At 46.5% G+C, this 288,358-nt stretch overlaps 1 protein-coding gene across 3 annotated transcripts; it reads left to right on the forward strand.

The window, feature by feature from the left end:
• The first annotated feature begins 51,656 nt into the window (after positions 1–51,656).
• FGFRL1 (fibroblast growth factor receptor like 1) lies at positions 51,657–238,373 on the forward strand. Of its 3 annotated transcripts, none has more exons than XM_084263031.1 (7): positions 51,657–51,892; positions 53,077–53,188; positions 144,013–144,285; positions 221,653–221,733; positions 227,304–227,588; positions 231,743–232,096; positions 235,192–238,373. In XM_084263031.1, exons 2-7 carry the CDS (start codon positions 53,128–53,130, stop codon positions 235,599–235,601), a joined length of 1,464 nt encoding a protein of 487 aa, XP_084119157.1. In that variant the 5' UTR covers positions 51,657–51,892; positions 53,077–53,127; the 3' UTR covers positions 235,602–238,373. The 3 variants fall into 3 exon arrangements, with proteins under 3 accessions (XP_084119157.1, XP_084119158.1, XP_084119159.1); XM_084263032.1 differs by lacking the exon at positions 51,657–51,892 and adding an exon at positions 52,312–52,342; XM_084263033.1 differs by lacking the exon at positions 51,657–51,892 and adding an exon at positions 52,817–52,923.
• Positions 238,374–288,358: the final 49,985 nt, after the last annotated feature.

The following is a 288,358-nucleotide window of genomic DNA, read 5'->3' on the forward strand; positions in this document are numbered from 1 at the left end:
AGAGGAAAAAAACCTGGTACAAACACACCCAGTGTCTCTGGAAGTGAATGTCAGGGTCTAGATCCACACTCAGATGCTGTTCTGATGTCTGTTGCTGATGAAGACCAAAGTCTTCAAGCTGCATCCTTCTGGGTGAGATGAGGGTCAGCTTTGTTCAGGAACTGTCTCTCTTGGTTGGAGCTGCTTTGCTGTGATGGAAGATACAGCAGCATATGAAGAGGTGTGTCCTAAGGTGGGAGCCAAAATATGGATGCCATGTACCAAAACATGCCTGCTGCAGTCCACAGCTGTATCCCAGGGGCTGCAGAGTGGATGGGTAGTGTAAGATTGTTTATGGGAAGCCCCATGTGTAATTTACTCAGCATTAAAGAATGGAGAAATCTCTTTGGTGTGTGTACATAGCTCAAGAGCAATGGAGAAGGAAAGTAGCATAAAAGGCAGCAGGTCAAAATGAAACTTTGAGGAAAGAATAGGATTTAATTTTAGGTGAAAATGTCACCTTCCTCTGGGCAGGTCAGAACTTTACTTTATTTTGAGCTGGAAAACACAGTAGTCCTTAGATGACTGAGAATGGTTTTATTCTGGAGCCAGACGAACTATTTTTTGCTGCTCTTCAGCTTAGCCTCCAAATTGAAGCAAATTGCAGGGATCCTGAAACTACTCATACCAACCAAAATCAAGAAAGACAAAATTAGCTTTGTTCTCTTAGGACCAAAGCCACTAGCTCTCAGCCTGTTGGAGCTGCCCTTTAGAAAACAAAATACTTTGTTCTCAGGATTAAACTCCCTGTTTGGATTTCACCCACAGGTAAAACCTGTGGTTGTCACACTTTTAGTGAATCAGCATTCATTTTAAGCTCCCAATCTATATATTTGTGTTATTCTTTTACTGTGTAATTTTTCCAGATAAGTTTTTATCTTGGAGAAACATAGTGAGGAGCATCCCCACCTCTCCTAGTGGCACCAACCACACTGCTTAGGGATTGCCCTGCAGGTATTAATTGAATCTGAAATGATGGTACCAAAAACCATGATAATTTTAGCAATGTATGGTGAAATGGCACTGGTATAGGCTGTGAATGTACAGATCCACTCCTTAGGGAACCAGGGAGAATCTAAGGAAATGCTGATGCATCCTATATCTAGGGTTAGGTTAGGATCAGAGACCAAACCATCAGGTTGGCATATGGCAAGAATTTACCCTTCTGCAGCTGTAATTATGTTCATTCTGGCTGGTGAGAGGGTACATCAAGACAGGACACATTCCTATAGCATAAGGCAGCCCATTTTACTTTGCTGTTGCTGCACATGAGGAATTTTCCTGCCTGGGCTTCTGGGAGAGAGAGTAGATCACTTTTTCAGGTCACATAAGCTTGACTGCTTATGATCTTTTGTGGTGACTCCTAAATCATCCTGACTCTTCTCCAGTATATGAGTGTAACTAGAGGTTTTGTCTACTCTAGTTGCAAATTGCTACCAGCAATAAACATCTGCAGTGTCCCTTGATAACCTGTTTCACAGCCAGTGGGATGTTGGTATAATCTAGCATACAGCCAGATTTTTCCATATGAGTACAGACTATATAGGGTTGGCCTTCAGGAAGGAGAAATTATTTGGAGCAAGATAAGCCACTAACTCCAGTAGAACATAAACTGGAGAAATACAGGAAATAAACACAGAAAAAGGTATGCTGTATTGATGTGTTATTTAGTGTCCTCCTGACTTGTGGTAACAGCTTTATCTGTTTAATGTGTACCATCATTAACTCAAATTTAGCTGCAGTTGGGGTTTCCTCCCTCCAGGTTTTCTGTTTATTGATTATTAACATGATGCACAAAGTACAAAGAAGGCAAGATGTAACTGTGGAGAACATTGGTAGCTTTCCATCTGTCTTGGTTATTCTTATAGATAAGGATGTTTTAAATGATAACATGTTCCATGAGAATGCTTTTGGGCATGTCTCTCTTCATCTCCACCTTGCAGCACGAGCCATCTGCCATTCTTGGTCCACCTAATGCTGCAACTAAAGTTGCATCAGGACTTCACCGGCTAGAGCTGGGCTTGGAGCACCCATCTTTCATGTCCTGCCTCTATCCCATTGGCCTTTGTGACTTGTGACTGCTGTCTGTGCAGTGCCCCCTCCAAAACAGGGCACGTGTCAAGGTTTTGTTTATTAAGAAGAGATGGGGGAAAATCATAGAATCAATCATTGAATGGTTTGGGTTGGAAGGGATCTCAAAGCCCATCCAGTCCCACCCCCTGCCATGGGCAGGGACACCCTCCACTAGCCCAGGGTGCCCAAAGCCCTATTCAACCTGGCCTTGAACACTGCCAGGGACCCAGGGGCAGACACAGATGCTCTGGGCAGCCTGTGCCAGTGATCTGGAAGTGATCTTTCAAGAAATCTTGCTAAATCCACTATTTCCCTTCCTGGCCCTTAGTGCCTCTTTCTTCCATTTCACATTGTGTGCTATGTATCCACCTACTATTTCTTTCACACACAGACTGTCAGCTTCTTGGCCAAGGGCTGCACTTATTCTCTGTGTCTGTAAAGCACAATAAGACACAGCAAATAACAAGATATCTGAGCAAGGTGATCAAAATCAACAAAGGTCTTGAATTTTCCTTTGGCTAAATTCAATCTGGTCGGAGTGCCACCTAATCCTAGGCTGTAAAAGGTAGCAGTTCTTAGAAGGACCAACCTCCTTGAACTGTTTTCCCCTCTTGTTAACAATTTCCATCTCATTTCCTATTTCCGGCTCTAACTCCTGCCGATAATGCCTCTCAGCTAATATTGAAACCAAGAGGGAAAAATATATGAATAGTAGACATCCGATCCAAGCTTTGTGTGGAGAATTCAGGGATGGAATGTTCTTGAGAACAAGAAGGTGGTTTTTTTATTTTTTTTTTTTTTTGAAATAGCAAAAGATTGCTTGTTTAGGAATAAAATTTGCACCGACACCTATATTGGGTACTGCTGACGTCTGTTCCCACAGTGCTCTTAGGTCAAATGTAACCATCTTCTTCAGAATGCCTTTCTTCTTGTTGTTTCCCCCCTGCTCCCCCCCATCAGGAGGCTCTCCATGCAGTGCACGTCTACGTGGCAGTTTGCTGCACGGCTGCAGGCTGCACAGACATTGCTGTGAGAGCTTAAAAGAGTGAACTTGCAAATGGGATCCTGGGGGACATCAAGGGGAGTGTGGCCAGCAGGTCACAGGAGGGGATCCTCCCCCTCTGCTCTGCCCTGGGCAGGCCCCACCTGGAGTGTTGTGTCCAGTTCTGGGCTCCCTGGGATCAAACAGACAGGGATCTCCTGGAGACAGTCCAGAGGAGGCTATGGAGATGCTGAAGGGCCTGGAGCATCTCTCCTGTGAGGAAAGGCTGAGTGAGCTGGGGCTGTTCAGCCTGGAGAGAAGAAGACTAAGGGGGGACCTTATTAATGTTTATCAATATCTGAAGGATGGGATGCAGGGGAAATGGGCAGCCCCTTTTCAGTGTCTGTGGGGACAGGACAAGGGGCAATGGCTGCAAGTTGGAGCACAGGAAGCTCCACAGCAACATGGGGAAGAACTTTTCCCCAGTGAGGGTGAGGGAGCCCTGGGACAGGCTGCCCAGGGGGTGTGGAGTCTCCATCTCTGGAGAGATTCCAGCCCCGTCTGGACACCACCCTGTGCAATATGAGCTGGGGAGCTGCTTTGGCAGGGGGTTGGACCCCATGAGCTCTGGAGGTTCCTTCCAACCCCTGGGATTCTGTGATTCTGTGAAATACCACAGCAATCACTGACTGGGTTTGTCTCCTGCAGTATCAGCTGGCTGTCACCTTGCCTCCTACCCTGGCTTCTCAATTGCCTGCTGTGCATGAGTTGTATCAGTGGTATTGTGTGCCATCAGACTGAGCCACATCCAGCCCCTTCACCTCCAGAAAAAGGCAGTTTTCCTGCATACCTGACCCAGTTCCTAGTGTGCAGGTGGCTGTGTAGCTATCCAGCTACTGGTGGGAATGTATAGCTGGGTGGTATAAGTGGATGGGGCAGACCTACCTTTATCCTAATATTGCAGCTAGAGGGGATCCAAAAGCAGTCTGCCCATTTCTGAGTGAGTTGCCACGTTCCCCTTTGCAGAAGACATAAAATACTTAATTATATTATGACAGGTACTCATGCAAGAGGTGGGTATGGGAAGTCCTCCTTGGGCAGTGAGCATGTGAATATTTCTCTCTATTGTAGCAGTTTATAACCTAACCTAGGCTGGAAATACATCAAAGAGGCATTGGCTATGAAAGGCAGGAAGGGAGTGGTCTAAGGAAATGCAACTACACCAGTGAGTTGAGCAGAGCCAAGAAATGTCCTCAGGCATCACAAATCAGTCGTGCTGTTAAACTGTCAGTCCCTGGCCAGCGAGTGCAGACAGCTTGGGAGTTGGCAGGGGCCTGGGACCGATCCCTGTGAAAGCTTGGATGTGGCCACCCTGCTCTGGAGGACAGCAGTATGAATGAGAGTGGTTGCATGCCAGTGGGCTTCCATGCCAGGAAGCCATTCTGGGCAAGGGAATTGAGATAGAAAATTGCTGTTAGGAAGGGAAAGCTGCATTTGGTGTGCTTGGTTTTTGGCATTAATGTTCCTGGAATTCTCTATATAAAGGGAGTTCAGAGTTTGTATGTGGCTCAGAGTTCGTATGCAGCTCTGGAGGTGGAATTTGGACTTTACAGAGCTGGCTAATCTGGAGTTCTTTGAAGATCTGTCTCTCCTCTGTGTGTTAACCAATCAAGCTTGGGGCTCGGAGTATCTTCCACTGGAAATCCAGCTAATCCAGAACTGGGCTGCACAAAGGGGATGGCAATCCCAGTTCTTCTGGCATGTAACACTCTGGCCAGGTCTTCCTCTGCTCCTGATGGTGGTCCTGGGTGATGAAGACAGGTGTTTCAAATTTTAGTCCTCAGGGGTTTTGATACCTGTCAATGAAAACAGGCTTCAGGAACCACCATGACCCAAAATAAAGATGCATTTCCATTATCATCACTGTAGTTTGTTCCTGTTCCCATATCATCATAACTGAGAACACTGAGGTGAAGCAGTGTTGGGGGGCCATAATTTCTGAAAGCAAGCCTTCATTTAGATTTCAGTGTTGGATGGACCTCACAGACTGATACAACCCTGTTTGTTTCAGCTCCACCTGAGCCAGGTGTGACTTGTTTGCTCAGGTGGAGGTAAGTGGTTCCTGGGATCAAAGTGCCCAAACACAGGTTTTAAAGCCAGAGAAGGTTAAGTGTTGTCCCTTTGCTTGTAGGTTGAAGGCTTCAGAAGTCTGGTGGGAGCATGAGGAGCAGGGCAGATCACAGAAAGCTTTGGGGCTGAGATAAAGCTTTGCCTGATGGTGGGCTAGAGAAGAAGTTTTAGGGCTGTCTGCAGCTATGTATGGTTGGCTTGTCCAGGTCTTGAAGAGAAAGAAGATGCTGCTCAGCTGTCTGGAGCAAAAATGGTGCCACTTGATGGACAATATTCAGTCCTTTCAATTTTTTGATGCAAACCCTGGTGAGTTTGATTCTGAAAATCAGTGCAGGTAAAGATCCTTCTTGTGTGTGATGACTTGCCTCCTGTTCTTCCCTTAGCTACATAAAGACATGAGGTCTCCCTAAGACTCCAGGAAACCTCCAAACCACTTCCCTTGACAAGCTTTGACCTCCCTTTGCCTGGGAGGAGAGGCTGATATACCAGAAGGCCGTGCTGCCATTCAGCAAGATCTGGACAGGCTGGAGAGACAGGCAGAGAGCAGCCAAATTAAATTCAACAAGGGTAAGTGTAGGGTCCTGCACTAGGGAGGAATAACCCCAGGCACTGGTACAGGTTAGGTATTGCCCTGCTGGGAAGCAGCTCTGCAGAGAAGGAACTGGGTGTCCTGGTGGATAACTAATTCTCCATAAACCAGCAGTGTTCCCTCATGGTGAAGGCAGCCAGTGGTATCCTGGGGTGCATTATGAAGAGTGTGGCCAGCAGGTCACAGGAGGTTATGATCTCCAGAAGTCCCTTCCAACCCCTGCTGTTCTGTGATGGTGCAGAGCACTCTGAGCCTGGCAGTTCTGCCAGCGTAGGAAGGGGCTGAGCCCTCAGCAAAACTCAGTAGTGATTAGAGTATTCAGTAGCCTGTGATTGGATCCCAGTAGCTGGGGAGGACTCCTCCAAGGAAGGGCCAGACAGGTCCAGATGCTGGAGGGAGAGAAAGCCCTCAGGCACGAGCTGCAAATATGAGCCCCATGTGCTGGGAGCAGATTGTACCATATCCACATGGGGTTTGGCTTTGGCAGAGACCTGCAGGTCCTCTCTCACTAACCACACCAGTGTCGCCCGTCCTTCTGAGCCCCTGGCAGCAGAGCAAGAGTGTGATAGGTGGCAACATCTTCCCTGGAGCCCATGGTGCCAGAGGGAAAAGCTGTCTGGAGAGTGAGGGATGGGGCTGGGACAGCAGTAGGAGAAGGAATTGCAGATAGGCCTGTGAGAAAGAAGCTGGAGCTCGCCTGCAGCTCTGAGAAGGCCGTGGGATGCTACATCTGAAGAGTGACTTTGGTTTTTTTTTGACAGTCTTCCCCAGAACTCAAATGGCTGGGGAGGGCTGTGAACTTCTAGCTCGAGCTGTGGGAGAGGAGCTGTGCAGCTCACTGCTGGGGCTGGTGAAGCTCTGGGAGACTTGTGGACAGGCCTGCACTTTCTCAAAGGCTTTTGGTTGCCCATGGAGCTGGGTGGGAGAAGCACTAGGGAAGCTTCTGCCAGCTGGAACAGCTCCTCTGCTTGCTGCCTGGCTCACAACAGGCTCTGTGCCCTGGATTCCCACTGGCAGTTTCCTCCCCTCCATGTAGGTCTCACCAGTACATTTAGCACCATTAAAGTCTAGAAGCAACAGTGCTGGAAGGGCCAAATGCAAAATTTTTTCCAGTTCTTGCATGGGCAAGAGTGACCAGCTTCTGCCTTTCTGATGGCCTTTCAGATGCCTCAGGCTGTGAATGTCCCCGTGAAGCCAGAGTGGGGATAGGAAATGGAAAGGCTGATTTTCCTGAGGCCTGAACAAAAAGGATGGGTAAGAAGAAAGACCTTCCTGGTGACAGGATCTCAAGGAGGAGGATCTTCAAGCCTTGTGTCTGCCCAGAGCCAGGAAAGCAGCAGACTGAGGATGCCTGATGTAGAGCAACCCCAACTCAACGTGGTGTGGCATGGGGGCTACAAGATCTGCTGCTGACCCCCGTGATGGAGAGCTGAAGAGCAGCCAAGGTGGGTGAGAAAAGAGGAGCCTAAAGCTGGGCCCTGAAACTTAATTTTGGACACCTGAGTAAGTGAGCAGCTTCTCAAAATCACCCTGACTCCAGTGGATGCTGGCAGTGCTCCCTACAAAACTGCTTCCAGGCAGAGTGCTGCTTTTTTTCCATCAGAAAATGCCAATTCATTATAATTGAAACGCTCTGCAGGGCTGTATGGCCTCTGTGACGCTGTGAGTGAAGCCAGGCTGTTTTCTTACACAACTCCTTGGCTGCTTACAGCCCACCCTGGCAGGATGGATGTTGCAGACCTGCTCTCCTCCATCCTCCTGTTTAACCCTCCACCCCATCCCAACACCTCAAGTCTCCTCTTGCTTGATGGTCAAGCTCCTGCTGACCTGTGAAGGTGAAGTAGCTGCGTAGTTTTCTGCTCCCCATCTTGATGACTTCTTGGCTCAGCCATCAGAATAGCTTTTCTGTCTAATTGTGCAACTTTTGGGAAGTCAACCAGGGATTAGTTTCATTCCTGTCTTCATGGGCTGTTTGGGAGGATGCTGGAGATCAGGACTGCCTGCTTTCCTACTGGAAGCTGGTCTGTTTCCAGGCAAATGTTATTTAAATGGTGTCTGAGGGGATGTTATTAACTTAATCCAAGGAAATATTTGCTGTGGGGCCATGGCACAGGCTGCCCAGAGAAGCTGTGGCTGCCCCTGGATCCCCGGCAGTGTTCAAGGTCAGGCTGGATGGGGCTTTGGGAATCCTGGGCTAGTGGAGAGTGTCCCTGCCCATGGCAGGGGGTTGGGACTGGATAGGCTTTGAGGTCCCTTCCAACCCAAACAGTTCTATCATGATCCTGTGATGATGCTCTTGATGAAAATGTCTTTTGAGGGGAAGCACTAAGCGTTTGACTTGCAGCTTTCACAAAACACATGGCTCCATGCATAACTTGCCCATCTTGGGCCAGCAGTGGTAGAACACTAGAATATTTTCACTTCATCAGGACATCACAGCAATGGCTTGAGAATCTAGTTTGTTTGCTTCAATACCTATTTTTCCCCTGTAAGGATGGGCCAAGGACTTACAGGTAAAATCTGATTTATTCTTTGTAAAGATAAATAGCAGGTAACATACCCAAAACGTACCTCTCTATAGCTTTTCCAAATGGAAGCAGTTTTCTGCTTAAAATGCCCCAACCTTGGTTTTCCTACAGACCTGAACAGTCTGAGCAACTGAAAACATATTTTGGCTGAAATTCAGAGCAGTCCTGTTCAAAATAACTTCTCTTAATAAATAAACACCATTAACATCTGGTGAGAAATCCTGGAGCTGTGCACAACGGAGCTGCAACGCCGTGCTTGAGCTGAGCTCAGCTTGATCCAAAGATGGAGCAGTCTGGCTGAGCCAAGTGCAAAAGGGGGGAGGAGAAAATAACAAATGGAAAAATTAATTACATGTTAAAAAACGCAACACTCCAGATTCCATCATCTTAGGAGTTCACAACTGGCAGGGAGTCTTTAATAAACTAATTAGTGGCCATGGCGAATTGTGGAGGAGTCTGTAAGTTGTTGTAGTCGAGTAGAAGTCAACAGTGCCTGATTTACAGTAGCCAAGACTCTTGCTCATAACTTTTCATTGCACAATTTTAGAAATAGTGGATGTTATTTACCCTGCCCCCCCTTAAGGTATTGCTGGGGTTGAATGAGCCTCCCCTCCAGAGCTTTAATTTTGATAGAATTTTCTGGGTTTGCATGTATAAAAATAACATATATAACATAACTAGAGAATATATATTTAAAACCCAAGTTACTCAGAGCCTTAAATTAGCTGTGAGAGTGCAAACACCTCTCATGATTTAGGGGTTTAATTTGCTGCTGCTTGGAGAGGTGCAGCAGGAGGTCAAGATCCCCGGGTTGCGTGGCACAGCACAGCGATGCTCACAGGAGTAAATAAGCTTTGCCTGAGTCTCCTTAAGCAACGTTTCTCTCTGAATAATCCTGGTGATTTAGCTCCCACTAGAACATTAGTTTTAGTTCCACTTTGCTTTATTGCAGCCATGCTTAATTGATTCAACACCAGGATGGAACCGCATAATGAGGCTGCTTAAGTGTAATGAAACCCTCATATTGTCAAAAATGAATGTTTTGTCTGCAGATTCTGGAAAGATTGCTAATTAAACACTTCAGAACTGTTAGATACAGAGATATGAGCAGATTTAGGTATTCATGAAGCTACAGAACCGGAGGACTAAATGTTTTCTTTCTCATCCAGGGCTTCTCCAAACAATTCCTCTGTTAATACACATTTCAGAGAGGTGTGTGTTGGTTTGGGGTTTTTTTTTCAAACACCCAGCTATGACATACCTCTAATTGGAGATGGCTGTCACTGAGATACCCTTGTTTGTACCATGCAGGTTGGTGTTAGCTGCCTGGTTGCCTCCTGGGGAGTCTTTGAAGGCTGCTGCTGATTTTATTTTGGGAGCCCAGCTCAGGAGGAGGCTGCTGTCTGTGTTTGTAGTGGGACACCTAAACGAAACAACTCAAGTCTCAGCGTGGTTTTTCATTCTCACCGAGTGCCTACTGAAAAGGTGTTGGAAAATTCAGTTTCTGTGCCAACAAATAAGCCTGAATAGTCCTGTTACATCTTTATCTTCTTTCGTTGTTTTGTTGGGGGTTTTCTGGTTGGGTTTTTATTTCTGCAGCCCTCTTCTGAAGCAGCCAGAGCAAACTTGGCTTTCTCCACCAGGTGGTACTGTTAAGCTGCTGTTGGGTGAAGATTTGCCTGCTCCATCCCAGGCCCATCCAGTTACTGTTTTTGCTGTGTCCCTCCAAAGCTTTCCACCTTTGGTGTGCTGAAGTTAAACTGAAACCCCTGTTAATTGTAAGGGCATCAGCTGAATGAGTGCATTCATGCTCTGTTTCTCTTCCCACCGCTGATCAAACACGTTTTGTTGGTGTTTTTTCCCCCCCCAGCCTGATGGAAGGAGCGGGCTGGGATCTTGCAGCGTGAGCGTCCTCACAGCGTGCACGTGGGATCCCCCCTGTGATGAAGGTATTTTCTATGTGAGCCTTGTAGCTGTGGGACATGCCTTGGGTTTCATGTGTCCACAGACACAGCAGTGCCTTACTAGGAGTTTATAATCCCTTTCCTTGGGTGATGTGAATAACAGGTGTGGGCTCTGTGTCCCCACATGAGGGGACACTGCGGTCCCGTGAGGGCTGCTGGGGTTCTCCTGTGCAGGGCTGGTGTCTGTCCCTATATTCTCAGACAGGTCTTCTACCTAGAAAGCCAGGAAGCCTCTTGAAGGTGTTTTCTGTGTCTGTTTTGTGTCTCTAATACCTGTGTTGGCACAGCAGCTGGCTGGGCTGCCCTATGTCCTGAGCTCAGGGGCACAGGCCTCACCTCAGACTTGCATAGCTCTGTGCAAAAAATAACCCAGAGGTATTTCAGGAGCACAGCGGTTCTGTCAGTGTGCAGGGATGTCAGGTTTAGTGTTGGTATTGCTCATCTGGGAGGGAAGAAGACACAAGAACATGGACGTGAAGCTGCCTCACTGCTATGAGCCATTAAAAGGCCACAGGAGCAATGCAATCATTGACATCCCTGGATACTCTAATAACTCCTTAGAATCTGAGGACTTTAATGTTATCAGGTAGATCCTGCAGCTCTCACTTCTACAAGGAAATTGCCAGCAGTGAACTTCATCCATTGGGATTATTCATAGACTTGCCCGTGTGAGCATGATTAATGTCTTTTTGTGCTTAGTTAACCATGAACTTCTGTATGTCTGAGCAAACACAGCCCTTATCAGCTGCTGGCTTCCCACATTTGCCCTTTGAGCACTTCTCTAGTCCATGGCTTTACTTCTTAAGAAAACCTATTTGTATGTGCTATGACAGGCTGGCTGGCAGGGTTTTTGCTTTGAGGCTGATGCTTTTTAAAGGGCTGAAGGTCACGGGCCACAGAGATGATGAAAAGACACTTAAACTGGAAGATCAGGTGCTTTCCAGGATAAAACCAGCCAGTTGGCAGAACTTGGCCAGTTGGAATATCAGCACCAGCTGCTTTTATAGAGTTGCAGCTCTGGGAATAGCTCAGTTTTTTGGGGCACCCACCATCACACAATGTTTATGCCACGATCACCTACAGAGAACCCCCCTGGAATGGTTGCAGAAGTAGCATGAAGGGCTTTGAACAAGCCCTGCTGTAGAGCAGCCCTGCTGAGCATGGAAAAACTCCTCCAAATTTGGCCAAGTGGTGGCATAATGTGCTAGGTTACCCAGAGGATCCAGGCTGAGAAACTGAAGTGATTTTTTTCCCCCCCTTCACATTATTAGCCAGACAAATTAAAAAAGCTGCCTACAAAGCCCAGTGGACCTTGTTTATAAAGCAGCAAGGATGATCCTGCATCCTTAAAATGATGGATGAGGTGAAGAGAGTTCATCCCCTTTGATTCCCTTCCTTCCCTAAATGAGCACAGGGAGATGTAGGTTGGTGAATTAACAGAAAGGGGAATGAAATCTCTTTTAATCTAGTAAGAGTCCACAAACTGGTCATTTTTTCCTGCTGGCTTGGGAAATGGTGCTAATTTGAAAACAAGCTATCCATTGCTACTCCAGTTTGAATACTGCATTTTTGCCATAGGCACTTGCTCCCTGTGATTGTGTGACCTTGTGTGGTGACATTGGGCTGTGGAGGGAGGAGAACCTGGGCTGCTGTGTGGAGAGATGCGATGGGAAAAGGGGCCATCGGGGAAGGAGCAGCTGCTCCTGGATCCTTTTCCTTATGCCAGTGTGAAGATGGAGAAAACTTCCTTTCCTCTGTCATTAGGGGTTTGTGATATTAGGAAACCTTGTCAGATCTTGGTGCAGCCAAGGTTAATTTAAGGGGGTGGGGGTTTTTTAACTGGAGCATCGTGCTGAAGTCACAGTGGAGCAGAGATACCCCCAGAAATGCAACTGCTACAGGCTGAGACTCCTCATGGGGCAGGAAGCTCACAGCAGCAGCAGCCAGCCCCATGGCATTCACCACTGTCCATTTTGTGCCTGGAACAGGCTGCCCAGGGAGGTGGTTGAGTCACCTTCCCTGGATGTGTTTAAAAAAAGGGTAGATGAGGTACTTAGGGATCTGGTTTAGCTTAGGATGGGAATGGTTGGACTTGATGATCTTAAAGGTCTTTTCCTGCTTCCTCACAATTTAATTTCTTCCTGGTTTAATTTGCTGGTGGCCCGTTCATAACCTTGCTTTTCCCTGGTGTCATTTCTCAGCGCTGCTCTGGCTGCACATCCTCCTCTGCTGTGTTTGTGGACCCATGGAACAAGTTTCACAAGTTTCTGGCTGTGTAATGCTGATGTGCCAAAGGGATTTGGTTCCCACGTATCGATATCGGTGTCGCAAGTGGTGGAGTGACGTGGTGTGTTTTGCTTGGGGGTTCTTTCAGACCAGCTCTTTTGCTCTCCTCCTAAATTTCTGTCCATTATGAACACTGCTTTAAAGTAATACCTACCTGCAGCACTTCTCAATGTAATAACCTTTGCCTGTCTCTGGGCAAAGTCCTACTTAGGGCTTATAGAACAGCACTGAAAAATTCCTCACAGCTCAGATGTTCAAGCAAAGAGTTTATCATGCCTCACTTTTATTATGCATTTCCCCCTGGACATGGCAAATGATTCATACCATCCCTTTAATCCTTTCTCTCTCTCTCTTTTTTTTTTATTTAATTCTTTTCTTAAAAACTGAAGAGGGAGTCAGTATTTCTTCAGTGCAATTGCACAACAGAGGAAGGCGTAACCAGCATCTCATTTGGCTTCCAGTGCCCAGAACATTGTGCAAAGCCCCAGCGAGCCTCCGTGCGATGCACATATTGGCTTTAACATCTGATTACTGGGGTTTGGTAACAAATGCACCCACGTATCCCTCTTGAACAGCACGCAAATAAGAGCCACTGAGATTCTCTAAACACTTTTTTTTTATATAGCCTTTTTCTGCCTGGCTTTTGGGGTGGAACAAAGATGCCCAGCAGTGGGAAAAATAGGACTTGGAATTTCAAGCCTGCTGCTCTGAAGAAACCAAACTGTATGGGAATCATATTTGGCCTGAAATACTTCTCTCTCCCTTTGTGGACATTTATTTGAGCTGCAGTGCTTGAGAATAGACAACTGCATGAAATCAGCTCCCTGCCCTCAACCCCCTGTATTTCGAGGATACCAATGGTGACTGGGAGCAAATCGGGGGAATAAACTGGTTTTACCTGGTTTGACTGGGCGAATGCAAATCACCATTGCATCTTTGTAGGCTGAGATGAGGAGCTTGTCAGGGGCCATGCTGGCCTTGAACTGCTAATGTATGGAAAGGATGAAGGGATAAAGGGGGCTTGGGTTGTTAAGTTTCATAAAGATCCCTAGTGCTTGGCAGGATCACGGGTGTGTTGGCCAGCACATTGGCAGCAACTAACTGCACAGAATAATGAGGTTACTTTGAAATAAATAGCTATAGCAAATGTAGACACTTGGAGAAAGATTCTGCAAATGCTCCTGAGCTCTGTAATTCCTTATAATTTTTAGGAACCAGTCTTCCTCTGCTTGCAAACAGCTTGCAGAATTGCCTACTAGCATTGCTGGGAAATAAGTATGCATTTGGTATAGTAATAAAAGACTTCAACTAGGAGAGGAGACCACCACACTTCATTAGAAAGTGTGGGCAAACCCTGCTTTCAGAAGTTGCTTGTCCATCCCTCCTAAGGGCTCCAGCAATCAATCTCAGAATCACAATCACAGAATCACAAGGTCAGAAAAGACCTTTGAAGATCATCAAGTCCAACCATTCCCATCCCAAGCTAAACCAGATCCCTAAGTACCTCATCTCCCCTCTGTTAAACACACCCAGGGAAGGGGACTCAGCCCCTCCCTGGGCAACCTGTGCCACAGCCCCACAACTCTGCCCGGGAAGAACTCACATCTGATCTGTCCCTGCTCTGGCCCAATTTGAGCCCATTTCCCCTTGTCCCGTCTCTTGTCCCCTGGCTGAAGAGACCATCACCCACCTCTCCACACCCTCCCTTCAGGTAGTTGTAGGCGGTGATAAGGTCTCCCCTCAGCCTCCTCTTCTCCAGGCTGAACACCCCCAGCTCCCTCAGCTGCTCCTCAGAGGATTTGCCCTCCAGCCCCTTCCCCAGCCTGGTTGCCCTTCTCTGGACTCGCTCCAGGACCTCCATGTCCTTCTTATAGTGAAGAGCCCAGAACTGGACCCAGCACTCGAGATGTGGCCTCACCAATGCCCAGTACAGGGGCAGTCCCTGCTGCAGAGGATGTGAGAAGAACTGGTTGTTGAAGGGTGGTGAGTGCAAGGACCATACAGTGGCACCTGGGGCAGCAGGAGTTCTCCCTTGGTGGCACAAACCCTCTGCTCAGCTTTTTGCTCTTGAGAAATGCTTCAAGGTTCACAGAGGGCTTCCTGGAAAGTGCTTTATAAGATTGGTTTTGCAGTCTTTGAAAACTACATGAGTGCTTTTGTGTGAGCCTTCCCGTGCCTCATTTGGGGGATTGGTATCTTCCTCGTGTCTAAGGAAAGGCAGAGAAAAATATAGCTTCAAGTCAGGCCCAGTCAAACGTTGTCAGCTTGATGGCCAAACTGACAGATTAACTATTCTTAGTCCTACTTGTGCACTGAAAAGAGATGTATTTTTTTTCCCCTGTGAAACAAACCACGTAACTGAGGGATGTGTGTGTTTTCCAACAGTCAAATGGACTATCCACATATGTTCTGTGTGTGAGCTGTGGCAAGCTGGATGAGACCTGTGGTTTACATCATGGTCAGAACAGGTATGTATTCCTGCATGTAGCAATTTCAAAATTCAGTTCCTACAAAACCTTTTTGGAGCACAGTCTTTGCTATAATAATTTTTTAAAAAGATACTTAAGCATTATATGCAGATTGCTCACTGGAAGTGACTCACTGGCATGATGATCCCTCTCCTTTGGGTCAGCAGCAGAACTGAGTCATTGCAGAATGTAGTTACATCGTGAGCAGTAGCTGGAGAGGAGAAGGGCACTGGTTGGGGGATAGAATTCAAGTTTGCAAAAGCTTCATGGCAATGGATAAGATGGATGTGATACTGTCTTTCACCAAATCTCCTAATATTAAAGCTAGAGGGCAAAACTGGTAGAAGACCAGTTTAAAATAGGTCTTAGAGTTTCTTTGGGCAGAGGCAGCACATGGTGGGACAGTGCTGCCACAGGAGGTTGTAGAAACAGAGTCAGCAGCAGGTCCCAGGAGGAGCTGGACAAATTCATTGCCAGTAGAAGGATTCAGTTGTCACTGATGTGCAAGGTGACAAGCACTGGCTGGAAATGTGGAATATGTTTCCCCTAAGTATTTGCACAGCTAAAGCTTGAATGTTTGTGGAGCAGGAACATCAAATGAAGGTGAGTTTGCCCAAGCTGAATTAATTTGCAGCCTTCAAGGAAAATGAGTATGGAAAATCTGTTGGAGCTGATCCATCCCTTAGCTGACACTCCACAAGCAGGATCTTCATGCTACTTGTGGCTCCCATGAAGTCCTCTGGACTTGGCTACATCAGATAAAGCCTCCAAGCTCACCACAACGGAGCAGTGTGGTTGCTGGGTTCTTGCCTGGGCTCTCCTATCCCTTCTTGAGCTGGAAAAAGGGGCTTGCAGAGCATGGCAAAGGGAAGCAATATAATGGAACTGGTTGCTGCTGGGGGGGGGTTGTTGCTGCTCTTGCTGACCTGTGCTCCAGGATACATACAGTGGAAAGACTATCCTTTCTCTTGCCTGTCAAACTCCAACACCAGTGCCCATGGGAGAAACAAAAGAGCCTATTTTTCATCTGGCTGGGGTTATTTTGGTGCAGCAAGGCGCTCTGCTGCGCTCCCCCGAGCGCTGCCTAGGCATGTGCGAGTGAGCTATGGGGTGAAGCTGGGGTGAATAGACCCGGGTCTGTTCTTGAATAGCTGCAGAAAATTCCTTTGGAGGTGTTATGTGTACACAGAGGCTATTGCAGGCTTCCTGAGGGCTCTTACACCTTCCCTCCTTGATGAATCCATGGGGTTTCGCACAGTGGATTATTACAGGGTGCCCTTTTAGCCCCTTCTAACACGACACCATTTGCATTTGTTCTCCCTCTGGAGAACAGAAGGGAAAGAACAGTGAGATATTCAGGGACTTAAAACCCCTGCACTTAACAAAAATGAAACGGGATCTCATGCCAACTGTGTGATTCGCACTCTCCTTGCTTTGTGTGCAACTTTGGGGCTCTCCCCCTGCTCTCTTATGGGTGATTAATTCCACCTCCTGCTAAATGGATTTACAATTAAAATGGGCTTATTTGTAGCAGCCACTGAATTTTCACCCTCCTTTTTTTTTTTTTTAAATATATAATTGAAAACACACCCAAATTCAAGTTGCCTGTAAGTATTAATTTTCATTTCCACAGAATGCTCTGTCTCTGGGGCAAGGAAGGAAATTCCAGAGAGTTAGCCAAGACAATCAGGGTTAATGTGCTCTTTGAAAAGTGTGGTGCAAGCAGGACCCTCTCTGTCTCATCTAAAGGTCAGGCTGGAACAGTGGTCTGCGTATGGGAGGAAGAGGGCACAGGTCTGGCCCGGTGCATGTATTGTCCAGGATGCAGTTTGGAAGAGCATGTGCAGCAACTATGGGAATGGTGATGTGATTTTTCAACAACACATGTGCTCCTCCAGAGAGGAACAAAGGCTGTTTTCAGCCGTGCAGGGGGTGCCTGACTGTATAGTGTGGGTGATGGTGTGCAACCCTGAGTGCAGGAAGCATTTATGGGGCTGGTGCTTTTTGGTTGTCCCACCTTGACATCCAAAAGAATAAGTGTAGACTGTTGGGGTGGAACCTCATTCAGCCCAGTTTGAGACACTTCAGTATGAGAAACCAAAATGAAGACAGTGAAAAAAGCAATTATAGAATCCCAGACTGGTCTGGGTTGCAAGGGACCCCAAGGATCACAGAGCTCCAACCCCCTGCCACAGGCAGGGACACCAACCTCCAGGCCTGGAGCTACACAAGGTTGCCCAGGGCCCCATCCAACCTGGCCTTGAACACCCCCAGGGATGGGGCACCCACCCCCTCTCTGGGCAGCCTGTTCCAGCCCCTCACCACTCTCTCTGGAAAGAACTTCCCCCTAATACCCAATTTAACCCTTCCCTCCTTTAGCTTTAATTCATTCCCCCTTGTCCTGCCATTATCTACCCTTTGAACAAGCTGATTCCCCTCCTGTTTCTCTGCTCCCTTCAGGGACTGGGAGGCTGCAATGAGGTCCCCCCACAGCCTTCTCTTCTCCAGGCTGACCCAGCCCAGCTCCCTCAGCCTCTCTCCATAGGGGAGCTGCTCCAGCCCTCTGATCATCTCTGTGGCTCCTCTGACCCCTCTCCAACAGTCCCACATCTTCCTTGTCCTGGGGCCCCAGCTCTGGACACAGGACTCCAGCTGGGGCCTCCCGAGGGCAGAGCAGAGAGGGACAATCCCCTCCCTGTCCCTGCTGGCCTTGGCACTTTGGTAGTCTAAGTGATGGTCTGGATCACTTAATGAGCACCCATTTATCAGTGACCAAGAGCACTGCAGCAGGCTGCATTACAGGTGTGGCTGACTTTATGGCTCTTCCTTCCATGATGCACATGCATTCACACTGCTTTGGTGCTGAGATGTCTAAAAAGCTCACCCATGTGCACTACAGACCCTTCCCTCTGCAAATCCTCTCTCGTAGTGTCCTATGTACATTCAGTGCCTTCCCTGCCTGCCTCCCCGTCATGCCAGTATGCTGTGATCTCCTGTGACCCCCTCTCTACCTGGAGACAACACTATCCAACCTGTTTTGAAGAGCACTAAGGCTTTTTAAAACAAAATTGACATAAATATTTTTAATGAAGAGACACCCCCTCTCTTCTCCCTCCCCACTACTTTAGGCCTGGAAGCCTAAGAACAAGCATGGGTTTGTGCATTGCTATAAAATCCTCAAAGTGAGACTAATTTGCTGTTCTTTTACCTCTTCAGTTAATCAAATTTGGGGTTGTGTGCTCTTCAGGTCTCGCTCTGTTTCCCAGCTGGCTCCTGGCTCCCCTTTGGTAACGGGCAGGAACGCGGAGTTCCGACCGTGCGATAAGTTTCATGGTCACTCACCCAAATTCCTCTCCTCTCCCCAGACCCAAGAGCTGAACTGCAGAGGAGTGCCAGGGCTTCAAGAACATTTTCAACTTCACTGTAAGTACTCAAGCCAGCAGTGTCAGCCCTGCACTAGAGCTATGAGGGCTGTATTTTCCTCCCTGCCCCTCTGCTTTCTGTTAGCAGTGAGGATAAGAAGTGTGTTTGGGCAACATACTAAGTACTTTTTCCCTGGTGAAAAAGCTACACTAATAGTCTAGGATTCAAATCAAAACTGCTCTTACCCCATAGCCACCCATGACATGGGGTAGCAGCATTTTGGAGCACAAACCCACCATTGGCAGCAACACGCAGGACAGTTTTGGGTGCTGATACCTACCCATATGTCCTCCACTGCTCCTGTGTCCTCTGGACCAAGAGTGGCTTTAGTGAAAGGAGACTTTCTCAGACATGTACTGCTAAGAGAGCCTTCTCAGTTTGGATTTTTTTTCTTTCTCATTGCAATCTGGCTTTTGGCCAAGACTGTGGACCCAGGGATGCAATGCCCTAGCTAAGCTGTCACTCACAGGCACGTTACTCCATGTCTCCCTTAATTTTCTGTGCAGAAGATAGCATTTAAAATCAAGTCAGGCCCTGCATGGTCAGATTGTGGCACTGACCTCTCCTTACATGTGAAATGGAGATGACATCTCGGAGGCTGATCAGAAATGAGAGGGACACCTTTTGTTTAGGAGGAGAAGTCAGAGAGGTGAGGTGAAAGCAAGAGTCTGTTGCTACTCAACAGGGTCATGTGCAAAATCTGCTTTCCTGTATCCTTTCTGGGGGTGACATTGCTATTGATACAGCTGGTAAAGCTGGGTTTATGCAGTTGTTGTAAGGCTGGTCTGGCAGCTTGATAATTAATAATCTAATTCAGAAACATTGCAAGTTAATTGGAGAATTGGGAAAGAATGGAGCAGCGTGGCAGGTCAGGGGTGGGTTTATTTGCCGTGGTCTTCAAACAGACAAATTCCTAACACATCCAAGCCCCAAACAGCTTACACACAAAGATAAAATTAGATGCATTTTCTGTATGAAAATGCAAGTGGAAGCATCTAGAGCACTAATCTTTCAAAAATATCTTGTTCCTCGATGCTTTTCATTGAAATACTTCAGGCTGTGTGCACTGATAGCATGTTGTTTGTGTGAGATCTCAAGAACATCTACACCTTTGACCAAAAACCAAAAAAAGTATATAAATTAAGATGACAATGAGTACTTTTAATTTGTTTTAATACTCCAAAACTTGTAAAGAGTAACAAGAAAATGTTGGGTTTTTTTCTGTCTCCAATGAGAGGAAGATTTTTTAATTCATTAAGGAAATGTCAAGGTCCTACTGATGGCAAAGGAGAGAATAGACCTTCACACAACTGTTGAGATACAGGGGCTGGAGGCATCTCTGGAGATCCAACCTCTTGCCCAGAGCAAAAAGCATTGCCATCAAATTTATCAAGATAAGACTGACTGCCTAAGGGGTCTGTTACTGCCATTTAAGTAACTGAATAGTGATAACACTGAATTTTCCCTCAATTCAGCTCTTGTCAATTTGAGATGGTTTAAATTTGCTGTGAGGAACATCAGTGTTGATACGTGTGGGCATGAAGCAGCTGGAGGTTTGGGCAGTTTGCAGTTGTCTAACTTTGCCCTCCTGCCCCCTCAGCTGATGGACATCAGCAGGGCTGTGCTCTTTCTCTAACAGCATCCAGCACTAACCTGGGTGATGCCCTAACTAACCCTGTGATGCCCCTTGGGACAAAACACTGTGCCATCAAGAAAATGGCCTTCTGACTTAAGAAAAAACTCAGTGAAGTCCCTGTGCAGCACAGCAAGACTCAGTTTCGTGGCGTCAGAGCAGTGGCTCCAGGCAAGTTAATTATAGCAGGGTTATTATTTTTCCTACCTTTTCAGCAGCAGATTTGATTAGGAGTCTGGGGTATTGCTTTGACAATGGTGAATAGTAGTACTTTATTCCTTGTAGGTCTTTACACAGAGCCAATCAATTTAACAGAATGCATATTTATATAGCATGCCAGAAAGTGATTATGTCTAATACTGAACTTTTTGTGTCCAGAAAAAAAAAATAATAATCCAGGTTAGAAAAAAGAGCAGTTCAACTTTATAAAGTTGTCATTTATATAGAGCCAGGACAGGAAACTGTGCAATATGTAGGGTCAAACTAAATAGGATTCCCCCCCCCCCCCCAAAAAAAAAAAGGGAGGAATGCAGTTAGTGCCCTTGTTCTGCTCCCATTTGTACTGGGAAATCCAGCCCAGTTTGAGGATGTGTCTTGTTGTAAACCCTTTGTCCTCAGGGCTGCTGACAGGTTTTTTGTGCACCCGTGTTAACAAACCTGACACAGAGCTTTTGAAAGGTCCATTTGTGTTTGGTCAGTCTCTGGATTTATTCTGTTCAGATTCCAACTGTGCAAATCCTGCCATGGAAAAAGACCTCCCTGTGGGAAGTGACATTCAGCACTGAGAGAGTCACAGAATCCCAAGGTTGGAAAAGACCTTTAAGATCATCAAGTCCCACCATTCCCATCCCAAGCTAAACCAGATCCCTAAGTACCTCATCTACCCTTTTTTAAACACGTCCAGGGAAGGTGACTCAGCCCCTCCCTGGGCAGCCTGTGCCACAGCCCCACAACTCTTTCAGTGAAGAACTTTTCCCTCCCATCTGAGCTGACCCTGCCCTGGCACAGCTGCCCTGTCCCTGCTGCCACCCCTGGCCAGGGGCTGTATCTTTTATTTTCCAAACTGGTTTTGCTGCAGCAAGAAAAAAGACCCTTTTTCAAATTGCCCCAAACATCTCACAAGGACCCTGGGTCTGGGGAGAGGCTGAGGGGGCTGGTCCCAGGGTTGGATGCACAGGTCCAGACCCCACGAACCTCAGCAGGGTGCATGGTGATGGGCGAGGGACAGCTGGATGTCTCCAGGCTCCTGGGTCCCCCCATGGCTGCAGCTGTTGAAGGAGGAGATGATCTGTGGCTGGTGGAGGGGGCTGGGTAGATTAAATAAACCTCCCCTGCCCAGCACAGGGACAGGGGGGCTGCCACCTCCCCCTCCCCTGCTCGGTAAAACAATATTTGTGGCCATTTGTTATGTTTGCCTGTTGGTCGTTGTAACTGGGACTATCTATGGTCCCAGTCCCCTTCACCACAGGGATCGCTCGACAGCACGTGTCATACAACTGCTGGTGATGGGATGGCCAGGATATACCCACCCACATGAGAATGTGGCAGTTTTTCTTCTTTAACCTCTGTGCATCTCCCCCTCCAGTGTGCTAGGAAATCTTGGGGTTTGCAGACATGCAAACTCTGAGTGTGCTGGCCAACTTTTCCCTTCCCTGTCCAGTCTACTGAATTTTCTCCCTCCTTGAGCCTGGTGCAGCCCATGGACAGCTGTATCTTCCTTACTCATGTTGACACTGTTTCTCCCTCTGTGCTGGGACAAACCATCCTCTCTGGCCATCAAAGTTGGTGGGTTTGCTATGGGTTGCTTAGCATGACCTGTGACTCCAACCATAGCCTTCCCTTCTCAACCTTAGGCTGAGACCTCTTCAAGTGCCTCATTTGGTACCTCATCATGCCACCTTTTCTATTTTCCCTGGCTCCTGGCCATGCTGCTGCCAATGAGGTATGTGTTGGCATAACTGTCTTCTCACAGGGGACTGCTGTCACCATGCCTGCCTACTAAAATCCCAGCTGGGCTGGCAAGGGATGGAATATAGTGCACCTGCCAAAATCATGTTGTTCTAGAAAACAGCCTGTGGAAATCGGTCCATAAATTGTCCTCTCCAGACAGCCACTGCTCCTGTCTTTTCATCTCAGCAAAGTCTTCCTCTTCTTTTCATCTCATTCTCACACTTGGTCCAGCTTCCTCCTGCTTTGGATCTTTTTAGTGTGCAGATTAAGATCCACATCTACCTTTCCAGGCCTGAAGCTTGCCTAGCTCCAGGGAGAAAAAAAGCTGATCAGATGGAAATTACTCTGGTATAGCCAAGGTGAGGATTTGGCCATGTGTCACTGTGCATTGCTGTGGCTTCATTCACCTCTTGGCCACTTCCTGAGCACATTTGTCCCAGTGTGTGTAAAAAATAATTCACCCAAAATATCACCAGTGTAGGACCCTGTAAAACTGAAGTCTTTGGGGGATGAGCTGCTGGAGAGGAGCTCTGTGGAGAAGGACCTGGGGGTCCTGGTAGATGACAGGGTGGCCATGCAATAGCTGTGGTACTAATTTGGCACCTAAACTTGAGAAAGGGCTGAGAATACAGCCATGTTCCTGTGTGTATGTGTATGGGGGGGGGGGGGGGTACTATCAGCAAATTGCCTGTTTCTCTCCCCTGACTTTGGGGAGGAGAGCCCACTTAGAGACCCTGAGTGAGCTGCTTGAGACAAGTGCCTATGATATAGCTGAAACACCTAATAGTGATGGTCTGAATTTCACCTCATCTCCCATCCAAAGCAAATTACCAGTTGCATCGTTCCCCAGGTCACTGAAATCAAATCTCTGTAGACCTGCCATGCTCAGAAGTTCTTCCTTGGTGTGAAAACATCTCTGCTGTTAGGAGTGGGAGGTGGGACTGGGTCTGTGTAACCCACACTAGATGTAAGGTGCTAGAACCCAGCTCATTTCCCAGACAATTCCAGCCAGTGCTTGGAGGTTGGTGGGGCTTGTAACCGCAGCTGTTGCACCACGAGCAGGGTGCTTTAACCAGTCTGGGCTTGTGGCACAAAGATCAGTGACGTGGATTCCTTTAGCAGAGGGCAGCAGGGGAAGAGCATGTAGGAACATGTATATATATACATGATTTCAGGCTCGTCTGCTTTGCCACCAGAAAATACACGAGATGCAAACGCCATCCTATCTGAAGGGATTGCTACCAGCAACCGTAGCTGTGTTAATGCCTGCCAACACCTTAAATCAAATGTGGTTCTCCTAAAACCTGCTCTCTGTTGCTTACAAGTCTGCTGACAGCATTTGGGCTCTCAAGAGTTTCTCTTCCTTTGGCTCATCTCTCCATGGTCAGCGACACTTGCGTCTGGATTCGCACGGCAGCTTCAGGATGGCGGCAGAGGTGGAGCTCAGCAGCCCTGAGGAGTAAAGCAGGAGGCTGAGTGGGGGGAACTCGTAAATTGAGGGACATTTTGAGAGAGTTTCCTTAGTGCTTTGCTATGTGGCAGGTGGAAGGGGGTTCCTGGTAGCCGAATGCCACCCGCCGAACACCTGCTGAGCTCCGCAGAGGTCCCGAGGAGCAGCACTGGCTGAAGGAGCTGCTTGGCTTGGGATGCTGACAATGAAGGTAGTGTCACTCACACCAATAAACTTGCCAGATCCAGCAGGAAAGATTATTAGAGCCTTATCTTAAGCAAAGCTGCAGTTTAGTGATCTGAAATCATTAATCAAGCTAATTGCAGCTCATATTTATTGGCCTGTAGCTGCTGTGTAGCCACGAACAGCTGAACACACTGAACTTATCAGTTGAGTAATTGTCTCTGATAAATGAATTGCCTTCAAAAGAAAACAAGTGATGCCAGCAATCTATCACAGAAGTGTCCAAGGCAAACCACTGGATATGTTGGGTTCATATAGGCACAATCCTACTTGGCATTAAATTAAGAGCAAGGGCAAATTCTTACAATGCACTTACAACCTGAGGTCATGTGGCTTTTGGTGTATATGATTAATTCCTTCCCAGAAAAAGCAAATATATAGTTATAGATAAGGCAAATATATATTTATATCTTATTGATATATTTATTATGTTTATATATTATCTTTCCTTAATGCTTTTCTCACTGTATCTTCAGTCCCACAGACCCAACAGGCTACAGGACTTTGGGCACGGCGAGTAAACTCATAGGATGAGAGCCCTGGATTCAGAGAGGTGATGGCACAGCTCTTCCAGCTATCTCACCTTCTTCACAGTGATTTCTCCTGTAAGTCTAATTCAGCTTCAGAATTATTCCAGAAAACAAGGGGAATTTTACAACTGTAAATTCTGGTTGTCACAATGAGTGTAAGTTTCTTGGGTAATAAAACATGATAGTGCAGGAAAATGTTAGGGAAATATATGAGTAGGGCTTGGAAAAATGGAAGAATAAGGTGAGGCTGTTGTCTCCTAAAACAGGAGAGTCCAAACTTAGGCAAACCTCCATCCCTGCCCTATAAAACTGCAACAAAGCTTGTAGCAACGCAGCCAGTAGGAAAGAGTGAGGGGGGCTGGGTGTTTTTTCTTTGCAAATGGCCACATGAACCACGTTGTGTGAGAAAAGAAATAGCTGGGGGAAAGAAAAAAGAAGGCACACATACCTGCTTGCAAAGAAAAGTCTGTTTGTGCTGCTAGCACACTGGAGGAAATTGTTGAAGAACAGTTCATCCATGTAAAAATATGACCCGCGTGAGGCTGCCAAGGCTGGGGAGAGCTGAGCCGATTGGTCGTCCAAACGTGGGTCAGACAAGTTATTGGTGCCTAGGGGCAGCTTGCAGTTACACACACCATTTTTTCCCCCATAATTTATAAAACTTATGGACAGCAGGATACAGGCAAATGGCTCATTGGGGTCCCAGTTACTCCTTCCTCTTGAAATTCCTTGGCCTCCTTGTGGAAATGGCCTTGCTGTCTCTGTGTTTATCTTTTGACTTGGAGCAGTTCCACGGGCAGATATTGGGCTGGAGGAAGAGGGCTCCTTTTCTGCAGGAGAAATCACCTTTACATCCCCTTTTTTTTTTGCCTTATTGGTAATAGAACAAATGGTAACTTGTTCTGGTGGTTTTGATGCCTTTAGTTACAGAATTCCAGAATCACAAGGTTGGAAAAGACCTTTAAGATCATCAAGTCCAACCATTCCCATCCCAAGCTAAACCAGATCCCTAAGTACCTCGTCTACCCTTTTTTAAACACACCCAGGGAAGGTGACTCAGCCCCTCCCTGGGCAGCCTATTCCAGGCCCCAACAACTCTTTCAGTGAAGAATTTGTTTCCAATATCTAATCTGCCCCTGCCCTGGCCCAGCTTGAGCCCATTGCCCCTTGTCCCATCTCCTGTCCCCTGGCTGAAGAGACCATTGCCCACCTCTCTACAACCTCCCTTCAGGTATCTGTAGGTGGTGATAAGGTCAAGGAAGATGTCATAGATCTGTGTGATGGTTTTGAAGAGATGTTTCAGTGATCTGCTCCAACTTCCTAGATAGCACAGTGCTCATTTCTGCCACAAGCCTGCAACTCCTGCTAGCACAGCCTCTTTGAATACGAGAGCAGTGTGAGAATTTCAAAAAGCAGCAAGTCCCACAAAATTTCCACACAGTCAATTTCAAACAAACCTGCCAAGATCTAAGATTAGGAATCAATATTTTTCTTGCTGTCCTAATTATAAAGCAGCTCAAGTAAAAGGATAAGCTGTGCTGCCACTCTTCTGCTTGCTTAATTTCTGTTTTATAGAGAAAAATGGTTTACAGCCATGGGTTAAGAGTCAGGACTCTTGGGTTCTTTTCCCAACTTAGCTACTGACTCATATTACATTTGGCAAGTCATTTAACATCCTTGCTTGGCTTTCTCTTCCATAAGAGAGATGTAATAAGACTTCAGTGGCTTAATTAACTAAACCTTGCAAAGTACTTTGAGATCTTTGGATGAAATTTGTTTAAATGGTGCTAGGATATTGTAATGGTAGAAACAGCATGATAGCAAAGCACAGGATTCACCAGGTGGTAAGGGCAAGGAGAGTCTGCCACACAGTGATGGTACTGAGGATGCCCAGGAGGAAGGAGCTTGAAGCATCTGCCAGTCTTGACAAGGAATTCTTGCCTTGGTGGGTGGTGGATGTCATGTTTTCTGGGGCACAGAAGATGCTTTTTGGATAGAGGGCAGCTTAGAAGTGCAAGGCTAAGCAGCATGCACTTCAGCTCAGGTTCAACAGCAAGAAAAAAACATCCAATAGTGCAAGGGTAGGGAAAATCTCTGTGTTCTGGCTGTTCCTTTTGCAGGAAAGTCTTTGGGATAAACTACAGCCTTTTCCCATTTTTGCAGCTCTCCTGAAGTCAATGGGGCAGCTTATGCATATCTACCAGCTCCCTGTTCCTGCAGGGAGCCCTGATGGTTTCACTGCATCCTCCAGGCAAGGGAAACAAGGATGCTGTGGCTCCTGTGCACTTCAGGGCTAGCCCATAAACCATCCCCATCGTGTTTTGTTAGCCAGCAGGATGGAGAGGTTAACAAATGGGCTGCACTGTGTCAGCTCCTCAGATGGGTCGGTGGGTGAGGGATTGCAGATGTGGGAGCTCCTCCCAAGACATGTGAAGCCTCAGCCTGTGTAGAGGCACAAGGCAAGGATTCCAAGGGAGAGACCCATGCTGTGCTGCTCCCCAGTGTCCTTATTGCCTTGGACCTTAAAGAAAAAAAGAGGCCATGGGGTCTGTTAGCACTGATTATATGCTTATGAGAGGTCCCACCATCCCCAGGCAGGATCAGGGCCCTAACCAGATGGACACAGGGGTAAGCCAAGTGCCTTCCTCCTATGGCTTAATTTTTAATTTCAACAAGCAATCTGGCCTGCAGCAAGGTGGGAGTGAAACAACCAGGGGGGAAGAGCGGGGAGAGGGTAGGAACTGTGAGGCATGCAGTTTCACAGGCTCGCTGGGTGCACAGCCACAGGGTGTTGAAATGTTTAAAGGGATTCAAGATAAATAAATCTCACCCAGGGCCTGTCTCAGCAATGGCTCTTAGTGTAACTCAGCACTGGAGCAGCAAGGAACCCGCTCTTTATAGGGAGAGTGTGAGTCGAAACAGGTTAATCCATCACTCAGCTTCTCCCTGCCTGCCCTCACCCTGCTCTGTCTGGGATCCTTTCTAATCAGTGCCTGGGCCCAGACGTTGTCTCAGCAGCTGGCCCTTACATAGAAGTGCAGCAACCCCTCCACCCCCTGGCAAATGCAGACCCCAGCCACGCTCTGCTTATGTCAGAAGCCAACCCCAACCGTGCGCCCGATGGAGCTGCCATCCACTGCTCACCCCTGGGACCACCCTGGCCCACCACCATCCTGCCCCTCTTGCATTTCCTGATGCCCACCAGCAGCAAGGTGCTGCAGCCTCACCCAGTGCCAGCTGGTGAGCTGTCTCCAGTTTAGCAGGCAGTGCTGGCAGTGAGCGGAGGGGTGGGGGTGGTTTATTTTCCCTTTCCATGCTGCTTTTGGCAGTGTCAGGTCTCACATAAGCACAGGCACGTATTCTATATTAGTTCTAAGGCAAAACTGCCTTTTTAGGTATGATTTCTCCTAAATGTGCCCATTTTCCCCTAAAACTCACATGGTCCTTCCCAGCTCCCAGGGGACCTCTGCCTCCTGTGAGATGTCCAGCCTGGGTTGGAGGAGGAGATGTACAGCACTTACAGCAGGATGGAACTTTTATGGACAAAGATATGTAAGAAAGCAGAGGGCAGAGATGTCACAAGGGGCCACTGTTTCTATGACGGTTTTCCATCTCCCCTGTTTGACTCTTTTCTTTGTACAGGAGATAGGAAAGGAGGTACAACTTTTTTTTTTTCCCTGTGATTTGTTAAGCAGCAAGAAGTGCAAAAGATGGGCCACTTGGGCTCTGTAAGTGGGTGGTTTGTTATGGCTGAAGTTGTGGATGTAAAGCAAATATTTGGGGAAGCAAAGGGGAAGTTTTGTCCCCATTGTGCAGCCCACTTTCAAGTGTTCATCAAGGGAATCTCCCAAAAATGTCATTAGAACAGATCTGGATCTCTGCAACACAGATATTGCATGGATCACAGTGTATCTCCATGGGAAGAGAATATCACACAGGTCTAACAAATCCTCCTCTCATTGAGGAAGGACCATCTTGGCCCTCTTATTGAGTATCTCCACTGAGTCTTTCCTGTGATTTAGGAAGGAATTCAGCAGAAACTGGCAAACCTCATTTCAAGTTGCCACCAAACAGCCCTCATTTATTTCCTAATGATCTGGTTCAACTTTGAACCATCCATATCCTCTTAGTCTCCCAGTCCATGGTGGATCAGATGTGTATCACGTGCTGTCTCTGCCTTAGGACAGGGATGGATTTCTCCACCATTCACACACATACCCATCGCTGTGCTCTGTCAACCTGATGTGCTGCAAGGTCCTTTTCCTGCATCATGTGTAGGACTGGCCCATCCTCCCTTGGAAATAAACCTCTGAGCATACAAACAGGAGTGGAATCAGCTTGTTCTAAAGGGTAGACAATGCCAGGACAAGGGGGATGGATTAAAGCTAAAGGAAGGAAGGTTTAGATTAGATATTAGGGGGAAGTTTTTTCCAGAGAGAGTGGTGAGGGGCTGGAACAGGCTGCCCAGAGAGGGGGTGGGTGCCCCATCCCTGGGGGTGTTCAAGGCCAGGTTGGATGGGGCCCTGGGCAACCTTGTGTAGCTCCAGGCCTGGAGGTTGGTGTCCCTGCCTGTGGCAGGGGGTTGGAGCTCTGTGATCCTTGGGGTCCCTTCCACCCCAGACCAGTCTGGGATTCTATGATTGTGCTTTTGAATCATTAGTCACCTCCCTGTGCAACCCTCCTCTCACTCCTCTCACTACGGTATGAGTCATTCACCAGTTTTCTTGGCAGACAGACTCCTGAGGAGCAACAATTCGAGCTGCATTACTGCCCAGTGTGTCATCTGATTGAAACGGTGTTGAGAGACTCTCTGCAAGTCAGAAAAGGAGAACCAGCCTTTCCCAGTGGATGCTCTGCTTTGTTAGTGCTTTCCTTTCATGGATGTTTTGATGGTAGGGCTGGGCTGGACTTCTTCCGGCACCCACACTGGTTGCACAGTGGGAATAACATTAGATCCAACCTCAGAAGGTGCCTGTAGTGTCATTTCTCCTGTGCCCTGCTGGGAAACAGTGTCCCAGGAGAGGACCTTCCCTTTTCTCTGCAAAACACTTGGCAAAACCCCAGGCAAAATCAGAGTCAAGTGACAGACTTGACTCCTGTGGGGTTGCACTGGTCTGCCAGTCCTTTGGGCTCATTGTAGTCTTACATTTCTTATATGGAGATGTCAACTTGGCTACTGCCAGTGCCATGTGGATAACATCAAGTCTCCAACAATTCAAAGCTTCCTTCAGGTGTGTCATGGTGTCACTTGGAACTAACACTGCTGTAAACTTGGAGTGGAAGAGGATGGTGGGCCAAGTGGGGGGCTTACCATTGGGCTCAGCTCTCCCTTGTGTAATAGTGACACCCTAAAAGTTGTTCAAAGCCTGTGTGAACCTCTAGCTGGACATTTCAGTTTGCAGCATATTAATTAGGTAAACCCCTGGGATGCACCAGTTTGTTGCTAACCTGAAGAACAAAAGTCAGGCTGGCCAAAGGGTCCATGGTGGCAATTGGACAGCTTGTCAGAAATCACAGAGGTCCTAGAGGTTTCATGACATGACATCTCTTTCTTCCCTTTTTTTCCTGCTAGGTTATGCTAACTTGAAGACAAAGATGGAGCCCACAGACACAGGCTGATGTTCATGGGTCTGATTAGGTATGTGTGTCCCCTCATACAGTTATTTTTTGTGCATAAAGGAGAGTAACCTGCACAACAGGCAAGCAAAGCAAATCTTAACTGGCAATTCCCAGCAAGGCAGGAGGGAGTGGGGGATGCCCCAACCCAGGGCTGATCTGTATGCTGGGGAGGGGGCTTGGGGAGATGTGTTTGTGTCTGACTCTGGAGGTGTTGGCATTGTGCAAGCAAGGCACAGCTTAGCTCTGGTCAACCTGTGTTGGGTGGGATAGGGGGACTAAGGAGGAATGAGACTTCTCCTCTGCCATACAGTCAGTGACCATACTGAACCTGAACTGTTGCTTTCTGTGTCCCACCTGTCTGCAGCACCTGTGGGGTTGACTTGGTGTCCAAGAGGGATTTATAACCCTTCAAAAAGAATATACTTAGGATTTATCCTTTTATTTCAATCCAACCTCAAGGAATGGGATTAAAAGAAGGTAAATTTGGTGGGGAAAGGTACCCAACCACTCTCTGGCTTGAAACAAAGCCTCTTACTCAGCATCACGGACTGGCATTCATCCTTCTTGCCTCAGTGGACTTGGTGAAATCAGTCCAATGCCCAGCTTTTAACCAAAGGCCTCTAACCTTACGTGCTGGGAGGAGTCCTCTTGCTTTCAAAGGGAAGTTCACAGACAATGAGAACCACTTGGTGTTTGATGTCTGGCCAAGGTATCTCCCCACAGGATCGTTGCCTGTGTTTGTAAACTGAACGTGCAAGGCATGGAAGGGTTCTGCTCTCCATCTGACCTTTCATGGGCATAGCCTCAGTACTGACTGTAAATAACCTTTATCCCATGAGCAGTTTACTTTTTTGCTGGGTCCTGCAGCAATATTATTTTAAGAAATCTCTCAGCTTTCTTGCACTTTCTCTTCTTGTTCACACAGATCAGATCCAGGTTGGCTTTAGGAAGCTGAATCTTTTTTTTAAGATAAAGAGGTTTATTTTGGCTTAATCTCTGTCCACACTTATCACTTGGTTTGAGTGCAGACTGTTGTTTCTGAAGTGAGAAGCACATTTCAATAACGACACGACCATTGTGTCTTCAGTCGCCTTTTCTTTTTGCACTTGGGTGTTTTTGTTTCTCCACCATTTCTCACATAAATCAACAGGCAAAATGCACCCAAGGGAGCTGAAAAAAAACCCAACAAACCCAGGGCCATGTCCTTTAGCCCTTGATCAGCCCAAATTCTCACTGCTGTTAATGGGAATCGGACAACAAGAGAGGATCAGGCATCTAGTGAGAAAAAGAAAAGCCTGCCAGTGAAAATTAAGTCAATAAATCTCCAGATCTGAAGCATCTGAGGACTGGTAGCAATCAAATATGGTCCCTGTCTTTAAGAAGACCATGAAATCAGGTGTTGGCATCTTCTGCGTTGTTACCTGGTCTGTTTTAGGGAAGTGTCCAGACTTCATACTGTGTTGAAGGGGTTTCTGTGACAACCTTTGGCAGAAAAGCATCCAATAGCCAGCAAACAACATGGGGGTGTCAAAAATAGATCGTGCCAAACAAATGTATAATTGACTTCCTGATTTAGTACATGCAGCAAATTTAGCACAACCATGATATGCTGGGATTCAGCAGGGCATTTGATATTGTGCTGTGCTAGAAACTGGATAAAAATATTAAGAGGTTAAAAATACACTTGCTCAGACTATATATTATCCAGGAGCAGAGAGATATTGCTATTGGTGAGCTCCCCAGGGTGCAGCTGGGTGCCAAGGAGGTCAGTAGTGGAGATGGCTCTTATTTCATGCTGTCAAGACCAAGCCAGTTCCTGGTTGTGTGGGGACTTGCTCCTTCTCTTTGTCCTAGAGGGTATCAGGGAGGTTTGTGGGCTGTGGACAGCACCTGCAACGCTTGAACCAGGCCTTTCTTCCACAGGAATGCTGAGAGCAGGCACCACCAGGGATGGGGAATGGGGGGCTGCTGGCAGGGACTCCCCTGCAGTGAAATGCTGGAGTATTGCAGGTGGGAAGCAGCAAACTGGTAAAGGGAGGGATGGGTCAAAGCCACCTGCCATGATCAGAGCAGGGAATGGAGACAGGGTGATGTGGGATTGTCCTCTAGGAAAGGAGAGCAAGGCCATGGGATCCTGCAGAACACACTGAGGGAGGGTGCACACATCAGTGCTGGTGACCTGGCAGAAACCCTGAGTTTAACTGTCACTTTGTGATGCCAAAAGTGGAAGGGGACAGAGCCAAACTGGAGTGGAGGAATGCTGTGGCAGCAGTGAATGAACTATGACCCAGAAGCAGATCCAGGGACAAAAATGAGTTCAAAGACAATTTGAAAGTGGGAGTGAATAATGAAATACATACAAGTTCAGATTGCTGCTCTTGGAAGCCCACAACACCACAGCCTTGAAAGACCCCATACTGAGAATTTTGATCAGTCTTGGCCCAAGCAATCTAAGAAACGATTGAAATGATCAAAAGAATGATGCCACAAGGTTTAGAAGCTGGTGTATGAGGAGGACTTGGTAGTTGGTATGCTTGCAGGCAGGAAAAGCATCTCATACTTTATTACTAACATGTTCAAGCAATGATGCATCTGAAGGGAGGGACTTACCCATTCTTAGAAGATGACTAGATAACGACAGTGGTCAGATGCTAACAAAGCTTACGCCTTGCCATGAGATGGTTATGTGCTTCAATTTTCATTTCAACCCATTAAGCCTCCAAATTCAGGTCCAAAAAATCCTTCTGCTGTTGGTGATCCTGATGTAAGTGTAAACTAAGTCTCAGGGAACATACAAACAGGAGGGGATCCTAGTTTTTAAAAGGGCAGACAGTGGCAGGACAAGGGGGATGGATTAAAGCTGAAGGAAGGAAGGTTTAAATTAGATATTAGGGGGAAGTTCTTTCCAGAGAGAGTGGTGAGGGGCTGGAACAGGCTGCCCAGAGAGGGGGTGGGTGCCCCGTCCCTGGGGGTGTTCAAGGCCAGGTTGGATGGGGCCCTGGGCAACCTTGTGTAGCTCCAGGCCTGGAGGTTGGTGTCCCTGCCTGTGGCAGGGGGGTTGGAGCTCTGTGATCCTTGGGGACCCTTCCCACCCAGACCAGCCTGGGATTCTGTGATTTCCCTGCTCTCCATGTGATGCACAGAGACATCACGCGCCGCTGGGCTGCAGCATGGTGCAATCCAAGCTCCTGATTGCTCCTCTGCCAGGTCATCCAGGGTACAGACCTACCCAAGTGCTTCAAAATCTAAACATGTTCCTGTATCTCCTCCTGAGGAAAGACTTGTGTGAGGAGATACCCTGCACATCGGGAAGTGAAGGCAGTTTATAAGTGGGCAGACTGGGCTGAAGTCATCTCTGTCTTGGAAAACCCCTGTCTGTGGCTGCTTCTGCTTCAGTTGAGCTAAGAATGACACGGTACCTGTGCTGGCCGATACCTGTGTGTAACAGTATCAAGTTGCTCTCACAACAATCCTGATTTACTTGAATTTTCAGAGCACTATAAAGACATTTTGAGACTAAACACACTTGCAGAGCTCTTTCCAGTTAGATAATTAAATAACGCTCTGACAGCAAACGCTCGCAGCCACCAGCCTGCCCAGTCCCTTACTCTGCTGGGTCTGAAACGCAGCAGCTATTTCCCCTTCCTTGGAACAGGAGGTGATTTCATCCTTTCATACAGTTTCCTGTAGCAACATCATTACATGCCAGCTTTTTTGGTGGGGGCTGCTGTGCACCTAATTCATCCAGCTCACACCAGTGCTGCCGATGACAATCCCTAGCACGGATCTTCCCTGAAGCTGTGTTTGCTTAACCAGTATTTAGGGGAGTTCTTGTTCCTAATTTGTCCGTCTAATCTGTCCCTAATTAGCTGGTTTTGAACTCATCATCCCGCACACCTACTTCTGCAACGTGATCCTGGGAGGTGGAGAAATGTTGCTGTTGAAACGAAGTGAGCTGCGTTGGGGCAAGTGAGCTCAGAGCTGGGTGTGACATGGCAGTGCTGGAAATCCCTCTCCTTTCAAGGGCCATGGTTTAAAACTTGGATTATAAACCCTGCTGCTGAATAACAAGAGGATTCCATGGTTAATTTTTTTTTTTTCCTATCAAGTCTAGGCTTGCACATTCAGACCAGTTATTTCTCCACAAAGAGCTCTTTCCAAGATCACATATCCCTTTGCTGTTGTGTATCTTCATTTTTCTGTAGCAAAGGGTGGGTTGGGAACATCCAGTTCCCCACATTCATGATCCAGATGAGTAATTGGCAGCTGCTCTGAACATGTGTCCTCATGCATTTATGGATATTTATGATCTTCCTCAGCAGAGAGATGAACATGTTTTGTCTCTGAGGACCCTGCTGCCTCTACTTTCTTTTTCACTTCACCATGGCTTTGCTCATCACCTACAGGCAGTTCACAGACACACAGCTACCCAGATGGATATGGGGGCATCTCCATGCCATGTGGAAGAGATGTGTTGAAGCATCATTTCTCCTGGAGGCAAGAACAGCAGGCTTGGCAGATCAGGGCTCTGTTTGGCAAGCTCCTACGTCCCCGTGATCCTCACAAACTCTGCCTTGTGCTTGTGGTTCCTTTCTGCAGGTAATGCTGTTACACCACAACAGCTGAGCTGCCCAGACATCTCCAGATCTCACTTCTTGAAGGCATAAGAAGAAAGCTCGTTTTCCGTGCTGGAATTAAGCAGGACTCCTGGAGAGGGAGTCCACAGGCTTTAACCAGAAGATGGCACAATGTAACCGTTGTATGAACTTGGCTATTGAGGCAGCCCATCAGAGAGCCCTCCCCTAAATAAGAGAGCAGAGAGTTGCTGAGAGGAGAGCTAACGGCTAGAGCCTTTCCAAGGGGCGTATGGTGCCTCTCAGGTGATGGGTGCCATGTTGCAGCTCACACCCCTCTCTTCCCAGGGTCTTCTTGTGCTTCTGCAGAAGTGTGCAAGCCAGTGTGTGTGCACACACCTCCTTCTCTCTCCCCCATGTGCTTGTGGAACAGCTGAGGGAGCTGGGGGTGTTCAGCCTGGAGAAGAGGAGGCTGAGGGGAGACCTTATCATCACCTACAACTACCTGAAGGGAGGGTGCAGAGAGGTGGGTGATGGTCTCTTCAGCCAGGGGACAGGAGATGGGACAAGGGGCAATGGGCTCAAGCTGGGCCAGGGCAGGGGCAGAGCAGATATTAGAAAAACATTTTTTACTGAAAGAGTTTTTGGGGCCTGGAACAGGCTGCCCAGGGAGGGGCTGAGTCACCTTCCCTGGGTGTGTTTAAAAAAGGGTAGATGAGGTACTTAGGGATCTGGTTTAGCTTGGGATGGGAATGGTTGGACTTGATGATCTTCAAAGATCTCTTCCAACCTTGTGATTCTGTGTGTATGTGAGGGTGAGGATATTCCATAGACATCCACATGCCTGCATGATTTCCACAGGGTTACACACCCACTTCCAGAGGCCTGAGGTTTGGCAGGCGTGCTGGACAGCCAGCAGCCCACCTGCCTAATTATCCCCTCAGCCCACAGCAAATCTCAAACCCTCCAACAGATGCACAGGAGACCCCAAGAACTAATGTATTAGTGACCCTGAGCTGTCATCGCCGCCTCACCATTGCGGTCCCCCCGCCTGTGTGGTGCACACCTGGGCTTGCTGGCAACGCAGGGTCCCAGGTGCTCTCCCCTGCATTCCTCTGCTCTCCTTCCTCTGAGCTTTGGGGACTTTCTGCCTGTGTTCTCTTGACTCCTGTGGACTCTTTGCCTGGCTGTGGCCTCTACGCCTTGGAACAGAACTGCCTGTGTTGTGTGTGTACTGAGAGGGCTGGCAAGGAGCTTCAGGAGCTGGGGGATGGCTCCAGAAGGGCAACCTTGCTGAAAGGTGGTGAAGACAACCCAGGTGCCATCAATAACTCACCTGCTGGGGAGGGGTTCCATGCCTGGTGCCACCCTGCCCTTGGGGAGACTGAAAGTCCAAAGCTCCTTTTACAAATGGGAAACCAAAGCTCCTAACCAACTGTGGGGCTGGGCATAAGCTGGAATCCTCTCTCTGTTCCTCCAGCAGCCTTGGCTGTTGCCATAGGCAAGTGTGTAGCCTTCCTGTGGCAGACACAGCTACCCCTGTCGTGCCTCCAACCAAATTCTTGGGCACATTGTGTTGTTTAAGCAGTTGGGACATGTAAAGCCCTCTGAGAGTCTTGTAGGAACAGGCCCATTGGAGGGCTCAGTGTTGTGGTGCTGAGGATGGATTATTCTAAATGCAGGGCACAAGCAGATGGTGTTGATGATGATGGTATGACAGGCAGTAGCTTAACAACAGAGCCTAGAGACATAGCTGCACCCAGGTAAGTGAGCAAAGGCCAGATACTTCAATCACTTTCTCCACCTTTTAGATCAGTACTGGCATCAAAGTTGCACCACTGGGTATCACCAGAAGAGAATTGCTCACTGATTTTTGGGCTTGGTGGCTGGGTGGTGTGTGAGCATCCCCACGGTGCTGAGCCATGCTATAGCAGATCTGTTAGTTGGGTTCATTACCATATATTAGGCCTGCCATGAAATCTGTGCTGTTCCTTTATTGGGGTGGGTGAATGGCAGACATGGACTATTGAGTTGTTTCTTTCTGGGGCAAAACTCCTCTTTATCCCTGAGTGGTGGGAACAGCCTATGATTTCAAATGTTGTACAAAGCTGCTTTTTTCTGAGGGGTAAAGGGACAAAGTGGGGTCCAAAAGGGTGGCAGATAGAATCTGGGCTGGCTCAAATCTGGCATCTGTAATTAATTTAACAGAGAGCTGATTCTGCAGGTAGACAGAATGACTTGAGAAGTGACAAAGATTGATAGTTTCACTGTTCTGCTTGTGGTGGAGGTTTAGGAATCATAGAATCATAGAATCACAGACTGGCATGGGTTGGAAGGGACCCCAAGGATCACAGAGCTCCAACCCCCCTGCCACAGGCAGGGACACCAACCTCCAGGCCTGGAGCTACACAAGGTTGCCCAGGGCCCCAGCCAACCTGGCCTTGAACACCCCCAGGGATGGGGCACCCACCCCCTCTCTGGGCAGCCTGTTCCAGCCCCTCACCACTCTCTCTGGAAAGAACTTCCCCCTAATATCTAATTTAACCCTTCCCTCCTTCAGCTTTAATCCATCCCCCTTGTCCTGCCAGTCTCTGCCCTTTGAACAAGCTGATTCCCCTCCTGTTCCTCTGCTCCCTTCAGGGACTGGGAGGCTGCAGTGAGGTCCCCCCACAGCCTTCTCTTCTCCAGGCTGACCCAGCCCAGCTCCCTCAGCCTCTCTCCATAGGGGAGCTGCTCCAGCCCTCTGAGCATCTCCGTGGCTCCTCTGACCCCTCTCCAACAGCCCCACATCTTCCTTGTCCTGTGGCCCCAGCTCTGGACACAGGACTCCAGCTGGGGCCTCCCGAGGGCAGAGCAGAGAGGGACAATCCCCTCCCTGTCCCTGCTGCCACCCCTCTGCTGATGGAGCCCAGGATCCCATCGCCCTTCTGAGCAGCTCCCAGTCTGGAGAACACACACTGGCTGCTGTTAATATCTGGATTCTCATTTTTCCCTACCATGGTTCCTAGGAGTAGAGACCCAAGGAGGTAGCTATGGCACTGGGGATACCTTCTGTCTCAGATTATAGGGGTGGGCTGGGGGCCTGGCATGGCAGCTGGGGGTCTTGTGTAGCATCGACTTCAGGGTGATGGCTGAATACCTGCCTACTGATGGGAAGTGGTGAATGAATTCCTTGTCTTGCTTTGCTTGTGCATGTGGGTTGAGAGGCTGGGCAGTTTGGGGGTCCTGTGTGGCAGCCAGGGGGGTTCTCATGCAGCATCGACTTCAATGAGTGAGGGGCTGTGTGGGGCTTGATTGCTGGCCTGGGCCAAACCACAACAGTGGCCCAGAGGTTTTGTGTCTGACTCCAAGGACAACACTGATTCCTAAGGCTTCTCTGGTTGCCACTGATATTTTTCATTCCATTTCTGCACCCTGCTCAAACACAACCCCTGTGCCTATCCAGGAAGATACGAGTCCAAGGAGACCACAGTGGCAGAGAGAGCTTAAAACCCACAAAAAGGACTTTCTTGTGTTGTTCCTTCTGGTGAAACTTGCTCTTTGGTGTGCTTGATAATATTTGCATTAAATTATTCCCCTCTGAACAGAAATGGTTGGGACTAATTTAGGTTTCAGGGCATAAATCCAACCTTTGGAGATTATAATAACGTGGCAGCTCTTTGCCATTGAATTACATGTGAAGTATCTTGCAGTGGAACTGTAATTACATGCTCACTCCAAGCATTGACAAGTAAACAGGATTATAACAGTCTCTGGAACCAATGTTTGCATGAATTCTTCAGGAGAAAAGAGAGACTTGAGGACACATATGGGCTTTATTTTCTGGCTGAAAGCATATCATTGTTATTTATTATTCACACACTACTGCTGTACGTGGCAAAACAGAGGTTGTGCAGTGCTTACTGGCTAAGAGGGAGCCATGGGAAAGAAAAGAAGAAATAGAAACTAAATGTTGGCATTTTCAGTGTTTCCTTTATCTGTGAAGGGACAGGGGGAATAATCAGATATTGACAAAATTTGAGGTTGCTCTGGAATGCACTGGGAGCACAACGGGGATGTGTCTGCACAGAGTCTGCCCTGAGCCATGTGGGCCTTCCCAGTGATGGCTGTCTTAGCAGGTCTGGAAGCCTTTATGCAGGGCTGCTTAACTGTTTTGGTTTTGACTGTTTTGCTCCCTGGCACTTCAGGGTCTCAGGAGACCTTTCCACATGTGGGATCTTGCCAATGCCTTTTGATATGCTGTGTCCAAAGGAGCTCAGGTGGATGCACCACAGGGTTTAGCAGCAGAGGGATAAACCACTCATCTCTTACTCACCCATTAATGGGACTTGGCAGAGTTTATTTCTCTCCTTCTCTTTTGTCTTGGTGCTGGGGTGAGGAAGGGGGTGATTAGCAAAGGGTAGTTCCTATAGCCTGCACAAACACGTAGCCTGCTGGGCTATCATCTGCAAGACAAACTGGGGTGAAGAGATAAGTTCCTGGCAAAGCTGAGCAGAAGTGTCTGCAGAGCTTTCCTGAACATGATATGAGCAGGGTGATGAGAACGTGTCAGGACAATGGGAGGGGAAGAGGAAGCTACAGGGAGTGCCATGTGCTCATGTAGGGATTCCAAAGCAGGGCATGTCCCCCCACAGTGTCTTCATGAGAGCTTCTGTCTCCAACAGGCTGACCAATGGCTCCAAGCCCAACTGTGCCTGAGCTCTGGAAAAATTTGGACTCATAGATGAATTGTGTGGCTGCAACTCACCTCTGACCAGTATTCTGTCAACCTTGGCCCCCATGATCACGTCTGCTCTTTGTTCAGACTCCCCTTGTTAGGGGATGATGGTGTCAGGCACTTCCCATACACCTACATCATTAAGAGACACTTTCACACCATGTGTCCTGCACTCTCTGGTGGCATCCAGGGCTTCACACAGGCATTCTCACTTCCAGCTCACAAGAATGGTGGCATGACTTGCTATAAATCAGGAGCCTGCCTGCAGTTAACTGGCAGCAGGAGGCAAACTGCTGCTCTCTGCATTGTGCACGCTCTGTGCTGAAGCTTGGGTATGTCCTTGGTGGCAACCCTTCTTCCAGTGAAAGCCCTTCAGATACTTTGCTCTGCAAAATAGCCTGCAGCATGTGTGTTGCAGGCAGACTTCTTCTCACACTTTAGCAAGGGGAGGTGTCCATAATGAAGCATTACAGGTCATTAAGAAGGACTGGGAGCCTGGGTTTGTAGCTGCAGCTGATGGGGGAAACTCAGCCAAGTGACTGAACTTGCCAGTGCCTCTTGCTTCTCCATCAAATGGAGGTACTCACACACCACAGGGATTTAATTTATGGATGGTAGTAAAATGCTTAGAAGTGTGTGAGTGAGCAGAGCAGCATATATCTGTCTGGCAACCAAACAGGGTGCCCTGACACATCCAAAGATGATCCTGCCTCAACACCTAGAATAACGTGCATGTGAGGCTGGAGACACCACACCACACAGATACAGGATTTCAGCTTGAAGTGTGAAGCATCTCAATGTTCTTGAGTCTTCAGCAGTGTTCCCAGAATAAGGAACAGCTGCTTTGGCTGCCTTTCACACACCTGAGGTTGTTTGAAGAACAGCTCCATTGGGAAAACAGAGCTTGGGGTGGCAGCAGGGACAGGGAGGGGATTGTCCCTCTCTGCTCTGCCCTCCCCAGCTGGAGTCCTGCACACCCTGAGCACAGTAACCAGCATGGCTCTGCCCACCTGGAGTCATGGTCAACGATTGGGAAATGCTCACCAGCAGTTTCAATTCTCTTCTTGCTTGTGAATCTCTTCTGAAGTGAAGCCCTGGGGAGTCTTTCATGCAGATGACTTTGGTGTCTGTAAGCCAAGTCCTGCACCTTGGTGCTGGGTCACACAACAGACTCACACTTTCTCCACGTTGTTGGAAAATACAGCTCAGTTTATACACCTTGGACTGTTCTGACTGATCATCCTCATCATCCTGCCTTGTCCTTGAAATGTGTTCATTTTTTCCACAATGCCTGGCCTGGATTTCCTTCTCTGAGGCTCAGGATGTGGTATTCCTTGAAGAATTCAACTTTATGTCTAATTCCTTCTCTCCATTTATTCACTTCCAGTGCTCTGCTCATGTAGGGGTGGGTGGTTATGTCTGCAGCCTGGGTATCTCAATTAACAGTTGCATCAGGACCCTAAAATGTTCAAAGGTTTTTATCCTTTCCACATTAACAAAGGGTTTATTAAGATACTTGGGTTCTGGTTAGGAAAATGACTGTATAAAATGACATATATTTAGTCTTGTATGTCTATTTTCAACTGAAGTGATGATCCCTATTCCCTTGTTAGCAGAGAAGAGGTAATACATCCATAAAGCTGAGCCAACATCTAACAATGTGTCACAAGTTGTCAAAACTCTTCATTAAAACTCTAACATGAGAGTCACTGCAGAAATGGGGAAGGGAATGTCATTTTTGGCCCCCAGATTCACTGCCCTGTTTTCCCAGGAGAAGGACCCTCACACCTTGCAAGCCCAGAGGATTTCTTCTGCAGCTGATGGGAAACAAACATCCCTGAGTCATTCTCAATGGGTGTTTTCTGATGCCACTGCATGAAAATGAGGATGTTGGCTCTGAAAAGTGGCTCCAGCTGTGTTTTACCCCACTTGGATATTTACTGCTCAGGTGAGAGTTGAAGTTAAAGTCTTTTCCCCTACTCTTTCCAGGCCAACCTAGCAGAGGGATGGAGAGAGACCAGGATCTACCTTGGATTATACAACCAGAAACAGACCTTGGGCTTGCAAAAACCCCTTGTGCTTCTTGCTTTTGCCCTGGAGAGATGTGTGCCCTGTTTCCCTTGAAGGGCTCCTGGGGGTGCAGAGCACTGGCAGGTGGAGGGGGATGGGAAGAATACAGCTTCTCAGCTTTTTGCTAGGGGTAAAACAGGCTGTGGAGGAAGAGAAAATCAATTGACTTTGCACCTGGGCTGAGTTATGCCATCAGCTAACCATTCCCAGTGTGGGAATCCATGTGCTGCAGCTGCCAGGGAGAGTCACAGCCTCCCAGCTCTCTCCTGCCCTGGGACACTGTGCTGCTGGCCTGGACAGGAGCTGCTGGCTGCTCTTGTAGGATCCCCTGTGCTAGGAAAATCCCTTTACTGTCTTCAGACATGCTCTTGACATTGCTGGAGCAGCATGAAAGGAAGAGGAGAGGTGAAGCTGAGGACTTGACCCACCAGTGCAGGTTGAACTGCAGGGCTGACAGTGAGGAAACAAATAAATATTCTTTCTGCTGCTAAACAGATTTGGTCTGGAACCACTGAGGAATTACCCAGAGCTAAACTGGCTTTCTCTGCACTCCTCCTGGGAAGAGGTCTGCACATGAGCAGATCATTCAGAATCTGGGCTCCTTCCCCAGTGAGTGTGGCTGCTACAGAGATCTTGTTTTCTTTCTCTTTTTTTCTTCTTTTATACTTTCTGTTTGGTTTTGGGGTTTGGTGTTTTTTTAATACTGTTTCTAGTATGGATTTGTGGACACCCCCAGAGCATCCTCTGCTCCCCTCTGGGTTTTATTGGGCTCTTTCTTGCAGAGACAAACACCCATGGTCAGATTTTAGTCAGGGCATTATTTTCCTCTTTGATTTAGCACCGCCAGGAGTTATTCCATTATACCCCAGACTTGTCTATTTACCCTTTAAAGCATGTTCCTTTTATTTACTCCTCCAGAGCTGCCTGTTTAATCCAATCTCTTTTCCACTGAATTACACTAGCACAATAACACAGGCCAAACAGGTTCAGCCTGGGTCATGGGTGGCAGAGGAAGGGGCTATATTCTTGTCAGATAATAACTCTGGAATTAAATAAAGCATTTACTAGGACTGGTGCGTTTTATAGCTGAACTGGGAGTTGCTATTTCCAGTCTGTATTTGCAGTGGGCTGGCAGCACCTATCCCTGCAGAAATCTAAGCAAATGACCTGAAAATGAGGGTGGAATCTGGCTTGTTTTTGCAGGAAGTCTGAGGTTTGATAAAAGCCCTGGGCAGTCGGGTGTGGGACCTCTTAAAGGATGTAGGTCCCAGATTCCCAGGTCAGCACTCAGTGTGACACCAAACCCTGGGGTGACATTCATCTGCCTGAACACAGGGCTGTGTGTAAGGGGAGTAAAGGCCCCTTGGTGAGCAGACCCTGGGGCTCGGAGCCAGCATGGCAGTAAGGGCTGCACCTTGTATCTCTGCCATCATTTTTTCCCCTCTGGCCTTGGGTTACAAACCACAGAGTCACAGAATCCCAAGGTTGGAAAAGACCTTTAAGATCACCAAGTCCAACCATTCCCACCCCAAGCTAAACCAGATCCCTAAGTACCTCATCTACCCTTTTTTAAACACACCCAGGGAAGGTGACTCAGACCCTCCCTGGGCAGCCTGTGCCACAGCCCCACAACTCTGCCAGGGAAGAACTTTTCCCTCCCATCTGCTCTGCCCCTGCCCTGGCCCAGCTTGAGCCCATTGCCCCTTGTCCCATCTCCTGTCCCCTGGCTGAAGAGACCATCGCCCACCTCTCTGCACCCTCCTGGCAGGGCAGGGGAGGTGGGGAGAAGGTCTCCCCTCAGCCTCCTCTTCTCCAGGCTCAACACCCCCAGCTCCCTCAGCTGCTCCTCAGAGGATTTGCCCTCCAGCCCCTTCCCCAGCCTGGTTGCCCTTCTCTGGACTCACTCCAGGACCTCAATGTCCTTCTGATAGTGAGAAACCATGTGACCGCTGAGGACACCCCTGTTATGTTTTTATGGCACTCCTCTGCTCTTTCCCTGGTGCATTACATCTGCCTTGAGTTGCAAAGCTTTCTGTGTTCTTCGTTATTCTTTGTGAGTAGCAGATTTTTTTGTTCTTCATTATTAATGTTATATCTTAATTGCTCTCCTAAGTAAACAGACTCCTGCACTTCACAGAAACACAAGAAGGTAAGTTCCTCAGCCCACAGAGGTTAATTTCTTACTTATTTCTATGGTATACAATTTACTCTCCAGCCATTTTTCTAGAGATATGCTGTCACCTTCTAGCTGCCCTGTATATATCTGCTGCTCACCAGGACAGCAGCCAGCCCTACTCTGCTCCTGTTATTTTGGAAACCCGGAGCTGTGAGTTTCATAAAGGCTGGGTTAAGTAAGCAACAGATTTATCTTTGTCTAAAGATAAAAGTGTTTGGCAGCAAACGTTGGCAGCTCCTTGCATATTTCCAGGGCTCCTTAGCATGCTCCCTGCTCTTCCCTTCATGTGGGGATGGCTGTGGGGGTGGCTGCTCAGCCTATGGTAGCACCATAGCCTAAGCAGAGCCAGTGTGGTTGATATTTAACCCTGCCTATGCCTGGGGAGGGTGGGCTGGAGGCTCCTATGTGTCACATCATGGTGGATTTTGTAGCTGTGCTCCTTGGGCTGTGGGTAAGTGGGCAGTGCTCCTCAAATCCATCACCATTTGTCCTCCTGGTGTGAGTGTCCTTCTCACCTCCCCATCCTTCTGCTGCGCCTGCCAGTGCTGTTGGGTGAAGCCATGGGCACAGCACCCAGACAATGAGGGTCTGATGAATGTTTGAGCAGCTGAAGGTCTGAGAGGTCCCCCCTGAGCTCAGGGGAAGCCTCTCCAGAGCTGCCTCCCTCACTGCAGCTCCCAAACCCTGTGCCCATGGGAACCCATCTGTGGAGCCAGCTGATTTCCTTGGGCAGCTCACTCCCAGCACAAGTAATGCCAGGGCTGAGCTGTCGTGGAGTGGGCTGCACGGGCTGAGAGCTGTGCCTGAGCCAGCACCCTGCCTGCTGCATTTGCTTCAGGAAAGATGGATCTCCAAGAGGAATGCCCTAGAGAGATGCCCTCTATGCATCCTTAAGGGGATGGATAGAGGTTCCCTGCTATCCCTGTCGCTGTACCAGAGCAGCCTGACCTGGCTGATGTGCTCATGGGGGAATCAAGGAGAGTTTCTCAGCAAACCCTGGGCAAAACAAACCTCCTGCCAGTCCAGGCAGAGCTGAGGAAGGGGTTCCCTGGCGCTCCTCTGCCAAGGCACAGCGTGGTGCTGAGCACCCCCTGCCTCACCTGAGACACAGATCCACACCTACTGACCAGCCTGATCCTGCTGCTCACTGGGACCAGGGCAGCAAAATCCTCTCACCCCCATTTCTCAGCAAGCATCCCGTTCCAGCCCCTCCTATTATTTCTATTTGCATACAGCTAGAGTATCCTCTATCCTAGGAGGATAGTTTCCTTGTGCTTTTACACATAGGAGTAAACAAGGCATAGCTGTTGACTCTATAGTTAACATATTTTTGGTGGTGTTCCCATCCAGAAAGTGCAGCTGCATTATATTCCTGATAAAGCGGAACTAATGTCCAGCTTCAGCAAGAATGTTAATAAATGAAAAGACCTTTCAAACAACACTGATTGAAGCAAAGTGTCATTTTCCCCCCTCCCTCCCTCCCTCCCTCCCTCCCTCCCTCCTTCCCTCCCTCCCTCCCTCCCTCCCTCCCTCCTCCTCCCCTCCTCCTCCCCTCAAGGCTTTTAGGTTCTTTTTTTTTCCCAAAGAGTTGCAAAAACTCTGATGCCTGACCTGGAAATGAGCAAATTTCTGCTCCTGGTTACACCCCTGTGACTGTGAAATGGATCCATTAGTCTCCATGGGTTTGTCTGGATTGGCACCTTGGCTCTCACTTGCACCCTGCTTGTCTCCAGGTTCTCCCTTCAGAGCCCAGTTTCATTCTGGAGATGCAGCCAGAAGGCAGGAGGTTGTGCTAGTACCACCTAAACTCAGGCAGTGCCCCTGACACGCTGCATGTGGTTATTGCCTAATACCCCAGTGCTGACAATTAAAACACAAACATATAGTCATATTTTTGGATGAAACTGTACAAACATTTCAAAACAGTTTATGCATGCAGATTTGTATGTTATCAGAGAGCACCACACATGCACATGGAATTTATGGAGAATGCTGAGAGATTTGAAAGGAAATAGTTTGGGAAGTTGTCTTATTTTTTTGAACATAAATCCCCAGACAGTTTCCCTTAACATTCCTCACGTCTCTGCAGCAATTAATTCTTGACATTTCTGGTTTTCACTCTGCCTGGTGGTTTTGGGCTTTATTTCTCCCCCCTTCCCCCTGGTTATTTTTCACATCTCTCCTGTTATGTTTGCTGTCTTTGTTTGCTACACCCAACGGTGAGGTGTACAGACGAACTTCCTTGCACAGGAGGGTGATGTGAGGGAGCAGTGAGAGGAGATTCAGGCCTTCAGAACTATGGGCACATCACTAAATCATAGAATCATGGAATCATAGAATCCCAGACTGGTCTGGGTTGGAAGGGACCCCAAGGGTCACAGAGCTTCAACCCCCTGCCACAGGCAGGGACACCAACCTCCAGGCCTGGAGCTACACAAGGCTGCCCAGGGCCCCATCCAACCTGGCCTTGAACACCCCCAGGGATGGGGCACCCACCCCCTGTCTGGGCAGCCTGTTCCAGCCCCTCACCACTCTCTCTGTAGTGAGATATTTAAATTCAAGGATGCATATTCAGAGTCTTCAGCCCTGGCTACCTGCACTGAGTAGTTGTGGCACAGATGAGTCTGTTGGCTTGATCAGGTTTTTTTCTCACTTGCAGTGATTCCAGTGGCTCCAGTGGGATTATTCTTGGACTAGCCAGATGTAAAAGGAAAGCAAAATCAAATCCTTCATACATCAGTGTCAGACTGACTCCAAGAAACCAGTGCTGAGTGATAGAAAGGATAAGAGGCCTGAGGAAGAATGTGTTTATGGAAAACATTTGGAAATTTTAACTACTTGTAGTTCGAGCAAAGGCTGAGTAAGGGAACTGCCTGTGAGTGTGTAAGAGTGGAAGAAAGTATGGAGCTTGAGCAAATTGCTTGAGGTGATGCAAAGGGATGTGAGAAAGAAGAGCGAAGTAGAATTAAAGCAGAAGGAGTTCAGCTCTTTCAAACACATGGGAGCCTTGTCTGCCATGAGCTTTTAGTGGCGTATTCCTCATCCAAATATCTGAGCTCCTTCTGAGAGTGTGGAAATGGTGTGCTGAGCATCAGACGTGGTTTATTCCTGCTATAGCCATCGGGGTGGGGGAAGGAAAGGAACTTTTGTCCCCACAACTAATAGGTTTTCTTACATCTACTAAGAGAAGTCAGAGAAAAAAGCAGAGAAGGTCTGGGACGTGTGTGTCCAGAACTTTCTGTGTGCTCTTCCATCTGTATTGCTGGATCTAAGCCCCTTCCTCCTGCATACCTTTCTGGCAAAGAAGGAGAATTTTGCATGGATTGTCATGTTTTATAATCCTAGGGCCTTCTCACACACACTGTGGAGCAGGAAAGGCTGTTTGAAGGTGTCACACAGGGAATATGAGTATATTGGAGTTATCCCCAGGCTGCCCTGGGATGCTCTGGCTCTCCCTGCACAAGTGAGCTCTGCCTTCGAGAGGAGAGCTCAGTGTAGCCTGGAAGGAGGAGTTGTCCTCTGCTATAATCCATCCTGGAGACCTGAGCTAAGCTGCTGAGCAGCGTGGCTTAGCCACTGAGCCTTTGAACTTCATTTGGCAGCCCCTGGGGAAGGCAGCGTGAGGGACTTGCGCTGGCGACAAGACGCGTCCCGCTGGGCTGGGCTGGCTGGTGTTCCCCACGTGCTGCCCGTGCCCTTCCCAGGGCTGTCACGTTTCCCCAGTGCCAGGGAGCGCTGACACAGCCTGCCTAACCTGGCCAAGAGAGACAGGGTCTCCCAGCCAACTGGGGATGGTGGGAAGCATTTCCTGCAAATGCCGTCATGTGCAAATTTAGCACCGATGAGAAATCCAAGCAGGTTCTCCAGCCACAGGGAGACTGGGCAGGGAAAAGGCTGGGAACCCTCTCCTGGTGGTGCTTCGGACCAAAACAGAGACTGCAAGGTAGCAGAGGGATCCTTTGTGCCTGCAAAACCCCTCAAAAGCCCTGATACAAGGGCCACGGGGCAGCGGGACCTGGGAGGTCCAGCATCCCGCACAGGACCCAAGGGTTGGTTGATAGGATGTTTAACCCCTGTGTTACCATCTTGTCTTCTCTGCCTGACAGTGGTGTTCATGCTTCATGTATGAAAGTTAAGCTTATGCATAGGCAGATATCAGGACTGTACCACCCTGGTTCATCTTTCCACCTGCCCATACCTCCTCTCCAAATATTACCTACGTTACGGCTAGGTCTCAGTTACCACTCATAGGGGAGGTGGTGATGTGGTTCTCCTAAAACACTGCTTGCTCTGAGCCCACAGTTTTAGTTATAGACCCAAATGGATCAGCCCAGTGGCTCTGGAAGTGTGCAAATGGAAAGGTGTGTGTCGGTCTCCATCCCTGCCCAGCTGTGACATCTTATGTACCACCCTCCTACACGCCGAGTGCTCTATCAGAAGGGATCCAGCCAGGGGAATCTGCCCCCTTAATCACATTACTTATCTTTCCCCACATCCAGAGCAATCCCCAGTGCCAGGCATCCTAGATGGATGCTCAGGCTGACCCTGGGGCGGCTGCTCCCCACCAGTAACCCGAGGAGGGCTGCACAAATGGGGTGGAGGGGTGGAGGGAATGCGCCTAATCCTGGCCATGCCCTTCCATCACCTTCACGTGCTCCGTCAGCTGCACCCAGCACCCTCCACCCCAGTGGCATGTCCCTGTGGACCTGTGCCACAGGGCCTCGTGCTCCTGCAAGGCACCCTCACCAGCCCAAGCTGCTTGGATGGCTCCAGACACCTGGGGTACTGGGTGTGATGGGTAAATTCAGTTCATGGCTACCACCTGCAGCTTGAGAACATCACTGAAGCTGGCTGGGAATGACAGTGTGGAGGTGCTGTATCTCCCAGATCATCTGTCAGGGAAGAGAAAAGGCAAAACAATCAGAATGAAAGGGGGAAAGTGGAGTTCTGTGATGATGGAGGTGAGCAGCTCCTGGGAGGAAAGAGGTAAGAAAGCTGGAAAAAGGCCAAGCCATAGTTTTGGAGACATGAATAAAGTTGTTCTGGGGATGGACGTTCACTAGACCATCACAGCTATGCAAACTCTGGAAAGCCATGGTCTGGAAACAGGGCTTTGGGGACAAGTGGGATACAAATAGACTGTTAGCCTGCTTCTCAGACCATGCAGAGACACATACTTAGTTGCTTAGCATTTGGTTTTGTTTGTCAGCTCCAGAAAGCTGTTTTCCCACAGCCTTGTCTCAGGACTGGGGGGGTGCAGGAGCAAACTGGGGCTGCTGACTTTCAGACTACTCAATCATCCTGCAAATTACAGCCAGCCCAGAAAAACACAGCTCTGCATGTTTCCTTATTTAGGTGGAAGTGTTGGGAAAACAGTGTGAGATTTTATTTCTGATAAACTAGGAGCTGTTTCAGTAATATTAATTATTTTTATTATATCAATGTTTTACATTTAGTCCTCTGCTGCTGTACTGGGAATGAGATGGATGAAGTCTAGGGCATGGTTTCAGACAGTCTTTCAGGCTAACTAAGCCTGAAAAACTCCTGAGCCCCTGCAAAATAAAATCCTTGTGCAGACATTTTTGAGTCTGTAGGGGCTGTTGTCTGGTTGTTTTAGCCTGGGGTGTGGAAGCTGTGGGCTCTGCTCCTGCCCCATGTCATCCCTTCGCAACATCACTTGGAGTCAGAGTCTTAAAAAGCTTCTTGATGCCCAAAGACAGAGGCTGAAGGGAAATCTGAAGGTGTTTAGGCACCTGGAGGCTTTGAAAAACCTCGTGTACCACCTCTGTAATTCTCCCACAACTTCCCACTGGTGAAAGGCTGGGGGAGAAATTTTATTGCTGTATATGGAGGAGAAATACCCACAGCCTGGGAGATGTTGGAACCCACAAAGACACACGTGGGGTTTTTCGGTGAGAAGGTGAGGATGGAAGAAGCAGATCCCTCAGAGGGGTTTCTTTTCTTGTCTAACCTGAGCTGGACACTTGATGATGGGCATGGGCACAACCTGGGTTGGAAGAAGGTCCCTTCTTCCAGAGTGGAGCTGATTCAGACCCAGACAGAGCTCACTCATGTCCCTAGTCAGGCTGTGATGAGAAAGTCAAGATGCAGCTGGGAAATAAGCCCTGCATGGCCCAGAAAAAACAGATGATGAGAAGGAGCTTTTCAGGTGAGTTCATCCTACTTGTCCATGATGGGCAGGCATCCCACATCTGAGCCAAAACTGAGAGGCTGCTTTGGACAGTCTGAATGGGACTTTGGACAGTCTGAATGAGACTTTGGACAGTCTGAATGGGAACAGAAGGTCACATAAATAATTTTTGGGGCCAGGTATTAGATGGTGATGTCCTTGGGACAAAGACCTTGGCTCCTTTGTGGTGAAATGTCAGGGAAACGTTACAACGACGTGTTCTGCACATCATCCCTTGGGATGCAGCGTGAGGTGGAGCTCTCCTTCTGGTGCAAGTGGGAGTGATTCTATCAGCAGCTATGGCATGAATACGACCACGGAGGTCAAGTCCTGAAGGTTTGCTTCAGTCAACACTGTCTTTGAAGTCAATGAGGCTGAAGTTATTGCCTGATAGGAGCGGTCGTCCATCTGCGACTGCTCAGATGAATGAGCTTTAATAATAAAAATGATGATATAAATATGTGAAAATAAACCCAGTATTGTCAGCCCCTTCGTTAGTTTATGATTCAGGGGGGTTATATGTTTAGTCTTGGATGTTTTTTTTTTTTCCCATTGATTTTGTGTATCAAGATTTAATGCTGTCAGGAACTGCTGAGTAAAAATATTTAGTAGTAATGATAATAATAATAATAGAGTGTGTGATTCCATAATCATAACAAAATACATCAGATGGTTGTTCAAACCACAGCTTGGCCTGAGTTTAGGGGTTCTCCTGGTGCCTATCACACCAAATTAGCATTGAGACAGCTTTGTTTTCAAGAGGCCTTCATGCTGGAGTGTATCAACCGAGGGCTCTAATAAACAATAACATCAACAGGAACAATGTTTCTCTCCGGATATAAAAGTATAGCTGCTGAGGCAGCTTTTCCCCCCCCTACTCCTCACTTGTTTAGTCTATTTGGTGGATTCTGCCAGGTTGATTTCTATCCTGCCTGGAGAGTGATTTGCTGCAGGAGCCGATCCATCAGCCCAGCCCTGTTTGAAAGTAAAGAATAAATAATTGTAACAGTTAATCTCGGGAACAGACGTCTCCGGGGGGGTTATTTTCCAGTTGGTTTCGTTTAGCTCAGGCCAGTCTCTCTCTGGCGTGGTTTGCATCCCAGCAGGGAGAGATCAGAACGGTGTAGCCGACCCCAATCTCTCCCCTCCGCGCTGGGTTCCCACAGCCGGGGCTCCAGCCTTGCCGTGGGAAGAGGGGCGGGGTGCAGGCACGGCTTGTGGGGTGCATGGCGAGCGGGGGGCTGCGGGTCCCCACCGCCGCGGGGCTTTCAGGGGGTACCTGGGCTCCAGAAGGCTCAGGGCAGGGGGCATGTGTGATGGGTGGGGGGGATGGTGTGTGGTGTGTGTTCGCACAGCAGGGCACAAGGCCGGGTGCGCTGCTCTGGGGGAGCCGCGATGCTCCGGGGGGGTCTCTGGAGGGCTGCGGGGATGCCGCGGGCCGGGCTCCGCCGCTCCGAGGCGCACACGGGGCTCGGCGGGACTCCGGTCGTCCCCTCCCGCCGCCCCCGCAAAGGGTTAAGGGGAGCGGCGGCGCGGGAGGGCGGGGGCTCCCGGGGATTGGTGCGAAGTTTGGAGCGGGGCGGCACCGCACCGCCCTCCTCGGCGGCTCTGCCCCCACAGCCACAAAGCCCTGCAGGGAAAGTTGCTTTATCGCTTGTTTCTCTCGCCCCGGCTCTGTACATTCCCCCCCCCCTCCCTCCTCCTCCTCTTCTCCCCCCCCTTCCCCTCCCCTTCCCCAGCCCCTTTCCCCTCCTCCCCTCGCTCCTTAAACGGGATTCCGGCTGGGCGAGCCGCGGGACGGCATCACCGGGCATCCCGCGGCTGCGGAGCCCCGGCGGATCTGTCAGGTCCCCGCTGTCCCTCCCCGCACACACACGCGCAGCCCTACCCGGAAAGCCCGAAAAAGAATTTGAGAGGTTTCCCCCCCCCTCCCCGCAACCCCCCTCCCCTTTTTCCTGAGCTCCTCGCCCGTGGATCCCTAGTGGGAAAATCCCGAAGCGTGGGGGTGTTCGGTAAAAAAGCCGGTGGTGAAAAGGGGGGAAAGCCGCGCCGGGGGGAGGGCACACTCCCCTTTCCCACCCCCCACCCCCCCCCAAAAGGCAGCGGACAGCCCCCGCCCGCCCCCCGGGCTGGGGGTGCGGGAGGTAGAGGCCGGCGGCGGAGCGCCCCGCCGGGCGCCGTGGCCGCGGAGGGCATGAGGCGGCGAGCGGCGAGGATGGGCGGCAGCGCACGGTGCTAGAGCCCCGGCGGCAGCCAAGGTAAGTGCCCCCCCCCCCCCGCCCCCCACACCACCACCCCCGCCCGGGACACCCTTTCGCTTGGGTCGGGGCGACACGAAACGCCACAGCTGGGAGCCGCCGGGGCTGCCCCGAAGCGGGAGGAGTGGGGGGTGGGGGGTAGCACCAGGTGGCATCGCGCCGGGTGTTCCCCCCCCCCCCATCCCTTACTCCGTCCTCTCTTCCCCGACCCTAATTCCTCGCTGCGAATATCCCGTTACCGGCCACTCGCTGCGCCCCGGAGGGGAGCCCCCTCCGCACGCCCGGCCCCGCCGGCCGCCCCCCGCCCCCGGCGCCCTCCCTCTGTACCAGTTCCCCGCTGCAGATGGGGAAGCTCAGGGCAAGGCGTCCTCTTTCCTTCGCTGGATGCTCTACACGGGTTGTTGTGTGTCCTGGGGGCACGGAGTGTTTGAAACCGGGGAGTTTACAAGGGTGAGGAATTCAGACAGTGTTTAGAGAGTGAGAGTTTTAGGAGGAGAACAGGGTGTAATTAACGTAAACCTGATCTACCCCGGGTTTGCCTATCACGGCGAAGGCACCTTCAAGAATCTGGAGAATCGAGCGGGGTTTTTGCTTTGGGACGCACCTCTGGAGCACACGGAAACAAGTGGGGCTTGCCGGGGGGGGCTGGGAAACGGGGGAGGAAGAATCAGTGCAGTTCAGGGAAGTTGGAGAGAGTGGAGGAAGGCGCACAGCCCGAGCAGCGCCTGTCTGAGGGGCACTGAAGCAGCAATGCGAAGTTTGCTGGGCTGCTGATGGGAGAGGTAACGTCCCTCCTCCCCCTTCCCCGAGTTCCTCCGCAAATTGTTAACCTGAAATCTTCTTTTATGGCCACTCGCTCAGTGTTCTGTTTGCCTTCCAAGGCTGGTTCTGTACAGGACACCAAAGAATTATGCATTAACTGTAAACTTAGAGGAGCTCGCTGGCCTCAGTGGGTTCTTGATTTATATCAGGCTCGAAAGCAGAGAGGAGGGCAAAGTTTTACTTGTTGAGCGCCAAGGAATGAATCCCTAGTACGTCCCCCTCTCATTTGCTGTTTCTGCTCTTGGCCCCTTTGCAATAGGTTCTAAAACTCTGCAGAGTTGTGGGGTTCTTTGCTTTTTTTTTTTGGTGTTCTTTTCCCACTAATTCTTTTGCTCTCCTTTTTGTTTCCCTCCTGCCTCCAGGTCTGAGAGGACGGGTAGCCCCGTACGCTACGGAGGGATCTGCTTTTCAAAATGGAATTGCAGCTCGCGCTGCTTCTCGCAGGGATAATCGCATTTTCGGACTCGGCGAGAGGTAAGGAGACGGCGCCCGCTGGGAACGCTCCCTCCCCTCTGCTCTGCTGGGCTCACGCTCTGCAGGCACCCACGGTGCCCTCGGAGGGACCCCGTAAGGGACTTGCTGTCGGCGCGGACTCGTCCCCTTCCACGTTGCTTCATCTGCTCAGGGGCGCAGGCTCGTGCCCATGTGTGGTGCCCCCTTGACCTGTGTGTTGTTTTGGGGTGGTGCCCCCTGTTACCTGCGTGTTTTGGGGTGGTGCCCCCCTTCCCTGCGTGTTGTTTCGGGGTGGTGCCCCCCCTTACCTGCGTGTTTCGGGGTGGTGCCCCCCCTTACCTGCGTGTTTCGGGGTGGTGTCCCCCTTCCCTGCGTGTTGTTTCGGTGTGGTGCCCCCCCTTCCCTGCGTGTTGTTTCGGTGTGGTGCCCCCCCTTCCCTGCGTGTTGTTTCGGTGTGGTGCCCCCCCTTCCCTGCGTGTTGTTTCGGTGTGGTGCCCCCCCTTCCCTGCGTGTCTCGGGGTGGTGCCCCCCGTTACCTGCGTGTCTCGGGGTGGTGCCCCCCGTTACCTGCGTGTCTCGGGGTGGTGCCCCCCGTTACCTGCGTGTTGTTTCGGTGTGGTGCCCCCCGTTACCTGCGTGTTTCGGTGTGGTGCCCCCCGTTACCTGCGTGTTTCAGGGTGGTGCCCCCCCTTCCCTGCGTGTTGTTTCGGCGTGGTGCCCCCCATTACCTGCGTGTTTTGGGGGCTGTTGGTTCGGATGGATGGAGCGCGGTGGCTCTGGGCTTGCTGAGGTCTCTTAGGCGCAGGTGAACTTCCAGGGGCTTTTCTCTCCCACGTGTGTGAAAACACACAGGCAGTTTTAAAGACAGGCAACTGCATTCCTCTGTGGATCAGAAATACCTCTGCCCTCCTGTAATCCCTCCAGCCTCTGCCCTGTATATTCCCACTAGCAAACTAAACAAACACATCCATTAACTTCCTCGGTGACAGACAAATGACAGTTCCCAACAGCGAGAGTGTATTTTAATGCTGGGGCTCCAGCAGTTGATCAGGTTTCAATAAACAGGTTGCCCTACCAGAGGCAAACTGAAACACGTTGACCTGGGAGTGATGGGGGGCTGAGGGGGTGGAAAAAAGAAGGAGTTTCTTTAGGGGAAGGTGCTTTAAGCAACACTCTGTGATCAGAGTGGAAGGCGTGCGGGCTTCCCCTCCGCTCTCGCCTGTGTCATACCTTGGTGGGTGATGTCCCTGGAAAGCCTGGATGAGAAACGTGGCTTCAGCTCCCCCGGCCTCTGGTCAGGAAGGAGGGGCTGCATTGTTCCAGGAGAATAGGGGTATGGCTTTAGGATGCAGATTGTTCCAGCTGCAATTCCCAACAGTATCAGAGTTTGCGTGAATTGTTGAAAGACCTTTAAATCACCCGGTGCTGTGGAGCTGCAAATGAAAAGGTTTAAACTCGCCCTTTGCTTGGGCCGTAACTTGCCAAAAATAAAATCACCTTTTTGGGGTGAGGGTGGGAAGGGAGAGGGGAGTATTAGTCTAAAAGCCCAAGGTTTGGTTAGTTCATTGGGGTTTTTTTTTTCCTTCTTGGCATTGGCCCCCAAGCAAATACTTTATGGAGGCAAAAGCACTATAAAATGATTTGGCTGGAAGCTGAATGAAAAAAGAAAACAGTATATAGGCTGTAAGTCCAGCAAGCCTGAGTTCCAGGCGAGGTTTACAATGGAGACTAAGTTTAAGTTGTAGGCAGTGGTCAGCAGTGTATGAATTCAGATGACCTTACAGGATTGCAGTGGAGAGAAGTTGGTGGAGTTCCGGAAAAGAGCTGAAGTGGGCAGGAGAAGACAAAAAGATTTTTGTCTCTTTTTTTGCGAGCTGAGTGTTGGCTGCTTTACTGGCTGACCCTGTTTGAAATTGGTTTGCACTTGTCTTGCTTGTACTCTTTTATTGCTCCTGGAAAACGAAGTGCTGGGGGCTGTTGTCATGTGGAGAAAGGACCGAAAATTCACAGTGGTAATTTCAGGACATCATCGTTTTTCTGATGGAAAGACCTATTTAATACAACTTTGATAGGATCAGGTTGGTAATTGGATTATTGGAACTCTTTTTCAGAGCTTGAAAAATCCACCCTGCAAGTGGATGGGGAGATGGTCGTGGTTATTTAAAATTATGTGGAAAGAGAGTTTAAAAAGCAGGGCCCAACCCATGGGCAATGTCATTCATTCCCATGCTGATATCAGGAGAGAGAAAGTGAAAAAGAAAAAGGTGTTATTGCTGTAAAAAGAAAAAAATATAGATAGAACCCCCCCTAACATTTAATTCCTGCTTTGCAGGTTGGGAGTGTCCTTGATAACAGAGGACGTAGGTGAAAGATCAAACTTGTAAGTGAGCAGAGATGAGACGCTCTGCAGCACGTTGTGACCTTTTTGTGCTGCTGAATATCCCCAATTATTAGATATTTACACTGATATTTAACTTCATATTCTTGGGAAAACTCTCCCTGTTGTTCACGTGCCTGCAGATTCTTTCCGAGTGTATCACGCGGTGGGCTCAGCTGCTGGAGATGTGTAAGTGTTACCTGCTTCAGTCACTCGGGTCTTATAGACACTCCTCTGGCCAAATCTCAGCCTGAGGTGGTGAGGCTTTACTCTGGAGGAAGAAGGGCTCTTTTGTTTTGGCTGAACCCTGTTTAATTTCTGTCTCCTGATTGCGAATTAGAGGCGTGTGGCCCAGAGCGTGCCGGTGCCTCCTCATCTGAGATGTCAGAAGTTAGATAGGTGCTCGCTGGCTCTCAGTCAAGTGAGGAAGGTGGCTGAGGAGGCTCTCTGTGAAGTGCTGGTCCTTCTCTGCTGCTTATATTGGGCAAAAGTAGCTTATGTTGGAATTTGGATGTTGATATGGCTGATTGCACCCAGGCTTTGGGGAAGGGCCATAGTGCGTTTGCACAAGGGGGCAGAGCTAAGTTGCCCACGCGCTCCAGCCTTGCTATTTCCTGACAGTCGAGTGCTCAGCTGCAATCTTGCAGTAAATGGTACGTTGTTTTATTTTTGCATCTTTACTTAGGTGGTGCCTTTTAAGGCCAAGGGCCCCGCAGGGATGACTGATTGGGCTAATGCAGCAATTTCCCCCTCCTCCCCCAGCAACCGGGGGCATATTTCCAGGTTCAGAGCTGTGCCTACTGCCTTCTTGTGACCTGACGTGTCACTCTGCCAATGTACAAAATGCTGTGCAAAAAAGGGCATGTGTTAGTGCCCTGGTTCTGGCCCAGGACAGAGAACAGGTCTGGCTTTAAGAGGTCCAGGTGCAGAACTCGCTGTGTCTGGAGGGATGAAGGATAAGGCAGCTCTGGCTAAGTTTGAACCAATGCTTTCATGCCCAAAAGGTAAAGACTTTGGTTAAGGGTTTGTCTGCACCTGCAAATGCACTGCAATGACCCTTCCAAAAATACTTACTCTGGAATAACCCCCCCAGTGACCAATCTTGTTCTGGGCTAAAGATCTCCTGGAGGGAACCTGTAACAGCAAAATTCTTCCTCAGGAGCTATTTTGGTAAAAATCCAAGCCCCTTCATTCCCTTGTGGGTGAAGACAAGAACTTCTGGATGCAGAGAATCCAGCCTTTGAGAACAAAACCAGCGTGCTGTGGTTTTCTAAGAGACACTCACTGGACCTTCTGGCTGACAGCCGAGGTGTAGGGCGGCAGCTTCAGCCGGATCGCCAGCCTCAACGGGTGGCATCAGCCCTGAACCCGGGACAATAGCGCCAGTCCAGTGGCTCGTCCCTCATGTCACTCCATTCCTGTTCTCTCCAAGCAGCCCTATACTGGGCATAAATGGCCTCAGTGTCCTGCCCCGTCCCTCCTCCGCGGCGGGGACGAATGCCATCTTGGGTCACTAACCTTTAGTGACTATGTCCTGCAGCAATGTAGCTCCTACCACTCCACACCTCCGGTCGGATACAGGTAATACAATCTGATATTTTCCTGCCTATGTTATCTCAGTGACACACAACACGATATTTGTTCCAAATCTGTCAAGTTGCCATCGTATTCGCATTGGTGACCGTATATGGTAACACTGGGATGTGCTTGGCTTGGTCCCGTGGCTTAAACAAGATTTCATAGGGTATGTTTAGAAGTTTTTTGGTAAGAGCAGTAACAACCCTTCTGCTAGCGAGTAAACTGATATTCTGCTGGAAACTAATTAGTTTGGATGTTGATTTCATTTTCGGAGGGAGGGGAAGAGCGAGACTTTAATTGCCCTCTGCTCTGGCACTTCTCCGCGCGACGCTTGGCTTGCCAGCCTGGGTGATGCCTGTCGTACAGGGGGTTTGCTGGTGGGGCCACCTCAAAGTTCAACAGTTTCACGTAGAAATAATGCTATATACAGTCTCTGTTTGCCTGAGTGTTGGAGAAAAGAGAAGAATAGGTCACTGAAAGGTTTTGCTTTTTATTTCTTGGGAGATGAGTTCGTCTTTCTGGTGAACCTATTTACCCTCCTGTAACTCTGGGGTTTCTAGGAGTAAATGGTAGTAAACGTGGAAAGGAGAAATAATGATAATACAAGAGAGAGGTGTTGGCTTCTGTTTTACTTCTTTATTCTTGTTGAATGATTGTTACCAGATATAACGCTTAGGTAATTTCTCTCTTGTGAAAGAGGAGATCTAACAGCCTGATTCAGATTATAGATAAGTCACTGCACATCTTCTAGTTAAGTTTGGGGCGTTTTTTGGGATCGTACTCTTGGGGAACTCACAAATAATCTGTCAGCATGATATGTACCTAGACTGTACAGAATGATCTAAGAAAATACTGCTTTTTGGGTTTTTTTCTTACTTCTTTTTAAACCCAGTTCCTCCCTTCAACGGAGCCTGTCGGCCGCTTGAAATTGGGGCTGAGCTTAAACATAAAACACAGCGTGCGTCACACTGGAAAATCAGCCTTGATTTTATAGGATTTTTATTAGGAATATTACAAAACTGAGTGAATTGCTCAAATATATTTAGATTTTTTTTTCCTTAAGGTTTTTATAGCTTTGTTTTCCAAGCCCATATGTTGGTTCGACCTTGGTTAAAAGACAAGCAACAAATTAAAACATGTCTTTGATGAGCTTGTAGGCAGCAAAGGCTAGACTCCACAGCTTGGCTTCAGTGTGCCATGAGGTGGTGCTTGAGAAATGACAGGGAAATGGTTCTTTCAGGAAAATAAAGTAATATGAAAACAGAAAAAAAAAGCAAAAGTGATGCTTGCTAGCAAGCAGGAACCTGCTTTTCAAGGTTTGGGACCACAGGTGCTAATTTATTGAGTAAATATGAAGCTTCTTATCTGGCATGAACTGGCTGATAGAGCTGATCTTTTCCAGTGGCCCATCTGATAATTCCTTTTTGAGTGGCTGTCTCCTCATGAGCGATGCTGGTAGGTCTGGGTGCTGAACGCTCGCTGTGGAATAGCGTGGCCGCAGGAAGCGGCGGTCGCTCCCTGACACTGCATTTTGTGGATTGAATTACTGGAGGAGATAAAAATTTTCACCAAAAGGGTGAAATAACAATGTAGAGGTCCTCTTGTATTTTATAAAAAAAAAATCCCAAACCCAGAAGTAAACCCAGCCTTTAGTCAGAGCTTTATTTACTCAGTGGGAGTAGAACCGATGGAGCTTTCTGCCTTTCCCGAGACGTGAAACTCCGACTTGTGCCTGCAGTGACTTGTAAAATCATCCTGTTGAAAGGGTCCAGTGCAAACCAGCGTTACAGGAGTTGGTGGAAATGATCCCTTCTCCCCCCCCACCTTTTTTTAAAAAAAAAAAAAAATCCATTAACCTGCTCATTTTGTCTTATTTCAAAGAATTTGTCTTTCATCTGACCTCTTCCTGTGTTTTCTGGGGGGCTGCTTAAGCTGAAATGCATGTGATCTTGCTTTGAACACTTCATTTAGATTTCAGAGCCTTGTTTTTTTCTTTTCATATATTTAACAATCGATCTTGACTTGGAGCTTGCTCTAAAAATAATGCCTCCTTACACATGTAGCTGTGTTAACCTGTGCTAATCTTTTGCACCGAGGTGGAACATTTTTGGTCATTAAAGAGACCTTTTTTAAAGGGTGGATGGAGCCAGCGTGAATGTAGAAGTTGCAAAGACTGTTGAAAGCCTATTGAGTCGGGTGCTCGTGGTAGTAAGGTAAAAGAAAAATAGTTCCAAAAATAAACTGGACTCATCTGATCCTGCTGCCCTGATGTCGTGTGAGATACACGCGTGCAACCCATGCCAGTTTTAACAGGTTAGGACCTGATTCAGAGCCTGTGAGCGTTAGTGCCATGACTCCCACTCATTCCCATGGCTTGGGATCCATCCCTGAAGGATGACTTGTGCAGGTTATGGGTAATATCGACTCTTTCTCTGCTTGGATCCCTTGTGTACGATAGCAGAAGGGATGTGGGCTAAGCGTGGCAGCTTGGATCCTGCCACTCGCCTGCTTGACTGGACAGCACAGACTCCATTTATTTTCAATTCCAGAAACATGTTGCTTCTGCTGGCTGTGAGCTCTGGCTGGTGGCTGGAACACGCACTGCTAGGGCTGGAAGCAACTTGGAAACTCATTGCTTTAACTTTGGGTCGCCACAGAGGGGGTTTATCCCCAGAGAAAGGGTTTCATTCTGCGGGCGGTGGTGCTGGGTGTGGAGGGGCTGAAGACTGGCTTCAGTGTTACTGGACAAGTTAATATGTGCCGTGTGCTGCTGAATCCATTCACATCTCTGGGTTTCTTTTCTTTTTCCCCCTTCGAAGTCAAATAAACAGGGGCTGTGAGGAGTTTGGTTGCTTGCCCTGATTACACAGTCTCCCCATTGTATCGTGGTAGAAACACAGTATCCAGCAGTGCTGTGAATAACCTGACGTTTTTATTTCATCCCAACCACTCCAATTTTCAGGAAGAAATTCAGCCAATAACTCCAGGCTACTTCTTCCATTAAGTGTTCAAACTTAATTTTAAGCTTCACTAAGGGAAGGAAAAATGTAAATTGGGAACAGAGGCTCCTCAGAGCAGGTTAATGTTTCTCAGGACCGCTGCACCTCTGTTCTCAGCCTCTCCACGAGCGGCTTCTAGCTTGCTGGGACCCAAAGTCATTTCTCCTTATGTCTGGTAAATTTATTTAATGAAAGATTTGCACAATCTTGGGCATGCTGTCAAGTGATTGAGAAGTGAGTAATGCAAGAGGTGTCATACCTCAGGTGCCACTTGGGTGGTGTTGACTTTGCTGGGTATTTTAGGAGCTGCCAGTATTTGTGCATGTTAGATAAAAACGCAGGGACAGCAGACAAATGCGGAAATGAGGGCTTAATTTGTGCAATAGGCATTTCTTTTAAATTCAAATGCTCCTTGTTGGGTTTGCTTACACATGCTTGGTGAACTGATGATGGCAAAAATTTGGTATCTGTCCTCTATTTCCCTTTATACTGGTGTCCTCCCAGGTGCCCCCCTGTGATTAGGTGTAGGTGTGATGCTTTGACTAGTGTGATTCTTGAGTAGAAGCATTCTGTTGTAAAGGTCTTTCATTGTGGTAGCTAATATTTTGCTATTGCCTTGTGTGGATTTAAATCCTAGACAGAAAGTGTATGGGCTGGGGCCAAACGAACATCAAAGGAGGGGGAAGGGACAGTTACTCAGCTCCACCAGCCTCCCAAAGCTGAACGAGCCAAACTACTGGAGTTCGGCTGCTGCAGGCCCTGGAGCACTGTGAACTGGTTTCTTTTCCACCACTTTCTTCTTGATTTGTATGAGCTGGAGTAATTGAGGAGGGCATTTTCCTCAGTTGTTGTTCTCACCTAAGCAGATCTGTTAACGCTGGTTAAGCAATGGCGAGTGTCAGATGAATTACGTGTATGAACCGTATGTCAGGGGTGGCAGGGTTAATGAGTGACAGGGCAAACCTTTGGACGTTGTATATCCCCAGGGATACTGCAGGCGCTGTGGAAGGAAGAATACTTCCTTGGCAGCCATCAGTCGATGTAAAACTGGAGGCTAAAGCTCCTTCAGAGCATGGATACCCTGCTGAGAGAAGGTGCAATAAGCCATCTTGCTCACCTTCTGGGTGGAGCAAAGTCTTTCACCTGGTTCAGCAGATAAACACAACGTGCTGGTGGCGACCACGGTGTCTCCTTAACCAGACAGGTATATACATATATATTTAATGTACTTCTGGGCAACTTAAAGTGGGGAAACTGGGAGAAGAGTTGCAAGCTCCACCAGCATATGGAGATCAGGCTCTGTGCCCTGATAAGTCATTTCCTATTTTAATGTTCAGGGTTGGGTATTGCTCTCCATTACAAAGGTGATAGTACCTTTAGGTGCAGCGAGCTGCGCTGAGTAGCTGCGAGTAGGATTGAAATTTATCATCTTAGCAGAGAGCAGAAGCTGGGGCCTTGCAAGACCAGGTTGTGTTTCAGTTCTGTTCAGGGTGGCACCAAGCCATGGGAGGGTTCATCGTGATCTGCAATAGTTAATATAAAACTAGATTAACAGATGAGAGCTGATGAGTATCTCTCCTCCTCCTGGTATTCACAGCCAATCAGAAGTGCACTATCCTCGGGGTTAATTTCGTTAGGAGCTAATGAGAGTGAAGCTTTTAACTTAATCACAGCTGGGACAGGTGTTTACTTTTCCTTGACAGGTTTGATTGACAAGGAATCGTAAACCCATTAGGGAGCTATTTGCATATGTAGGGGAACTGGCTGTGGACAGTTGATTTCTAATTGCCACTGCTCTCAGCACACATCCATTGTTTCTGGAAGTGGTAGAGGCTATTGGGAGCATTTTGCTCTGGGGCTGGAGAACCCAGGGATGGGGCAGTGTGTTATCTAGACCAGAGCAAGGTCTTGCTTATATCACTAAGGCAGAATGCTTTCTTTTTCTCCCCCTTTCCCCCATTTATTGCTTGCTCAAACATGAGTAGACCAGAGGATTTAGATGTTTTTAAGGAGTATTTTGTGACAGTGCTATGTATGGGATTAATCCTGGCATTGGAAGTCCTATTTTACAACTGGTAGAGCAGCCTCAGGATATTCAATTTGAAGGTCATCTTAGGGCTCTTCTCCCTCAGAGTGCTCCCTTTGGGAGGAGGATTGTAGATTCACAGGGCTGGACCTTAGTCCCTTTTCCCCACGTTTTATCACTGATTCCAAGGAAGAAAACAGCAAGGTGCTCCTGAAAAGCAGCCAAAGTAGTAGTATAAATATCCACCTGTATATTTATAATGATTATTACTATTTATCATGAGTTTCCAGTGAAGGAAACCAAATAAAATAACGAGGAGACTCAAAAAGTGTTGCTCAGCACAGGCAGAATTCCCCTTCTAGATAGAGTCAGGAAAAAAAGGCTTGTCTTTCTGAAGACCACAGACTAGCTAAGTGGAGTTTGAGGCTTATTTTTCTTTTATCCTGGAAAATCCAATAAATCCAGCAAATTCTTTCAGTGTGGTCTTCCAAGAGTTTTTCAGCTTCGTCTGACTCGCAGATTATTTGAGTGCCATTACAGACTAGGGGTCAAGCAAGTTAATTCCCACAACACTGTGCTGACCTGTTTTCAAACTGTGCTAATCAGGGTTTTGAGTCACAGCATCGTAGTTTGCTTAGTGAAGTTATTTTCCTGTTAGAAAATGACAAATAGAGGCTGACTATTCATATTGGCTTCAGTCACCACATGCAAGGCAAAGCCCTCAGGGATGCACTCGCCATGGATCAGGACACCAGTGGGGGCTTGTTTCCCAAGATTGAACTCATGAAAACACACTGAAACCTTAGGAAATAAAAGAAAGAACTGGTTACAGTGGCATTTATACCTCCAGCAGGACTGTGGTGGGGGGGTGTGTGTGTGGCTGTGTGGAGCCCATCTGATCTGTAACGCGAACGTCCTTTCCCAAAGGAGACTTTGGTGGAGTTACTCCGTTACCTCTCCCCCTCACCTTTTTGTAATTGACTCTTGTTTACTTTTTTCCCCTCCTCCTTTCCCAAAGTTTATTACCACTCTTTGGTCAGAGGAAATGAATTAACATAATTGACTGGCTTTTAGAAGGAGACACATTCCCTTGCATGTACCCGTACACACGCTGGCGGTCGCCCTCCCAGCACTGTGCAGAGGAGCATGTTTACAGAGTCTGGGTCCATTTAGGGAGAACAATACCCTGATTATGGAGGGCAGCCTTTTATTCCCAGAAACCAGAAGGAACCATTCGCTTCAAGGAGCTACTCCCCCTTGAAGGTACGGGCAGCATGAGTTGCTAGAAGGAGGGAATAAATCTGTTGTGGACACAGACGGGCAGCATTGTTCTCTGCGGAAGTTGAATTAGGAGTGGGGGGGTGAGAAATGGTCCTGGGACAAACCAAGCACCAAGTTTAAGATCTACCAGCACTCAGAGAGGGGTTGTGGCTTCCAGTTTAGTTTCCAGGTGTTTGCTGTGAGACTTCTGGTGGAATTCTTTGGGGCATCCTGAGCTGTCGAGGTGCTGGGGAGGTGAGGTGGGAAGAAGATGGTGGCTGAGCCTCCCAAGTGCTTTTGGAGGGGCTGAGCTGTGTTGAAAGGTGCTGTTATGTATGAAATCCTGGTCATTTCTAATTGCAGTCGTGCACCTGTGCCTGGGAGATAATGCTGGAGCCATGTCATATGGAGCATTTGCTTCACATGATGCTGGGAAAGGTCAAGCACTTGATTTCTGTCCTGATAAGTTGGGTCATTAGTGGCATGAATAGCATCTCCCCTCCTTCCTTTGCCTGACCGTGGCCGCTTCTCAGGTGTGAGCTCATGGCAGCTGAAGATGACTGAGCTCGACCCCACCACTGTTGTGTCCTTGTCCTGCTCCATTCTCAGGCTCAGAACTCCCTTGTGCCAGGGCATAAGCTCTTCTGACCTTGCTGCTGGGTGTTTTGGGGAGCTAACCTGGGCAGGAAGCCAATCTGGAAAAAGATGTGATGAGTTAAATTGTTATAGGAGCATGCCCTGAGCTCGTGGGATATCACAGCATGACCACAGGCAGCAAGTCCTTTCTATTCCTGCTAATGCCAGGAAGGCTCAGGGCTTTGGAGGACTGAGTATTCAGGTGATCTTGTATAAAATGACTTGCTGTCAGCAAAGACAGGCTGCAAGCAGCGCTGCTGGTGATGGGGTTGCCCCTAGTCTGGGCTCAGTGTTCACTGACCCTGGTATCAGGGTGAATGCAGTGTGTCTCCTGGGCGTGAGAGGGAGCCAGGTCCCCCCCTCAACCTTGGCTTTGTTCCTGTGTGGACTTCTGACTACTGACACCATCACTTCAGGGGGCTGCGAAAACAAGGCAGAGAAAACAACTTGTGCAAAATACGCCACGTTGGTGAAAATACTTTTCCAGGGGAGCAGAGCTGGTAGGCGAAGCAGGGGAAGCTGCAGGGCTGTGTTAACAACGCTGGTAGGGGGTTTATGGGGGTGGTGGTGGAGTGGCATGTGTCTAACATGATGAACTATGGCTCTACACCCTGGAGAAACTGGCATTAGCTTGCACGTTGGTCCCTTTTTTGTGTAGAGAGAGGCAGAACCCTGTATATACCACAGTGCCCATGTGGAAGCTGCTGGGGTTACTGTGCATTGGAAGACAAAACTCTGGCATGTTGAGGAAAATCAGAACCAGGTACTAAATAATTATAATTATCCCAAGGCAGCAGGGATTTTTGTTGGTTGGTTGGTTGGTTGTAGTTTTTAAAATATCCTTTAAAATCTGCCAGATCTTCCCAGGTTTGGACAATGTGAGGGAAGCAAGTGCCAGTTCCCATGTCAGCTCACAGGCTGCAATAAGAACACCTCCAGAGTCCATCCTCACACCTGTGTCAGCACGATGGTTTTCTGCTGCAGCGTGAGGGGGTGCAGTGGTCTGGGGAAAAATGTGAATCTTGGCAGCAGTCCCTGAGTCAAAATATGTGGGAAACACTGAGCTAGGAGGTTGAAAATACATCTTTGGGGTTTCTTTCCCCAGAAGGAAAAAATGTGTAGAACTTCTGCTGAGACAAGTGTTTAAAAGAAAAAAGAAACTGAATTGAAACCAGAATGAAAAGGTACCAGCTTGGTTATCAGACAGTAACTGAAATAACAGGAGAGAGAAACAAGCCTGAATGAATTTTAATAGCCTCTTGATTCAGCTGTTAAGTTAACATACTTACGGGCTCTTTCCCCTTTACCTCTGGAAGAGTAATGCAGATACTATACTAAATGCAAAACAAACCTCCAACTTGGTAGCTTGTCAGAGGAAGGTGAAGAATGCACCAAAGTTACTGAGTGTCCTTTCTGCTGTAAGCACCCCAGCTGTAAGACTGGAGCAGGGCCTTCTGGCTGTGGCATGTGTTGGAGGCTGTTTTGCTAGGAGGCAGATATTAAGGTAGAGCTGGAGGAGGATTACAAAGTCTAAAATACTTAGTATTGCTCTCGGGGAGTAGGTCAGCAAATGAGCAATGGTTCTGGTTGATACAAGGAAAATAGTGTAAGGAAAAGTTGTTGTTATAGCTGGTGTGAGACTGTTTTTGTGGGGTTTTTTTAGTGTTGGGGTTAGTGCCTGGAAGCCCCACAGCACTCTTGTTCTGTTAAGGGCTGTCAAACCCAGCATGACAGCCAACCAGCTACAGTCTTAACTGCAAGGTACCTCTGTGGAGAAGGACCTGGGGGTCCTGGTGGGTGACAGGGTGGCCATGAGCCAGCAGTGTGCCCTGGGGGCTGAGAGAGACAATGGGATCCTGGGGGGCATCAGGAGGAGTGTGGCCAGCAGGTCACAGGAGGGGATCCTCCCCCTCTGCTCTGCCCTGGTCAGGCCCCACCTGGAGTGTTGTGTCCAGTTCTGGGCTCCCTGGGATCAAACAGACAGGGATCTCCTGGAGAGAGTCCAGAGGAGGCTACGGAGATGCTGAAGGGCCTGGAGCATCTCCCCTGTGAGGAAAGGCTGAGTGAGCTGGGGCTGTTCAGCCTGGAGAGAAGAAGACTAAGGGGGGACCTGATTAATGTTTATCAATATCTGAAGGATGGGATGCAGGGGGAAATGGGCAGCCCCTTTTCAGTGTCTGTGGGGACAGGACAAGGGGCAATGGCTGCAAGTTGGAGCACAGGGAGTTCCACACCAACATGGGGAAGAACTTTTCCCCAGTGAGGGTGAGGGAGCCCTGGGACAGGCTGCCCAGGGGGTGTGGAGTCTCCATCTCTGGAGAGATTCCAGATCCGTCTGGACGCTGACCTGTGTGACCTGTCCTAGGGACCCTGCTTTGGCAGGGGGTTGGACCCCATGGGCTCTGGAGGTCCCTTCCAACCCCTGTGATTCTGTGAACAGCAATTTTTATATAGAGACTTTGTTCTTCTCTGACAAAAGGCCCCCTCCAAAACCCAGGTCCACCGGTCACCTGAGTTTTATTTTCCCCAGGGAAAGATGAGGTTCGGTATTTGCCTGCAGCGAGCTCTGCGAAGCAGACGTTGCCCTGATAAGGATTTCTTGCTGCTGCTACAATACAGACCCACAGGACTGATAATCTCAGGCCCAAACCCTGGGCAGGGGCCCAAGGTGAAACAGGTGCAAAGGTATTGTTTGTGCACAGGCTGTGTGTCGTGCACCCAACGGGGTTCACGTGTATGAATCACAAGTCTTCCCCTCTCTGCTGGGTGCAAACTTCATTCTTGACCCTAGGGACAGCTAGGCATTATTACACCATGTTTATTAATGATAGAAACAGCCATTGAGAATGTGAGGGAAAAAACAAATAGTCCAGATTTATTCAAGTAGCAGGAAGGTGTTTTCGCACATCTGCCTTCTCCCAGGTGTTGCTCCACATCTGGCTGGAGCCCACCATGGTTTTCTGCTCCTTCCTGGAAAAAGGCAAAGAAAAGCCAACCTAAAATCCGTCGGAGGGGAAGTAAGTTGAGAAAGGCACAGTGGCAAACAAAAAGAGGCTCTTCCAAAAGATACTGTTTTGCTTGGAGAGACTTGTGGTGGTTGCTGAAAGGGCATTTCAGTGGAAAAGGGCCAAGCAGCCCTAGGCAGAACCAACACCCTCAATTGAGAAAGGGTTTTCAAACAGCAGTGCTGTTAAGAAGTAATTAAAGTCAAATAAAACAAGAAAAATAGTGTATGACACATCTATTTGAATTCATCCTGGGTTGAATCTGCTGAAACCCATGTGGCACGACACTGGAGACATGCAAGGGGAAGTACAAAACAAGTATATTTCAATGCACTTTTGCAACTACAGAAGTTTCTGGTCTCAGACACTGTTTTTACCAAGTGTTTAAGCACATACTTGCTTTTAACCACCTGAGGATTGCTTGTGTTCAAAGAAACAATTGCTTAGGGCCTGTTACACAGTCTGGAGAAGCTAAGCATAGGCTGAAGTGGTAGCAATTGCTTTGCAAGGATTCTGACACTGGTTTTTTTTCTCATTAAAATTAATTTTCTGGACTTAGGGAAATTGGGAGATAACTCAGCTTTCAGTTGAAGGATAAAGAAACTGATACACAAGGTTGCAGCCTTCATGATTTGGATGAATAGCCAGCACGAGTTGCACACACCGATCTTGTTGCCTGGCTTAGACACAAGAAGAGAAAGAAAGAACTGAAGCAAGTTTTGCTTGATTCCTCTAAACCAGTCCTGTGATTCTGGATCCTGCTTATGATTTTTGGGAGCTGGGGGCAGGCAGTGCTCATAAGAGTGCTGTTGTGTGATGGCTTGAGCCTGGTCATGCATCCTCCACGCTTGCAGTTCCCTTTGCTTCATTCCCCTGCCTCCCCTGTAATGCTGTATTGGGCAAAACATGAAAATATATATATATATAAATAATCAGAAAGGATATTTTGGGGCCCAGCTGTGTCACTTCCAGTTTTGCTAGCTGCTGAGGAAGATTTGTGAGGACCCTTGGGGGTAGAAAGGGTCAGGTCAGAGGTAGAAATCCACTCACTCTCTACCGGAGGCGTTTATAATGCCAGGGCAGCTCCCTGGGGAACGTCCGTCTGTCTGTCCTTCCCTCTGGGGTTGACAAGAGGCAGACGGCCTCTCCCCAGCTGTTCCCTCTGTCATGTTACAAATGAGAGGCTGAAAAGCAGCCCTTGGCCTTGAGACAGCTCTTTCTCTCTCTAGCTCGTTCTACCCATCAATTAATGTCAAGGAAAGGTGTTTTATAACTATTTTATGACTTTTTCAAGAACGGGACCCCCATGGCCCTGCAAAGGGCAAGTCCAACTCCTGTGTGGGGTGGCTGCCAAGATCTCTGCACAGAGAGTTACGTGTGAGAGCAAACAGGACTTCTGCTTTTTTGGGAGCAAAATTTTCCTTAATATTCAAATTCTTCCACAAAGTTTGTCTGAAAAGAGCATCTTAAAGTGTGGGTGGGGTGGGGGGAAAAAATCTTTACCCTTCTCCATCAAGGCAATGGTACTTAGCACCAGTATCTGACATAATGTTCTGTCTTCTTCCATTTCTGATGCACTTTGAAACCTAGAACCAAGAGCTGGTGGCTCTGCCTAGACTCTGTAACTCCCTCATAAGAGCAAGCAGCATTTTGAGTAATTATTTACCCTTGTAGCTCTTGGCCTGTGCAATGGGTGTGAAGTGTGAGGAGGGAATTATGAAAAATAATCAAAAAATCACATGTGGCAGCATATTTCCTGACAGAGAGCAGCAGCACCATGGTGGAGGCTTTCAAGCTGTCTCTCACCCACTCAGACTCTCCTCTTGTGCTGACTCCCAGATGTTTGGCTTCATGTTTTTGTAGGGATCAGCTTCCACCCAAAGGCTACTGATTTTTTCTTAAATGCTGATTTCTGTTGGAGCTGATAAGGCAGCAGCCAGCCTGTAAAGATAACACAGGGTATCAAGGCTTCTTGGTTATTTGTCTTTATTTGGTGGTTGGTTTTTAGCAAGTATTTGACAGATGGCTGAGAGCTGTCTGCAGGCTTGGGGTTTGGTGGGTCTCTTCTTCCCCCACCCCCTTTGTCTTTGGTCCCAAAATGCTTTTAGGGTGGTTTGGAAGAGGAAAAAACTGAGTGCTACCAGAGCTGGTGAATTAGTGGTGTTTACTGGAGGGAGTGGGGAAAATGGGCAGCTGTGGCTGGATGATGAGGGCAAATCTGGTTGGACTTGATGATCTTAAAGTTCTTTTCCAACCTTGTGATTCTGTGTTGTGCTCCTGTACTGGGCATTGGTGAGGCTGCACCTCGAGTGCTGGGTCTGGTTCTGAGCTCCTCACCATAAGAAGGACATTGAGGTCCTGGAGCGAGTCCAGAGAAGGGCAACCAGGCTGGGGAAGGGGCTGGAGGGCAAATCCTCTGAGGAGCAGCTGAGGGAGCTGGGGGTGTTCAGCCTGGAGAAGAGGAGGCTGAGGGGAGACCTTCTCCCCACCTCCACTGCCCTGCCAGGAGGGTGCAGAGAGGTGGGTGATGGTCTCTTCAGCCAGGGGACAGGAGATGGGACAAGGGGCAATGGGCTCAAGCTGGGCCAGGGCAGGGTCAGCTCAGATGGGAGGGAAAAGTTCTTCCCTGTCAGAGTTGTGGGGCTGTGGCACAGGCTGCCCAGGGAGGGGCTGAGTCACCTTCCCTGGGTGCCTTTAAAAAAGGGGAGATGAGGTACTTAGGGATCTGGTTTAGCTTTGGATGGGAATGGTTGGACTTGATGATCTTGAAAGGTCTTTTCCAACCCGGTGATTCTGTGATCAGTTTCCAGCCTGTGCAAGCCCTTGAGTGATGTAAGGTGTCTCCCCATGCTCACATCATTGCTGTGACACTGTGGCATCCCCATCGTGACCATCTGATGCAACTCTGGGCGGTTGCTTCGTTGGCCAGGTTAGGACACAGATCTGGCTGGAAATCCCACCAAATAAAAGAAAAAAGGAAGGAAGTGATGGCACAGCCCTGTAGCACTGGATTTTATATACCTAGGTGTTGCTTGTGGGACCCTTCAGGTGGTTTATACAAAATATGCTGTTATTCACTCATATTTAACCCACATTGTTTCCTCAGCAGTGTTTCACCATAGCTGGAAACATGACACCAAACACCAAGCCCTATTTTCAAATTACAATGCATTTTGTGGGCAAGCTTTAATTAAGCCTCACAGCACTGCCTAGAGGAACAGACATCATGCCTGGAGTATCATGGAGAGGCAGCCTCAGACAGAGGGGCAGGAGCAGTATGGGAACACGGTGGTTTTGTTAGGTGCTTCTGCCCAGCAAATCCTTCTGGCTCTTTAATGTAACCTGTCACACATGAAATTAATTTCAACCATGCATTTGCTCACCAAGTAGTGCTCGTTGCACCAGAAATCCATAACAGTAGAAGAAACCATGGCCAGATGTCTATATTTATAGAAAACTGGCGTGTGCTGCCTGGTGATGACAGAATATTTCAGTGTATTTATGAGGTGCTCATGTTTTTAGGAATATAGAAATCCAGTCAATATCAGTACAACTATTCATCAGACATCTTTTCCTTTTTTTTTGTTTTAAATTTTAACCAGCAGAACATGTTTCTCTCATTGATGCAGTACCAACCCCCTTTCCCTACCCCTCTTTCGCTGCTGTATTTTTGGTTTTTTCCAGCTTCACAAACCTCTTCGTTTTAGAGGGGCATCTCTGGGTTTGAAACAAACTTCACTAGAATCTCATGCAACTGTGTACTTACACATCAGGCATTTTTACTTGGGAACTGCTTGTCAAGCTGAAAGAGCGATTTCCACTCTAGGAGTGGAACCTGCAACATTTTTTCAGTTTTCAGGGAAAGGACGTGGTGTGTATGGGGGGTTTTTTGGTGGGTTTTTTGTTTGTTTGGTAGTTTGTTTGTTTTTTTCTGCAGAATCCCAGACTGGTCTGGGTTGGAAGGGACCCCAAGGATCACAGAGCTCCAACCCCCTGCCACAGGCAGGGACACCAACCTCCAGGCCTGGAGCTACACAAGGTTGCCCAGGGCCCCATCCAACCTGGCCTTGAACACTCCCAGGGACGGGGCACCCACCCCCTCTCTGGGCAGCCTGTTCCAGCCCCTCACCACTCTCTCTGTAGTGAGATATTTAGATTCAGGGATGCATATTCAGAGTCTTCAGCCCTGATTACCTGAACTTCCCCCTGATATCTAATTTAAACCTTCCCTCCTTTAGCTTCACTCCATCCCCTTTGTCCTGCCAGTCTCTGCCCTTTGAACAAGCTGATTCCCCTCCTGTTCCTCTGCTCCCTTCAGGGACTGGGAGGCTGCAATGAGGTCCCCCCACAGCCTTCTCTTCTCCAGGCTGAACCAGCCCAGCTCCCTCAGCCTCTCTCCATAGGGGAGCTGCTCCATCCCTCTGATCATCTCCGTGGCTCCTCTGACCCCTCTCCAACAGTCCCACATCTTCCTTGTCCTGGGGCCCGAGATCTGGACACAGGAGATGGATACCTGGCAGTAGGCAGATGTAAGGGACTGAGATAGGTGCTGGGGATGGTACCGGGTGAGGAGCTGTAGGGTGATAAGTGAAAGGGGCTCCTTGTGGGATTTGCTATTGGAACACAATGGCTAATCTGTGTGATCTCCAAATCAAGCTAATTGGGTTTGCTCAGGCTGTTGCACACACAGGATTGCTAAGCACAGTAGCTTGAAGGCGGGGGGGTGTGGGGGGGGTGGGTTTGGCCTCCCAATCTTTGCTGCGTGTTTGTTTTGACAGCAAATGCCTTTGATAGATGTAAGTTATATTTCCGTGCGTTACAAATGATAGATTCCTCCCCCCATATCCTGTGACAGCCTTCCCTGGAGACAGACAGTCTGTGTTGTTTTAGTGAGATGAGGGGAGATTAACGGGAAAGGTTTTGCTAGTGTTTGCAAAGCCTTTGAGCAAAAAAAGGAAAGGTTTGGGTTGAGGGCTTAGTGAGAATGGAAAAGTGTTTCTGACAACCACTGCCTGCACACGGGGCTCCCCTCCCTGGCTCCCCTCTCAAGCTAGCAGCAGCCTGACAGGAGCACCAGGACGGCCCTGGTGAACCCTAAGGGTTCAGGCTTGGCACTTGGCTCCCTCCATGTGCTCCTGCTCAGGTAGGGTTGATACTTCTTGCATCTGTAGGTCTGCAAATTATTATTAGCCTTCCAGTCCCTGAAGGGAGCAGAGAAACAGGAGGGGAATCAACTTTTTAAAAGGGTAGGCAATGGCAGGACAAGGGGGATGGATTAAAGCTAAAGGAGGGAAGGGTTAAATTAGATATTAGGGGGAAGTTTTTTCCAGAGAGAGTGGTGAGGGGCTGGAACAGGCTGCCCAGAGAGGGGGTGGGTGCCCCGTCCCTGGGGGTGTTCAAGGCCAGGTTGGCTGGGGCCCTGGGCAACCTTGTGTAGCTCCAGGCCTGGAGGTTGGTGTCCCTGCCTGTGGCAGGGGGTTGGAGCTCTGTGACCCTTGGGGTCCCTTCCAACCCAGACCATTCTATGATCTATGATTCTGTGTGCTGGTGTGTTGACTGTCTGAGTGGGTAAGGAGCTTCCACACCTCTGGGGAGAGTGGGAAGGTGGGTCCATGTGGGGAAGGTGCTCCAGGAGACCTATTTGTCCCCTCCAGGGGCACTCACCCCACCTGGTATGGGAATGCTGTCCTGTGGTATGGAGCCAAGGCACCACAAGCAGTCTTTAGCTTGTAGATTGAGACACCTGTGTAGCAGTGTCTGAGCTGCCCTCAAAGTTGATGGAGATGTTAGTGAGTACTAAGGTCATGAAGTTAATGAGGATTAAGTTAGGTCATTAAGCTCGTATTGACCAGGTCTCTGCAGACTGTAATGGGAGTTGCACACCTAAATTGAGGTGAATCCAAGAGCTGAGTCCTGGCCATATTTAGGTTCCTGGGATAGTTAATGGTGATACTGGTCATCTATCTGCATTCAGTGCCAGCAATTAAAGCCTCTGGGTAATTCACTGGCATGTCCTCTCTGAGGTGTTTTCTCTCCAAGTTTGAGCCTGGATGGGCTGTAGCTCAGTCCTTAGCTACCTCAGCCACGGTTAGGCTACCCTTACCCAGACCCCCCAACTTTTCCCTCCACACTGGGTGCTGGTGCCTGGGCACAAATCACAGTTCACACTGCCTGGACAAACATCCAAGCATAGACCCATGGTACATTTCAGCCACTATCAGCGAAGTATCAGCTTCACATGCACGCTAATTGCTCCTGAATTCTTCACTACAAACACAGCACGACATGTATTTGAGGGAAAGGGTAGTTTTATACCCTCTATACCCCAGAGAGGGAAGGATTAATAGCCCTTGGGCCTTTCTCATCAATATGCAGGGAATTAACATCCCAAGCAGGGGTGCTCAAAGGTCTGACCTGAAACCTTGTGTAGTGTTTTCTTTGTGAAGCACAGACAGGATGTTCAGTAAATCAGGTTCAGGCAGTTCTGTTTGCTGAAAACAATATTTCACAGTGACCCTGAAAACATTGCTATTTTTTTTTTTTTAAAGTGTTGTAGCAGAGGGATTATAGCTGCATCTGGGAGGAGGAGTTGTGGGTGGTGGATTAGGAGCTGCAAGCAAAACTTTCCTTCCTGAGTTAGTGCTACAAAGCCTGCCCTTGCTGACAAGGCTGGTGACGCATGCAGAGGGCTTGGTGGCCTTCAACATGGCTAGATACAGGGTTGATACAGCAGCTCCAGCGTCGTGTGAACTGCAAAAGGTGGACACGATGGCCTGGGGGCCCCACTGCTGTGAAAGGGAAAATCAAATCATGGCAGCAGTTGGGGAAAAAGCACCAAGAAAAAGTACCCTGTGCAGAGCCCTGATGGTCCCTCTGGCAGGGTGAAGGAGATGAGCTCATCCAGGTCCTGCTGTGCCACACAGTAGGCTCTGCTTGGCCCAGTCTGTTCACCTGCGTGGGACTGAGATGCACCCTGCCCTAAAAGCACCCTTCCCTCCTGTAAAGGGAGGTGATGCACCCCTCTGGTGCCTGCACTCTGTGTGTCTGAAGTTAGAGTGGAGGGAGTTCTGATGGGGTCTGGTTTTGAGCGCATTGTGGTGTAAATCAGGAATGGCTTCTTTCAAGTGGAAAAGGAAAGGCTAATTTAAAGCCAGTAAATGTGAATGCACTCTCTAGCTTTCGTGGCTGTTAGAAAGATTAATATGTGAGCCAGCCTTTCTTGTAACACAGGCAAAACTTTTCCTTATGGCATGAAATTCAGCTTGCTGCTGAAGGCTCAGGTACCACCAAACCCCTTTTGCAAGGGCTTGCTTGGAGGTGAAGGTTTATAGACGTTGTGCTGCTTGTCTGCCCACAGAGAAGTGTCATGGTAAATGAGTCCATTACCCAGGACTGTTGACTTAACACCTTTCTTCTACCTCTGGAAGAAGCTTTCTTCCAGATCTTAAATCTATGTTATCTTCAGCTCCCTCAGTGTAATTGGGGATTTGGGGATTAGAGGATTGGGAGCCAACATCACCTTTGCTTTTCTGCATATTTGGAATGTGAGGGAAGAGGCTGGGGGTGGAAGAGCTCTCCTATGTACAGTTTATTGTCGTGTCTTTGGTAGATTTTTATTGCTTTGTTAAAAGATGTTGAGCTGGATGATTTATTAGCACTGCCACAGAGACTGTATTAATGATTATTTCACATTCCATGAGGTCTTAGTGGGTCCTGCCCATGGTAAGGTCAAATCGAAGAGGCATTTGACATAGTACTGCTTTACTTACAATAACAACTGATAACAAGCCTAGAAAATAAGTAAGTCTCTGACTGCAGGTCGCATTATCTTGGAGGAGATATCAGCACAGCCTTCCAGAGAGAACTGTTGACCCTTTGCTGTGTGTTGTCAGATCTCTGAGGAGTGCCATGGCAGATCTGCATGCCTGCAGACACTTGGAAGTGCTTTGACTTGCTTCAGGAGCAGCCAGCCCAACATTAGCAGTTGTTCCTGGCAAATACAGTACCATCTGCTAAATATGGGTGATCCACAGGGTTTGGCTGGAAATACCCAGGCCCAGTTGGCATGAAAAAAGAGCTTGTAAACATTTGCTTTCCTTTTTTCAGGGGTGTTCTCTAGTAAAAAGCCAACATGCCCCACTTTGTGCCTTCAGGAGCCAAACTCCCCAAGCTGGGGTTGGTGAGTCTCCCCTTCATACCTGAAGTGGTTTGTGGTGCTTTGACTATTTGTGCTGCACATGCTCTAAAAAAGCATGGGTGGTTTTTTTGACTGTAACTTTCCCCTCACTGCAGTGCAGAAGGAACTGAAGCTTTAAGAAAACCAGCTCTTACTGCAACTCTCCTAACAGCAACAATATTATTAATAACAACAATAACAACAAAGCATCTATTGTGCAGAGACCTCCAATTTAGGTGATTGCCACCCAGCGTGGTGGGCCAGTTCCCTAGATCTGCATTTGACCTTGCAGATTTGGAGTGACAGGCTGTCAGTGGGTCAGCACAACATCTGTGCTGGTGGAGATAAGACAGAAATCACATCCTCTGCTAGCTCTCCCCTGCTTCCAAAGCGGATTTTACAATGTTTTGTTAATTTTTCACAGGCTACTACTGGCCAAGCGGAGACATTCCTTGTCTGTTATTCATGGGGAGAACTGCTTGATTAGGGCTCCTCTTCCTGGAAACATGGGTAAAGCTGATGCCCTGGATCCTTTTCCTCAGATAAGATTAAGAGCATTGAAACCGGCACGCTTCTGGCAGTGGTTTTGACTGGCTCTTAGGGTGGGAATTGCAGAGGGGCTGTTTTGGATGAGGATGAGGTGTTAGCTGGTGGGTGCTGGGTGCAGAGAACTCACCTAATTGAGATGGATTTTTTTAATTTCTCTTCTTTTCCCATCTTGTTTCTTTCTCTGGCAGTGGTTGTGAGGGTTGCTGCTGCGAAGGGAGTGAGTCACCCGTTTGTTTGAAGCAGGTTCTGCATGTTCCCATTGGTACTGAGCATGAGGATGTGATGTTGGTGGTTTCCTTTTCTCTCCTTTTCAGTGTATTTGGGTTTCATATCAGGGAGGTTGGGAATTGATGTTTGCTGCCTGTGAGGGGGGAAGGAATCATGTAGTCTTTAGCTCTTTTTTGGCTGCCCATCCCAAACCACTGTCGCTGAAGCACTGTGGAGCCTGTCAAGCTGGGGCTATTTCCAGTTGCTGGTTTTGTGGGGAACCTGCCTGGGCTTTCAGCCTCGTGGGTTGACTTTTTTCCCACTTATTTTTATTAAAGAAGTCACTGACCAATGCAAACCTGGACAGCAGCCAGGCTTTATGTCATGGTGTTACAGTTAGAAGGATGCAAAGATCAGTGTGTACCATTAGAGCAGCTGGTCTGTCCTGCCTGGCACAGAGCTGGGACCTTTGTCTGCATAGCCTCTTATGGAGGTGCAAACTTGTGTTTAGCCCCCCTTCTAGCATCTCTCTATATGATTATTTCCCTGCAGGCAAGTGAAAGATGGAAAGAAGTACCTGCCATCTGGGAAATCCTCCTTTCAATAACCAGGAAGCCTAATGTCCCAGTCTTTTCTTGACAAATCCTACTGACTTCACCCTGGTGGGTTTTGCCTCTTTAGGGTCTCTTACCCTGCAAAATGATGAAGTGGTTCCCCTGGTGTAGCACTGGTCTGTGAGAAAGCTGCTTTTCCTGCCCTCCTGGTGATGCAACAGCCTGCATCCTCCTCTCTTTCACTCCCCACAGGTAAATTTTCTGCAGACAGAGCAGTTGCTTGGGGATATCTGTGTGCAAATTCAAAATAAGATATAAAACCCAAAATAAGATATAGAGTGGTAAGTGCTTCTGTTGGCTGCTGGACCCGGAACACCAGATTTCCCTCTCCAAACCCCCAAGGACCACATCTCTACCTGACATCAGCAGCTCCCCATGGTTCCCCCATCCTTTTTACATTTGTTGGATTTATAATTAACAGAGCAAACCCATGCCATCCTCACCCCCACAGAGATCATATGTGGAACCACCTCTCCACGGCTGGTGCAAACCCAGCTTTCTAAAGGGATGTAAACACCACACTCTTGAAAGGAAAACCCCAGCCCGTTTTGCCCCGTGGTTCTGGAAGGGATTTTCTCTTGTGCAAAATGTGTTTCCCTGTCAACCTCCTCCCCTCACCCCGAGCTGTAAGTCTGCTTTTGTTAGGCTGGTGTCGTGGAGCTAAATCCTGGAAACCTAATTTATTCAGAGTGTTCTGCACACATGTAAATGGGCCAAAACTTATTGACAGCTGAGTTCAAGTATCTCTTTCTTCTGCATAACAAGGCACTTCTGCTGAATCTTTCAACCGCTGGCTTTGTTCCTCAGATGGGTGAAAGGAGCTTAACAGGGGAGAAACAGGCAGGCAAGGAAAATGACCCTGGTGCGTGTTGTGTGTCTGCGTGGTCACAGATTCCCACTGGCAGAGCATCTCTCCTCACACATATATCTCTCTCTGCATCAGAAGGTGTACCCATGGCTCAGAAATCTGGGCATACACTTGATATAAGAAGAGCTGCTGCATGCATGGGCGCACCACTGCCTGTGTACGTGGTCCTTAGAAAAGCTCCAAGCAGCCCTATGTCTACCTTCAACTGTGTGAAAAACAGTCCCCAAAAGGATCTTGGTATTCATGTATTAAATTCCAAGCACACAGCAGTTCTAGCTGAACTTTCTGCTGCTTAAGCACTACTCTTTCCTCCTCCCTACAAGGCCTTGAATTAGCTAATTAAAATCTAGCGGAGAGAGGGAACAGCCTGCAATGTAGTGAACTCACCAGCTTTCTGAGGTCATTGCTGGTACAGAGTTCCCTCACTCTGTGCCATGAAAAGATTTTTAAGTATTCATTGGAAATCTCCCATGGATTTAACTTCTTCCTTTGTTTTGCTTTGCAGCAAAAGCTTGATTGAAAGTGGCTGTGGCAGCAGTAATGCCTGGCTGAGTTTGGAGAAAACAAGCTCTAGACCCATTTAGACATTTCATTTGAAAGCAGCTTCCATTATCTCCTGTTAAGGGGCTGTGGTTAGTAAGTAGCAGGGTGAGCACATCTATGTGTTTGTCCATTAGGAATGCTTTATCAGTTTTATTTTTTTAATCACTAGGGTTTTTTTTAATATTGGTGATTAATCTCTGCTAAACTTGAATACAGTTTTCTAGGGATAAACTTTGATCCCAGGAGTATTAAAGCTCCGTCCATCCATCTTTTAGAATTTCTTTAGCATCCCATGAAAGAAAACAGAAGAAAATTCAGCATTTTTCCCACTTGCACTTTTTTTTTTTTTCAGGGGAGACAAAGTTTTTAAAACTAGAATGACATGCTGGAATTGAAGGTATCAATTAGCATAGCCTGATCAAAGCTACCTCATGCTTTATGAAACATCTTGTTTCCTGAGCCTCAGTTAACACAGGTGATGCTTTGAGGAGTGGAGTGGAGTGATTCTGCCTGGGCTCAGGCAGTGCAACCCCACTGACTTCAGTGGTACTGGATGAGGATTTTGAATTTGGCTCAGTAAATGTAGAATAGATCAATATGTGGTACTTACTTATTTAAGGAGAAGGCTGGAAATGTGTTTTCTGAATCCCAGAGCAGATAGGGCACATGGAGGCAGTACTAGCTCCTGCAGCGTATCTCTGTTGAGCAGGGAATTACAGGAGGGAAATTCTGCCTTAGCAGCTCTTGCCTGAAGCGTGCTCTCTGTGTTGGGACAAAGAACTATTTGTCAGCAGAGGCTGTTTCATATAAAAATCGTATTTTCGGGTGAGTTTCATTTTGGAGGCCCTTCTCTTCCCCCCCATCCCTTCCTGCTGCTGGCTGGCTGCTGCCTTCTCACACTTCTGCTGCACAGGGCCCATCAGGCTGGAAAATGATGCAGCAAAACTTCTTCTGCTGGATGAAAGACCTGGATCTTCCTTCTTACCTTGACAGTAACTAGGAAGTGACCGTGCTCTGAGGAAAGGGTTGGTTTAATTTTTGCTTTTTAGTGTGACTTCAAGCTTAAAGCTCAGAATCACAGAGTCACAGAATCATAAGGTTGGAAAAGACCTTTAAGATCATCAAGTCCAACCATTCCCATCCTAAACTAAACCAGATCCCTAAGTACCTCACCTACCCTTTTTTTAAACACACCCAGGGAAGGTGACTCAGCCCCTCCCTGGGCAGCCTGTTCCAGGCCCTGATAACTATTTCAGGGAAGAACTTTTCCCTCCCATCTGATCTGTCCCTGCCCTGGGGCAGCTTGAGCCCATTGCCCCTTGTCCCATCTCCTGTCCCCTGGCTGAAGAGACCATCACCCACCTCTCTGCACCCTCCTGGCAGGGCAGGGGAGGTGGGGAGAAGGTCTCCCCTCAGCCTCCTCTTCTCCAGGCTGAACACCCCCAGCTCCCTCAGCTGCTCCTCAGAGGATTTGCCCTCCAGTCCCTTCCCCAGCCTGGTTGCCCTTCTCTGGACATGCTCGTTCAAGGACCTCAAGCTCGCCACTTCATAGCTGGATGCAAACACCTTCCTGGTGCTGGTTCATGCAGGGATTGCTTGGTTTCATCTTTGCAATTTGAGCCAAAGTTTGGAAGAACTTAGGTTTAGGTCTTTGAGCTCTTCATGGAAGAGTGAGGTCTGATTCTGTGGTGTCTTGTGCTCACTGTTTTTGCTGGGGTAGTGATGGGAAAATGCCACTTGCACATCAGATTGATAGGAGGAAACAGCCCCTAAAAATACCCTTTTTTTTTGTGAGACTTTTCCCTGGCTGCTGGTGAACTGTTGGGAAGGCTTTGTGCTGGGACAAGGGCTATGCTAGAAACAAGCTCAAGTGTGGGGGGAAATGCAGTCAAATGTATTCCATGCCATTTCCAGAGTCTGTCCAAGGTGCTGGGAAGTAGTCAGATGAATTCTCTGAATGCCAAGGCAATTTCAGTCCACCATTCTAGGTTCTCCTCATCTTTGCCCTAAACAGAGAGGGGATTTGGGACTAGGTTAGGCCTTGTTCACCACTTGTACCAAGTATCCTCAAGTTGGAGGCTACCTTTGAATTGTGTGGGCTCTCAGGTAGGATTTCAGCGTGCTGGGTGAAGCAGTGAGCATTGGGAAGGGCAAACAGGCAGGAAGGACCTCTGGACTCCCTGGGATGGTTGTTAGTTGTACCCCACAGTACAACAAAAGCTGGCTAACTTTTGTCCTATGACTGTTGGTGCTGTCAGGCTCGGACAGGGCCTCTCTGTGGCTGCACTGACTTCTGTCAGCTCTGAGTGTGGCCATGGAATTAACCATTTCACCATCTCATGGCTTTTTATTTTACCTAACCTTCCAAAAATGCTATTGATGCAAAAGCATTCAGAGTGCTGGAGTTTCTGATGTGGCATTTTTCGGGCTCATTTCCTGCCCAGCTGTTGTCCTGTCCAGCCCCTACACCATGTCCCGTTTCTGGGCAGCGATGTGGCCAACAGTTATGTGGAGGTCACACCTGCAGCTCTGTGGTGACCACCTCAGCTCTGCTCCTCAGGGAGCTGGGGCCAACTGTAGCCTGTGACTGTCTGGCTTGCTTCAGCCATCATACCCAGCCAGCCTTGGCCCAGCTGCTGTCATGGCCATCAAGAGCATTATCTCTGGACCTTGTGGCTGATGAGGCCGTCATGGGGCAGGAGCACTTACTGGAAAATGATTTATACTAATTAGGTGGCTTGAAGGTTTCTTGTGGAACAGCAGGAGGGAAGACACAGAGGTCAGTTGTCTTTATTCTCCAAAAAGCCGTCATCACCTGATAAAGATTCAACTGCCTTAGGTTTTGAAGAGGATGTTTCATGCTGCTTCAGCCAAAGCAGGGAGTGAAGACTTCAATCTTGTGACCTTTGTTCTGTAAAGAGCGTGTCAAGTTTTGGCTGTGCTGCTGGCCTTGACTTTTAATTGTTGAAGAGGATGTGAGATCAGCCCCAAGCCTTTGTGCTGCAGCTTACCCGGTGGGAGAGGGGAAGTGCTGTACTTCTCTCCATGCTGCTGCCACAGTTTAATTGGAAAAGTACATAACCAGCCCCCACCCCCATATAATCAGCTACCTCTGAAAAGCAAAAATTAAAAGAAAATCAGAAAAATATGACTATTAGGGATGGGAAACCTGTTCATATCAAGAGGCTGTGCTTTCATGTGGATTGTTATACCATAATGCAATAGGGGTTTGCCTTTAATTTAGCTTATTTTAATCATAAATTTAATCTCCATATGATGGGCCAAAACCCCATTGGCTTTGTCAGTGATGGCATATGCTTGTGAGGTATCTGAATTTGTCCTGACAAGGCTGCCCAATCCCCCCTCATGTCTCAGAACTCTTTCTCACCCTGTTGCAATCCATCTGAAGCTGATGCACCAGGTGCTGCAGAGGAAGGAAACAGAGGGATGGATTTGTGAAGGATCAGCATCACTGTCACTGCCAGGCTGTGTTTGTGGATAGATCCATACTGAGCTCTGAGAGGCATTTCTCTGCCTTGCTGCCTGTCCACCATGTGTTGCTCTACCTGAGGAAGGAGGCCCATGGTGGTCTGCAGCCTCCTTTAGAGGCACATCTATAAGTGAGGTGCCCACTGGACCATGTAATGTGCCATGCCTCTTCATCATGCCAGTCTCTGATTACCTGGCATCCTCTCTCTGTGCCTTGTGCTGGTGTTTGCAAGGAAGATAACTACCCATGCTCTGATGTCTTTTCTAGACCACCTAAATGATTTAGGGCCTTTTTATGCCTCTTTGGCCCTTTTACTTGACATAAAAGTCCTAAAGTATGACTCAAAATTTCAGTGCTTCTCTTCAGAAAAGAGTCAGGCCCAGGAGGTGCTTTCTTCTTTTCCCCCCAGCATGGCAGCTCTCTTGCTGGTGGTGGTGGGCAGTCATTTCTTGGCTGACCTTGCCAAGGGTAGTCCTCAAAGTGTTGACTAGTTGCTATCTGGGTTTTGGGGTTGCTGAGAGATGTCTTGAGGGGAATGGCACTCGTGAACTATCTTTTTTTCTTGACAAATGTCTCCTTACAACCTTGCTGCTCCTGTGGGTGATGTGATTTCCAAGCTGGCCTGGAGCCTAGAAGTGAACTCATAGGCCTCAAGGAGCAGTAAGTGCTGCAGTGTTTTAACCACCCAGCCAAACTCTGTGTGTGTGTGTGTGTGTGTGTGTGTGTGTGAAAGCACTTTCCAGCAGACTGGCTATCTGGAATGATAACCCACCTGGCCTAGCTCCATTCAATAGTGATATGAGCTGCAATTCTTTGGTGCCATCAAAACCCCCTACCCAAGCCAAACACAGATATTTCCTCCTGAAATAGCCTGTTTTAAACTGCCCAAGTGTCACCTGTAGGTATGTGTGGGTAGAACAAGTCTGTCCTCTCTCAAACTTCATGTTCTTTGATAAGCAAAGGAACTGCTGGGAAAATTGAGGTCCCTCTGCATCAGTAATGTGTGTCACAGGTAACTGACCCATCTCTGATATCAGCTCCTCTCATTCTTCTTCCAGGTGTTGTTTTCTTCACAAGGTTATGGCAAGGGGATTTGAAGGCAGTGACTATGCTTGTGATGGATATGGAGATTCTCTAAGCAAAGCCTCTAACCTATGGGTTGGAAACAGAGTCTGTTCTTTTATACTTGTGTTGTGCTTTCCTAGGGATCATAGAGCTCCAACCCCCCTGCCACAGGCAGGGACACCAACCTCCAGGCCCGGAGCTACACAAGGTTGCCCAGGGCCCCATCCAACCTGGTCTTGAACACCCCCCGGGATGGGGCACCCACCCCCTCTCTGGGCAGCCTGTTCCAGCCCCTCACCACTCTCTCTGGAAAAAACTTCCCCCTAATATCTAATTTAAACATTCCTTCCTTTAGCTTCAGTCCATTCCCCCTTGTCAGTGGAAAGGTTGGGATGGTTGGAAAGGTTGGAATACGCTGTTGTTAACTACCCCTGACGAGCCCTTGAGCCATCCTAACTTTTCTCTCCCAGCTTCCTGAAGGAGGGTGCAGTGAGACTTCTGCCAGTGCCAGGAAAGGAGACAGCATTGCTTTGCTCAGAGTTGTCCTTGTGCTTTTTCCTCCCTCTTGTTACTTAGATAAGGAGCCCGTGAAAGACTGTGCAAAGCACCATGTCTGGTTAATCAGCGTACGAGGGAGAAACTAGATATGCCCTGTTAGTGTAGCCACAGTCCAAGCATGAAATTAAGTGGAGGTGGGGGTGGATGCAACGGAGAGAAATGCTGTCCATCTCTCAGGCATGTAGCTGAGAGTCTACAGAAAGAGGGGTTGAGTGAGTGCCCTTGCAGAAAGCCTCCTGGAGCCTGGCAGACCGGGGCTGCTGTCTCTTGTGGTTACTGCACGTAATATCCCAGAGCGGGTCCCGGTGGAGTTTTTGTGTGACAGTATTAACCAGCACTTTGGGAGAGCGTGTGTGTGCTGATTGCAGCTGGTGAGGAATGCCATCGCTTTAAGAGGGGTGGAAAAGAAGTGAGAATGAAAAGATTTTCTCTCTGCCTTGAGGGATGTGAGGAGTGTGTTGTTCTCCTCACCCCTGAGACCAGGGGAGAGTTACGCTCACTCAATCCCAACTTCAGAGCTGGAGGCTGCATGTTGACATGGGATTTAATGTGTCCTGTCTGCTTAAATGCTTCTTGAAACCATGGGGCTGTGTGGTGGCAAATACCTCCTAGACTGAGTGAGGTGGTGCTGTGCACTACCAGATGGTTTCTGTCCTTCAGCCTAGAGCTGCCTGTGTCATTTGTACTTTCAGCCTTAACAAGTTGGTACCACTGCTGAGAGAAGAAGCCCTACTACCTGCCTGCTGCCCCTGGCCACCTACCAGCCCTGCTCTACCTCTCAGAGACTCTGTAAACAGTTGTAATAAACAGACCCAAGTTACAACCAACTTCAGCCACAAACAGTGATTAAGCTGTGGAACTACAGCCCTACTTTCCTCCCAAGCTGTCTCTCATGGATGAGAGTAGATGAGTTAAAAGTGGGATGGGAATTCAGTCCGTCCCTACAAAGCAGTTATGTGCATCCCTCTTTGCCTGGTTTGGGGAATTCACCAAGAAGCTGATACAGGTTGAGGTTTTGCTGCCTCTTTCACAGCCTCCCAGGTAGATGGGAAGATACAGAAGAAAGAGAGCTCCATGCTACCACTGTGATCATCCTCTTGTGATGTTGTGATGCACGTGAACCACAGGGGTTTTTTATTGGTGTTGTCTATTAAAATTAATTGTCTTTGGCACTGTGGAAGTTAGGAGGAAAATTACTTAGAGGAGAATGTGATTCAGGACCTCCCTTGCAACTAGAGGAAAAGCCTTTCTTGAGACACTAGATATTGAGTCTGACATCTGGAATTTTATGCAGTGATTTTAATGTGCTTTTTAAGTTTAAAAATTGGAAATGTTCTAAGTTTAATAATTCCTTACAACAATCAACTTTTACTAGATGTTACAGAGATGATAATTGTTTCCGATATGACAGTTATATGGAAAACCCACAAACAAGGCTGTGGCAATGACGTGCCCCAATCTCTGATGTTTAATTATCCTTCCTGTGTTTGCATAAGACACTTTTTGTCCTAAAACAAGGGATGATTTTAGTAGCCTCAGTTTACTCTCTGACCTCTCTCCCCATAGTCAGGCTGGAATTAATGGCTATTGCACCTTGTAGTGGGTTGGTCTGAAAATGCTTTACAGAGGCAGTTGGCACCCTTGTCTCTCTGCTTTACAAATCCAAAGCACAGGGAAGAACTGTCACCGAATCAAGCAGCAAGAAGAAGAGAATATGACCCACCTAAAAAAGTCAGTGGCAGTGTTGTAGGTTGTTGTTAGACCACCCCAGCTCACAGTGATGCTCTCTGCTCTCCCTCTCATGGCTCTTCACACATGAACTGTATGCAGCCATGTGTCTGTGGCACTTATGCTGACCTGATCAAATAAACCCTCTGCTTTTTTATTTTGTCTGGCTCTAGTTTGAAGCCAGGCAGGTTGGAAAGGGTCAGAAAGAAGCATGTATCACCTCACTGCTGCTTTTTCCATTTGGGCAAGCTGTCTCTGAGCAGCCAAGCAGTAGGTCAGTCCCTTGCATGAGGGCATCAATCGTAAGTGGCTGCAGGCAGGATCAGCTGAGTTGCTTTGCTCTGAAGCAGAACACAGACTCTTGCCAGACCCATGGTTAGCCTGGTTTAGCCTGGAGAAGAGGAGGCTGAGGGGAGACCTTATCACTCCCTACAACTACTTGAAAGGAGGTTGTAGTGCGGTGGAAGTGAGTCCCTTCTCCCAAGTAACAAGCAACAGGGTGAGAAGAAAGGGTCTCAAATTGTGCCAGGGGAGGTTTAGATTGGATGTTAGGAAAACATTGGTCAGGCATTGGAACAGGCTGCCTAGAGAGGTGGTGGAGTCACCACCCATGGAGGTGTTCAAAACCGTGTAGACATGCAGAGTCCAGGACATGGTTTATTTGAGATGGTGGTATCGGACAGACAGTTGGACTTGATGATCTTAGAGGTTGTTTTCAACCTTAAAGATCCTATGGTTCTGTGATCCTGTTATCTCTGCCACTCTCCAACCTGGTACCCTGAACTCCCCACTGCCTCCCCTGCCCAGACCCTTTGCATGCAATGTGGTGGGGAGCTATGGGACTGTGCAGAGCTGTCTCCCTGCCAGACACTCGGGCGTCCTGCCAGCTGCCCTGCTCCCTGGGGCTGACAAAGGCTGGGGCTGCTGCGGGAGGAAGCGTGTGCGGCTCCCAAGGGGAAAAGGAGAGCGAGCACTTTGTATCACTTGACAGGAAGGCCTCTGCTTGACAAAAGAGCTCTGCTGACAGCCTCCAAAAAGCAGCCCGAGGCTTATATTTTCTCAGCCAGCTAGACATTGTGAGCCTTAGTGCAGAGGGGTTAAATAGATGGGAGTGAGAGCAGGATCCTTGGGCATTTGCAGACCCTGGCAGGTGGGTTACTGACCTGTGCACAGCTCTTGAGTCCCAGAAAGTGATTTTTCCAGCCAACCCTTCCAGCCTCTGCTTTCTGTGCGGCAGCTGGGGAATCAGGGATGCTGGCAGGTCGGGAAGCGTTGGCCAGATTTTTCACTTCCCCCTCTGAGGCTTGCACAGCAGTGAAGTAATCTGTGACATTCAGACAGCGGGAAGGGGAAGCCGCTGCAAAACAGAATAACAGCGTCAGGAAGCGGCACCGTGCTCTTTCCCGCTCCCAGCTGGGAGATGACAACACTTCATTCAGCTCCTCAAAGCCCAGAGCTGGTTCAGCCCCTTGCAGAGTGGTGCTGGCTAATAACCTCCCTGCCTGCCCCTGCTCGGCACGGCCTGCCCAGTGGGCTCAGGGTGCTGGGAAGATGAGACAGGCGAGGTGCCAGCAAAGAGTGGCTTTAACAGCAGGCACCGCACAGTAACACCTGGCAAAACAGTTGCTTGGGTTTATAGCTTCTGTGAAGACCCTGGAGGGTGTTTCTTTTACATTTTAATTCCTGCTAGTTACATTTTGCAGGAAACCCAGAGGCCTCCCCCCCTCTTCCTTTTATGGTGGCTGTTACTTCTACAGATGTATTGCAGCCCAAGGTTCCACAGCCCAAATCCAGTGTGTAATGTGTCAGAGAGACCGCCCGAGGCAAAGTGACCACTTGGACAGGTGCTGCTTGTGTTCAGAGAGAGGTTTTTCTTTCCTCCTCCCCTTCTCATTGCGGATCAACCCCTGGGTGTAAGGCACTGCCTCTCTAGACAGGTGTCTGAGTGCAGGAGGCTGGTCCTGCGTTTCATCTGTGGCTTCTCTTTAATGTCCATGAAAGCAGAGGATCACCTTACGAGGAGGTGAGGGGTGACAGCTGGAATGGCTTCACTAAGGGCAAATCAGGCCTGACAAATTTGGTGGCTTTCTGTGATGGGGTCACAGCATTGGTGGGTAAGAGCAGCTGACATCATTGTCCTGGACTTGTGCAAAGCGTTTGACAGTATCTCACATGGCATCCTTATCTTTAAGTTGGAGACACATGGATTTAATGGATAGACCACTGAGTGGATAAGGAATTGGCTGGGTGGTTGCACTCAAAGAGTTGTGGTTAATGGCTTGATGTCCAGTTAAAGACCAGTGAGGCCCTGGCACAGGCTGCCCAGAGCAGCTGTGGCTGCCCCTGGATCCCTGGCAGTGTCCAAGGCCAGGTTGGATGGGGCTTTGGGCAACTTGAGCTAGTGGAGGGTGTCCATGCCCATGGCAGGGGAGTGGGACCAGATGATCTCTGAGTTTCCTTCCAACCCAAACCATTGTATGACTATATGGAAGTACATGGAAGTTAGAGCCCTCTTTTGTAATCTGCCCAAAGCAATAGCCAACAACCAGTGAAAACATAGGCCCCAGGCAAAAGATGCAATTCATTCCTGGGATAATATAATCCTAAAAGGTGAGGCACTTGTTTTTGTGGACGCTTAGGTTTGATAACACCTGTCTGATGGTGTGAGAAGGACGTGAAAGGGAGTGTGTGGGAAAGTGGCGGTATCATCTAACTGTAGGCATCTAATTTGGATATCTAAGTGAGGACTTAGAGTGATATGTGCATTAGCTAGGCAGTCAGGAAAAGATAGGCAGTGTAAATAGCTCCAGGCATTTGAGTTTACAGGACAGCATCCAGAAGGAAACAGTGCTGAAAATGCCATTGTCTTAATGGTCCAAACTGGGCATGACAGTGCACTAGTGAGGAGCTCATGTGCTGATGAAACACAGTGGCTTGTAGTGAAAGGTCTCCTCTGTCATTACCCAACCATGCTAATCTGAACCAGAAGTGTTTCCCTGCCTTCCTTAACAGCAAGCAATTCTTAAAATTCAAGCTCAATTGCCCCTTCTCTAGTGCTCCCTCCCTTTCTGAAATGTTTGGAGTGGGGAGGAAATTAACCTGGCACATCAGATCCGATGAACAGGAGCTGATGGCACTGACCAAGCACCTTAACATTGACAGCAAGATCCACAGACTTTAAATCCTTAAAAGCAGATTATATTCTGTGTTTATGTATGACTGGAATGTAAAAATAAGCGAGGCAAAACCTCCCTTGTTAACTGGAGTCCCAAACCACAGATCTGCTGTGGATTTAGTGCCTGTCTTCCTCATCTGAATCTGAATGGGCACAAAGGAGTCAGCGCCTGGTGATGGGCTTGAAGTTCCCAGAGAATTTCTGGCTACTGTTTGGGGCGCCCACAGGCTCAGCTCTGGTGGGCCCGGCTGTGGCTGTGCAGAAGCCCTCTGTAATCTTGTGGTTCCTTTCTCACATTGGCACCTAAAAACTGCTTTCAGAAATCTCAAAACAGAAACTGTCACAAGTGCCTGGGCTGCACGCGTTGGCTCCCTGGGATAAAAAAGACAGGGATGTCCTGGAGAATGTCCAGAGGAGACTACGAAGGCGATTAAGGGCCTGGAGCGGCCTAGCTGCTGGGCCCCGAACCAGCCACCTCCAAACCTTGTGCCAGAGCTGGTTGGAGCTGACATAAGGTTACTTATGGTCCTTGTGCTGCTGGGTCAGCACCGGTGGGAGGTGGAAGATGTCATGAGAGGGGATGTTCTGAAGACTTGGGGAATGGTTGCTCTTTGACAGGGGTATTAAAAAAGGACAGGGGGCTTGACTGGCAACAAAATCTTACCCACTGAGGACTCACCAAAATGGCATTTTAGCCTAAGATACAGCTTGTCTTCTAGGAATCCTAGACTAGATTTTCCATGGACTTCAACTGTGCCCCTCCCAGCTGTAGAATGCAATTCCTGTTCTTTTTAAATCAGATCTCTTCCACTGCCACCACTTTTTGGGTTGTTTTAGCATGCACCAATAACTTTAAGGTAGGTAGCAAAATTAGTGGAGCACCACAAGTTGCCCCTCAGCCTTCCCCCCCCTTTCCCTCCATGCTGTGACTTGATGGCATTACCTGAGAGATGGTGTCATCTCGTTGCTGTGTCATGTGGGAAGGGATGGCATGTAAGGTATAGCACTGCCATGTAAAATACCAAACTGGTCCTACAATTGCTGATAGGCTGTATCTGCTGTAATTGAGGCTCTTCTGATCGATCCACTGGCTTTGGGGATTGTCACTTCAGCCCTTCAGATGGTTATAGCCTGAGCGGTTACCCCATCTGCATGGAGCTGCCATGTACTCACACAAGGATGACATAAATGTCTGTTCATGTTCCTGTAGGCCTTTTTTTTTTTTGAGTTGCTTCTGAATGTTAAAACCAGTTTGTGTTTTGCATCTGGTTTTTATCACCCAGGCTCCATTGCTGTCAATCCTCTTGCAATTGCTTATGTTAATCCTCTTGCTGGCTATTTCCTTTCCTCTACCCAGCATCAGTCTCCCCAGGCTTCTCATCCTGCAGTGCAACTAAATCCTGAGAGCATTGGACTCTTCCCTTGCATCCCAAATCAGCACAATCTGTTTGCAGTTTTTCTTGCCCAGGTGCACAAAGGAAGCAAATGGGGGTGTTTTGGTTACAGTTTGCCACAGAAAGCAAAAGTGTAGCTGTGAACTGAAAAGAGGAGGCATGTATATACTAAAACTAAAGGAGGGAAGGTTTAGATATTAGGGGGAAGTTTTTTAGAGAGTGGTGAGGGGCTGGAACAGGCTGCCCAGAGAGGGGGTGGGTGCCATGTCCCTGGGGGTGTTCAAGGCCAGGTTGGCTGGGGCCCTGGGCAACCTTGTGTAGCTCCAGGCCTGGAGGTTGGTGTCCCTGCCTGTGGCAGGGGGTTGGAGCTCTGTGATCCTTGGGGTCCCTTCCAACCCAGACCAGTCTGGGATTCTGTGATTCTATATCTGGACCAATGTTGCCCCAAAGTCATGTTTCTTCATGCAGTGAGTCTGATTTTGTAGTGTCTGCACACTTACTGGTTGTGCAAAGGTGGGTGTGACTTTCCCTTGGGTTAATTCCTGCCTCTGCAGCCAACCTGCTATGGGACCTTGGCCAATCAGTCTAATAGCTCTGTTCATCCTCCTGCTTTCTGTCTTGTCGCTCTTATTTGAACCACAGAATCACAGACTGGTTTGGGTTGGAAGGGACCTCAAAGCTCATCCACTCCCAACCTCCTGCCATGGGCAGGGCCACCCTCCACTAGCCCAGGCTGCCCAAAGCCCCATCCAGCCTGGCCTTGAATACTGCCAGGGATCCAGAGGCAGCCACAGCTGCTCTGGGCAGCCTGTGCCAGGGCCTCACCACCCAATAGTGAAGATTTTTTTCCTTCTATCTAATCTAAATCTACCCTGTTTTCAGTTGGTTGTGCTTGCTTGTTGAACATTTGCACTGCACCTCATTTGATCAGGGCACTGCTCCTAACTGGGACCTTGGGGGAAGTGGTGTAATAACCCTGATGTAAAAACCTACTGTGTTGACTTGACAGGGCTTTAACCTGTTTTGCATCACTGTAAATGACTGCCCTGAGTGTAGCAGATGTTACAGGTCCACACTCTTTTCAGTGCATGTAATGACAGTAACTCTGATACATAGAGACAAAAAGAAAAGAAACAAAAAAAAAAAGGGGAAAAAACCTGTTTTCCATCAGAAATTGCAGTCCTGACTTGTTGAAATGAAAGCACCTCATGGAACAGCATGGGCTTTGCTGAACTTAAGACCTAAACAATCCTCTTGAAAATAAGTGTTTCCTTTTAAGACAATTTACACACTTGAGGTGATGCTTCTGCTCCACGTCAATCCAGATTAAAAAAATCTCTGAAATTAGAAGTCAAGAGGGAAGCCACAGTTGTCTTGGGGCTAAGAAGAGAGCCAAGCCTGAGATAGTGCCACTTGCTGGATCGACTGGACAGCATGGACAGAACCATGGAATCACAGAACATGAGGAGTTGGAAGGGGCCTTGGAGATCATCTAGTCCAACCCCCCTGACAGAGCAGGATCACCCAGACTAAATCACACAGGGAGGCGTACAGATGGGTTTTGAATGTCTCCAAAAAGGAGACTCCACAACCTCTCTGGGCAGCCTGTCCCAGTGCTCTGTCATCCTCACAGTGAAAAAAGGGCCCCTGTCATCCAGCCCTTGTGTGGGCTTTGGCTTTAAAGGTGACTTTTCAGACAAATGCCTACTGGTGGGGAGGTCAGATGAGGAAAAATCGGTAGCTGAGGCAGAGAAGGGCCTGCACTTGAATCTCTCTGCTGAGGTAGGGATCTGGATCCACTGCAATGCTGCCATGAGGAGCTGGGTTGGGTGATGTCATGGGTAGGGTGTGACATGGTGTGTTGAGCATGGTGGTGGTGAACTCCTGAGGTGGCCTGCAGGACCAGTGTATGTGGGGAAAGCCGGTGCTGGCAGGCAAGGTGGATCCTGGTGACAATGGCAACTGGCTCCAGGGCTGACAGTGCAGTCAAATAGAAGCAAGATTTCTGAAATGGAGCAGTTAGAGCCTTGTTTTCTGGTGTTTGCAGCCCTTTCAGCTGCTCAGAGCCAACTCTTGTCCCACCAGGTGTCCTACATTTTCATTTAAAGGGTGGTTATGGGATTTGTGCCGTTTCTCCGGCAGGAGTTACGCTGATGAATGAGACCTTGGAGCCACAGCAGCTTCCTTGGGATCAAGGAAGTGGGACCAGTCTCTACTCCTAAAGAAAAGGTGGAAGGACCCTCTAAGGTGCGAGTAGACCATGGTGAACCCTACATCCCAGCCTCCTGCAGTCCTTGAACCTGCTTTAGCTCAAGCTACTCAGTGGCCATTTACATCCTTTGGAAGTTCCCTCCTTGTCCTGGGGATTAACTGGGAGATGCAAGCAAGGCTAAAGTGGGTGCTGAAGCCTGATAGGTGTCTCAACATGGAAGGGGTGTGGTGATGGGTCTGCTGTGTGGCTGGGGTGCCTGCACACCCCAGTGCTGGCTGTAGCTCCACTTGCATCCCCTGAGACATTAGCTATATCACTTGAAGTACACATCCACTTCCGTGCACCGATTTGGACCAGGCAGATCAGAGGGAAAACCTTTCAGCCAAGAGTGCTCTCCTCATTTATTAAAGCCTTGACAAGTTAAATAGAGGTAGAGATTAAATATGAATGGGACTTATGTTGGAAAGATCAACCTTAGAGACTTTAAAGAAAAGGGAGTTAAGTCAACAGGAAAGTGGCCTGACTAATGAGAGGAAAATCTAAGAATGGGGGGGGGAAAAGCTGTTGGTGACCCAATTTGCTTGTGGAACAGAGGAGCTGGGGGTCAGACACCTAAAAGGTGTCTGGCAGATATGGCATTGCCCTGCTCAGGGAGGAGCTGTGACCACAGATTAGTGGCATGGCTTTAAACTTTCTCACAAGTTGTACTTTATGAAAAGTGAAACAGCGAAATCTGTCCCCTTTCAGAACCGAGGTGCAGTGCAATTAGTGGATCCTTTCCATATTAGGGGATGAGCTGCTGGAGAGGAGCTCTGTGGAGAAGGACCTGGGGGTCCTGGAGGGTGACAGGGTGGCCATGAGCCAGCAGTGTGCCCTGGGGGCTGAGAGAGACAATGGGATCCTGGGGGCATCAGGAGGAGCCTGGCCAGCAGGTCACAGGAGGGGATCCTCCCCCTCTGCTCTGCCCTGGGACAGACAGGGATCTCCTGGAGAGAGTCCAGAGGAGGCTACGGAGATGCTGAAGGGCCTGGAGCATCTCCCCTGTGAGGAAAGGCTGAGTGAGCTGGGGCTGTTCAGCCTGGAGAGAAGAAGACTAAGGGGGGACCTGATTAATGTTTATCAATATCTGAAGGATGGGATGCAGGGGAAATGGGCAGCCCCTTTTCAGTGTCTGTGGGGACAGGACAAGGGGCAATGGCTGCAAGTTGGAGCACAGGGAGTTCCACACCAACATGGGGAAGAACTTTTCCCCAGTGAGGGTGAGGGAGCCCTGGGACAGGCTGCCCAGGGGGTGTGGAGTCTCCATCTCTGGAGAGATTCCAGCCCTGTCTGGACGCCGCCCTGTGCAATATGAGCTGGGGAGCTGCTCTGGCAGGGGGTTGGACCCGATGGGCTCTGGAGGTCCCTTCCAACCCCTGGGATTCTGTGATTCTGTGATACGCTGACAGATCTGATCTCTCTGTCTTTAGTTATTAATTGCTTAGGCTGCTCAATGCAAGCTTCTCCTTCATTATCTTTATTTATCATCAATACTTGTCTGATGATATGTATAGCTGTCAAATGGAGCTAAGTATGAATTCCTGGCAGATTTGTGTATTATTTGCATGAAAATAGTTTTCTGCTGCCTGTTTAAATTAGCGAATGGGCACTCAAGTTAATGACAAGATTGGGATGATGCCAGCTTTGTGTCAGGGTAACAGCAAAACTTGGACAACATGCTATTTTTTGCCACTGCATAGAAGGGATTTTTTTTGTAATTAATGGTCTTTTTTGTTTGTTGGGGTGGTTTTTTCCCCCTACATTTACTGAAAAAGTGAATGCCATTTTAAGACTATTTCTTTAGCAAGGAAGTATGTTTATAAATAGAAGGCAAAGTTCTTCATTCCAAGAAGGCACTGCAAATCTGGACCACATCTGCTGACTTCAGCAGAGCTACACCAGGTTTACACAACACAAGCATTGCAGCTGGACCCATGTGTGCTTAGAGAAAGTTCAATCACCACTAGAGGTGATGGGAACATTTTTGTGAAATGTTTCCTGAAATTGTGAGAAGGCAGAAGTTTTGATGAAGGTATTGCCAGGAATAGCCCAAGAGAGAGGCCAAGGCAGTGGAAGAGCAAGACAGTATAATGTTCCTCATCCTGAGTTCAGGTTGCTGGCTCAGGATATGATGCTCCAGGTTCAAGTCTCTGATCTGGAATTAAATGTATATTTGAAAGGCAGAGAGTGAAAGCCACTTGACCCTGCACCTCTGACACCCAGAGTCAAAACTGTAACCTCATTCCTGAATAACAGCTGAAATAAGAGTAAAATGAAAATAGGAGAGAGAAGGGGACCTCATATTTGGCACTAGCTGGTGCAGTATTTGTTGAAGTTGAGATAGAACAGCCTCTCCTCTCCCCATTTCCACTGTGCTAGTCTAGATAGAAGGCTGTCCAGGTGGTCTGGCATGATTTCCCTTTTGTAAATCCATTCTGACTTCTGTCAGCCACTTGATTGTCTGTAACACATTTGGCTTTCAGGTTTATTTGCTCTTACCAGTTTCCCAGGGATGAAGATAAGGCTGATTGGCTTCCACATCTTGCAGACTTCTGTTTTATGACTGAATTTCTCCAGGAGCTCGTTGTTCATCCATGCTACCCTCCCTGTTTACTTTCTGCTCGTGAGGATGGATCGTTCTTGAACTGGAGAGATATTCCATAAAAATCAGCCGGCTTTGCTAGATCCCTCTTCTCTCCAGGACCCTTCCTCCACTGGGACTCTTCCAAATAAATCACTGAGCAGGCTGAAGTCTGCTCTCTTGAAGTCCAGGGATGTGATCCTGCTTTTTGCCCTGCTCCTTCCTTTCAGGACCCTGAACTCCACCATTCGTAGCCACTGCAGCCAAGGCTGTCCCTAACCTTCTCATTCCTGACCAGCTTCCTTGTTCACGTGTCAGTTCTAACAGGGAGTCTCCTCTTGCAACTTCCTTGGTCACCTATGTCAAGAATTTATCATCAAGTGCACTCCAGAAACCTCCTGGACTGCTTGTGGTTCAAGTGATGGACTTGAGAGGACCAGGTCCTGTGAATATGAGACTTCTTCCAGTTGTCTGAAGGTTTCATCTACGTCTTCCTGAGGGGACAGTCTGTTACAGACATCAACCACAGAGGTCTTCCCTCTAACCCTGCCCCATAAACTCTCAGCTGTCTCATCCATCCCTAGCAGAGCTGCATGCATTCATTTTGCTTTCTCATGCAGAGTGAGAACAGTTGCAAATCAAAACTGGGACAAACATGGCCCAACAGTACATACAGGAAGATTTTTGTTTATTGTGTATTATTTCACAAGAAATGGGTATCAATGGAAGGCTTTATTTATCTCTTATATCTACATGCTGTTATTTATGTGGAAGAAAGGCTTTTTAAAATCCAACTGCACACTTAATGGTTTTCAGGTTTGGATTTGGATTGCAGGACCAGAGAGGTCTGTCTGCTGAATTTGGTCCTGTTTAGCATGGGGCCTGGGAAAAGAGGAATGACGTTATAGCAGTGTGTGGTGGGGTTTGGGGGCCTTTTGATGTTTCTCCAGATGGTATGAATCTGAGCAGAACAGCCCAGAGGATTCCAGCATCACGGAAATGAGTTCTGCAGCTGAATTAGGATTAGATCTCAAATCCTAAAATCTGATCAAACTGAGTCTGGACCAAGACTCAAGCACTACTGCTTCAGCTTAGAGAGCTTGGAGTGGTTTTAGGGCCATAAAATGCTTGCATAGCTCTTTGGCAGTATAGCTATCTAATGCCTCAAGACCATTTTCAGCGTTGGATAACTGAGATGCTTCCAGACTGATTTGAGAGCCAGTGCCCCTGAGTGCTCTGAGTTAGATTTTGCACTGGGTAACACAGTAGTCTGAGGCACGTGGCAGGAGTGTCAGAGGATGGAGAACTGTGGCACAGTTTTTAGGGGCAGTGAACTGTCCTGGGTGCATGTGTTCATCATGGCTGTTGCTTTGTGTGGATGTGCACTGCAACTCTAATCCAAAAAACCCTCTGCCTTGTTCCTGGGCACTAATCATCTTCCATGCATCTGCAGATCATAACCCCAAATCAACTTGCCATGAGAGGAGACCATGTGGAGGACAAACCTTGTAGCAAGAAATAGTCAGCAGAACTAGACTCCAGAATTTTCCTTTGCTGCTTTTTAAAGGTGGAAGATTTTCCTCTCTGCAGCATGGATGGCATGAGGTTCCCAACTAATCCATACCTTCCTGTTTAGTTTACAACAAACAGATAAACACTGGCGTGTTTATGGTGGACTCAGCCCTGCATTCAGGGACAGGTTGACTTGTGTCAGTCCCAGGGCCCATCTGTCTTGGTGTGCAGCTCTTCCACCACTAGAGCTGGCACCTTGGATACCTAATGTAAGAAAGGCAAGTGGATCTCATCCTTCTAGGGTGAAGCATGTGGGAACTGGGCTTTGCCACAGGTCCCTTGTGGTGTTTTTGGAGACGCTGGTGTACTTAAAGATGCTTTTTTCAGGCGAGGGTCCATGCTCCTACTTTCTCATCTCTGGTCATCTGTTCCTGTGCCATGTTGTGCTGCTCTGCCAGCTCTGCTGATCAGGTTGTTCATAGGTTTCCTTCGCATCAGTGAAATGAAGCAGTTTAAAAACAACCACCAGAGAAATCAAGCCCAAAAAGCCAAGACAGCAACAAAAAAAACTCTTTGAGAGTTTATAATGCTTCTACTCCCCTGATGCTTCTTCTGTGCAGATTTTAAGCATGGTGAGGCACAGAGAGCCTCTGATCTCACTGGTGCCCTTGAAGTGATGTGGAAGGAGAGAGGGAAGAGCCCAGGTCTCGTTGACAGAGAGCACGGCACTATTTTTGCAGGCAGGAAACCTTACCAGATCCGATAGTTTAGATCCTGGATGTGCTTCTGAGAGGTGGCCAACCTGCCCTAGAAGTAACCTTTTGCACCCTTGCTGTTGAAATCCCCATCCTGACATCCTAACCCTGCTGGAGTGCAGCCTTTTCATATCATGGATGTGCCAGGAAGCCTTTTTTCCCCTCCTTTCCCCCTCCACCAGTCTGTTCAGCCCCTCTTAGAACAGACTGTCCTGCTGGGATGTTTCAGAGCAATTAAATGTTAGGTGTCAGGAGCAGATAATGGGCAAATGCCTATCAGGGGAGATGGCACTTAGCTAATCACTGCCTCTCTTTATCTTGCAGGCTATTTTAGGGAAAAATAACAACAAGGCAAGAAAGCTGCCACTGGAGCGACTGTGGCTGAGCCTGGCTGCTGTTTCTTTGGGGTTGTGGTGGCATTTCCATTGTGGCTTCACTTAGTGCTTTCCCAGTGGCCTTGTTTTCACAGCTGACCCGTGACCGGGCGGGAACTGAGTGGCCAGTGTAGCCACAGCTCTTGTAAGGCCTCATTTTTGGCACATCTGTCTTATGCTGGATTGCTTTCCTGTTGTCTTACTTGAACCTAGTTTAGGGGGTGTATGGGAAAAGGAGAGGAGCTATTAGGGTAATTAGCATTGTCCATGAAACCTCCTCCATGTGGAGAAGGACCTGGGGGTCCTGGTAGATGACAGGGTGGCCATGAGCCAGCAGTGTGCCCTGGGGGCTTAGAGAGACAATGGGATCCTGGGGGGCATCAGGAGGAGTGTGGCCAGCAGGTCACAGGAGGGGATCCTCCCCCTCTACTCTGCCCTGGTCAGGCCCCACCTGGAGTGTTGTGTCCAGTTCTGGGCTCCCTGGGATCAAACAGACAGGGATGTCCTGGAGAGAGTCCAGAGGAGGCTACGAAGTTGCTGAAGGGCCTGGAGCATCTCCCCTGTGAGGAAAGGCTGAGTGAGCTGGGGCTGTTCAGCCTGGAGAGAAGGAGACTAAGGGGGGAGCTGATTAATGTTTATCAATATCTGAAGGATGGGATGCAGGGGAAATGGGCAGCCCCTTTTCAGTGTCTGTGGGGACAGGACAAGGGGCAATGGCTGCAAGTTGGAGCACAGGGAGTTCCACAGCAACATGGGGAAGAACTTTTCCCCAGTGAGGGTGCCAGAGCCCTGGGACAGGCTGCCCAGGGGGTGTGGAGTCTCCTTCTCTGGAGAGATTCCAGCCCCGTCTGGACGCCGCCCTGTGCAATATGAGCTGGGGAGCTGCTTTGGCAGGGGGTTGGACCCCATGAGCTCTGGAGGTTCCTTCCAACCCCTGTGATTCTCTGATTCTATGTTTTAAATGCCTGTTACATCAGAAGCATTTAGGGTTGGAGTTGCATCTTTAAGCATTTTAGTACTTTTAAACACTTGATTCTCACTGAATCTCCAGCATCTGCCTGGTTTGGGTGTCTTAAATCATCTTACTGGGATCTGTTACAGCAGCAGAGAAAAAAAAAGTATGTTGAACAAAACCTAGGCTGGCTGACCTTACACACACAGATTATTTTTCAAGCATTCTTTGCCTGAAACTAATTACATCATACTAATTAGTCCTTTCTAAGTGGTGAATTAGTGGAGAGGCAGCTGTGAATGTTGTCAGTCAGGCTCCAAAGGGTAGTTCCTGGTGAAATGAGAGCCCAGTTGAGCCTCTCCAGTTTACATGAGGGTTTTTACTCTGAGGACTTGCCCTGACTACCCCAGCTGGTTGAAACAGTGGAGAAAAAACTAGAAGAAGCTATGTACATGTGACAGTTTTGGGAAAATGCAAACTCCATCTTCCCCCTTGCTGGTGTCCCATAGGAAAAAGAAATCTCCCCATGTAACTCCTGAATTGCAGGAATTCCTGGAGCCCCAGCAAACCCTGTCTAATCTCTCCCAGTCCCTCACATATCGCCTCTGAATGTTTTCAGTGAGTTCCCAGACCTCGTGCTTTCTTGCTCCTGATAACTAGCCATTGCTGGGATGCCAGACCCACTGCATTGCATAGTTCAGCTATCAAGAAAAATATAGTGAGATAAAGGGGATGGTTAATCCTAAGAGTGTCTGTGGTAGTGCAGATGCTAGAGATACTCGACTGGGCTTCCTGGAGACGTTCTTTGAATGGGTCAGGTTACTTGGGGAAAGCAGTGTCTAGCCCTTTTGACAGTGTGAACGTTCATAAGAACATCATTCAAACATTTCCTCCTCTTGAAGAGCCAGGGAGCCATCAAATATACCCGTAGCACTTCGGAGTCTTGGCAAAGCAATGCCACCTCATCTGGGGCTTTCCAAAGATAGCATCTTGGGTGCTGAGTGTGTTTGGAAAGCTCAGAGTTGCAATTGAAGATGAAAAGCTGGTCTGAATGCTGGGCAGTGAGTTCTTTTTGGAGAATGAGGCCCATAAAAAACCCGAAATCTGATAGAGGAGCTGAAAGATTTATTGAAGTGACTGAGCAATTGTAGGATCACGGGTGCCAAAGAGGAAGAATAGGGCTATTGGGTCTTCCTGCCAGGTCAGGACTGTTCCCTGCAGTGTCTAGTCTAGCGATCTGTTTAGTTGTTTCAAGTGATAGTTTCCATTGCTTCCCTTCTGAGACCATTGTATTTCCTGATAGGAAAACTTAGTAACAATGAGACATAACTACCAGGCTAGCTTTTTCCTTCTGTCTAATTGCTGGCTTATATTCTTGTTTGTTTTAATGGGAAATATGTACTCAAAGCAGAGAGAAGGGGACCCATGAGGTCCTTTAGATGGTGTGCCGTTGTCCATGGTATTTTCAGCAGTGCAATGAAAGGGAGAGTGTTGGAGAATACACCTTGGCATTGACGTGTTCCTGTCTGTCCATATCCAGTGGGAGTGATGATTTGGTAGCTCAGACAATTTACACAGCTTGCTGCAAAGAATGGTAACAGCTGTGTTTTGTTGTTAGGGTCTGTGGCCTGTCAAGTTGAATAATGCAGGAGTCCTGGTGTTGGAGCTGGTTTCTGGGGTCCAGAATGGGTAGTCTCTTCTTGACATTGCTGCTGGCTTTGGGCAAACGTCTTCAAGCCACAGGGAACTTGTGAAGAGAGTTTGCCTCTCCTCCTGATCCCCATCAGAGAGATGCTCTGGCACTCAGCAGTCCAAGTATTGCTGTGTAAGGCACCACTGCATGTGGCATGTCAGAGCAAATGTGCTCTTGGCATGCGGGAAGTGCCGGGCAGAGTGTGTCTGCTTCGTTCCTAATGAAAGACATTTGAGCTGAGATATTTGCATTTGAGATGCATGCAGAGCTCTGTTGCTGGCTAAACACTGGTGGCTTGGTCATATTTGGGAATTTAGAGCTGCTACGGGGCAAAGTCCAGAGAGTGATTTGGGCTCCTTGTGCTGGAGAAGCTCTGGAGAAGCGCAAAACACAGTGATTGCGCTTGGCCAGGATTTTATCCACGGGACTGTGGCTCAGCGTGGGTCTCGTTTGAGTTTGCACTGAGTAGGGGAAGGAGAAGCAGGAACAAGACTACAGCCACCTCTCCATTCATGGGGATGCTACACTTCCCCATTTATGGAGGGGGATTGACCTCAGCTGTGAAGGCAGCTGCCAGTCTGCACACACCCCCAACATTATTTAATGCTTGTTAAATGAACACAACCTTTAGTTTAGGTTCAGTATTTCACTTGATAGCTCTCTGTGCAGCCACCCGGGCTGGGAAAAGGGAGGGAAGAGGAATCCCAAGAGCAGAAACAAGACAGAGGAAGGGAAAAAAAAAAAAAATAAGGACATTGTTTCTAACAGCACTTAGTGGCCTAGATTCTCCTTTCACAGCTATTTCAAAAGTCTGCTTTATTGTAGATCCATTCAGCTTTTATTGGTATGTAGTACACTGTGTAGTAGCAGCCACTGTTGTCTGCTCAGCTCTTAACATGATACTCTGCCAGATGGCAAGAATATAAACCTGCATTTGTACTCTGGGATTGATCAAAGTTTTTTTGCTGTTGTCACCCCTGTAACATTGTCACAGATGGAAGGCTACTACACCCTGGCTCTCCTCCCCACAACCTCCCAATGTATAAATTCAGGACAGTGCCCCTTTTCATAGTGATATAATGCCCACATTCCTTAAATCCCAAGAATAGCCCCACGCAGGGGAGGATGCACTGCAAGGCTTTTTAGGCAAGGCTTGTGCACGTGCAAGCACAGGGAGTAAAGTTGGCTTTAAAGGAGGTAGATGTAAATCAGCAGCCCAGTTAGTGGAGCTAGGTTGATTTACTCCAGTGGAGAATCCAGCTTGGGATTTCAGCAGGAATTCCCCAAGGGAAAGGCATTTGGGAGCGATGGAAAAAATACTCCAGGCAATGATTGTTCAGTGGGTTCAGATGAACACAACCTTGCAGAGGGGAGGAGCTGTTTTAGAAGGGGGTGTGGGACTGTAAAGCAAAATCCTGCCCTGTGTGGGAGGAGATGCAGGGGGATGGCATGGGGGTCCTACCCTCTGCAGACACTTTATTTGGGACAATTTAATTAATCTTTACTTTCCCATCTGCTTCTTCCTATCCTTCCCTGGCTTTCCTCCCTATCCTGACATCCTTTTACTTGCTGAGGGTGTGCATGTGCCAACCATGCAAAAAGCCCTAGAGGTCCTGGGTGGCTGCACCATGGGCTGGACTCAGCAACTTTCCCTGTGGTAGAAGAGCTATGGTGTCAGGATCAACCTCCCTGATTGCCATGGGGAGACTGTTAACATGACAGCATAAATATCCTGGGATATGGTTTTTGCTTAAAGGGTTAGATAGTCATCACTCTCAGAGAAGGAGGGTTTCTTGCACACCCAGACCAGAGAGAGGGCAGCAGATGAGGAGGGAGAGCATCATGAGCAGTTTTTTTCCTCCTGCTCTCTAAGAAAATGATTTGAGAGGACTTTTGTTTTTTATTTTATTTAAGTTTGAGTTTTTCTCTCATTGATGGGGAGGAGGGGAGAGGCAGCCTGATTTGGGGTGATTTATGGCTCCTGGGGTGGCTAACTTTCTGGCGAACCTTGCAGGACGAGCCCCTGGAGCATGCCAGCTGTAATCTGCTGAGCTTTTGGGAGATACACTGGGAGAGATAAGGTTTTATTTATTCTTGCACAGACAAGCTGATGGAAAACGTGCATGTCCCAGACAAGAGAATTCCCCCTCCTCCCTCTGCCCCCTCACCCCAGTTCAGGCTCCCCGGGAGCAGCTGGGCTCTCTTACTCCCGCGGTCCCCAACAGCTTCAAATTCACTTCCCTCAGTGCCCCTTCCAAGGAAGTTTTGACAAATGCATTACACTTTACAGCCAGCCAGGGCTCTAATTGCCAGGAGGATTATGATAAGCTTTTTTTCTTGTTGTTTCAAAACACTCTGGAGGACGGCGTGCCCTCCTTGATGCAGGATCCCCGCCCCACCTCCCCCTGCCTCCAGCCTGGCTACAGCCAGGCAGAGAGGAAGCAGCAAGGTGGCACATTCCCCTTCATTATTGCATTAAACTGGAGGTTATTTGGTTATAATCCACCAGAAGCATCGTGGACCATCAGTCACTGCAGACCTGTTGGTGACCTGCACTCCCCATGTGATTTGTGCCAGGGCGACTTCTCCATCAGCTGCCAAACACCCTGGCACCTCTGGGGTCTTGGGAGTCCCAGCACCAGACCTGCCTCCTGGTCCAGCGAAGTGGAAACTCAAGAGGTCTGTCAGCCCCTGGGAGTGATTTCCTTTCTCCAGCCATGTAGTTATCCCATGTGCATGGTGGGGTTGGGTTTTTTTACTTAAAGGACCCTCTTGCTCCTTTGCTGCTGAGCTTAATGAGCATGGTCTGGTTAAAAAAATAATACAGGGAGAAAAAGCAGAGCTGCCTTAAGTTCTGATCTAAAAATAGGGAAACCTACACCATTAAATTGAGAGGATTTAGAAGCATAACCATAAAGCCAAGAAGAGTTTGCCAGGAGCTATCGAGTGACACAGATTTCAACTCCCCACTTCTTCTAGTTTTCTTCTTTTAAAGGTGAACTGAACAGGCTTAGGTTACTATTTTGCTGCTTTTCACTGCAAATGGAGTTCAGGGGGTTCCTACTGGGACAGTTGTCAATGCAATTTCCTTTGCAATTTTTCTCAAATTTTATTTGTAATATATTTTTGAAGCAGAGGAGATGCTTTGTAACCCCTGATTAACCCTTAAATATCTCAATGTGAGACTGCTGTACCTGAGATCTATTCCAGGAGAGCAATTCAAGGACTTGTAACCTGGGGGGAAGACTGGTTTGGTGGGTCCCATTCTTGCCTGGGACTTAACAAACTAAGGTTTAAATCTCTATGCATCACCAGTCTTCCTGACTGGCCTGAGATATAACCCCTTTGTCTTTGCCATCAGCAGCTTGTGCATGAATTTCTCAGATGTGAAACAGGGATAATGTTGCTTCACAGAAATAATTTGATTGGGAAGCACCTGGTTGCCTGTAATCAGCTGCTACTTGAGAGATGTGGCATCTCTGCTTTTGGAGTGGTGAATGGCTTGGAGAGCCTGAGATAGAGCCTTGCAACCTCTGAACACCACGCTGTGCTCTGGTGCCAGAAACTGTTAGTGATATCCTTCAGCTGCCAGTTATATCCTGTGGACCCTTTTGGAAGAACTCTGCCAGGAAACCTCCTATAGGTTGACCTTTTTAGCACAATGCTGGGTGGTTTCCTGCTGGGTGAGTGATGGACCCACCTTACCAGTCCCCATCTTCTCATGTTCACTGAACATTTCCATTGTGGCTCTGGAAGGGTCTTTAGGACTGGATGAGTTCCACTTCATTTTCATTTCTTTTTGTGGTTGGAGTGAAGCAATGAATGTTCAAACTCATCACCACCTTTTCATGTCTAGAAAATCAGTTTTTTATATCAAAACCAGATTCCCACTCAGTTGGCATATTTTATTAAGAAATGATGCTTTTTACCCAATTTTCTTGGCTACTTCCCAACTTTTGCTTGCTCAGGGCTTCGAGATTTGCTATAAAACACTGTATAGGGCTAAGATTGTATCCTTGAGCTTGTACTTGCCTCAGATGACACTGTGTTGGTCTCACTGCATATGAGAAAGAGCATCAGGCAGCTTGATGTCAAGGAGGACCTCATTTCCCTTTTGTTTTTTTTCCCCTAGACCATGCCTTTGAATCATCTGGTATCTGTTTCTTTCTCAGATGCCTTGAGTATGAACAGAGCTGTCTAGTAAGCCAAAGGCAGCGTGACAGACAAACAAGGAAATATTCAGGGAACTTTGAAGGTGATGAAAAGCAAAGTTACTCTAGATAAGCTCTGGAACATACTGCCAGGAGATAATACCAGGGCCACGTGCTGGTTGGGATTAAAAAATATGTAGATATGTTGATAATGGGAATATCTGCTCTCATATTACCCAGTTTTTCTTTTTTAAGGGATGTTAATCCTGATGCTTTAAAGGCATATACTGAATACTGAAGATACAGTTATTTAAGGAGTGCTTTACTGGTGTATAATGGTATGCTATGCAGCCAGTGGTTTCCTAGTATGAATATAGCTGCTACAACCAAGCTGTGCTTTGACCCACACAGCCAAAGCACATGCTGAAAACTTAAGAAGCTGCAGGTTTTCCCATGTATATTGTCTGTGCTGGACCCTCCTGTGTGAGTCTGGGATCACTTTTACACATCTTTATCATTACAGCAATAACACTTTATAGGGTGACACTCCCATTACCACCCCCTTTTCCCTCCTCTTCCCTTCCAGTAATTGTTGTTTATTCCTGGCTGCCTGGAGACAGAAGTGTGTGTTGTCTCATACAGTGTTACTGGTTTTCAGCATTAGTGCCAAGCTGATAGTCTAGCTGGCAGGATGTTCAAACTGGGAAGGTGTAGGTGTGAGATGATACCTGTATGTCTTATCCAGCAGGGTGCTGAGCTTCTTCAGCAAAGTGCTGAGCATTCTTATGTCCATTTACATACACTAACAGCAAGTGAGCTTCGATTATTATGCCCCTGGGAAACAGGCGGTGGGAGTCATGACCAGAGTAGAGTGATGCTCTGCAGGCCACTGCCCTGGGCATTGGCCATAAAGTCCAAAGCATGACATAGTAGATCTTTCCCAACCAAAATGATCCTTTGGTTCTATAGACAGATACCTCTGTATCAAGGAGGAACTTGTGATGGCAAGTCCAGAGGAGAGAAGAAGACTAAGGGGGGACCTTATTGATGTTTATGAATATCTGAAGGATGGGATGCAGGGGAAATGGGCAGCCCCTTTTCAGTGTCTGTGGGGACAGGACAAGGGGCAATGGCTGCAAGTTGGAGCACAGGAAGTTCCACAGCAACATGGGGAAGAACTTTTCCCCAGTGAGGGTGAGGGAGCCCTGGGACAGGCTGCCCAGGGGGTGTGGAGTCTCCATCTCTGGAGAGATTCCAGCCCCGTCTGGACGCCGCCCTGTGCAATATGAGCTGGGGAGCTGCTTTGGCAGGGGGTTGGACCCCGTGAGCTCTGGAGGTCCCTTCCAACCCCTGGGATTCTGTGATTCTATGCTGTGGTTGCTGGTGGTGAGGGGCTGAGCCATAATGTGTTGGAATGAGCACATCATCGGCTTTGAAAACACCTCTCTAGCCCCTGTGCTTGCAGCTACCTGCTGTTGGCTTGAACAATTTGAATTCAACTACCAGGGGAAAAAGATTCTTCTATGTTAAATACATGCTGCTGCCTTTCTTAAACATACTATATGAGCAAAACCACTACTGTGTGCATGGGTGAGATATGTGTATGACTTGGCTGGTTATTTTGAAGAGTCCTTCAGTCTGAATTGGGAACACTACCTTTGGGCAGGTATGTTCTGCATGCTTCAAAACTGGATCAGAGATGTAAGAAGAAGGCTTTCTATTGATTCAAAGGGAATAGCATCCATATTCTGACTCACCACAGTAGCTAGAGCTCTTCTGGCTACTTTCTTGTTTCAGATCAATCCCATTTGTTTTTAACTCCCCCTCCTTGTCCTCATCATCCCAGCACTCCAGTTTATTTAGCAGATATTGGCCCAAACTTTTGAAGCAAGGGTAAACAGAGCTAAGGTCAAGCTGAGAAACACATCACCCCAGGAGAGCTGCTGCTTTTCACTGCTGCTGTTGAGCCTGTATCCAACTGGAACTGGAGGGACTCTGAAAAGGCATAGGTAGGATTAGTCCCTGCAAGGATAGGAGGGTTTATATACTAAAAAAATCACCCAGAACAAAAGTGTGCAACCTTAACATGAGCTGGGTAAAGCTATAGTCTTCTCATGTTTCCTCCCTTTGAAGACCTTGCATTTTGTATTCACAAGCATTACCATATGAATCAATGATTTAAAAAAAAACCCCAAACCCAACATCTTGATAAGGCTCCAGCTACACTTTACCAGCCCATCCTATAAGGTAACCAGAGCGAGTTCCTTTCACTCCAGCCATTGTTGGCAACACAGATTATGTTCTTCAAAGACTGTCTGTCTCGTTCAAACACAAGGTCCATATCTTGGCTGAACATTAACGTTACCTGATAGGCCCTATGTCCAGCTCTACCTTGCCCTTCCTGGCGAAATAGGCTTTATAGTAGAGTCACAACGTGAGCAAAGGGAATAAAGAGCCTTTGTGCTCCTTCTGAGACCATCCCCTGAAGCTGATCGGGCACCAGGATTGATTACCAGGCAGGTAAAGACCCGATAACCTACCAAATCTGTATGAAGACCCCTTTCTGATGACTTCTTCCTCTGATTTGCCTTTCAGGCCTCCATCTCATTTAAAAAGTGATTTTATCTGTCTTTCAGTACAGTGCAAACTGGAGGAAGTTAACACGAGAACAGGCAGCAGGGAGGGTTTAAGCTTGAAGGTCACTCTTTTAGTACCACACAAATAGAAATTAAGCCCATAATCTGTTATTTAATGTGCAGGGTTGATTAGTTCAACTCCTCTGCTCCACAAGTACTAGGAGTTGGCATTGATTTATCCATCCACTAAATGTTTTTAAAAAACACATAACATTACATGAAACAAATTGTGGAGGCTGCAAAGTAAAGAATTGAAGAAAATGTCCTTTCCTGCTTTAATTCAGCTCCTATTTTTTGCCTCTCATAAGAATATAGTTACATGTCCCAAGCATGTCGTAGCCCAGACAAATCTGCTTGGCAAAATGAGGGGCAGATGAACTTTTGTCTTCATCACTTTTAACAACCTGTTGATGGTCACCATGACCACAGGGACTTGTGGTAGCTCTTACGTATGGAATTCCCATGTGTAGCTCCTCAGTTTCTTTTGCTTGGGATACCAATAACCCCTGAAGAGACTTTGCTTAGAAGGAGTAGTGTGTCTTAAAAATGCCCTTTCTTTTTAAAAATGCTGCTTTGTTTTAAGAATACCTTTTCTTTTATGGAAGCCCTGGCAAATAGTGATGGAGTTTGTTGGGTGCCTCTTCTCTCTCCGCTCTGCTGGTGCGTGGTGACTCCTAGAAGCACGTATGGTTTGTGCCAAAGGCTGTGAAAGTGGGACTCTCCTCCATGTGTTTGTGTCCATGTCTGTTGCTTGCCAAAACACTTGAAATACGCTCAAGAAATTTTCTCCTCTCTTCTCTACTTGGGGAGCGACCCAACAGCCTGTTACTGCTGCATTACAGGAACCGTGAGGAGGGGTGAAGCCTCTCTTGCCTAAATCCAACAATTATGAACAAACCACTTAGCCAAAACATAAAAGATGGTATAAATGGAAGTATGCCTACCCTGAGGGTTTTCCATCTGAGGGCCTGTTTCTCCCAACATCCAGCCCTGGGGAATAGCCTGCTCTTTTGTGAGCGATTCCTACGGGAGGTCTGAGGAATTTTGAAGCTGTCAGGCTGTAATACCCTGGTTTTAAGCTTTTTTCTTTTTTTTCAAGCAAAGCACGCTGTTTTCCAGAGAGCAAAGCCAGATTGCTGGTTTAAAGCTGCTACATTTCACCAAAAGAATGCTGATTATTTCACAGTCATGCGAGCGCCTGACTGGTAAAATGTGTGGGCAGTCTGACGGCTTCCCCCCGCCCCCCCCTCACCACCACCACCATCACCACCACCCCCCTCCCTGTTTTTTGCACCCATTTGGCTTCTTAATCCAATGCCTGAAGATCTTTTGAAAGGGCCAGGGGGGGGCAAAAAAATCTGCTGACGGCTCCTGCAGCTGATTTGACCCAGAGCGCCTGCTTGGCTGAGCAGAAAGATGACACTGCAGCAAAAATGTTACTTTAAGGGAAAAGAAAACACCAGCAATGCTCCTGCCATTGTTCCCGGCCTCTGTTCTGGTGCCAGGCTCTGGGCTTAGGAAAACACAGAGGTACCAGGTTTTAACCTTTCGCCTGCTTCCCGCAGGTGTTATCTTTTGCTCTGAATAGGCAGGATGAGGTCCACAAATTGCAATTGGAGCCTCCAGCAGACACGCTGGCTTGTGTCAAAAATAGTGTGGACAGTAGGTCTGGGGAGGGGATCGTGCCCCTGGACTGGGCACTGGTGAGGCTGCACCTCGAGTGCTGGGTCCAGTTCTGGGTTCCTCACCATCAGAAGGACATGGAGGTCCTGGAGCGAGTCCAGAGAAGGGCAACCAGGCTGGGGAAGGGACTGGAGGGCAAATCCTCTGAGGAGCAGCTGAGGGAGCTGGGGGTGTTCAGCCTGGAGGAGTCTGAGGGGAGACCTTCTCACCACCTATACCTACCTGAAGGGAGGGTGCAGAGAGGTGGGCGATGGTCTCTTCAGGCAGGGGACAGGAGATGGGACAAGGGGCAATGGGCTCAAGCTGGGCCAGGGCAGGGTCAGCTCAGATGTGAGGGGAAAGTTCTTCCCTGAAAGAGTTATTGGGATGTGGCACAAGCTGCCCAGGGAGGGGCTGAGTCACCTTCCCTGGATGTGTTTAAAAAAGGGTAGATGAGGTACTTAGGGATCTGGTTTAGCTTGGGATGGGAATGGTTGGACTTAAAGGTCTTTCCAACCTTGGGATTCCATGAAAACACAACTTTTAATGGGTTTTGGAGTGAGCAGCGTGACAAGATTTTCAGCCAATGGAGTTACTGGCTGTATTTTATTCTTTCTAGTGTTTCAATGTTGGGTGAAGCCTCTGGTGCCTCCTCTTGCTGAGCGGGAAAATAATAGGCATGGTCCAGCGTTGGGATGTCCAGCCTGTGCTGAACAGATACGATGGAGCAGGGGCTCTCTGGTTCTGTGCTCTGACTGTACTTTATCAACAGTGGAGTAAAAAAAAAAAAAAAAAGAAAAAAAGAATCTGAAATGGCTTTGGTGAGGCTCCTGTTTAAATAGTTATTGTTTTGAGTGAAAATGGTTTGTGGAAGGAGAGCAAAGCACTCTGACTTCAAAGCTTGTCATTGTAAAGAAATCTGATGGTGAGTGGTCACGCATACCTGAACGTCACTCCTACTACAGCAAAGGCTGAAGTGCTGGCAAGCATCCTGGCCATGTTCCCGTTCAAGGCAGGGTGAGGGATCCTCAGGTGATGTAAATCGTGATAGCTGTGTTTAAATTGGAGTTTTTGGGTTTTTTTTTTTAACTTCCTGACTGCGCTGGGGGCTGGATCAAGCTCCTTACGAGCCTGTGGGAGCTTCTTAAAACCTTCTGATCCTGTTATTTGTTTAAATCTTAGAGAAATCCTTTCAGCCCAAGAAAATTTAGTACAAGTATGAACAAGACTTGCTGTATTTTTTTTCAGCTTTCCAGGCAGCCTTGCCCTCCTGTTGCAGTTAACAGGACATTGAGAATTGCCCAGGTGGACTGTGTATGCCCCTCATATTTGCCACAAGAAATTGAACCCCCTTGTTTAGCTGAAGGCCCATTTTTGTAAAGACCTACTTTGGCCAGTAGCTCAACTGGGTGCCATCCTGCACTGCTGGGACAGGATGATCAGAGCCCAGCAATGTGTCACCCTACAATATATGAGCAGTCTTGGTGTTCAGCTTGAAAAATTCATCCACAACCTATTTTTACCCCAGTAGATATGCACACAAGGTAACAGGCATGCACCCTCCCACCCTGTGGATCAGGTAGCTCCATCGTGCAGGGATGATGCATTTTGCAAGGATAATGCAGTGGTGATGACAAATGGGTGCCTCTCAGTATTTAGAGGGTGCCTGGAAGGCAGACAGATTATCTCAGAAGCACCTCAAACTAATCCTGCTCAAGACAACCAGTTTTACTTAGCCTCTAATCTGCCTGCTGAAACCAGGGTGGATTTGGTGCACCTTTTTGTTGGAAGAAGTGGGAAGTAGGATGACGTGTAAACCAACAGTTCAGGTCTGGAGATCGCTTGTTTGGCTTTGGGTGTGGAAAAGATGAAGAAGATTAAATATTCCTGGGGTATTTTTTGACCAGTAGTCAGTTGGGTATTCGTGAGTATTTTCCTGTGCTCTTGGAAGTGATAGATGTTGATGAAAATCTGCTGCTGCTGTTTGGTGCTTGTGTCAGTGGGGGAACTGTGTATTAATCTGCAGTGGTCATGCTTTATGAGAAGTTTAAGAGAAGTTTGAGACAATTCAGACCTTTCTGCTTGGCCTCTGTTTTGAGCACACTGTCAACAAAAGTTAGAAGTGGTGCCCACAGAGCTGGGAAGATGTTACAAGAGGAGGCTGAGATAACAGCTATCCAAAGGAGGGCAGATCTCTCTCCTGCTGCTTTTTTTTTTGGAGATAAAAATCCTACTCTTGTACACTGGAACAAACCCAAAATGTTTCACTTTTTGATCCCCACTGAATGGAATGTCAAAAAAATGCCTCTTTTGGACCGAAAATCTTGAGCTTTCCCATTCCTCCTGGTCACTGTACAAGTTCACTCAAACATGCAGTTGCTAATCCCTGCTTCTTCAGGAACAGCTTACACGTGGCCATCCCAGCAGTAGGAGGTTCAGCTGTGCCTGTGCAGCATTGCCTAGACCCCACTGAACTCTCCTCAGGTGAAATCACTGACTTGCCAGGTGAAGCTGTAGCCTAGTTTTGCCATGATTCTCCTTGGTTGTGGATGAACCCATTAGCTGTCACTTAAGCCCCCAATGTGCAAATCATACTTTAAGTAAACATCAAGCTATTTCCACCCCCAGTAAAATAAATCTTACAGGCATACTGGCTGGCTCGTTCAGAGCTGCTGTTTTCATCGTTGCTGGGCTTGTTGTCAGGTCATGCTAACCTGACCACAGATGTATGTTTTAGTTGAAGGGAACATGGGACTGATTCTTCAGGTTTATGGCTGAATTACAATTGCTTAGCTACACCAATATACTTTAAACAGCATCTGGGACATTTTTTAAGTGACCTGACCCCTACAGAAACAATTTCACGAAACGTGGGCACTCAGATGAGCCTGAGGAAACCTGTTGGGGAGTGGGAATGGAAAAGAAAAGGAGAAGAGGGAAAGAAGCCATAACCTGTGCTGTCCTGGAGCTCTCTGGTAATGATGCTAGGGGAATGTTCTGGTGGTTTCCCTGAGTGAAAAACCTAACCACTTTATAGAAAAGAAAAGATAAATACCCCGTCTCCATTACATAGATGGGGAAATGAGGCAGAGAGAGATGAAAGGACTCTGGCCTATTCATCCCATCAGGAAAATAACAACATCCAGGTCAGCCAAGTCCCAGTCTTTATGCCTTAGTCCTTAGGCCATGGCTTTCTCACTACCTTGCACCTGTGTAAATAGGGAGGCAGGTGCAAAGCCCCATGAGCCACGGAGAGCAGCCTGCTGTGGGAGCTGTTCACGGGGAAGACACCCACCCTAAGGGATGTCATCAGGGTAGTGGAACCGTGTAAGCGTATCCTCTGCTGCCTGACCCAGACAGTATGGCTTGTGTCCTCCCCAGAGGAGAAGGCATTGCTCCTGCAGTGTGAAAGCATGTAGTCAGCACGAGAGATTTCATGCTCTGTCTCTTGAAACCCAATCTGAAGCAGTTGCCTTTTCTCCATCCCACAGGCTCCTTGGCGCAGCTCTGTGTGTGGCCTCTCCCCATCATTAACCTGAGGGGGTTACTTTCCTTTTCTAATTTGTAGGAAGTGGCTCATGACATCTGTTGCAGCCCTGAGGCTCCTTCCTGCAAACCTTGAGCTGTTTTTCATTGAAAGAAAAGGCAACACAAAGAGGTGTAACAATTAACTGACCTGAGTCGTGGCTTTGAAAACAGCATCTTCCAAGTGCCTGATAAAAATCTCCTGAGAGCAGAGGAAGGGGAATATAACTCTTTAAAAGCTCAGGACTAAGTGTCTTAATTTCTCTTCTTGTTAGCATTTCAGAGAAAAACAAACAAGCAAACAAACCAACAAAAAACCAACCAACCTAGGAAGGATTTTAACGTGTTTTGCTTTATTTCTAATGTTTCTTTCATGGTGTAAAGTTATAGTTGCCCTCTTCCTGCCTCAGCCCTTCTCCTTTGCAGATTCACACTTACCTGGTGCATCTTACCTTAACTGAGACTTGGCACTGCAGGGAGCTCCCTGCATCAACCTGTTCTATGGGCAGGAAGTCACTGGGGTGGATGGGAGGTAGTTCTGACCAGATCAGCTAGTTTGAGGTGGTTCTCTTTCAGTCTTACTTCTTGGAGCTCTTTATAATAATATAATAATATAATCAGTACTACTCAGGGCAGCAAGAGAGGAAATACATAGAGGCTGTGTGTGCTCCAGAGCTGTGAGAAAATACCTCAATCTTGTCCTCACTGATTTATTACAAGATTTGAAGTGAGATGTTTGTGATCTAGGGTGTGGCTGTTTTGGGAAACATAATTTTCCATCCTATTTTTTTCTTTTTTTACATTATATTAATTTTGATAGACTTTCATCCCAAATGTATCCTTTTATCTTCTGAGCAAAGTGCAGGCAGCTGGGAAACGGCTGTGCTGTAATCACATCTGACTTCTTCCACTGCATAACCTGCTTCACAGCATCTCACATGGCAATTTCAGCATAAATTGCCTACAGAGAAGAAAACCCTTTTCGAGAGCTGCCTACTTGGGGTTTGCACCAGGCAGTTGTGGCATGAGTCAGGCAGCTTTGACCTCCACCAAGGCGTGTGGTACCTTAAGAGCCATCGAGTATGTGTGTAGTACAGTAAGAGCAACTGAATGAAAAAGCCTTTGAAGTTCTTGGCTGGCTGAGGAGCAAAAGTCCCTTCACCTTTCAGCACTACTCGTGCTTGCCAGGCCATCCCGTGCTACTGAAACCCCCCCTTGCTATTCCCCATTGGGAACCTAAGGAAGATGACTGATAAAATCAAAGTGCTTTTTGCCTCCTGCTCTGCACAAAGAGTGGAAGGAACCTGGTTGGTCCTGCCAAGATTGGTACCTCTGTGAGGGCTTTTTAGGTTTCTGATTATCAGTGGGACTTTTATGGGAAAGTAAACCCTCCCTTTCTAACTGAACTGCTGTCATGTGAGGGCTTGAGGATGACTAATGCCTGAAATGTTGAGTTTTGTGGAGCACTGCATGCCAACTTGGTCAAATTATGGCCCTTCCTCCAGAGTAGTTTCACATCCAAGAGGAGGGAACCTGCAGAGCAGAGCACAGTGTCCCCTGTGCCATGTCCAAAGACCAGTGTGATGCACCCAGACCTGAAGCTCTGTCCTCTCATGAGCTGTCCCCTGTTGTATGCAGCCCACCAGGTTGTCCTCTTGAGAACAGACCTGTGCTCCCCATGCACTGGGGTGATAACAGCAATGTCACCACATCATCCTTGACTCCCTGTGAGTAAGGACTGCTGCTGTACCTAGGTACAATATATAGCAGGGAAGACACATTTCTCTACACAACACTGCACAATTACAAGGGTCCTTTTCATTTTCCTGCTATATATTTGAGAGGTTTACTTGGCAAGGAGCTGAATGGCCCCATGATCTGTTCCAAGGAGCAACATATGTGGCAGAAAATGTATGGCTCTGTTAATAAATAACAAGGTACAGGTGAGTATTGTGCAGGGGGCTGTGCCAGGACCAGGCTTGTGTGGTTGGAAAGTTGAGGGCTCTGTTCAAAGTATAGGGGGCTTTTGTATGTTGTGGCATAACAAAATGTAGAATATCCTGGTTAAAACCTGGTGGACTTGGGGGTTGCTGAGCTGGCTCTTCTGGAGAATGGTAGTAATGCAAAGAGCACCTGGAGCCATGGGAGCCTGGGCTCTGCTGATAGGGGTGTGAGAAGGCTCGGAGAGGGAGATGACTCCCTGCCATGTCCCTCAGTGCTCACCATATTTTTGCTTTGTGAACATCAGAAAAGTGCCCTTCTGTGAGTTCTCCCAGAAGGGCCACTGGCTTATGTTTTGGGAGGAGAGGGTAGGGATGGTATGGCCACAGGACAGTAAGTACAGCTGACATGTCCACAAGTGACCTGTGTCAGCTTTAACCACTAAAGCCCTGACCTGCCGAAGTGCCCATTTGTGGATCTCAGGCACTGCAGCGGCTGTGTCAGTGTAGCTGACCACTTGCTAGAGGAGCTATACTTGGGTCCCTGCCTAGGAATTGCTGAGAAACATCGCTCAAGCCTCCCTTGCTCTCCTGACATTAGCTTGGTGTGCCCCTAGAACAAAATGCTCCTCCAAGAGCTTGCCCTTACTGACTAAATGTTAATTATCACACTGACATTGCACTTCTCATTAAATCTCAGGTTACTCTACAGGCACTAGAATAACCTCATGATGCTGCAGTGAGATGGAAATTTGGATTTAGACCTACTTCACAGGGAAGAAATAGCACTAAGAAGTTAGGGCCCAAGCCTTCAGACTCCCATGTTTAATGATAGATGCTTAAATCCGCTTCGACATCTTAATGTGTTACCTTGTCCTGATCTGTGAAGGCTGTTAAGCACTTGTAATTCTATTAATTTAATGCCTGTTTGATAGGCAGATATCCTCTGCTACTTGCTGAGGACCTCCTAGTTCATACAGGGACCCAGAATTGTTACAGAAAATACCTGATCTCATCCAAGTCCTGCAGCAGACAGTAAAGATGTAATGTTGCCCTTCCCAGAACCACAACTCAGTCTCCCATACCCAGGAGGTTATTGTAAGGTATTTTAAAATCCCCATTTGGACACTTGTTACTTGTTTTCTGGCTGAGGGTTCCAATTCTTGAGCTTTCCAGTAGCTTGTCACCACAACAGCTAAAAAAATTCCTTAAGGTTCATCGGTGACTCCAGAAGCTGGGACTTGATGGAAACATACTAAATATAATTAACTCAGGGTGAAAAGAGCACGGTTGGCATCTCAAAGAGTTTCACATAAGCACTAACATCTACAAGCCTGGCTCTGCCCTGAGGAACAATGGGTGACAAGAGGGACCTTCTCCTTCATTTGACTTCTTGTAAAGTCAGCACAGCCTAGGGAGGGTGAGGTTGCTTCTCACCCACCTTGTCAACAAGAAAAGCATGTACTGCAGACTTCTATTTAATGGGGTGAGATGGTTTGAGAGAACCAGCTGTTATTCTCCTCCCCAGAGAAGCTTTTGCTCTGACATAACCCAGCAGCAGGCAGAGTGGGTAGATGTGGGAGGGAGGTGGTAAGGGAGAGCAGGCGTCCAGTCTCACGCCTTCCCAAACCGAATTACACGTCTGTCGCTGTCAGGTCTTGAAGCAGATGTCTCAGAAGGCAGTTGACACAGGTTAAGCTCTACAAGAGCAGCAGAAGTACCGTGGTGTAGTGCGTGTCACAGCGGTGAGGCTGCCACAGCCACCCTGTTTGTGCGAGTTCAATCCGGTGTCACCATGGGGGCCGTTTTCTTGCTCCTCACTGCCCTCATTTCACACCCCTCAAGGCAGGTTGGTGGCAGCCAGCGAGCCTTTATCATCCTGAAACCAGAGCGTGGCTCTGCAGGAACCACAGAGCTTGGCCTTGGCTAAGCCCTTGGTGGTTGGTAATGAAATTCAGGGAATTCCAGACACAGGTGCTTCTTCAGTTCCTTCTGCTTTTAGCTGAATGACCAAAGTAGTTTGCACAGAGGAATGGAAGGTCTGGAAGGCCATGGCAGACAGCTCGCTGCGCAGGGCGGCCTACCAGATACTTGCAGGGAGTAGGCCGCATCACAAGCGTTTCACCTGCCCTGGCAGGGAATCGAGAGACAGGGAGTTTCCAGAAGGAATGGGAACCACTAGTGATGTGTTCATCCATCAGTACATGTGATTGAAATGATTAGGTGCTTCTGGCATGGAGTCTCAGTGTGTTTCTTCCTTGCTTGCTGACATGGGGATGTAGTGGGCTGCTCTGTGTTACGGCTCATTGGCTTTCCGTGTGTGAAAGAATTCAATTGATTTCATCTTTCATTCACTTTGCCATGTAGAGCAAGGAGTTTCTTGTACTTTTTCAAGTCCCATGTGCATGATATCTTAAGTATTCCATGTTTAAGCAGTGTAGCTAGTGGCTGTGCCAATATACAGCTGCAGAAGCACCACGGAATATCATTAACACCCAGGAACTGCTGGGAGGCATGGAAACTTAGGAAGCTCCTGTATCATCATTGTGTCTAGCTGAGAGTTTTTGGAGGTAACAATTTTGGGGTGGAAAAGTGCTAGCTCATCATAACTGCAGTTTTGAGGAAAGGATTGGTTTTGGCCATTCATCAGGTTTGTTTAACAAAAAAACCCAAACCCAACATGCTGCTGTTATCATCTGTTTCACAACAGTGCCTGGGGGACTTTATCTTGGATCAGGACAGGCTAATTGTTGTACAAATAAAGAACAGTAGGAATAAAATTGTCTCTCACCCGGGGAGGTTGTGATTGCAGCTTTTTTCTTCAAATGAAAAGAATAATTGTCCGATTGGAAAGTTTGGAGTTTGATCTGTGATTTCAGGCACTTTTTTTTTTTTTACCCCAAAACCTTGAAAAGATTTAAAACTAAGAGCAACTGCCAGAATTGAAACAAAACACTCCCAAACTGCTGATATAACATTTGACCAGATAGGAAAATGTTCTTAGCTTAGCATTTGGAGAAAACGCTGAGGTTCTTACTTTTCATTGTAATTTGTTGCTTCTCTTTGGAATAGAATTTTTACTGTCGAAATTTCAGAACATTCTCCAGGGACTGGGAAACCATTTCCCTCCCTCCTTTCCTCCTGGCTGCTGCAATTAGGCAGGCTGGGGGGAGTTTTTCCCAGCGTTTTGTCTAACCCCACTCTAGGCAGAGTTAGTTGATCCACTACCCAAAACAGCTGAGCTTGGTCTTGCATTACAGCACTGCTGTTGCTGCTACTGGCTGAACAGTGCCTTTTTTTTTTCTTTTTTTTTGAATTATGGGGCTGTTTTTTGTGGTGCAGACAAGGCCATAATTATTCTCTGAGTGTGAGGCGGGTGATGTCATGCTGCTGCAGCAAGTAGGCTCTGCATGTGGTAAAATAGCCATGTATCTTGAGATACAGAAAGAGAGAGCTCTCATGGCTGGGGAGGAGCATCATATGTTTCATAAATACAGTGTTAGCCCAATTCTCCCTTCATGAAATATATATGTGGGGTGATGTTGTGTCCTGATCTGCAGAGCTGTGTGATAAAACACAAGTGTTTTTGCTTCTAGGTTGTGTGCACACACATACGTGTTCTTGTGTGCACTCTTCCTGTGTGCATGTATATACATACACAGAAGGACTAACTATAAGCTGCCAAGTTTTACAAAAAAACTGGTATAGACTTAAAAAAAATAGATTTTAAATAATCTTTATTATCTTCAGTCATTTGTCTTATTATTTTAAACATCCCTTTTCCACCTTGCCTCCATTCCCAGCAGCAGGCACTGTAATACTCCAGACCAGCAATAGCTTACTGGGCATTTCCAGTGTCAGAGGAGTTTCATGGGAGGATTAGCAGGAGCACTCAGTCTGTGCAGGAAACAGCAGTGCAGCTGCTGCATTGGGTGTAGGAGGAAAGGTGTATCTACACCATATCAGCCAGAGAGCACAGTGGTCAGTCTTAAAGATACTGGGAGGGTGGGAGGGGGATACAGTCTCTGCCAGGCTTGGTTTTTTTCACTGTGGACACCAGCCAGAGGTGCTCCAAGGCACACATTTTGGTTGTGCAGAAGCCCTTCCCACCCTGCCTGCGTGGGTGTCTGCCTCGCTGCTCAGCTTAGAGCTCGCAGATGCCCGGTCGTCTGGGTGATGCACAGCCCTGCACAGCAGTTTGAAGAATGACATTGCTCACAAATACTCACCCTCCACGAGGTTTTGGTGCTGGGTGTGTTTAATGTCCCGGGCTTGCATGGGCTTACTCGCTGTGAGCAGCATGTTCACACAGGAATAGAGGAGAGAAGTCACTGCTCCGTGACATCCCCGCTCCTGTGGGTTGGACAGGCTGCAGCCCTAAGGTGGCTGCAGAGTTTTTTCCAGCTCAGCCTGCTGCCCATTAGTCCAATCTGGCTGTTGCTCAGAAGAAGTGAAAATGGAGGGTTTCTGGTTCCAAAACAGTGGCTGAGGTGGTGGCCTCAGTCCAAACCGCCCCTCACCCCCGGGAGTTGGCACAAGAGGCACCTTCTTTCCTTCCCTGTTTAGCCACCTTCCTCTGCACAGCCTCAGGGGTCTGGAGTCCTGGTACCCTGGGCTGAACAGGGCTGACCTCTCTGCATCCTCCTCCTGTGACATCTGTGAGCACAGTTTCCCAGCATGGCAGGGAAATGTGCAGTCCTGGTATTTTTTGCACTTTCTTCCCAGTGATGAGAGTTCTGTGAGAACTGAAAGTCCCCTAAAATACACATAACTAAGAGAACTGGCTTAGCTCTTGGCAGTTTGCAGAGTGACTTGACTTGAAGTTTTCTCTTTCACACAACATGCAACTTCTCTCTTCCTCTTTGCTCATCTCTTAAGACTGATTATTTTCTACTTTGGCTTATTCCCATTCCCTTCCCCTCCGGAGAAAAAGTAATGCCATACCTGGAGGCTGTAGGACCACAAAGTCAGCCCCTTCCTCCTCCTGGTACATGATTATCTGCCTGAGGGGTTTAATTTAAATCACAGAGGATTAGGTGTGTGAACAACTGCTCACTAGTGAAAGGAAGGTTCACAGTCCAGTCCTGGGGTGAAAAAAAAAAAAGCAAAGCAGCTTCACATTCTTTTAAAAGTGGCTGCAGAGAAACCCCTTTCACTTGTACAATGATTTCTTCTCCTGGGACATCTCTGCAATAGCTGTCCTCTGCCTTTAAGTGGTTGCATATTGAGGATGTGATATGCTGCCAGAAGAGCCTTGATTGCTCTACTTCAGGCTAAATGAACTGAAAAAAAAAGAGAGAAGCTTTGTAAGATTGGTGCTTTCTGCTAATTGTTCTGCAGGGAGGCTTTTGCTAGCTCTTCAGGTCTTTGTGCCAGGTAGAAAACTCTCACTGCACAGTGGTATTTCTTTCACACTTCCATACTGGGGGGTGTTTGCAGCAATAATGACAGGACTCCTCAGATGTGTCTTTGTGAATCAGTAGGATTCTTGCTGGGGATGGGGAAGGGGGGGGAGGGAGGAAAGGAGATGAGTTAAATGTGGCATTTTGCATTGATCAGACTTACATACACGGCTCCATAAGTACATCCACAGGCTGAACTCTTCATGTGGAGATAGTCCCAGTTCTTGCTGGAACCCCTTGAGTTGCTGCTGCTGTTCGGTGCATCCCCACATGACCTCATGTTATGTCACTCTGGCCCTGGCTTGTCAAAATAATGGATGTTACCTGTTTCCCCATCATCTGCCATGCTGCTGCTCCACAGAGCAGCAGTTTCCTTTCCCTTCTTCCACAAAAGCTTCTCACTGCAGATGTCTTGGCCACCTATTAATGTAACACTTGAAACCCCTGGGGTTTGCTGAGCTCCTTATGCACCATCAAGGTCTCACAGGATGGAGTGTGTCCTGGAGAGGGAAAGCATCACCTGGTCATCACAGTAGAGCACTGGGGGCCAAAAAATTTGTGATGCTGCCTCAACAGACTCTCAGGGCAGCTTTGGGTAAAGTGGCTCTCCCTCTCCACAATGGGCTGCATTGCATTTGCAGTGCAGCTAATGTTTAGCAGGGTAGAGATGCCAGCAGCATTCAATGCAAATCCCTTGTGAGATGCAGATGGAACCAATGTTTTTCTCTTGTAAAGTGTGTGAGACTGCCAGTCAAAGCATTTTGAAACCTTTAATTGATTCAGCATCCTCTGTCATCCTTATGTTAACAGACAACTATGCGAAATATCCTTGTATTCCTGAAGGGAAGAGTGAACAAGCACATCTTCTAGAGATCTTCCCATGCACAAACGAAGTGGACAGAATGAAACTGTTCACCTTCAAGATGGACTATCACTTTCTGCCCTAAATTCTGATTTTTGGATAGTTTAAACCAGAACATTTTTATGGCTTTGCCTTAGCTTTCTATTTAAAACACTGGAGTACTATACCTCCTCTGTGCTGGATGTGCTCCAGTCTAAACAATCTCCATTCTGCTTGCCTAAATTCCCTTCTATAGTTTCAGCTGAATGTGAAATTCTTTTCCACCTTTCTCCATCTAAATTGCCATGTGCCATTCCTCAGGGCTGCAGGACAGCTCGTGTGTCCTTCCCAGGAAGTGGCAGCATCTCAGTAGTGTGTGAAGCAGGGTCTGCATAATCCTTCAGGATCTTTCAGGATAAAAAGCTACTCTATAATACTATATCATTTTCATTGTCAGTCTGGATTCAGGAGTGAAATGATCCCACTTAGTTAAAGCAGGATGAAGTGTCTATTTTCATATTTGTTTAATTGAACCACTCAGTGTGTCTGATAGTAATGGCTTTATTTGAAGCATGTGGTTCTTATGAGCTGTTAAGATACCAATAGCATTTGGATTAGTCTTTCTGCCAAGAAAGCCAGGTCAATTCTTCAGGAAAATAAAAAAAAAAAACCCAAAAACCTAAGGCAAACTTTATTTTAACAGTGTCTTGAGTTTCACTTTAGGTTCCATAAATATTTGTCAGTGTTCCTTTTGTAAGACCCATGCGAGCCCTTGGCAAGACACGAGGTCTATCTCCAGAACATGGAATATAAATAAATTCCCCAAACTCTGCTGAAGAATTGGAGGTAACTTTAGCCCACGTGAGAGACCTGAAGCCAAGTAAAGGGTTGATCATGGTTCTTGAATTACTGTTTGTGTAGAGGAGAAGGAATGGGGGGAAAAAAGGGAAAACACAGAGAGAGGAAAACACAGACATTAGTAGAAGGTGTGTGGGAGCCCACCCCATCCTGCCAGAAAGGTGAGGGTCATTTACCAAGGCAATGACAGAAATGTGACTTCTGCTTGCAGGAAGACTTCCAGTGGCTGTCTGCTCCTAATGCTTCCAGGAAAGTTAGCAGTAATTTCTCATGCCCTAGAGTACAAGAAAGGAAATTTCACGTTCTTGGTGAGGCCTGGTAATGCCATCTACTCCACCGTGGAGCCACTCGGTGTGCCCCCAGCCCCCAGTTTCCTCTGGATACCTTTGATATTCCTGAGAAGTTGGTTTACTTCTGTGGTTTTTATCTAAAAAAAAACCCCTAAAAAATAAAGCCTACAATGATTTCCAAGACTTGCCTACTACAGTTAAGTACTTAACCAGAGGTTCAGGGTGCAGGGCTTTTGATTTAAGAGCAATCCCTGTTCTGTGCAGTTGAGGGAGGGGTGTGTGTGGGGAAATAGTGGAAATTTTATCCTATCCCTGACCACAGATTGAGATTACCAAAGCAGCACAAAAGCAGGGAGTCAGAATGAAGGAGGTGCATTGAAGGAAGCGAGACCTTGGCTCCTAGCAGTGTGCTCTGGCTGCTGGATCAACTCCAATGAAAATTCAAATTCAGACGGGCTGAATGCCTTATTTGTCTGGTTAAGGGGGAGGAAGGTGGGGATGGGTGAAGTTTTCCCTCTACCTCTGAATGCTAAAATAATGGTAGTAGGATGTGAAAAGTACCTATGCCTGAAGAACATACTATTGTAATGTCAGATAGTTAGCAACTGCTTTTTCTTTTAATTCTTTATATGCAAACACTGAAAAATTAGAGACGTGAGAGGGGTTTGCTGGAGGAGAACCCCCTTTTTTTAGTGAGATGGGAGCCCACCTGTCCATTAGATTTAGATTTCCTACAAAGTGCTGGCCATCTTTGATCTCCCTTTAAATTAATAAGAACTGAATGTTGCCCACACTTCACAAGATTGGGCTGTCTCTTTGCATGCAGAATTTCCAGGAGTGATCAATGATCTCCATGCCAGTCCTCAGTTGCCTGCAAGTACTAAAAGAAAAATAGAAAAGAGCCATTAACCCCATGTTTTCTGCTTTCACAGACAGCTGTCTGGGGCCCTGTAGCAGTTGATACTCTATAGCTTTCTATTCCTGCCACACTGTTCCTACATATGGTTTTGGAAACAGTGAGGAGGTTTTCTAGCAGTTCCTTAATCTGGCTACTATGGACATTAAGGAAAAAAAAAATCAGGTAACAACCTCCATCTGCAAAACTGCTCCTGGTTTTGTGACTGGGCTCAATACACAGTGAATGTAGTCAGATCATTTTTTTGTATAAAAATACCCTCTCTCCTCCACCAAAACAGGAAGCATCTTTCCAGGAATGCTTGGGAAAGTGTTTGACCTTTTTTTTTGTCACTGGAGAAAGTTTTAAGCAACTTTAAAGCCAGCAAAGGTTTAGCCAGACAGAAATACTCATCGAACTCCAAGAACTGATTATTGGACCTTAAACAATGGTTGAGATGTGGAGTGTGTCCCTGCTTGGGAGCTGCTGCCCAGGGTCACAACCTGATCCTGTTGTGTATGCAACATTGCTTGCCCTGGTCTCTCCAGGGAACCATACCTCATGCCTATCATATCTATTCCAGGGTATCATACCTCATGCCTGTCCTCTTAGAACAGGCTGCCCAGAGAGGGGGTGGGTGCCCCGTCCCTGGGGGTGTTCAAGGCCAGGTTGGATGGGGCCTTGGGCAACCTTGTGTAGATTCAGGCTGGAGGTTGGTGTAGCTGCCTGTGGCAGGGGGGTTGGAGCTCTGTGATCCTTGGGGTCCCTTCCAAACCAGACCAGTCTGGGATTCTATGAGTCTGTGATAGCGGTGTACACAACTTAAGTTTGAAATAAAGGCATCTAGAGTGCTATAAACTGATCACCTACCTTTGCTCATTAGTTATTTTTAAGATAGTAACATTTGTCTTTCCAAGGGTTTCAGTTATCCTCTGGAGCTTCATAAAACTTGCTAAAAAAACCCTTGCAGCCCATTTCTTGATCCTCAATCCAGTACGGTTTGGCAACTTGCTGTTTACCTTTCCCTACAATGTCCAAAAAAAAGTGCAGGAGAGGCACAGAGCCCCACTTAGGATATGCTGGCAGGGTGTAAACAGGCAGTTTTGCCTGTGGGCCAAGGAGATGCACTGCTCAGGAGGCTGCACAGCCTTTCCAGGAGCTGCTGTGGAGCACAAGCTCCTGGCTAAGGAAGGAGGAGGGGAGGGATGCTCGCTTTGTTCCTGTACTGAGGGCTCCAGTTTACACAGCTTCATTGTATTGCACAGGGCTTTCCTTGCCCTGCAGCTTGACTTACTCCGTGACAAATTATTCCTTAATTGCTGGATGGCAGAAGAAAAGCTTTATAGCCCTGAGGTTATTCCTAACAAATCAGGTTACAGAAGCCTTGAAAATTATATTGAGCAGAAAAGAAGCACCATGAGGTTTCCTTGGGTGCTTGGGCTGTGTTAAGCTTGACTAAGGCAATGTGCTAATGAAGCTTGTTAAAATGCAATTATACTTTAATGCTGTGGATGCAGAAATGAGGATAATCAGCGTAGAGGTGCTGGGGAAGCTGTTGTGATTAGCTTGATTTGTGTGTGTCACTGCTGCGCTCGGGGCCTTCACCCCGCTGTGCAAGGTGGTGTCTGAGCTCAAGAAGCAGCTGGCTGTGCCCAGAGAGCTACACAGGGTGAAGGGCAATTGCAGGAAGATGGAGAGATGGGTGAGGCAAAGCAACAGTGAGATGTTGGACTAGCAGAGGTGTCAGGCTTAGTGGTAGTGGGTGTCTGGTGCAGGAAAGCTGTGAGGGGGAGTGTGCAGGAAAAGAGCTGGGCACCTCATGCTGATGGGAGCTGCTCCCCTGCAAGGCAGGCAGCTTGGCAGAGAACGCTGATTATTTCCTTTGAAAGATGTAGAAAGGGAGGAGAGAGCCTGGACTTTTGGTCCAGTTGAAGAGGGTGAAAGTCTGGTAGGGAACAGGTGATAGGAACAGTGGGGAGAGGTCTGGAGGAGCCTTGACAAGTGAAGAAAAGTAGCAGCCGTTTGATGAGGCAGGGAAAGGGAGAGCTGGATGAGAAGAGAAGCAGATGCAGCCAGAGCGGTGCCAAGGAAAAAATGAGTGAGGCAAGAGTGTGTTTCGTCAAGGCTGGAGCAGAGGAGTTGTGATGAAATATGACGGGAGCCTGGCTGAAAACTGCAAGCCAGAGGATGGAACAGCCAAGGCCGGGGCCTATCAACGGGCTGCGGAAAGACTCTGCGGCTCATGGGCCGAGCTGGAGGGAGAGACAAGTCAAAAATACAGCAGGATGGTAGCAGTGTCGGCAGTAATTAAGGAAGGAGGTGGGGAGGAAGATTAAGAGCTCTGAGCTTGAGTTGACAGCTCAACATCCAGGAGATGTCAGGGAGGCAGGCAAGGTTTTCGTCCAGGCAGAGAGAAACAGGCCCGGCTGATGGGATCAGACAACTGAGGGGACTGATTTATGTGAGAAGATTACAAGAGCTGCTTGTAAATATGTGTATAGCTTGGCTAAGTGACACCTGAGGGGACAATAACTGTCTTACAAGTGTACGGAGGGATTGGATATCAGAGCCAGGAGGAGGGAGCAGTTTAGGAGCGTGGATGAGGATTTTGGCTAGAGGCAGTAGAATAAGGTGAAGTGGGCTGTATTTCCCAGTTAGGGGAAACGTTCCCCTTGAAAGACTGGAAAGACCCTTCAGTGAGGTTTCCTTTTTGTTTATATCTGCATACCTGTTTAGGTACCCATCTGCATTCCATCATCACCGGGTGCCTGGCGATCTAATGTTTGTCCTCACAGTGCCCCATGAGAGGGAGATAGCCCTGTGTGCAGTTGTGACACGTCAGTCCCCTGTGTGACCCTTGATATCTGACTTGAATCAAGGACCTAAGAAAGTCTCTTAACCTTTTCCTTATCTCTGTTTAAAAGGGTCTGTCTTGTTGATAGTGTGGTGAGATGGATGGGAAGGGGAACTAACGGGGCCCCTCCACCTTACAGTTTGTGAGGTTTTCTACCCACGTTCCCTATAATTTTTTTACTCCTTATGAAGTTTTTACTCCTTCACTCCTCTGTGAAGCTCAGGGAAGAAGCAGCAGATAATTCCTTTGGTGCTCATTCCCTCCTGAGCTCCTTCCATCAGTGCAAGAGAGCAAGATTGGGAGGGAACCACTGGAAGTGTCCTGTTCAGGTGGAGAGAGGATTGAAGCAATTTTACCCTAAACATACCTAGAACTGATCAGCATCATGGATAGTGGTGGGAATAAAGCACAGGTACAGTTGAATTGCATTGCTGGGTCCTGTCCGGTCCCAGCTATAGTAACTGTTGGTTTGGTTGTCACCTGTATGGTTTATTTTCCAAAGGCCAATGACACACTGGTCTAATTCAGACCAAACAGCTCCATTTCTGCTCCAAGAGTGCTGTTGTGGGATCTATTAGCTAAAGATCTCAAAATGTATATGCAATGCTTTGAATAAAATGACTCAGTTTCCTGTCTGGTGAAGTGGAGGTGATCTGAGGTCAGCAAGAAAGCACGTGGGAGACAGAGGACTAGTATATATCATGTATTTTGAATCCCAATCCTGTGCTGGCATCATCTGTGGGCTGTGTAGTCCAGTGCCTTGTCTCTGCCCATCGCCTTCTTGGGTATCTCAGGAGCTGCAGGGCATTTTGCAAGAGGCAGCTCCAGAACAAGCTGTCTGCTGGTAGACTTGGCTTCCTGATGTTGGTTACAGACTGCCTCATATTTTGGAGGTCCTGGCTTTCTGTTTCTTCTGAGAAACACTGGTCAGAACATGAGAAGGTTTTTTTCTCCTGTGAAGCTTTAACAAAAGCAGAAAGAAAAGAAATCAGCAAAAAGTGGACCCATCCCAACTTTTGTGATCTTGATTTTCTGGGGAAGGTTCTCTTGCGATACCAGATGTGGGTTATATCTTCAGAGAGAATTTTCAGAGAGTGCTACTTCCAAGCTAAATAAGTAACTAGCTTCTCTCTCTGAGTGCCCTTTTTGTACCTACCCCTGTCTGGCTGATCTTTAGGTTGGTCTTTAGGTCAATGCACTAAGGATATGAGATCCACGTGGTGATGTTACTGAGGGTTGATCCATCTCCATCCCTTCCAATAGCTTTTGAGCTCATCAGCCAGTTTCAGGTGGATCTGAGAAAGAGCAGTGTGGGACATAATAAATTCTTACAGACTTTGTGAAAATGGAAAGCCACATATACAGGTGTGACTGTAGAAGCACTGTACCCCACTCCCCCCATGCTTGAGGCAGAGGCCTTTGGATGTTAGAAGGAGATGAATGCACCAGCAATAAGCAAATGAATAAATGAAGGTGTCAGTGTGTTCTTTCCCCTTAAAGGAGCTGAGAAATCCAGATGCAGAATGTAGGGGCATTGGAAACTAACCTTTGTTAGTCCTGCTGCATTTTTGGGTAACTGCAAAACCATCTCTGGTTGGTAGTCCCCAGCAGTGGGAGTGAAGGAGCAGCTGCACATCCCCAGAGTGGGGATGTACAGGCAGGAAAAGGTGAATTACCAATCTCTGCTGTACCTCTTTCTGTGCATGAGGTGCAGGGGTGCCTGGCATCCCTTAGCGATGCCGAGCCAAGGACCCATCGTCTCACTGTGCATTAGCAGTAAAAACAGTTGTGACCTAAATAATACAGAACCAAAACTGTCTTTTTCATCTCTTCATGCAGACTTGAGGTACATTTTGATGGTGTAGCCCTTCAGCAGGCACCACAGGTCTATTTCTTCTTTCTGATGAGGAGCTGATATTTGACCTCAGCAGTCACAGTTGAAAGCAGAGCTCCCTGCTCTGACTTTCACTTCTGTTTCAGTAGGACCTGAATCTGTGGGGCCTTTCTGAATATTTCCCTGCTCACCCAATATTGCCCAAAATGAGCCCGAAGTGTTGACAGACAGCAGCACACTCGAGTGTGTAGGAATCCAACATAAACAGACTTGCTGGTTGTGTACTTGGAGATGTTAAACGAGGTCTCTGCTTTGATCTTCCCTGCACTATCCTAAAGCCCAGCAAGCAAAGGCTAAGTAAACAGACCTTTGATTTCAGGACTGTTTGGAGCAGAGGTCTTGTAAAACTTTTATCAATGGCAGAGCTGAGCTACTGAAGTCCCTCTTGGACTGGAGGTGCTGCAAGAGTAGCAGCGTGGTTTGATTGACCCAAACGTCCCTCTTTTCCCCTCCCCTCCCATAATGACAAACATCTGGGGGTATGAGCCAGCTTCCTGTGCCAGTTTTTCTAGGAGAGACACCTGCTTATAATCTCCTGTGTGGGGAATGGAGCATAAGCTATGTTAGATCCACAGCCAGTGTAGCTTTTTGTTAATGCATGCCATAAAGATGCTTAAGGAAACCACGTGGGATACATCCGTGGGAAACACTCCCCTTGCTAATCCTGAGTGTTCACCACTCCTAGGTCAAACCCCAGCAAACCAGTACTCTGGCTGAAATAGCATCAATGTTGTGACAAATTGGATTTTATTTATTTGCTTCCTGGTTTGGGAGCGTTTAGTGTTTCCCCATGATCACAGAGGTCACAAGTTTCCTTCCATGTTCAAATAAACAGGAGAAGCTCCTTCAGGATTATGCCCTCAGGGAATAAAAAAAAGAGAAAGACTTCAAGAAGCAAGCACCTAATATCACAAGGTTTAAAAAATAAAATTGTGAATGCTGGCAAATTCCCCTCAATGAATGAAGCACAGGAATTAGATTTGCCTCTGCTTTCTTTTAATGTAATGTTTTTCTCCATCTTCTGGTGGGTTACATGAAGGGGACTTTGGCTTCCCTTCTACCCACTGTAGAAAAGTGATATGAGAGTGAGATCTTGCCCAGATCTGATATATTTTTAAGTGTTACCAATTTTCTGGTGTTTTCAAAATTAAGAACCACTGTGCTTAGTAATGATGGAGCCCAGGCTGTTCCTGGCAGGCCAGAGCTGTGGTCCCTACTGCTGGGGCCATTTCAGCCCAAAACTTGATTAAGCTCAGGGCCAAAAATGTGGAGCAATTCACTCAGCCCTACAACTGATTATTACTTCATATCAAGGTAAATACCAAATGACCAATTCATTGCCCAACTACTCCACTGCTCCTGCTGTACCTTCTGAGATGGTTGGCAGACTCTGAGCTCCTGCCAGTAAACTGTGAGTCTCCCTTGCCTTTTTGCCCTGGAACTTTTACAGCATGGCCTTAAATGATGACCTCTCTTATGCTGCCTTTTCTGCCTTAGTTGCCAACTGACCCTTTGCTGGATGTAAAACAATGCCCTGATTCACACTTCAGGAGTGAATTTCGCCTTTTGTCAAATAGTCAAATACACCACAGTGTATTTGACACAATATAGTCAAATTGGACACAAACAGTCCACAAATATATTGGACACAAATAGTCAAACTGGATTAAAAGTGTTTTTCACAGACTTTATGTGTTGGTGTTTGATGGTGGTTCTTTGGTCACTGAAGGGGGGTGTGCAGTGCTGTTAGTGAAATGTAGTGAATTGATTTTTACATGTTTCCATCTTTTATCAATGAGTCTTCCAATGGGGTTTCACTGCAATCAGATTGGAGATTACCATGGCACAGCTGTTGGGAAGGGATTGGAATTTACATGCAGTAAAGATTAGGGGATTAGCGACTGATTAGGCAAGCACTGATTTAACCAACCACAGGTACAGCAAGGGGTCTTGCATGTCTGCTGTTTTTCCTGACCTTGGGTTTTGACCTCTGGACTCCTTGCCTAGAAATGCCAGCGTACAGCACAGAGTGATTTCTGATGTGGCTTCTCTCAAGAACAAGTTCAGGTCATTGCAACAGTAAGAACTCCTGTTTCTGTGAGCAGAGAAGCGCAGAGAATCACAGAATCAAAGGGGTTGGAAGGGACCTCCAGAGCTCATCGGGTCCAGCCCCCTGCCAAAGCAGCTCCCCAGCTCATATTGCACAGGGTGGCGTCCAGACGGGGCTGGAATCTCTCTAGAGATGGAGACTCCACACCCCCTGGGCAGCCTGTCCCAGGGCTCCCTCACCCTCACTGGGGAAAAGTTCTTCCCCATGTTGCTGTGGAACTCCCTGTGCTCCAACTTGCAGCCATTGCCCCTTGTCCTGTCCCCACAGACACTGAAAAGGGGCTGCCCATGTCCCCCTGCATCCCATCCTTCAGATATTGATAAACATTAATCAGGTCCCCCCTTAGTCTTCTTCTCTCCAGGCTGAACAGCCCCAGCTCACTCAGCCTTTCCTCACAGGGGAGATGCTCCAGGCCCTTCAGCATCTCCGTAGCCTCCTCTGGACTCTCTCCAGGAGATCCCTGTCTGTTTTATCCCAGGGAGCCCAGAAGTGGACACAACACTCCAGGTGGGGCCTGACCAGGGCAGAGCAGAGGGGGAGGGTCCCCTCCTGTGACCTGCTGGCCACACTCCTCCTGATGCCCCCCAGGATCCCATTGTCTCTCTCAGCCCCCAGGGCACACTGCTGGCTCGTGGCCACCCTGTCATGTACCAGGACCCCCAGGTCCTTCTCCACAGAGCTCCTCTCCAGCAGCTCATCCCCAGCCTGTCCTGATTCCAGCAGTTATTCCTTCCCAGGTGCAAGACTCTGCACTTGCTTTTATTGAACCTCCTTTGGTTTCTCCCTGCCCAGCTCTCCAGCCTGTCGAGGTGTCTGTGGATGGCAGCGCAGTGTTCCTGCGTGTCAGCCACCCTTCCCAGCTCTGCATCCTCAGTGTACTTATTGACCTTTATGCGAGTGGACACTTCTCTCTGCTTTGCATGGGGCAGGGCAGGCTGAGCAGCCAGACTGTGGCGAGGCTTTAATCTGCACTCAGGCATTCCTGCTGACAGCTGAGGTGCTGTGCGTGTGTCGCTACACGCACGCGCGCGATGGGGGGGGATAAAGCAGCTATGTCATCACGTGGCAGGACAATATTTCTCCAGCTTTTCCTAGAGAGCTGTTACGCTCTCCAGGTTTCTTCCCCCACACACACTTGCAGGAGGGTAGCTGGGACGGCACATTACCAGACTGTGAGGTAATAGGAGCGCACATTAATTGCTATTCCAGTGTGGTTCTATCTACCTGATGGAGACGACGTTACATACCAGTGTGCAGCTCGCCAGTGGAATGACATCATTTGAAATGACAGGGCGATCGATGTCAGCAAAGCTCCTGTACGCTCTGTAGCTGCTGAAGTTTGGGCAGGTCAAATAAAGTGCCGGCTGTGGGCAGGCTCAGGCTGTGTCAATAACAGAGGGCTGGTAGTTTGCTTGTGTATCAGATCATAATTAGCTCCATCCCTCTACTCATGTGGGTTTATAGAGATAAAAGGCAGGTGATATGGGAACTTCAGCAAAGGAGACACATCTCCAAATCCCTTGGATAGTTTGGGAAATTTAAATGGATTTATATATATATATAAATCCATATATATATAAAATGTATTTTATATATATATATGTATTTTATATATATATATATATAAATCCATATATATATAAATACATTTTATATATATATATATAAAATGTATTTATTTTTAGTGTTTCAATCTATCAGAATATACCTGCTGTTAGTTTTTGTTTTGGTAATACCTTTTATCCTGAGACAAGCTACAGTGGTGTGCCATAAAGGGATAGCAAAAATACCTTCCTCCAGACAAAGGGAAGCAGCTTTGAAGCATCAAGGGGTGCTGCAGGGCTTCAGATGTACCAGACAAAATGCACTGATTTCACCTGATCTTAGAAGATGAACAGTCTGGGACTATCCGTAAAAGCACCTGGCAATCCTAGGTAAAGCCATGGCGGTGTGATTGGATATAGTAAACCTAAGACAACAACTCTTTGCTGTATCTCCTAGTAGAAAAACTAATAAAGGCCACTGAAGAGTGCACTAACACTGTTGTGAGTGAGCCAGCATGTAGAAAGGGAGGAGCAGAGGAAGTGGTTCTGTTTGAAGCCTGTAACTTACAGGTGAGCTGCAGAAATCTGGACTAGTCTCTGTCCAAGGCACCAGCTGAGCCCTCAGAGGGTGCCAATGATAACTTGAGCTTTCACAGCCAGAAGGTTGCTTGTGCAGAGACTTGTGCAGGCTTCATTGCATGTTCTAACACCGTGCTGTGGCACTGGAGCAGAGGTGATCTGTTTGAAGGAAGTATTACTGCTTTCCTTAGGGTATGTCCAGGAGCTGAGGCTCTTTCCTATGTGAGATCTGACAATACAGTGTTCTGCAGGTATGAAGGTTTCATGCCGTGTGGCCCCACCAGTACTGTTTGGTACCCTGTGCTTTTACATCAGGCAGTGTGTGCTTCAGTGTCTGGGGAGCAGGGACTGTGCACATGCAGGATACTGGGCATCTCTTTGAGTTTGAATGCAGGTTTTCACTGACTCAACCTTGTGAACACTTTCTTTTAAGATGCATTCAGGTAGTTTCCCCTCCTGGGAGAGATGTGCAGGCATGTGTAAGTTAGCTTGTAAGGTGGCACAACAGGAACAAGCCTTTGAAATGAAATACCTGGTGCTGGGGAGATGATGTTCACACTACAGAACTATTGGCATGTTGGGAGTGGATTCTGGATTAGCTCCTGTCTGGATGTATAGATTGAGCACTCATTAATGGAAATCTGAGAGCACAACTTCTGCTTTTGTGTTACTGGGGACCCAGCAAAGCAATCGATGGTTGTGTCTCCAGTAGGAGATTGGTAAAATTGGATCTGTATAGCAAAGCATTTGGTGCTGAGGACCTGACACCCCCATTTCAGGGGGGTATTTCACTTCAGAATAGCCCTAGTAGGCTCCTGTGAACTAAATGCACACCTGAACTGGAGCACGCCTTGCAGCTCAGTTTCATATAGAAGCAGCTAAGTTCATGTGCACCAATAAAACCCTGTTCCATAATGTGAACAAAAGTATAAGTGGTGAGGATGATAAAAATAGTCACTTCAAAGCACACCCTGGTCCAACCTAAAACTGATGTAGACTCGTTAGGTAGATCCTTATGAAGACAGTTAATTTAGAAAGAGAGGGATAGAGCACTTCCACCACACCTACCATGAACTAGAGGTTTTGGTAGGGTAATAGTACATGGTTTCAGGCAGAATTTTAAAATGCTGCTGTCATAGAAGGTGAAAAGTCAGATCTGCTTTGCATTTTTCCTTTGGAGCAAGATGAGGCCTTTTAAAAATTTTTTTCTTCTTGAGCAAGACAGGGGGGTTGTATGTGTGTGTATATATATATATATATAAAAAATCATACATGTGTATATATTTTTTTCCCATGTGATTTTTAAATTATTTTAATCTATTTCTGTCCAGAACCAAAACTGTTTTCCTCTTCCAGGGATACAGCAACCCATTACAAAAAGATTGCCATTGCTTAATCAATAGGCTTTGAAAATCCCAACATTTTTGCTTTTATGTGTTTCATTTTAATTTGCCAAAATTATGATGCATAAGGTTTCTCAAAGTGAAAAAGGGAATAGTGAAAGAGAAGATCAGACAAAGTCTTGGTTCTTGACAAAAATATCATTTTCTGACAGAACAAACATTTGTGGAAAACACTCCACACCACACAGCCATTCAGCTATCAGTACTTTCTCTTCTAGAGGAGCCTCCAAAAATACCTGCAGTTCTTAAATACCATGGTGTTTATCTCAACGTGGTCACCAACAAGCAGTTGTTACCACATTGTTGTGGTGATCAAACTTAGAAGCCCCCAGTGAGCAGGGCAGAGCAGAGAAGGCAGAGAGCAGCTGTGCTGTGTAGGACACTTCCACTAATTTCCCATCAGCAAAAGCTGGTGGGTATTTTGGCAGTGTCTTCTACTTGAGATTGAGTGTTTGAGGTTTGCTTTTTTTCCTTGAGTCCTTAATGTCCTAATCACATCCTTTTTTTTTTAATCTTGGGTATTGGGAAAGGCCAGTAGGAGCAAGCATTGGATGGGAAAGTTTAAAGTCTTCTCCAATTTCATCCCATAGAGAGAAATTGGTTGGAAAAGATTTTAAAGAATATTTTGAGGAAAACCAAAGTCTTTGATGCAAATGAAAAAGGTTAGTGTATGGCCAAAGACTTGCTGCTGTGGACCAGCAAGAAGGCAAACCAACTCTTAAAGGTCTTTGTTCAAGTCGTTCCTGAGTATGGCATGGAGTCAACCATCGTGGTTTCTGTTTCCCTGTAGACATAAACAATGACACTTAAAATTTCCTGCTTTTACAGTTCTCACACACCCATCTGTCTATAAGGGAAACAGCTAATTACTTATTAAACCTTGTGCTTGCTTAGACTGGGTTAAAGATTGACTACCAAAGTTAAAGGAGAATCCATGTCACCAAACGTGAGCTGGGGACCCTGTTTTCTAGTAGCTGGTCAAATAAAGTTGATTAGGTGACACGATGCTACACATAGGCAGGAGAAAGGGACCAAACCCAAACCAGACTGGTTCAGATGTAAATGCCTGTCTTTGAAGCCTTGGGTTTTGGAATATGATTACAATTGATGGTTTGAAGGGGGAGTTGTGTTACAAAATAAGTGAATTAAACTGGGATTTGCAGAGTGTCTGGTTTGTTTTGCTGAAGGTCTAAGGGATGGGGAGCGATTCGGCTGGGAATCCACTGTGCTCATGAAGCAGGATTTGAATGGTTGGGAAGCAGTTGGAAGAACAGAGTACAACAGAACTGATGTTAAAACTGGGGTAGATTAACCCCAGATCAAATTCAGGGCTGCCTGACTGGATTGTTTCCCGGAGATTATGGGAAGCAAACAAATGCCTTATGTGGGCAGGAATGGTCCCTGTGTGACTTTTGGTGGAGATGCTGGGGGTTTGGCTTAGGTTTGGTGAGAGCAGGTTGGGGCTGTGGGGTGAGATTTTTCATTTGGATTCCAGGGATATGGTTTAGCTTGGGATGGGAATGGTTGGACTTGATGATCTTCAAAGGTCTTTTCTAAACTTGTGATTCTGTGATCCTCCTGCCTCCCTCAAGCCAGAGGATTTCTAGCTTCCAAAATTAGGCAATTTATCCTTCCTGGAAGCAGGAGGCTAAAAAACCAACAAACAAACAAGCAAAAAACCCAACCCACCCCCAAAAGCCTTTTGGTTTCAGAAAGCTGAAAACATGTTTTCTTTTGAAAAAGCAAATGAGCAATGCCATTATTCAGATGGGCTTGCCTTCTTAAGTGGGAATGAAAAAGGCAGATTGTGTGGGTGCACACCTTTGAGGTACTTATCTCTGAAAATGTTTTCTGGTCATCCAGTAAAGTGCTTACCTGAACTGTGCTAGCAGTTTGTCATGGAATCACAGAATCATAGAACAAATTGAGTTGGACAGAACCTCAAAGCCCATCTAGTCCCACTCCCCAGCCATGGGCAGGGACACCCTCCACCAGCCCAGGTTCCTAAAGCCCCATCCAGCCTGGCCTTGAACACTGCCAGGGACACAGGGGCAGCCACAGCTGCTCTGGGCAGCCTGTGCCAGGGCCTCACCACCCTCACAGAGAAGGATTTCTTCCTCATATGTCATCAAAATCTCCCTTCCTTCAGCTTCTTGAGACCATTACTTGGTGTCCTACCACTCCCTGCTTTTGGAAACAGCCCTTCTCCATCTTTCCTGCAGACCCCTCAGGTACTGGAAGGCTGCGCTAAGAGCTCCCTGGCACCTTCTCTTCTCAAGGCTGCCCAACCCTCTCAGCCTGTCTTTATAGCAGAGGTGGTCTCCTCTGGACTCACTCCAACAGCTCCATGTCCTTCTTGTGTTGGGAATCCCAGAGCTGAGTAGATGGTGAGAATCACCTCCCTGAACCTGCTGGTCACGCTGCTTGTGATGCAGCCCAGGACACTGGTGCCTTTCTGGGCTTCAAGCACATTGCTGGGGTCCTGTTGAGCTTCTCATCCACCAACATCCCTGAGTCCTCCTCCTCAGGGCTGCTCTCAATCCATTCTCCACCCAGCCTGTAGCTCTGCTTGGTATTGCCCCAACCCATGTGCAGGACCTTGAACTTGGCCTTCTTGAACTTCACGTGACTGGCACAGGCCCACCTGTCCAGCCTCTCCAGGCCCCTCTGGATGGCATCCCTTCCCTCCAGCATGTCGACCCACCACACAGCTTGGCAAACTTGCTGAGTTTTTTCTCTGACAAATATATCAAGTAGTGCCAATCCCAATCCCAATGCCTGAAGAACACCACTCCTTGTGGTGGTTTAGTAGGAATAGTGTTCCTCTCTTTTGGCCCACACTAAGCCCACTGGCAGCACTTAAGAAACAATAAATAATATCTTTCTTTTTTTCTACACTAGTAGAGAAAGCTCCTAGCATATGATCTCTGTTTCTTCAGAAGTAATTTGAAGTAATCCTAACTCTCCTCTGCGTTTGCTACCTCAAAACCTAAGGGATAAAGTTACTATTTTTTGCTGCTGAAAAAATCTTCAGCAACACTTGAAATTGAATGTCACCCATGCAAGTTTAATTTAATAAGATGGTAATTTCATGTTAAATAAATACCAACTGGTTATTGAAAACATATGCTCAGAGGATTTAAAAACGATGTCAGAGATACAGATCTCATCTACTGTTGTTTAACTGCAATAAATCTGCAATAATCAAGTGCCAATTGTTTAACATACAATAACTATTTTATTAAATCTCACTGCAATGTGTATGCAGGGTGCTTAATTAAATGGAACATGTTCCCAAATATTCTATTTTTCTTTCTTTTGGAACATCTAAGAGTAGAAAATTTACTGGCAGCCTTCACCCAAGAGGCTGGTTATTACTCATGTAAAAATATGGCAAGCACTTCTTGTGCTATCAATAAATATCCATTTCATCAGGAAAAGCAGCTCCTACCACAGAGGTAAGGAAGGAAGAGAAAATATGGCACTGCAGTTGCTGTAAAATGAATCCACTGAGCTGTTTTCTCCATCAGGTTGTTGGGCTGAGCTGGGCAGCCCAAGCTCAGAACTTGTTCCTGCAAAACAGTCCGTTATTCCCAAAGCTAAGCCTGACCAGTCAGCAGGACTGGTCAGCAAATACTTGTGGTGGTTTTGTGTTCCTCTCTAAGAGTCTTTGTTCTCCAGAGATGCTGTTGTTTTTTTTCTGTAATCTTTTGATTGTTTTTGATAAGCATTGTTTTTGTCTGTGGGCGCCTGTGTTTTCAAGCCAAGAAGGACCCATTAGCTCATCTAATCTCGTCTTCTCATGTCACATACCAAAGCATTTGGCCCAGTTACCCTCACACTGACCCCTACTTTACTGGGCTAATGCATACCTTTTGGAAATCCATACTCTTTTGTTTTGAAAAATATGAAAAGATGTTGGATTCACCAGCCCTTTGAACTCCTTCTTCCAGTAGTTAATGTTATACATGGACAAAGCATGCATCCTTTTATCCCTCTCTTTTATAAGTTCTGGTCTCCATGTACTGGCTTCCCACTGTGTGGAGAGCCAGTAGTTCCTCCCTTTCAGAACACCTACTCATGTTAATAGGAATTCTTGCATCGTTATTTTGTAAGCCCTTTGTGGTGGGATTTACTCCTTGGTGGGTGTTTGGCCAGACCCCAGGATAGCCAGGCTTCTCTCCACTGATCCATCATTAAATCTTGAACACTAATACAAAGAAGGATAATAATGATGTGCAGAGAGTCTAAATGTATCATCCTCACGTTGGTCTTGCAGAGAGGGTTAAGCTGTTGTGGAAAGAGTTTGACTTCTACTGGGAGCAGTTGTCCAGCCCAGCTGTCTAGCAGTGGATACCCCAAGTTATCCAACGTGGCTTCTAGATGTTCCTTTCCAGCCATCCATGTTCATTCTGAAGCATGGGAGAAGTGAAAGGAAATCAACTTTGGTGTGACCCATCCTTCCACTGAGGACTTTGGGGATTAGATTTCACACTAATGAATATGGTGAAGACCAAATGTTGCCTCAAGTATTGGTGTAGGAGATTGCCTTTCACATGGAGTGAGTGATTTGGTTAGTGGCTGTTGTATGACTCCTCCATCTCACTGTCACATCTTTGCTCTGTTCTCCTCCTAGGACACACATTGTCTGTGGTACCACAGTCCCTGATATTAATTCCTTGCATGTGTTGATGGGTTGTTTGGGTGCTTCATGGTAAATGACTTTGCTAATTTGCTAACACAGCACATCAAAAGAAATCTTATCTTCATGGAAAGTGAATGTGTTTGGTATTAAATAATAAAATATACATAACCCATGGGGCTCTTAAAACTTATTTAACTTCTTTATAAACTTTACAATACAGTATGTGGATATTATAAATTACTTTCCATTCCAAGAAACTGTCCGGGCTGGTTGACCTTCCTTGGAATTTCCTCTTTGTAATTATGTTTAATGTGTTAATAAAGTTCACTTTGAACTGTATCATGGCAAATGGTCTCACAGGACATGGGTCAGTGCTGGTGTGTTCACCATATGTGAAGCTTGACGTTAGTGTGTGCAGTTTAGTTGAAGGAATAACAAGGCTAAGTCCAAACAATTGTAGAAGCAGTATCTCCTCCCCATGTTAGCAGTAAAAGGGGTTCATGGAAAGTTAGGAATGTGGAGTGGGAAATCATTTAGCTTTCACTGCTAGGTGTTACTAAATTATAGCTCTAGGTTCGAGTCACTATCAAAACACCATATATCTAGAGGGTTTTCACACAGAGCTATAAATCATGTTTACTACATGTATGAGTTGAATGAGTGCATGAACTTTGCAGTGCAGCCCAGGAAAACATAATTACATGTGTGTGTGTGTTTTTGACTGTGAGAAATATGGACAGGAAGCTCCAGGCTATTCCACTGCTGTGTCTTAAACAGGCTCCAAGAATCTCCTTCCACTGCTTCCCGGAAATAGCTGTTGGGGAAAGCAGAGAGGCTTTCATGGGTTTTACATAACTCCTTTTGCCAAGAAGTGGCAACCACCAGCCCTTTCCAAGGCTCTGGGAGGGGGGAGAGGAGGAATGCTTGTCAAGCAGTGTCAGCAGCAGAGCAGCAAGTGGGGCTTTTCTGTGGTATAGGATAGTGGAGAGCGGGATCGCAGGGTATAAATTGAAAATTGCCCAGCTGTTCAGTGGGACAGGTGTAGGATCTGCCTTTTATATAATGGAACAGAATGGAGATTCCAGTTGCTTGTATTCGTAAATGAGGCAAATAAATCTGCACACTTGTCTGCATGTATATGAGCAGAAATATTTAAAACAAATGAGGTGATCACAGCATTTCCTTGTTAATGTTTGACTGGGCTTACATGATCTTGGACAGAAAGCTTGGCATCTGGCTGGAGTTGTTGGTTTCTTTCTGTGTTTGCAGATGGGGAAACTCCAAGCAAGAAAATAACTTGGTGGAAAATGTAGGGTCTGGATTGTTTAAATTATATTTTAAGCTTGATTGCACCCTGGCCCTTGGAACTCCAGGCATGATCCCTTCTAGTAACTAAAATGATTTGAATGTTATGGGGCAAAGTTATATTTAGTTTGTATTTGGAGAAAGAATAACAACCAGGCACGGGGAGGCGGGGGGGGGGAGGGGGGGAAGGCAGCTGCATTCCCGTCACTTCTTCCCAAGTCACATCCACGGATGGCAAACCCCACCCTGCCCCCTCAGCTGAAATATGAAGAAATGGTGCTCTCAAACTAGTTGGATTAAGGACAAGGTGGGGTGGGGGGTGGGGGCTGAGGGAAACCTGCACCCACAGGGCTTTGTGTCAAGGTAGGGCTTAATTTGTTGTAGTTGTGTTGACGCCGGGCTGGGAAGTCAGCTGCACCCCTCCCAGGTTCAGCCTGCTGGGGCTGAACAGGGTGTTTCTCGGCAGCGCCCTGTGGCTGTAGGGAGCTGCCATCGCCTCATGGAAAATTGCAAGAGTGGAAGCAAGAAATAGTGGTTGTTTTCCTCCCTCCACCACTCCCCCTTCCCCCGCCCCAACTCTAAAAAAGTGTAAAAATCTTCAGTGTCATCACTTTTGGTGGATTCTCTACTTGGGGCCTTTGATTTGGCCCCTTCTCCCGTGTCTCATGGTGAAATGCTGGGGGAAGTTATTTCTGTCTCCAGGAGACAGGCTGATTTTTTTCAAGGATCGCTGCTTAGTGGCTAAGGAATGACTGGTGGTATGGCACACCTTCCCCAGTATTTACACCCCAGGCCAGAGAGCAGTTGCTCTCTCCTGCTCTGTCTTCAAAGGAGCCAGTCTGGAGCTTTGGCTGCATGGCAATTCATGGGATGGTTCCCACCCCATAGCCAGAAAGATGATCTATTTGCACTAAAAATTTGCATTGGTAGATAGATGAATTAACTATTTTCACAGTCTGGTTTAACAGAATGATTTGAGGCTTCACTACGATCCCTTATGGTGTGGCTATCCAGCCCTTGTGTATTGCCCCAATACATAACCCACAGACAAGCCAAGAGCAGCGACAAGATATTGCTCTCAAAATACGCTGGTTCTGCTCCCATACAACACAAAGCTGGAGTAAAGGACAGCTGAGATCATGACACTGGCTGCTGATGGTGTAATTGTGTCTGCTCTTTAATGCTGCATTAGACCTCAGGGTGGAAGCCGGCAGTGGCAAGGGTTGGGAAGGCACAGTGGCAAGGGATGGGAAGGCACAGCAGCCAGGGCTCAGCCTGCTTTTACCTTGCTGGCAGCTGTAGGTGAAGCATCAAGTGCTTTCCTGAGGTTTTGCCTCTCTAAGCAGCTGTAGAAATGTATCCAGCCTGCACGGCCGCTGGCTGTGCCCTGGGGTCTGCGCCCATGCTGCTGCACTTAGCTGTGAGTGCACGTGTGCCTCAGCTTTGTGGGGGGCAACTGACAAGGGACACCCCCAAATCAATGTCTGGGGAGAGCTGGAAGCTATTTGGGACTCTGAGACCCCCTGGCATGTTGTGGGCCAGTCCAGCAAGCTAGGGAGCTCCCTTTGGTACCAGTGGTGCACATGAAGTAGGGTGCTCAGCATCTTTTTACTACATCTTTTTGCTTGGTTCCTATAGAAGGTGGGACTGCCATAAAGAAGCCCTGGAAACCTGAGGGATTCTGTGCAACTTAATGTATGGATTCAGAGGGGGAACACATTTCTCTGTGGTTAGTGTGGGATTTCCACGGTATGCCACGGTGTCAGCAGCACCCACTGCCCAGGAGATGCTGCAGAAGGGCCTTCTTGCAAAACACACTGCCTCCTCTCCACCACCTCTCCTCCAAACACTGACAACGTGGAGGGGTGAGATGTGCCAGAGTGTATCTTGACTTGAAAAGCATTCACCCGTCACTGTTGCAGTCCCAAGGCAGGGCTGTACAGATATGTAGTGAAATAAGACCCAGTGGATGCCTCTACATTAGATAGAGAGACAGAGATCCGTGATGATATCAACATTTTATTCTTGCTGTAGCCTTCTGCAGGAGGTCCAGCTATCACTGGCTTGCCAGGGCCTCTGGCATACGTGGAGGCACTGATTCCAGAGAGGCCATACTGCTTGTGCAAAAAGTCATTAAGGTAAAAATCATGGGTAAATAAAATGGGAGTATTGACCTCTCCAAATGGACAGAAGGAAGGTTTTAACATTGATGTCCTTATGCTGTACCTCGTTGTACACACTGCTGTATCCAGCCAAGATTAGAGCAGGAAAAAGAGTGGAGGGAAATCTTTATTCCTTACCCCAAGAAAGTCACTGGAGGGGCTGATGGAGGGGCTGAGAACCAGGCTAGTGTTTTCCTTCTCAGGCAGAAAGGCTTCAAGAAACTCACCCTTTTCTAAATGTCATAAAGGTCTGTGAATAGATCCTGTGACAGACAGTGATCCAACAATTCCTCAGAACGAAAGGTCAATCAAAGGAAAATGGCATTTAGCAAGACCAAGCTTACCACTGACCCAAACATGTGACAGATTCAGGGGCAACTCTGGTGCCATCAGGAGAGACGCTTGTGCAGTCTGCCCCAGTGAGGCACATGACGTGAGTGGGAAACTATCTGATTCCTCCAGGTCTCAAAATTCATCAGGAGTCAACCTGAATGTCGGAAGGAAAGGGATTTTGAAGGAGCTACAGCAGGTTTCCAAGTAGGGAGGAGGGTGCTCTCTCTCTCCACTGTCCCTGCTTGCCCTGCACCAAACATTTTTTCCCCAGCACTAATTATAGACCTGTTTTTGCCATTCGAATTAGCATGGAGGAGTATCCTGGCTCACAAGTAGATTGCAATGAAGTTATTCTGAAAGTTTGACTTGGTTTGGTAGGGCTCTAGGTCAGAAAGGATGTCTGTAAGGGCCAACCCAGAATCTCAGCAAGGCTGTGGACTTGTCTGGACAATTCTGTTCCTTTACGCCGAGTGAGATGCTGCACCGTGTAGGGAAATGTAGCAGAATTTGGAGCTGGATTCTCACCCAGTATTGATGAATTCTGCTTTATCAAAGCCACCACACAGAACCCCTCCTGATGGGTTAATTTCCTCTTTGAAAGGTTCAGCTGTGTGGCTTGTGTCAGATCAGCCTTACAAAGGATCTGGGGATTATCTCTGCATCCACAGGTCTGGTTAGAGATCTCTCAAGGTGAAGAACATTAACAGCGAGGTTTGTGGTGCTTAGAAAGATCTGGACAGGTGGGATTTCTCATGGTGTTTTGGCAGTTCCCTTGGAGTGTGCGAGGGCACCATCACCTCTAGACCCTGTCCCTGTGTCTGTAGAAAGTGTGTGGGGATGGGTGTTGTCTTTGTCAGGGACTGTTTCAGGATAGGTGCTCTCAAGATCCCCACTTCAGGTCTTCACCAGTTTATCTGAGTGTATCTAAGACCCATTGGTTTAATCAAGCCCTTAGTTAAACTAATTAATGAGTTTCAAGCTAGTTCATGACTCTTATCTCAGCTTGAGCAGCAAAGCTGTGAAATTCATGGGTGCGATTCGCCATGAGTAAGTTTGACAGCAGCTCTGTAGCCAGTCATGAGCTGGAGTCTATGTACTGCCTTAGTCATGCTGGGGAAAACTCAGGCAGACATTGGAATAACTGGAATTAGTCAGGAGGAAGTGCAAATGTGGTCTCTGTGGATTAGTCCACATGGGTCCAATCCTGCAGAACACTAGGAACAGGAATAAAATATGAAGGAACAATTCCAAATCCCACAAACATCTTGTGGCTTTTGGGTGCAACTCAGCATCAGCAATCCCTAGCAAAACATTTTGTCCTTATGCAAGAGCACAGTGCTTATTATCACACCCATTAATGGGCTATTCTGGGAAGCCCATTGCTATTTCAGTTTGCGTGGGGGAATTTGCGCAATTAATAAAAAGAGAGAAGAGGCATATGCAGGAAAAGGACTCTCTGCTTCAACTTTTCAGAGCCTGGGGAAGAAATTCCGGTTTGAATTCATCTAGGGGACCATTCCCAGTGTTGGAGTCTTTATCACTTCTCTTTATCACTGCTTTTTTTCTGAGTGTTCACCTGTCCAAGTGCATCTTGTTATCATAGAATCCCAGACTGGTCTGGGTTGGAAGGGACTCCAAGGATCACAGAGCTCCAACCCCCCTGCTACAGGCAGGGACACCAACCTCCAGGCCTGGAGCTACACAAGGTTACCCAGGGCCCCAGCCAACCTGGCCTTGAACACCCCCAGGGATGGGGCACCCGCCCCCTCTCTGGGCAGCCTGTTCCAGCCCCTCTCCACTCTCTCTGGGAAAAACTTCCCCCTAATATCTAATTTAACCCTTCCCTCCTTCAGCTTTAATCCATCCCCCTTGTCCTGCCAGTCTCTGCCCTTTGAACAAGCTGATTCCCCTCCTGTTCCTCTGCTCCCTTCAGGGACTGGAAGGCTGCAGTGAGGTCCCCCCACAGCCTTCTCTTCTCCAGGCTGAACCAGCCCAGCTTGTTATCATGTGGCAAGTGGCGTGCTCGCTCCGTGGCATTCCAGGGACACTCTGTTTTGCATTAAATTATCACCTTTTACAAAGAACAAATATTTGTCAGTCGGGTCAAACCAGCAGGGTTGCCAAGGCAGTTTATAAAAATATCCTCTTTTGGACTATAAGCAGTGTTAACATGTCAGGCTATGCTGTATCTCTCAGTGAAGCACTACCCAATGAATGCTTTATGTCCAACAACTGCAGGCTTATGCGTCTCAGATAAAGCCCATCTGGTGACTATTAAAGGGAATTACTGTACATGCAACATGAAAGGTTTTTTAACTTTTTGGAGGGGGCAGAGTTTTGTTTAAAGCACCAGCACTGGTCCTAATTTTGCCTGCAGGATAGGTGTTAAGTTTAAAACAACTACGGTTGCTTTACCAAATACAGCTGAACAGTTTATGTACTGAACTCCATGCTGTAGGATGGAGGTGGTTTGGAAAAGCAAGAGACTCAGAACCAGGCTTCCCTGGTGCATTGCCATGAGCTGCTGATGATGGCAAGGCTACAGCTTTAGGTCTCACAAAAACTAGTAGCTGTTGCTATATCTCTCTGCAATTGGCTGCATTTTTTTAGCCTTGGTTGTAAGTGATTTTTTCACAGAATCACAAGGTTGGAAAAGACCTTTAAGATCATCAAGTCCAACCATTCCCATCCCAAGCTAAACCAGATCCCTGAGCACCTCATCTACCCTTTTTTAAACACACCCAGGGAAGGTGACTCAGCCCCTCCCTGGGCAGCCTGTGCCACAGCCCCACAACTCTGCCAGGGAAGAACTTTTCCCTCCCAGCTGAGCTGACCCTGCCCTGGGGCAGCTTGAGCCCATTGCCCCTTGTCCCATCTCCTGTCCCCTGGCTGAAGAGACCATCGCCCACCTCTCTGTACCCTCCCTTTAGGTAGTGAGAAGGTCTCCCCTCAGCCTCCTCTTCTCCAGGCTGAACACCCCCAGCTCCCTCAGCTGCTCCTCAGAGGATTTGCCCTCCAGCCTCTTCCCCAGCCTGGTTGCCCTTCTCTGGACTCGCTCCAGGATCTCAATGTCCTTCTGATGGTGAGGAGCCCAGAACTGGACCCAGCACTCGAGGTGCAGCCTCACCAGTGCCCAGTCCAGGGGCACAATCACCTCCCCAGACCTACTGGCCACACTATTCCTGACACAAGCCAGGATGCCATTGGCTTTCCTGGCCACCTGGGCACACTGCTGGCTGTTATTCAGCCTGCAGTCACCCAACACCCCCAGGTCCTTCTCTGCCTGACAGACACCCCCAGGTCCTTCTCTGACCTATTTTTGGTTAGCACCTTTCACTACATGTCTGTACAGTGGTCAGTCTAATGCTCTGATTGATGGCTGGTCTTAAAATCAGTGCTATATCAGTAGTAACAGCAATAACAGCTCTTCCTCTCTCTGTTCTTTCTTAGGTCCCCCCAGAATTGCTGATAAAGTGATTCACCGTCAGTCTGTGAGGCTAGGGAGGACCATCAAGCTGCTGTGCCCAGTGGAGGGTGACCCCCCTCCCCTCACCATGTGGATGAAGGACGGGCGCACTATCCACAGCGGCTGGACGAGGTTCCGAATCCTTCAGCAAGGGCTGAAAATCAAGGAGGTGGAGAGTGAAGACGCAGGGACCTACATCTGCAAAGCCACCAACGGCTTCGGCAGCACCAATGTGAACTACACCCTCATTGTGATTGGTGAGTAGAGCTGGAGAAAAGCCAGGTCTCACCTGGTTTTGGGGGGGAGAGAGTGAGCTGATTTCTGTGTAGCTGTCAGTGATTGCAGATTTGCTTTGCTAATCATTTACTGCCCTCCACTCTTAACTGGCTCTTTCCAGTGTTTGAGGATTGCCAGAGCTGGCTGTGTTGCTGCACATCTTCTGTGGCAGCAGGCAGATAAGATTACACAGTGCCAAAGGTTACAAATAAACAGGAGTGATGCAACAGTCACTAAGGTCCAGATCACAATGAATTCCACACAGGAAAGGCTGTGTGATAAGGAGAGGTCACACTGATCTTTATGTTTGCTGTTGGAACAGGACAGTTCTCAAAAACAAATGTTAAGGCACCCATGTAAAAAAAAAAAGCACAGCTGGAAGACCCATGTACTGAGCTTTTGCAAAGCATGATGTCTTCAGAAATAATACCTCCTAGTTTGAAACAAAGCTCAGAGATGTCGTGTGACCCAGGGATGCTCAGCTCCTGAGAAAGTCCCTTGGGGAAGACAGGATGAAAAAAGCTTCAGTGCCATCTTGGTGACCATGGGTTCACTGGCTGTACTTTTGACCAGCTTCTAAGGGCTTCCTTGGTCTGATGATGGAACTTTGAGGTTTCTTACTGGGCTGAGAATTCCCAAAGACCCCCAAAGACACTTCTCTGGGTAATCAGAGATTCCTCTGCTGTGGCTGCCAAAGAAATCTGCTCATTGGTCCTTGGCTGTGAGGAGGGAAAGAGATGGATGAATTTGGGCATCCTAGGGGATGGTGAGGGAGAAAAGGGGAGGGTTACAAAGCAGGGGGTGTGATCATGTATCTTGCTCACCCTATTGCTTGATCACATGCCCAGTATCTGGTCTAGAGAGTTCTGTTTCTCTTGGACAGTGGAAGCGAGGACGGAGTTCAGGGCAGTTTCCAGCTGCCTAATGGTTGACACTTGGCCTGTTTTTGGTTTATTTCTTTTTCTTCTTCACCTTCACAGTAGGAGGGTTGCTGTGGACCCAGAGCATGCAGCAAACACTTGGTGCTGCTTGATGGAGGATTATCACCCGATAACAGGGTGATTTTTTGGAGAAGGCACTTTGCTGCAGAGCCAGTATGGGGGAGAGTTGAGAAATGTAAGCATCTGATCAGGAAAGAGATGCTTAGGTGAGGGAAACCCTCCTGCTATATGACTCCTGCAGCACCAGTAGGATAAAGCCTCAAAAGCCATTTTATAATTTACATAGTTTGTGGATTTTGTGTTCATCCTTCACCTCTTTCCTATCCACATCCATCCATCATTCTTTGCTACGCTGAGCGAAAAAGGTGAAGAGGAAATAGTCTATAAAGAGTCATGGCTACACAGACTGTGTTTAAAATGTGCTTTCCAGACTGGTGTGGAGAAAGGAATGGTATAGGAACGTGCTACAGTTCTGGTTGTGCTTTTGCAGTATGTGGAAGTTGCCAAGTCTTTGATCTTCTGTGTCCTCTAGTATCTTCTATAAAACTTAGGGCCCAAGCCAGCTCCCATTATTCCAGCAAAGAGGCATCAAGGCATCTGTGAGTCCAAGAAGGCTCTAACTATTCTTGGTAGTGCAGCAGAAACAAATGAAAGGGAAGAGCCAGGAGGCACAGGGTAAAAGTTGGACTAGAATTCAGGAAAGATTGAGGCGAAAACACCAATTCAGTTGCTCAGGGAAATTGGATTATCAAATTTAATTGTGTTAAGAACAATAGTGTTCATTATATTTGGCACTGAAAAGCCCTGGGCATAAACACTAGTTATTTGGAGCCTCACCGGGCAGCTATGGAAGGAAATGGCAAGCTCCCACTGGCCTCTGTGCCTGTGAGATTGAGCCCTGTGCAAACAAATATTGATCACCAAGTGCCAAGAAAGTGGTAACTTTAAACTAAATTGTGTTTGGGACATATGGGATGAGTTATCATTCATCTCTGAGCATCCTTGCTGTAACACTGCCTAAACCCAGTATTTCTGAGGCGCTTTGCACCTTCCTCCTTGTCTCAGAGTGTACCCTTGTACATTGTTGTTGCTCAGACCACTTTTGATGGATGACTTGCGTCCCTTGTCTCCAGTGGTACAGATGTCTTCACATAATGTTTCAAACCAATTGCTTTTCACTCGTACAATTTCCTCTGAAGACAAATGTTCCCCTGGTGTCTGTCTTGTCATTCTGCAAGTAAACACAAGGTATCGCTGACTTATTCTTTCAAAGGATTCAGACATTTAATGCATTGGCCAGATGCTCATGTTTGTCTTGGTGAAAATGCTTTTGCTTGAGAGCAAATCAGTCCTTTGTTGATTCTTGAGAAGGAGGCAGTGTTTTAAGACCAACTGCATGTCAGTTTTGATGATGAAGATCAAATTGATGGAGGTTGTTCGTTTGTGCTCCGGAAAGCACAAACTTCATTAGGTAGAGTGGCCTTTTGAACCATATGGCCCCTTTATTCTCCCACTCCTTCAAAGGAGAAAAACCCCCTCTTATTCCAGCTTTACTGCTGACACCAAACATGTAAAACCACACAGGTGTCAGGCATGGGCAAGGTGGTTAAGATATTAAATCCAGTATAGCATCAAATGATTCCTTAAGCGTTTGGACTTGAAAACTTCAAATCCATCTTGACATGAAAGAGGACTGGGAATTTCAACAGTAATACCTGGGGTCTCTATGGTAGCTTATTGAAAGTTTCTGGAGTTGTGCTGTATGCTTTTAAGTGAGCTCTGCCACAACAGTGTCACACCTGTGTTACATATGTGCACACCGCAGCAGGATAAGGTGATGGTTCACCCAAGGTCCTGTAGAGAGCTGAGACTAAAGTTCAGCTGAATCTGTCTGCCTGCACTCAGTTCTATGTAACAATTATTATTATTAACTCCTATTAGTCTCTATATTCCATATATATATATATGGAAAACCAGGACAAATCAGTGACATTGTACAAAGGAACAAGAAAGGGCAGTGGATCCATCAGTGATGTATGTTGGCAGACATATCAGAGGTGAACTCCCTTGTCTACATTGTGGGCTGGTCTCTGTGAGGTGTGATAATTCTGGTGTAAGCTTGTGTGGATGTCGCTTTATGGGTTTCATGACAGATCTTGCTTGTAAGCAGCCAGCTCGGTGTAAGAGCAGAGTAAACTTATGTCTGCCTCTACATGTCTGGTAGACATACCTACCCATTGCCAGGCTGGAGGACTTCTCAGTCTGTGAGCGCGGATGAGACAGATGACTCTTACAGACGGTAACTAAGGCAAAGAGAGACCACATAAAATATGAGCTGTGGCTCAGAGTTGAGTCTAAACCTCTTTAATCTCACCCTAAAAGACTACTCCTCCTTCATAACACTTGGTAAAGTCTTTTCTTCCTAATTTAGCATCTCCCCGCTGCTGTGTTGGGAGTCTTCCTTTATTCTAGTTTTTGATCTTTCTCCTCAGACAAAGGTTTTGCCAACCCAGATGGTAGCAATTGGTTTCTGCCCTGCTTATTTCCCCATCTTCTCAGTCTGCGGGGCCCAGATCCCAAAGATCCAAAGAATCCTGCTCTAATACACTCCTGCATGAAATGTAAGCCAGTAAAAGCAGATAACCAATATAAGTCAAAACTATAATTTCCTTTCCTAGCCAGTCTTAATAGTTTTTGTGGCTTACCACAACATTTGGGATGCCAATTACGCTGCAGACAGATTTACAAATGCTGGAAGAGGAACTTCTCTTTAATCAGCATTGCAGTCATTAAGTGCAATGGTTCCTTATTGTAGAGAATTATCTGTAGCTCATCTAAACAAATGTGCTTTACCTTTCCAAAAAGTTATTTGTACAATGATGTTCATGAGAATCTTGTCTTTAAGGGTTTTTTTCCAATTGAATTCATTCAGAACAGCTGATTTGTAACCTACAGGTGTGAAAAGTAACTTTATTTTGGGTTTGGATGCTTGGTTGAAGCCTGTGGTTTCTTTACTGCAGAACAAAACTTCCTTGCCAGTGTGCTCTAAAAGGAAGCCTAAGGCCAAAGAGGAAGAAACAAAATGCTGAGTGTCATAAAATCGCAGAATCATAGAATCACAGAATCCCAGGGGTTAGAAGGGACCTCCAGAGCCCATCGGGTCCAACCCCCTGCCCAAGCAGCTCCCCAGCTCATATTGCACAGGGCGGCGTCCAGACGGGGCTGGAATCTCTCCAGAGATGGAGACTCCACACCCCCTGGGCAGCCTGTCCCAGGGCTCCCTCACCCTCACTGGGGAGAAGTTCTTCCCCACGTTGGTGTGGAACTCCCTGTGCTCCAACTTGCAGCCATTGCCCCTTGTCCTGTCCCCACAGACACTGAAAAGGGGCTGCCCATTTCCCCTGCATCCCATCCTTCAGATATTGATAAACATCAATAAGGTCCCCCCTTAGTCTTCTTCTCTCCAGGCTGAACAGCCCCAGCTCACTCAGCCTTTCCTCACAGGGGAGATGCTCCAGGCCCTTCAGCATCTCCGTAGCCTCCTCTGGACTCTCTCCAGGGGATCCCTGTCCTTTTTATCCCAGGGAGCCCAGCACTGGACACAACACTCCAGGTGGGGCCTGACCAGGGCAGAGTAGATCAACGACCTTGCTGAGGGAACAGCATCAACCCTCAGCAAGTACCTGATGATCCAGAGCTGGGAGGAGTGGCTGACACGCAGGACACTGCGTTGCCATCCAGAGAGACCTGGACAGGCTGGAGAGCTGGGCAGGGAGAAACCAGATGAGGATGAACAAAAGCAAGTGGAGAATCTTGCACCTGGGAAGGAATAACTGCTGGAATCAGTACAGGCTGGGGATGAGCTGCTGGAGAGGAGCTCTGTGGAGAAGGACCTGTCATTATTTGAAAACTGCCTGCCCTGTGTGCTGGATGGAGATACGCTTTTCAGAAAAGAATGTAGCACATGATGATGTAACTGAAACCTGTATCAAGCTGTGACCAGCCTGGAGAAACTGTGAGGTTGCACGTATGGAGCCATCAGGCCTTCAGTGGGTGAGGTGTGACTGATTTACAAATAGCTGAAAACAAAGTCTCATAGCAAGGAAGTGCTGGACAAGCCCCACTACCATCACTCTCTGCAATAACAAACAGCATCACTTGTTCCAGAAGTCAGGTCGTTCTCTGAAAGGCAAACTGTTGGTGAACAGCTGTGGGAAGGACTGTTAGTAAATATTTATGCTGTAGCATAATGACCTCTTTCACTAATGCGCACACAGAGGACTTTTCACTTGCAGAAGTGTTACGGGCCAAATCCTGCAAGGTGTGTCAGTGTTGCAACATCTGGGGCTGTTACTACAGGCGCTGCCAGTAAATCCTTCACCTTGCATCAGTTCTCCATCAAGTGATGAAAGATCCAACTGTCATTGCTTTTGCATCTGCATGCATTTCTCTTATTACCGTTGTAGCAAAGCAAAAGGAAGCAACAGGTTCAGGTTTGTCTCTGCACTACAGATTTCTTCTTTCACTTGGAGTTTGCAGATTGCCAGAGACAGATCTTGCTTGGGTGCATCTCAGCCCACCATCAAAAAAGATCAACATTTAAGTCCAAGGAACAGCTGCTCCAGTGTTTCTCTTTCTTGCCCCTTATCTCTGACTGCCCTAATTATTTCTTCTCTTCTTTGGGTTTATCTGAAGAAAGATTTTGGTGAAGAATCCATCATTCATCCGGTTCATACCCCCTCTGGTGACTGGCCCTCTGAGTGACCAAGCCACTTGGCCCCATTTGAGCTGCCGAGCAATAAAATCTTGATGCAGAGAGCAGGAGGAAGAGTGCAGTTTGTTGTCCTAAACCTCTGATGGGCTGTTTAAGCTACATCTTTTTTTCAGAGAAATGAAATTTACTCTTAAATGTCTGCTGTCTGTCTGCTGCAATTGATTGCTTTGAGAAGCTTCCCTGACATGGGGAGATTTATCTTTAAAATAGCTTTTTCCTGCTGAGCCAGCTGCTATTTTATGTTTCTTTACAGCTTGTCCAGAGACAGCTCTCTCTGATAACAGGCACGTGTGAAAAATTTGCATTAAAATAACCTTCTTTTTTAAGCAGTCAGCATAAGTATCCGGAGAAAAAATAAATCATGGCCATGTCTGAATGGATATTTATTCTAATGTGCTTTTTTTCTGCTCATAGCAGTAGAAAATAGTGTGAGAAAAAGAAGTCAAGTACATTAAAATATGGTTTGCATTACAGTTCTACAATGAAGTCATCAATCCGTGTCTCAGAACTCATTTAAAGTGCAAAAGCTGAGAAAACATTTGTAGCCCAGAGTCAGGTGCCACCAGCCACCTTGGAAAAGCATGACACATTCATTTCTGTTTGGGTTTTGGCCTATTAATAAACCCTGGGGACCAGGGAGAGATGCGCTCAGCAAGAAGATGTGAATCAGCTTTGAGTCAGCAATGCAGGCACCAAGGGACTGCTAATGCTAAGCAAAGCCTGAAATGAGTCAACACTGACAAAAAAGAAGTAAAAAACAAAGGAGGTGCAGGATTTGTATTTGAGAAGAAGGTGGTGTGGCTTGTGCTGGCCAAGGTATGGAGTTAGCAATCCATCTTTAGCAGAGTTACTTCAGCACAAAGTGTGAAAGGCAGCCCATCCAGCTTGGGACCGTTAACACAATCGCAGGGCATATAATCATGACTAATGAAGATTAGTCAGTTGTTATATGGAAATGAAGAATTCCTTGTGACAATAAACAGTAACAAAGTTCTAATGTTTAATTTGTTAAGGCCCCAATCCAGCAGCTGAATCTATGTTGGTGGCCTCCTGTGCATACGCAGCGTGATTAACACCAGATGAGGATCTGGCCATAGTCACTGATGCTTAGTAATGGTTATGTTGCTAATTAAAGCTTAAGATTGTTGTTGGCCTTTGGGAGCTGAGCAGAAAAGGGGAGTCTTAGTTTACTACTCAAGACCTAGCGATTGCAATCATTGCACAAGGGTTTCTTGTCAGCCTGTGGTGTGGTGTCACCAGGTCACAGTAACCTCTCTGTGGAGATGCAGGCAGGGCTTTGGTTCATAGCAAGACTTGTCTTAGTGGTGTTGCCAAGGGATGGGGTCCTGTGTGTCAGCCTGTGGAAAGAGTCTTCCAGTTGGTATGAACTGATCCCATTGACTAGAGAGGTCAATGGTACCTAAAATGGGAGTATTTTCATGTTTTGGTGCAAACTCATAGCTAAAAACTCTTCACTTGGAAATGAAGCTCCTTTTCCACCAGAGGTGACTCATCGTTGACTAATGATGCCCTCACCCAAGCGAGGGCTCTTCCTTCTGAGTGTTTATTAGCGTAGGCATGAAGACACACATCCTGCCCAAGCCTGGCATTGCTCAGGGACAGCACAAACACGTTAAAAGGAACTAAGAGCAATCAGGTATTCCTACTCACTGAATTTCAGTGGTGCTTCGTTTCCTCCTCATCTGGGGAATCCCAGTCCCCATATGCAACATGTTGAGTCTTGGAAAATATTCACTCTCCTGAAAGAGAAAAGGAGGAGAGAGAAATAGCCCAAAATGAACAGATGAGCATTCCTGGATTGCTGCAGAAAAATGATTTCACTAGTTTTAGTCATCTCGCTGAGTGCCACACTGGATTGAGGTCACACGGGCCCATAATAATTCGTTCTTGAAAAGCTCTTTCTCCATAAAGAGGTGATGATGTGAGTGCCATTATTAGCTGTAACTATCTGAACAATGACTGATCAGAAACGTAGCAGGGAGTGATGTGACTGATGGCTCTCAGTGAGTGGGTGGAAAAGGCTGGAAAGCATCACAACCGGGCAGCGGTCTTGTTTCTTCCAAGTCCAGATCTCTAACGTAGCTCAGTGCTAATGCTGTATAATGTCCACAGTTTTTACAAGATCTTTGTTAGGTTTTATTAGTTTCGTTTGATTTTATAACCAACTTTACAGTATGCTTATCAATACATCATGTTCTGGCTAACAAAAGCCTCACTGTTTCGGGTAGATTTCCTTTTTTCCCCTCCCTTCGTGAAGCTGTAACATAGAAGCCAAGTTAAGAAGGTGACAACACCTGTTCACAATTTAAAGGAAATGAAAAGATTTTTTTCCATGGATGTAAGCATGAAATTCATACATATATGGATGGATATATAATTTCCCCCCCTACTCCATCCTGTGGTAGACTGCGGCACACCAGAGCTGCAGCCAGCGTGAATTCGAGGCGTGCAGGACATATGGATGCATTTAGCCCACAATCCTTTGCAGATGCTTTGGTGTGTGTAGCTGCTGCTACCCCTGTGCAGATAGCAAACTGCAGCTCTGCTTGCTGCATGTGTATTCTTGGGGAATGAAAGCAGGACATAAAGCCAGGCAGGCTGATGTTAAAAGTGTGTTTGATCTCAGCAATTTATGGCTTCCTTCTGTTAAATGATATCACTAGAATTAGGCTCTGATGCCAATGAGTTTGCAGCATACATGTCGGGGTTTTCTCATCAGTATGGCTGAGGCTAAAACCATCTTTTGCATCTGACTTTATTAATCAGAGTTGTCTTCTAATTAATAGCATCCCAAGTAATGAGAAGTCATCGTGCTGAGTGCAGACCTGGTCATCAGTATTTTTGAGGTACCTACCATCTTACCAACCATCCAAGATGACTGTCTTCCCCAAGTAGCAAGAATCATAGAATCATAGAATGGCCTGGGTTGGAAGGGACCCCAAGGATCACAGAGCTCCAACCCCCCTGCCACAGGCAGGGACACCAACCTCCAGGCCTGGAGCTACACAAGGTTGCCCAGGGCCCCAGCCAACCTGGCCTTGAACTTTCTGTTAACTTTCCTACAACTACTACTGTCCTCTCCTGTTCCTAACAGCGTTTCCTTGGCTCCTGTTCTCTGCCTCATCTTCTTGCTGAAGGCTGGGAGTGAAGCACTTAGCATGGCCTCGTGGACCCAGTGGGTTGAACTCCACTGGCACAGTGTCTCTGTGAGGTCTCAGCCAGAGAGCACAAGTGCCATCATACAACTCTGCTGTCCTCAGTTTGCTCAGTAAATACCACTGATAATGATTTTTAGCCAACATTTGCTCCCTTTGATACCAGTTAACTCAAAAATGCACAAAAGTCACACTTGTAAGTTAAGACACAGTATATAATACTTATAGAAAGAACAGGAACAAGTTGGGATAGTTTATAAGGTGTAGCTTGAATGTTGATTTTGGAGACTTCCTCTTTACGTGTAAATGCACATACACACCACTGATGACACACTTGGTGCTTCTCAATGGTAGGTGCATTGCCTGTGAAAGTGTATGGTTGTTGAAGAGGTGTATTCATACATTCCCATAGGGTCTGGTTCTCTAAGTTTCCTGTGCTGTCTTTGGCATCCACATGAAGAAAAAAATGAAGAAAAGGGGAAAAAAAAACCCCAAACCCAGCAAAACTGCTGGCAATTAGTGTATAAACCTATTTTAAAATCCAATTTATTTTTGTCTGATGAAAGAAGGTCCATACTCTGCGTTGTGCTTGATGAATAATATCATTGTGCTAGAATGCTTTGATTCTTCTTACTCTGTAACAACGTGGGTTTCCTAGTCAGAAGACCTGAGTGTTTACATTACCCACTTTTGGCAATAAATTTGGAAAAGAAGAGGGGAAAGAAAAAAAAAAGCACTAATCCCAGGAGTTCTGAAACCTACACTCCTTCTTCAACCTACCCTGTTAAAGACATTAAGTCCCTTGCAAACATCCATCTATCAGCAGTTGAGAGTTTGTAAAAGGCGTACTTTGTTCTGAACTCCCTGCCCTACTGATTATGCACAGTCCTTTTATTTTGTGAATAGGATGACGACCCCTTAGCCTGGTAATGATGACAGATTTATGTATTTTAACACCCAGACGCTGCTGTATTTGTTAAGGGCTGCCAGACTCCAGCGGTGCTGCAAACCGTGGTTTATTTTCCTTGTCAGTTTGTGCTCCTTTTTAAGGTGTTCTGCAGGCACTGGGAGCAGGGCTCTCAGAGGTTGAGATGTCAGGATGTTTAGAGCATAAGCCACCATCCTTGGACTGTTTCCACTCATAAAATGTCAGCTTTACTCTGGTCATACAGACAGGGTGGGACCTGCTCCTCGCACCCAAGCCAAGGAAAAGAAGGGAGAAGTAAAACCCCTCTGAGCAGTAAAAGGAGTCAGATAATGTAGAATCTAGGAGGGCCATGAAGATGCTCCTAGGGCTGGAGCACCTCCCCTAGGGAGAGAGGCTGAGGGAGCTGGGCTGGTTCAGCCTGGAGAAGAGAAGGCTGTGGGGGGACCTCATTGCAGCCTCCCAGTGCCTGAAGGGAGCAGAGGAACAGGAGGGGAATCAGCTTGTTCAAAGGGCAGAGACTGGCAGGACAAGGGGGATGGAGTGAAGCTAAAGGAAGGAAGGTTTAAATTAGATATTAGGGGGAAGTTCTTTCCAGAGAGAGTGGTGAGGGGCTGGAACAGGCTGCCCAGATTGGGGGTGGATGCCCCGTCCATGGGGGTGTTCAAGGCCAGGTTGGATGGGGCCCTGGGCAGCCTTGTGTAGCTCCAGGCCTGGAGGTTGGTGTCCCTGCCTGTGGCAGGGGGGTTGGAGCTCTGTGATCCTTGGGGTCCCTTCCAACCCAGACCAGTCTGGGATTCTATGATTCTATCCCTTCATGTTCTCCTCCCATGATGTATTTTGCAGCTCTCAAGTTAATGTTTTAAGGAGAACCTTCCTTTAATGTGCAGTAAAAGCGATGAACATAAACAGCCTGCAAGCTGAGCTGTGAAAGCCCTGCATGGGTCAGCACATCTGTCCTCTACACAGCGCATCTGTCTGCAATTGCTTTTGGGTTCCTTTAAATTGCTTCAAGTAGCAGAACAATAGGGAGACAAATAGTAAGGACAATGCCTTTTAATAACAAGCTAAATTATTAACAGGCCTGTAAAGCAAATATTTCATGTAAATTGAAGGGAGACAAATGATTTTATTTTCCATTGCAATGATCCAGTGCAACAAAGGGAGTTGATGTCTATCTTCTTTTCATTTTTGCTTTCTTTTCTTGTCATCTTGCTACAGATACATGTGTTCCTCTGTGTGTATAATTTTCTTATAGAACACACTACAAGGTTACCAGGCAAAAAAATGCAGAATTATGTTTCTCTGATCTCTTTATGCCAACCAAGCAACTAAATCTGTGTTTAATCCAAAAGATGTGGTAGATTTTTTTTAATTTTTTTTTTTAAATTCTAATTCATTGTTTCCCTGAAAAATGTTGTCAAGCCAGTTGCACTATTGAGTCAGTTTCTGCTCAAATGTCAACAAAGGGCTTGGAAATATTTGGGATTGAATCATCCATCATGAAACTATTTTGATTTGGAAAAAGCATCACCACCAAATTCTTTACTGAGTTTTCTTTGGTCCAGGATTGGATGTTTCACATCTTAAAGAGAAACCATCTGAGTTTGTGTGTTGGGTTTAAGTTGTTCTTTCTCAAGCTAGAATAAATGATGGTGACCTTTCTGCTGATGTAAACGTGGTTCTTCATCTCACCTTTGTTGAAAGTGCAGCCAGCAGGAGAGAGAAGAGCTGGTAGCAGACCTCCTCATTCACCATCAGGGAGTTTGGGAAGGGAGCTGGATCCTGGGATTCCCAGACCTGCTGCTCTCTCTGGAGCAATCCCAGGAATCTCATGGAGGAGAGAGATGGTGCCACCCCAAACCCCAGCACAGCCCAGTGTTTGTGCTTTGTTTGCAGCGTCTCCTGACAACTGCAACCCCACTGCAGTTTCTCCTCGTAGCCCTTGTGTGTGCTTTGGCAGGAGAAACTCCAACTTTGGAGAAAGTTGTGGGAATTTGACAACAAGAGGGTTATTTCAGCTAAAGTTTCTTGTGAGCTGCATTGGTTAGAGAGTGGTTTTGTTAATCCCTTTCCTCCAAGGAGGTGTGGAAGATGCAGTAGCCTTCACTTGTGGGAAATGAGTAATACTGAGGGTGAATTTTGAGAAGCTGGTCTGTGCCTTTGGCTTGAAATGTAAGCAAGGTGCTAGGCATGCTCCTCTCATCCTGACAGGCGTGCTCCTGAGAAGTGAGCCATCTCCTGCTCACATTGGCAGGTTGTTTAGCTTCATCTCTGGGGATTCCATCATCCCCTTTCCTCAGGGACAGTTTTCAGAGCGTCTGTGGAAGTGTCCAAGAGGCTGTAATCATGGCTATTACAAAAACATGGCTATTACAAAAACATGCCTATATGACCTTCAAAACAAACAAAAAAAAAGAGGTTGTTCTCTGGGTGCTCTGTCCTTGGGCAATTACAGAGAATTTTGTGGTGGCCCCTTGAAACTGTGCCATGATAAACAGACAAAAGGGCAACAGCTTTCAAGGGTGGATTGATAGAATTGCATCACAAAGGAATTTGGCCACTCGACATCCTTGGTACTGTCAGTGCTCATGTGTGTCTCCTATCCCTTTGCCACTGTTCTAGGCAAAACCTGCATCATGGACATACTCAACTATAAGTTAAACTGTTAAACCTCAGGTACAGAAGTTCTGCCTTGTGTGTGGTTAGTGCTATTTGTTTGACCCATGGCAGCTCTTCTTAGGAATTTTTGGCCTTTTTTGTTGTTGAAAGCTCTGCACTTAACAGGAGGACGAGCTGCACACCAGACTGCTGACAAGTGACATTTTTGCCACCATTCAGCATCTGCAGTGAGGGAGGGAATACTGTGGATCCTGTGGCAGCACCTCTGTTTCTCCAAGGCCATGTTGGCACGTCCTGAAGGTGAAACTCTACAGTTTCACTAGATCCTTCCCACCTGGTATTTGGAGAAAGCAGTCTTCTGTGTCTGGGGCCAAATCTATTCATCTTCACTCATGTGCTATGGACCACAGAAGTAGTTTTGGACATGGGGAATTAAAGCCAACAAGTTGCCTGCACATGATTCCCATTCTTTCTGCTGCAGCCTGTTTTTACAGTATTTTATTGCTTGTCTTATTGACAGCTGGAGCTGCATACCAGCTTTTTTTGACACTTGGCACAGGCAGCCTTTTTGCTGTGGGGAAATAACCAGTTTGCTCACTCCCTTCATGGAATCCTGGCCTGATACCTGGTGCCACCTCAGCTCTGCTGGATGTGCAGTGTTAAGGATTTAGTTTATTGGGATGGCATTGCTTTTGTGCCTTGTTTAAATGTGGTCCCATGGACTTGGAAGGTAGTTCCAAGCCTACTCACTTCACCCTGACTATTTTGGGTGAAGTACTGTTGTAATCATAGAATCACAGACTGGTCTGGGTTGGAAGGGACCCCAAGGATCACAGAGCTCCAACCCCCCTGCCACAGGCAGGGACACCAACCTCCAGGCCTGGAGCTACACAAGGTTGCCCAGGGCCCCAGCCAACCTGGCCTTGAACACCTCCAGGGACGGGGCACCCACCAAATGTAGTGAGATTTCTTCTCCAGCTTCAAATGCTAAACCATTGCTAGGATGAGATGGTGCAACCAGTTACTTGCTGATACTTTGGTCTCTGGTCTGAATGTAAAGCCAGGGGTGGCATTTTAGCCATTGTTTTTCTCAAACCCTTCCTCAAATATGACTCAGACCACAAGGGAAACGCTTTTCATGTTCTTACTGAGGGAAGAAGTGGACCCCACTTAGAAGTCTGTAATTTTTTAAGGAGGATGGTAAACTGACCTTAGAGCACTTTATCTCTGGGGTTTGTCAAAGATGGAAGATAAAGGGGAGTTTTTCAAAAGCAGTCAGCCGAGGCTGAGTCAGCCCCTTCTGAAGAATTCCCATGAACTCCCGTGGGATGAGCACTGCCCGTGCTGAAAGCTTTTGAAACCCTACCTAACCACCCAGTGACACCCTTTGAAAAATGGGTGTGCTAAGCACACATTCCTGGGAAAATGGAAGCAGGGTTCACATGTGTTGAATACTGAGGTGCCTGCTCAGAAGCAGGTGTTTTGAAAGGATGTTTGAGAAAATGGGTTCCTAAAGCAAGTTTAATGAGTATAGAGTCTGCCCTAGTCAGGAGAGACACAGTACTTAAGCCAAAGCTATTTTTTAACATAGTTTTCTCTCTGGTACTCAAGGGCAGACCGGGAAGTTGGCTGTTGCAATGAGCAATCCCTCTAACAGCAGTTGAACACATTCAGCTGTTGTGAGGAGTCACGCTGAGCACAAAACAATTGCAAGGTCTGGTAGTGGCTAACAGAGCTTGTAAGGTGCCTGGGGAGTCACAGTGTGGAAGACATTGCTGTGCCACCTCTGGGTAGGAGCTGAAACTGCCCTAACAGCTAAATCCAGATGAATAAGAACATGGAAGCTGCAGTCTGGGACAGTTCAAAGGTAATCAATTTTTTTCCCTGCTTTAAGAAAACTCCAGGCTTATATTTCAGGCTCAGTGTTGCTGGATGTAGTCTGTACGTGCAGTTGCCATTGGCTGTGGTGGGAAATTGGTGGAGTTACCCAGCAGGAATGTATATGAGTGAGGAGCAGGGTGCTCTGCCACGTTTCAGGGAGGCATCCTAATACCCACCCTCATTAGCTAAAGCCCATTGAACTCATCTGAGGGAAATGGCTTGTCTTGCAGTTCTGCAGGAAGGAAATAAAGGAAGGAAGCAGCAAGAGGGGAGAAAAGCCATCAGAGAGGGATTTTTAAAAGTCCTTCCTTGCTTTTGCATTGCAGACACTTAATATTTGCATTGCAGTACTTAATATTTTAAGAGCATCTTCTTACTTAGTAAAGCTGGCAAGGAGGGGATTCAGTATGAGTCTGCCAGATTGATTTACAAATCGGCCTTACGAACTCCTGCTGCTTAAACATACCAGAATGCGACAATTAAAGCCAACATCTGGAATTCATTGGTGGAGCAGATCCTAGATAAACATTAAATGAACGTCCATTTCCTTAGCATTGGATTTCCTCTGGCTACCACAGCTTAAGTAGTGTCATCCTATCAGATAGAGCTCATGATGATAGCAGAGCAAATGTCAAAGTCATGAGCCAGGTCTACTTGTTCCATACTGAACCAAGGACTAGAGCTGGGCTGAAGAGACACTGCTTTTTCCACTAGACTGTGGGGTGGGGTCCTCATGTCACTAGCCTGGATCAAGCTGGTCATGTAGCTCCCTCTCTCTCCTGTGAAGACAGAACACTTCAGATTAATTTGGTTAATCCCACTTGAGGAACTTTGTCTTAGTGTAGTTTTTCCTCTCTCCATTTCCCCCCAAACTGTCAAGGTTACTGCAGTCTTCCTCCATTCCCTCAGTCCAGGGAGGGATTCTGTTTGCTCATCTAGTAGAGAAAAGTGGCTAATAATATTGGGACTAAGTCAGAAGCCTGTCACAGCACTTACCTGCCTGTCTCCTTTGCAACAGATTGCTTCCCTGAGGCTTGGCTGAAGTGGAGAACAGTCAGTGCCATCCACATCCATGGCGGGTGAGATGGAAAGCCCTGGGGAATAGTATTTCTAGGGCCAAGCAGAGCTTGCTTACCCTGGCAGGAATCAGATTTCTTTGTGCAATCCAACCTAACTGCCATCACAGGGGAAGTAAAAAGGGCCTTTTGGCTCAATACAAGCACAAGTGAAAGCCATAAGTCATTTGACCTCCTTGGTCATTGGAGGAGCACAAAACATGATGGTGCCTTGGTGGTTTTATTTGCACACCCGTTGTATCCCCCCTTCTGAAGCTGCTCAGTCCTGGATCACTGAAATGAAGGTGAGGAGAGGTGTTTCCCTGTGGGTAGGCCTTCTGGATCCAGACATCCTGAGGTGAAATACACCCATTTCATGGAAAACCATATCTGCTTGTAGAGATGCAACCTTCCACTAAGGCATATGAAAACAAATTTGCTGAGGTCTGCACTTAGAACATCATTCTTGCCTCTGATCTCAAAGAAGCCAATGAGAGTTGGGGTTTGTAGGAGCTTTCTGAGAATCCAAGGCATATATTGGGGTGCCTGATTTCGCCTGAGATGTGAGGTTTTGCTTACAAGCAAACAGACATGGATTTCGCTCTGTACCACGCAGAAACTCTACTGAAAGAAGTAAATATATTACTCCTTCCAACATGAAGATGATCTCCAGAATCTCTATTAGGGCCACTTTGGGTGTCCAGGTCACCTCTGCTGGGCTCCTTTTCTGCAACTCCTTGCTTCTTGCTCAAAGTACAGTGTGACTCTCCTTTGGGACCCCAGTATTCAGCTGCATCCCACTTTCCCCAGCTAATCAAAGAGTCCTCCTTCCCACCCCTTGCCTAGTCATGAAGCTTTATAACAGCAGTAGCTCAGCATCTTGGTTTCTTTGGGGAAAACTGCACAAATCTTTTCCTTCACTTCCCTCCCCTGCTTTCACACCTCCCCACACTTCACGGAGAAGCTAAATTCATCTTCTCAGCTCCAGATGTAGCTCCTGGGAGGCACCCAGGTGGCTTTTGGGAGGCGTTTGGGTTTCAAATCTCTCGCCCCCGATTGAGCAAGGAGCAACGCAGCCACGAGAGCTGCGCTTGGCATACCTCAGAGCTCTCAGCGACACAGCAGGATCTCAAGGGCCAGCACGTTTCAGTGAGGGAGCACAAATAGGTGCCCCAAATCGTCCTGTGGGGACTTTCTGCACAGAGCAGGCGCCTTCTCTCCTCTGAACGCCCCCAGCCCGGCTTAGCTGGAGGGAGCCGGTGACCCCGCGCAGAGCGGGCTCGGCACAGCGATGCAGAGGAGCTGTGAGTGAGACCCACTTGCTCTTTGCATTCTGATAGTATAGAGTTGCCTGCTCGGGGTAGGCTCGAAGAGGCAGAAGTGGTTTTCTTGCTGTTTGGGCCCTTTTTCTTGTGGTTCTACAAGCATTGACCTACGAGTTGAAACCATAACGTGAAAGAGCTCCACAGAGGGGAAAGATTCAGGTAAGTTTACAGTTATTTTGCTTTGCTGGTGACTTCTGTCTGGTGGCTTTTCCAAAGCAGCTGATAAATATTTTTCTCTCTGTTGTGGTGCCGACAGTAGCCTGAAGTCCCAATTCCCTCCTACAGAAGATACACCTCCGAGGTCTATAAAATTTATACAGTGTACTTTCTGGGTTTTATTAGCCTAGTAAAAGAGATCATATTTTGTGAGCTTCTGTATCTCTGGAAATTATGAGTGGGGAATTATTCCGGGGGGCAACAAGCTGAATGCCATGCTTGAAAATACTGATTTATCAGAGCTGTGAAAGCAGTAGACCGAGCAGATAATGAAAGTCCTTGAAATGCTTCAGACATGCACAGCCATTTTAGAATATCCCACAAGGGGGCTATGGGTTACGTTGTCATTTAGCTTTTAGTCGTTGCTAATTAGTTCCACCTAAATACTGATTTCCCCAGCCCATTCCTTGTCTCTCAGTTGTAACACCCCAAAGAGTGACTTTTCTTTGCTCTTCCTCTGTTTGAAAACAGTTTTATGGCAACTACACTGTTTGTGGATGTGCAGTGAATCTAAATAACCTTTAAAAATATAATGATTTTTAATAAACATTTGCTTCCAGGCCCAACTATGAGTGGGAAGAGTAGGGCACGGCAGAAAGCAACTCCTAGACTTTATAGTCTAAACAGATGAAGTTGATCAAGGACTGGATGAGTAACAGAGGTACAGAAAGGCAAAGGGAGTTTCTAAACCTTGTGCAGAATGTTGGTGGCATAAGTGGCCTATTTATGCCCCCTATTAGTTTCTTCTCTGCATTGTTTTTCTTATCTGGGCAGCTAAAAAAGTATTGGCCAGTAAAGCTTGTATTGTTTAGTAACTTCTGTTTCTATTCAAATAGAAATTTGTACCAAGACTGGGTAAATAGTTCTGCTTGTGGCAGAGCAGGGCTGAAACTGAGCTGCCGTTCAGGTATGTGCAACGTCTTGTGAGAGAAGAGAAGGCTGTGGGGGGACCTCATTGCAGCCTCCCAGTCCCTGAAGGGAGCAGAGGAACAGGAGGGGAATCAACTTTTTACAAGGGTAGATGGACAAGAGGGAATGGATTAAAGCTAAAGGAAGGAAGGGTTAAATTAGATATTAGGGGGAAGTTTTTTCCAGAGAGAGTGGTGAGGGGCTGGAACAGGCTGCCCAGAGAGGGGGTGGGTGCCCCGTCCCTGGGGGTGTTCAAGGCCAGGTTGGATGTGGCCCTGGGCAACCTTGTGTAGCTCCAGGCCTGGAGGTTGGTGTCCCTGCCTGTGGCAGGGGGGTTGGAGCTCTGTGATCCTTGGGGTCCCTTCCAACCCAGACCAGTCTATGATTCTATGATCAGCCATGACTTTTGCCTTGATAATAAGGAAAATGGCTTTCTTCCAGTGAAGGAGAAAAAGAAAAAATATGGTAGAAATGCATAGTGATGAAAGAATAAGAGTTTTTCCCACTCCTTGGCTTAGGCTGGAATATATTTAAGTATACACGTTTTGCCAGAGTCATTTGTTTGTTAGTAAGAAAGTCTCCAGAATGACCTTATGTCAACACGTGGATAAACGTGGGAATGGAAGGGATTGGTACAGTGTCACTTGGGTGGGATGTTAGGAGGGTCAGGCCCTGCTGGCGACTCCTGCTCTTCCCTCTGGAAAAAACGATGGCTGGTGCACACCCAGACGTAACCTGGAATTTGCCTCTTGTGTTTTGTGCCTCTTGTAGCTGAAGGGCAGCAGAGCACAGAGGTTGAACAGGCTTTGGTGCTGTGTTACCCCCGCAGTGCCCACGGTGCCATCAGAGGGAGATGCCACATCCTCCTGGCCTCCTCCTTCCATGTAAAATTCCACTAACTACCTGGGTCTTTACCACAAACAGAGGTGAGGCCCCCTCACCACCACATGGAAGGAACCACCGAGCTCTTTGGCCTTTTGTTCAGCAAAGGGCAGTGGAAGGTAAATCTGAGGTGATGGTTGCCTTCCGCATCACTTTTCTGACCTAAAAATAAGGCTGTGGGCCCTGTGGTTGCCATTAGGGTTATTTAGTGCTTCAGCCCTTTTTTTTTTTTCCCCTTTCCCCTTCCCTTTCCAGAACACAAGCTCTGCTGAGCAGAAGAACTGCCCCATTGTGTGAACCCAAAGGAAACACTGCATAGAAAATGCGAGGAATTTTTAGGCCACGATATGTTTGGACTAGGAAGCAGGGGACTCGGAGGAATGCAGAGCGTGGTTCCAAAAATATTCCTTGCAATAGCGCTCTTGGTCAGTAACAGTTATTTTTGTTGGCCTGCCAGCCCCCTCAAGCAGAGGTGATGTCATTCCCCAGCATGGTGGAGGTGGAAATACAGAGAGTGCCCTGTGGTTTTGCAGGGCTGAGAGCGGGCAGCTGAACCGAATGCCTTCGGGCTCAAGTGCTCTTTCTGTTGTAAAAGTAAAATTATAAAGAAAAAAAAAAGAAGGAAAAAAGCATTCTCTGTGGAGAAGGACCTGGGGGTCCTGGTGGGTGACAGGGTGGCCATGAGCCAGCAGTGTGCCCTGGGGGCTGAGAGAGACAATGGGATCCTGGGGGGCATCAGGAGTGTGGCCAGCGGGTCACAGGAGGGGATGCTCCCCCTCTGCACTGCCCTGGTCAGGCCCCACCTGGAGTGTTGTGTCCAGTTCTGGGCTCCCTGGGATCAGACAGGGATCTCCTGGAGAGAGTCCAGAGGAGGCTACGGAGATGCTGAAGGGCCTGGAGCATCTCCCCTGTGAAGAAAGGCTGAGTGAGCTGGGGCTGTTCAGCCTGGAGAGAAGAAGACTAAGGGGGGACCTGATTAATGTTTATCAATATCTGAAGGATGGGATGCAGGGGAAATGGGCAGCCCCTTTTCAGTGTCTGTGGGGACAGGACAAGGGGCAATGGCTGCAAGTTGGAGCACAGGGAGTTCCACAGCAACATGGGGAAGAACTTTTCCCCAGTGAGGGTGAGGGAGCTCTGGGACAGGCTGCCCAGGGGGTGTGGAGTCTCCTTCTCTGGAGAGATTCCAGCCCCGTCTGGACGCCGCCCTGTGCAATATGAGCTGGGGAGCTGCTCTGGCAGGGGGTTGGACCCGATGGGCTCTGGAGGTCCCTTCCCATCCCTGTGATTCTGTGATATTTGGGGGGGTGGTGAGGTTGGCTTTAAAGTAATCAGTGGTACTGTGGAAACATTTTCTGTAGTCATAGTTTCTTCCTCCCACGTGAGCCTTTTATCTCTTCTGCTTTTCTCTCCAGAGTGATATGTGTGCTTTTTGGGTTGTATTTATGATGTTGCATTTCTTTAGCTATTAAAACTGATCAGATCCTAACATGTAGTGCTCTCTGTGTCCTGAGCACCTCTGGCTGAGACACGGGCACGTGAATGACTTCACAGTGACTAAACTGGGCTAAAATACCCTAGAACCCTCTGAAGAAGAAAGCCAACACTTTTTCTGTACCAAACAGGATGGAGTGGTAAAATATGGGGACCTTTTTCCATGCTGATGGCTCTCAGTGTTCATTGTGATCTAGGTGATGCTTATTTGACTTTTAAGTGAATAAGAGAGAGACAAAAAAAGACAGGAGCTGTGATAAAGTTTATCTGGGCTGATAAGATAGTAAGAAATGTGTGCAAGCATGTGTGATATGAACCCAGCAAGACTGAAACTTCACCTTAGTCCTCCCTACCCTAAATTACATTTGGCACAGGTGGCTAACCCATATTTCTGCTTTACCCTAGAGACAGATGCCACAGCATACTGGTTATGAGGCCAAGAGTTGAGAAACCTGGATTTTATTCCTTATTCTCTTAGTTAAAGCTACTGGGTGCCACTGGGTATTGCTTTCCTACCTGGGTCTTCTGTCACTTGTGTACCCCCAGAGTGTTCATCCTTTGGGGCTCTGGGTTGGTTTTTTGAATGGTACCTGAGCTCACTGCATGGCAAGTAGTAGCCACACTAATGTTGTTCCTTCACTCTGGGTGCAGTCCAAAACTCTCCTGTTCAAACCTTTATTGCATGGTGTTTCATGGGGAGAGGAAGACTCAGTAAAAAATACCAGTGCTGCCTTTCTTGGCATTCCTCAGCCAGGTATCTTGGGGCTGCAGAGGAAAGAAAACTGTGAAAACAACCCAAAAGGATAGGGATGCCAAGGTTTCCTAACCTTGAAATGTAACTTTTGGGTTGATAAAATCCATGCAACGCTGACAGTTATACAGTGGCAGGAAATTGTTAAAGGTGTCAGGTTTTCCATTTTAATTCTGGGAACACTCTGGCAGTAGGGTTTCCTTGAAAATGCTGTTGAAAAGGTCCCACTTTCTAAATGGGAAAGATTTACAATTTACCTTTTCTTTTAGCCTCTTGTTCCTCAAAAGGTTAAGTAAGGGAAATTCCTCTTTCTAACAGTGGTAGCTATTTGACATGGTTTCCTTAGCACCAGGGAACACTGGATCTCTCAGCAAATATGCCCATGTAATGATAAAAGAAATACAGGTTATCTACAGAGGTGTTAAAAACTACTCATGTTGCATAATTCTTATACCCCATTTAATTTTCACTATACCCCATTTAATTTACCCTACTAAAACTTACCACTTGCACAAGTAGCTTACCTCTTCAAGGTGTTACACAGTTTTGAGTGAATTAATCCTCAAATAACCCAGGAGAGAATCAAGTAAGCACGTTTTGGGTGGCAAGATGAGCTTGGGATGTCAGCACAGCCAATTTATGCAGGAGAAATGTACCTCATTTGAGGTACATTTGAAATTGCTGTTGAAATCTGAATTCCTTTAGTGTAGCTGTAGGGCAGAAAGGTCTGCTAGATTTGGAGTTGGCATGTTCATTCTCAGTTGTTATCAGTACATCTCCTCAAGCTTTGCTGGAGAAAAGATGGAGCCTTGCTAATGTGAGATAGAGGCAATGGAGCCAACTACTTTGGGTGCAGGGTGGTTGCTGGGGATGAGTGCCAGAGGGGGAAAGGATGCTACAGTGTGCTTTGGAGGTGATATCCCAGGCTGTTGGGGAATGAAGGCTGGAGCAGTGCTGGGTATGTAGGAGTGCTGGGAGAAGGAGATGGGAGCAAACTTGAATTAAAACTAGCGCCTCTATGGAGAGGACTGCAAAGGTGTTGTCTGGAAAGAAAAAGTCTGTGGAGCTCTTGGAGGGTCTGAAAAGGAATTGGACAGGCTCAAGGAACAGTTCTCCCAGGGCTAATCCATGTCTCCAGATCTCAGTCCCTAACAGCAAAATAACCAGCTGTTGCTTCTCTGCCTGGATTTCAATATGGTTGGGGCAGGTTTAAAAAAATTAGTTGCATCTGGGGCTTCATCAGGACTTCTTGGTGTAGTGGATTATCTGCTGACTGTGGAGTAGGTATGGAAGGCTATGGGCAAACTGGGGAACGTCAGGATTATTAGGCCAGCCAGTCCCTTGATCATCCCTACCCTGGCAGCTGCCTAGCAGACAGCTTCCAGTATAAATAATCTTACAACTCTGGGGTTGATATTCCAAAGCTTAAAATATGAAGGCCATACTGTGCTCTTTCTCAATACCATGACCTTAATAGGTTTCCAGTAAGAGCTGTAAAATTTGTCCCTGCACCCGCTCCACTTTGTGACTTGAAAACATCTGTGCAACAGTGCAGGGCTTGCTGTCCAGGGCAGGACTGGATGAAACCCATTGCCTAATTGGAGAAGAAGGGTCTTTGATGTGCCCCAGATTAAAGACATCTAATGGTCTGTCTAATTAGTCGCTGAAGTAGGTTTGTAGTTCTGAAGTAAATTGTATCAGAAACATTAATGGTCTTGGCTAATTATTTTTGTTTCTGCTCTTCACATAGTCAGATAAACTGCAATTAGGTGACTGTATTGGCCTGTTGGGACACGTGCTAAAGGCGACCAACAAGACAAACTGCAGCACATTGTACTGCACTGGGAAAAGCAGATAGAGAAGAGGGTTTGTAGAGAGTGATGGTCAAAAAGGTCCTAAGATTTTTGAGGAACTCAGTGGGGCAGGTTATGGACACCTGATGCTGAAGCATCAGGTTTTTATTGGTGCATACTGCTGTGGTGCACATCGGTTAGTCCCTAAATGCCGTCAGAATTGAAGCCAAGTTGTGCAGAGGCAATTTTATACAGCTGGCAGGAGCATCAAGGGAACACAAGTGACCTTTGGACTTAAGGGGTCCTGGCTCTGATGATGAAGATAGTGAAATGGGGATGGGGAGTGCTAAGAATTTCCTGGAGGGGGAATTCCCGTTTGCTTCCTAGAGCCTCGTTACACTACCGATACAGGTTATTGAAACAAGGTGTTCCCATTGTCCCTTCCCCACGCTGGTATTGCAGTACCTTCCCCCAGAGAAATTCCTGCCTCAACTTCAGTCATCAGCAGCGTCCCAGTTTCCACCCAGCTGTTTCCCCAGGGGTTGCTCTGCAGGGCAGGACCCTGGGAAGAAGATTTCTCTATCCGAACTGTACCGTGCAGCAAAGCCAGCGCCAGCACTGGACTCGTTTGCTGTGTTATTGTTAGAGTGAGCTCTTTATAACCATTCAATTTTCTTTTAAATAAATCCCATTTGGAAAAACAAATCCTGCCCATAAAAGCAGCTCTCTGTGCTGGGTTAGCTTGCAGCATACCGTACACAGCTGTATATGTGGGTTTATGTCTCCAGGCTAAACTCTCATTCCTGTGTGCAACCAGTTGTATTCATACCAGAGCAATGGCAAGGCTGTTTCTAGGGACTCTTGGGGTTCCATTTGGTCTAATGGCATTAGGAAACATGGAACAGAATAAGGTGGGAATGTGGATAAGACAGGTTGTGTCCCCCATCATGTGTGACAGATTAGAAAAGGCACAATTCATGCTTACAAAGTCTAAAGTAGTAGAGATCCTATGTCAGCTTTTCACTGGCCTCCTGGGTATTGTATGTGCCCTTCCAGCTTGACTCCCAGTTGTCCTTACCCTGTCTTCTTCTGCCACACTGTCCCATGCTGTCCTGGTTCTGGCCAGGCCAGAGCCAACCTCCCCATGCAGCCAGCCCAGGTGAGCTGAGTCAGCCCAGGCTGCTTCCACACCACCTGACATCACTCCCCCATAAAAGGGGCTAACTGGGGAGGAGCACTCCTGGGTGCCTCCAGAGCAGTCTGAGTGTGGCCAGGGTGGACCTTGGATTGGCAGTCTTCTGTGTTGTGACCAGGTCAGTAAGGTACTCTGTGTTATCACTGGGTGTCAGTGAAATTTGGTGTGGACTGTTACTGTTCCCCTTTCATGGTGCTTTTGCCAGTAAACTGTCCTTGTCTCAACGCATGGTGGTTCTGTCTGTTTCTCCTCTGGGAGTGAGCTCCCACTGTTTGGGGTTGAACCACACAGGCCCCTTGTGCACTGTGGAGATAGAGCTTCATCTCTGATCACATGCAGATGTAGGAGGGACATCTAACTTGGGTGACCTCCATCCAGAGCAGGAGTGGGACTTCCATGTGCCCACAGAGGATACTTGGAGGGCTGAGACTGATTAGGAGGTTGTGGAATGCAGGACTGCATTAGAAACTTCCTGAGAAATGGTGTTGTGTATCACTTGCTTTATATCATCTTCTTCCTTCTTTCTTCTTCATCTTCATCTTCTGTCTTATTAAACTGTCTTTATCTCAGCCCATGAGGGTGGGGATTTTGTTTGTTGTTGTTTGGTGGGGTTTTATTCTCTTCTGTCCCCATCCCACCCAGTGAGTAGGAGTGAGCAAATGGCTGTGTGGTTGGTTTAGCTGCTGGCTGGATTAAACCACAACAGGCACTTGGGATGCCCTATGGATCTCCTAATTCTCAAGTCAATGCACTTCCAACTTGACTGCCTCAGTCCACCAGCCCTTCCTGCAGATCCCCCACGTTGGCTAGGGAGGAATGAGTGAATTTGTGGGGGTGGCATCTGACTGTGAATCACTAAGAGCCCTGTGATACATTCATTGCCCTTAATTCCACTTCAGGAGGCATGATAAAAGATCTTGATACTGAGGTGTGCTGCATCTCTCCAGTCCTCCAAGCCTTTCACTTCAGAATTTGATGCTCTCTGAAAATGGGCAGCTTATGGTTTAACCTTCACTGCTTCATGCACACTGTCTCTTTAAATTCTTCTTTTTCCCTGCAAGAGGGAGATGAGAAGAAGCACTTGTCCCACAATTGTTGCCAATTCTTTGCTGGCTGACACTTAAATGTAAGGAAAAGTCAGCAAAATATAGAATCTGTGAAGGGGGAGAGGGAGATCTCAAAAGAAACCATGGGAATTGGAGCTCATTTGAAACAAAAGCACTATTATTCAACATGAATGTCATCTTAGCAGTTCCAGTGTGTGAGGCACTGTGGGCCTCCACTGCTGGGACACAGAGTGGGGAATTTCATCTAGAGCAGAAGAGTTGTCTGGAGATATAATTGTGAAGGAGCATGAGCATCCTCTTCCTTTCCATCCTCATTGCATCTGGAATGATTTCACACTGTTATTTAATAATGCTACACCAATAATGCTTTGCAGTTCTCTAATTGGGTTTCAAATAAGGCCTCAGAACATCATTAGTGGCAAGTCACATTTAAGTTACGTGTGACTATTTAAACATATTTGTTCTCTTAATTTCTATGTGCAATTCTTGAGGCAGAAAAAAAAAATTACATATTTCTGCTTCTGTCTGCCCTGGATGTGAGAGAATCCAAAGACCCATTTCTGGATATTGTCTTTGCAGATAGCTTAGGGCTTTTTTTTTCTTCCCAATGAGCTTTAAAGGGTGGAAGGAAGCCTGGTTTAATGCTTTAGCCAGAGCACAGGATGAAATATTTTAAAGCAGATTTTGCTGGCTGTAGGGCCTATGTGCCACTGTTGGGGAGGTGGGGCAGGATTTTCCAACACTGCAGAGAGACCATATTGTTCTGTATAATGCAGAACAAATTCCTAGCGGGACTTCCTAGTCCTCAGCACACAAAGTTGGCCAAAGGCTCCTGTTCCTGCAGTGCTTTTGACCTCCTGTTCATCCTTCCTTGTGTAAAACAATGCAACAGTCATGGGAGAAAAGTTCTTCAGTTCCTGTGGATCTTCACAGCTTGCAAAAGGTTCAGCATTTGTATAGCTTCTGCTAAAACAATTTCCTTTGCAAAAAGTATTTAATAGGAATTGAGAAAGTAGTCCCTTTATTTCAAGTGGCAGATGTCAGGCTCTTGAAAAAGCAGCTGAGCTCAGGGTTTCGTTATGATTATCCTGTTTAAGGAATTAAGTGAAATGTGGGCTCTGGTAATCTGAAAGGTTAGCATGGAGTGGCTGAATCACAAGATGAGAGGCAAAGAAGTGGATTTTCAGACTTGTGTCTTCAGAATTGCTGGAAAGCCACGGCTCAAGCTTGCATTCCAATTGGACCCTCAGCACCATTTCTTCAGCAATTCATGTCTACACCAGGAATGCTTCCCTTTTCCTCAAGTAGATGTTTTACTAGCTGGTTTTATGTCCTTGGGGAAAAATGACAAGTGCAGGTGATTAGAAAGGTGATTTGATAGGACTGAAAAGGAAAATAGGTCAAGTTTTTAAACTGAGGTAAATTTGAATGCTTATGTGAGTTTTGCCTACAGCGTTTTATTTCCTTAATGGATTAGTTCCCCTCCTTCTCCCTCCACTTACCTCTCTCTGTCACTGACAGTTTGGTATGACACAGGAATACCTGATAGAGTGGAGGCTTTTGCAGGCTTTTAAGTTGAAATGTGGTAGTGTGATGGCCAAGAGCGCATTGCTAAAGAGCAGGATGCTGCTTTATGCACTCCCTTGGGCTTCAATCTAGCCTAGAGTTGTCCACTTGCTTGGGAATATGCCAGAGTTGAATTTGATTCTCCAGTTTTGAAATCTGCTTTCTGCAGAGGGAAAATCTTGTGTGTATTTTCCAGGATGGAAGATTTACACCACAGGAGAACAGGGCTCATGACATTATCTTCTCTACAGCCTTTTATACCTGTTCTGTAACAGCAGAGAAGATACCAGCAGATAAATTTGCACACTGAGTGAAGGGGCTGGTGATATGAGAAAGCCTTGGTGAGGGGTTAAGGAAATGCTATTACCAAGGCTAGAGGTGTGGTTGGTGCATCTGTCACCCAAGGTGCCATATTCTGGAGGCAGAGTGTGAGCCCCCAGCAGCATCTCAGAGACATTTAAAACAGAAACTGTAAAAGAGGAACAGCTTAGCAGGATCCAGAGCTGCTCTCTGCTCCCATCCTGCTATCGTGGGTATTGAGGCAGCAGCATCCACTTGTCAGACCCCAGGAGTCCACTACCCACTCCCAGGTATGATATTTGCATGTCCCACCCCAGAATCAGTCTTTTCTGAAGCTTCTTGTCCTTCCATGCAGGCCTTCTGGCATTTCGCTGACTTCCTCCTTGTTCGGATGCATCATTCCTGATCTTGGAGGAATTGATCCTTGAATACTAATTAGTCTCTTCCCTCCAGGGCTTTGTGTCATGGTACTCTACCAAGCAGATCCCTGAAGAGGCAGAAGTCTTCTCTCCTGAAGTCCATGGTAGTGAGCTTTCTGTGTGTCATCCTTGCTGCCCTTAGGATCTTGAACTCCACCATTTCATGGTCACTGTAGCCAAGGCTGCCCTTGAGCCTCAAATTCCTCACCAGCCCCTCGATGGTGAGAACAAAGTACAACATGGCACCTGTCCTCACTGCCTCCTCTATCACTTGGAGAAGGAAGTTATCATTGATGCATTCCAGGGACCTCCTGGGTTGCTTATGCCTTGCTGTGTTTTCCCTCTAACAGATATCAGGGAGGTTGAAGACCAGGGCCTGTGAACATGAGGCTTCTCCTATCTATCTGTCTATTGAGGGCCACATCTGCTCATTCTTCTGGTAGGGTGGCCTGTAGTAGACCCTTGCTACACTGTCCCCTGTCCCTGCCCTCACTTTAATCCTGGAGTGGCTGGAATTCCTTTGTGCTGCATTTTGGGTGCTCTCCTGCTGACCCGTGATCCTTCTCCTGGATCTGACACTGGCATCAAACTGGGAGGAGTGGGATGGAGTGAAGTTCCCCTCCCCCAACAACTTCAGTTTACAGCCATATGGTGCTGGGCATTTTTCAAACATGCAGTAAGAAATAGATCTCACCCCTATGATCTTACAGGCTAAGTCAACTGCACAGGCAAATGATGAGTGACAGCCCTTGTCATATTTTACTGTGTGAGGGAACTTGCCTGAAGTCCCAAAGGAAGTTTGTATTGGAACTGGAAACTGACCCCCTGAGATACATGTCCTAGTGCCACAATCAGAAGTCTGTCCTTCTTTTCCAAACCTTATTAATAGATTTTATTTCTCTGCCAGGGAGCTTTTTTTTTCTGATTTCCTGGTACAGAACCCAAATATTTTCTTTTTGGGTTTCATTCTGTTAGTTTGAGGTAGACAAACTGTAAAGAAATTTATATCCCTTATCAATTTGGCTTTGGCTTTCTACTGTTGGTAATGCACGTGTGTGATGGAGAACAGTGACTGTTGGGTTTACTCCTGCACACAGATATAAGGTGTGTTGATCTATCAGGAAACTTCTCCAACACATATGGAAGACATTGTGTTAATATTTGCCAGTCATGCAGGCTTATAATGTGTATTAAAGCAAACTATATCTCAGCGTGAAGACAAGAAGAAACAGGTATGAACATACCTGGCCCAAAGGTGGAGGATGAGGTCTTTCAACAATTTAGAATATTCTACTGTTTAACCTCAACCCTGACTATGGTGAATATTTTCCAGTTTAATTTGTATTCTGATTTGTTTGGGGGTTTTTTTTTTTAGTCTGAATTTATCTTACATACAATGGGATTTCTGTGGTTTTGTTGTTAAATTAAGGACCCAGAAGGATCTGTTAAGTGTGTCTCAGTGCACTGGAGGTGCTGTAAATCTCTTTGACCCTCTGGCAGTAGCAGTTTTATCTTCGAATTTTACAGCATTTATAGCTTTATTACAAGAAATGAAATAGAACTTCTGTTCCCTATGACTTTGCTTTTTTGGAAGTGTCTTTTTGCTTAGAATCTGTGCTGGATGCTGTGCTCTGAAAGTATCTCTAGTATCACTGATAAACATCCTACTGTCACTGAGTTCATTTCCTCAGATAAGGCTTTAGGAACAGGGTATCAAAACACAGACATGCCCAGGTCAGACTCAAGTAGAGACTCATCTAGCATCATCTTCTGTCTGTAGCACCCATGATTCTCCCCTGCACAGTATGATGCTTTACCCAGTGGGACCCAAATATAGTGGACAGCCAAGGAAAAGTGGAAAAAACCCCAGAGGAAACTGTGATATACTGACATAAGTGCCCAGATTCCACTAGCTTGCTCTTTGGGAACTCCCTGGAACAGAAATGGTGTCTCTGTAGGGCATGCAAGGCACTGGCCCCCAACCTGTGCTGGCCCATTATCAATAACATGGAGGAAATACTGTTGTAATTAAAAATTGACTAAATGGCTGTTTGGCATATGGGAGATGCTGGTGGGGTTTGTGTTGTGGAATATGCTGGCTGTGAGAGCAGCAGTGGACTTCACGCTCCTGTCCAGGCTGACTAGGCCTTCCTGTTAGAACCATTAGGGCCGCTGCTGCGGGGTCACCACCTCTTGCAGCTCCGTGTGGCTTGCAGCAGAGGTTACTCCTTCACCTTCCATGAACAGCACGGAGGGTTTTGGCTTTGCAGCAAGAAGGCAGTTATGTCTTGAAAGCTTGCAAGCTATTTTTTTTGTCCCTGTTGCTACACTCCTATGGCTTGTTCCACGTATAATGCTGATTTCTCCCCTGCACAGTATCCTGTGTGATGCATTACTGGGTGTCCTCAAATACAGTGTGTGTAAATTGAGGTTTATATCCACTTTGGGCAAGTGCAAATGACTATAATCTTCAACACAGTGAAGAACTAAGGCTGTTTTCCTCTGATGAGGAGGTATTCTAGTGTAAGGCCTCTGTGGCTCAAACTGAGGGGAGCTTTTTAGGTAGGCAGCGTATAGTAATTACACAAGTTGGCATTTCAGTTGGAGCATCACTGGTCTTGTGAAAATTGCAACAAGGTTTTTAATGATGATGAATAATCAGCACATTTGGTTTATATTTTGCCCAAAAGAGGGATGAATCCTAGATGTAAGAGTTGGTAAAGACTTATGGAAAGATTGTGTAATTCTTCCCCAGGAAGACAGGATCACATTAATGTTTGATGGCTAAAGATGCTTGGAGAGCACTTCAGTAGCAGTAGCTTAGTTGTTCTGTTCGCTTCCTTCTTTCCTTGTGCTTTCAGATTTGATTGCACTCCTGCAAAAGAAGAAAACTCATCCTGAATCTTTCTTAAGAGATATGTTAAGCAGTGCTCAAATCACATAAGCCAGATTATGCCCAAAAGCTTTTGGTAACTGCCTACCAATGAAGGATTTCATAGCTTGAGCATTTTGCAAAGATAACAACGACTGGATCAGTCAGTAGTGTAGTGCCAGGAAAATACTACGTTGGTTTTTCACTAGGCACAAAGCTGGTATTTTCTCTGCAAGGTTTTTATGATGGTTAGGAGGTAGTCCAGTCATCTCTCTCCTTTAAAAATGTACGTGTATGGAAATAGCTAAAAGTTAAGTATAAAATGACATCCTTGTCTAGGTAGGGCATAACACCCTCACTTTTTTGACAAGATCTTCTCAATATATCATTTAAACTAGCAACTCTTCTGGCAAGTGACAGCAGCTCAGGCTTTTAAAGTTTGCCTGAAAGTAGATGCCTACAGAAGGCACCCCCAAGGCTTTAAAGAAATATTTAGAAAGCCATCAACCCAACATCATCCTTTATTTCCAGAGTTTCTGTAACTGTTTCCTTTTATACCATTTGGATTAAGGACAGTTAAATTACACCAGACCAGGGGCTGTGTTGACAATTTGCCAGGCTCTTGAGAGCCCCATGTAATTTTCAAAATACAGAGTAAATTGCAGCTGGTGCTCGTTTGGAACATGGCAGCAAGAACATCACTGCCCACAGAGGGACGACACATATTTTGACAGAGCTGTATTTATGCCAGCTTGTCCTGGGTGTCCTAAAACCTTCTTCCTATGTCCTGTTTTTGTAAGTGGAGATTTCTGAGTAATTTCTGAGCAGGAGACGTTGCATCATGGGATGGTGTTAGGAAAGTTGTCTGAACAGCTGTGCCTGGTGGATTTCAGCCCTGGCAGAAAGGGAACCACCAGATGCTGGATGCTCATTCAGACCTGTGCTGGATTGCATCTCATTCAGGGTCATCAAAAATAACCTGCAGCATCTTGGTGCCTCAGAGTATGTGGAACAGAAAGCAGCAGAGAATTCAGCAACCAAATATTACAACCAAGACTTTTAAAAAATAAAAGCAAAGATAGTTATTTGCAGGTGGAGAGCTAGATAAGCTTGTCCTTGGCTTTCCAGACAGTCTGAGCCAAGACACAGTTAAATGCTTTAGCAAGTCACTAACTTGGGTGTCTGTGAAGTCTCTAAGATCACTTAATGTGTTTTTAAAAGCGATAATCATTGTTCAGAAGGACAAATTACACTGAATGTTGTGCTAACAAGTATGTTTGCTAACATGATGCTTTTCTCCTGTGCAGATAAGGCTGAAGTATATTGTTCCAGGTAGCCAGAGGAGGGAATTGAGCACGTCCCCTACTAAAAGCAGTACCCTGGGCTGTGTTGCTTATCACTTGTGTGGTTAGGCAGGCGCCAGGAAGAATGACTGAAACCTTTGCATCTTATATTTATGTACCTACCAAGAAAATAATAATAATAAAGAGTCAAAGCCTACAAACCAGAAGTAAGGCTGTTTGCATATCCATGTCACCTTGCGCTTTGTGCCTGAATGGAGTCCCTGAGAAGTAGCTACAGAATAAATAACCAGTAACAAAACCAGCAATCACTGCAATGGCTGTGATCCTGTATGGTTAAAATTCACAGGGTACACAAAAGCAAGTCAAGAAAGAATAAGGAAAATAGTTAGTGCCACAAAATAATTCATATTATGATGCTTTCTAGCCCAATCCAGTAGCTCATATCAACAAAATGGGGGCCTTTTGTCTTTTTCTGAGACAGCATAGTGGTTTCAATGTCTGTCCTCTGAGTCTTTCTCACATGGTGAGAACATTTCATTGACAGAGTAGGAGCCAGCAATTTTTTCTTCAGGGGTTTTGGCATGGATCTCTCATGATATTTCTTTGTGTGTGTTTGCAGCCAGGGATATTGCTAGCACTAGCTCTTACCTCAGGGATTAACCCTCTTCTGCATCAGGGTCTGGCAGGGAAGTCAGTGGTTGGGCCTTGGTATAGTCGCTTGAAAATTGGAAACTGTGTTAATTAAAGACTTTTGTGTTTCCTACAAAGAACATAGGGAATGTGTCATGCCAAGTGATAGGCAGGTGGTCTGTACAGATGTTTCTGTGATCTCTCTTGGCCTTCAGCTACAATGTCTACATGTACATGTTATGTAGGAAAGGCCAATCTGGTCATAGAATCACAGAATCATAGAGACTTTAAGGTTGGAAAAGACCTCTAAGATCATCAAGTTTATCTAAGATCCATCAGTCCAATTCCACCAACTCAACTAAACCACGTCCTGGAGTGCCACGTCGCCGTATTTTCTGAACGCCTCCAGGGATGGTGGTGGCTCCACCACCTCTCTAGGCAGCCTGTTCTAATTCCTGACCACTCTAAGTGAAGAAATTTTTCCTGAGATCCAATCTAAACCTTCCCTGACACAACTTGAGACCACTTCCTCTCGTCCTATTGCTTATTACTTGGGAGAAGATACCAACCCACCCCCTCACTACAACCTCCCTTCAGTTGTAGAGAGCAATAAGGTCTCCCCTCAGTACCTACAGACTTTTCTGTGGTTGTTTCAAGAGGGGAGCCATTTGGCTTCTGCAGTGGAGGATTTATATGACTGTAGAGCAGCAAAGTTCAGCCACTGCTGTCTGCTGCAAAATGCAGTACCTGCCTCTGCAGTTTATGGCTTAAAGGGGCTTAAGACAAGTGGAAGATCCCACTGAAAGCTACAGAAGTGGGAGGCTACACACATGGCTAATACTCTATTCTTCACTGAAACAGCCATCTAGTAAAAGTGATATCAGGCAAAGCTATGTCCAGGAAACCAAATGAATGTTGCTTTTACCTGGGGATCCCTTTCTTTGTATGAATCTCTGCTGGGACTTTGTTTCAGGCAAAATGGAGCCTAGGAGCAGGTGCTAAGCTGGAATAAACAATTTTCACTAGCAATGGCAGAATTTTGTGCATGTGATAATTTTCTGTGTCTGTTTGAGCAAGGAAGGGTCTGGCACTAAAGCTGTGCAAGTGTAACATTTCTAGTGTAGACGAGGCACCAGAAGAGGCTGTGCTAAAGACAGGGTGGATTATATTTGGTTAGCAGGCAGATCCCTCTTCCCTTTAGAAGCTGGTTCCTGCTTAGAGGACTATCTTGCCATGCAAACGGTTTTCAGCTAACTTTCAGACATGGGCTGGTTTGGGAAAGAAGGAAGGTTTGGCATTTGAAGCACAGTGCTCACCCTCACTACATGGATCTCAGTGTGAAATTTGATTTTGCTGAGTCCATGTCCCATACCTGGACATTAACACTTTCTTCTTACAGTTCCTCCACTCATTTTGCTGGGGACTTTCCCTTTCAGTCCTTTGAGTTTACCATTTAGTAATCAACAAACAGATGAACAAAAGACTCACAAGGCCTCATTATCAGTTTGTGCTCACTTTTAATTAAATGTTCTCAGCAGATACCCCTTGAGCCTTAACGAGGCAGAGGAAATCAGTGAGTGACAGAGTGAAGTGGTACTGTGCTTCACAGCAATTACAGGCAGTGGGAATAGCTTTGAGATCCTCTGAACTGCATAGAGAACCTGGGAATGTGGTATAACAGAGCTGGATCATACATATACTCTGCTGGGGAAAGGAGTTGTTTACAGAGTAATGATAAACGAGCCTTTGTGAAAGGCTGTTAAACTGTGTACTGCAGTGTAGGGCAAAAACATACTCTCTCTTGTTTGGTACCTGGATTTGTGGTGTTCTGTGGGGGTTTTTTTTGCTTTTTCCCTTTTGAAAAGAATCCCTCTGTGTGCTGGGACTAAGTCTGATTTCATCAGCATTTTGGGAATGCACATATGAAAATAGATGCCTATTGCACTGGCCTCCTTCCATGGCAGGAAGAGTTTTGCAAGGTGAGCTGAAGCATAGGCTAAGGTCTTGTTGATGGCAGGAATAGGGCTCCTTGGCATTCAGCACAACTTCTCAGAAAGCAGATAAACCAACCAGCATCTGAACATGTTTTCAGCAGAGGGAGAATGCACCAAGGGACTGTAAACATTCACATTTGTTCTTCTTCAAAGACCTGGTTCTGCTCTCATTACCTCTCCTCTCTCCTCTGCCCAGCTCCAACCCTACCTTTTTTAGGCTCATGATTTACTGGATTTCCTTGAACTCTGACCTGTGTCAGTAGGACCATGATGTAAACATTTTCCTGTAGCTACAAAGCTATGACCTGTAGAAGCAGGTGGGGGATGAGAAGGGGATTGGGGTGAGAGTTGTGTCATGTGTGCAACCCTATTTTTGGCCCAGCTCCTTATTACAAAGACTGCAGTCCCTAGCTCTCCAGTGCAGCCAAAGCCTATAGAAGTCAAAAGAAGTTTTTCTGTTGACTTGAATGATCTTTGGATCAGGCCACATGTTTGCTGTGCTCACTGGAAGATAGCCCTCATAAAACCCACCAAGTGAGAGAGGAAAAACTTCCCTCCAGACACATGGAGGTCCTGCTCTGTGGGTGATCTTTGTCAATGAAAGCTGATACTCAGTTCCTTGTGTAAGATGTGATGCAGGACAAAAAGAGGAGCTGGCATTGTGAAAGCCAGGCAGGAAAATATCTGGCTTCAGGCATGTAGGCACAGCTCAGCACCTAGCCTGGGAGAGCAAAATTTTTTGTATTTTGTGTTCCTCATGGGTATGGGTGCCAGCATCAACCTTCAGGCCAGCTGGAAGGATGCAATGCACTTTTTCTGGAGAGCAGAAGGAAAGTGGGTGCAGAGAGATACTGTTGTGTAACTCCTGAAGATAATTTGGAAGGAGTCAAGTGTCAGTCAGTGGTTACAGTGTTATAAGAACTGACCTTAATGTCTTGTCCTCCCAAACTTCAACCAGTCTGAACCAACCCTTGTGGAATGTAGGTGGGTGCATTTGCATTGCAATAGGTGGTTTTGGCCCCAGCAGAAGTGAATGGTCATTCAAACCCAGCTGTAACTGTCACAGTCTCCTGAGAACCAGCCCAGGTACTTCTGTGTGCAAAAATGAGCTTAGGCTTCAGTAAGCTGAATCACAGAGTTATAGACCCTCTGGGGTTGGAAAAGACCTCTAAGATCATAAAGTCCAACCACCTGTCCAATACCACCAACTCAACTCAACCATGTCCTGGAGTGCCATGCCTACATGTTTTTTTGACCACCACCAGGGAGGGTGACTCTACCACCTCTCTCTGGGCAGCCTGTTCCACTGCCTGACCAATGCTTTTGGAGAGAGTGCTGAAGGCAGTGGCCACCTGAAAGAGGTCACACTATAAATGTTAATAAACTTTTCAATTATCAGCCCCCATCATGAAACTGTGACATCAGCTTTCTTGGAAAGTGCCAAAATCATTCAAGCCAGTTTTTAAAGTAAAGCAAATATCCCCTTTGAATACATTTTTAGATGGTGGGTGAAGGTTTAGGTCAGCACTTGAGTTTTGTGTTCGTAGACAGCTGATGATATTTGCTATCCTACCCAGAAGAAAGCTGAGGTAGAGGCCTCAGTCTGAATGCTTTTGTATTTTCATGCCAATGAGGCCTTAGTGAATTTACAGCTAAATTCAAACAACCTAAAATCCCAGGCTTTTGAAGAACAGTGTTGGGGCGATCACTGCTCAATGGGTGATCATACTCATCGGCTGAGCTGTGGTAGCTGAAACAATATTGTTACACCATCATGTTCACAGCAATTTAGATTTCCATGTTTAATTTGATTCTGCAGATGGAGTGATTATTTGCTGTGACAAAGAAGTGTTTAGGATAGATACAGCGGATCCATGGTCTTTGGTTCTGAGTCTTTATGCTGAAAGGGAGCGTAGCCAGAGTTGTCCTCTTGGAGCTTCCAATATCCTAAGCCATTAACAAGATGCCATGTCTGGAGAAGGTGAAGAGCAAGTAGGAGTGTCCTGTTGAGATTGCGTGTCCCTGTGGACTGTAAAACCTCCCAGCAAGAATGTGTGGAAGGCATTAGCAGACTGGGACTGGGAAGGGGGTACAGCCGCCAGCGGTCCCATGGAAGGCAGCAGGAAAGATGCGTGGAAGAAGGATACAAAGGAAGAGGGTAGACAGGCATGTGGTGATTTGGTGTGAAGAGCAGAGGCATTTCAGCTAGGGGCACACATGGGCCTTGTTCACCCTTCCTTGGTTAAAGCCTCCATTGGGGTTTGGCTGTACAGCAGAAAGATGAGGGTTTGCACAGGCTCCTGGGGAAGAGCAACTGTTTTTGACAAAGGACACTGGAATCTCTAGCGTCCTAGAGAGAAGACTGTGAACAGCATTATATTGGCATGCTTAGCATGTAATAACAATTCCTCAGAGTCCTACATCTTCTTTAGTGGGTGGGGTTTCTTTCCCCTTTCTGCCTATCTCTGTAGCATGTATGAACCACAGCTGTTGACAAGGAAAATATGCAGTTGCTCTGCAGCAGCAACAAGGAGAAATAAATCATCCTTCACCCCCCACCCCCCTTTCTGTTACTATTGACTTACCAGTGGCTATGCTAAGGTTAAAGCCACACAGAGCTGCATGCATAAATGACAAGGAATTTGCTCTGAAATGGAGCATGCTGCCTCTCATGACAAACTCTCTCTTATTTCTAGTGGTGTTCCCCTTGCAGGCAGCTCAGCTTCATGGTAGAATGGCTGTGATGGTTATTTCAGCAAAGCTGCTCCTACATTGTGCCAACAGAATGCTTGGAGAGCGTGGCTCTACCAGGAGTTTACTACAAGAGTGGTGGGGAGCTGGCATTGGATTGATGGTGTGGAGCAGAGCTCTGCAGGAGATAAATAGCCTCTGTGCATCTAAGGGTGGAATTTGCTCCCTGAGATGATGTAGTACTTCTTATGCCCGAGCACTCCCTCTGCCCTTCCTTGTTCTCCCAGCAGACATAGCTGCACATACTCCCCAAACAAACTTGAGCAGATAGTAAAACCTGCCCCAGAAGGCATGCATATTTTTGGGAACAGATCAGATGTGACCAAGGGCACAATTCCAGTTTGTCATGGACAGATCTTCCTCTGCTTTATCCTATAGATGCTCCTCCTCGTTAGTGGAGTTACATTCATTTACTCTAGCTGACAGTGTAGCCATATATTTTAGATGACTTTTGGGATATATAGGGGTGTTTTTTTCCTTTTTTGAAGCCTTCTGCCCTCAGGCTCCCATTCTGCCTGGCAAATGAGTATTTCAAAAAGACATCCAAAGCCAATTTCTGTGTCCTGTGGTGAAAACAAGACTGACTGTATTCATTCTTACTTGTCACTCACTAAAATATGTCTTCCTGATTAAGTTAATGGACAAGAGCTAGTCACACACTACAATAGGATACAAAGAATATAAAGATGCAAACTCTGCTCCCTGTGACCTTTCCTCCTCCATGATCAAATTTTTTAGGGGTTTTTTTTGTTGTTGTTGTTAAATACCTCCTGTCTGGGGAACTTCTCTTTCTTTTGCTGATCCTGCTGACTTCTGTGTGAACAGATCAGGCATGAGCAAGGACAGAATTCCAGTCCATCTTGCACAGGCAGCAGATATTTCTAGTTTGCTTCACTGTTTGTATCAGACTGAGCACACAGAGGACACAAATAAAACCCAGATCCAGCGTAACACACATTGTACAGCAAATTTGGTGTCATTAGCCTACACTGCCTTTTATTTTCCTGTTAAGCCTTCAAAATAAAACAGCTTCACGTATTTCAAACCATCCCATCTCCACTTTCCAGCTGGAACATTGAAACTGGATTATAGGGTAATCTCAAATGTCATCACAATTACTACCTACGCTACATTAGTTCCCTTTGTTTGGAGAAATGGTGAAATATTTGGGTTATTTGGGGTTGTTTTTTTAATTTTTAAAAGAAAGCAGGGTTAAACATCACTACCTGCCAACAATAAAGTTAATGAAAAATAACAAGTTTAGGAATCCATGAAAGATTTGGTGTGAAAAAACCTGTTGATGTCTTTAGTCCCCTGTTACAGCTCTATATCTGTGTATCAGTGCAGGAAAAGGTTGGAAAATTGTTTACTCAAGGTCTCAAAGATGCTGCTGAATGAAACATAAAAACTTCCACTGTTCAAATTCTCCTTTGCCATTTGCTGACCAACACCACCAGCCACTGTTTTATAATCTACCTGTTCACCAAGACTGCAGAGGCCACAATTTTATGTGTGGGTTATGTAGTCAGTATTTTAAAAGGAGCTTCTCAGCCTTCTCTATAACTTTTAGGATGTCTTGATTATTTCAACATTTACAAGTGTTTTTTTCCTGCTCTCTTAATTGTTTGCCTCACTTTTTATTCCCCCCCCCCCCCCCATTCTTTCCATTTAATTTTTGAGCCATGACTTGAGTGCCAGTATCTCTGGTACTACTACGTATATAGTCAGATCACCTACCCATTTCTGTGTAGTATTCTCAGATCCAAATAATGCACTAGCTGGCTTTGCCACTGATTTTTGCCTGAGAGCTCAAGTTGAGCTTTGAAGACTGAGTCTCACAAGCTGAAGCTCTGTGCTCTTCCATCCTCAGATGTGTGCATATTGCATCAATCTGCTGAATGGTTACTGATTCAGTGGGTGATGCAATTTATGCTCCAAGTCATCCCTCTTCTCAGAATATAGTCTCCACAGTTTGCTTTTGTCCTTTCTCTGCTACTGCTGATGGGTTTTCCTTTCCCATCCAGCAACAGGCTTATCCTGAACCTGGAAATGGGTTTTTAAATGCTGCTTTATTGATTTTGGCTTGATGAGTCCCTGGTGTTTCACTCCTTTAGCTGAGCTTTTTGCAGACTGTGTTTTTTAAAGGCTAATGACATCCTTCATCATCAATCTTCTCTTCTCCCCATTTTTCAGGGAAGCTGTATGTGTGTGTATATATATGGTTTTTCTTAATGTTTTAGTATTACTTTCACACATTATTTTAGCCAAGACAGTTCTTTACCATTAAGGAAGTTCAGGCTGGATGGGGTGCCCACGTAAATACTTCAAGTAATCCCTGGAAAGCTTTTTTTTTTTAATTAAAAAACCCCAAAAAGCACACATGGTATGACAAGAGGCTTAAGGAGCTGCTGTTGCCTAATTGCAGTGTGTGGTCAGCCAATGAAAGTAGATGCTCTGTGAAAAATCCTCATGGTCATCTCATCCTTCGCTCATTGGGCTGAGCTTGCTGTAGGTAAAGGTTATAAATCTCTCTTCTTCCTTCACATGGTCAGGAAATGTTTAGATTGTCCTGCATTACCCAGTGCAGTATGGCATAACCATTCTAATCCCTCCAGCCTTCCAGACACAGCTTTCTCTTTGGAGGATAGTAGATGTTTGATTTAGAAAATCCTGTGGGGAGGATGACTGCTGGCATCTTTTTGATCACCCACAAGTTACCCAACATGCATCTTCTGCAGCTTTCTCTTTCTGTTGATTAATCCAGTACAGAAACTGGGATCTGAAGGAAACGTGACAGCCACTTTAGGTTTTCATTTGTGAAGAGTAAGACCTTTAGTTTGTCCGTCCTTTACTAGAAACTAGGATGCCATAGGCTAGATCAGTCAAGCTGACGTGGTAATTTTGGCTTGTTTTCTGCAAGAAAACAAATTTCAATGTTAATTCACCTCCTCAGACCTGTAAAATGATTGACTAGCATGCCTTCTCCCTTCCTTCCCTCACCATGCTGTGGCTGTGAGTAACTATGCAGGATAAGAGAGCACTAACAAGTCTCAAAACCATCCTGGCGCACGCTCTGTCTTTACTTTGTCTGAAGTTCAGCTTCACAGAAGATGTACATTGAAAATTCAGGCTTCTTGCATTATACAAAGCTGTGGAGATGCAGTGAACTCCCCCTAAAATTTGTCTCTCATCTAAAGCAAAACATCCCTACTCTTTCAGCTTCACTGCACCTGTGCATGGCCCCCCCTGGTTTTAATGCAGTGCAGAAAAATAGGTGCCTAATATTCTCTAATGAGGAATCTGACCAAGGTGTGCCTGTGGCTTTATTAAATGTGCCATGCAGAAAGGATGAAAGGCACCATGGAGGAAGAGGGTTTTGCTGGAATCACGGTCCAGTTGTTAGGCCAGCGGGGCATGCTGGATTTTCCATTCCTCACGTTGCCAGTAGGCACATGAGTAATCGTGTGGTGAGGGAAAGAAAGGAAGGTCCTGAAAAGAGTGCAGAGGGCGAATGAATGTGTCGAGGCCTTAATGAATGCCGTGCTCCAGCCCAGGTGCTTGTTCCCAGCAAAGTGGCTGCGTGTCACTTATTATTTAGAGTTGCTAACACTTGCTCAAGGTGCCAGGAAATAAAAACAGACGCTGACACGTAGCGGGCACAGAATGAGATTGCAGCAGCACAGATGGGAGGTTGGATTTCACGCTCCAGCGTCCGTTAACATGGCGCAAGGGGGATCGGTTTCAGAGAGGCCGACCGGGCCGCGCTCCAAATGAGGCGTTCCACATGATTTCACATCAAACAATCGCCGGAGTGACACATTTGTTGTTTCCACTCCTGTGATAACGCAGCAATGCGCTAGTGGCATTCATTGAGGATTTATTGATCGGGCTATTTTCCTAATGGGTTGGAAGCTGCGGTACTACAAATTCTGGACGGCGCGTTACCGTGTTTCACTGACTTAGAGAGGCACACAGCAGCCATTCCTCCTGATCAGTTACTGTCAAATACTTTCCCCCCAGGCCCAGAAAATAACTTCTCTTGCCTGGAGGAGTAGGTGTGTGCCATGAGGATGAAGCCCAGCACGAAACGTATCACGCGTTGAATTGCTAGCCTGGGAATTGCTAGCCACAGGAAAAGACCTATTTGGTGGTGCGTCAGTGAAGTGCCAGAAATCAATGTGAGGCTTCTCTTCTGGGTGTTTTTGTAGTAAATTTGGCGTTTGAGTCATGTTCAGCAAAGTTTTGCCAGGGGTAGGAAGAGCCTCGCCAGCTTCTTTGTGATCCAAGGACAAATTCGTTATATGGCACTGCAAGAAGCTCTGTGAATGTAAAATGGACTTAGGGCTTGGAGATGAAGGAGATATGTCACAAGAAACCAAGAGTTGTGGAAAAGCAAGGCAATAGGAGTGTGTTTCTTCTGGGTTTTAATAGTGGTGGTAACAAGGTAACTTCTAAGAGCCCCAAGACAAACCGGGACCCTGTTGTACTAGCCAGTCTACAGTGAACAGAAAGATGGTTGCTGCCTCAACCAAGAAAATGTATGAAAGCTGTTTGGAAACATTTACCCAGAGACGTTTTCTAATGGAAAATGGACTTTCCATAAAATTATAAATCCATTAATTCAGAAAACTTCTGATTATGCCAAAAATATCAGTTCTGTTGGGAAAATCCCAAAGAAATTTTATTGGAGTATGCATGATTCAAATTAAAGTTTGGTTTGGGTTTTTTTTATTGAATCTGACTCAACTTTGTTTGGGAGATTAAGTTGCTTCTATTTAATTCAACGAGCACCTTCTAGGAGTTACACTTTAGCCTTACATTCTTTCCCATGGGCTATTTTTGTAATGCAATAACTTGTCCAAACTTGATTGATCCATCACAAGAATCAGTTGTTCTGCATACCAATTAGAAGATGAAGTATGTCCAGGAACTACAGCTCCCATAAGGCAGTGTGGAGGAGAGGAGGAGAAGGCAGTCTAATGTCAACATAGAAAGAAATTAAACATTTTGGTCTTCTTAAAATCATTATGACAATGTGTGTGTGTGTCTAATTTTTGAGAATATTAGCATGTTTTGGTTTAATTTGACAACAAGAAAGAGGAAACAGTTTCATCTTTTGGTCCATTAGACAAATATTAAAAGCTTTCAACATTTTTAGACTCAGGATATAAAACAAATGTTGAAATGTCAGAATTTTCCATAGAGCATAAATTCTGCATTTTTCTGTGCTTTCCAGTTCCATTCTCAAAATTGTCTCAAGAGCTCTGTGTTAGTCGCCTTTGTACACTCTTGACATACATCTTTGTAAGGTCACTGGGCTGTAGCCATGCAGCTAGTTATTTCAAGATATTTTGTAAATATAGATACATTTTCTTCAATGAGCTTATAGGTTGGGCTAGTGTTTGCATGAAAAAATAACACACAGCTGACACTGATGTTCTAGGAAGCCATTTAGCCTGGTGGAAGGACTCTGCTAGAGTTTATATCTGGTTCAGATTGGGAAGGGGTCCCTAATTTTTCTGCTGCAGGGTATCCTTGTGATATGTTACTGGAAATTGGCCTTAATTCTATTGAATGCACACGTTTTCACAACCTGGTGTTGTTTAGTTCCCTGCTTTTGGCTTGGATTAATCTTTAAGGAGATCTGTAATGCAGAGGAAGGAGAGTATAATTTCTTTGTGTTATGTATATAAATGCCATTCTCATTTTCCAAGTTTAAGTCGACTGTCTTTGGGGAAGAAGGAATAAGTCTTTAAGACATGGAGAGGAGATTAACTATTTCTTGTATAAATACCTGGAGATTTGAAAGATGCTGCAGTATTTATAAGTGATAACACTGCTGTGATCAAACAGTTGTGGTTTCTTTGTGATCTTATGCGGTGGGTGTGTCATTGAAAAGAGGGATTTGATGGTAAAATCCATCTCCAAAGGGAGACCTGTCTTCTAAGGCAAGGCTTGTAAGCAGAGCAAGTAGAGGCAGTGATTAAACTCTACCCACACTGCTTTGATGGCGGAGAGGGATAGTGTTACATGAGGGGAGCATGCACGAATTACTTGTGCAGCAGATGAGAGAAACCTTACCCTTTCTGTCAGCAAAGGCAAATATTTAATTTGTGTCTCTTGAGAAGTGATTCTTTCTTTTTTTATTATTTTTAAATTATTATTCTGAAAGCAACAAAGCTACTAAATTCTCTTTTGATGTAAAAAGACCATTACAATTGGGGGTTTAATTTAACAGAATTATTTTTTTTGCCTTCATCACAAAGAGCACTGGCTTTAAATGAAATTTTGCCAGCTCTGCTAGTTTATAGATTTAAGTTCTCTGCAGCAGATGGAGTGACCACATTTCTTGCCTTCATCTTGGGAGCAGGTAGATCCAGCACCCCTGTGTCCCAAAGGCCTGTCTGTTTTCTCTCTCTGGTGTTGGAGCTTGGAGGAAAGGAAAGAGAGCAAAGGGAGCCCTTGGTCATGGCTGTGGGGTCACATCCTGCCTGCAGGGCAGCCCTCGGCAGGCGTCAGCCTGTCTGCCGCTGAAGATGACTCCCATCCAAATGGGAGAAGCCAAGCCAAGGCGAAAGTCCTGGCATCACCAGCAAGGAGCATCTGCCAGGGCTGGCCTTAGCTGTGGATTGGAAAAGCAGAGCCTTGTCTGCGTGGGGAGTGGCACGGGTTCAGCAGATGACGGCCAGCACTTGTCTTGGCCCCACCAACCCCGACCTTTGTGGCAGAGGGAGGACAGGCCAGTGTTTGCCTTGGCTAGTCTCATCCAAGGTTTATTCCTCCTGGAAATGGCAATAAACCCTGACTGCTCCCTTCCCACAGCTCCCAGTGTGTACACTGCATGGCATCACTGGCAGGACCCGGCCCACTAACCGTCCCCCATGGCAGCAAGTAGTGACACGTCTTTCTGCTCACGTCTTCAGTCATCTTGGAAAAAGCCCTAACAGGCAGCCTGTCTGCTTTATTTATTCCCCAGCAAAGTCTTATTTCGTTCACAAATACAATGGGAAAATACCAGCTTTCTGAGCACCTGTACTAAAGGGGGAATGGTTTTGTTTGTGGGTCGAAAGCAACCACTATATATATATATACACACACTTTATATATATGTGTGTATATATATACACACACACACACACACACACATGATATATCTACTATATATATTTATACATGACAGTGAAGAGCTAGTGCTGAACTAGACAGTATTTCACCTCTTTGTATTTACCCTCTGCAACAGGGGCAACTACCTCGCTGGGGACAGGGCTTCCTTCATGAGTGTGAGGCAGTATTTGTGGGATGTGATTTGAAGGGATGTGATATTCCTTCCTTACTCTTTCTTAAAAAGAACTTTGTGAAGATACTTTCTTGATCATGCTGAGGCAAGGGTGCAATTCTGAAGTATATGTCTGTGGGTAGTGTATAGTAAAACTCCAAGGCTACTTGGAACTTGGCCTTCTCAGGAGAGACTGGGAGTCCTGTGTTGCTTTCGTTAGATAATGAATAGAAAGAGATCAACATTTGGTTGGACTGGCAACTGGATCCCCAAATCTGAACTGCTGTAAATTACTTATTTACTTTGATTTAGCATTTGGTCCTCTTATTAGGTCCTCTTTGGTCCAGGTTGAAATCTATATCAGTAAACCTTATATATGTTCAAGTGGCAGGTTTTTTTCCCCTCACTCTTGAAAGACAAAGGTCATAAGGGGCATTTTTTCTTGTGATCATAAGCCAGATCCTGATCTTGTTTCCACAGCTAAATATCTGGAATAACACAATGCATTTAATAGATTTGCCTCAGATCTTTGGCCATGTGAATGATACCACGAAGGACTCTCCCATCCTGTTTGGTGCACGTTGCACGGACCCTCTGAGTCGAATTACAGGTTCATCAAGGAAAATGTGCTTTCAAAAATGTGTGTGCAAACACACACTGGTTCAGCACGGTGGATGCAGCATGTGGCTCGCTCTGGTTTATTGTCAGAATGCTTCATTAGTTAAAGCCAACGACAGAAGTTGATGCTTGGACATGACCCAGTAAAGAAACTGTATCCCCTCTGCAGAAGGCACTTGGAGTCCTTGGGAGGACTGTAGTGATAAATATATGCATACATGCACATTTGCCCATCCTGATACAGTAGATCTCCTCCCAAGCTTTCATCTAACTTTTGCTCTGGAAAATACCTCTGGTCATAGGAGGGAATGCCTTCTATCCTGTAAGGTTTGAAGTCAGTTTCTTTGCCCTCTTTACTTCATGGTTAGGTGTGGTGTTTGTCACCTCGCAGTTAGAGATGCACTGATAAACTAGTAGCTGCTAGCAGTTAACAGGAATTTAACACAAGGCTGACCTTGTGAATGAAATTCTGAATGAAATAGTTTTAGATACTTATTCCACACTAAATAGTATGGCAGTGCTCTCTGTCCTGAAGTCACTATTCCAAGCAGTCCACAGTGAACATGATCACCCCTCAAATGCTCATCCCTTTTTCTCAGCACTTTCAGATAAAAGAATTACTCTGTAATGGCCCCTTAATGGGGAAACCCTAATACACCCATCTACAATTACACCTGGAAAACAATGGGGATAGAAGGGTAAAGGAGAATTAACAGTGGAAATGTGCGAAAAGGAGTGCTGCATAAGCACTTTGGTATGCTCAAAACTCTCCAGCCACAGGTATGTTTCTGTGCATTGAAGTTTTACTGCATTGAATCCTCGTGGCCAGAAACCAGGGAAACACATGGAGAGCTCAGGTTGCTGCACACCAGTCTCTGCAAAAGGGCAGAGAAAGACAAAGTGACCTGTCAGAGCTGCTCCAGCCCTACTCATTCAGGGTTTATTACCCATCTTTTAAAAAAAAACCACACACCCCAAGAGACCCATGCTTAGTGTTTGCTTCTAGGACCATGGTGTTGGGTTTTTTTTCATTCCCACTCCTTTGTGAGCCCCCCCAAGGTGATGATCTCCAACAGCTTTGTCCTGGTGGCTAAAACACAAATCTCAGATGGTACATTTTGACTCGGATGTGCTGGTGCCAGTGCAGCTGCACTGATTCACAACAGTAACACGATCTAGTTACTTTTCCTAGCAGCACATTCACAAAACCTTTCTGCCTGCTTTCTCTGACACTGGTGGGGTAGAGTCCACAGGGCAGGTCATAGAATCATAGGGGCTGGAAGAGACCTCGAGAGATCATAGGGTCCAACCCCCTGCCAGAGCAGGGTCCCTAGGGCAGGTTGGCATCCAGATGGGTCTTGAATATCTCCAGAGATGGAGACTCCACACCCCCTGGGCAGCCTGTCCCAGGGCTCCCTCACCCTCACTGGGGAAAAGTTCTTCCCCATGTTGCTGTGGAATTTCCTGTGCTCCAACTTGCAGCCATTGCCCCTTGTCCTGTCCCCACAGACACTGAAAAGGGGCTGCCCATTTCCCCCTGCATCCCATCCTTCAGATATTGATAAACATTAATCAGGTCCCCACCTTGGTCTTCTTCTCTCCAGGCTGAACAGCCCCAGCTCACTCAGCCTTTCCTCACAGGGGAGATGCTCCAGGCCCTTCAGCATCTCCGTAGCCTCCTCTGGACTCTCTCCAGGAGATCCCTGTCTGTTTTATCCCAGGGAGCCCAGAATTGGACACAACACTCTAGGTGGGGCCTGACCAGGGCAGAGTAGATGGGCAGGATCCCCTCCTGTGACCTGCTGGCCACACTCCTCTTGATGCCCAAATAAATCTCCATGAAGCCTGGGCCCTTCCTATTTCAAGGTTGTTTACATTTTGATGTCTCTTCCTACAGGTTTTTACTATCAAAACCATAATCCCAAGCAAAGCTCTCCAGACAGCCAGTTGGTAGCAACTTCTAATCTGCTGCATCAACATCTGCTGCTTTGCTCCTAGTTCACTGCTGTGTGAGTCTGGGGGCCCAGCCATACTGTGCCCTCGCTGGTACTTAACATTTGCTAAGAGGAACTGTGCTGGTTTACATTTTCCACTCTGTTTCTTCCCCTTCTTGTCTCCATTCTTTTTGCCTTGTTTTTTTGCATTATTGGGCATGGTGTCTGGTTTCTAGTAGCGTATTAGTAACGTAGGAAAAATGAACATAATTGCAAAAATACCACACAAAGGACTCATATGTCGCTTTCAGTGTTTAATCCGCTTGCTGGGAATAATTGAATGGGATTCCTTTTGTTTTGGAGCTGCTTGATTTGCTGGGTAGAAGTCCCCTCCTCCCCTGCCTGACCCTGCAAGTACCGATGGGCAGACAAGCTTGAGAGAAACAAAAACCAAATCCAACCCTATGAAACTGAACCTGCTCCCCAGAGTCAGAAATGTGTGGCAGAAACTACTAATGCCTGTCACTTCTCATGTCCTAGGTGCTTTGCAGATACTGGCAAAGATTCACCTAGACCATGGCTTGAATTCTACTGCAAATTAGTGATAAGATCCAGGCAAAAGCCTGGAGTAACCTGGATATTGGGGAAGGCTGTGCCACTTTGACAGGGAGAGCCTCTCCTGAGAGCCATGATTCAATGGTGTAGTAGTGGGAAAAAGTCTTAGAAGAGATCTCTTCTGTCAAAAATGTGTTTTCCTCATTCTGTATAGCTGTTTCTTAGTGCAGTTTAAAGCCTCATTGGTCCAAATGTGTGTCATCACCCTTGTTTGAGATGGTGGTTCAAGCTGGTCTCAAAGCCACAGAGCTCCTATTTGCACCAGCAGCTTTCGGCTTTGCTCCACCATGCAGTGTATGGTGATGTGAGATCCCTTCGCTGATGCTGTTAGGTCTTTCTGTTTGTCATTTCCTCAGTTGCTTCTGCAGTTCTTCAATCTATCCAGAGAATGGGCAGAGATATTGAGGTAGAGAGCAGAACAGGAGTAAGAGCTGCTGGGATTCCTGCAGGGAAAAATGCATCTGTGAGTTCCCAGCCTGGCTTTGTGGGCTGATGGTGACATACCCAAATCTCTGGGTATCTACTCAGGGGCCTGTTAGGGGGCTGCAGTTCCTCTCACTGTGATGGTTTGTAATAGAAAAGGAAACACTGAATGGGTGATGCCCCAGAGACATAGCTCAGGTCTTATTTGACCTGCTCATTGATGTAAAGTTTTCTCTGCTGTGAGCATTTGGCCTTAAGTGATTACCAGCTGCTCAGTTAATCCACACAAAAATTTACTTTTCCCCCTTTTAAAATAGAAAATAACTGAATGTGAAATCTACTGAGACATGGATTCAGACTCCAGTGTTTCCTTATAATGGGAGCATGAGAGAAGACTGTGTCCCAAGGCTCGGCACTGGGATAGGTTTTGGTGCTTTTCCTTCTCCCTTCACTTCTACTCAAACCCAGTAAATAAATATTGTCTTGCAAACAAATTGAAGCCTCTCTGATGTAAACAATGCTATTGCAAAAGCACTACTGTACTCCCGTTTGCTGGGAGCAGGAGGTTCTGTTGCCATGTGAAAAGCAGTGGATAAACAGAGGTGCTGCACACAACTGAAGGCCCCATGCATTAAAAAGGACATGGATATATCAAGGGACTATATAAAAAGCCACAAAAAATGCTGACAGGATGAAGATAGGGCCTTAAAGAAAGAGATTTAAAGACCCCCCCCAGCTGTAAACTGTATCAGCAGGAAGACTGAGAGGTGACTTCTTAATTGTGGTGTGGAAGTACTTCATGGGCAGAAGATTCAGGATATTAAACAGCTCTTTAGTTTAGCAAAAGAAAGGCATAAGCTGATATGAAAGCTAAAAGGTGACTCTGGACTGAGAAACTAGCCAGGCAGGGGAGGTGAAAAACTCCTGTGACAAACTGAGGAAACGATGGATTTTCCACCTTTTGATGTCTCCAGCTTATTTCTGGAAGCTTTCCTGGAAAGTGTTTTCGCCAAATACAGCAGCACTGGCTAGATGGGAGTTCAGATTAGATGTTCAGACAGTCCCTACTTGCATTAAAGTCTATACATCTTCTTGTCACACAGAAGTGTGAGACAGGACATAGCTCTGGAGGGAGGCTTGGCAGACCTGGCACATTCCCAGCTCTGTTACTGGTGTGTTTTATAAACTTGGGGAAATCAGCTTCAAATGGTCATCTAAAATGTAATCCAAGAAGAAATGTTCATGCTGCATTTGAGAGGTTAAACACTAAAATAGATGGCCTGGTTTAATTGTTGCTTAGCAGAAGGGAGAGCTGCAAACACTTTCCCTTTTTATTACCCAGAAATAAGGAAAATTATTTAGGTGTCACAAGAAAATGTGGATGCTCAACTATTTCATACTCAATTAGAGTTTCTTTCTTTTCATGTACGAAACTGGGGATATTGGAGCTCATCCCATGCCCAGTGAAGTAATAAATTGTAAAAGTTGTGGCTACTTTTTCATTGTGGAAAGCGAACTGATCACTCTTTCTTGCAGTAAGTTGCTGTCCTCCCGTCTCTCAGCACAGGCTGTGGCAGTTTTATTGTGCAGCCCTGCAGCATTCCTACCCGTAATATATGTGAGTGTAGAGAGAGGGCGGGCAGGAGGTAATTGTTTCACTGACAGAAAAGATATAGACAGATGCACAGAAGCATTCTGGATCAAAAATGGGGCTGCATCCACTGAAACAACAGATGCTGCCTTGTGAAAATATTTTTTCCATTATAGCTCCAATGTCATCTCCCACTTATCTCTTAGAAGTGCAGAAGGAGCTCATTTCAAGGGTACCTATTCTTGCCAGTGGCATTCCTATTGCCTCCCAGCCTCAAAAAAGGGAATGGGTTTTTAACAGGCATCATGGTGGGGGGACCATTTGTCTGCGATTAGGCCCGAGAAAGGAAAGGGGCTTTTGTCTGAGTGAAAAGGAAGCTTGTAGTTCATTAAGCGGTGGAGGGATTAGCCATGTCGAGAGCTCTGTTCTGAAAAAGTACTGGAGAGGGCCTGGGGAGGGGAGGTCTCTCTGTAAGAACTTTCTTCCTTTTCTCTTCTATTCTGCAGGTCTTTTAATGGCTTCCCTGCGGTGGGGCACGGTGTAAGGAGAGGATCCTGGTCTTATTAGTGGGCTTTCAGTCCCCCACCTCCCTCCAGCTCAGCATCTCTTTATCATTCTGCCAGTTCATTACAGTCCCCAGCCAAGACTTCACCAGTTTGGGACTAAGCTAAAGAGAGAGAAAAGAAAAGGAGGTGGGGGGGGAGGGAAGAGGATGCAAAGCAATTAATTTGGGAGCATTCAGGCCTGAGAATGTAGGCCACTCCAGAAGAAACAGTCCCCCCAAAGAAAAGGGAAAATATGAACCTTTAACAATGTTTTCTTTCAAGGTTTTGGCTACTGTTGCATAAAACCCTCCAGAGCTTTGATTTTCTCCAGCTCTAATTTGCACGCACAGAGGAGTTTCTCCATAGAAATGTTTCCCTTCGTTAGGAGCTTTCAGATTTCCCCTTGATTCCCAAATACTGCTGCTTTGAACGCAGAGAGGCTTTTCCTTTTCTTTTTTTTCCCTCCCTCTTTTATTTTTCCCCCCAGGTATCAGTAGTCCCTTGGGGCCAAAACCTGAAGTTGGTGTTCAAATAAATTCCCTCTGTCCTTACTGGGAGCCCTGGTTGAGTATTGGTTGCTGCCACAGGCAAATCAAGGCTCCAGGATTTCCTTCCTGCTAATATATATATTCGTTGTGCAAACAACATAGTTCTTTTAGGGAGTATGATGAAATGCAGAATTACTGCAGGTTTAGCTGGCACAGAGAGCCATCCAGGGAGCCCACTTGGCTTCCCCTGCACTAGCACTTGGAATTCTGGAAAGGGTATGGCGACATAAAGTCACTGTTAGACATCAATTCTGAAGTGCAAACCCCTCTTTCCAGGGGTCTGAGCTCACCACTTATTTCTCATCTGAGCTGAGAGCTTGGGAATAAGGGCATTGCCATGGGGCTGACTACAATATAGTTATTCCGGAACCAGCTCCAAGCACAGATGCTCTCAGAGCTATTTCCTCTGGAGCAGTGGGAGTTTTGGTGGGCCTGGAGGTCCGGTCTCACTGCCTCACCATGCCAGCCTGCATACATAAAGGCATCCAAATCATTTGGCTTAATGAAAGAGCCACAAATGAGTAATAGAGAAAATACCTCCAATAAGGAGGAAAAAAATCATGTTACAAGAATCCAGTGGTTAATCATCACCTGGGTGTACCCTCTTGTGATCTCCTGGCTAGTGAGAGCTCACCAGTGTGCACACATCTATGGGTAAGGGGATAGACAGCCAACCTTAGGCAGGTCAGGCATTTTCCAAAAATATTCAGATAGGTGGAGGTGGGTTGAAGATGAAGGAGTCTGAGATTAGAGCGTGTTGCACCTCCTTTAAAAGCGGCCATGCCTTTCTCTGGGCTTGCATTTCTGTGCTAACTGCATTCACCACATCACTGAAATACTCAGCATATGCTGCATTTCCACTAGAGATGAGCCACAGCTGAACAACTCACATGTCAGTTGGACTGAAGGCATTGGGGCTCATTGTTTGCTGTGTTGTCTCCTTGTTTTGGGTCCCTTTTTTTTGTTTATTATTATAATTTGTCTTCTTCACACTTCATCTGCCCATTCCCTTGTGATCTTAGGTGGTGTAGAAGAACAGTGCTCAGAAATCAGTGCAGGAGCACCCTGTTACTAGGAGAAATCACAATTCAAATATTTATTCTATCAGAGTCCCATGGTAACACACTGACATTTGTAAAGGTGTCTCTAATCCAGGAGGGGTGCACACACAGGGTGGGAATAGGCATCCACACTATGTTGGCATATCTTAGATCTGTGAAATGGGATGAATCTGGGATCATCATGAACTCATTAGACTCCTAAGGAGAGAGGCAAGAGGAAGCCTGGAAAGGTTGGGACATCGGCCCCACCACTCATCTCATTCTGTCAAACATAAGCAGCTTTTAGTCTTACCTGGGGGGTTCCAGAAACACACAATTGCCTTAAGAGATTGAGAGAAACTGATTTTTGCTGCAACCCCACGCTGCCTTTCGTGCTCTGCCACAGTGCTTCTGGAACCTCACTCGGAGCACCTTTGCATCTTTGGGAAATGACCTTTCCCAGTGCTGCAAAGGGCAGGAAAGATTTGCTTTGCAGTGCCTGTGGTTAGAAATGTGAGTGCCAGAATCTTTGCCTGAGCATTTGATTAGCAGCCAAGTCGCCTGTTTCTCTCTGAGGGCAGGATTTAGGTGTGTAAACTGACCAGAAATGCTATCTTCACTTGTTGGGGTTTTTTCTTCCCTTTTCTATTCCTTTATGGCCAGTGTTCATGGGTTCCCACTGGAACGACTGGAGAACTTGTCTCAACATTTTCCAAACTGTTTTCCAGCAGAGGTTGCTGCTGTGAGGTACTAGAGACTCCAGCACAAGGTTCATACTGGCAATCTGCAGCTCTGACTTCCAGTATCTTACCACAGGGTGAGCCATAAAACAGGGGGTGGTGGGTAAATTGAGAAGAAAATTCTGGTGGGTAGAGCCACAGGCAACATCTGCCTTTCCCGTCAGCGCAAAGGCAGAGCCACTACCCTGTTTATTTTTAGCCAACTTTATTTGCAAACATGTGATATTCCCCTGAAGAAGAGGTGGTCAGTTAAAGGGATGTTTTGGCAAGTTGCTTTCCTCCTCTAGTCTTGATGGAGTGAGGCTGAGCTGTGCCCTGAACCAGAGCCCACATCCCACCCCAGGCTGTCCCTCCTGCACGTTGCTCAGACACATCTTTCGATCCACAGCCTGTAAGGAGAAAAATTGGGTTGTAATTTTGGATGGAGTCGATCAGTTGGATTAAAATGACAGTGATTACAATGCAAATCCTCCAATTTCTCTCCTCCTTGTGTGTATTCGTTGGTATTTCTGGGGTTTGGTCTGGTCCAAAAGCAAAAATGCTGACTGGTAATAAAAATCAAGGTTAATGTACCATAATATTGAGTCAAGTGACTTGTAAAAATTCTTGGGTTAGTTTCTTTTCGTTCACACACAGAAGGTTCAGAACTTTTTCCAGCAAGATTTGCTATTGCAACATGCTCTTATTATGACAGCTTTTATTTTTAGAAATGTTGAGAATCTCTTTGGAAACTATTTTTAGGTTGTCTGCTCAAGTGTGCTAGTGCTTTTTATTATTGTTTAATTATTGCACACATAGTTGTGCTTTAATGTTGTTTTCATTTCATGACATGGATTTTTTAAGTGAAACTCAAACATACAAGCAGTTCCTTTGCTGATGTATATGTTGAAAAAGTTTGAAAATGGGAATCATGGGGCCAGAAGTGAGTGCTTCTCAAGCGAATTGAGATCCAGCTAAGGGATGATTTAACTGTGGTTGTCACGTGGGATAAATTCATGTGGGTAGACCCTCAGATTAATTTTTCAGATGCCCTGGGTGAGTGCTTATTTGTCAGGGCTTTATGTAAACCATAAAGAAGCAGTTAGTTTAAGAGTTGAAGCTGACTCCCTGCAAAGGGGCATAGACTGGTCTGGGTTGGAAGGGACCCCAAGGATCACAGAGCTCCAACTCCCCTGCCACAGGCAGGGACACCAACCTCCAGGCCTGGAGCTACACAAGGTTGCCCAGGGACCCAGCCAACCTGGCCCTGAACACCCCCAGGGACGGGGCACCCACCCCCTCTCTGGGCAGCCTGTTCCAGCCCCTCACCACTCTCTGTGGAAAAAACTTCCCCCTAATATCTAATTTAACCCTTCCTTCCTTTAGCTTTAATCCATCCCCCTTGTCCTGCCAGTCTCTGCCCTTTAACAAGCTGATTCCCCTCCTGTTCCTCTGCTCCCTTCAGGGACTGGGAGGCTGCAATGAGGTCCCCCCACAGCCTTCTCTTCTCCAGGCTGAACCAGCCCAGCTCCCTCAGCCTCTCTCCGTAGGGGAGGTGCTCCAGCCCTTTTCTGCTTATCTGTCCCCTTCTCCTGTTCTTTGGGGGTTGGACCCGATGATCTCTTGAGGTCCCTTCCAACCCCTAAGATTCTGTGATTCTGTGATTTTGAGTAAATCTTCTCCACATATCCCAGCTGCTGAATGACAAATCAGTGCAAATCACCTCGCCTCAGTTTTTGACCATTTATTACGCAGAAAGTAACTTCCACCATTATTTCCAGTCACCCAGTTGCTCTGTTTCTGCTTCTCCTTCACTAAATCTCAGTATTTTCAAGGCTGATGCCACACCACAGAGGCCAGTTTAGGAAAATGTGTAGCATGCCTGTGATTTTATGAGGACTCCACTGTGGAGAAACCAGATCTATTCTGTGTCCAAGTCAGAATCATCACGAGGGGCTGAACGAAATACATTTTAATCTAGCATGGTGTAGTGGTTCTTTCCCTGCCTCAGAAATGTCCCCTGTCTAGTCAGGCAAAAGAAATGAAATGCAAAAAAAATGTTATGAATAACATGGAATTGAAAAGCCATCCCTGGTTGTAGATCTTAGAGGGGAAATTAACCGTGACAGCTGCTTCTGGAAGGTATTTGTCAATGCTGTTATGCAGAATCCTGAAAACTGCTGCTTTTTTTCCCTGGGAGACTGTTATCAGAACAGTTATGTGTTTTGCCTAAAGACTATTACTTCCATTGTTTTTGAACTTTACACCAGACACACTCTATCACAAAAATAATCACTTGTGACAAAATAAACCATTCTATTTCTTTCTTTTATTCCAAGGCACCTCATTATCAACTTTGGAAGGAAGTTGCATTTATAAAAAGATAAGTCATGTAAATAAGCTGCAAGAAATCTAATGAAAGTCTTTTGTCTTCTTTGGCAAGCACAGCTCCATTAAACCCTGATTCTCCTTTGAAGCTTCAATTACCTGACTTACCAGAGCTGGAGCTGGGGAGAAGTGGCTAGTATTTGGGAACAATGAGTATATGTGTATGTAAAGGGAAGTTGTTACCTTTCAGGGGAAGAATAAAGATCTGAGAGTGTTTACAGATTGCAGTTTCACTGTTTTGGCCATTGCTTAGAATCCCAGGATAAAATTTCTCCCTGATGTGTCTCCACTGTAAGGAAGCAGGGCAGTGGGGCTGCTAAATGCTCTCTCTTGAGTAACTCCAGTGCAACAGCTCCAGAGATGCATGTACCCTTTCTCACACACACACACACACACACATGGGTGCATGTGGGTGCAACTCATGCTTGCACCCACCCATGTGCACATGTGTTTGGGGGTCCAAATGCTGCTTTCACTTCATGCACATCAGGAATGCCTCGCAATGCTCCCACACCAGTGCTCCCTACACTGCATCTTTGTCACCATGCTCATACCAGTTCTTCCCATTTCAAAGTAAACACTGAGTTTCTCTCGGTGTTTTTTGGGTTTGCCTCCACCCCTCTCTTTAGTGTGAAGGGAGTGATGACAGATGCAATAGACTGGCTATCACAGGGAGCAGCATCCACCTAGCCATGGTGGTGTGAAAGTCTTGTGGGTCATATCATACTGCTACAGTACATCAGAATAAGGGAGGAATCCCAGGTATTGGATAAAATCACTCTGCTGTGCTCTGTGCTGCTGCAACTAAATTTCTGGTGCCTCAAGAAAATTTCTGGTGCCTCCCAGGTCTGGGGAGGTGATTGTGCCCCAGTACTGGGCATTGGTGAGGCTGCACCTCGAGTGCTGGGTCCAGTTCTGGGGTCCTCACCTTAAGAAGGACATTGAGGTCCTGGAGCGAGTCCAGAGAAGGGCAACCAGGCTGGGGAAGGGGCTGGAGGGCAGATCCTCTGAGGAGCAGCTGGGGGTGTTCAGCCTGGAGAAGAGGAGGCTGAGGGGAGACCTTCTCCCCACCTCCACTGCCCTGCCAGGAGGGTGCAGAGAGGTGGGCGATGGTCTCTTCAGCCAGGGGACAGGAGATGGGACAAGGGGCAATGGGCTCAAGCTGGGCCAGGGCAGCTCAGATGGGAGGGGAAAGTTCTTCCCTGGCAGAGTTGTGGGGCTGTGGCACAGGCTGCCCAGGGAGGGGCTGAGTCACCTTCCCTGGGTGTGTTTAAAAAAGGGTAGATGAGGTACTTAGGGATCTGGTTTAGCTTTGGATGGGAATGGTTGGACTTGATGATCTTAAAGGTCTTTTCCAACCCTGGGATTCTTCCTCTAAACTCAGCCAGACTCCAGGAATTGCCACAGAGATGCCTGAGACTTGCTAAGTGGGAAGACCTAGCTGCCTTCTCCCAGATGACACAGAGCCACAAGCCCAGCATTCAGCTGATGCTCCAGTGAGCTCCACACATGCGGCTCACCACAGATTTCTTACAAATGATTCTAATCCTCCTAAAAGCCCCCCCATCCTTCTGCCTTGTATAAATAACCTAAAAAACAAGGGCTAAAAACATGGATTTTCTGTTCTTCATTGGAATGCTACTCTGGCGTAACCGAGAGGAGAATTTGACCTGCTGCATCCGTTTTTGCAGAGTTCAAACTGTAATTCCAGGCCAGATTCTAATCTGTGCTTCTTTGCTCATATTTCACTGAAGCTCTCAAAAAATACACATGCTGAGGACTAAAGTGCAGCGTTGCAGGCAGTGAGTGACTATTATCTGGCTTGAAGGGTCTTCTGGAAATAAAAAAAGAAGAAAGATAGCGATCAAATTGCTGAAGTGAACAACTGATGGGTGTTTTAAGTCTTTCATTTGTTTTCCTTTGCTTGGAAAAGCAGACCACGTTTGTCTTCAGAGCAAAAAGGCAGTTATTGATAGGGCTACTTAAGTGAGCAAAATGAAATGCTTGCAATGACAGTTATCAAAGGTTAGGTCCCTGGAGATAAAAAGCTTTTGTGTACAGTGCACTCCAAACCCTGTCTTCCTATGGGCCTACATAAAGTATACAACAATGTGCTTCCCTTCTGAACTTTTTTGGGACATGGTATGGAAAGACTGTAGCAGTCTTCATGAAGTCAAATCCCAGATGGGTATTGGTTTCAAAGGGAACGATGACTAGCCAGTATGTTAAATATTTTAATTCAGTAAAGCCTCCTGTTCTCCTTGATGTTTGCTAAAGTTACGTTCAGCAGCTGTAGAGGAGAATGTGCACAAGAAACCGAAGGAGAAGCCTGTCCCCTCTCCTCTTGCCTAACCAATAAATTTTAGCACTGAGTAGGCAGGCACAAGCCCTCCTCACCTTGGCCTGAGGGGCTGGGAGATGAGCAGCGAGGGGTTGAGAGGGAAGTGGAGCCGCGAGCAGCTGGACCAGGTGCCACTGGTGCTCTGAAATGTCACTTTAAAGGCTATTAACATAGTGAAGGCTTTTGAAGGCTGCTGAACTGTTTGTAGCGTAATCCTTCCGCTTTTCTCCTGGAGCACTCCGCGTGTTGAGCTAATAGACACTTGTGTGGATGAAGCCCACCATGCCCATAGCTCTGGGGAGAAAAATTCAATAGGTGCCTTAACAGCACACACTTGCAGACAGTTACTGTGCTTTAACTCTGATGGGAGCAGGCAGTCTGGTCTGACCTGCCCCGTTTTTAGGTAGATTTGAGATTTCCCAGGCTCCAGAGTTATCTGGATCTGGGCAGAGTTTCTTGAAAGAGAAGAACTTCCTGAAAGCTGATGGTAAGATTTTTTGGGGGGGAAGGCTTGTCTTGAGCTTCTTCACATTGCCAATTCTTTATGTAGTAGTAGAGCACAATCCTTTCTGCAGCATTGGAAGGCTGTTTGCAAGCAATTCTTGGAGAAAAGGGCCACTCTCACAGTCAGCCAGTAGAACAGTTTTTCTTCCCTGGCAATAGCACTGGCTTTTGGGTTCTTTTGCTGTCTTCTGCTATTTTTGCCTTCTGTAGCTTTTGTCTATTCTTACCTTGCTTGAACTGTGAATCAGCCTTTAGACCTGTAGATTATCCCAGTGGGATAATAAGGCAAATCTTGATCCATATTTCTCACTGATGTCCCACTTCTCTCTGAGCACTGGCTTGGCTCTGGCCTGTTCTGCTTGGCTAGACTGGAGTGAAGGAGGCAGGTATCTACTTCTCCTGCTGAGTATGCAACAGTTCAGACATAAGAAAAATAAACCTCTTTTCTACCCTGCAATTTTTGAGGCTGGTTTTGCTACTGAAAACGTTCTCACCTGTGACTTTGCACTACAGGTGTCACTTCTTTCACGTTCTGTAAGCTATGAGGCTCAATGTCCAAGAGCATCTTCTTTGCTTTCCACAGACCAAAGCTCAAATGTGTCATTATGCACTACACTGTGGCTGGTTAAATCAGTTTCTCCTTGAAGACAATTTTCTCAGTGCTCAGTGTTTGATCAGCTTGTTTCTTTTAATTATAATTTATTCCCAGCTATGTTTTCCTTGCTCAGAAGCAGTAATGTATGACATAAAAGCCAGCTCTCCTCCCTCTCCTGGGCTACACTTGTCAACTATGTTCACTCATATCTGCTGCCATTTTAATTACCAGTTTCTGCTCTTAGATCCTGAGGATGTATGATTAAAAAAATCCACCAGTCAAGACCCGTCCCTGGGGGTGTTCAAGGCCAGGTTGGATGGGGCCCTGGGCAACCTTGTGTAGCTCCAGGCCTGGAGGTTGGTGTCCCTGCCTGTGGCAGGGGGGTTGGAGCTCTGTGATCCTTGGGGTCCCTTCCAACCCAGAGCAGTCTATGATTCTGTGACCTGCAGTGAAATGCAGTGATTTTGCTGGAAAAGGCAACCTTTCAACTTACCTTTCACCTTAGCAAAGTGACAGAGGTGGGAGATGTTACACTAGCTGTCCAGTCCCTGTAGGACTCTCTACACAATTAATTTCTCACCTTTCTGAGGTTAGTCAGATGCCTGAGCATTTCCAATTAGAAGGAATTTCATCTCTTCCCCCTGGAATCTTGCCTCCTGGTCTCTGTTGCAGGATTTTCACCCTTTTATCACAGAGGGGTGTCACCCTTTTTGCCCATGCTGGAGTGGTGTCACGCTGTCCACCATTCCTACAGGGAATGCTGAAGGAAAAGTATTTGTCATTTCCTCAGCTCTGGTAGACAAGAGGGTTGGATAAAATCCTCAGAACTATGCTTTGTGTTCATGGCAAAGATGATTGCCCTGGTTTTTATGCATCAGAAGCACAAAGAGGCACTTAGGACCAGGTGGTGTTTCCCTTCCATGGGCTTGGCCCTGTCCCAGCAGCACATGGCCTCACTTGTGTCCTGTCTGATTTGGTGGGTGATGTTGGAAGCTTCTCCTTTGCTTAGATGACAGAAGTTGCAAGCCAGTGTCTACTTATCTACTGTGTGCAGACAAGCAACAACATATCTTGAAAAAAATCACTTCCTTTTAAAGCAACAATTGTAATAAACATGTTCCCCAAGAGTAAGAATTTTTTGGCACAAACTGCCAATGGGGCCATTGGCTGTGTATACAGCTCAGGATTTATCATAAGGCCTACTGCTTGTTAAGCTCATAAAACCCCAAGGTGTAGATCAAATCACGTATCAAAGAACTCCCAGAAATAACTTACAGAACATATGTTGTCCTAAGGCAACGTGTTGCTAAACAGATGGTTTTGCATCTTTCACTGCTGCTAACAAGGTATTTCACCTTCCCATCCAGTAATACTCCTGTGCAGCAAGGTGTGATTTAGATTTGGTTTCGGGCAGAAACTTTGAAGAGTGAAGGTGGTAATTTTATCCAGGCTTTTTCCCTAAGTAATTTGCATTGTTCCTTTTATTGGGACCTTCTAGAGCTTGTTCTTTCCATTGCTTTTTCCCCACCTGCCCCCCCTTTTTTAAATTCCTGTGGCATTCCCTCAATCTTGTTGCTATAATCCCTTAATGTATGACAGAAAACACTCTAGCACTTCAGGAAGGTGCCACTGGAGAACAATTTCAGGTTATTGGGTCTTTCAGTGTTGTTCACATCCATCCTTAAACATTAATGTTCTTCGTCCATTCTACTTTGAAGCCAACGAAACATTTTAATTGGCTTTAGTGTGCTTTGATCAGGCCTGTGATAGTCATGTAAAGTTGCTGTCGTGCTGTACAGGGTGTTGAAAGGAGTTTCTGTTCAGCCTTTCCTCTAAAGGAATACCAATGTTGCTCCTAGTGACAGCAAACCCCTCCTGATAGGGTCCTGTTACACAACTGGCTGTGGATAGTTGAGCCACCCTTGCCCAAAAACAGCAGAAAAGGCAGAATTAACAATACCATGGGTAAAAATTTGAGGCAGTGAGAGGACTAAGTAACTTGTTCATCTTAGAAGCTCTCAGCCCCTCTGCACCTCATACCTCTGCCTTATCCTTCAACCTGTTCTTGAACCCACCAGCTTCTCCCATGTCAGATGAGCGGAAACAGTGTGTGTATCTGAGAGCAGAGCCTGGCCTTTCATATAGGAATCAATTTGCCCATTGCTGTGGAGCAACCACAGAGAAACTGTTTAACAGCACAAAACCCACATTGCATATGAGATTAGGACAAGAAATATGGGATTGCAAGTTGAAACTGCATGGTGAATTTAAGGGAGTTATAAAGACTGACTAGAACAACGTGCCTGTCTCTGCATCTATGGTTATACCAGAGAGGCTCACAATTGGGCTGGATTTATCCTTATATTATTCCCAGGTGGTGGGAACCTATGGCTCATGGTTTCACAGATGAGGTCTGAGCCATCAGCAGGGAATGTCACCTCCCTGGCAGTAGAGGAGAGCCTGGAGCCCAGCTAGTGCCATGCTGTCTGCTCTGCCTCTCCTCTTTGAAAGTGAGGAAGGGGCTTTGATACCTTTGAGTTAACAGCTCCCAGAAAGCCTCTTCTGAGAGATGTCTCCTACACAGTGGTCATATGGTGTCTTTACCTGCAGAGATGGCTTTGTGTTCCCCAGCTTTACGGTTTCCAAATTAGCTTTTTATTTAAACCATTACCTAAAAATGGTTTTTTTTTAATTTACTTTTTACTTCTGCTTTTTAGAAAAAACTCATGGGAAAAAAAATCTGCTTTCAGAGGTAATTATTTTTTCTTTTGATAAGATTAACCCATCACTTATAAAGCAGAAAACAATGGATTTTTTTTTCCACTGAGCAAGAAAAAACACAATTACTATAATGAAAAATGGGTACTTAACCCTTCTTGTCTGGAGGAGATAACACATAAGACCCACTGCACTCCTTTCCCTGTCGAATAAAGTAGCAGCCCTATTTATCCAAGCCAAACACTGAAGTTTTACAACCAGTTGCATTATTATTGCAGTTGTTGCATTTTTATAGCCAGAGCAGAAGGCTTCTGAAATTAAGGTGATATTTAATCTTCTTAAGACTGCTGGGCACCAACTAACCACTTATGCTATAGAAAGGAGATAGGTGCCTTCTGCTCTGCTTTATACAGAATTAATGCCACACCTCAGCTTCTGGGAAGTTTCCAATGCAGTTTTTATTCAGAGTATCTGGTCACTTGAGTATCATGCAGCTTGGAAATAAAATAGAAGCAATTTTCTGCTTCATTTAAAACATAATCCTGAATTCTTCCAACTTCAGCCTGGCGACTCAGTGGAAAGGTTTCAATATGGGGCTCTGGGATCGAATGCCATGTTATAGAGTCTGTTTTGCATCTCTGGCAGTACTGACAGTGTGCTTGCACTAGCTCTGGCTTGTGAAGGGGTAACGTAGTCCATCACCTTCAAGACAGCTCCTCTGGAGAGCTGTCCTAGCTGTGAGTTGGGCAGTTGATGTTGCCAGGCTATTTGTAGGGATCTTTGACTTTTATGTAGACTGAGGCAGGACAACGTGGGCAAGTTTGAATGGAGGCAATGGAAATCTGCCTGCTGAGCTGAACCAGCTGGGTTGTGTAGGAGATCCAGCTCACTCTGTTATCAGAAGGTCTTGCAGAAGAAACTTCTTGCAGTTTGAAATGCTGACAAATTATGGTTACACCAGCCAGAAGCCAAATTAAGGAAGATTCACGTAGAGACTGATAGCATTTTCAATGGTATAATTTTTGAGTGCTCAAAGAGTGAAGCCAGCACAGTTAAACCTTGCTTTCCTGCTGTGTTATCTCAGAGGGGACTTGCCAAGTCACCCTGACTTGCAATTTCCCCTACTTGGGACTCCAAGGGAGCATGTGGAAATCATCTGGGGCTGCTGCTAATACAGGATGCAGGGTATATTGGTAGCAGGGGTCTCTAGCCCTTGGAATGCATCAGACAGCAGAGCTCAGTCCAGGAGTTTACTGTAAAAACAGTGACTAATCTCTACCTAGATGTGGTTGGTTTGGAAGCACATGGGGATATTGAATCAGATTTCCTTGCAACAGGCTGATGATTGTTCAGGGAGATATTGGGCCACTTCATTACACATCATGCTGATAAAGGAATGTCCTGGTTGCCTTGAGTGCTTGGGGATACAGTGACTTCAGCAGGGAGATGCAGTATCTTGAGCCTGCTTTTTCTTACAGATATGATCTGGAATCCCATGCTTTTTCTCTGTTTTGAGGAATTTACCTTTTTTTTGAACAGGAGTGGATCTGCTGTTTCATTTTTCAGATTTTCATAGTTACAAGACTTCCTACATCGTACTGTTTAGCACACAGACCTTTTTTCAGTTGTGGGTCCCCAGCATTTCCAGCAGAAATACAGACAAAGTTCTATCAAGTCATTGCAAAAAGCATGGTTACTGCTGTTTGGCTTACCCTTAGTTATCTTCTCTGGGCCTCCAGAATTGGTCAGGGATACACAGACCAGTGGTAGAAAATACGTGCCACACCACAGGGTCCATCCCAGGGATCTGATTCTTCTCTTGGAAGTTCTGGTTTTATTTAAAATATCCCTCTCCTTGGTTGCTTTTTCGTTCTTTTGGTGAGTCCTCTTTGGAGCAACACCTCTCCCATATTCCTTCCACCCCACTGTCATGGAATCATAGACTGGTCTGGGTTGGAAGGGACCCCAAGGATCACAGAGCTCCAACCCCCTGCCACAGGCAGGGACACCAACCTCCAGGCCTGGAGCTACACAAGGTTGCCCAGGGCCCAGCCAACCTGGCCTTGAACACCCCCAGGGACGGGGCATCCACCCCCTCTCTGGGCAGCCTGTTCCAGCCCCTCACCACTCTCTCTGGAAAAAACTTCCCCCTAAGATCTAATTTAACCCTTCCCTCCTTTAGCTTTAATCCATCCCCCTTGTCCTGCCAGTCTCTGCCCTTTAACAAGCCCATTCCCCTCCTGTTCCTCTGCTCCCTTCAGGGACTGGAAGGCTGCAGTGAGGTCCCCCCACAGCCTTCTCTTCTCCAGGCTGATGCTGCCTTTATTCCTGGTCAAATTACTGCAGCCCTTCCTGCTCCATGCAGCATCCCAGCACAGGGTTTACCCCAGGCTTCCCATTGCGTAGGCCCCTGTCCTGCTGCCAGACGCTCCTTGCAGTATATGCTGCAGGGTGATTCTCTCAGCCTCTGGAATGAATTATTTTATCCCTGCCAGCTCGTCAGAGAAATCAGCTTGAAAGCTGAGCCAGACGGCCGTCCTGGGAGCGACCCATTCAAAGTGGAAGCAGGTCATCATCAAGCAAAATAAATAGGGGAATGCATCAGCTGGATACTATGAGCACTGTTTTATAGGGGAATTTCAAAAGAACCAATTAGACTTCAGTAGGGAACCAGGTCTTATGTTTAAAGCCCATAAATATACAAATCATGATATTCTAATTAAGCATCGTTTGTTTCCCAGGTTTGGGGTTTTTAAGGGTATAGTTTGGTGTTTAACTGCCCTCTTGGAAAGCCTTGGCATCATCTGGGACATTTTCCTCTTCTTGGTTACCTCACAAGGGATTTGCATTCCCGCTCTGTGCCTGCGCTTTGGGGTGCGTTGCTGCCACTGAAAAGGCTGTGAGCCATAAATAAAAGAACAATATGACCACAAGTACCTCCTGCAGAGGAAGAAGAAAGACGTGAGTAAAATAATATGCCAGAGAAAATCGCAGGCCAGATAATTTATCTGCCCCTAATTCTTCCTGGGCCAGAACAAGGTATTTCAAATAGTAAGAAAACAGCAATTTTTGGGGGGGTTTTGGTTTTTTTTTTTTTTTGAGTAATTTCAAATCATTGGCCTATTACAATGGGATTCAAGTTTACTTGGCTGTTTGTCAAGAAAAAAAGCAGCAAAGGTCACTTATAAGCACCACAGAATCAACTGCATATATGTTCCCCAAGCAGAAAGACTGTTTTTTCACGGGTTTCTGACACTTTCAGCCATTCAGACTCCTGTGTGTTGAAAGAAAACACATCTTAGGTGTCACATTAATCTGGTTGGTATGAGATTACGGCTTGCAAATTGCTGATTTTGGACGTGGGTGCCTGGTCTATTTAAAAGGCTTCAGCATAAATAGTAATAATAGACTAGAGTGGCGCTGCCTTTCAGAAGACGAGGCAAAAAAAAAAGCTGGGCTTGTTAAAACAAAAAAAGATACCCCAGAAGCAGGAAATTTAATATTATTAATGAAAACAGAAGGAATTATGAGGAATGTTTTCACACGACAAGAGTCCCCCCCGTTCAGGATGTATTACCGTGGGGACTCTACCAAGGGGTCTTGCTGACTCTTGTTTTCCCTGAGCGTGTCTGCAGCGCTGTGAACATTCCTCCCACTCTAACCTATGATGTATTTGTCCCATTTGCATGGAATCTGTCAGGCAGGGCCTCCGCTCCAGAGCGTGGGAGTTTCGGGCCCGTGGGATTTGTGAGGCTGCAGATGCAGAAGTTGAAGTCAGTCAGATGTGTGGCATGGATAGGGGTTTCCCCGGCCTCAGAAGTGAAGAGTAAGCCCTGAGCGTGCTGCAATCTGGCTGTGCACAGGCTATTCTCACCAGGTTTCCCTTTTCAAGGCTTGGATGCGTTTTGGCCTCAGAGTTCTCCTTTTAAGCTGATCCTCTGCAGTTTTTCAAGGTTCACCCACAAGTCATGATGACCCTAGAGGATAGCAGTACAGGGATGCAATGAAATGCATTCATAAAAGTACTTGTTTTCACATTGATCGGCCTCTAACTCCTTGTTATCTTTACGCATGATTTACAGGGACATAAATGTAGCAGCTCAGCCTTACACATTGATAACTCCTTCCATCAAAACAATCTTGCAGCATTTTTACACACAGATGTAACCAGATAATACGTCCTGTTGTCTGTGTGGCACCTCTAACGTTGGTTATCATCATTCTAAACCATGTGCCAGGGTCCAGCGTATTCCCTCAAGTATTTTACATGGGAGGAATACATGTAAATAGAGTATCTGGCAATCTATGAATGGCCCACAGGATTTTAATCAACTGCACAGTTTTAAACCTGGCATTTAAAGCCCTCTCACATCTGTTGTGTGGGATACATTGAGTATGCAATATTCATAGGAGTATGTTAGTAATCATATACATTATCAGAGTAAAAGAATAAGGTGTGTAACTGCAGTGCTCGTTAGAGTAAGTATTTAGATGTTTTGGAGAGCACTCTTTAATAGTAAAAAAAAAATATTCCCCACAACCACACAAATAATACTGAGATACATTGTCTTTATTTTGAACAGAGGACTTCAGTGTTCCCATTTGGGCTCTTGATGGATTCTGTCTCTTCCACTCTTCTACAAGAGCAGTCTTTACATGGTAGCTGGCTTAGAAAGCTACTAAACTGCACCTGCTTTAGCTTCTAAGTATCAAAGAAGGTGAAATACTTCTTAGAGAAAAGTTGTTTATGGATCTTCTAGGCAAGCTCATAGGTGTTAGCTAGCTCTGGTTCATTGACAAGCAGCACTGGATTCAAATTCAGCCCTAGTCTGTCTTCTCAGTGTATTTGGATGGTCTCCATGCCTTAGTTCCCTACGCATGCAGACACTCTGCCAATGTTTCTTCATCTCTGTGAAGCCTTTAAAAGAGGGTCAAGGTATGAAGTGTGCGAACATGGGGTGCGTTGTGCCTCCTGACTGTAGAGAGTTCTGAGTGTTGGGGACAGTTGTGCCCTCAGTCTCCAAAAAACGCAGTAGCTCTGTGACTGACCACCTGGGAACTGTTGAATTCTACCTCAAATAATCTTGTTCTTCACATGTGTTCTTAGGTAGCCTCTGTCTCTCCTCTTTTCTGGCCCTGGGCTGGTTTTTCTGATACACTGCTGCTGATGATGTTCTAGGACAGGCATTTAAAAAAAAAAAAAAACTAAACCCCAACCCAAAACACAAAGCAAAACATGGAAAAAACACAAGGGGTTGGATTCCATCCCACAGCAATGACTGTACCACACCAGCCATTGTTTTGAAGTATGTTTTAGAAATTTGTAATAGCAGCATTGGGATTACATAGTTGATTGTGCAGCAACCATTTTTTACAATTTGTGTTTTACCCCACGTGGAAAGCTATAATTTACTCCAAGTAATTAGGTTGGGTTTAATTTTGGCGAGACGCAGGCCCATATTATCCCATGTAATACACTGTAATCCTCCCGTTAGGTAGGGTGCCAAGAATTCCATTTGTTTTGGGAGCCAACAAAATTGCCACTTGTCCAGAGTTGTTCTTGGACAGAATTGTGAAAATGGTAACATTTAGCTACTCAAACGAGTTTAGTATTGTTCTGACAATGACCCATATATATATATATATATATATATATAAAATTCATTGAGCATTATGTGGAAGGTGTATGGCACTTCACTGATAAAATTAGGTATTTAGCAGCATGTGGGTGCAATACTGAAAGGCTTGAAATCATCAGATACCAGGGCTACATTCCATCTTTCATGATTGGACTCCAACCATCTCAATTTCTTCAGCTTCTTGTCATACTCTAAAGAGTAGTGGTCAGAGAGATGATGCCATATTGCTATGACACTACTTTTATTACAGGTAGTTAAAAAAAGAGAAATCTAAGGGTTGGTTTTTTTTAAAAAAACCTAAAATTTGTTTTTCCTCCCTACCTTTTCAAATGCCTTTTCTGTACTTTCATAGTCATTTACCTGTCCCTTAGAAAGTCTGTTTATCAAAAGGTATTTGAGTTTATGGTCAGAGGTTGGTTGCTGTTGGGGGGCTGACACCTGCAAATGACATTTTAAAAACGATTCATATTTGTCGCATGTATGGTAGATAATGGCAGGACAAGGGGGAATGGATTAAAGCTAAAGGAGGGAAGGGTTAGATTAGATATTAGGGGAAAGGTTTTTCCAGACAGAGTGGTGAGGGGCTGGAACAGGCTGCCCAGAGAGGGGGTGGGTGCCCCGTCCCTGGGGGTGTTCAAGGCCAGGTTGGCTGGGGCCCTGGGCAACCTTGTGTAGCTCCAGGCCTGGAGGTTGGTGTCCCTGCCTGTGGCAGGGGGTTGGAGCTCTGTGATCCTTGGGGTCCCTTCCGACCCAGACCAGTCTGGGATTCGATGATTCTCTGAAATAGTTCTCTGCTTCTGAAATCTGAGAGGAAGAATTCCCTAACTTACTGAATATAACCAACATTTAGACACTGAGATTTTTATATGTTCTGTAATGTCCAATGAAAACCTGTCATTATCTGTGATTTCTTAGCCCTTTTGCCACTTCAGTGCTGTCATTTCTTGCAATCAGAGTTAAGACATAATAGGCTAGCGATGGATCTTGATGGGGTACGATGTTTTGCCCCGAGCAAACACACATGAGGCTCACTTTACCTGTTAAAGATGTTAAGCACCAGTCCTCTTGTTTCTTTTTGTCCTTGTTGTGCTGCATAGGATGTTTCATTTTCTACCTTAGGAGGTATTTTTACTTTTAAACCAGAAGACTATGACATCTGTGAGCCCATAAAGAAGGTTTCAATAATTTTCATACTGCTATTGAAGAAACAGCTGGATCCACATTCCTGTCTGTGAAGTCCAGTGTTGCAATTCCCAGTTCAGCATGATGGATTGAGTAATTCCACACTAAGGAATTAACTGGGTGTTTGGAAGGGACAGGACTGTACGATTGATTATTTTTGTTTGATTATAAACGCCATCCAAAAATAATTCCTCTACTCAGTCTCTGACACGTATGATCTCTCTTTCTTTCCAACCCCTCTGGAAACTTCTTTGTGCTGGTTATTATGACCATGTGAACGTTCAGGGAGATTGAAAACGTGTATCAATGATGTTCTTACACATCTTGCTGAAGGAAATAATGAACATTGATCAATGCTACTAGGAAGGGGAGTGATAGAGTTATAACTTTATGGGGAACAGCAGCTGCATAGTGGTTAAAATAGAAGGCTGAGAGCCAGGTCTTATCAGTTTATCCTCGGCTCTGCTGTAATCTTCTTCTTATCATTAACCTTGCATTAGTCCTTTCAGTGGCATGCCTCCCTCCCCCAACCCTAAGCAATTTAGGATTGTTGAAGATGGAATTTTGGCCCATGCTCTTGGGTGGAGTGTTCATACCACCTCCCTTTTGGCATCCACTGTACGTGGCTGAGGCTCCCTCCATCATCTCTTTCGCAGTCAGGGAAGAGCAGTAGGTGTCAACCTGACCTTCTATTCGTCCTCACTCCTCTCTTGGGCACTAGAGTTAGGTGTCTAAAGTAAGGACTATTTCAACATCTTTATTTGTCTGATGACAATTAGAATTGCATAATTCTTCCCAGTGGTTTTAAACTTTACTAGAAGTACCTAATGATTTGTTATTATAAATATTAAATGAAATTAAATTGTTCTAAATTCAGATAAGCTGGTTGGTGGCACAAATGAAGCTGTGCTTGCAGTACCCAGGCAGTAAACTCTTTAAAAAGTCTCTGTCTTTTGTGCTGTGTGAGCAGATATGCAGGGAACTTCTCTCTAAGGAATCCTTGATACTCACATGGTGCAAGTAACACTTAGAAAATGCTGGTAAATATATTGTAAATTTGCTCAAGGAGCAACTGACTGGAAATTGCTGTCTTTTTGGTGCTCATATTTCATGCTCAGAAAGTGCTGGTGACAAGGCAGAAGCCTAACCACTCATCTTGTTCTCTGATTTCTCCTCCCTTTCATCTTCTTCAGTAGTAGATTGAGAATATAACCGCAGACTGGTGCCTGTGGTGCAGAGCTCTTGGGGCTGCTGTCTGGGTGTGCTGGAGCATGCTGATAAAAAAAGTAACCTCAACAAGAAGAACAAAGAAGGAAGAATTGTTTTCTTACCCCCTATGGAATGGAGACCTGAAGGCAAGCAGGAGGTCTTGGTGTCTGGAGAAGCTGACATGGTGGGAAGCCTGTGATTGCCTTTGTAATGTAATTGTTATAATGGTAGCCCTGGGAATTCCAGTGGTTCAGTGAAAAGCTTCAGCCATTTCTGCTGGTGGTTGTTTTTGTGGTTACAGCAGGAGCTGGACCATCACTATATGCGGATGTGCCATGACTGAGAATGGGTCTCAGATGACTGTGATAGACCACAAGGAGCAAGGGAGGACCTAAACCTTCAGGAAGACCTCTCCCTTCACAGCTTTACAGAAAGTGTTTGTGGAAGGAGGGGGAGAAAGTTATAAAGTAGGTGTAGATCTGAACCAGAAACACAGTCATGGGGACAAGGAAGGGGATCAGAGACATGAACATGGTATGCACAGGTGTCATTCCACATGGACCCAGAAGAGCTCCAAAGTTTCTTTGTATAGATAAAGCCAACAGAAATGAAAAATTTATGGTCTTCAAGGACTCCTTTTTCACAACCTTCCTTTTCTGCTGTGCTTTTTCACTCTTCCTGATCGTATCGTATTGACAGTAACAGTGAAGGAGCTACTGAAGCTCTCTTTGAGAACTAGATGAGCCAACTTTGGCAAACAGATTTGCAAAATCTCTAGTTCAGCCATAGTTAGACCGTTACAATTTTAAATGTTCCAAAGACTGAGGCTGGAAAGCTGCCTGGTGGAAAAGCACCTGGAGGTGTTGGTTGACAGCTGGCTGAATTTGAGCTGGCAGTGTGCCCAGGTGGCCAAGAAGGCCAACAGCATCCTGGCCTATATCAGAAATCGTGTGGCCAGCAGGACTGGGGAAGGCATTGCTCCCCTGTAATCGGCACTGCTGAGGCTGCATCTCGAGTACTGTGTCCAGTTTTTGACCTCTCTAAGAAAGACACTGAGGTACTGGACTATGTCCAGAGAAGAGCAACAAAGCTGGTGAAGGTCTTTTACAAACTAAATGATTCTCTGATTCTATAAAATAATCTTTGTCTTCTTCTGAGTGACTGTTTCATAGTCTAGCACAGTCTGGCTTCTCCTCCCTGGGAAACATTCACATGTGTTCAATTTGTGTATTAATCCCTTCATATGCCTAAAATACCCCACTTTTCTGAAGTTCCATCTCTCCACCTTACCTCCCTAAGGAAATGTGTGATCCCTTTCCATACCAAAGCCCAAACAATAAACCACAACATCCTTCAGCGGTCTGCAAGAGAATGGAGCAGAGATCTGTCTACATTGCACTCCCAGCAGAGATAACAGCATTAAAAAGGAATTGGTGGGAAAAGAGATCAGGTGCTGGTAGCAGCTTATGCACAGCAGTGCTAGATTCTCTGTCGGCTGCTAAATCTCTTCAGAGAAGTAGAACTGGTTTGGCTGTGCTGTTGAAGGTAGATTGGTACCAGCTCATAAAACAACCTGAGTCCAATATGTCTGTGCTGCCATATGGTCCCTCTTTTCATTCTGTGGAATGGAACTGTCTTCTCTGGTCTTAAAGTGGTCACTTCTAATATATGTTCACATGTGTGTTGAGATGTGGGGGGCAGCAATAGCCACCAAGTAAGAGCTTTGTCATCAAGAGGTGACAGGATGGGCCTATACATCAGCATAACTTAAAAAATGTGTGTTAACTGATCTAGCTTGTCTTGTTCCTTCACTTCCCAGACAGGGCTTTGGTCTGTAGCAAGTGGGCAGCAAACACTTCTTTTGCAAAGCATCCTGCTGACAGAAAGATTCTCAGTGCTGGAAATGCAGTGAAATCCATGAAAATTTTTGCATGGAAATTCTCATGAAAAATGTTCAGAGTTGAAAATACCAAAAAAGCCACTAACACCAACATTTTTTCTTTCGATTTTCAGGAAATTCCAGTATCACTACTCCTGGTTATTTTTGGCCCAACTGGAGTCAAAGGCAGTAGGCAGTAAAGTCTTCATTGCCCGTTACAGAAGCAAATTCTCTGCCAGTAACTTTATAGTTTGTCTTGGTTTTGTTGGTTTGTTGGGGGTTTTTGTAGAGAAAAGTAGAGTGTTCCTTGGCTATGCACCCCTGTGAGTGGGTTTCTTCTTTTTCATCTTGAGGGGTTTTGTTTGGCTGGGTCCAAGGAGAGGGGTTTCCTCCCAGAGATCTTTTTTCTTTCCTCCAAATATTCTCGATCCTGATTCTTTTGCTTTCACTGTACCCCTACAAATAGATTCTAAACAGGTTTTCTCTCTTTTCATAGCATCAGCTCTGTTAATACAGTAGGTGACACTGTTAATATAGTAGGCAGATTAAGGAATTGTGAGCATGAGGTGAAGGGTCAATGGAGGAACTATGAAAAACATTTAAATAGTATCTAGGATTTACACTAAATTACCCCTCAATGATGGAAGGTAATTCAGAATTAGTCAAAATGAGGACTTTGGATAGTCATCTTTGTCATGATTTCAAATCAGCCTTTGGGATTCATCTATGGACCACAAGTCCCAAAGTCCTGAAGCCATAATTCACACCTTGCAAAACCACAAAACAAACTGAAAAATGACAAGGTCTCAAAGATGAGCATTTAGGGCATATTTCTGTGGAGTTCTGCTTTACAATCACAGATGTTAAGAACTGTTATTCAATAACAAAAAAAGATTAGACTAACAATTAGTCACTTGTCAGGATGAACATCCAAATATCACAAGATGAGCAAGAAAATCCTGGCAGCTGGTAGTGATAGCTTTCAGATAGAAATCATGTGCTTGCCAGTAGGTTGGGATGTGTTTCTCTGGCTATTGGAGGTTAATACCAGCTGAAATTCTAGTGAAACCTGGAGTGTTAATCCACATTAAGGAGATCTGGGGAAAGCAAGTGCTTTAATAATCCCTGCAACCCCAGTGATTAAGTTGTTACTGCCTGCTTACATATGTACCTTATGGACCATTCATCTGAGCGTCAGATAAACCAGTCAGGATAGCAAAAGACTCCCTAAAATTAAGTACAGAATGATATTTCCCATGTGTTCCCTTCCCTTAAATTACAATAAGTATTACAGGAAATCCAGAATTTGTCTGACATAAACTGCAGAGACCTACTTTTTCATATTGTACTTACTTGCATCTGTGTTTATCCTCTATCTACTATCAGAATTACTGAAAAATAAGTCCAGTCACTTCCTGGTCTAAGGTTCTGGTGTGTTCCCACCCCTCAGATTTACTGGTTAGGCTCAGCAGGACACATTCTGGTTTAACTCCTTGAAGGCCCAAGAGCCACCTCTCACAAGTGACTTGTGTTTTGTCCCTCACTAGACATCTGCAGGAGGGAAAGATGCTGGGGCACAAATGTGATGTGCAAATATGATGCGTCTGGGTAAACGGGAGAGTCAGCTCCTAAAGCTGGACTTCAGAGAGATCTCTTTCATTCATCCATGGGAGAAGGCCTCATTATCATTGTTCAAGCCTGACTGGATTACATCACTTTCCCCCTCATTTCACTCCCTCCTCGCTTGCCTCCCTCCTTTTATTTACACCCCTTGTTCGTCCGCAGCGTTGAGCAGGGTCTGCCTTAATGATGCATGCTGATCGCTTCATTCCCCATTGCCCCCACCCCTCCACCGCCTCTCCCAGTGCTTTGAAGCGTGCTCAGGTCTCAGGCTCCAGTTCAGAGGTCACTTTGTTTATTTATGCAAAGCTGGCTCATCTGTGAAATGGGCCTTTCAAGGCCTCTGACATCAAAGACTCCAAAGCTGGTCCCATCAAGTCAGAGCAGGGATGGGCCTTGCATTATAACAAATTGAAGCAACTTTGTGAATCATAGAGAAATATTGCTGCTAGATTTTTTTCCTTCAAAAAGCTGGGCCATTGTTTTGACCTGTGGCTGGATGCTCAGCACAGAGTATTGGCCTGAAAACCAGTCATACAGCTAAAATATGAAACCTTCATGGAGAGTCTGTGGGTAAATAAAATTTGATACTGGCTTGGTAGCAGGCTGTGAATATTTCCCATCAGTTTCTCTCAGAGCCCGGCCGTTATGCAGAGTTTTCCATTTGTTTTCCCTTTTAAGAGGGAATGGAACAACTCTGCTATGGTAATAAACAGTAACTGTACCCCACTTCTGTGTCACTCTTTGTCCCTTAGGATCCCCAAAGTGTTCTGTCAATTGATGGAGTTACATGCAGAAATCCCTTTTCTGCAGAAATCCATCCTGCTTTGGGACTGGGGGTAGAGCAAAAAGAAGCCTGGCAGGCAATATGCATGGAACATCAGGCTTTTTGGGGTGAGGGAGGAAAATCCGGCCCATGACGTCAGCAGCAGTTATCAGGGCCTCGTACAGCCAAGCATGCCAAGTCTCATGGCACAGCCAATCCCATGACTTCCCCTTTCAGCCCAACCACTCACTGCTCCAGCACAGCACCTGCATCTCAGTTCCTGTGGCATCTCAGACCTAGGAGCTGGCTTGGAATGAGATCCTGAAGCAAGAGGCAATGGCTGGAGAGCAGCTGGGGATCAGGCCACTTGGGATGGCATTCCTGGATCCATCCTGGCCCTGCCATGTATGGCCAGGTGCAGTGTTTGAAGGGGAAGGGGCTACATGAGTTTGTCCCACATCTCCAAGTCTATCACTTCACATGCTATCGGAGCCTCCCACTTCAGGTTTCTCCACCAGCCAGCATGCTTTTAACACCGTGGAACCAAACTGTGCAGTGAGGACACCTAAATCATGCATGTGTTTTCCTAGCCTCAGATACGCAACACATAAAATTAGTCAGTGATTATTTTTCAAGGCAGGTTTTCCATTTCATCTTCCAACTGGCTGCTCTCCTAAGCCTGTGATACTGTCCAAGAAGTCCAGTACAGGATGACCTTCCAATATAGGTCACAGAAAAGGGAGCTTATAGGAAACTTCAGCAGCTCATCCTTCTTAGCACTGCCTCTTGCAGTAATCTGCTGGCAGCAAAGCTGGAGAGGCAGCGTAGCTGGTCCCTGCTGTGCTTTGGCTGCTGGCTGGTTTTTTTGTATGCACTTATCACCCTGACCTGCCTGCCTCCAAGGGAGGTGACAAGAGCATGAGTAAGGAATTGGCTTATTAGGTCATTTTTGAACGTAGCTAAGACTCATGTGATTTCTGCTACTAACTCATCGTTTTCTATGCTGGTCATACATATCTCAATGTGGCTCAGTTTTTTCCAAGAAGAATATTGCCAGGCCAGCTGCATTTGGTCTTCAGGTGTGGCACTATGAAGCAGACTTCAGACTGCAGGTTTGGGCTGAGCCACATGCCTCTGCTCTTTGCTTTCAAACTGGGCTTTCCTTTCAGTGTCATAGGTCCCTCCCTAGGAGTGAGTGGGCTGACCAAAGTGGTGCAAAAGGAGACCCATCTTTGCTAGCACAGGAACTAGAACAACTTCAAAAGTGTTTTCTCCTCGATTTTTTTTTTCCTATTAAAATTAAAAAATAATAAAGTTCTTCAAAACAGGGCAATATAGATTCTTTCCATGCAGCCACAGTACACGCTCTGGATGGGGCAGAGGGAAGTCAAATCTTGGTGATGCCTGAGTTAGACAGGGGTCTTCCATCCTGAGGGTTTTCCTAAGGTAACTGTCTCCCACACAGCAGTGTTCCACTTTATGTACCAATAAGCTCCTTTTTGGCACTCTGAGACCACAGTTCAGAGCTTAAGACCCAAGGTGCGAGAGGGGAGGTTCAAATCCCTCTCTGAATGCACAGGGACTTGCCCCAGGGTGACTCATGTCCCAAGTTAACACTTTATCCTTATATCACTGGCTGTTCTGCTGCCTTACTCACAATTTTAAGTTCGACTGGGGTTTCCTGGGCTTCAAGGAATCTCCCCCAAAAGAGTTTCATCCAATTCCTGGCTGTCATGAGTCAGCTTTGTTCCTACAGTTCTCAAGTTAAGTGTGTTCAGATACATCCTGATCTTTCCCCACCCCCCAAATTGTTTTTTAAGGGTTTTGTAGGTTACTCTACAAGTTCACGATCTGGCAGGATAACAACTGAAGAAGACTCTTGAAAGGATCAAACAGATTCAGGGCAATTTTACTTACATCAAAAGCTTGGCAGCATGTCAAGAGGTGTTGGGAACGCCAGTCAGTCCTAGTGTGTAGGCAGGAGAAGCACACATGGGCTGACATACTGTAACATGAGGCAGGAGGCAAGGGAGGATATAGTGCTCTTTGTACATCAAGCTGAGTAGGATTAAGATATAATTGACAGAACATCGCCACTTAAACATCTTAACCACTTTTAAGATATTCAGCAGTGAACAACAGGCAGGCATCCTACATCTCTGACCACAGTTTTTCTTTCTTCTATTACTTTCTTCTATTACTTTCTATTTGTGCTAAAGTATTTACTAAGCTCTCTGGCAGAGAGCATCCAAGATTTCATTTGTAGCACTACTGATATTCATGTGAAAAAGCAGACACGTGCCAGAAGATAATCGATTCAGCATTTTGACTGAGTCAATCTGTCATATGCAAGCCATCATATATAATGGGTATGTTTGTATTCCCTGCCTTGGGTTTGCCAAGGCTGTAAAAATATACTTGTAAAAGGCAGCACATGGGCTACTTGTCTTCTCTGTAACACAGGCTGTGGGCCAGCCTCAGCGGAGCCTGGATGGTGTGTTTGCACTCACAGTGCCGTGCGAGGGTTGACGTCTCCTGAGTGTGACTGTTTCACACCACTCCCCTGTGGTCTGGGCTGGGAGATGGCTGGAGCCCCTGGGATGGATGGATGGATGGATGGATGGATGGATGGATGGATGGATGGATGGATGGATGGCAAGGAGGAGGTGGGAAGGGGCAGTCAGCTGGAGTGAGCTGCCCAAGAAAGACCCCAGCGTGCTGCTGCCCTGAAGGTTTTCTTTTCCCCCTCAAAGTGACAGCTGCACATACCTCCTGGGGAAACTGTGCTGAAGTAACCACAAGGAGAGGGGGAAAATCTGTCAGGGGCAAGGAGGGATAAACCCACATGGCATTGCAGCCTCTCTGCTTAAGGGACAGTGGCAAACAAGCTGGGAACATGTGTCAGCATAAAGTGCCCCATGCTGAAGAGACAGGATGATTTTCCAACACAGTGGGGTGAGGATGGGGTTAAATACACCTTCTTCTCTCACAAAGACCATACACAAGTTTAGTTGTGTACTGTTTAAGCACAACCCAACTTCTAAAACGACTGTAAAGAACAGCTCTACTATTTGTAGTGGGGGGGAGGATATAATGCTCATATATATATTGAGGTAAGTTTTTCCTCTCTGCTTCCTCCAAGAAATTTCCTCTCTTTAACTCATGATACCTGTTTCTTATGGGTTTTAGGAGTTGGGTATTTGGAGGGATTCATATCTCAGGTCTGGTGTTTCCATTTCTCTTGATGTTTATTATTTTAAAGCCACTGGAGAACAGATCCTTACTGAGGTGAACTTTTACCCAGCCTTCATCTGACCTACGTCTGAAAATCAAGCTTCACATACTTGAGTCCACTTTAGCTAGGAGCTGAGTATTGTGCCACCTGTACAGCTCAGAAGTAGCCTTGGAAGAGCCATACCTCACTGGGCCATCACCCAGAGGTCCCCAAAGTCCCTCAGGTGGACCTCTCTCCCAGTGTGATGCGTTGATATAAAGGGATGCTCCAGCTGAGCATGTGTACAGTAGAGGTCTGGCTGTTCCTGGAGAAGGAAAGAACTTCACCTCTGGGCACTGCAGAGGTGTGAGGCCACCAGCACTGCCCAGGCTACCCTGGGCAGAGGCTCAGAGCACTCCCCTACTCCCTTCAGCCCTCGCGGAGACCTTGTAGGTGGCCATATCACAGCAGCAATTTGAGGTGGGGGCTCCTGGAGAAGTAGGAGGCTCACTTCTTGCTGTTTTCTATTTCTCCAAGCTCTACAAGGCACAGACTTGAGACCCTGATGCTGCTCTGTGGTAGTGGTAGAGACAACTAGAGTGATAAGGGACAAAATGGCCCGCTGTCAATGCAGGTGGATGGGTGGTCTTAATTAAAAAATAAACCAAACAGTGAATTGAAAAGCTCATTTGACCCCAGACCTGCTTGCTTTTCTGATTTTGTATAGAAGCTGAAAGGCAAATTAGTGGCCCTAATTCCTCTACTTGTGCTCTGTGTGACTGATCACGTAAGTCTTCCAGCACCTCCTAGGTTTAATTAGCTGTAATTTTGATTTATGCCATTAACTGCATAGAAGGTACAATGGATCAGCTCCTCCTAGGGAACAGCAACCTGTAAACATAAACAAAGAGGCTTTTGTCAGCTATTAATGGAAACATTGATTAATCTCCCATTGCTTTGGTATCCCACCAAAAAGCTCATAAAGCAGAAAACTAAATTGGTCATTAAACTGGCCAGGCTGTAAGTGCCAGGGTGTGGAGGCAAATGTAAGTTGAGTGTGGTTCAGCTGGACATGCAAATTCCTGCATGTCATACTGCTGCACTGCAGGAGACCTTCTTAACATCTTCCCTTTCCTTTGCAGATGATGCCAGCTCAGGAAAGGATAGCCAGGTACCTGAAGGCTCCAATGGAGAATACGAAGATCATTCTGGGAAGCAATGGGGTAAGGAGCAGCTTATATTTCTGGTCTTCCTCCATTCAGTGCTGTCCACGCAGCACATTTCTCAGTTGCTGAGGAAAAGGCAGAGTGGCTGGAGTGAGTTCTCCCTACAGATGGTCAAATAATAAACAAAGCATCAGCTGAACGTGTCAGTATGAGTGGATCTCATCCAAGGGTCCTTCTGTGAAATGCAGCCCGTGGTCTGCTCTAGGGCCCCCTGCCATCTACCCCAGCATGGTTCTCCCTTGCATTTGTTTTTCTGGGCACTGACTTTCTTCTGCATGTGCAGCTATTAGAGCTTTCATAGACTCTCTATAAAAGGCACACTGAACTTTTACAGCAGTGTTTCCAAAAGCATTCAGTGCCAACATAACACTGCTCCCACTGAGGGCAAATGGGAGGTCTGACTTCACTTCAGGAGAATTAGTATCAGGCCAAAGCTGAGTATTTTTAAAAATTACCCTCTCCTTTAGACACCTGCATGAATTTCTCTAAGCCCAGGACTGTTCAAGCATAGGATTTTGATGCTGTTGCAGAGCTTTGGGGAACTGCTAAAATCTCACTTGGAACTGGTTCTGAATCACCGCAAGACTTGCAGGTCCAAAGTTTGGTCCAAGCACTCCTTGAAGGACAATAAGTGATCAGGCTGATGCCAAACAGCTTTTGGCCATTACTGGCAGGAGTGTGATGTGGATTTATAACCTCAAGGGATGAAGCAGAGCATTTCTATTTTGCTCTGTACTTGGCACTGGTGAGGCTGCACCTCGAGTGCTGGGTCCAGTTCTGGGCTCCTCACCATAAGAAGGACATTGAGGTCCTGGAGCGAGTCCAGAGAAGGGCAACCAGGCTGGGGAAGGGGCTGGAGGGCAAATCCTCTGAGGAGCAGCTGAGGGAGCTGGGGGTGTTCAGCCTGGAGAAGAGGAGGCTGAGGGGAGACCTCATCACCACCTACAACTACCTGAAGGGAGGGTGCAGAGAGGTGGGCGATGGTCTCTTCAGCCAGGGGACAGGAGATGGGACAAGGGGCAATGGGCTCAAGCTGCCCCAGGGCAGGGGCAGCTCAGCTGGGAGGGAAAAGTTCTTCCCTGGCAGAGTTGTGGGGCTGTGGCACAGGCTGCCCAGGGAGGGGCTGAGTCACCTTCCCTGGGTGTGTTTAAAAAAGGGCAGATGAGGTGCTCAGGGATCTGGTTTAGCTTGGGGTGGGAATGGTTGGACTTGATGATCTTAAAGGTCTTTTCCAACCTTGTGATTCTGTGATTGTCTCACAGTACCCACCTTTTAACTTCATAATACAGAGATGGGTTTGTACCCCATTCATGGACAGTGAGTAATCTCATAGCAGTGACAGGGGTGGAACTTGTCAAGTGTTCACCATATGAGTCCCCACCACCTGAGCTGAGGACAGTTTTTCAGGAGCTGGCAAACAAGGGATGTGGTGTGCTGGACTGGTGTCCAGTCCAGAGGAGACAGTACAGTAATAGCTTTGAATGACAGAGTCATCTGAGCCTGGGCTTGCTCTGGGAGAGGAAGGTAAACTCCACATTTTAGAGCTAGAGAAAGGGTGGCTTGGATAATCTCTGGGTCAGGAGTCACGCAGGAGGGACTCAGGAGCTACCAAGAGAAGCTGCCATCTCTCAACTCTTCATTTCCTTGGTGGAGACAGGAGCAGACATTGAATGGCATGTCTGCTGTGCTCCTGGTAGAGCTGGTGGATGGCAGATCAGTACAACAATGACATTCTGAGAATACTAACATTATTAGGGATTGACTATTTCATATCAGATTGTGTCTTGCTCTGCTCTACCCTGGCCCAGTCCTTTGTGCTGCACGTCTGCTTCTTCACCTTTGCCTCCCTCCCATCTCCCCTCCCCATGCTGGGAAATGGCTGGGGCAGGTCACCCACCCACTCAAGCCCTCTCCATCCAGCAGTGTTCACCAGCAAAGGGCTGGTGTGAGCTGGTGTGCAGGAAGGGTCAGTGTGTGTGTCTGCAGGTTTCTGGAGGGAAAGGAGCAGTTTGCAGTCCTGGTCCCTAGAGAACTGAGAGAGGAGAAGCATGGTAAAAAATAAAAACCAACCCTCCACTTTTCTTCCCAGCTACCATCATGGAGTGGTATCCTTGGGGAGAGCTCCTGCCCCATCCAGAGCAGGGAGCTGATGTATGGAATGATAGATACCCCCATCCACATCTTCCAACAACTGACTGAGCTCTTATCCAAAAGGCTTGAGAGCACATCAGTACTATGTGGTATCATGACACCTCTTTGTCTAAGCACCATGAAAGCTGGAAGTGTACTGCCTGTCTCTAGGTGGGGGGTAAATGTGATGGGTGACAGCAGGCTGTTCTTAACCAACCACCTCACTTTGTATGAGCACCATCTGACAGGAGCTTCTGGGAATGATCCATGCAGGGAGAGGAGACCCCTGAATTCCTTCCCAGGTCTTTTTTCACTGAACAGCCTTGTGCTTCATTTCATTTGCTTTAGCTTGACTAAATCTTCATGGTAAACAGCATTTCAGCAAGGAAACATCCATAACACTGTCTCTTTGTCCCCATCCACCTCTGTTTTCCCTTGCTCCTGTGTGTGGCATCATTTATACTGTACAAATGTTCCTGTTTGTGAAGCAAACGCCAAGTGATGTGGAGAAGAACAGGCATGTGAAGTATAAATAACACAGGGGCACTTTGTGATGGCCTTCCCTGGCACTTCAACAAGCAAAACTTCTGTAAATAGTACGGATTTGGGGACAGGCATTTGCTAGCACCAACTCCAAAGACTTTTTTCTGCCTCTCACACTGCTGCTTCTCCCTCTTTCTCCTTTGTGCTTGCTGCTGCTTCTCTTTCTCTCTTTTATGTCTGTGTCTCTCTCTCTCTGTCTCCTTTTTTTGTTAACTGGCTTTTCTAAACTTGTCCAGTTCAGACTTTTGTCAAGGAAACATTCAGGGCTGTGTAAATGGGATCTGGTTTCAGCATATTGCACCCAGCCTGGAGTAGCTTTTGAGACCACATAATTGCTTAACTTCCTTTAAACAGAAGACAGAGAGACAAAAAGAGCCAGAGAAGTTTAGCTGTACCTGTAGTTTGGTATGTATCTGGGCAACAGGGTACGAGGGGTGCATGCAAAACTCCAGGCAGATTCATGGGAGTCACAGTGGGAGGAAAGCCAGAAATGTTATAGGCCTGCTTTTTGGGGGAGGAAAGAGAGTTTCTGTCTTGCAGCACCCTTACTGAGCAGGGACACACCAAGCCCTTCTGAAATCTTGCTGTGGAAGTGGGGAAGAGGTATGGGAGGGCGAGAGCTTAAGCCTCACTCACTTGGCTTTTCACTGTCCTGTCTGAACCCTGCTCTTTGATTTGTTAGTCTCAGCCCAGGAATCCCATCCAGCAAGGATTTACCCCTACCTGGACTCGCAGTTCCTGGTGGCATTACTGCTTTATTGGAGGATCACCCGTTTCATGACTGTTTTTTAACCTCTCCATGCACCCTGCAGCCATGCACTCCATTTCCAGCCCTTCTCAGCACCTCTCCCTTGGCTTGGACCTAAACTTTGGCCTGTCATTGCTCACAGCATGCAGCTCTGATGGGGTTAATTGTCCTTTTGGGAAGGTGATTGTTTCTTCCTGGGAGGGGATCTTCTCTTGCAGCAGAGACCCAAGAGAATACCCAGCAATTTATGCACTTGGACCCTGCAGAGTGGGTTAGTATGTCACACTTGCTGCTCAGCTGTCATGGCAAAGACTTTCAGGGCTGGAATTGCTCTGGTTCATTAGATTACACATGAAAGCCTCTGTCTGGAGAGTAAAGCATTTCTGAGCAAGAGTTTGAAATAACATGAAATGGCTGGGACCCAGAATGACAGCCAAGGGGGCATGGAAAGGCTGTGGAGGCAGATGGTTCCCCTACAGAAAAGGACTCTGAAGAGAGGGGCATGCCAAAGGGTGTCTTCATCCAAGAGGGAGGGATGTTGGGCAAGGTTGCAGAGGGGTGAGGACTAAGGGATCTGCTCACAGACCTCAGAAGGCAATGGCTGCTGTTCCCCCATGCTTGGAGAGAAGAAGCTGCAGACCAGCCTCTTCCATCCAGCAAAGCTCTGCTACAATGCACGTCCCAGAGCTGCTGGCCTCAGCCCTGGGCAGCAGGCTGGCTCTGTAGCAGGGAGTCCCAGCATGCTGCCCTGTAGCAAACTTCTCTGCTAACTGAAGCACAGACTTCCTCAGCTTGCTTGGGTGTGTTATGTGCTTCCTGAGGTTGTGGGTCTCCAGTTACCATTGGTGAAGCCCAGTGGCTGATGGTCATAACTCAACCCAGTGTGCCACAGAGCAGGTCACTCATCACCCATTTCTTCTGTATCCCAAGAAAAGAATCAGGGAGGATTTACCAGGGGAGTGTGAAAATGTAGGGTGACTCCCCTTTGGGCTGAAGACTAAGATCATGGTAAGCAAGAAACAAGGCTCAAAAGCAGGGAGAGAAATGTGCTGTGGGACTGCTGAATGGACTCAGAGGAGAAACTGGCTTTGCCACAATAGTTACAATTTTTAAATTTATTGTTTTTTTTTTTTTTAAAAAAAAAAGGTGAACTTAGTGGTATTTTGGATGTAAGGGGAGAATGCTAAGTGGGAGCCAGAAGTAGTGTTAATCTCAGTAGGACACTGCAGCCAGAAGTGCCCCTGGACTAGCATTCCATACTTAGAGTAACTGAGAAATTTGTCATTTCTTTTGAATTCTTCATTGCAGGATGCTATTAAACAAGCTTTTGCCTTGCAACAGATCACACTTAAGAGAATCATAGAATCATAGAATGGCATGGGTTGGAAGGGACCCCAAGGGTCACAGAGCTCCAACCCCCTGCCACAAGCAGGGACACCAACCTCCAGGCCTGGAGCTACACAAGGTTGCCCAGGGCTCCAGCCAACCTGGCCTTGAACACCCCCAGGGACGGGCACCCACCTCCTCTCTGGGCAGCCTGTTCCAGCCCCTCACCACTCTCTCTGGAAAAAAAATTCCCCCTAATATCTAATTTAAACATTTTTTCCTTTAGTTCTAAGACTTTGCTACATACTGAAAAGCTGCTGACCCCTCACACTTCCCATTAAAGCCAGTGAGAACTAAGGGGTGAAAACATCTTTAGAAAATGAAGCTTCAAGTTACCAGCAAAAGACTGAGAAAACGGTCACCCTGACAGGAGTCTGAGGGCTTTCCTGTGGGCTTAGCTAAGGACCTGCACTTGTGTCATGGAATATGGTTTTGGGGCCACATTTTGCCTTCAGCTTCACCAGGGTGATTTTGAGACTATTTTGTGAGCTGGTCTGGCACAGTGGCCTTACAGACACTGAGAAACACCAGGGTTGAGCTATGTGGAGGGCTAAGGTGGTGGTCATACAGTTTGGTAGATGTTCCAATGCACCAGGTTGGATATTGACTCCTTTCTAAGGCAATCAGTCTGAGCTGATATGAGAGACACCTGTGGGGCTGCCACATGCCTTTCAGGCAAATTCAGGCGTAACAATAGACAGCAGTACCCTCCTTTGCATGCCCTTTGCTCACCACAGTCACTCTCTCATGGCTTCTGCAGCCCGGCCCAGGTTCACGCAGCCCGCCAAGATGAGACGCAGGGTGATCGCCCGGCCTGTGGGCAGCTCTATCCGCCTCAAGTGCGTGGCCAGCGGGAACCCACGGCCTGACATCACCTGGCTGAAGGACAACAAACCCCTCACGCCCCAAGAGATTGGGGAGAACAAGAAGAAGAAGTGGACGCTGAACCTGAAGAACCTGAAGCCCGAGGACAGCGGGAAATACACCTGCCGAGTGTTTAACAGAGTCGGAGAGATCAACGCGACCTACAAAGTTGAAGTGATCCGTAAGTGCAGCTTCTGGGGGGCAGAGGCAGGGAGGGAGCTTTGGGTAGGGGGCTGGCTGAGTAAAGAGAGTGTGATGGTGAGTGTGGGGTGCTGATAGCTGGGCACAGAAGTTGGGAAGTGTTAAAAGCACCAGCAGAGACAGGGAGTTATTCAAACTGTAGAATAGAATCAGAGAATCCCAGACTGGTCTGGGTTGGAAGGGACCCAAGGATCACAGAGCTCCAACCCCCCTGCCACAGGCAGGGACACCAACCTCCAGGCCTGGAGCTACACAAGGTTGCCCAGGGCCCCAGCCAACCTGGCCTTGAACACCCCCAGGGACGGGGCACCCACCCCCTCTCTGGGCAGCCTGTTCCAGCCCCTCACCACTCTTTCTGGAAACAACTTCCCCCTAATATCTAATTTAACCCTTCCTTCCTTTAGCTTCACTCCATCCCCCTTGTCCTGCCATTATCTACCCTTTGAACAAGCTGATTCCCCTCCTGTTCCTCTGCTCCCTTCAGGGACTGGGAGGCTGCAATGAGGTTCCCCCACAGCCTTCTCTTCTCCAGGCTGACCCAGCCCAGCTCCCTCAGCCTCTCTCCCTAGGGGAGCTGCTCCAGCCCTCTGATCATCTCCGTGGCTCCTCTGACCCCTCTCCAACAGCCCCACATCTTCCTTGTCCTGGGGCCCCAGCTCTGGACACAGGACTCCAGCTGGGGCCTCCCGAGGGCAGAGCAGAGAGGGACAATCCCCTCCCTGTCCCTGCTGCCACCCCTCTGCTGATGGAGCCCAGGATCCCATCGCCCTTCCGAGCTGCCAGAGCCAATGCTGGCTCATGTTCAGTTTCTCATCCACCAAGCCACACAGCTCCTTAGAATAAACCCAACACCTGTAGCAACCACACAATTTAGTGGCTGAGATGAGGAGGGATACTTGGGTCACCTCCAAGGGCACCTGCAAGGTAAAAGTTCACCATTGCCCAGTTCTGTCTTAAACCACCAACAGAGTCATTTCAAGGACAGGCTGAGAACTCTCTGAGAAAGCACTTTCATGTACTACAGAGGAGGGGTGGAAATATTTAGAATGGCCCAGATCATCAGAGTGGTAATAGGGTGAAGCCAATCAATTGAAACTTTAGCCTAGATCGCTGTAATAGGAGGCCCTATGAGGAGTTTCTGAAGGGAATTAGCAGAAATCTTGTGGCTGGAGTGCTTAGCCAGACAAGGCTTTAGGGTCAGATTTTAAAACAACATGTGGGTATCTGCAGGTTCAGGTGGGTACAAATGGGATGCTAAAAAAATGTTAAAAATCCCCCTAGGGTCCTGTGTGTATCTTTAGATCCCTGCATGGCTCTAAGGATTCAGCCCCTGGATGATGAGCTGGGGGCCAGTGGGGGGTGGATATTACCCTGCATTGTGATGGGGTAAACTGCTCTTCTTACTATTGAGCTATTCTGATTGTTGGTCTCTAATCTCCTGTTTCCCCTATTATTACTGAAGGTAATTATACCCAAATCCTAAGTCTAGCAGAGAAGAGCTCTTACTCTTAAATCACCGTGGTTTTTCTATGACATCATCATAAGTTGTCATGGAAATGATTACAGAGCAGCCAACTCAAGGAAGTGGAGAAGATGAACTAAGTGGAGGGAAGACTGAATAACCTTCATGAACAGGGAGCAGGGGCATAGAGGGCTATTTCCAGCCACATGGAAAGCAGGTTGTTTGTCTGTGCATACATTTTAGCATGAGAAAGTTTATCCCAGTGTGAAAAATTGTCCTTAAAGGTAAAGATCTGTTCTCTGATAAGTCCTTTCCCTAGAATCACAGGAATTAAAAGCACATGTGGGGAGCTCTGTTGGGCTCCGAAGGCACAAACCTGCTGGACATCTGGGATTGATAAAGATGCAGCTGTGTGGAGACAGTAAAAACATGTGTTTACACTAAAACCAGGAGCAGAGACAGGGAAATGAATCAAGCCCCATCCTAATGGCAGCTGTGGCATTTTCACTTCATCAAAACCAGACAGCACCAGGAACAAACCCCTTTCTGTGTCCCTGTTTATCTTGGTTTTTATCAACTTAAAGATGTATGTAACCTTTGTTTTCATTAGCTTTTGCTGGCTAGGAGTGAAAACAGTAACCAAAGCTGGAACCAGAGTCAAGGAGATAAGGGTATTAAGCAGTTTTCAGACGTCTTTCTATTTTTAACATAATTCTGTGGAGCATTTCAGGTTTTATTCAATTTCCTCCTTCCCCCCCATCCCCTCTCAGGCCTCCACTCCCCTTATCTGAGTCTCAGTCTCCCCAGCTGTGATCCCCTCTCACAGTCCCAATGCAAAACCTATAGAGACCACTGTGGTATTTTTGTTTCCCAAACACATCTTTAGAGCCTTCATTATTGAAAGTATCCTGAGTTCTTGAAAGAGGGTCCATTGTTCCTCCCTTTCACCCCAAAGCCAGTGCTGGTGGGAGCTGATTTGTTACATCCTCAATCTAACAGTGTTTGCCATCCAAAGCAGTTGATGATTGCCAGCAGTTACCACCCACAGTGATACCCTAATTTCTCTCCGTGCCTAGGATAGAGGTTTGCAGTGCCTCCTTGTCTGGAAACTGTGACTGATTTCCCTGATGCTAAAGAAAAATCCAAACATTCCTCAGAATGAGGGATGTATTTTTCCTTTGACTTTATGTAGTGTTGACACAACCTGAGGCTTACGATCAGGCTGGAAAGGATGGTCTTGTGAACCCCTCATGTTTGATTACCTTTCCATTCTGTTTCTTTCATCAGCTGTGACTCTAGGCAAAAATTTTGGGAGAAATTAAAGATTTTGTCATTTGCTGGGAAAAAAAAAAAAAGGCTTCTGGGCTCTTCCTCCACACAAAAAATTGTCCATAGTGAATGTAGGAACCGTTAGACTGAATAAAGGAATAATAAAAGTAGGGAGATGAGGATGAAGTGAAGACCTTCCTCACCTGTAATGCCTGTGGTCTCAGGTCCCCCAGCAGTGGATGACATGGAATGGGATCAAATACAGTAGAATTTGGTCCCTGTGGGCTTTTGAAGGATGGACATGCCATGATCTCTGAGCAAGCTGTGCCAGGGTTGGGTCACCCTCACAGTCAAAAAGTGTTTCCTGATGTTCAGAGCGACCCTCCTGTGTTTCAGTTTGAGGCAATTGCCTCTGGTCCTGTCTCTGGGCACCACTGAATAGAGCCTGGCTCCATCTTCTTTAGACTCTCCCTTAGATATTTATAAACATTGATAAGACATCATCAGAGTCAGTATCAATTGAACAATTACAGTGAAATAATCCTCTTCATTTGTGTCCAGACCTGGACTGTTGCCCAGATTTAATCCTGAAATGGGTTTTGGCCTTTTTGACTATTCTCAGGCCATTTGTCTTCCTCTGGTCAAGCAACAGGAAAAATCACTGGAGCCTCTGATCCTGTAGGTCCCTGAGACCTGGGGAAGTACAAGGAAGGATGGTCCCTTTTGTCATCTCACAGCTGTAGCCTACAGCAAGGGACTGGGGAAATTCAGCAGTTCAGACTGGACTTACAGTACTCTCCAAGGAGCAGAAAGGCCAGATTCTGACCTGTGTGGTGTCAACTAATGTCACCACACACTGGGCACCCAAATATTAATGCTTCATGGATCATCTGAGAGAGCAGAAACACAAAAGTCAGAAAAAAACCTTTTCTAGGAGATTCTTAGGACCCTGTTTGCTGGGAAGTTGGGAGGGTTGTTCAGTGTACAGAAGAGAGGGATGGAGAGGGAAGAGAGGGATGAAGAGGGAAGAGAGGGATGAAGAGGGATGAAGAAAATCTTCCAAAATGTAAGGGCTAAGAAGGAGAGCAAACCTTTCTCCAGGCCTAATGCTGGTAGAGTAACTTCCTTGTTAGAAAGAGGAAGCTTCAGGCTGAGCATGAGAAAAGACTTCCTAGACTTCAGACAATGGGAGGTTTGCCTGGAGAGCATCTACCATTAGAGGCTTTGGCAAAGGCTGGGCAAGTTCCTATCAGGAGAGGTTTGCAGAAATCCCTGGGGCAGGGAGTGCAACTAGGCCATTCTTTTGCATCACTCCTACACCTTGCTCCCACGTTTCTGCAATCCCAAGCGACTGTGATTGGCAGACACCTCTTTCCATGGAGCTCCCCTGTGTTTTTGTGCAGAGAGGACAAGATCCAAGCCCATCCTGACGGGGACACACCCCGTCAACACGACCGTGGACTACGGTGGGACCACGTCCTTCCAGTGCAAAGTCCGCAGCGATGTCAAACCTGTCATCCAGTGGCTGAAGAGGGTGGAGTATGGCACAGAGAACAAGTACAACTCCACCATCGACGTCGGGGGCCAGAAATTTGTCGTGCTGCCCACAGGAGAGGTCTGGTCCCGTCCAGACGGCTCCTACCTGAACAAACTGATGATTACTCGAGCCAAGGAAGAGGATGCAGGGATGTACATCTGCCTGGGGGCAAACACCATGGGCTACAGCTTTCGAAGTGCTTTTCTCACAGTCCTGCCAGGTGAGTTATGATTTCTCCCCACTGCCCCCATCTAAACTGATAGTTGGCATCATTAACACAACTCTTGATGCCCGTTGGGCTCCACAGCCCTCTGTGATGCTGTGCTGATTTAAGCTATCTCAGTTCTGATAAGAATGAATCAGACTAAATCAACCTGATTAAAATCCTCTTGATGTTTCTCTATATGTGTTCATGGAGAATAATAATTCCAGGAAGGTGAAATAAAATGAAGAAGCTCTTCCTGTATGGAAGAGGAGCTGCTGGGAAAGGATACTACAGTTGCAGGCAGTGATAGGGTGCAGGATGTGAGAGGAGAACTGAATAGCTGCACAGTGTGCCACCCCATTCCCTTACATTTCACCTTTCTCTTGCTCTAATTTATATTGCTTTTTCTGGTAAAAGGGAACAATGGTACAGGCCCATAAAATGAGGGAAGAAGAAAAACTGTCCGGGTCACAAGGAAAGGAGAAGAATGAGGGTTAAAGAGAGAATGACTGAATAGTTAAATCCTACCCAGTGATCCCCTGGGGACCCTTGTACCAAACTTGCAGCTGCTTCCTTCTCTCCCCAGGCCTCAGAGCTGGTGGTCACATCAAACTGAGGATGTATTGAGTGTGTTTGAGGCACACCATCCTTTCTTTGTCGTTTCTCCAGTGCCTCACCACCCTCACAGCAAAGAATTTCTTCCTTATATCTAGTCTAAATCTACCCTCTTTCAGTTTTAAAGACAGAATTTTCATACTGACAGCAGGTTGCCAAGTAAACACATGCTCTTGGAGTCTTCTTCTGCATCCCTTAGATTTAGGACTAAACTCCATCTAGAAAGCCTGTCAATCCTAAGGAAAAGGCTGTGTGGGTGGGATGTAACTCAAAGCCTCTGGGAGTTTCTAAACTATGAGGGTCTGATCCAGCTCCCACTATGTTGTGGTTTAACCCCAGCTGGCAGCCAGCACCATACAAACACCTCACTCGTTCCCCCATGGCAGGATGGGGGAGAGAATCAGACAAGTAGAGCACAAAACTCATGGGTTGAGGCAAAGAGAGTTCACTAGGGAAAGCAAAAGCCTCACACACAAGCAAACCAAACCAAGGAATTCATTCCCCACTTCCCATCATGGGCAGGTGTTCAGCCACCCCCAGGACAGCAGGGCTCCATCATGCATGGCAGGGATTTGGGAAGACAAACACCATCACCCTGAATGTCCCTCCACTTCCTCCTTCCTCCCCCAGCCTTATACACCAGGCATGATGCCACACAGTATGGACTCTCCCTTTGGTCATTGGGGTCAGCTGTCCTGACTGTGTCCCCTCCCAACTCCTTCTGCATCCCCAGCTACTCACTGGTGGGGTGAGGAGCAGAAACACCCTTGGCTCTGTGTAAGCACTGCTCAGCAGTGACTAAAGCATCCCTGTGTTACCAGCCCTGTTTCCAACACAAATCTAAAATGCAGCCCCCACACTGGCTACTGTGGGGAAAATTAACTCTGTCCCAGCCCAAACCAGCACATTCTGAAGTCAGTGGGAGACTTTCCACTGATTTAAATGGGTCTGTAATGATCAGAACTAGAGTCTGCAGCCCTGTTGTTATTGGCACTGATGGTGAAAGAGAACCCTGCTTGCCCTTGGAGGCAACGATGTGGTTGCAAGGCCACGTGTTAGAAAAACACCCTTTTGCTTGTAAATCTACCTGATTTGACATAGGCAGCTCTGAATAGCATGGGTGAGTATCAAAACACTTTCAGTCTAGGAGAGGATTTTCTGCCAAACAACACGAAGACTCTTGTTTTTGTAGTCAGCTGATGAGTCAGTTCTCTGATCCCATCTTGCTTTGAGCTGGGGGCTGGACCAGATGAGCTCCAGATTCTCTTTCCAGCCTAAATCAGCTCTAATTTCCAGGTTAGGTGAATCAAAGCTTTGTCTGTTGTCATCAACACTATAGGTCCTTCTGACTTCAAAGGGATCACATGGTATATATTTAATGTTTCAAACTACCTGTAGGATTATTTGTGAAGGAGAGAGAAAGACATTGGGGTCTTAAAGAAGTTTGGCTTGCAAGTTGAGAGATACATGTTTGAATATAACAGATGATCTGGATAGCCTGTGGTTTTCAGAGTTTATTGGGTGTCTTCCTGCAAGCTGAATTCTGTGCCTTTTTCAGGGCTTTGGGAATCCAAGCTGGTAGCTTCCTGGGTGGGGATTTTGATAGCTAGGATCCTACCCCATGACTCTCTTTGGGTCTATATATAAAGATACAAGGCTGAGGACCCTGAGTGGCTACCTAGGGATGTACAGGCTGCCAACAGCAGAGAGGGGAGGGTGTGAAAGATGCTGTGTGAAGCATCTTATCTCCTCCAGTAGTTGAATTTGTAGCTCTGAAAAGACTGGTGGAGGTAGAGCCCGTTTAGCATAGGGACTTGGACACACACTTTGATGCCATGTGAACTTTCAGTTCTCCATGGCCTGAGCACCAAGGACAGGACACCAGCTTACCCACGTTTATTCCCATCCTTCAGCCTTCTTCCCAGCCGCACAAGAAACTCAAGACACCGTATTTGTGCTGCCTACTAGAGCAGGGCATTGCTGAGTAGCTCCTGTGTTGCCAGGCAGGGATACTAAAGGGTGTCTAAAGCCCACCCAGGCACAGCTACACCTGGCAGAGGCAAGTGGGCAACGTGCTGTTGCTCTGCAGAACCCAACTGTGACTTCTGGGCTGCTGACATGGGGGTATTACTGACACATCCCATGTTGTGTCCCCCAGTGTGGGCAGAGAAGCCCGCTCCATCGCAGCGTGGGTGTGAAGAAACTCTCTTGGGCTGGCTCTAGTGCATCCATGAGAAGTTAGGATAAGAAACTTAAAAAATCCCCTGAAGACTCCCCTCTCGACCCTTAAATGAGAGAGAATGAGTTGCTTGTCCTTCCAGGAGCACTGGAAAGCAAAGCAGTTACCAAACATCGTGATTTCTCCCTTGTTACTTGGTCTGGCAGGGCTGCCAGACAGGCTGTACAAAAGCCAGCCCTAGTGTGACATCTGTTTTGAATTCACTTTGCCTGCATTTAATTAACTCTTTCTGTCTCTCTCCTGCTGCAACGTCCAGACCCCAAGCCTCCAAGTGCACCTGTGCCCCCTTCCTCAGCCAGCAGCCTTCCCTGGCCCGTGATCATCGGCATCCCTGCCGGAGCTGTCTTCATTTTTGGAACAATCCTCTTGTGGCTTTGCCAGACCAAGAAGAAACCTTGTTCCCCACCAGCTGCAGCCCCCGTGCACCGGCCGCAGCCCCGGGACAGGATCTGTGTCTCCCAGGTCCCGGATAAAGACTGCATCTCCTCCATAAACTATGAGGAATACGTCGCTCAGCAGCAGCATTTACTGTCCCAGGGGCCTGCGCTCGCCCCAGCCATGGCATCCAAAATGTACCCAAAGATTTACACGGACATCCACACCCACACCCACTCGCACGTGGAAGGCAAAGTCCATCAGCACCAGCACATTCAGTACCAGTGCTAAGAGGGCGGCTGTGGACAGTAGCTCATTTGGGCTTTTCCTCGTGGTACCTCAGAAGAGACTGCTCCAAGACAGCTCACACTGCCAGCAATAGGCAAAGGAGATGGAAAAGATTATATATATATAATTTTAAATATATATATACATATATATATAATTGTATATGCGTGTGTGTATGTGTGTGTGTATATATATGTGTATATATCTATATCTATCTATATAAATTTATATATAATAGAGAAAGACAGAGAGAAAAGAGATTTTTTTTTTTTTAATTATTGCAATCAGGATGTAGCCAAGGAATAATGAAGGAACTCCAAATCTCAGCAGAGAGGCAGCCATCCCCAACAGAGGAGCCTTCCCAGATTTCTAAGTGAAGGTGGCAACAAGTGAGACGGGACACGGGGACGTGAACCACCACCTTCTTCCATCCTTGTGTTGCTGAAAGGAATGAGAGGAAGAGGCAACCACGGTGCTTTTCCAGATGGGCACTGCTGCTTTTGTGCCTGCTTCATATCACTTGTTTTGGTGGGAAGCCCCCAAGCCTGTCCCACTCATGAGCATGCAGGAGAGCCTGTTCCCTCTGAGTGACTCAAGCCCTAAAGTACCTGAAGGTTGAGTGCCAAAGCACCAGGAGGCGTAACCAAGTCACCTCTTCCAGGGAAAGAACGTAACACAAGAGGGTCTGGAAAAAGGAATTCTCAACCACAGTCATTTGGTCTGAAATACTGAGCTGGTTGGTTTGATTTCTGCAGGTTGAAAGCATCGTGTGTCCCATGGGGGGTTCTGCAGATCAAACCACAAGTGCTCCACCCCCCAGTCCTAGGACTCAGTGCCACTGCCAGGAAAAAAAAAGGAAAGAGGAACGTTGTACAGAACACCTTTATATTTATATTTAAGAAATAATAATAATTAATAATAATAATAATAACTGAACTGCTGATGGCGAAGAAAGCAAAACATGCTGTGCTTTGATGGCTCGCAGTGACCAGCCACTGGATTTTCTACATCAATGCAAAATACATGAAAATATTAGAGAAAAAAAAAAGAGAATGAAATAATAATCTTGTAGGGAAACAAAATGCATTTGAGAAATATTCACCTAGGTTGTGTGTGGTTGTCCCCTCCCCTCAGATAACATTTTGGAACTGATACAACTTCACTGCAGTTCAAACAAGAGGAAGAAGAGAAAAAGAAATAAGGACCATATTAAATACCTATATGGACTGGAAATGAATCAGTTGCAAATATAAAACCTTTGTAATTCTATATAGAGTTTAAACAGAAGTCATGTATATTTAATTTATTTTGTTAAACAAGAAAAAAAAATGTATGATATTTTCCTCAAAAACAGGCATTTCTATACGTATTTTTGATCAAAGAAAATAAAGAAAATTTGTTTTTCAGGTTCTATAGATGCCCTGCTCAGAATATGCTCAATGCAGCAGCCGACCAACCATTCTCCTAACCTGGAGGTCATCTATCTGTAGCCCTTTTCACACTAGCCACGTGTCATCTCTAACAAACCTGGGGTGCTGCAGGGCCCATCCCTTCCATCCTCTTCCACAGTGTGTATTTGGATTGTGAGGGTCTGCAGTGGCCTGACCACTTCTCATGGGCCCCTCTGTCATCTCAGTAGCAAAGTTCTCTGCTCACAGGGAAATCTGTTCACTAGGTTTTGATTTGGGGTCTTTTTGGGGGTTGGGGAGGGAGTGGAAGGAGGTTGCATTTGTTTTTGGGTTTGTTTAAGCACAAACCTGTAGTTTCTTTTTTAAAAGAAAACTGCAAATGAAAACGTAGTAACTTGGGAGCCTGTGAAATGAACTTCAGATTCAGGGTGCTTGGGAGGGGGAAATAGGAACTGTGGCTGAAGGGCTTCATTTGTAAATGCAGCTGCTGAAGGAGCCAGGGCAGGGTGAGTTGGGTACAGCAAGAAGTGAGCACTGGGTGCTGCTCCCTTCCAGGAGGGCTCACACCTTTGTTGTGCTGCCTGCCAAGGGGAAGGACCCAGCCCTTCAGTGGCCAAATTTTTCTTTAAGGGAGGCAGGTTCAGCAGTGATGCAACTGTTTGCTGTTACACTTGAAGTTTGCTGGTAAGAAAAGACAAAAACCCAAAACAAAACCCACTAAAATTCTGAAAAGAGCCAATTTTTAAGTGTAAAAGGACTTCTCTCTCAAGCCTGTTCCACGAAAGAGATCCTCAGCAAGGCAGCTGTGCCATTTAAAAGTGAAACACTTCATTTAACCCGAAACAAAACAGCGCTTCAGGCTTTGCTTTGCTCTGAACTCCTCGGAAGGTATTTGCTCTGGGTTGACCTGCAGTGATTTTTCCTGCCGGCTTGTTTGAGTCACCAGCAAACCAAACAGTTCCCTGTTTGCTCAGCCGTAGCGCTGGGAGATGGGGCCCCCGAGTCAGTGAAGCACGTCAGCTCCTGCTCAATAAAAGTGCCCTTTTCTCCTGGATCAGTGGCTCCCATCCCTGCCCAACGTGCCAGTGCTGGCTGGAGGCATCCCATAACTCTGAGGAAGGGGAGGAGGAGGAGGAGAAGCAGAGGAGGAGAAGCAGAGGAGGAAGAGGAAGAAGTAGAAGAGGGAGACCTTCCTACTCACATGGAGTTTACCACCTGGAGTAAAGCACTACGTAGTACAATCCTCTGCTTCTTTCCTGTACTCTGTAGTAGGAAATCCATGTTATACTCTCTCCAGGAAGATCATCCCTCACAATGCCTTCCTGTAGGAGTTACAATAAAGCAATCCATTGCTTATTTTCCTTCATTTCTTTTATTTTTTTTTCCCCTTTTCTTCAGGGGGAGGATTCAGGATTCAGTTACCCTTTGTGAACACAGGTTTATGAAGTCCATAAAGGCCCAATTCGGATCACGGGTATCTTTGTATGCATCCTCCCAGCTTCAGGGAGCCTTAAATATGATCACTGAGAACTCTGTTCAGCTGTAAGGCAGGATTTAATCAGGAGTTCTCAATGGCTGTAGTTTAACTGAGTTACTTCCTAGGAAGGTGGTAAGTGGATGTTTCCACGAGACATACTCAGGGCTACATCCCATATCTCACACCTATGGAAAGCTACTTACTGCAGCATGGTGCATACTGAGCATGGTACATACTGAGCATGGTACATACTGCACATTTCAGCAGCATTAGGGGATGTCAGAGGGCAGGATTCACCTGTAAGCCCTCAGCCCTTCTCTGCTCCCTGCACCAGCGAGGGGACACTTCCAACCCATGCTCTGGTAGCAGTACTGACACCGCCTTCAGAGGTGGAGGTGACCGCTGGCCTTGCGTGGTTCAGCACCCTACAACACTGCCCTGTGGCACGGTTTCAAGTGGCAGCTCTACCACTGAGCCTCAGGAGAGGGTTAGTGGGTTAAAAGAAGCAATCCTGCCTTTCCCATACAGCATAATGCTCCCCATCTGTGCTTTCTACCCTTTGTGAGCCAGCTCTCCAGTCTTGGATCATGCAGTGAAAAACTACATAATGCCAGGTGTGCAGAAGGAGGGGCTTCTCCCAGCCCCTTCAAGCTCCTAGCTTCACACACACATCTCTAGTGATGCTGATGGAGAGATTTCCAAAGGTAAACACTGCAGTGCAACCACACAGCATGGCCAACACAGTGTCCAAGCACAGCTGAAGCTCTTGGCCATGGCACTGAGAAGACAGTTCTACTTTTGGAGGCACCACGTGAGATGCTGTAAAGGTCTGGAATTGCAGAAAGCTCGGGATGCTCATCCTGCCTTGGCTAAAAGCTCCATCTTCAGCATCTGCTGCTCAGCACCCAAACTGGTGTGAGATTTCCCCCTAGGAAAATATTTTATGCCCTACTTAAATGGGGCTGTATATATTATCTGGGCCTGGCTTGCCACACCTGTGTGGGTTTTGCATTCTTGAGGAGTTCTTTTGCCTCCACAGACTACCTCTAAGTGCTCTAAAGAATCACTCTGCCCCATGCCCTACTGCACACCATTTATTTTTAGGGCTTGATCGTGCCTTGCATGTACTGCTATGTCTTCCTTATTCTAAATACATTCAGCCAAGTCCTGCTTACGTTTCAATTTTCTTTCCTTCATTGGGACAAGATTGGACACACCTTGACTTGTGAATAGAGGGTGTTTAAAAAGAAAAGCAGAGTCTTGCATTTATCCACTGACCCTATATTGAACACAGATTTATGTTATATATAAGCCTGCATATCTATATAAGCATAGTTGTACGTGCCAGGCTGTGATACAGGAGGCAGTCATACTTTTAAAGCCACGGAGCTTCAAAGATCAAAGGAACCTTTTTAGGCTTCAAACTCACCGTCTTGTTTATTTGGTTTGCAGCAGACATGGCCTTACACGCCGGTTTGTGTGTGGCATTTTTAACCTTTGCTTGGACAGCCTTTGTATGGTCGGCCCCTTTCAAACTGGAAGCTTTTATCAGAGGTTTGAAATAAAAAGCACCTTGTGATTTCCAGTGCGTGGCAAACAAGGTAACTGAACACATCAAAACAAGACAGGCTGGAAATGAGTGTGTGTGTGTGGCTGTATAATCAAAATTGCAGAAGAAAAGGAAAGAAAGAAAGGCCTTAATATCTAGAGAGATAATGGCTTAAGTTGCAGCACAGGAAGTTCTGCACCAACATGTGGAAGAACTTTTTCACGGTGAGGGTGAGGGAGCCCTGGGACAGGCTGCCCAGGGGTTGTGGAGTCTCCTTCTCTGGAAAGAAAGAGAAGACAATATTGAAAATTACCTTTGCACCACAGAATGGTCTGATATTTTCTGTAGGTGCTATGAATCTGGCAGAGGTGTTAGGGTTTTTTTAATGGTTTGGACAAGTTGGGCTTGTTCAGCCTGGAGAAGAGAAGGCTGTGGGGGGACCTCATTGCAGCCTTCCAGTCCCTGAAGGGAGCAGAGGAACAGGAGGGGAATGGGCTTGTTCAAAGGGCAGAGACTGGCAGGACAAGGGGGATGGAGTGAAGCTGAAGGAAGGAAAGGTTAAATTAGATCTTAGGGGGAAGTTTTTTCCAGAGAGAGTGGTGAGGGGCTGGAACAGGCTGCCCAGAGAGGGGGTGGGTGCCCCATCCCTGGGGGTGTTCAAGGCCAGGTTGGCTGGGGCCTTGGGCAACCTTGTGTAGCTCCAGGCCTGGAGGTTGGTGTCCCTGCCTGTGGCAGGGGGGGTTGGAGCTCTGTGATCCTTGGGGTCCCTTCCAACCCAGACCAGCCTGGGATTCTATGAAGTTTTGTGGTTTTTAGTGAACAGGGACCGGTTTTGTTCTTTTCACCCCTAGAGCCAAATGCTGTAGTTGCACCAGAAGCCAAACTGCAATTAGCCAGATGAAATTTTGGGGTCCCTGTAGTTAATTGCCAAACTCTGGTGCCTGGAGTGGAGCAAGGATTTCAGGGCCAAGCCCAGCACCTCCACTCCTTAGCAGTGAATGTGTGAGTGTCTCTACTCACTCCAGAGGCAACAAACTTCCAAGATGTGACACTGTAAGTTCAGAAAAGCTGGATCTCACCCAAACTTCATCTTGACCTGACCTGGACCTTGGACCGAAAGACCGCTGTGAAAAAATTGCACGCTTGGGGTGGGAAAGAAGAAATAATTCTCTGTCAGCTTCATTTCTGTGGCTGTCTGAAACTCTTCAGAGGTTTGAAATACTGGAATAAAGCCCTGGGGGAGCTGTAGCAGCGAGCGAAAACTGGGAGGTGGTCAAAGGTTAATGGGGAATTTATCATGACATTCCTGTCTGGGCATCACCTCTGCCTATGTGGGGTATGCTGTGTATGCCCAGGACTCCAAATGCCCCAAGTCAATGATTATTGAACATTTATTGCCCATTCCAGCTCTTGCAGATGCCAGTGGGAAAAAAATCCCTGTAATGTCCCTTGGAAAATCAGTTGGATGCATAGAGCCATTGCAGCATTTTTACGTCTTTGTTGCCTGGCCCTTTGACAGAGAAAGATGTGACAGGAGTTAATGGCCATAGTATGAAGCCAGACACATTTAAATGGGAAATGTACATGGGTTTGAAGGTGATATCAAGGGAAGAGACTGAAACTGCGTGTCTCAAAATCTTCAAGGCTGGGTGCTTTGTGAACAGAGAGCTTCAGTTGGATGCAAGACATTGGGAATGCTATCACAATAAAGGGATGCACCTAGTCCAGATGGGGTTGCAAGTGGTCCCTACTAGCCCTCAAGAAGTGTAGTCAAGCTGCAGAGAAAAGGAGCTGCCAGCTCAGGTCTCTTGCACCTGGCTGTGCTGCTCCTGGCGAGCGGTCTGACTACGCACAGGCCCCACAGGCCCCACAGGCCTTACGGCAACACCTGGCATAGGGCAACCTCACTCAGGCTGCACACCCAGCTCCGCTTGCCTCCAGATCTCAGCACTTTCCAGCTCATTACTGCAGCAGTGGCATTATTTATATAAACTGGAGCTGTGCATGGACATTTATTGCCTCTGCAAGAAGCCCCTTGTGTAAACAGCAGCCTGGCCCTCTGCATACACACCCCCTGCTCCTCTACACCATCCCGCATTCCCTGCAGTTAGTGTCATGAAGGATTTACATGTGAATTTGAATGTAAACACACACGGTTAATGGCCTGCTCGGTTGCTTAAACACTTCACTGGTGAAAGTCTCTTCAATCCCCATATTGCCATGCATGGGAGCTGGCCAGGATCCTGCCCCGTCCTCACCCTGGGCTGGACTCAGGTCCCACCTGCCAGGTCAGTTCTGCCTTCTGGACCTGCCAGAAATTAGGAAGCTGTAGGTATTTCAGACTTTCTCTTGACCTTATCTTACCTGCACAGCTTTTGTTGAGCCAAGATTCTCAGCTTTTAAAAGATGGCTGCAAATGTAAAAGCAAAACCCCACAAAACTCTCACCAAAACTGTGGATTACTGGAGTTGAAAATAGGAAATAAAGGTTGATAAAACCATATTTAAGAACTGGTGTTGCATTAAGTGGCACAGATGTGATGTGTGTGTGTAGAATGGAGTCTGGAGGAAAGAGGGTGTTTAGCCCAGACACTTTTGTGTGTGTTCACCAGCTCCAGGTCTCTGACAATACATCGAGCTATGACCTTTATTTGTCCTTGTTTGAGCTTTTACACTTCATGCTTCTCTCTTTTCCTTTCTGCCAGTCTGTTGTAATTAGGATTTAACCTATCCCCCAATGTATGTGGCCATTAGCAAAGCAATGAATATTCTTTTTTTCCCCCATTTTCACTAACCAAACCCAGTCCAAGTGCTATTTCTGTCTGAGCTGATCTGTGCTTTAGTGAGAGGAGTAATAAATAACACTTTAGACCGGACTTCAAAATGCCTTTTTTCCTTTGATCTGAGTAATTAAAGAGTCGAGCTGCCGTTCCTGAGCGTTTTCTGATGGAATTACACGACTTACACAGCTCTTCATTTGTATGTCATTAAGCATTATGTTTTATTGCCGCTGTTTAAACAATTAGTACCTAAATATGCCCCATATTCTCATAAAGTAGCAGTAGCAGTGTTAACGGTAATACCCTGGTTAAGAGTTTGTCTCCATCCAGAGTCCTCCATGGAGCTTGAATGCTCAATTAATGTCAATCAGATCTTTGCTGATGCCCTTCTGAAGTTCTCCCCATCAAACATTTATCTGTGCAGCGAAGTGGGGAGAAGTGGAACAATAAAATTAAGGAAAAAACCAGCATTTTTCTTATACACAGGAATATTTTTCTTAAGTTCATTGCAAGTTTTGGTTAGAAAAAAGCCAGTGCTTCATGGTGATCGGTCACTTTGACATTTTTATGGTGTTTTTATTACCCCTGGCTCATTTCCATACTAAAGGGAACATTTGTAACAATACTTGCTTGCTCTGTTATGGTTGGGGTTGTGCTTTTGCCCCGCTTTGTTCAGCTGTGGCTGGGCTCAGTAATGCTCTTGGCACACGTCTTCCCAAGACCCCGCGGTGTGTTTATTCAAAAGGAAGGAAAAAGAAGTGTCTACTAAAACAATAAACTACTACTGCTTGCCTTAACATGGCCATAACTTCCTTGTTCTGTAGACAATCAGTTAGCAAAGCTGTTAGGTAAACTTGCTCCTTCCCTGCTGGAAAAATAAATATTCATGAAGCTGACAGCCACGTTTTTCCCTCTGCTTTATTGTGGGGTGGAAAATGGTGAAAGATTTTAAAGGTAATGATTTAATCAGAGGGGAAGGATGGAGGCCCAGGTCCTGAAACCAGTGGGAGCTGGGAGCCAAAGTCTTGCTGAGGACCTGGGTAAGAGTTTAAGGCAAATTTTGTTATTTCCATATTAATGCTGTTATTATAGAAAGCTGGAAATATTAATGCTTTCACTAAAGCTGCCTGAAATGGGAGGTGAGTGTCAAAGGAGGAGTGGTGAATGATAAGGGGGAGGAATTAAAAAAGAGGGGGGGAGGTGACATATCTTTGGGTGTTTCCAGGGTAAAGCCAAGTCATCACCTTGGCTGGTCCACACAGGTGGGAGCTCCCCCAGACCCAGGTCCATCCAAAGCAATCTATTCCCATTATAACAGACAATTCCTGTTTAAGCACATCACTGGAGAACATTTGTAATTCAAAGCAAGTTCTTGCCTTGCCTGGATTTCAAAGAGAAGTTTTGTTTGGCGTTTTTTAAAGGCTTGGATTCGTCCTTCTTAAGTGAGGTAGCAAAGTCAGGGACAGAGAAATCATGAGTTATCTTAAAAAGGAAGAGAAACTGGAACTTCCCACAGGTGGTTTGGTTTCTGGGTGGAAGGACAAACACCCCGAGGGTGTTTTCTGTTCCACTGAAGCCAATGAGATAAGCTAAATTTGTCATCCATGTGCCATGAAACAAAAGGATGAGCCTGGCTTTGGCACTGAACTCCAATGCTGGAAAATTACAAAACTACCCAGCAAATTGGTGAAATGCCCCTAGACATAAAATTTCCCCAAATCCAACATAGACCTCAGCAAATAATTGTCACTTCCCTTATGCTGCTGTGCCTCTGCTGCATCCTTCTAAGCCTTGGGAGGCTGATGTTCTCCTGAACTCTCCCTGCCCATGGGAACAGGTAAGAAAATGAGGGAATCGGAGGGGAGAGGCGTGCCAGGTGGGATTTCCTGCTGGTACAAGCCAGGAACATTTCATCACCATTTGCTGGCCCCAGCCCCATGCTGCCAGGGGAACATGAGCTGCCCTCTGTCATGGTTCAGGAAGAGCAGAGAGCTCTCCTGCTTGACATCAGAAGGGATGCATTTTGATGTTTATCTGAAACTCCTTCCCAAAGGTGCAGGCACAATAGAGGCTGCGTGTAAGGACTGGTTCACCCCGAAACCAGAGAGCAGTGATAAACCACTTTTCTCACCCTTTGGTGTGTTAAGACCTAATACTCCCATATGCCAGAAAAGATTTGCAAGGGGCCATAAAGTCAGCAGAAGTCTGTTTGCACTTGGTTTTTTGGTGCCTTGACAGTGTTGCAGGGGCCTCTGTGCAAACACGACTCTGTGGCCAGCATTTAAAGTGCAAGTCCCTCCAATCTGTCATCTTTGCTAGAACGGGCACCTACAAACCAACAGGCAGATCACATGGGCAAAACAAGGTCCAAATGCCACTTAAAATTAACATACTTAAAGAATTTTAAGAGAAAAGAGTATATTCTTTGTGCAGGTGAATGACTGAGTGCCTCTCTCCATTTCCTGTGTGTCTTTGCTCACTTATTCTCACTACAAAGCTATATATTACAGCAATAGTTACTCTCACTCTAAGAAGAGACACTGAAATACAGAGAAATTAAAAGGCTTGCAGGAAGAGCAGAGATTTGGACTTGGAATCATGAACTGAATTAAGGTTTGTCCAAAGCCATCACCTTTGTCATTAGTGCTTAGTACTCATCAGTAGTGCTTCTTCAACAGAGAGGAATCAGAGGATATCTGCTGTCTTTCAGAGCATCAGGGGCAGCAAACCAAGACCAGGATCAATTATTTCCCAAACCCGAGCTGGTGACAGAGTGAAGATACTGGAGGCTGTGCTGAAGATACTGAACTTGACCTCATGGATGTCACTGGGAGTCTTATGCTTGGGAGGATAACTGATTTCTCTTAGGAAGCTGGCAGATTTCCCGTTTCTTTCTGCATAAATATGTGCAGAAGTATGAGGGGAAACTTTGTGTTTTGCATCACAGAATCCCAGGGGTGGGAAGGGACCTCCAGAGCCCATCGGGTCCAACCCCCTGCCAAAGCAGCTCCCCAGCTCATATTGCACAGGGCGGCGTCCAGACGGGGCTGGAATCTCTCCAGAGATGGAGACTCCACACCCCCTGGGCAGCCTGTCCCAGGGCTCCCTCACCCTCACTGGGGAAAAGTTCTTCCCCATGTTGCTGTGGAACTCCCTGTGCTCCAACTTGCAGCCACTGCCCCTTGTCCTGTCCCCACAGAGCACTAAATCATCCTGGAGGACCTGTGCAAGATGTGCCAACCTCAAAACTTTGTCCTACAGCTACACCAGAAAGCTACATGTGGGGTTCCAGGTCATGCATGTCCAGCATTCAGAAGCTTTTATCAAAGACCATGTGTTGTCCTTCAGAATGCTGGGAGGGAAAAACATAATGATAAATAATTCACATTTCAAACAGCATTAAATGGAAACTTTACCAAGCAGATTCAAATTGTTTAATGAACACTGATAAATCCCTCCAGGAGTATCAGGCAACAAATGATAGACAATATTTTGGCAGTGAAGAGAAGTGGCTGCTTGCAACAATTATGGATGACCAGACTGTCTAGGAAACATGTTTGGATTTTTAATCTTGATAGTTGTTCATTGTTGAGATTGTAGCTGGAGGCACCAGTACAGGGAAAACTATATCAGATGTGGATTTTTTGTAACCATGCAGGGATACATTTTGGGTGTCTGCTTATTCAGAATGTTAAAAAAGAGTAATTTTTATTATTACTATTGACAAAGCCTTCAGTGTTTGTACCATTTGAATCTTTTTTTTATTATAAAGACATATTCTTAATGCTTTCTTAATTCTAATTTTCTTCTTAATTCTAATTCTTATTCTTAATTCTAATTTTCCAGGAAAGAATGAAGACTGTTTACAGAGACTAAATTTGTTATTGTTGTTTTCAATCCTGAAGTCACAGTAAGCATTTTATGACAGTTCTTTTCATAGATGTATCACAGGTATTGGGTGATGTGGAAACCCATTTTATTGTTTCCAAGACTGGAAAATATTTGAGCTGCCCCAAGGTTGCATTTGTGATATTATAAATTGATGTGCCTAGGTTATTCCACAGTATTTGGAGCTCAGCAGGTGGATTTTTTTTAAATGCAGCAGATAAAATGTTGAGCATTGGAGACATGGTTTGGTCTTTGCCCCTGGCAATGCCTGTGCAGTGTGTAAGGAGGACTAGTCAATGATTCCTGTTTTTCCAAGGGGAAATATCAGACACTAGAAGCACCCAAAGTCCAGTCTGCATGGGGCCCACAGTCTGAAGTGCTCTTCTGCACAACCCTTCTCTCCAAGTCCAAGCACTGTTTCCCTTTAAAACACACCCAGAGGATCCCCCACCCTTTAATGTGAAGATCTAGTGGTTGTAACTCTTACTCAAGGTGTGAAAGAAGGGCTCCATACACTCCAGTCCCTGCCAATTTTCCAGCCAAAGTCCTGGAAATTGCCCCAGATCCTTCCTGAGCACCCTTGGGTGAGTGTACTGAGCCTTGCTACTGCATGGGGATGAAAACGAGTCTTGGGCCAGGCAGGGAAGGCAGGTACGTGGCTTTCAAACTCCAAGGTGAAGCAGCATTAAGAGCAGTTCAGGTGCCACCCCAGGCCCCTCACCTCCTTGCAGTCACTTTAATTCCACCTGGACCCTCAGCAGCTTTGTGAGAGATGGCTTTGGCAGTGAGAGGGGCACTGGTACCTCGGGCAGGCTATCACGTCTCTCAGTCGTGCGTCCTGGAATGGGAATGATGGCTGTGCTGAAAGGCTGGAAGAGATGGGATGAAAGTAGCTTCATCTAACATATCCAAGGCAGGCAAGCTAGGGAGAGAGCAAATTGCCAGGACCCATATTTGGAAGTCTCTCATGGCCATCATCTGCCATCATCCCAAGCCAAGAATCATAAGCATTATAACAAGGAGATATACTTGAGCACAGAGGATTACAGTTTTCTCAAGGATTGTTGTCATAAACCCCACAGTGGGTAGAGCTTAACATAGTTTATGATAATAACTGAGTATCACATTGCCCATAGCATCAAAAAATGACAGCAAAATTCAGGAGCAGGTGGGCAGCTTTAATTATATAGGCTCCAAAGGGAATAAACACTAGGATGGTTTTTACTGTCTGTCTGGTATGAGTCAGTCCACAATGACCCTACTGGTGTGACTTGGTGAGAATAAAGCATCTAGCCCATATTTAGCCATACAAAGTATTTTGTTTTCCCCCATCCTCTCCCTGTGAGAACAGAGAAAATAGGATTTGTAGGAGGACCTGGGGGATGTAATACTGTCAGTGATTTGCACGTATCAGGGCTGAAACATCAGACGGAGGAAGTTCCCCAACAGCTGGAGCTGCAACAGATGTTCTCCAGACAGCTCTGCCTCATGAAGATGTAGTATAGCAATAGGTCATGTTACAGAAACAGAAATTTAAAGAGTGATTTTACATGCATGAGCACTGGCTCCCCAGGCCCGGTGATATGAGTGACAATGAACAGGGAGAGGCAGCTGGGACCCTTCTGAAGAGATCATTGTGTCCCTTGCCACCAGGACCTGCTTTTCTAGCATATAGATGTCTCTAGCAGGAATAGCAGGACTCTGGGTACTCAAACACAGAAGGGATGAGCGCAAAATCCTCCTGCCATTCCTGAAATTTAAGGGTGGATTCTCAATTACTTGGTTCCTCTGCTTCAAGGCTTTTAGCCTCTTCGCTGGCCCTCTCCCCACAGGTCACTGAGCAGGGGGGGGTTCTTGTTTGCTGACCTAGAAAGGAGAATAGCTGCAGGATTTGCAGCAGCTTTGCCTGAAATTTCCCTGGATACTTCTCTTTAGTCCTCAGACATGGTCAGAGGAGCTCTTATGGTAAAACCTGGTGGTGATCTCCCACCTAGAGCTCCATCGTCAACCCAAGGCCACCCAGAGAAGGTCACAGAGTGTGGTCAGGACAGCCACTGCCTTTCTTCTTGGTAGTAGCAGCTGTTTGCATGCTCCTGCATTCATCTAGGAAAAAAAGAAGCTGTCACTGAGGCCATGGGGCACTAAACCTTCCTTTCCTTCACACTAAGAGAGCATCCTAACCACCAGGGCACAGGGTTTCTTAACATCAGTCCAGCCTTTTCCTTGAAGCTGAACTGTTTTGCAGCCAGGTAGTGATGATGTCAGGTGTGAACAGGGAGCAGAGTGAGCAATATCTCACAGTAGTATTTCTTATTTTCTATTTCCCCTCCTCAAACTGGGCACCTCTTCGTTCCACAGTGAGCAACCTTTAAAATAAAAGAAACTGGTTTTCTCTCTTTCCATTTGGGTACATAGAGTAATCTGTTACTTTCCTGGCCAATTGCTCTATTTTAATATGTCCCCACAGTTTTCCTCTTTGTCTTATTTTCATTAAGGACCTGAAGGGTGCCCCCTTACATCTTCAACATCCACTCCTCAGCTCTTTCAGCATGTTATCGTTACTGATGTTTTTCAGGGGTGTCTCAGGCAGCATTGCTGATATGAGGCTCTAAAAAAACCTCCAGCAGTAAATGGAAATGGACTCCATGGGCTATTAAATATATTTAAGTAAACACATTAAGCAAGCATTAAGAAAAGTGAGTACTCTTAACTTGATGAAATGAGACTGCAGGCACACAAGGGCCCCATAACGGCAGTTTCATTACAAACAGACTCCTGTATGTGTATTCACATGTTCCAGCCTTCTCTCCTCAGATGAGAAAAGTGTGATCTGTCATGTCTTTGCATGATATCACTGCTCTGCTGGCATTTAAATAATCACAGCATGTTGTGAAATGCTTGGGACCAAAGACATCGTGGCCCCAAGTGGAAGGGCCTCATTTCGTTGCGTCTCTCCAAGTTCATCAAGTTCCCATAGCAACCCAGAGCCCATCAAATAATTAACTAACATATTTGCAAGTGCATGGGGAAGCCCCTGGGAATGTGTTAAAACGTTTGCATCTCCTTAACCACTCATTTCTGAACAGGAGAAGTATTTCATTCAGCCTTCAGCACACCTCATGCTGTGGTACAGTTCATTTTGCAGAGCTGCACAGGTACTGCTGGAAGGTTTAGCTGGTCACTCTGACACTACAAATGGCAGTGGGGCTGTCCTTCACTGGGAAATTATTATATAGACTAATCTAAGAGAGCAATTGACAGGCATCCCACTGGTTAAAAGTTCTTAATGAAGGGTTATGAATAGCAAACACTGGTACAAAATTCAGAGAGTGATTTGTGAGAAGAGGAAAAAGGAATTGGGTTCTTTTTTTATTAAATATGTTTTCTGTATTACCTGTGTAATTAGTAATTGCTTCCTCACTTGGGATTCCAGGCTATTATTTTAAGCCTCAGAACATTATATGCACAGATAGATTGATTGCAGTTCTCTGTTTTTTCTTGTTTCTGAATGGAGGTGGCTGGAAATGGAAAACCTGGATATTATCCTTACCCAGGAGATTAGGATAAGATGTCTAGTCCTTGCCATTCCCCATTGTCTTGTATTTCTGGTCCAGACCAGTCCTGTGTTGCCATGTCTCTCTGTCCCTGACCTTGTCTTAGCCCTTCACACTTTCCTGCCCCTTCAAGATCATCCTTGCAGTAGTGCCCAGCAAAATTCCCTTGCTGTGAAGAAAAAGGTATAGAGTTGGAAAGGCAAGCTGGACTTCAGAAGGACCTTCATAAATATTTTTCAATTGATTGTAGGACCTCACTGAAGCCCTATTTAACCTGTCTGAGGAGTTGAAGTTTCTTCATTGCTGTAATGTTGGCTAGTCACAGGACTCTCAGGATTATGGATGTAAATCATGGCAGGGATTTCTGCAAGCAGCATCTTCTCCCAGTGCACAGGATGGCACTTCACCTTGCATCGAGTCCTCTGCCAATATGGCATGACTTTAGGAGCACATCCTGGAGCTGTCAGGTTATATTTGCTACCTGGAGCAATTTCCCCTGTTTAGAATCATAGAATCATTTAATATGCTGGGTTGGGAGGGATTCATAAGGATCAGCAGTCAGACTCCTGGCTCTGCACAGGGCCAGGCAAGTCAGAGCATGGGACTGAGGGCACCATCCAGATGCTTCTTGAACTCAGTCCAGCTTGATGCTGTGACCACTTCCCTGGGGAGCCTGTTCCAGTGCCCAACCACCCCCTCTGCAATGAATCTCTCCCAAATATCCAACCTAAACCTCCCCTGTTGCAGCTTCATGCTGTTCCCTCAGGTTCTGTCACTGGTCACCAAAGGGAGGAGATCAGCACCTGCCCCTTCTCTCCCCCTCATCAGGAAGCCATAGACCCCCATGAGGTCTCCCCTCAGCCTCCTTTTCTCCAGGCTAAACAAACCAAGGGACCTCAGCCTCTCCTCATACGACTTCCCCTCCAGACCCTTCCCCATCCTCATTGCCTCCTCTGGACACTCTCCAATAGCTTTATGTCCCTCTTGTACTGTGGTGCCCAACACTGTACCCAGTACTCAAGGTTTACTGTCCCAGCAGATGTAGGGGCAGTCAGCCTGGGCTACATTTTTCCCCAACTGCTGTTCCTGGGCTGGAGAATGGTGTGCTCTATTGGCAAGGTCTCCTTGGGTCCTGACTAGTGGCTTTCTTCCTGGCTGAAAGCTTGGGACAGGCAGTAAGCAGAAAGAATGGTACTGTAACAATCTGAGTGCAAAAGAAAGTTCATGAAGGACAAGAAATTAAGAAATAATTACATGTTTTCATGGTAAGACCTGAAGAGAGGCTGCCATTAGTTTTGGAAAAGCTTATGAGGGTGGCAGACAGTCTTGTCCACTCTTCCAAGACTGCAGGACCCTTTGGAAACTCATCAGTTGTGTCCATAATGAAGGGATGCCAGCAGCCTTCGCTAAGGACCTCCCAAGTGTCACAGGAGAAGAGGACCAACAAGACCCTCAGGGCTGCTCACTGTGCTTTTTGCAGCTGAAACAACTGTTTTCCTCTGACGGCTGCAGTAGAGCACAGCAGAGAAACTGATAGGAACCCACATGCTGCTGAATTCCTGGATAATTTACTGGCTGCAGAGATGACAGAGCCCAGAGTTCAAACCATAAAAACAAAAAAGGTGTGAAGAGGAGCGGTGGGGGAGAGCAGGGGGAAACACTTGAATCTTCCCTCTGGGGAGGCTTTCCTAAAAGATATCCATTTTGGCATGGTCTGGGATGCTTCAACTAGAAAATCTGCAGGCAGGGGAGACACAAGAGGCTGTTTCAAGCTTTGAGAGGCCTTTTTGAGGGTGAAGTTCAAGAAATAAATGGTCGAGGCCAGGGAGAGAGGGAGAAGTCAAAAGCAACCATAAGAGCGTAAAAAAGCAGGAGAAGTTTGGGGTCAATTGCTGTAATTTAACATAACTGCACCCTTATCTTCCACCACCACAGGAGCTCCAGCTTGCATGCTTAGCACTAAGCAGATGTACAATGGGATAAGTTATCTTGAAGGAAGGGGAGGAAGCTGAGTTGAGAATGAGAGAAAGGGGCGATCACTTTGGTTTAATTTTCATCATACCCACCAAGGCCAGTTTATATTTGAGAAGGGATTATTTCCTCTCCACATGTTGAGGGAAAGAAACCTTCAACAGGGCTTGTTTGCTGGGAGATCAGCTCTGCCTGGAGAACACACTCCCCAGAAAGTGAGTAGGGAACTCGTTCTGCATCCTGTGAAAGGTTTCAGGGCTTTCATTTCCCCCCTCCTGTAATAAATAAGAAGAACAAGTAAAACTCTGCCCACCAAACTCTGCCACTCCAGTTTCAGACTGGTTCCACTCAAATTTTTAATCTGAAGCATATGGGAATCATAGAATCACAGGGGTTGGAAGGGACCTTGAGAGATCATCAGGTCCAACCCCCCTGCCAAAGCAGCTCCCCAGCTCGTACTGCACAGGAACAGTTTATTTCAATTCTGGTACCTAAAGATAATGACAAACTTTTGAAAAGTCCATTGTGCTGCCATTTCAAAGCTGCTGTAGAATCAAAAGACAGTTTTCATTTAAGGAAAAAAAAAGAGAGAGAGAGAGAACGTTGTGGCAAGTTGAAAAGTGTCTTTTAAAAATGTTTAGTCTGGAGATTCTTCCCTCCCCAGATGTTCCTGCAAGCAGGTTGGCTGCTGAGAAACCAGTTTCCAGGAAATGTGGCTTTTCTCCTGCCAGTTTCCCGAGCTGCTTGGGAGATCCTCATCTCTGTGGTGCTGTGCCTCAGACATTACCTTCAGACCTGTTCTGAAACCACCCACACTGAGCTGCTTCATTCAAAATCAGTCCACTCAGTAGAAGCTGAACTGAGCAAGAAGACTCTTTGCCTTTGCTAGCTGATGAGACAGCACAAGGGAGCTGAAGGGAAGAGTTTCAAAGGAAGCTGTCTACATTCTTTTTCTCCTTTCCTTTCCTTTCCTTTCCTTTCCTTTCCTTTCCTTTCCTTTCCTTTCCTTTCCTTTCCTTTCCTTTCCTTTCCTTTCCTTTCCTTTCCTTTCCTTTCCTTTCCTTTCCTTTCCTTTCCTTTCCTTTCCTTTCCTTTCCTTTCCTTTCCTTTCCTTTCCTTTCCTTTCCTTTCCTTTCCTTTCCTTTCCTTCCCCTTCCCTTCCCCTTCCCTTCCCCTTCCCTTCCCCTTCCCTTCCCCTTCCCTTCCCCTTCCCTTCCCCTTCCCTTCCCCTTCCCTTCCCCTTCCCTTCCCCTTCCCCTTTCCTTCCCCTTTCCTTTTCCCTTCCCCTTTCCTTTTCCCTTCCCCTTTCCTTTTCCCTTCCCCTTTCCTACTGGAATAAGTGGTCTAGCATCTAAAGGGAGAAGTATCTGAACCAGACACCGTCTGTCACAGCTTGGAGCAACAGGCAGTCTGGTATATCCAAACTACAAAGCATCAGGTATTCTGGAGACTGGGAGAGGGTCCAAAACCAAGTTAACAGGGCATTCAGATTAGAATAAAAGAGACCTTATTTGAGGAGTTATAAAATCATTGGAATATGTTCCATGTATAGAAGGAACAAGAGGTCACAGAAGTGGCCAGTTTGGCTTACACAAGGCACCGAGGGCAACACGCTGGCAGCACACATGCTAGATGATGCCAAAGAAATCAAATGCAGCTTGCCTCAGCCTAGGGAGGCCAAGGGACCAATAACACAAAGAGATTCAATTATAACTTGGTCAGTCCTCTGACGCTCGCATGTTTCTGGAGCTGGAGCTGAAGCTGTTCCATCCCAAACAGGGTTCATTGTATGTGAGCCCAGTGGTTGCCACGTAAAGCTGCCTGCCCTCACCCTGAGCTGGGTTTTAGTTTCCCTTCGGGCCACGGATGGGAAAAGCATGCCAGAGATGAAATGTATAAACCATAACCTGCTGCAGAAAGCCTGTCCCTCTCTCCTTGCACTCCCTACCACACCAAAGCCCCATCCCCTCTGCATGGAAAGCCCTTAATAAAGACGACCTAATGACCCAACTTCTAAGGTGGCCTTCAGTGCAGGATGTGGACACTGAAGGGGGTCTCTCATGTCAGGCACATGTAGGCTAATATTTGGGCTTTGCAAGAGATATCCCAAATCTATTATTTTTGAGGAAAGGGAGAGGCGTGATTGACCTGATTCAGTGCTTATATTTAAGAAAAAACCTCCAGCTGTTAATCCCACATGAAATTTCTCCTCTTCAGCATTTTGCTGGGTTGTTTTATAGAGGGTCTTGTACTAGACAGAACCACGTGTAAGTGGGTTTGTGAACTCCCATCTTTAGAACCTGCCTAATTAAGCTTTAGGCACAGGGTCTAATACTGAATTTTAAATCCTTTCCATGAGTCTAGCCTCACATGCACAGCCATGCAGTCTTCAGGAGCAATCAGCACACCCCTGCACAGTTTGATTTCCCAGTCTCTGAAACGTGCAAGTTGAATAGGAACACAGGGGAAATCCCATGAGAGTTAGGCACTGTGTTTGTTTAATCCCCCTGGATTGCTGTGTCTAAATATTTATGTTACCTGAGATTCTGTTACAAACTTAATAATCAGGGCTGCTATAGCCCAGTAAGCAACAAAAACAGTCTGGTTGGCACAGTGCTTAGAGAATGGAACAATCCTGAGTGTGGGGAAGGCGCTCGCCCGTGGTGATGCATAAACATCCCACAGCTAGTGTGGGTTTCTGTGCCATGGAGGAGTAAATCACTTTTGTTATCCCTTCTGAAAAGTTAACCTGAAGCAGAGTTTCCTGTGCAAGAATTAAAGGGAGGCTTATCACCCACAGAGCCATAACTCTGTAGGTTATCTGACTATATGTTGTGGTTTAAGTTGGAGCAATGTCTAATTTGATTCTGGTTTTGTCCTTCTGTCTGTCTGCTGTTCTTCTTATTTCCCTGATAAGTCACTATTAATAGACACACTATTGAAGTCAGCACTTGGCAGCTCTGGTTTTAATTGAGAGAGGCATATCTGAGACACGTGGAGAGCTTTGTTCAGCTTCAGGCACCACATCCTAAGTAATATGTACCCCAAACACACGAGATCTGAATCACAGAAGAGAAGATAGGTGGGAAAATCATGGATAAGTGAAAGAATCAGAGTTACTGGACACCAGAGCTCTGCAACTCAATGGATAGCCAAGCACTGGAATATACTGCATAGGAAGATTTCTAATGGGAGGATCTTAAGAGACCTGAGAGAGGTAGATCAGGCCTTTAAACTAGAGCTGTTGTAGATGTTCACTGCTAGATAGCTCTATTTCATTGTCTTCAAGAGCAACTGTCCTCCTGATTTAAACCTGATTCAGATTATACCTGTAAAAGTCTGTACCTTATGGTGGAATTTAAGGATTGAAGGCAAATTAATAACAAAGCCTTCCTGGACCCCTCTTCCAAGCCTCCTCTTCGACAAAAAGGGTGTGGAGATGAGGTTTAGCACCTTGGGTTATAACCTAATCAGATCTAGCTTTCTTCAGAAAATTGCCAAGCTGACTAGTAACAAAAGCTTCACCAGAAGACTCTGAATCACAGCACATGACAGCTCTCCTGAGTTTATGCAGTATATTAAATGCTCTTACTATACCACACAGAGACCTGTTTCTTCACAGCTCATTTATACAATAATCCTTGTAAGTATTTTTTGTTTACACAAGCATATTAGAGGTAAATATCACCTCCACTCCTTTAACTTCCCAGACTTCACCCAACAGGCATCATCTTTTTCAGTCTTTCTCTAGAGGGATCTTGCCTATTGCTGAATTTTGCCTTACACAGGATCCTGAGCAGGGTTTTCTATGTGGGTGATTACCATTGCTCCCTATGGATCTATCCTGAACCCATGGAAAGAAGGAATTCACACTGCCAGCACCCACCTGCTTGTCATCCAGCTCCTTGGCTGGCTGATGAGTTCTGTTGTGAAACACTCCAGACCCACCAAGCTGTGCTTCTCAGCAGCAGCAAAAGAGGCTGGAGCTGATAGGGTTAAACTCACTGAGCTAATCGTTTTAATCAACAAATCCCTAAACACAAGAGAAATGCAGCTGCCTGGCCCATACAGTTATCCAGCCAGCTTGTGGGAGGACAGTAATTAGCTTACTGAAATGCTAATGAAGAGGCAGAACTGCTGAAGCAGTGTGTGGGGCAAGGCCAGGAGTATAGAGAGACCCATGTGGAGGAGCCAGTGGAAGGTAGAAGAGGAACCTGCCTCCATCAGAGACATGGCCAGGTGGCTCAGGGTGGTGGGGGTGTCTGCAAATTTGGATCAGAGCCATCAGGACTGCCCCAGAGCTCCAGTGCTGGCCCATCTGGTGCTTCACCAGGGGTATTAACACAGGTCTCACATACTGGAGTGCTTTGGCTTATTGAATGGTACCAAGAGGATGTTTCTCACCACTAATTAATCTCTCCTCAGGCCTCCTGTCTCACTTCGCTCTCTTCTTTATGATCCCCCATAGGCCTCTGGCTCTGGAAATCTCATTACCTCAAACACCATCTCTTGCTCCCTTCAAAGCTCACATCATTACAGACCCCAACCGCTCTTGTAAGAAAAGCAATGGCTCCATGTGAACCTTCTCCTGGGCCTTCCAAGGCACTTTAAGCTGTTCAATTAATTGCCCATCAATTACATGAATTAGGCATAGCAGTGAAATCAGGACCCACTGTCTGAGGTGCAAATGAGGCAAATAAACATCAGCCCTCTCCCCAGTGAATTTACAGTCCACCTGCATGTGCAACATGGGCTCTCCAGGGCCTCTTGTCTAAACAATATCCATAAAACTGTACACAAATTAACCACTCAGCAAAGGGGAAGTGAGCACAGGCAGCCTGGAAACACATGGGAGGCTGTTAGCTTGGAAGTCACAGAGTCAGAGAATGATAGGGGTTAGAAAGGACCTCTGGAGATCACCTAGTGAAGAGTTTGTCACTCCAGTTTGTTTGTAGTTGGGGGGAGAGGGGGTTTATTCCAGCAAGATCTGAGAAAGGAGAAGATGATGTGTTGTTGAGAAAACATCACTGAGCATCCAGGTGTTGTTCAGAGCACAGGGGTCATCCTGCAGTATCCACAAAATTCCCTTCTGGGACATGTGTTCTGTAGTGTTAGTACAAGGGCTGAGTCAACAAACCTCTTGGTACTGACATGTATCATGTAACACTCTAGAGACCTGGTCTGACTTCTCAAAACTGGAGGCCTGTGCAAATTGGGTCGTCCTCCCTCTGTCCTGGCAAGCTCCTCGGTGCTGGGGACACCCGCCACAGGCAGAGGGGATATGTTAAGAGTGCCTTATCCTCTCACTGTCACTAGTGGGTTGCCAATAGCCCACTCTTTTTGCTCCACCAAAGGAGTGATAACTCACAGTATTGTCTGTCTTACAAGTGCTGTTCCTTACTCCCTGTGCAGATGCTGAACTCATGAGCATTGCCTCAAGCCCATAGTTTCAGCTTGTAAATTTAAGGACTGTTCACCAACCACCTGGAAATCCTCTCTCCTCATCCTCCCCCACCATGTGCCTTGAGGAGTGCATTCAAAACCATAAAGCTCCAGGCTGAGGAGCCTTGGCAGGACTGAATAGCCCCAAGTCCATCATTGACAAAACTGCTTAACTTCAGCGGGACTCCAGCCGCGATGAATTCTGACCTGCCCACAAAATCCAAGGCAGAGCAAGCGAGGGTGTCTCTGTATTCTAATTTAAATTTGACACTCAAAGGATATACATACATTTTAAAGCCCACCTCTTTAATCCTTGCAGCTGAACCATTCAGCTCTTGTGTTGCCACTGAGACCGCGGGCGCTGTGGCTGACAGAGGGCGAGGGAGCTGCTCCGCATCACTAAGGAGCGCAGAGGTAGAGGGTGAGAGTGTGTGACCTCTGGAAGACACAACCCACACTGAATGCATCAAACAGTAAAAAGTTGCCAGAAAAGAAGAGGATTAAACCCCTAAACCACACTTGAAATCACATATGCTTAGAAGTAGAGAAATTCCTTCCTGACTTGTTTTCTGCCTATATAATTAGCCTTCAAATATGCTTTCTGGAGTGAGCGCATTTGTCCCAATCTAAGGAAACAAATGGCATGATGTAACTGGTTTCTTTCAGTTCCCACTTCAGTGCAACTTCACAATACCCTTGGACTTCAGGGGATTAAGTTCCTGTCTTGGCCGTGGTCCAGTTACTGGTCATTGCTATTTGTCGATTATCCCAGCATTCCAGAAAACATTTTATCCCCTTCATTAACTCACAATTGACCAATCACATAAATCAGGTTAAGGACTACTGGACATGTCTACAAAGAAAGGAGGGATTCAAAGAAAGTCCAGATTAAAGAACAGGTTGAATTTGTGATTATTTTTTTTTCTATTCTTGAAATTGCAAATAATGACCCCTGCAAAAAAAAAAAAAAGAGAGAAGAACATTAATTAAACCCACCACTCTTTTGTTCACATTTTGAAAAGATGAAAAAAAATAAATAAATAAGCATTGTGTCTCCAAGAGAAGCCCCCCACCTTCTTAAAGATACACAGGCCATTTCCATCATTATGTTTTAAACCGGATTATTTACACATGTAACACCTGTGGATGTGTGAATATGTGGAGACCAATCTGTGTGTGTGAAGTAGGGTGCTGCTGTGGAGGCAGCTGGACGTTGGGGGACACACTGATGCAAGGTTGTACTCAGGTCTGTGTGGGCCTTTAACTCAGTAGCTGTCAGGAGACGTCTTGGCAGTGGTTTCCCTGGCATCAAGACTGTGTCTTATATGAAATCAGCTCACCATCCTTATGGGTGATGTGTTGGTGGCTGAGGAGAGTTCTGATGCAGGACTGTAACCTCTCCTGGGTGAATATGAGGACCCTAAAGCCTCCTCCAAGGTGACAATTAGGGCTGCAGTTCTGCAGTCTGCCCTTCTCATGCCTCCTTTCTTCGGCCACGCTGCAACCCTGGAGCCATAGGAGGGTGATGCAATTCCTTGTGCCTCTTGTTACTATCTGGAATACATATTTTTCTCCGTTTGACTTGGGGGAGAGTGTTTCCAAGAATGTAACTGGATGGGTTTTAAATTGTACACTTCACCATGGGCCATTCTCTGAGCTCTTGTGTATGTGTGACCAGCATGTCTGTCTGTGGGCAGGACCAGTAAATGCTGCCTGATGATGGGTGACTGGTGTGCCCACATCCTTTCCATCCAAGGCCTGGGTTGCTGTGGGCTCCTGAAGGAGAGGCAAAATATGTGGTTCCCTTCTTTTCATGTCTGTGGGGTGTGATTTTCTGTAATAAAGACTATGTGTTATTTTTGTGTATAAAAAACTGCTCTACCTAAGGGATTTGGACCCTGCAAGAGGACAGAGATTCTTGTTGCGATATTTTCTTCATCAGGGAAGAGAAATTTAAGCTACCCAGTCAGTGCAGGACCTGTTTTATTCTCTTCTGAGAGAGCTAGAGATTATCATGACGTAGCATGGCAATAAGGGTGAAACAGTAGAGTCACAGAATATCTCAAGTTGGAAAGGACCCATGAAGGTAACCAAGTCCAGCTCCCTGTTCCTCACAGGACTACATACAACTAAATCATATGACTAAAACCAGAGACAGTAGAGAGCTCTTTCTCCTCCACAGCCTCTAGGTGTTGGCCTGCATGTAAAACCTTTTCAGAGACCCAGTAAAACCACCTCTGTGCAGGTTTTCTGTCACTCAGAAAACATGGAGCTTCTTGACTCTAGTCTTGGAGTTAGCAGGTGAGAGCTGTGGGTCATCACTAAACAGAGATGACCCTGATGCTCCTCTGTCTGGGTAGATATGTATCTTTGCCTTTCCACCTAAGCAGCAGTGTTTATGGGACCTTGTGTGACATTGCTGTTAGCTGAAGACAGTCATGTATGGTCTTCTGACCTTGGGATACCCTCTTTTCAGTTGGCATAACAGAAATGCTTTGAGAGCTGAGGACTCCAGCCATTCTCTTCTTGCTCAAAATAGTCCTTTCTAGTCTTAAGCCCTATGTATGTACTGGTGAATTAAGTATGTGTTTGATCTGTGTCTGGCATTGAGACTTGTTTGTCCCAAATGATCCCAGTCATTGTCTTGAAGTATCCCAAGAGTCTTTCTGCCCATGAAAAAACTGCTCACTGGGAACTGCTGACTCCTGACCTATGCCCAAAAATTTTCTGCTGGGATGCCAGCCAGTAGTCTCATACTCCTTGGTCCAGTTGGGAACTATTCTGGGGGAGGGCAGAAACCAGTACCAGCAAAGCCCCCAGACATCCCACATTGCCTTTGGCAACACTACAAGGTAAAATCTCTGCTGGGATATGACCCTATTTTCCCTGGACCCATGACACAAGGATGAGGAAAGGAGGGAAACCAGACATCCTCCATGGCAACTTCATTTTCCTACTTGGGTTTTTGAGGGTGGAGTGAGACAATTCTTGTGGTCTAGATACATCAGAGGCATACAAACATCAGTGTGACAATATCTGCAACTGTTAAAGGGGTTTGAGATGCATCAAAATAATATAGTGAAGAGGCTAGTCAGGGTCTAAATTTGCAGCAGCTGCCCTGACATCAGTAGGGTGTAAGTCGATTTCCTCAGTATCAGTGTACTAAGCCCAGATTTATGCCTTGAAATTCCTCATCATATTGGGTCAGGAAAAGATGGAAGTCGGCATGAATTAAGTGTGGAGGGTCTAAGGAATGAAAGTGGTCCCTTGCTTGAGATTCATTGAACTTAGTGCATTAAACACAGACTGATTTAACATCCCAAATGCCATTTGGCATCCATCTGGAGCCTAGATGATGCCTAAATAAGAGCAGTTTTTCACCCTTCCTCCTAAGCAGTCTTCCTGGCAAAAGGACAATGACATATTGTGCTGCTATTGCATTTGCACCAACTTTTCACTAAGTGCTGATTTATGTTTATTTAATCACCATCACTGGTTTATATGTTATGCCTCATTTCTTTAAATGGTATGATTCCCCCCACCCCCCCAAAAAAAAATCTGAGTAAAGGATTTATGATGGAAAATCCATAAAAGGTCCCTTTTGTTCCACCTAATTGAATTTCACCTCCCATTACCATTACCTTATTCCTGTTCACAGCACAGAGAATGAAAAGCTTTGGCAAGTTTTTGGGTGAGTATGTCCAAGAAGTTAGAAATCTTGGCCTTTCTTCTGGAAGGTATTGTGTAAGTCAGACATCCTGGACATATTCTTGTGCTTTCCCCCTTCTACATCATTCCTACAGTCAACCTGAAGTTGTAGCATAGCTGCATTCAATTATTCTCTAAGATAGAGTTTCTCAAGCCCACATGGGCTCAAAAAGCGTTGCTAGAGCTGCTTGGCATTTAGGTCTTTAAGAAATGGTTCAGACAGCACTGGCAGCCTCGATTCTCCAGGTCTATGGTGCAGGAGTTATTCCAACCTTAGCAATTACCTGTCAGCATCACATCACAGCTTTGTATCACGCCTTTCTCACCTCGTGCCACCATAAGGAACAGCAGTTCAGTGACTTCACTCAGAGCTGAAGCCCACATCCACGATTTCCTGCCCAAAAAGGGCCACTTTCCTTTGTGTTTTCATTTTTAACTATGCACAGGTGCTGTCTATTCTTAACAAAGAAGTGATCCCTTATGAGGTAATGAGCTAGACAGTCTATATATAAACTTTCTTCTGGAAAGAACACGCTGCTCAGAGAGGTCAAAGGCCCCCAGTTGCCAACAGAAATATAATTTAATGAGTAGGGTGCAGTTTGAAAAAGAAGTATCTGTGCTCTTGACCTGGCCTCACAAAATGAATAGGAAACTCCCTGTGGTCCTAAGTGCAAAACTGAGACGCTCCAGCCCTGGCTCAGCTGCTGCCTGTGTGTGCTCTGAAGTCTTGGGACGTGATTTGCATTGAGGACTTGGACTTTCAGGTGTTCAGATGTGTGAACACCTAGTTTGTCCGTTCACAGTAGAAGTTTCACAGTGATCCAGGCGTACAAAGAGGTGCTGTCACTGGGAAGGAGGGGTCTTTTAATGTGAATATTTCATGTGCTTAAGGAGGCTGGAAGACTGAAATACTGGGAGGGGTCTGTTATGAACTGCCTGGCACACCTTTTGCCAGAAGTTAGGGATCATAGAATCCCAGACTGGTCTGGGTTGGAAGGGACCCCAAGGATCACAGAGCTCCAACCCCCCTGCCACAGGCAGGGACACCAACCTCCAGGCCTGGAGCTACACAAGGTTGCCCAGGGCCCCATCCAACCTGGCCTTGAACACCTCCAGGGACAGGGCACCCACCCCCTCTCTGGGCAGCCTGTTCCAGCCCCTCACCACTCTCTCTGGAAAAAACTTCCCCCTAATATCTAATTTAACCCTTCCCTCCTTTAGCTTCACGCCATCCCCCTTGTCTTGCCATTATCTACCCTTTTAACAAGCTGATTCCCCTCCTGTTCCTCTGCTCCCTTCAGGCACTGGAAGGCTGCAGTGGGGTCCCCCCACAGCCTTCTCTTCTCCAGGCTGACCCAGCCCAGCTCCCTCAGCCTCTCTCCATAGGGGAGGGATGGTTTCCTGGCTACCCCTGTGTATGCAAATATTAATATATCAAGTGCACCCTGTGCACATCCAGCTACTCTGTGAACGTGCTGGACACCGACACATCTCACCTGCCACTAAACCCTGCCAGACTGAGGCATTTCTCTAGCTGTGTCCCCAGCAAGGTGCTCACCAACTGGTTTTGTATGGCATCTGTTAGGATTGGTGTTTTACACAATGCAGCCAGCAGACACAAGACCAAAGGAAGGTTTTCTAGGAAGAAGAGTTTATGCCACTAACTGCTTTGGAGTTATTAGGACACTTAGGTGGCTTCCACCCCATATCATTCAGCCAAATAACACAATGATACAATCCTTCTGCTGGATTAAAAGCATGACTTTGTAAGGTACAAATGAGGTTAGAGCTCCTCTCTGCAGACATTAGTCTTGGCAAAGGTCTGTCTCATCTCAGGAGTAAGGGCATTCTTATGGATCCAATTAGAGAAAAAACACTCCCTGGCAAGAAAGAACAAAACCCCTTCTGACTATACAATGGCAGCTAGAATAAAATTTTCTCATATGGTAAGATGTGAGCACAATGTGTGAGGGGAAACTGGGCTTGCCAGACTTGGAGTGAGAGAAATGTCCTACGGTCAGAAACCTCACACATTGTCCACTCCTGGCTTCTGGGGCTGAGACAGACTCAGAGGTCAGTGGGACAGCATGCTGCACCCCACTCCTCGAGACAGGAGTTCACACCAAGGGCTTCACCCTGGTGTGAGAAAGCTGTGGACCTTCTCTCTGTTTAAAATGTTGTCTCATCCTGGTGACTGAATGACAGAGGTTTCACCAGAAAGCCTCAGAGTGCACTCTGAGTAGCTGTTAGCTGTTCAGCCTGGAGAAAAGAAGACTAAGGGGGGACCTGATTAATGTTTATCAATATCTGAAGGATGGGATGCAGGGGGAATTGGCCAGCCCCTTTTCAGTGTCTGTGGGGACAGGACAAGGGGCAATGGCTGCAAGTTGGAGCACAGGGAGTTCCACACCAACATGGGGAAGAACTTTTCCCCAGTGAGGGTGAGGGAGCCCTGGGACAGGCTGCCCAGGGGGTGTGGAGTCTCCCTCTCTGGAGAGATTCCAGCCCCGTCTGGACGCCGCCCTGTGCAATATGAGCTGGGGAGCTGCTTTGGCAGGGGGTTGGACCCCATGGGCTCTGGAGGTCCCTTCCAACCCCTGTGATTCTGTGATTCTGTGATATGGGCCAGTGTGTTGCAGGGAAATGTACATGCACCAGAGGCTGGGGTAAGAAGCTGTGGTGAGCAGTACGTCAGGGCCGTCCACCTGAAGCACATAAATAGCTGCAGTTCCATCAGTATCCGAGTGCTTCACAGCACTCTTCTAAGCTAGAGATTTCCTGTGATTCCCAATTTATATGGAGACCTGGGGGACAAGGAGACTATAGGATTTCAGTGGGATCTAGACATTCAGTTACCCTTCCAAGACCCACCCTTGGGGACATGTGTGTCACCATCCAAGAATGGCCTCTGAAGGGCTGCCAGCCGCCTGTCCTCGAGGTGGTGGAGCCGAGTGCGCTGGCGCTGCTCCGCCAACCCGCTGCGCTCATTTGGGCACCAGAGGGTTTGGAAGCTGCTCTGCAGACAGCGTAGGAATAGGTGCAGATTTACTGGGAGAGTAGAGTAGACTGAGAAAGTTGTAGCATCCTGAATGACACCATGCACTGAGTCAAGCACGCTCCTGCTCCCCTGAGTCAGGTTCCTGGATCTTGGAGGGTCGTTCCCCTAACCACAGCTCCCAAGATGACAGCAGAACAGTTTTGTTATTCCTTAAGCTTTTGCTGAGCTCAATAAATCAACCTGAAGCAGAATCATGAGGTGGTGGAAAAGGTTTAGGGAGAAAGGCATCAAAAGGTTACCAGCCTGCATTAGTGCAAATGTATTCAAGACAATTCTAACAGGGGAGGATTTATCTCATAGATAAAGTGAGTGAGGCATTTATAGTGCCTTTGCTAAAATAAAACTTTCCATTGTGAGCACACACAAGTAATTTTATCCAGTTCTTGGTAGTTAGCTGCAGGATAATATTCTTTTTTTGCCTTCTTCTATATTATTTGCTTATGTTTTATGCTTCCCAGGACAGAAGCTTTCCTGATGAATGAGTAGGGCTTCAATCTCAGCTGAGGTCCCTAAGTGTTACTGCAAATACAAAGTCAGACCAGTGCATGTCCTCTTCTACATCAAGCCAAATATTGCTTGTCCTACAACCTCAAGATCTTTGCTTCTGGCAAAAAAATATTTGGGGTGAGGGGAAAGAGAAGCCCATAAAATTCCCAGTCTTCATTTTAAGGGAGATCTCCTACTTTGTGCAAAGGGAAATGGACATATCTGAAAGGGATGCAAGAAAATCCCCGCTTTTCACCTAACATAGTTACCCATGTCATTGTGCTCCCATGTGAAAGGGCATCATGTACCCAGCTAAAAACCAGAAAGGGTTATGTCCCTTGGCTCTCTTCTTGAGGCAAATGTACAAGTGGTATCTTGGGCTCAGATGTATGCAATCCTTTGAAATTTGATTTGTCCCTTGGTCCTGTTGCCTGTTATGCAGAATGGCAGTGGGTGGAACTGTCATGTTGATGTCCCCATTGGTGACCACATGTATTTCGGGAATGCTCTGTAATACAACCTGGCTCATTGTTGACAGCCAGAACTTTCCATGAAGTCCACAGGCTCCTTTTCTTCTCCTCAGCTTGCTTACTTGTTAAGGGACCAGTAATAAAGAAGGTGTGCCTGGAGTGCAAGGATGCCCCACCACACCAAACAGCAAGGTTCAGGCAAAGCAGAAGGTACTTCCTGGGAAAAAGATCTCTTGCCAGTGCATGCAGGCTGTCCTTATATATCCACCATTGCCTGGTATATTACCCAAGGGCAAAGATCTGACCAACTTCTAAGCAGGCAGTGTGCCACTGTAACAGATGGGCATAAATGGGGCAGCCAGGAAGCCATTTATGTGCATCTAGTGTGTTTAAGGGTTGGATTCCCAGCCAGGAACGTCGGAGCAGCTGTCCACCCTCAGTTTACGTGCCTATAGTTTAGGGGGATCTACCACCACTAATCCAGCTTCAGAGCTGGTTTAACTTTCAAAAATTAAAAATAGAATGCACTGCCCCATATGGAGAGTGAGTCTTGACCCATTTACATCAAGGGGTTGTGTGGGTGAATGGAGGGGGGCTAGCATCAAAGAACTGCAGGGTGATGAAGTGCACTGACCTCCATTTGTCTTTTTGTTGGGATCCGCTGTGGGATTGTGTTAGGAATGCCTCCACACACCAGCCAGCTCTGGCCACGGTACCCAAGGCAGAGTTTGGGCTCTGCTGGAAGCTCCCTACTCCCCCATGTCATAGAGGACCAGATTTTGCTGTCCTATTCATCTCTAGTCCTACAGCTCCGTGCTCCACCATGTCAGCAGTGGCTGGATTGAGTGGTTCAAACTCGACATTTTAAACCTCTAAATTCTCTGTATTTCAAATTGAATCCTCCTGGCAAATACCTAAGATGTGGATTTCAGATTCCACCACTGATGAATGCCCCACCCAAGCACTTTATCTCTGCAAGAAAGTTATGCTGGTGTTGTAGAGATGTGGATGCGACTCTTCTCAGAAGGAATAAGATTTTCCCTGAGACTAATTATCACGTTTTTAGGCATATTCAGAATCTCTTAGCTTAGGATAGGACTTGGACTTGATGATCTTCAAAGGTCTTTTCCAACCTTGTGATTCTGTGGTTCTGTGAAATGGCATTCTTAACACTGAAATGATAAGCAGAATAAGGAGGGGACATAACAGAACCACAGAATCACAAGGTTGGAAAAGACCTTTAAGATCATCAAGTCCAACCATTTCCGTCCTAAGCTAAACCAGATCCCTAAGTACCTCATCTGCCCTTTTTTAAAACACACACAGGGAAGGTGACTCAGCCCCTCCCTGGGCAGCCTGTTCCAGGCCCCAACAACTCTTTCAGTAAATTTTTTTTTTTCTAATACTACCTTCCCTGCCCCAGCTTCTTGCCACTTCCCCTTGTCCCATCTCCTGTCCCCTGGCTGAAGAGACCATCGCCCACCTCTCTACAACCTCCTGTCAGGTAATTGTAAGCAGTGATAAGGTCATAACATGCATAAATGTTGATTTTGCAGAATTACCCGAGTATTTTACACTGTTAAAACCTGTTGTTATCAGTGATAGTTTATGTAATCAATATTTTCATGCAGGTGATGCCAAGGCATCCTGAAGCTGGACAAGTGCAAGATATTTGGTAGACAGCTAGTAACCCAGGAGCTCTGACATCAGATTTACTCAGGCTTCAGCTGCTGCCCAAATAAAGGAATGGTTTAATTTGTGATATTCCTTATGAATCTCACAACAGGTAAAATTCTTCTTTAAAACACAACTCATGGAGTTAAAAACAAGGCAAGAGGAAAAACGAGTGGGAGGTTAAAATGAGGGAGGCACATCATACAGGTTTGTGATTGCTGAGGACAACATATGACCTTACTTGCAGTAAGATGGTTACCCTCCTCTCCCTCAGGTTCAGCTTTCACTGTGAGTCTTGCTTCCCCTCTAGCTGGCTGAGCAGATTTCTGCCTCTGTTCATGAAAGCAGAGCACTTTCACCAGCAACGCCTGTGACTCTCTCACTGAGGCGGGGTGGTGTAGGACTGCTTTCCGGAGGAATTATGACTACTTAATTTGGGAGAAGCATGGGAAAAGTCAGTTATTCTCCACCCAGGCTGGAACCGAGATGTCTGTGGCACCAGCCTGGCTTGCATCCACTTCATCCTGCTGGCAACATGTCTGTGTTGGCTTCCCTGCCATTCTCCAGCCTTGGTATCTGAACCTCCTGGGTTTGGTGTGTGAAGAAAAGACCTCTGTTACAACAAAGCAGAAGAATGCTTTGCTTTCAGGAGCTTTCTGGACTTTTTCTATTCCCCAGTCACTATAAGGCTCCAGCAAATACTTTGGGAGACAGTTTTTGCGCTGCTTCTAGGAACACACAGAGGATATTCAAACAAAATATCATGCGTTGTCTGCTTGACCTCTTGGCATTTGTTGACATAAGTTTACCTCATAGCTACTATTTTCCTAATAAATTCTGTTTAGGGTTTGTTTTTCAAGCTTAAATGGAAAATCCCAAATTGTGTCATGACAAGAGTAAACACTCTTCCATGTTGAACGTGTTCTGTTTTCCATTGCTCTCCTGCCAATTTCTGGGGGTGAAAAATAGGCCCAAACAGAGTGAGTGTCAAAAGTGTAGTAGGAGTGGGCGGCAGCCAACTTGGAGTCTGGAGCTGGTTGTGTTGCTGCAACAGATAAGTCACTATTGCCCTTATCCATCCACAAAGGATCAAAAATCAAAGCTTTTTCCTTGATTGACAAGTGGAGCTACCCCTGCCCTGACGAGCTGCTGGAAGAAATGTTCTTCAGTGAAAGAAGTATAATTTGGTCGTACGGTGCTGAGCAGGCCACAGGATGTTTGAAGAGGTGAAGCACATCTGGACTATGGTGCTTGGAGAAGTGGTCATGCAGCAGAGGTCCTTGGGTGTTTTACCATCTGATTCCAAGCTCTTTCTCTTTGCAGGTCTGAACTTTAGAGCAGATTTCAGTGGAATGAAGGGATTAAATCACAGTAAGGCCTTGTGATCAGGGCTGGATGATCAAGGGCCCGAATTTAGCACCCAGGCTCCACTGAGGTGCTCCAACCTTTGTCTCAGTAGATGCCTAATTTTTCATCAGAAATTCTAAGCAAGCCTGCCAAGCCCTGGCAGAGCTAAGACACCTGGAAATGTGCATGCACCTCACAGGATTACAACACCAGCCCTTCTTCTCCCTCTCTTGCCTATGGACCAAAGGACAGAGGTATTCAGATAACCAGGGACATGGCCTTTCAAAGTCAGCTGAGTGACTGGCCATGCAAAGAACCTCCCCTCCAGCTCATCTGAGCTGAACTATCAGTTCATGCTTTGTTTGCAAGATCAGATAGCCTTTAAGCCATTGGAGCAATGCACCTCTGTTGATGTTTTCACACTTTCTGTGTAAGCTTAAATATCCATCAGGACAGAGGAGACAGGGAGAGATGAGCTGGAGGAGGAATACTGGTTTTCAATCTCAGATTTGGAGTCCTACCTTTCTGGTGTGAGTTTTCACCCACTGTCCATATAAGAGAGTTGGAGAAAAAGCAGACCAACCCTGAAGACCTTATTGCAGCAGAGAAATCACTGCTGACTTTTGCAGCTAACTGCACAGCAATGTTTAATCTGCTTTGTCAATTTTATCTCCCATACTACTACGATCTGCCTGCAAACTTCAGTGCAAGTTTTAAACTCTGGAGTCCTTCCCTCAGACACACTCCAGATCTGAGCTAGTGTATGTACTACCAGAATGAGTTTCTGAGATGGACTTTCCCTTCAGTTATACTATTCTTACCCCACTGATTTCAGCAGGAAACTCCTCCTTTGTCCTATGGGGAGGGGACAATTTATTTTTCTGCACGGAGCCAGCTTTGAGGTCTGAGCAGTGAAAGCAGGTTCAAGCCTGCTGTGTCCTGTGATTTCCCAGGCCTTTCTGAAGGGACAGGCTGAGGTCTGAGGTGTCACTTGTGAGAAATCTCAGTGCAGTTGAAATAAGCAACAAAACTTCAACTTCTCTCAGTTTTCCACTGTGAGTGATTTTGCTGAAAGCAATTAAACCTCAACAACAGAAACACAAAAGCATCTCCAATTCTAATGCAGTCAAGACATTCATGTTGAAATGAGAATCATCTTGCAGAGATGTCTTACTGGGAAGAAAGGGAGGGAGCTTTGAGAAGGATTCACTCAGTGCTTTTGCATGTAAGGGTTATGCAGACTTTTACATGTAGACTGAGTTATTATCTCCTTCCATTCCTGCAAAAGGCTTGATTCCTCATAAGGTGAGTTTCCAGATAACTTTTTTACCAAACTGAGCATGCCACAGCTGAGTTTCACAAAACTGCTACTCACTTCAGAAATGTTTGGATCTGGAGTCCATCCTGAAAGCTTTTCTTGACACATCCAAAGATACTCTCAAGTCTGCCAGAAGGATTTTGGAGCCAAAATATTAATTTCTTTATTTTTCACATCTGTCTTCACCAAGTTTGGTCGTGCTCTTAGGTAAGAAGTGACTTTCTGCTGCTGGAAGCTGCTTTGCTCCAGCTTTGCACCTCACATGCCCAAGTGTTTTTGCAAGGAGAGAAAAACCACCTCCCCACCAGGCTGGCTGCTTAAGGAAAGCAGGAAGGTGGATAGCAGTTATGGGGCTTTTTAACACTCCAAGAGCTTTGTCTGTTCTTTCTCTTCACTTAGTGAGCTGATTGGCATCCAAGACACATTTAATCATGCTCTGCAAAAAGGTAGCATTTTAACAACTAAGTGGTTCATTCACCTAAAAACTCACATTTTCCAAGGAAACATGCCAAAGCTGGGTTTGAAAATCTACATGCAGATGGATCATGGGATATTTGCCATAATTTCACGACTTTCTATGACACTTAGTATGAGGATAGCAGCATGTGTTTGTGTATTAATGCAGTGACTGATCTATTTTCCAGAAATCCTTACCTTACAGTAGATAAGACAAGTATAGATGTAAAATGCAGGGCTTACTTCATCCACATGCAAGTCCAGCTGTTTCTGGATGGAAGGCTGCCATAGTTTCACAGTTCATAACACCAGTGTGTAAAATTTTAGAGCTGAAATTGTATTTCTCCCACATACTGACTGCTGTAGATGTTGTCACAAGCTGCATGAGGTTTACAGCTGTGTGACGAGGTAAGCAGCGGGCTGTTGACTTCACCTGTTAGGAGAAGATGACCAGCCAAATGCTGCCTATAAAGCAATCTTTCATCAGTGGCTTGACTCCCCTTCACTTTTCCAGCTCTTCCCAACTATGATCTTTAACAGCTGAGCTTCCACTAGGCTGGATTTTCCATAAATGCATTCAGGAGAAGAGCATTTACCAAAGATGCTCCTTAGAAAAGCAAAGGAAGAGTTAATCAAACTGCTTAGGTGAGGATAGTGATTAAACTGGAAAAAAACCTGGCATAAATATGGGCAGAACAATTCATAATAATACCATTGCAAATGATCAAGCTTTAATACTGGCACAGGGATGAAGAAAACATGGAGTGTGGGATCAGGAAAGAAGAAAGCAACACTTAAACAGAGCTCCATAGGTGACTTGTTTAACTGGACAGAAGGGTACAGGCCCCTGGAAAAGTAACAAGAGAGTAACTGCCAACATTGGGGCTAAGGAGGAGTGAGCAGGGAGGAGGCAGCAAAAAAGGGCAGTGTTAAGAAAAATGGGAGCAAAGTTACAGGAAAAGGGATGTGGAAAACTGAGAGTGTAGCAGGAGAAATAATGAGATCTGGGGCAGAGACCCAACCTGTGGGGACGTTCTACTCCACTTCATGGCACAAAAGCTGGTTTGAAAGGATTGCTTTGCAAATAATATATTATAAGAGACCTAAAATAGCAACACTTTAGTATGGCAGTGGGCCATGTGGTCCATCTATCCACTGTATCTGTCCACCACGGGACGTGTTTTCCCTCCAAACACTGGGCTGACTCATGCCTTAATGTGTTTTTAGTTGCACAACTGCTTTTGGATTTCTGTGAAGCATGCAGACATTTCTTTTAACCTCCAGCCTTTGCCACTGTTTATGAGCTTTTGATGGTGTTGTTTTGCATGTTTGAGTCAATGAGAGTCAGAGCCCATGACCCTGTGGGCTGGAGGGGACACTTCTCCTGGCTCACCCAGGGAGTATCAGCTCCATCTAACAACATAAATGTCCAAGAGCCAAGCTCAGTGCCACTGGAGGCAGTGGGAAGGTTGCCACCAGTTCAAATGGATCTAAGCCTCAGAGCCAAAAGTTTCCTTGAATCAAGATAGAGACACACACTCTGTCCAACTGATGGAGGCTTGTGTTTTGTGATTCATTTCCCTTCTTCAGTACATCCTGGAAGGAGGATAGCCTTTCAATGTGAACAACCACAGGGTGTGCACAGTTAGTATGAGACTTGTGCTTTTTACAAATCATAAGCACTTAGGTACTGAAGTGATTTAAAGCCAGACAAGATCCTCTTAAAACGAAATGTCCTAAGCAAGGGCTCTTGAAGCTCAGGAGTGAACTTGCTCTTTCTTGAAGAGAAAGAGACAGGAGCAGAAGTTGGTGGGATCCAGAAGAGCTTTTCCACGTCCAATAAAAAAGCAAGACAGAAAATTGAATGACATTCCTTTACAGTAAAGAGGGAGCAGATCAGAGGTCTCCTGGCCACCATCTCATCAGAGGCTTGGCCTGCTCAGCCCACAGCCCGCTTGGCCCAAGGACATCCTCACCAGACAGCCAACGGGGCATGGCAGAGGGCCAGGGGAGAGCTGGCAAGGCTGTTTCTTCTGAGGGAACATAGGAAATGGCAGCTGTTTGGGACAGGGTGGGAAGATCAGAGAGTCAGGGAAGTTTGTGCCTGCAGCAGGTTTGCCTCCCTGGAAGCTATGAAGAATAATTCAATCAAAGACCAAGGAAAAAAAAATAAAAAAAGCAAGAAAACATCCAGAAACAAAATGAGAAACAAGCCAAAAAGTCATTTGCAAGAAGAAATTTTATTTGACTTCCAGTTCTAATACTATTTTATTTTTGCATTGGCTACTCTTTTCTCTGAGCACCCCGAGCATCATTAAAAGTCCATTTATTTCACTAGCTTGTGCGTCAGGCTAATTTTATCCTGTGCACAGCATGCTTGGACTTGACAACCCAAAAGGGACAGCTAGAACTGGATTTGTTAAAAAGAGTTTTTCATTTTATAGCACTATAAAAAATAATGATACAGTTCAGTCCCAAACTAACAATAACCAAATTTGTATGGAACAAAATCCTTTCCCCCAAGTTTGGTCTTCCTACTTAAAGCTTCAAAGATTTTTCTCTCCTGTATTTTCTCTGTCTCAGATGACATCAGGTCACTGCCTCACGTAAAGGTGTCCAGCATGAATTAGGCAGGACAATTAAGTTATTGTTTTTCTATCAACTGTAATGCCTGAGGTTGGCCAAAGCTGCAGAACAGATTCAGGAACACACTGATTTAAAAATAACATTTAATTCTGATATAATATGGCTCTGAGGCCCCTTTTACTGAGATACTTTAAAAATATAAGTGTAGGCAGTACTGGCCTTGTAAGAATTTATGTGCTGGAGGCTCTGATCCTACCGATATAAATCTGTGCCTAGCAGAAAGTTCAGTCCTGCTAATGATTATTGAGCCAGAAATGACCCCATTTAAATCTCAGTTCCCTAGCTGAGCCTGTGAGGCAGACTACTCCCCTGATTTGTAAACAGAGTGAAGAAAGCTGTTCACGAACCAGATATCCACTTTTACAGCCATTTTTCCTGATTGCAGCTGTGGCATAAATAACCCCAGCTATCCCTCTTTAAGAATTGTTTAGGAACTGGAAGCATAACCAACTATTTCCAAGTAATAAGACTTTCACTTCTAACAGGATGGAAGAACATAAGAATTTGGGGCATGACTGATAAATGTCATCCCACAACTGGGCTGGAGTAATGATCAGAGGGCTGGAGCAGCTCCCCTATGGAGAGAGGCTGAGGGAGCTGGGCTGGGTCAGTCTGGAGAAGAGAAGGCTGTGGGGGGACCTCACTGCAGCCTCCCAGTCCCTGAAGGGAGCAGAGGAACAGGAGGGGAATCAGCTTGTTCAATAGGTAGATAATGGCAGGACAAGGGGGAATGGATTGAAGCTAAAGGAAGGAAGGGTGAAGGTTGGATATTAGGGGGAGGTTTTTTGAAGAGAGAGTGGTGAGGGGCTGGAAGGGGCTGCCCAGAGAGGGGGTGGATGCCCCATCCCTGGAGGTGTTCAGGTCCAGGTTGGCTGGGGCCCTGGGCAACCTTGTGTAGCTCCAGGCCTGGAGGTTGGTGTCCCTGCCTGTGGCAGGGGGGTTGGAGCTCTGTGACCCTTGGGGTCCCTTCCATCCCAGACCAGTTTGTGATTCTATGACCATTCTCCAGAAGCTCTGTTTGCTGGCCTAGTATTGCTCCATTTATGTGCATGTGCCACTCAGATATCACCATGGGAGCAGATTTTGCCTCATACAAGGTTGTTTCATAAATCCTGTCCCTAAATGCATTCTGCCTCTGTTTTGGATGGATTATGTGGGAGTGTGAGGGGTATCCTCTATTCCTGGTTGATCCTGAGGACAAGCTGCCCTGAAATCATCAGAACCTCCATGTATGAAAGATACAACCCAGACCTCTCTACATTTGCCTAGAAATATGCTTGAATCCTCATGGAGGAAGGTTCAGTCTGGCAAGAGCCAGCTCCCCCTGAGTCCAACTACTGAATGGTGAGGTGGTAACAAAAGTCCCCTAGAAGGACCCCAGACCAGCTGGGTGTCTGATAGACACAAAGCTGAACCACAGACTTGTTTCTGACAGACTGAGGAGAAATCTGCTGGAAAGAAAAGCTTTCATTAACTTGTTACATAGCTGGATTTGAGGGGAAATATTTGCCAGCAGAGGCTGGAAGTGGATTTGTACCAGGTATGTATTAGCATAGGTCTCATTTTAAATTCCAGACATTGGGGTTTAAGTCTTCCAGTGTTTGTGGCACCTTTCCTATTCCCTTTCCACCAGTTCTTTGACAGAAAATCTTTCTCCTCCTGGGAAGGACTAGCAGCACAACTCCTTTCTGACCCAAATATTTATTGGAATGACTTTCCATTTCAGAAACAAACGAAAACAGTTGAAGATCTCTAATTAATTATCATTAACTTTGATACTAACCTCCCCTGTGAGCAGCACCCTTTCTAACAAAGGGCAAGCTTTCTCAGCCTCTGATAAGAAAACAAGTGAGTTAATCAATATATTTTCCAGCGTACGTGTTCCTTGGCAGAGGCTTGACATTGTCTCTTTAGAACGTGTGTGTGTCTCTCTGCAGATATGTGTATGTGTAAGCGTTCCTGTTTCAGAAAACAGAGTTGTTGGACATGGAGAGGAATGTGTCTGGCATCTTTAGGAGAAAGACTCAGAAGGAAATCAGGATTTGAGGAGAGTTTTGCAAGATAGCCAGCTCTGACTCTCTTTTTTTTCCTTGCGGTTAACTTTCCATTCCAACATTGCTCATGGTGAGCTGTCCAGACCATGTCTCTTACCAAAGAATTTTGGAATCGTGAGAAAACAATGAGTTAGCCCTTAGGAAAGATTAACCTCCCAATCTTAATCCTTCCAACTATCGCTTTACAGAAAAAGGGCATTCATGTCTAAATCACTGCTAAAGACTCTTGGATAAATTTCTCTCTAGCCTAATTCCACTGCTACATCAAATATATGGTGATTTAGGGGGAGCTGGATGCAGTTATTGTTGCAGCAGTGGTAGAATCAGCATCTACTATTGGAGTCCTGTTAATGCTACTACACGCTATTTACACAGAGAAAACCTTAAACCTTAAAGCTGAGCAGACAAGACAGACAAAGAGCTGCAGAGAAAGGGAATATTTTGATACTTTAAGCAATAAAGACTCAAAACTAACAAGATGATTTGCCCACAAATGTATAAAGAATTTGGGAATGAATGTGAAGTAACCCCAGCTTTGCTAGAGCCTGCACCATCCCTCCCTCTTGCTTTCCAAAGCATATTAGTGTTTAATTTATCACGGAAAGGGCAAGCTGTCCCTTCTGGTTTTACCAGTGAATCCACAACCAGAACAAAATGTAGCAATTCAGAATAACTGAATAAATAGTTTCTCAGAATAAGTCTGCTGGCAATCCCTTGTATCAATAACATGTTAGGCCTTGGAGCAAAAGGTGCTTAGTGCCTGTCACTTAGGCATTTTAATTCCTGCTGCCTTCCTAAACAGAACTTAGACTGCTCAGTGTATTTGTAGGTCTTGGGCTCCAGGTTTTAAAAGTTACAAAGAAAAACATTTATCAACCTGGGTTTGTTTTGGTTTGGGTTTTTTTAAACGTTAAGAACTAGACCTGTTTTGACCAGGAACCTGCCTAGTGAATACCTGTCCAGTCACTGCTCAAACACCTGACTGGCAACATAAAGTTGGCATTTACAAGCTTGGCATCCTCTGAATCAAAAGATCTGTGCACTGTAACCTGTGATTATGTAAACTATGGAGGAGACAGCACCATGTAATGGAAGCCTCATGCCAGCCACATAGTGGCTTGGTGCTTCCAGGTCTGGTGGCAAGACAGCAGCATCTGTGTTAGTGTACTAGTGACATATGTCCATCCTGCAAAATTTGCCTGTTGATTGAGCACATCTCTTAATTAGCACATTCTGGAGGAGGGGAAAAAAAGGGTCAAAAAAAGTCCAACTTGCCCAGCTTCACATTCTAGGCTGTTGTCAGTGGTTTGGGTGATGCTGAGCCCAACAACTCAAGGGAGTAACACCAACTGCATTTAAAACCATCACAGGTACACAGACTGGTGCAACAGGATGGTTAGGGCAGCATGGAGAGATGTACAATGCCTTATGCTGCTGGCTCTGCAAGGGGAGGACTCAACAGCTGTAACTATTCCAGCTGCAGGTTTGCCTCTGGCACCAAGTGCTGTGGTTCTTTAGCCAGCACAAGTGGTCAGCCCTCTCCTTGACAAGAAAAACAAGCTCATAACAGGGAAGGCTGACAGAGTTGTGCAAGTGTTGTGGACAGAGGTGAAGGGAGACTTTTTTGGCATTTTAGACCCTCCCAGGGAAAGAAAGAAAGAAAATAAAGGACCATCTTAAAGGCTGCTGTGCTACCAGCATAACAAGCTGGTTAAAATTGCTTTTACTCTGCTTCTTTTGCCATGCTTCCCCTCCTCAAAGAGCCAGGTGTCTCTTTCCTCTCTCCTTGCCATGGTGGTGACTAGCATGATGGGATGCCATGCCACTGAGAGGAAGATGAGGGCCCTTTCTCTGTTCCAAGTCCATCTGGTTGCATGTGTCCAGTGCCTCATCTGCATCACACAGTGGGGCAAAGCAAAATGACCTTTCAAGCACTTCAGAAGAGGCCATAAAACATCTGCCTTCTTCAACTGTCAAATGCCAGATTTACAGTTTTGAGGGTCATCTGAGTAGGTAATTTCTGTGTTCTAAGGTTTTGAAGACTAATTAAGGCAGCTAATGGGTATTGAAAGGACTGAAAGGGTAAAAACCTGACTGAACAGCTGGGCCCAGAGGGTGGTGATCAGCAGCACAAGGTCTAGTTGGAGGCCAATAGCTAGCAGTGTACTGCAGGGGGTCATTACTGGGTCCAGTCCTGTTTAACATCTTCATTAATGATTTGTATGATGAGGCAGTGTGTACAATCAGAAAATTTGCCAGAGGATTGTGTAATTGTGCAGCTATCCAGAAGAACTTGAGTGGGTTGGAGAAATGGGCCAAGAGGAGGAACCCCATGGAATTCAACAAGTAGAAGTGTAAAACTCTGTGCCTGGGGAGGAAAATCTCCATGTACCAGTGCATACTGGGAGCCACCCAGCTGGAAAGAAAAGGACCTGGGGGTCCTGGTGGACACCAAATTGAACATGTGCCAGCAATGTGGCTTTGGCATCCTGGGCTGCATCAGGAGTGTTGCCAGCAGGTTGAGGGAGGTGGTCCTCAGCACTCATGAGGCCACACTTGGCACACTGTGTCTAGTTCTGGGCTCACCAGTACAAGAGAAACAGAGATATACTGGAGGTAGTCTAGTGAAGTGCCATGAAGATGCTTAAGGGTTTGGAGCATCTTCCCTATGAGAAAAGGCTGAGAAAGCTGTTTAGCCTGAAGAAGACTCTCTGGGAGATCTTATCATTGTACCCAGATACCTGAGGGAAGGATGCAAAGAGGGAATCGCTGGGTTCTTTTCAGTGGTGGCTGAGGAGACAGGACCAGAGGCAAAGGGCACAAACTCAAAACAAAGGAGGGTCACTCTGAACATCAGCAAACACTCCATGCCTGGAGATATTCCAAAGCCAGCTGGACATGGTCCTGGACAACCAGCCCCAGGTGGCCCTGCTTGAGAGGGGACTTTAACAAGACAATCTCCTGAGGTCCTTTCCAACCTCAATCAGTTTGTGATTCTGTGATTGGCCAGCCAGAAGACTCTTGAGAGGTTTTACAGCTGACAACTGTGCTCTGTTGGTACCCTAGTCCAGGGGAAAGTGCCTGGATTCTCTTTATCCTTGAGGGCATTTTGGGAAATGTAGAACACAGCAGGGCTTGCTCCTTTTTTTCCTGAAAAACTGAAAAGCATCTAATGCACAGTACTGCTCCCCATCTTCTGGCTCATGCTGATGGGGGCTGTATGAGAAATTACCTAATTTCTGTGATATAAAGGGTGCTGTCAGCATGTTCCTGCCTTCTCAGGAGGTAAAGGTGAGACAAGGACCTTGTTTTCAGGCTGTGTTCTGTTTCTCAGTTCCTTCTTGCCATAGATGTAGCTGCTTGGGGCTGCTGTGCTCACTGCAGAGTGTCTCCAACTACAGAAATATCTGGTGTGACAGCAGGATGAAGGACATGTCAGGAAGCACAGGAGATAGATAAATGGCACAGCAACCATGCTAATGCTCTCACTGATAATGTAGTCAGAGAGCTAAGGCCCATTTCCTTCATTGCTGACTGAAGCAAATCAAAGAAGGCAGCTTCTTTAGGCTCTGTATGCTACTGTGTCAACAAAAATTACCTAGATGGGAGTTTATTTGGCCACATCACTCGATGTATTTTAAAGGAATTGGGAAAATTGATTAATATCTTGACTGCTTTGTTGGATTTCTCATTGTGTTTGGGTGCAGTGAGCAGCATTTCTTGGCTAAATGATTTCTAAGACAGTTATTATCTGTTGGAAAAAAAAAGAAGCAAACAAAAGTGCTTAATTTTTTTTCGAGCTATTACCACCATCTGTGCTCCAGTTACATCTGCAAATGGCTTGAAATGCAATGTTTAGGTGTCCTGGAGACCATCCTCACCCTCATAAGGACAAAGGGACTTTAAATAACTACAGGAGAATATGACCATGCCAAAACCAGGGGAGATTTCTGCTCCAAACCCAAGAATGAATCGAGTCTTAGCTCAAAGCCTTAACACCAGTTTACACTTAAGGCTGAGGAGCTGTTAATGGACTTCATATGTATAGATATGGAGCTATATGCAGAATTTAAATAGAGATGACCTACATTTTCATACCACAATGACTACAGTTTCATCTGCCAGCAGTGGTTGAGTGGAAGTATTATATCCACTGCAAGACAGATGGTCTCAAGTCCAAAAGCACTGCATGACACATCCCTTCAGAGCCACAATGCTGGTGAGACTTGCCTAGCACAAGGCAAAAATGGTTTTCCTGAAAGCACTAAGGCTCCTTATCTGCCCAATGCCAGCTCTGAAAGCCTGGAGCATTAGTTAGCAGAGATAACTGACTGTATAAAATTTCTGTATGTAGTTTAATAGCTGATTTATTTTTATTACTCTGAGTGAATTACTGAGCCAGAGGAGGTTGCTCAGTTGTCTAGTCAGTCCTCTGGGCATAGCCTGGGCTCCTGATTCCCTCCAGCAGTTCCTGCATCAAACCCAACAACAATAGACAAGGAAGTGTCAGTTATCAAACGGGCTGAAAACACTTTCCATTGTTAAGTAAAGGATTTCCTTATGATTTCCCATGCCAAATAATAAATTGTAAGTTATACAGCGTGTGCCATGACAGTCCAGGACTACTGTGAGGATGATTAATATTATAACTGGATGACATCTTTACCATCTCTTGCCATAGATGGCTTAGGACTATCCCTGTAGGCTGCAAGGCTGAATTTAACTCTTCCCTTTCCTGTTCTGCTTCCCTGGGCTTCTTCTCCAACTGGAAGAGATGGAAGGGGAAAGTAGAGTATGGTGTTTCCCATCCATATCTGACAGATGCCATAAGGGACAGCTTTGCTCTCCCTGGTGAGGGGAGCTTGTCCTTGAGCTGGCAGAGTTTTCACACAGCCCAGTGGGATCAGGCCATGACCTTCTCCATTCCACTGGAAGCAAAGAATGCAAACATGTTCACTGCTTCATAAATACAGTAAGTGTTATTGTGTTATTTTTAATGGGATTCCCCCCCCTCTCCCTCCAGTGACTGGAAATCACAAGTGCTCTGGAAAAGAAGGAGGATTGTAGGGGAACCTAGTTCCCTTGGGCGAGCTGTCTGTACACATGTACAGGAAATTGAGTGCAGGAATTATTGCATGGGAGGCTGTTAAAGAAGTGACAGGGTTATAAAACAGATCTTTCAACTGCCACCCGTTATGGACATTCCAGTTGTAAAGGGTCACATTTTACTACAAATCCGCTGTCCCAAATTACATTTGTCTTTTTCCATGAACTAGAAGTTGGCAAAGATTTACAGGAAGGTAATTTTCCTCCTTGTTTTAACTCATTTATCTCCTCTTTGAATTTCAAAAGAAGAAGATGAAGAGGAAGAAAAACCCACCAGTTTGGTAGAATTTATTAGGTTGCAATGGGATAATGGCTTCTGTTCTTGGGCTGCTGAAATGTCCATGAAAACTCTTTTTATATGTACCTTAGCCTTCATGAAATGGAAGGCATGGTGCTGCAGAAATAGAACATACAATCTTCTTATGCTTGATGTGACTAATTTATTACATAAATTCTGCTCTCCTGATCTGATATTCTACCATCTGCCACGTGAGCTCATAGGACACACTGAAAGTGAGATGCCTTGTTCCTAAGTCATTGTGACAACGGAGCAGTTTGATATTCAGATCTTCAGTTACTACCAGGATTTTTTTATTATGCTTTCCTTTCTCTGCCTCTGCTTTTCCTCCTGTTTTCCATGCAACAGATGAAAAGATGTCTCAAGGCCATCTGCAGAATTAGATCTGAGATTACAGTGTAAATAGGTAGACGTGTTACCAGTTAATTTAATTAGTTTTGAAATAGGTAAAAGGAAACAAGCTCACAGCCCCATCAGTGAAATCATACTCCAGAGGCGTGCTCGTTTTGTGCTATCAGTTTTTTCCTGAACTTCATCTGAATTTTGCTATCGGCAAATCAAAAGCTGATCTCCCAACCTTAACACCAATTCTGATCTAAATCCCTTTTTTTCCCTCAAAGCCAGACATAAAATGTAGTTTTTAAGCACCGCTGCTCAATTTATACCCTGGCAATTAACGTTTCATCTGGCTGCCAGTTGCATTCATTATTCCTTCAGACTCTGTAAATGCACAGGACAAATCCCTCGAGTTTTACTTTTAAGTCAGTACATTCAATTTTGGTGACTGTGCAAACTGTGGAGCTCCACTGGAGCCAGTCACTAGGAAGTGCAGCTCATGCATTGTGGAGGCTTAGCCCTGATTTTGCAAAGTGCTTTTGTGTAAATCAGTCAATTAGAGCTGTGACCGGTGATTCATATCAGCAGTTGATAGGGAGGTGCAGGATTGGAACGCTTGGAATCCAGGTTCCAGCCTTTTCTGGCTAACAGCAATTTCTGAACAGCATCTATTTCGAAAATTTTATGCTGATTTCTTCAGTTTCCTGACTCCAAACACTGTAGTCAAGCCTGTACTAATTACAGAACTTGAGCAGAGTGTTTCTGTTAGCATTTCCACCCACAGTTGCACTGTTAAGAAATCCTTCCCCAATGGTTTTCTGTAACATCATCTGGAAGTGGAAAGAAATGCACTGATGTGATTACACTCAGTTAACAAGACAACCTTGCCACTGCAGCTCAGAGTGTATTTATTTAAACTCTGAAATGATGCAGTTAGATTGGTTTATCTCCTTGCACAAGCATAACTTTTAAAAGAATATTAAGGAGCAGTAAATTTTGAGCTAGTGGGCACTTATTTAAAAAGCATATATTTAACAAGACACTTTAATAGCTGCAGTTCTATGAGAAAGAATAATGGGGGAAAAAAATCCAGAGGTTAGCATTACTTTGTGATTTCCACTTTCAGTGACCTCCTTAGATCATGCTTGCTGAGGTCTTTGTTGGTATAAAATGCTTGCACAATTGCTGACAATAATGTAAATAGATTCTCCAGCACTTCCAATGCCATTAATGGCTTTATTTGCAGTTGATAGTGACTACTAATGCCTTTATGTACTCAAATGTGCTGAAAGTCAGTTGAAGTCAGTTTGGATTAAGTATTACTAACTCATCCCTGAGTGTAGTTCTGATTACTTGTGAGTTTAACAATGGAGGTGCCTTCACAGCTTCGGGCAGTTGTGAGCATGCCATGGGCAGCCACGCACAGGGATGAAGAGACTTCCACCTTGGATGGCTCCCTTAGGGAATGATCAGGAAAAGGAGCAGTGCTGATACAAACCAGCTGGCATTATTTGTTCTGGGATTCACAGGCAACCTAAATTGTCAAAGTGTGCTACATTTGCCCATAGACAGTGACACTCAGGCACAGGGATGCTCTTGAGGATGCCTCAGCTACATGCAGAGTCCCTGGGCTGAGCACCAGGGTAGGTCCCTAACTGGGCTGTTGTGTGTCTAGGCATGGGGAAGTGGCTGTCCAGAAGGAAAGTGGCACCAGGAGGAGCAAGGAGGGGGACACGCCTGAAACTCAACCATTTGCAGAAGCCAAGTACCTGGGTGAGTACAGCAGAAAATGTTTTGTGGTTCAAGAAGGGAAATTCCTGGGGTTCTGCCACCAGGATTAGTTCTGCCATTTCAGCTGACTACATCAGCTGTTCTCCAGGAGGAAACAGGGCCTCAGGTCTCCCCCTGAGAACCAGCTCCTGCTACCTCATCCATGTACACAGCTCACCACTGACAGGCAGTAACCACCAGAGCTGACTTTGTAGCACCCCACCTTGGAAGGTGCCTTCCCAGGTCTCTCTGGGAAGGATGTACCCACGTTTGCAGTGCCCTCCTCCTCTTCTCTGAGAGCATCATGTGGTGTTGAACAAGTTCTCCATCTCTTTATAGAATCATAGAATATCCTGAGTTGGAAGGGACCCATAGGATCATCAAGTCCAACTCCTGACTCCACACAGGGCCAGCCAAGTCAGAGCATGGGATTGAGGGCATCATCCAGATGCTTTTTGAACTCAGTCAACCTCGATGCTGTGACCACTTCCCTGGGGAGCCTGTTCCAGTGCCTGACCACCCTCTCAGCAAAGAACCTCTTCCAAATATCCAATCTAAGCCTCCCCTGTTGCAGCTTAATAATGTTCCCTCAGGTTCTATCACTGGTCACTAAAGAGAGGAGATGGATGCCTGCCCCTTTGCTCCCCCTCATCACCCAGTACTCCAGGTGAGGCTGCACCAGCACGGTGTAGAACAGGACAGTCCCCTCCCTGGACCAGCTGGCCATGCCGTGCTTGATGCACCCCAGGACACAGTTGGCCCCCTGGCTGCCTGGGCACACTGCTGGCTCATGTTTAACTTGCTGTCAACCAAGACCTCCAAATCCCTCAAAGAGAGAGAGACTCCCTCTTTTAAAAGCATGGCTGCAGGGGAGCAGGGTGCTGGCTTTCATTGCTATCACTCTTACAAAAAGGTGACAGAAATCAACCTGGCAGTGAAGACCAGAAGTGCTTTTACCCATAGGAGCTTTTTGATGTTTTCTCACCTCTCCCCAAGGACCTGGCTTGACTTTGATAGGAAGTGTGGAGGCGTGCAAGGACACCTTTCCTGGGCTCACATCCATGACCTCCTGCTCTCCTGAGACATGATGGATCTCAAGAGGTATTTGGATCCCTAACTGGCTTCTGAGCAAGGGGCCTGACTGGGGCTTAAACAGAAAAATGGCACCCTCCTGTGGCAATGACTTTAAAAAGAGAAAATAGCCCTGGTGACTGAGGTGCAGGGTCTAATCCTGTCAGTGTGTGTTACCCATGTGCACACCCACCAAAGGAGGTTTCACAGGGGAGGAAGGTTCCTTTCTGCTTAGGCAGAAAAATAATTGCCACTTGACAGTGGGAGCTTGGGCACGCAGGCAGCACACCAAAGCAGAGCCATGGGCAAAGTGCCCCCAAGGTCAGGCAGGGAGGCAAGTTTGGAGGCAACTATTCAGCTGTGTGGAGCCATTCTGGATCCCCAAGTCCATGTCCGGCCAGCTTGGAGAGCCTACATCCTTTTTTTGGACTTGGCTCTTTGTCAAAACCATAGGGTACAGTGCCTGCATGAACTTCAAAGGAAGGACACCAAATGTGATTTGGCCCAGACAGTTATGACCATTTATTGCTAGCATCTTTCTCAGATACTGCTGCCAAGGGTTAAAATGTTTACATGCCCCCTGATTTTAAATGGACTGGGTTGCATGTCAAATGCCAACGAGAGAGACAGCTGGGGTATCTAAACCAAGAGCTTTGATCTTGGTATCTGTAAAAAAGAGGTCATTTGGTCTCCCCAGGAAGCACAGACATTTAGAAGGTCCCTGTACAACTCATGCAAGTATTTTATTAACAACAATTTCTATTCACATTTAGGTAGGTTGTATTACTACTTACTAAATGCATCCTATATAGCCATGTATCTGCATAAATATGTGTTAATATTTGTATGTCTGTGTGTACCTAGATTGTTTTTCTTTATACATGAAGCCGTGCACTTGTGTGACTATCTGTGTGCTTTTTAATGCCTGGTAGTTGTGTCCAGACATACTAATCTAGCTTACTTGCAAAAATACTACAAAGATGTAAGCATTATTTTTACTTTTAAGTCAGGGTTTGCAGCGATAAACCTGAATAATTGGACCCTATGCAAATCTTTGAGCGACACTGTAATTGTAATGAGGGCAGGGAAGATGCAGGGGTGGAAACAGAGGCTTCATTGTGCTGTAATCACGCCTGACATTGATTCAGAAGAGAGGAATTCTAAAATACAATATTGCACAGGGGAAATAGTTCTATTCTTCTAGCAGAGGATTTTGTGGTTAGTTCACAATGCAATTAAAATAGCCACCAGATGTTTATGACTTCAGGCAGCAGTTAACTTCAGTGTCCCTGATTGCTGTCCTTTACTTCTTTGTCAGAATAAATAAGTATTTTTCTGTGCTGGAGGAAAAAAATAACCCCCTTAATTTTTAAACATACCAGGGGGGTGGTACATATTTTCATTTGGCAGTGTTCATGTTGGTTTTGTGACAGGCATAGAAAGAATTATAATCTGAAAGTTAAAATCAAATCTCTCTCCGGGATGAGATAAACAGATTTACTTAAATGTGAGATGAAGTGTACAGTGTCTTGTCATGAAACCAAAAGTGATTTGTGAGAAGCAGGATTTTAAAAGACTATGGCTCTCCCAGAGTATCTAATAAACATTAAAAAATACTCTTTTTTTTTTCCCCTTTGAATAATAGGATTATTAGTATGCAATTTATTTTTAAAGACACATTTAAAGAGAGCCCGCTGTGCTCCTATTTTGGTAATTTTCCTTTGAGTCTATTATTCTTATTTGTTTCGGTGCTATTAATTTTGAGGCCACATTATATTCAAATTATCTTTGATTGCCAGGCTCAATAAGTGATAATAGTTGGTGTTTCATCACCCCAAAGGAAGCTAATGAATTTAGTTGCACGCTAACATTTTGAGAAAGAAATTATTGGAGCTCTGCAAAGCAGATTAAAATAAAACAAACAACGAGGTGCAAGAAGTTACAGTGAGTTGCCCAGCACCTTCCATAAAGCAGTAGGAGACCTTAAAGGGGAGAAAAAACTACTCAGGTGTCCTAACTTTAAAATGTATTTCAGCTACTCAGTCATGTCTGCAACAGTGTGTTGTCAAAGTAATTGGTAATTTAAGTGTAAGGTTATAAAGTATCTCAGACAACGTGGAATTATGTGAGAAAAATTTGTCTGTATGGATATGTGGCAGTTTTAAATAGTTAAATGACAATATGGTCTTCAGAAACAGCCTTGGCATTTAAAAACAACCACGTAGTAGAAAGAAAAGGAGAGATAGCAGGAGGACTGCTGATGTTTTGGTGTGTTGATAAAGTCCATGTTAAGGCACAGAAACCAGCATTTTCTCACCTAAAGCTGGCAGTGTGATGAAGCCATGCTAACAGGGAGTCCACCAGGCATTTCAGAAACAAATAAGCAGAAGGATTTGAATTTGCTTGGCTCTACCAAGCCCTGATTCCTCAGGGAGAGTTAATGCTCAGCCCCTCGGGACGTCCAGACGTGATTCCCAGAGCGTGCAGTCCCCCAGATTACTGCATCTCTTGGGGAAAAGAAAAGGACAACTTGCAAAACTGCTGTTGGTTTGTTCTGGCTGCTGTGCACAAACATGTTGGTAACTCTTTAGGGTGAGAAAAGAGCTGATGCAGTTGGGTCACCTCCCCCCCCCCCCCCCCCAAACTCCCCCAGTGTTTTCCCAGGTGGTTGTTAAAATCTGAAAGCTGCTGCAAAGTGTCTCAGCTGGGACAAACAGGCATTATTCCCACTAAAAGGCTGCTGCTTTCTATATTCCCATCTTACTGGGCTTCTGATTGCATCTGCTGAAGCCAGGAGCTGCAGCTCATCAGCTCCAGCCCCACAGCTCCCCAACACCAGGGCTCTGGAGTGAAACTCGTAAAAGGGACACGCCGTGGCACATCAAAGGATCAAACTCCATCCAAAGCCACATTCATCATTAACTCCTCAGTGCCTCTGGCATGGCAATCGTTCAGACTGGTGCAGGGGGGAGGCAAAAAGAGGTTTTTTTTCTATATAAATTGACCATACTGCGTTTTAGGATGTGCAGGTAGCAGGAGGATTTGTGCTGGGTTTGCTGGTGGTGGTGTTCCAGCAAATTTGAAGTTCATCCCGACTGCCACACTGTAAGGGGAGGGTGAGTGGAAAGGATTGCAACAGGACAAATAGTTAATCACCCAATGAACAGGAAAACTGTATTTATTTAGAAAGTTAGTGAATCACATTTACTCAAATCAGGGCACAATGCGAGAACTGAGAGCAGCAGGTCAGGAGCAAGTCACCCTTGTGTCTCACAGAGGACTGTCTGAGTTAATTTGCTGTATCTATAATCCTGGTAACTCAGTGCAAACATTGAATTTACAAAATATAAATATATATATATTAACCAGCTTTTTCTGGTTTAATACTACTTCTTAGTAATAGGATGCAGGGGCACTATTGAAATACATCACAAGTCCCTGCCCCAAACTGCTTTTCAGCAAACTTCTTTGTCTCAGCTGCTACTCTTCTCCCTCATCCAACAACCAACTTTGTGATGTTTCATTTTTAGTTGGTGATATGCCTTAGCCAGCATCTAGAATCAGTGTCAATCAATTTAGCAACACATTCCACCCAGCCTGTGTCTTGTCACTGTATCTTTTCCCTCTCACAATCACCCAATGCATGTATGTCTCTTCCATAGCTGGGAAAATGTACAATAGTTCCCTTGTTGCATTTTTGATTAATTTCCAGAATGAATTACTTTTTATGATCAAGAGAGAATGATGTGACTTGATTAAAAGCTAGCATTTCCTTCTGTCATTTCTCAGTCTGTTATCTTACCCGTGCTACACAGAGTTCCTCATTGTTTTATTGGGAGAAGTTAAACAGTAACCCCTGATTTCACACAGCCCAGGGTGGTTCAGTAGTTAGTGTGGTTTTATCATGTCCTTCCTTCTCTCTGACCCCTTTTCACCTGGGCTTTTCAGCCTCACTTCAGATTTAAGGTCTGCATCTTGCAGACACTTACCCACTCAGATATTCCCACTGGGTCAATGGGACTGTTCAGAGTAACTCAAGCACTTGAGTGTTTGAGGACCAGGATGTGAAGCAGCAGTGATTTGAGCATATACCAACCAAGCAGGCTCCAGAAAAACTCTTCTGAGCCACAATGATTTCAGCTTGCTAAAATGCACAAAATGCCTTAAATTTCCTAATCAGGCAAACATGTGCTGATTAGGAAATCACGTTGGCTACAAGATAAGAAAGCTCCTCTAACTTCCCTCCCTCCCTCTGATGTTCTCCATGCAAAGCTGCTCCGGTAACAGGGTCACCTCATGCAAAATAATAACTGAGCAGGGAGGAGGAGTGTGGTTAGGCACCACTCAGAAACAGTTTGAATAAAGCAGTTTCTGGCTGCTGGAGCTGTAGCAAGGCTGTTTGTGTAACAGCCTCCCTGTTGCCCAGAAACGGCGCATGGGACTACCGGGTGTCTGCAGAAACTCAGATCTGGTTTGTTTGACTTGGACGTGCAGTAAAAGTGACTTTTAAACGTTACTTCAGCTTTGAGTCAGTGATTACCCTCGTACTTTTACAAGCCATGCCTGGAAATGGGATGTTAATTGTTGTTAATGACTCTGTCCACCTGAGTAAGCTCTGCAGGGCAGGACTCACTGAACATAGTTGCCCCAGAGTCCCCCCTGCTGACCCTGCTGCCTCTTGCATTTAAGAGCAGAGGCACCAAATTGGCTCCTTCAGACCTCTGACCTGTCTTCTCCACCCAGGACAATAGCCAATTTCTGCCCTTCCCTCAGTCCCAGTCCCCTGTGATTTCTGGAGTGGAGCACTGCCAAGGTTCAGCTCTTACCCATGTCGTTGGCACAGGGGGAGGACACTGGTGGGTGCAGGGTTATGGGGTACTGAGTAGGGAAAGG

The sequence above is a fragment of the Gallinula chloropus genome (genome assembly GCF_964237585.1).
Source record: "Gallinula chloropus genome assembly, chromosome: 4".
In the NCBI taxonomy this organism is placed as follows: Eukaryota; Metazoa; Chordata; class Aves; order Gruiformes; family Rallidae; genus Gallinula; species Gallinula chloropus.

What these genes read in the sequence shown, in the direction of transcription:
- FGFRL1 (XM_084263031.1), top strand. Translation starts at nt 53,128, where the DNA reads ATGGAATTGCAGCTCGCGCTGCTTCTCGCAGGGATAATCGCATTTTCG. An exon ending in ATTTTCGGACTCGGCGAGAG is followed by an intron (nt 53,189 to 144,012) that starts GTAAGGAGACGG and finishes GTTCTTTCTTAG; the next exon opens with GTCCCCCCAGAATTGCTGAT. An exon ending in CTACACCCTCATTGTGATTG is followed by an intron (nt 144,286 to 221,652) that starts GTGAGTAGAGCT and finishes TTTCCTTTGCAG; the next exon opens with ATGATGCCAGCTCAGGAAAG.